Source organism: Nilaparvata lugens, chromosome 2, assembly GCF_014356525.2.
Source record: "Nilaparvata lugens isolate BPH chromosome 2, ASM1435652v1, whole genome shotgun sequence".
NCBI lineage: Eukaryota > Metazoa > Arthropoda > Insecta > Hemiptera > Delphacidae > Nilaparvata > Nilaparvata lugens.
Genome location: NC_052505.1, coordinates 13,180,897 through 13,461,278, shown reverse-complemented (window position 1 = coordinate 13,461,278; position 280,382 = coordinate 13,180,897). Strand labels below are relative to the sequence as shown.

At 34.5% G+C, this 280,382-nt stretch overlaps 2 protein-coding genes across 4 annotated transcripts in view; one reads left to right on the top strand and one right to left on the bottom strand.

The window, feature by feature from the left end:
- Nucleotides 1-50,097: 50,097 nt before the first annotated feature.
- LOC111054673 lies at nucleotides 50,098-240,875 on the bottom strand. Of its 3 annotated transcripts, none has more exons than XM_039420578.1 (17): nucleotides 240,458-240,875; nucleotides 193,014-193,400; nucleotides 157,458-157,619; nucleotides 143,448-143,631; nucleotides 98,759-98,902; nucleotides 79,050-79,162; nucleotides 76,244-76,418; nucleotides 72,013-72,144; nucleotides 70,633-70,766; nucleotides 68,710-68,899; nucleotides 65,492-65,608; nucleotides 63,636-63,766; nucleotides 62,357-62,538; nucleotides 59,830-59,997; nucleotides 57,351-57,510; nucleotides 52,331-52,459; nucleotides 50,098-50,288 (listed from the first exon to the last, which is right to left on the bottom strand). In XM_039420578.1, exons 2-17 carry the CDS (start codon nucleotides 193,201-193,203, stop codon nucleotides 50,140-50,142), a joined length of 2,460 nt encoding a protein of 819 aa, XP_039276512.1. In that variant the 5' UTR covers nucleotides 193,204-193,400; nucleotides 240,458-240,875; the 3' UTR covers nucleotides 50,098-50,139. The 3 variants fall into 3 exon arrangements, with proteins under 3 accessions (XP_039276512.1, XP_039276511.1, XP_039276510.1); XM_039420577.1 differs by having other exon boundaries at nucleotides 70,642-70,766; nucleotides 240,458-240,874; XM_039420576.1 differs by lacking the exon at nucleotides 240,458-240,875 and adding an exon at nucleotides 225,088-225,426.
- A 32,970-nt stretch (nucleotides 240,876-273,845) lies between these two features.
- The window catches only part of LOC120349589 (clumping factor A-like), a 20,821-nt gene continuing 14,284 nt past the window's right edge, over nucleotides 273,846-280,382 (top strand). Inside the window, exons 1-2 of the mRNA XM_039419991.1 lie at nucleotides 273,846-274,041; nucleotides 275,937-276,032. Coding sequence (XP_039275925.1) covers nucleotides 273,846-274,041; nucleotides 275,937-276,032 — 292 coding nt within the window. The remainder of the gene's footprint in view (nucleotides 274,042-275,936; nucleotides 276,033-280,382) is intronic.

Below are 280,382 nucleotides of genomic sequence, written 5' to 3'. Positions count from 1 at the left end.
CCTGATTTCAAACGAATCGATATTTATCGCTATAATATTGAATCTATAACTTTATCGACATATGATTTTCAGCAAGATATGATCAAAATTATAATATCATGAGAAAATCTAAAGCGTCTGATTCATATCCTTGAAACAAATAAATATTCATTGGTATAATATTCGAATTTTATTATTCTATTGATTGAATTATTTTCAGCAAGATATGAGCACAGAAGTTAAAGTACGACCTTCGATCCGCATAAAAGTTTTGTATAGTTCACGAAGAACTAGCATGCTTAGAAATTCCTCTGAGAGCCATACTTCTAATATGGCTCTTATACTTTACGGGTCAAAGTTAGAAATCGAACGAAACTGGATTTGGAGCCAATCATAGGCAAGCTGAATTTTGTTGTGCCACATTTCACAATCTTATTTCATCGAATAACTGAATTCACTTCACTTGATGTGTCTTCGTGCTTCATCGTAAGAAATAGAATAAAATGGATGATTTGGAAATTTGAAAATTTAAGAATGGAATGGAAATAGTTGAACATTCGACCCCAGATACTCAAATAATTACTATTTCTGAATACTCATATTGATCCTATACTATATTTTCATTTCAAATCCAAGTCCTAGGTGATGAGTTTGCTATTAATAAGGCCTGCTAACGCCAAACCGAATCTTTGATGTAGTCAATAGATTGATACAATTATCACATATACAACATGGTTGTCTGTGCTTGTATGTTTGGAGGAAGCATACCATACTGATTTCGATTCAAACATACTCAACAGTCGTTTTTTCACACTTTGTGCAAACGTTTGTGCAATCATTGTGGGGCGCCGAAGGTAGCTTCAAGCTTGCTAGTGTTAAATATAATAAAAGGCATGTTTCAATATAATATAATAAAAGACATGTTTCAAGATTTAATATAGTATATGAATGCAACTGCCGATTTAAGACTCAAAATAGTCAAAATTAACATTGGTGTCCTGACCTTTTCTTATAGACCTTGACATGCATCAACACTCTCTAGCTTGAAGCTACCTAGAACGCTGTTCCACTATATTCACACCCTGATGCACATGAAGGAGAATCAGTAATCGGATAGCTCTGATGATTTTGAACAGCGGAAAGTAGAATACTTATTCTGGAAAAGCAAACAAAATAATGAATCACAAATTTATTTCCTGAATTAACATCCATGGAGAAATGAAAATTCAGTTTGGCAGGAGAACAGTTCAGTAGGCTGCTCATTCTGAAGTCGAAAACACAAGAATAAATCAAACATTTTCTGAATTGAGTGGAAACATACACCCATGGAAAGATAAAAATTCTGTTTGGCAGTAGATGTTTGTGCTTCTTGGAGCGGAGACGGCTCAGAAATTAATCCTCAATTCTCGACATTTTAATACTGAAATTGGATGGTAATTGCGCAAAGTTCTCAAAGCGTTATGAAAGAGTTTCTTCCTCGCCCTTCATTGGCCTCTCTCTCTTTCTTTCCTCTCCCTTCATCGGCTCCTCTCTCTTCCTTTCCTCACCCTACATTGTCCTCTTTATAAGTACCTGCTGCCAACACAGATAGCTTTTATCTCCAGCTGATTAATCCGCTTGCAACTCTCATTATATCCGCAGGCCAAACAAGGAATGAACGCTATCCGCCTCTTTCTCCCTCGCTCTCTCTCTGTCTCACTAACAATCATCTTCCGTTTCATTCAGTATCATTATACAAATGACGATGTCAAGCTTCCAATCCATACAGTCTTCCATTCCACAAAAACTAATCTGATTGAGACGTACTACAAAGCTTACATCAGAACGCTAGCAGAGTTGATAGCTGATCACAAACCGACTCGAGCGAAGCTCCCAATTTGGAAGAATGAACGACAGCTTTCTATTCTTCTAGAGCAAGAGTTTTGAAAAATAAAAAAGATTTTTGGGTATTTTCCCTATGAGAACAGTGTAAGCCTGTTATAATTGGCAAATTACTTGGCTAATGAAGAATACATCTTCAATAGAATACTGTTCTCAAACTAATCCACTTGATGTTTGACGTTCGCTGATTAGTCTATGAAGTATATGACTGAATTACTCGTTGAATTTCAAATCAAATTGGACTTGGAAAGGAATTATATGCTTCAAGTTTAATCAACATCCACATACTCATTAGGCTGGTGTTGGATCAAACGAACGAATGCTTGTTCTGAACAAAGAGTAATGAAAATTTGAACAGAGCTATTTTAAAGTTCAATGGAAATAATTTATTATCTCTTATGTCGGGCTGTTTCTATGTGTTTTATGCTACAGAACTTGTTCTCCAACTCTATACTTGTTTGTTCCAACCCCAGCCTTTGAATCTAATCTATTCACTCCAAGATGATTACTATACTCCAAAAAAATCTTATTAAAAATCAGTTGAATAGAATAAGTCAACCTATTACAAGGAAGACAGAAACTAGCCAATATTGATAATAATACTGAGGGTGATGCCCACATGAGCTCTTAGGCTTGTGCGTGGGTAATGATGATGTGAGAGGGATGATGAGAGATGACGACTACTTTTTAGGTAGTCGGGATCGACGGCCTATCGTTTCCTCCGAAAGACGGGGGGGGCGTATCTATGTGATTGTGCTGTGGTCAAAAACTTTTGCCCGGTCGAGATTCGAACTCTGGTACTCCAAGGAGCCACCCAAGGCTATTCATACAGGGCAGTCAATTGATTGATACCATGTATTAAACTACTCAATAGAGATAGAATAATAAAAAATCGATGACAATTTTAGTCTCTATAAACTACCATAACTCTTGTAATTCAATAAATAATAAATATATATAAATATGATACTTATACTATAGTGTTGAGGAATAAAAAATAAATTGCACACCATGAACGTTCATACATATATTAAACAAATAATGCAAAAAATAGATCGAGGCAAAAAATATATAAAGAGCGATAAAAAAAAATATAATATAAAAATAGAACAATAATTGAAATCAGTAAAATATCACAGGCTAAATTTTATACTCTAGATTTATGGCACGAAGCATTACCATGTGCCTTTATCTTAAAATCATATGCATTCTTTTGCATGTAGTTGCGATATGCGCTTGCTAATACTTGTCGACTTAGACAGTTCAATTAAAAGTGTGTGCTTTAAGATCAGCTTGATAAATTAGCCACTAATAATCCAAATGTATATATATTAAAATCTCTAGTACTTAGTAGATTTCTTTGTATCGAATATATATTTTTATCTCAGGGTGCAAGATTCGGCACCTGACGGAATAAGTAGAGCCATTCATCTAGTGAATTAGAGCTATAATAAATTATCGCAAATTGTATTGCAAAAAAAATTAAATATCATATGCATATGTTTTAATAGCCTAGATTTTGTACTTCTTTGATTTAATAGAAATTTCTGAAATATTGATCTATATTTTTCTTTCAATGAAATACCTTTAATACTAATTTTACTTGCGCAAGTATTACTCTTATTAATTTCTCAATTTATAATAAAAACCCTTTCGGCGAGCTAGCTCTGATCATCAGATTAATTCGAAGCACTAGGGCGCCCATCACTAATTCAAATCTATCACTCACGTGTCGAAAATCTTCTCGTAAGCCGCCGATGTCGATCCAACTCCATGTGGTCCGGGAATATGGTAGCCGGAATCGTCTCCTCCAAGGGGTTATAAATTTAATTAAAAATGAAAATGACTTCTGCTTCACAATAGCATCACGAAGTCCTTTAAGAAATTCAATAATTTGATTTAACTTTAACTTTTACAAAATCATTAGTAAGGTACTACGCTCTAAAATATTTGGGGTCCTCTTATGGTGGCATTTGGCTGGCGAGTCTGGTTCTCCTTTCTCAAGTTTTACAGATCCTATTTCCGACTTTCAAATTAGCATAAAATTTAAATATCTTAGTCCTCCGCCATTTAGGTTCAAGTAGATCTTACAAAAAATGCCAAAATATTGCTTAGATTGTATGATTAATAATTTCTTTGCTTTCGAGCCATATCGATAACATAGACTATATAACAATTCAACATAGATTCCGAACATTTATAGAAATATATATAAATATTTTTGAATTGGCCTACAATTGCCGCCTATTAACTGCCGTTTTACTATTGGTGCATGCAAATTTTATTCGGTATTCATGCGCCTGGTACTCTTATTTCCTGAATACATTTAATTATTTTTATTTGGTTTTTTATTTATGCTCTTTACATGCTAGCTAATATTCTATACATTAATATTAATTCCATGCTACTTAATAATTAGCCACGTGATCAGGTGTTTTTTCACATTGCACACCATCTGATTGCAATAAAGCTCTGCCAAGGGGTTTTGGTCAGATTCTACGTTTCTCGGTTTGATCGATCTCTAGGTCACCGATCCGTGAATACATGTACATAACCTCAATCTTCAAATATTTTATATAATAATCTATTTATGAGCAATAAAATTCCTTCAAATCCCTTTTAGGTTTTTGTACCATTTAGCCAGAACAAGCTGATGCTATCTAATCTTAGTTATTATCTATTTGGCGATATTAGCCAGTTACTTTATTTTCAGACCTATTACTGTTTCTGTTAGGGCTTTTTATCTACCCAGATTTAATACTTTACAATATCCATGATTTCCATTTTGAAATGATAATTTCCTAATGCTGCTCCAATAAGCTACGTTACATTCTCATCATGTTTGTGTGTGTGGATTCTCAATTTTTTTATTGACTTCATTAATATTGACAAATTCAAGTCGTTTTCATCCTATGTCCATCAATTGACTGAGAAACTATCAATTCTCCAAACAACTTTAAAGACCGTGATTTCAATTGAGAAAAATGGCTTGAAATTGTCAAAATTAGAAATTTAATAAAACAAGTTGATATAGAAATTCGACTGAGTCACGAAAACAATGGTCCTGTACAAAATAAAACGGTAGAATTTGTCATATATGTGTGTTTTTCATTTTTAAGTTGATATACACTAGTCCCTGCACCACTATCAACCTCTAGTGATTTGAGAGCTCAACATTTAGCAGCAGACTATATATAGAGCGGGTGGAGCCCTGCGATTGGCCAATAGCTGTTGACCAGTGAAGGTTCAGCTAGACTAATATTGGCCGAGACTACTGTGCACGCTCACGTAGAGGGGGGGGGGTGGAAGAACTTATGCCATTAAGCCATTCGTTGAATAATAAATTATATTGATGTCGGTTGGAAGCCGGTTTCATTCGATATGGATTTATTCCTCTTTGTGCACGATTTCTATGAGTTGGGACAACATTAAATCTTTGAGAGGAGATAATTTGTCGAACTAAGATATAGTCACTCTTCAAAAAGATTACGATATGAATCACTATAATAAACTTGAGACATAATAGAAATGATGGTAAGTTCAGATCTCACGGATCTCCCAATTAGCTAACTGGACGAATATTGTTACTGGAGACTTTGTGTCAAAACAAGCTCTGTTCAAAATTCAGGATAATCATTCACAGGGTGAACTATTTTTTACAAACGTCTATAACTGCAGCACATCACAGAAGACATGATTGAGCATGTGCGGTGATGGATATAAACCCATTATTCTAATAAAGTATGGCAACAGGAGCTAACTTTTCTGAATCCCCAGGTTGTCCGTCTACCGGTTTTGAAAGTTCATTCATTGCGAAATTAACATGTTAATTGCGTATGAGATGGAAATATTTCAAAGTTTGATGAGATGATGAACGTTAAGGAAACAAAAAAGTTTCACCAATCCATCTCTGTTGTTTGACAAGTTCGAGGAATATTATTGGAGGCTCTATGAAGCGTTTCATGGAAATTCGGTACAGTTTAAAGTACGAGGCATATTAGCACGTTTTCAACTAATTACATTATCATATGCAATTAAATGTGATGACAGTGTCATAATTAATATGTTTTGTCTACCGTATGAGGCGTTTATACAGTTAATAATAATAATTCAAAATTCAAATTCATTTCCATTTTCACCAATATACATGAGAGATTGATTCTATTAATAGTTATAAATTTTACTCATGTTTGGTAGTAACGTTGAAAAAATAATATGAGTACTCCAAGATAGTAAGGCAGTTCGATGAGTTTGATTTTAGAATTTGCTCAGGCTCATGAGATTTCAACTCATCAAGTTGACTACGATTGATAGCAAGTCTTGATAAATTGATGAGTTTGTTAGCGTTAAACTTATTCCCATAGAGGAACAACTTTTTGAGGAGTTGTTCCTATATGCATCATCACGATTTTATATTATACTAGTAGACTTCAAGTCTCAAGAGCTTCAGATCATTAGTGTATTATGGAATAAATAGTATTTATTCTACTCATGTCACCTCAACACAGAATTACCAATAATGTTCATTTATTCATTCATAGACAATAGATACAATTCAGGTGAAAACAACAGGCATTCGCCCAAAACTGCTTTAAACCTCAATTTGGAATACACAGTCTAGAGGTTATGTAAATGAAAACTTAATTCACTCACTATTTTTGAGTCCAAAAAATGTATGTACTACAATAATTTTGAATATATCAGATTAATTAATTAATATCTTACCATTGAAACCATACTATACGTAATTGTGTATTGAGGTGGGTAAAATGACTTCAATGTTCCAATCATACATATTGAATTGAAGGCTATGGGAATCACAAGCCTGGATAATAAATAATTGTCATCATGAGAGATGAATGTTGAAGGCTTGCTCAGGGCATCGTTAACAATGTACATTGCGCCACCCTCTTTTACTCCATCCAACAATTGTTTGCCGATCATTGTTTATAACCCTCAAAGCAGCACTAAATTGCAATATGATGATCATTGTTACAGAGTTATTCAAATGAATTAATACCAATGCAAGCTGTTGAGCATGACGACTATTACATGTAGCGTTATTGATATGGCACATGTAATATGGAACAGGTCACTATCCTAGGGGAATGAATATGCAATAGAACTCATACTCACATCACTATCGCATGAAAGGTCCCTGCTGTGAACTGAGGGTAAGGGCGCGTTCTGGATTGGCTGGTGATTCACAGTAGGTTCCAGTTAACTCTTGTCAGCTTATTGCACGTGATTATTACACATACAATACTGTTAGTGGTGTAGACTCGCTAAATAATAATCCTAGGATTCATAACACTTGTCATCTATTACTAGTATTCCAATTACTATCAACTATGCAGCTTTCCTACAATTGAAGGTGGGAATAGCGTTTAAACTTCTTCTACTAGAGTTGAAGCTTTTGTGTTTCTATCTACGTTTCTTAGTACTATATTTTGATTTCGATCTGATTGACACATTTACTTCCTATGTTGATTGGAAACGACCACTTTTTACTTTCCTTGCCCTATTACCATAGGTAAGGAAAGTATTGCTTTCCAAAAAAAATTAAGGTACCCTAATTTCAAGTTTTCTATACGTTTCAAGGTCCCCTGAGTCCAAAAACATGATTTTTGGGTGTTGGTCTGTGTGTGTGTATGTGTGTGTGTGTGTGTATGTGTGTGTGTGTGTGTATGTGTGTATGTCTGTGAACACGATAACTCCATTCCTAATTAACCAATCGACTTGAAATTTCAAACTCAAGGTCCTTATACCATAAGGATCCGACAATAAGAAATTCAATAAAATTCAATTCAAGATGGCGGAAAAAATGGCGGATAATTACTAAAAAACCATGTTTTTCACGTTTTTCTCGAAAACGGCTCTAACGATTTTCTTCAAATTCATACCATGGATAGCTATTTATAAGCCCTATCAACTGACATGAGTCTCATTTCAGGGAAAATTCCAGGAGCTCCTCAATATTATTGAGAAAAATGGCGGATAGTGACTAAAAAACCATGTTTTTCACGGTTTCCTCGAAAACGGCTCTAACGATTTTCTTCAAATTTATACCATGGATAGCTATTTATAAGCCCTATCAACTGACATGAGTCTCATTTCAGGGAAAATTCCAGGAGCTCCTCAATATTATTGAGAAAAATGGCGGATAATGACTAAAAAACCATGTTTTTCACGATTTTCTCAAAAACTACTTGACCGATTTTTTTCAAATTCATACCCTGTATAGTAATTTATCAGCTCTATCAACTGGCATGAGTCTTTTTCCTGGGAAACTAATGGGGGGTCCACCCCATCCTTGAGAAATGGACTTTGTAACCTCCTTCTCGTGCATGAGATAGGTAGGTAGAGCAGTTTATTTAAAAGAAAACATGTCGATATTTTATTTGTAGAACATCTGTTTTGACAACTTTTAAAAAATCCTAAAATTTCATTTTTCAAACAAAAGAAAATGTACTCTGAAAACAATTATATATACACTTATAAAGTAGTCTGATCGTAGTTGCAAATATTTTGCCGCCAATCGTCATTATATTATCCCCCTAAATTATTCTCATCTAAGAATGAGGCTTACAGTTCAATGAGCAAGGAAAGTTGTGTGCGTGTACCACACCAGATTTTTCTTGTTGGAACAACTAGAACAAGTAGATTATTGAAACAATTTGAGATACTAGCTTTGGTTGCTTCACCATCATCAATCTCTTGTAAGCTGAAGTTTTAGCATTGAGCAGCTGCATAGTATAGGTGAGGCTCCACTATTGGCCAGTAGCTGTTGAGCAATGAACGTTGTGCTCTATTGTCATTGGCCGGAAAAAGACACTCCCATCCCAACCATCGAAGATAAGGTCTTGAGAACCGTAGAAAAACAACCAATGTAAAGAATCATAGTAACTAACAGAACCAAATGGATAATAATCATGGAAAGAGTGGAAGGAAATACAATTGGTTCGAAAATTATGAATCATTTGTTTTAAAATAGTATATTCTTCCAATCTTTCATATTATTCATTTAGATAGCATATTTTCCCAAACTTCATATTATTTATCATTTGAAGTAGTTTAATATTTTTATTATAAATATTTATTTATTTATAGTTTTTACAAAGGAGCACTGACCGGGAGAGAAAATCTAAGGATACTCCTTGTACTATTTTCCTCCCAAATTTAGATAACATTTTAAAAGTCCGAAATAGGGTTATGATTTCACATTTCTAAAATTTAGTTCATTTTCACTCAAAACCAATAAAAACTAAGAATTTCAAATTTTGACGGTTAAAAAACATAATAAAAAAGAAAGATATTAAACGCGAATTACCATTAACTGAAAAATTACTGCGTAATTTCACAAAATTTAGAGCCAGAAAAAACACAACTCACTATTCAGCACAGCTGACATTTATAAAAAAAAATAGTTACTAAGTTTCTCTTGATTGGTGTTTGTTTAACGGTTTTCATTACCATATTAAGAATATATGACGTGTATTGTCACGGCCAATGATGACAAAGGAGCTCAACCTTCATTGGTCAACAGCTATTGACCAATAGTAGGGCTTTGTTGAAGATTTTGAGAGCACTGTATCTCACTCATTCACTAATTTTATCAACCCTACTGTATTGATCTAGTGAAAGTTTGGATTGGCTCTTATTGGACTGATTTCGGGATAAGACATTGTTCAGTGAGTATGGCTAAAGATATTCAACAATGCTGTAATTTTCAATTTTAAGCCAGGCCTATCAACTAGGGATAAGATTGACGGCCTTTCCATCGAACAGCAGAGTTAAGGCTATTAAAACTGCTCTCAAAAATAATAATAAGACGGATTTATTTGCACCACACATGCGGAGTGAGTTGGATGAGGCAATCAGAGTCGAGTGCACCGAAACCATAGTTTGACATTATCAGGAGGGACGAGGAACTTTATGACCTTGTAACAATTCTAAGCTATCTACGTGATGAAGAGAGTGGAACACATACTGAATAGTAATTCCAGGCGGGATTCGAATGAGTGATTTCAACCGAATTCACTGACTTTTCCAACTCTATCTCCCAGTTTCGTAGTTATCATCCAATTCAAACCTCAAACCACTGAAAAATTTATGTTCGTTGCTGATACATTGAAGAGTGTGAGCAAAAAACTTAATTCTCTGTGTAGAAATGTATTCAGATATTGATATTATCGTAGATCAGGTAGAAGTATTGCGACAGATCCTCTCACAATTTCTAAGTTGATAATAGCATTCTAATGGATTTAACAGAATTAGAATTTAGTTTCATCATAAGAAAAATTATTCAATAAATGAGATACGAATTGAGAAGTTTGAGGGGTTGAAGCAAAATTGAGCTGAGAACAAAATCTGAGAAAAGCTATAGAAGAAAAGTAGGAGAAGCTACGAGAGAGAACTAAGGAAAAGTAAATTTTCCATAGAATAAAAAGTATTGTGAGAGAACAAGATAGAATACCACTAAGTCAAACAAACAATACCAAGTGAATCATTTCATCCCACGTCTTTCGAATACTCTATGGTCGATTGAAATAAGAAAGTGAAATAACAAACCTTTGATAGAAAGAAAGATGATTGAGGGATGAGAGTTGAGAAATCTATAAATAGAATTCTATAGTGCTTGAAATAAAAGACAGTTTTGCTAACGGATAATGATAATAATGAAAACACAACCAACATTTCAAAAACATTCTGTCATGTACAGTTGAAATTCGTCACTAACTGTAGGCCTACTTAACTTATCTAGATCGTAAAATTCAAATACACACAGTGAAAATACGTAAGTCATTTATCAGGACTTAGCTCCTCCACATCTGTACTATAGAAAATGCGACCCAGCACCTTCAACCTTAGAACGTTTTCACAATAATACTTATGTATAGGCTACCTTCCTTTCAGTCATGATTAAATACCCAAAAGTGCTGTAATATGAATAGCACCACGACTCAAAAGCTGCAGCTACAGAACGGATCTTTGAGGAATCATGAAGATCAGACTTTGTGAAGGCAACTGTCTGCAAAAAAAGGTGATACAGAACGTTCAAAGCCAAAATTATTTTTGACATCAAACGCTGTATTCAGGATATTACACTGAAGCGTTCTTTTATTCAGGGAATTTCTGATTCGTGAACAAGATTTGGTCGTTTGATATCGTCTGGAACGTTGTAAAGATAACTGAATTCGTTCACATACAACTGAGAACATTTTCATTTGTCAGCATTACTTCCATTAGGCCATCATAATTTCATAAAAACTGAAACAACAAAAAACAACTCATGATGCTCGTTCGCCGGAGAGCTTGATCTCGAAGATTCGTTAACAAACTTTCCGAGAATTATAACTTTGCTCCAGAGAAATATAACTCTGGTAAAGTACAAAAGCACGTTTCTGCTACATGTGCTACTGACAATCCTGTAATTACAGCTTGAAAAATCGGTCTCGACAGTTTGTTAGAAACTCTTGAGCTCTCTTCTAGAATGAAAAGTATTGTGAGTTTCAGGGTGGTAATATTTTTTCAGTGGAACGGTGATGAGCGAATTGCCCTGTCAATTTTCACTTTCAATGGTGGAGTTTTATTTTGGGAAATCAAGAGTTTCTAAATTGACGTTTCAGCAAGAGAGATTATTGAAGAAGAATAAAAATTCTCAAAAATTCCAAATTTTCTTAAATAACCAATTATTATTCGTTTCAAGTGGTAATTGAGTGAGATATTTCTAATAAATTTATTAATTTAAGCCATCTAAATTCAAAATCTATAGTTTTCATGTTTTTTTTGAAGTAAAATTTTATAAAAATTGCAAACGTGGAATTCTAACCTTATCTTGGACTCAGTCACCTATGAATTTGGAAGAAAAATAGCACAAGGACTATATTATCTTCCAATGTTATTACATTAGTGTCATTTGCATTGTAAATAAATGAGTAAAAAATGAATCAATAAAAGAGAAATTTAATATAAAAACCATCAATTTTCATATTATATATTGACAATCACTGATCATTTTTCGGTTGAGGACTATTCATGAGGCTCGTGATCGATGAGGCTCTTAATTAATGCTCCTAATGAATGCAATGAATTTTAAAATATTTCTGTAAATGAGTACGTAGAATCAAGTGGATAATGGAAAAAGGATGGTAGATACAGGACAGCAATCATTTCAAGTTCAATTTTCAAGCAGTTATCTCGTAAAAGCTGGAAGAATAGTCTGTTATTTCCACAAATATGATGGGAGTGAACATTTCTGAAGTGCAGTGTGAAAAGTATTCCCTCCAGCAGTGCTATCAAAAGTTGGACCAGAACATCAATATTTCATACTCTAGTTGATGTTGTGGGACGTGGAGGAACTTATGATGATGTATGGCACTCGGAAATAGCTGTTCATATCTCGATGGAGACAATCTTCAGTTGCCGAATCTTTTACTTGCAATACACGTCTGTATGTCAATGAGAAAAAGCAATCGCATAGGTTATGAGCAGCGACGAGAATAGCTCGACAGAGGGAAAGTAACAGAGAATGTTGTAATACTCCGTGCACTGTGTATGCATACAACATATGGCTGTGGGTAGGGTCGAGTATTCTGGTGAAAAGGTGGATGTGGCATAGAAGAAGAAAACAGTGCGAATGAAGAATTCGAAGAGAGAAGTTTAGAGAGTCAAAAGTAAGAAGGTGACACGAAGGCTTTGCTTGGGTGAATTTTTGTCTGAGTAGGTTGAGGGTGCGCCTAAAGAAGGACAAGAGAAAGAAAATACTCTGAAATTCTCCTCTCACGTGATCTCTCACATTTTGCCTCATAATCCGAAAAGGAGGCAGAAAATACTCCGGTAACCCCTCTCCTCCCAGACTTCTCTCTCTTTCTCTTATTATGAATACAAAATTTTGTTTGCTTCGCTTCCCTTCCGTTTTCGATGTTGACGTTATTTTCTTTTACATCTGCTCCCTGCATAAAATAGTTCGCGCAACCAGAAAAGTGACTTACCCACATGTTTCTCTGCTTTCTCTACACTCAAGGCGAAGGAACTAGGAGAATGCAAATTATCCTTCGATGGGGAATGCGAAGAGTTTCATTGGATCAGCGTCAATAATCTTCAAAACCAAAGTTGCTATTGCACTGGCAAATGGGTTTATCCTTCTTCACTCTTTTTAGAGTTGCAGAAAATAAGGCTGAATCGATAGTTGGAGGGAGTTTATTTGTGACTTTGAGAGACAAATTCATACAAATACTCAGCTTATTCTTTGAATACAATCCAGAGGCACTATAAACTTTCGACAGTAGCTCAGTGAAAAATAAAGAGCTTGGATGACTACAATGGTTACGATGACTATGATGACTACGATGATGGCTGATAATGACAATACCTGGGAAGTTTCTGAGGCTAAGATAATGGTAACTTCAAAAGTGTTGGTTTTCTTATAGCCTAATAGTTTTAAGTTCATTCGTTCAGTGTTATTAATCACATAGAAATATAGAAGTGTTATTTTTGCAGAAAATACTGATATCCGTAGGCTCTATTGTGTTAATATCTACCTTATATATTTATAAATAGGCTCTTTAGACTAAGCTCTGTCAGTAAACACTTCTCACAATTTAAATATTTGAAATAAATGTAATAGTTGAAGTCGTAAACGAATTAATAATTATAGGACCAATAGTTATCAGAAATGAACATCAGGGAATATACCATCAACAGAGAGTTGCCCATTTGATAAAATTCCTATCTTTGACACCTCTGTCTACAACTGTACATTTATTCAATCTGTGCATTTACTTCACTCACTCTGTTAAATCGGAGCGACAACTTTATTGACATTATTTTAGTGACGACAACCTTCATTGACTAAAATACTCATAAAAATCAGAATCTGTTGATTCTGACTGTATACACATTCAACATCAGATTTTTAAACCGTCCTAAATCTTAAAAAAATAGTACTCTCCAAAAGTTAATTCTATTGTTGATTTTCATCTCAACTTCTCAGTAAATTATAGCTTTCATTCGATGATATAGACTGATTTGGCTAAATTAATGGAAGGGATCTTGGTTCTATATTAATTTCTCATTACGCCATTCTATCGCGTTTCAATTCTCATTCATCTAAGTGTTAAACCAACGGTGGCCACAAACGACAGGATAACTGTATCGAGCATGTGTGAATGGACGTGTCTTCGGACGAAAAATACATTCATGCAAAAGGCTTAGAACGAAATATAGCTGTTTGATAGCACCTTCTAAAATAAATAATCAACCAATAACAGTTATAAAAAACTCAAAAATTAAAAACATAATGTAACTTTGAATAGAACACAGAAGAAAAAATAAATAATATCAAATTGAAGGTACAAAATTTTAACCTCAAAAATGTTGTTCAAATACTTCCGCTGATGACACAACATGTATAATTTATTATGACGAACACGTTTTGTATATTCTGTTCACATATATTCAACACACTTGTCCTGTAGTTAGTAGCCATTCAGAGAGTAAATAGTTTTGCTACTCTGGAAGTAAATAATTTTTGATTAATCCTGATCAATGCTTGAGAATTCACAGAGAGCGAAAGAGGGCGCTCTTTGGTTTATTCTAATCTTTATTCTGTGCCTAAGAAGATAATAGATAAGATAATTTTGAATAAAATTTAGAATTTAGAAATAGGCCGGCACATCTAGAAAATACCTGAGTCTATACCTAATTCATGCAGGTGAACGGGCTAGAGTCAAGAAAACTTCAATTAATCTTGCCATGCCTGATTTAATAGGTTTATACTATAGAATAACACTACAATTTGAAATAATAGAAAAATACAAACAGTTTCAATAAACATTGGCAGCTAAAATCGAACAACAGAAACAACAATATCATGTTAAATTTGTTGACATTCTTCATCTGATTCGGGGGCGCATTACTATCCCCGTTTAGATAGCAATACGTCACAAAACCAAACAAGATCAGTCACAAAATAACCAATTAATTTCAACATGAAATTACTCAAGAAAGAAAAGCCCGTTGAACCCAAGTTTCGTCGATAGTAACCCATATAACCCATTTCATAATAATTTTGAATCCCCACTTTTGATTGACATTCTCGAATGAACTTTGTTTCACTACACTGCACTTTCGTTGGTTTGTACGTTGCTTTATCGTCGGGGTTACAGTACCTTGTTTTTGGCGGTGAGCTTTTACCGGTTGAATTTGGCTTGACGGCGACGTCCTCTTACGTCCCTAGACCTGTCGTCTGAACGGGTGTCTTGAAGCGGTTTTACATAAAGTTGCGGAACCAAAGGGGTGGTAGTACAAGAAGTTGGTTTGGGGACACACATGAACCGCTGTAAATAAATGTATTACAGCATTAATTTCTAACTCTTCCTACAATTCATCAAAAGCTAAAACAGGAGTTATCTATTGATTACAATTAAATTCTTTCATTCTTTGAATCCTCATTTTATATAGATTTTTATCTTTAAACTACTGATTCTTTTTATCAGAATTAAAGGATCTTTCTTCACAAATAATTCAAATTGAAATGATGCTAACTTATATGATATTTTTCGTTTGGTTTGCGAAATCAAATATAATTTTTCATATAGTAGCTCGGCTAGTATTGTTGGAAACTTGTGCGCTAGCCAACATTTATTTTATTTATTATTTATGAACTATAGGACGCAATCCAAGTGTAAATAACGGGCATTCGCCCAAAACTGCTCAGAACCTTAATTAAAAATGAACATTCCAGAGTTTATGATTTGATTTACCTACAAATACAAGTCCAAAAACTAGTATCAACTGAAATTATGAATTTATCACCTAATAAAACAAGACACTTTATAACACAATAAAAGAAAAAAATATTGAAAATTTCACTTTAAGAAAAGATAATGTTTGCCTTATAAGATTCATCTTGTGGAATTTTTACCTTTAATTAAATAAAATTAGTAAACACATAGAAAATAATTTAAATTGTATTAAAATTTGAACATTCATTAATATTAATTTCCTGGAGAAGAAAAACTTTCTTCTTCATCTATTAAGATTTCTATCATAAAAAATTTACTAAATCATTCAAAAGCCTTAATGACATAAGAAAACAGAGTCTGAAAAATATAAATTAAAAAGTGTCATAAACTTAATATGAACAATTCTTAAAGGTTTCATTCCAATTTAAAGGCTATCTTCCTGACTTTTAGCAATACTCTACGATAATATATCTCCAGGAACAATAACTCAAATGTAACGTAACTGAAAACTTTCTATACTTCTGTAGAAAAAAATTATAAGTATCTTCCATCACTAATAAAATCAAAAGGATTATTCTCAATCAATATTATTAACTTGAAAAATAACAGGCTTTGTTGATAAAATCTTTTGATTGAAGTTTCACTTAATTAATTTCCCTAAATTATATTTTAACCTTAGTTTACGTACCTTAGCGGTTATTTGAAGAAACAATTATTCGTACATGATGAAGAAACACAATTAAACCTTTCAGGACATGGCACTACCAGAAAATTTAAACTTTAATAAAAATAAAACTAACTAATGATATAAACTTGTAAACTTGCCCAAAAAGGGCGAAACATAATGACTACATCTTTACTCTCGTAGTGCTCCTAGCAAAGTGTCCTCCGGAACGTAATCTGGTCTGTCGGCTGGGGAATCGCCCCACTACTGTATTTAGAAACAGGTCTCCTATTGGGCGAATGGAATCAATTTGACCAATCGTCGCGTGGCTTCTACAGCCTTTGGACCAAATAGTAACTGCAAAATCGGTAGTTTGTTATAATTTCAATGCTTGCTGTTTTCCAACTTATCGCATTTTATGTCGCGACAAGAAGGCTAAGTTTTAGAGATAATTCCATAATCTACATTCCTCGACGACTCGGAGCCACAATTTTTAAATATCTATCATGGGAAACTCGAAGTCATGGCCGTTCATAATAGAGAGAGAAAATAATTTATTTCGCTAACTCACTTACAATAATGGCTCTAGTCTATTGCGTATTAAATTTACTATTATAACTTGGGAAAAGGCCTGAATTAAAGAGAGTGCCCGGCACACTCCCCTTCCTTCCGGTGTGAAACACGCAAAAAGAAATCTAATCAGGATATGTTACCATAGAGGCATTCTGTATGATTTGGAGAGTCGAATTTCTGGATTGATAGTAGAATCCAATTTGAAGCGGGCCCTCTTCAAAAGAAATCTCTTTAATCATTCCGAAATTCAGCAAAATGTATAACTAATTGAGATTTGTGGCAAGAGTCTTTAAAACTGTGGCAAGAGTCAGGACAAAACAATATGGACGTGTCCACCTTTTAAGTAGGTACTAAAGACGGACCGAGTATAATAATCTTGAATACTTCAATCACTTTATTGAGTCCCTGGTTATTTTCTTGGCAAAATCTAACATGGGAAAACGTTTAAAAGACATCATAGTTTTAATTGGTTCTATGTTACTCTGCTGTTGTAAAATATGGAGTACGTTGATCATAATAGTAAAGGATGAAACTTTTTTACTCTGCAGAATGTATTGAAATCTAACTATCATTACTATAGAGTTGAGAGTGCAACATATTTTTAACAATATAAAGCAATTCAATAGGCAATACTATTCTACATCGACTACGATTCAAAGATAATAATGGTTGAAACTGCAACGCTAGCGAGTCATCGGAGAGCAATGACACACGCTTGATGTACATTCCGTAGCTATGAAAATTTCTATCCATTATTGTATTCCAGCAGGAAATCTCTATCACTGAATTGTATTAAAGTGAACTAAAACGGAATCAGTTGAACAGAATAAACCTATGATAAGATTATAATTATATTAATCACGGAAGGTAAACTAATAAAGAATAGGGATATCAACAAATAATATGAAATATAAAGCGAATAGAATATAAAATATGAGGCCTTAGACATTATTCTTATTATTTTATGAATGAGAATATATTCTATCTATATGTACTAACTCCTAACTATGTGAATGTATAATTCTTAACTATGAATGGATGAGTATTAAGCTATTGAAAATGGGTATAGTATAGAATATTATGATAAATCGTCTTATGCTAAATAACTTATGATTATTAGAGACATCACATACATACATTGCTACATAGGATATTATGACTGTTGATAACTTCAAAAATTGATCATCACCCGATTTGCCAAACAATCAATTATCTACTACCGTGGGAAAACTGTACAACCATTTCATTTACCGCGAGTATGCAGCCGTGCATGAAATAAAATTAAACCTAATTCACCTACCTAAATATATTTAATATTACGAAGTTAATAACATAATTTAATGACTAATCTAGTTGCGCAAGTTATTTACATTCCGGAATTTCTTCTATATACATTATATTGTCACGTAACAAAATCTTTGACTAATAAACCCTTCATGAACCCGTAATGAATCCTTCTAACAAATACGGTAAATATCTTTATCATAACTCTTTTTCTCTTTTCTCCTTCTCATTCATTAGGAATCATCTCGTTGAGTGTATAGAGACAAGGCTATAGAGTGGCGCCATACTCACAAAAACTTATCCAATTATAACTCACGACAAAAAATCTTGTCTTCAATAGACTGATCTGTTCCCTATTTATTTCTGATCTGTTTCGGATATTTTCCAACATGACTCAAGCGTGATTTTGCATTCTAATATTCCAGTAAGAAACCTCTACCACAGAACGCTAGTCAAAACAAAACAATGATCGAGTGCCAGGCTATTATTTATCGCAAACTCAAAGTACGTGACATTTTCTCTAAACAATGGAAGAATAATTCTCAAGGCATGATTCAATAATATGAGAATTCAACTGGAACAACTATCTTAGCATTGGACTGCTACTGCTTGACTTCTGATCATCAACATTATTGAATTTACCAACACATTAACACATTAATAGACTACTATTACACTATTACTGATTCCCAAGTTCACTGACATTTCTAACCTTACTGGAGCCTCACATAATTATTCCTCAACTGTAAACTTCATATTTAACTAGTTTCAATTACTCTACTAGATCTCAAAATATCCCAACTTAATAAGTTTATAATAATATTCACATGGAAAACTTGATTGCAATTTTACTATTCATCATTTTAAAAAATTTATCCTTTCATTAAAGATTTTCCTATTTTTTTTATTTATTAATTCTTTTTGACTACTTATCTCTAAAGGGTCCTACTACTGTTAATTACCTCAATTTAATTTTCCCAACAAAAATCCTATTTCCTTTTTGACACGAATTTTCCTACATATTTCTACTTTCATATCCCCAATTAACTTTTTAATCAACCTTTCAACTCTCAACTACAGAATAATTTAAACTCATGCTTAACTCAAGAGATTTTCCCTTTTCATTTCAAATTCAACTAGAAGAATTTCACTGTTAATTTTATTTTAATTTAACCCGTTCAGTAGTGTTCCAATATTTCTTTCTACTTTCACTGATAACCATTTTAACATTACCTAGGTACTCGAAAAAGTTTCTCTGTTATTTTATTTGTATACCTTAACTAATCACCTTAAATATTCGTTGTCTAAAACCTTCAATTTCCGTTACCATATACCAAATTACTAAGCAACTTTAAACTCAATAATACCCCTTTTTTTTTACTAATTATCACTTGTGTTTTTTGCGGCTGCCTTTCCTACCAAACATTAACGAACCTTTTGACTGGGCTTCCCTAAACTGCATTACGCTGATTGTTTTCCTTACAATCACTACGAATCACTACGAAGACTCACTAAATATTCTAGATTTCGGTTTACGTTATTCTACTGACGAGCCCCATAACTCTCGAATGAACCAGACCGTTTACTAGATACAAAAAAAATCTTAGCTCACACCATCTTCGGTGCCTTTCGCTAAAATTATACAATTCCACCGTACAAATTTGCAAGGTTAGTCACAGCTAGATTCCTTGATTTGTTACATGGACAACTTTCGGGCAGTGCTCCGTTCTCTCTGGACACGGACCTACACTCGCGCCGATTACCTAAATTCAACAACAACACACACAGGCAGGACATCCCCTTGTCCTCCTCTAAATCTTGAGTCTCAACTAAACAAACAAAAAAATTCCCCACAGCCTACAGGAAACGTCATCAACACAACGGATCTTTACCCTATCACTACGCATGCCTACCGCAAAAATCACACCAAAAAAAAATATCTCCAATAATAAAACTGATTCACCTTTTCGAGAATAAACATTACTGATAAAGGGACTTAACAACCTCATCTGAATCAACTTATTTTCATACAAATTCCCAAGGATTTGATTATCGTTTCAACTTTAATCTACAATACCCAATTATTTAGTTTAAACATCTCAAGGCCAAAACTACTCATCAACTTTTCAAAACTACATATCAACAATAACTAATAAAACAGTTCCTATTTATTCTCTGATTACCTTCGATCTACCTAAACTTATCAAAAAAAATTTCCTATTTTCCTCAAACATTCTCCCATAATAATTTCCGCATTTTCCTAATTTACTTGGGTTGACCTTTAAAATCTCAATATTCACATTCACTACTACTATAATGATATTCAACTACCAGACGTGAGACCAGAATACGTACGTTGACATTACAATAATTTCTATCACCATTCACGGAATTACAGAATGCAAAAAATTTATTCAGCTCTTAGAATCAGTTGTTTTTCACCTATGCTAGTTTCTTCTACTAATTTTTATTCTACCGTTAAACCTATTTGTCAATAATCAATTTCAATTTGAAGTTTCAGAATACTTTCAACTTAAGCATCAATGATACCTAACTTTATCTTTAAGCACTTCAAAAGATTCTCATTTTAATGGATTTAACATAACTGAATAACTTTCCTGTTTCATCTACAATTATTTAAACTTCAGAAAAATTGGAGTAGCAACTATAAATTATTCATTCAACTCCAAACCCAAAATATTGACAGTTAACACGTTCACAGAATGAATTATTAAGTATAGACTCAGAAAAATTGATCTAGTATTATTAGAGTAAGTTATGAAAAATTTAATTTTTTAGAAAATTTGAATTCCAGAGATTTAAATATCTCTAGACAGCAGAGTGGCGCAGTTGTGTGCCTAAGAAGATAATAGATAAGATAATTTTGAATAAAATTTAGAATTTAGAAATAGGCCGGCACATCTAGAAAATACCTGAGTCTATACCTAATTCATGCAGGTGAACGGGCTAGAGTCAAGAAAACTTCAATTAATCTTGCCATGCCTGATTTAATAGGTTTATACTATAGAATAACACTACAATTTGAAATAATAGAAAAATACAAACAGTTTCAATAAACATTGGCAGCTAAAATCGAACAACAGAAACAACAATATCATGTTACTTTGTTGACATTCTTCATCTGATTCGGGGGCGCATTACTATCCCCGTTTAGATAGCAATACGTCACAAAACCAAACAAGATCAGTCACAAAATAACCAATTAATTTCAACATGAAATTACTCAAGAAAGAAAAGCCCGTTGAACCCAAGTTTCGTCGATAGTAACCCATATAACCCATTTCATAATAATTTGAATCCCCACTTTTGATTGACATTCTCGAATGAACCTTTGTTTCACTACACTGCACTTTCGTTGGTTTGTACGTTGCTTTATCGTCGGGGTTACAGTACCTTGTTTTTGGCGGTGAGCTTTTACCGGTTGAATTTGGCTTGACGGCGACGTCCTCTTACGTCCCTAGACCTGTCGTCTGAACGGGTGTCTTGAAGCGGTTTTACATAAAGTTGCGGAACCAAAGGGGTGGTAGTACAAGAAGTTGGTTTGGGGACACACATGAACCGCTGTAAATAAATGTATTACAGCATTAATTTCTAACTCTTCCTACAATTCATCAAAAGCTAAAACAGGAGTTATCTATTGATTACAATTAAATTCTTTCATTCTTTGAATCCTCATTTTATATAGATTTTTATCTTTAAACTACTGATTCTTTTTATCAGAATTAAAGGATCTTTCTTCACAAATAATTCAAATTGAAATGATGCTAACTTATATGATATTTTTCGTTTGGTTTGCGAAATCAAATATAATTTTTCATATAGTAGCTCGGCTAGTATTGTTGGAAACTTGTGCGCTAGCCAACATTTATTTTATTTATTATTTATGAACTATAGGACGCAATCCAAGTGTAAATAACGGGCATTCGCCCAAAACTGCTCAGAACCTTAATTAAAAATGAACATTCCAGAGTTATGATTTGATTTACCTACAAATACAAGTCCAAAAACTAGTATCAACTGAAATTATGAATTTATCACCTAATAAAACAAGACACTTTATAACACAATAAAAGAAAAAAATATTGAAAATTTCACTTTAAGAAAAGATAATGTTTGCCTTATAAGATTCATCTTGTGGAATTTTTACCTTTAATTAAATAAAATTAGTAAACACATAGAAAATAATTTAAATTGTATTAAAATTTGAACATTCATTAATATTAATTTCCTGGAGAAGAAAAACTTTTTTCTTCATCTATTAAGATTTCTATCATAAAAAATTTACTAAATCATTCAAAAGCCTTAATGACATAAGAAAACAGAGTCTGAAAAATATAAATTAAAAATGTCATAAACTCAATATGAACAATTCTTAAAGGTTTCATTCAATTTAAAGGCTATCTTCCTGACTTTCAGCAATACTCTACGATAATATATCTCCAGGAACAATAACTCAAATGTAACGTAACTGAAAACTTTCTATACTTCTGTAGAAAAAAATTATAAGTATCTTCCATCACTAATAAAATCAAAAGGATTATTCTCAATCAATATTATTAACTTGAAAAATAACAGGCTTTGTTGATAAAATCTTTTGATTGAAGTTTCACTTAATTAATTTCCCTAAATTATATTTTAACCTTAGTTTACGTACCTTAGCGGTTATTTGAAGAAACAATTATTCGTACATGATGAAGAAACACAATTAAACCTTTCAGGACATGGCACTACCAGAAATTTAAACTTTAATAAAAATAAAACTAACTAATGATATAAACTTGTAAACTTGCCCAAAAAGGGCGAAACATAATGACTACATCTTTACTCTCGTAGTGCTCCTAGCAAAGTGTCCTCCGGAACGTAATCTGGTCTGTCGGCTGGGGAATCGCCCCACTACTGTATTTAGAAACAGGTCTCCTATTGGGCGAATGGAATCAATTTGACCAATCGTCGCGTGGCTTCTACAGCCTTTGGACCAAATAGTAACTGCAAAATCGGTAGTTTGTTATAATTTCAATGCTTGCTGTTTTCCAACTTATCGCATTTTATGTCGCGACAAGAAGGCTAAGTTTTAGAGATAATTCCATAATCTACATTCCTCGACGACTCGGAGCCACAATTTTTAAATATCTATCATGGGAAACTCGAAGTCATGGCCGTTCATAATAGAGAGAGAAAATAATTTATTTCGCTAACTCACTTACAATAATGGCTCTAGTCTATTGCGTATTAAATTTACTATTATAACTTGGGAAAAGGCCTGAATTAAAGAGAGTGCCCGGCACAATTCCTTAATCGTTCTTGCTTTCCCCCTTTTTCAGGCTCTGTTTATTATCAACTAGCTGGCCCGGCGAACTTCGTACCGCCAAATATGCATCTCATGACAAACTTTAGCTGGGTGCACACCTGAGGAGGCGCATCTATTTATTTGAATAGATAATTTTCCATTTGCAAAATAAATAATTTACTAAAAATCAGTTAATTCTAAACACCGAAGATATTTATTATTATTATTCAAAACAAAGCAATGTCTTCAACCTGAGGCCGCACTGCTGGATGGTTACACACAGAACAGTCATTTTGTTTTCAGTCGGGGCGTTGAGAATAAAACACATGGGTGGTTATGGAGCAGTACACACTCTTGTCTACTATGTACCAGCAGCTGTTGGATGATGTAATGATTATAACAGCTGATCTTTATTTCTGTGTGTGGCAAGCCAATACCTTCTATTACTTCTAGTAATAGTAGGTTTTGGGCCAGCTCACAAATCTTCTCCCATAAGGATTACATGTAAACTTTGAAAGACCGTAGGAAAGAGTCCTGAAGTCGGATTATAAATTCTATAGGCCATAAACCTGGTCCTGAACATAACGAACTCAACTAAAGAAAAATCATCGATGTACACATAAAAAATTTATTGAATGTCAAAATTTGAGGCTCGATTTTTATTTATATAGATTATGAATGGTTGATGGATTTTACTAGCAAATTCATTTCATCGATTCCCATTTGCTTTATAATTTATTCCTTCCATTCAAGGAATTCAGCACCGTATTTTCAACTCCATACTCCTCTAATGCTATCAAATCTATTCTGAGAACTTATTACTTTAAGAAGAAAATATTTTTCAAAGGATTTCGATGAAAATTTATGCTTCCAACTTATAAAGCATAGTCTTCAGAGTAATTGTGTGGAATTCAGCGATTCATACTGATGGCCAGAGGCAGTGTATAAGGATCTCATCCCCCAAGGAATATTCAGGTTTTTCTAACAAGCAAAGAGCTCCTGAATATTAATAAAATTCAAGACCGCCCTCTTCCCGGCCGGGTCATGGGTTGCTTGGTAGAAATGAGTCCAGATTTGCTTAGTGGCAACAGAGTGAGGGGAACGTGGTTCTGAATCTCATTTGGCTGGTTGGATCGTGTGAGAAAATTAGCTACAGAGCGAGTGCAGAGATTATTTTTGTCTAATTTTATTTTTTCTCTTGGAGCACTTTTTCAACTGAGGTCTTATCATGAATCGTTAAGCCTTCTCCCAAATGAGAGCTAAGCGACAAAAAAGTTGTACGTAGGATCCTACATCAGTTAACTCAGTGTTACAGATGACTAATTTGTTGCATTTTTTTATGAAATGAAACCTTCTCAGAAAGAATTTAATTGTGAATTAATGGAGAGTAAAAATGTTTTATATGAATAGAATGCTCCTACTGTATAGTGCAATATCTTATGATGGAAAGATTCATCAGTAGGAATTTAATTTCTCGAAAAGTATATAGTTCTCGGAGACTACCAACTCAGTGCGATAAATTGGTATAAATTTCTAAATCCATTAACAAAAATACATGGTGGCTCTGTTAATATTGAAAAATTCCGTTGAAAGTTTCATTTTCATAATATTTTAAACTGATTTATTTTTATATTCAATCATATTAATTAATAAGTATGATGTAATAAGTAAAGAGTAGCCAACATTGAGTATAATTCTTCTATTTTGAATGATACTCAAATGAGTATTTTGCTCATGAGTGTGAAAAGGAAAGTGCCTTGTTGAATAATTGATGGTATATAAATTATCTTACCGATATAGAATTTCTGTAAATAACAATTAGTAATGGTAAATTGATAATTCTACCCAATGTTATAACATTCATTCATGAAATAAATAAAATATTACGAATAAATCAGTCTCTATTCACACTAAACATTTCCGAGAATAGATAGATATGATTATGATGTATATGGATAGCAAACTGGAGTGATAGAAATAGGGATGCGACCTCTCTTCCATAACACTATCCAGATGATAGTATTCTTTCTCCTAATACCAGAATAAATGCCTATGAAACAATACTAGATTAGAGTTAGAAAAACAATAATATAATCATTCTGCGAGCTGTAAATGTAGTTCCTGCTGAAGAAACTAGTTTTATATTCCATGTTTCGTCCATTAACTTTGTCTGATTAAGTTTATTTCCCTAGGATGTTCAATGAATTATTCATTATCCAGCTTTACTCTCTAAATTCAGCCGATAATGAACGAGGATACTACATTTCAAAACAATAGTACCTTTAAGAAGAGAGAATATTTTAATAGCTATAAGTTTTAGAAGGAGTCTTTGGGGGAATCAATTTGAATTTCAAGTACCTGCACTTCCCTACAACGCTGTCGGGAAAAGTTTGAACTACTTTATCGAGCAAGATGCTGGTACCTTTATTATATAGCTCTATATAATATATGTGTACATTTTATAATATATAGTGAATCGGCTCCCGCTAGACCTTCTCAACTCAATGCCTCCCAGTTGTGTTGGAACATGATAACTTACTTCTTGGCTTTTTTAAACGTAGCTCAGCTGCAGACTAGGAGATATTGTCATGTAATACTTCCCAATGAATGAGCAATATATAGTCTCTCCAATGATACTGTCCCATAATTGAGACAGCAGTACTTTTTTAATATAATAATGGATTTCGGTAATAAAATGGTAAATAGTTGCAAGGAGGAGAGCTGGCATAAGCTCTTAAGCTAATTAAGAAGAATTACCTGCTTATAGGGTATTATATTATAGGGCGTTTGTCTTTTTTTCTTTAGGGCTACATTATATAGCCGGAACATGTCATGACTAAATAATTTCAAAAAGGGTACTCAGGTTTAAATTTTTATTCATATAGGAAGTTTGTATTTAAAATTTTACTGCTCATTCAAGAGTCGACTATTTCCGATAACGGCCGACTAGTGTCTATTTATTATTGATGTGATGGGCGGGTGAAAGTGTATGAACGGCACAGTTATGAGAACTCCAAGCATCACTTCAGGAAAAAGAACTTCTTGGACTATCAACTTGAACATACAGTGAAATTTCGAACATAAACGCCCTATATCATGGTATATCCTCTTATGCTATCCTTTCTTCATGATAGTAGCTTCTGTAATATACGAGTGAGTATAATAATGCTCCGTAGTTTTTCGTATATTGCTACTCTAGTAGCCTACATAGTTCTCCTACATCTTTCAGATATTACGGAAAAACAGTATGCTCATTGTGAAGCCGATAGACTTGCTAGAATGATTAGACATTCTGGGTATCATTTTCAAGTTTGTTCTTTTCTTTTCAATGACAAAACCATTACAATGTTGTTAAGAAGAGGAAAAAATGATGCTCACATACTCACTAGATATCACAGTATTAATAATCTTGAGTATAATGGATCTATTTTTACATTAAAAATATCTTTTCATTTCTTATAGACCCTGTAATAGGCCTATTTTTCATTTTCAATAATCTTTAATCAATCAGATAAGTTGTGAAATCTCACATAGGCTAAGAGAAAGCTGAGCGATCAATACTTTCTTCGGATGGGCCATCATTTCCAAACTCACTCACTACCGTAGTAGTACTCACTCACTCATTCTTCTACTGATAGTTCTGGAATCACCAATCACTTAAACTGTAGTTTCATTCATCTTTGATCATCATCCTTTCCATTACTCACAATTATCCTCAGACTCTTATTATGCTCTCCACATAGACTTCATATCGTGAGTTCGTGATCAAAATAATTCCTGAATCAGACTATTGATGATAATGATGAGAGGAAAAAGCAGAGCGATAATTTTGTGAATAATAAACTTAATTATAACAGTGATTTCAATCAACTTCCTCAAATGATGACTTGTGAACAGAAAAAATATTTCAAAAAAATTAATAATGATGCAACTAAATTAATAATAAATATAAAAAAAGTATAAAATATCAAATACTTGAACCAATATTTAATTAATAATATACTCAAATGGAAATAATATAGCTGAAGAAATAACATATTTGAAAATGAATTGACCTCTCAAAAATTCCAATCAAGAAAATTACTGATAACATATATTTTGCTTCCACTCTTTCAAGAATGAAAAATTCAAAAGACTTTTGTATCTCACATTTTTGAAGAATGATAATCTCCTATTCAAAAGAATTTCAATGAGAATAACACTGATGTGACCAAAAATGTAAAGAAGACTGTAATTTTTTGGATTATCATCCTTCTCTTCTGCATGTTTCTTAAATCGATCACCGCTCCCTACGAAACTTACCTATCATGATTGAAATGAGCCCATAATAAGATTTCAACTTATTTTTATTTTGTAGAGGTAACCAAGAAATAATTATTCCAACTAGAATAACATGTCCATCAAATGTAATTCCAACATCATTCCAACAAATCTAATCATTTCATCGATTACGGCTCCCTATGAATCTTTCCTATCAAGATAGAAATGAGTATTTATAAGGATTTTATCTGATTCTCATTCTGTGGAGGTAATCAATAAATTATTTTAACAAGAATAACATATCCATTACTAGCACATTCTAACAAATCTAATCATTTCGACAACTAATACTAAATTAAACTCTCCAGTGTCGACGTTCTGTTTTCACAGTCGTATCCGATCCTGAAAGCATACAATCAACAATTGAAGAGCTAGAAAATAGCAGTCACGGACAAGACGGATTCTGGCGTGAATGATGAAGGAAAGGATCAGGATCAGTGGTGTGAATGGTAGTTGGCGATAATAGCCGAGATAAACTGTGCCCAGAACAATTGAGACGCGAACAATGAGAGTCTTGGGAAGGTGTGACGAGTTCCTGCCTAACTCCCCCAACCCCACCCAACAATGCACCACTACCGTTCCATAAAACAAAAGCGCCAATTCGAGTTTGGAATTGAATCCGAGAGAAGCGATTGAATTCTCTCAATGGTCCATAGAGGAATTTCTGATTATTTATTGTCTGAAAATCTCCTAAGGAAACCCTTATTCGCGGTTGGAAGTGTGAGCGTGCTACTCCTCCTCACATGACACTCATCCACCCTACTTATAGAAGTCCGTTTCAGCAACCAACTTCTTCAGCCTCCATACTATGTAACAAATTTTTTTATTGAATTGAAGTGTTAGTTTTACGGAGTGAAATCAAAATAGATAGTTGGTCGTGGATGGATTTTATGTTGGTCGCGGTGTGACTCGGAAATCATTGAGCTGGAATTTACAGATCAATCTGTATCACTTTTGATTGTGGAGAAGTGATGTTCTTTAATCGGAGGGTGGAAGGTGGAAATTCTTATATTTTTTGGCGAAACAATAACCATATAACTTGGAAATAAAAATCCAAGACCTTTTTAAAATTGTTTACTCACAACATGTTTAGCCAATTTTAAAAATGGGTACTTGGATTGTTATTTTTATTTCTATTAAAGAGTAGCCCTAACGAAAAAAGACATCCATATAACTTACTATGTTCACTCTCCTTGCCCTAGCTACTATTAGTATGATTTATGAAACGTATTTGTACTGGACATCACCCTCATAACTACTCAGAAAGTGGAAGTATATGTAGTTATTACAATTATGATTAGTATTATCATTCTCCTTCATATAGTCTGACTACACTTTCTCAATGTAGGCTTTTCTCTCTCATTGCATTTCATTTTTCCTACATTTACCTTGAAAAGTGGCCTGGCCATTCCTGCACTGATTACAGAACGCAAAGAATCACTTTTCCGCTCTAGTGCGGAAAATTTTTTTTCTGCACTCCAGATTTGCAACATGGCAACGTAAAATAGTTAGTAAGTTATATGGAGGATTAGTGCAGGAAAATCAAAATTAAGTTGGTAACAGTGACTGTGGTATAGTGTTGTTATAATAATATTAAGGACAGCGACAGCCACCACGTGAGTGCCGCCTTCATTCATTTACTACTACATTATTCAATTTTATTCATTAATAATAAAATTACACACACAAAAATTTGATGCATTTCAGGGAATTTTACCCATAATTACCCACTTTTCATATTCAATGGTAACTGTAGGGAAAATTTAATGTGAATTACGTGCGCAAAGTTCCTCTGCTGCACTCAAGAAACCATACTGCCCTCGCCTACGGCTCGGGCGTAAACGTTTCTTTCGGTGCAGCAAACTGTCACTTTGCGCACTAGTTGCATAAATAACTATTGTAGTATCTTCAGACTTCCGGTGGAAGGGGTGTATGAATTTATAACTATTTCCATTATTAATTCTTTATGTTTTCAAGAAGCACATCATTTGAATGATCGGGAGAAAAGAAAAGATAATTTGAGACATTTATCTCCCAACTTTAGATAACCTACTAGACCTAGGGCCTACTAGGACCAAAAAAAGGTTATGTCTTTTACGTAATTTGGATATTCTAAATAATTTCATTCGGTAATTCTGATCTTCAAGGAGATCTTCAATTGTTACTCTGAATTTTTAATGTGCAATAAATTTGTCATTGGAATAATAAGCACACTTATTCAACTGTTTTTTTCTTAAACTGAACTTTGAACTCTTAACTAATCTAAACTCCCTAGAACATCTCTTCAAATGTATTCCAACACTCTTCAGTTATTCCTCTTACATTTAGCAATCAGATATGTGTCATCTTCCAAGTAATTCTGCCTGTATCATAGCATATTGGGAGTGGAACATCTCACATGTGCTGTGTTCATTATTTCTATTTCTATCGATTAAGCAGAGGAAATTCAAGATCTACGTTCACAGTGTTGCTACCTTGTTGAGATCTTGGAAATCACATTTATTGGAAATGACTGTGGTATAAATAACCCATTGAGATTTATTTATTTAGCGTATGGCAGCATATATACACAACACATTTATAATCACAAAATTTGCAAAAAAACAAATAGAAATCGAGATATAGACAATAATGTCCAATTGAGATATAGACAAAAGATAACAGTTGCTATGAAGAATAAAAATATTGAACCAGGTTATGCCCAATTTTGTGAATTTGGCAGTGAGTTGACGATATAATAATATTATGTATTAAGATTTTTCTGATGAGCATTGAATGGGACATTGCTGTCTCATAATAATTTATTTCTCCTATTAGTATGTTATATTTTCCTGTTGAAAGGTAGAATGATGTAGGTCAGTGATGTAGTCATCTGATTACTATCACAATCGCAGCACCAGAATGATTGGCATGACACGTTTCTCATCAAACAATCATTCAAGCATCATTCTTCAAAGAATAGCATATAATATTGCTGATAGTTGATTGATACATCAAATCGACATTCGGACGTGATTTTATTGCCAATAGATGATGAAGATCAAACATCCAGCAAGACCCAAACCCACAGACCAGGAGAATATTGCATGATAAAATACAAACCGATAATACTAGTAGTCAGCTGGTTTTTATAATGGGAAATAGTTATTTGCACGGTATATAGAAGAAGATGATTTTTCATCTAAATACCGTGGTTATTTGTATATCTAGAGTGAGAAGTACTATTTTTTCTCTCTGAGGGGAAAGTTTGAATCCCGAGGCAAAGCCGAGGGCAACATCTTTCCTGAGGGAGAAAAAACATTTTTCACTCGTGATGTACACAACATTTCTCCTGCACCTACATTTTTATAAAAACTGCAAATAAAATAATTTTTAAAAAATTGGACCTTCTAACCTATTTCAAATATAAGTTTTTAAAAAAGAGATTCTTCCCATGTTATTAAAATGGAGTTACTTTCACGCTCTAGGGAGTTTTTCTGTTTTTTCCTCCCGAGAGCAAAAAAGTGACACTTTAGTACAATTATGTTTCAGGGAATAAAGTAGGCTCTTTAGACAGTAGGAAAAAGTATTAATAGTCCAGTCAAATGGTCGTTTTTCAGGAAACAGCCCCGAATGAATTTTTCTCGATGGTTCTATATGTATTTTGGGGCGCTGAATTCGAATCTGAAATTTGCTTACACGCCAGAGGGCGGCTTCACCCCCAAAACCCCCTAAAATTTCGAACTTTTTTTGTATTTTTCCATTTCATCTCGAAAACTTTGAGTTTTTGGAAAAAATCATTCTCTCGAAAACTTTGAGTTTTTGGAAAAAATCATTCTCTACAAAATTAAAGACAATGAAATTTTCAATAAATTGAGTGGTAGCGCAGGATTCTACCATTTTTGGTTCCGGAGCTACGAATTTTCAAAATAGGGGTATTTTTTAAAGAGTTTTCAAAATTATGCAAACCTACCAGTTCTACCCTATACAACTTGGATATTTTTCTGGTATGGATAAAAAATCACACATAACGTGGAAGAACAATTAGAAAATCAATTCAAAATCATGTAACATAACTGAAATTTGATTGAAATGAAAAAAATTTCCTCCTTGAGTGTATTTTAGCCCATATTTAAATACACAAAAAATGGCCAATTTCTAATTAAAAACTGTGTATCTTGGTAACCCGAAATGATAAAAAATGATAATTGGTCTTGAATTGAAGAACAGAGTCTTCTCTTTTATGTGAGGTAAATGAATTTTGTAAAAATATAATCGTGAGGTGAAATAAGTTTTTTCAAAAAATCAAGAAATTTGCGATATATGTCATGCAAGAGGATTTAAGGCAACGTAGCCTATATAGCATGTAATTTTCTTTCATTTGAGACCAATTTCAAGTTTCTATCATGTATCTTACTCGTTTTAGAGACTCTTGAATAACAGTGAAATCGCAGAAAAAATGGAAAAATAAAAATGATCATTTTTCAATTGGCTGCAACTTTCGAACGGTAGCCTATTGAAATCAGAAAAACGATTTATGGGAGCGTAAAGAGGAGAAAATTCTCTATAACCTTGACTGCCTTTTAAATTTTCTATCTGAAGTGTTCTACAAGATACGCAACTTTGAATATATGCGAAAAATTTGTGATACATTAATCATTTTCACAGTCTCGTATATTCAAATGTGCGTATCTTGTGAAACACTTCAGATAAAAAATCCAAAAAGTAGTCAAGGTTGTGGAGAAATTTCTCCTCTTTCCCCTTCCATAAATCGTAATATCATATATTCCCATGAATTCTATTATCTTCAACTTTGTAGAGAGTGATTTTTTTCCAAAAACTCGAAGTTTTTGAGATTAAATGGAAAAATTTAAAAAAGTCCGAAATTTTAGGGTTTTTTGTAGGTTTGGGGGTGAAGCCGCCCTCTAGCGTTTCAGTAAATTTCAGATTCGAATTCAGCGCCCCAAAATACATAAAGAACCATCGATACAAATTCTTTCGGGGCTGTTTGTTGGCCATTCGACCATTTGACTGGACTATAAACTACTTTATGTATTTTATCATGCAACAGGGCCTAGCAGTGCTAGCAGACTGAAGGATGCAACGTCTCAGTGCACTCGACTGAACTGGCTAGCTTTAATTATTAAAATATTATCGTATCAATACAAGATCAAGGATCTTGGAGCAATGTTGTGAATACTGTTGCTACTCAGTTCACCTTTAAATAATGCTCCTTGCGCGAAGTTTGGGCGAAAACGTCGTTCGCGAAAATAATTCGTTGCAATCGAACAATTCGTAAACGTGTCCATTCTATGAGTCAGATCATTTTATTCGTCAGGAGAAACTAGGTATAGTATCTGTTAACTGTAATCTGTTATCTGTAAGATATAAGGTTCCATAAATACGCTAAGATTATACAAGCCGGTCTATACATGATACTGACGGACGGTTGAGCTCTGTTTCATTTCAAATGATATTGTTTTCATGACTGTATTTATTCAATTTGGAGGATAAGGAATTTCATTTTCGATTTAATTAACTTGCTGCCGCAGTAGAACAGTTTAGAGTAAATTAAATACCGTCGCTTTATATCAACTACTACTTGTTCATATGGAAGCCCCAATCTCAACTTCAGAGTGTAACTTCACTTTGCAAGAGAAGTGACACAACTTCGAAATAATCTCTTTTTTACAGGACAGCCAAGAACGTTTTTTGGGCCAAAATTACTAGAATGATTGAGTTTTCAGTATCATTTAACTATTCTACTAACCATAGAGACACAACTGATCATAATATAATGGGAGAAATTTAAAAAAATATTCATTGCACTTACCTCATTCACATTAGTTGTGACGTTTTTCTTGTTTGAAACTAAAACTTCTTCTCATCCAATCGAGGAGAATGGATTAGGGTGGGATTTTACGTTTACGGAAGAATGGCTTGATAGAAGTAAAGCTGAACAAGACACGCAATTTGATCAATTCATGAAAATTATAAATGATTTTTGATAGGAAAATCGTTCTCTCTGATAATCTAGTCTCAAGATAATCCATTCTTCTATAGTTTAGTGAGGTCCACGTTATAATGGCAGTATTTGTAGTCCAGTCAATATAGACATAAAAAGGGGGTGTGCTTGCAATTTATATTGTAGTTCTGATTTTTCAATATATTATTTGGGTACCTACAAAAGAGAAGTCCAGAACCAATTTCTTCATACAAAATTTCCTTGTGCTAGATACAGAGTGGCCCAAGAACCTTGTATTTTCGGCTCATTTTCCAGTTTTCAGCTATTTATGTCAGAAAAATTCGCTCCTGCCTTTTTTCAAATTATAAAATTCTGAATAAAATGAGATCATTGAGAACTCTCTATAATCTAATGAGTACCAAGTTATGATTTTTCAAAAATTAGTGAAATTTGAAGAATATCTTCCGATTGTTACCATTTAGATGTATAATTCAAAATTCCTCTGTGCGTTTTTTGTGCTCTACAATCTGAGATCAGGTATAGCGCTCTATCTCATATAGATTTCCAGGTACAACTGACAACAATGCTTCTTGTATTGTGAAAACCCCCTAATATTCAAAATATCATACACTTATAACTTTTGACACAATGCTCAGATTTCATCGTACTACACTTCATTCTTCTTGGCTTGTTAAGGCGGTCCAAAATCATGCATCATAAGTCAAATTCGTTCGCAAAATGGAAAATTTATTGTTGAGTGTACTTCAAATTCATTAAAAATTGCCTATTCCTATATTCAAAGCTGCATGTCTTGTGAAATACTTCTGATAAAATTTCTAAATCTAGTGAGGATGTGAAAATTGTCCCCCTCTACCCACTTCAATAAATGATACTTTCTATTCCAATACAATTCGAAAGTTACAGAAGATTTTTAAAAATACGACTTCAGTTTTTTCATTTTTTTGAGATTTTACTGATGATCAAGAGTTTTCAAAACGAGTCTAATACATCATAAAAACTCACGATTCATTCCAAATTGTGGATAAATAAATCCTCTACGATCTCAGTTGCCTAAAATCCATCTTGAATCACTTTTCTCTATCATAGAACTGCCAAAACCGTTAACATGAGAAAAATATCTACAATTTCTGGATTTATTCAACAATCAAATCTCACTTCACGAACATATTTTTTATGAATCGTTCTCAGCAGATGAAAGAGAAAATTCTATTGTACATTTCAAGATAAAGTAATGATCTTTATAATCGAGTTACATAGCTTTGAATATAGAGATTGGCCATTTTTTGTGTATTGGAATATGGGCGTACACTCAACAATGAATTTTCCATTTTGCGAACGAATTATGATGCGTGATTTTGGACCGCCTTGACGAGCCAAGAAGAATGAAGTGTAGTACGATGAAATCTGAGCATTGTGTCAAAAGTTATAAGTATTTGAAATTTTGATCCTTGTCCTCAAGCGCGCCTCTCCACTAGGAAATACTGAAATGAAGTGCATCTAACGGGTGATTCTCATAGAACATGAGAACATAATCTCATGAACTTATGTCATTGTGAGAAATATCAATGTGAGGACTATGTAGCTGGTTATGATAGTTAATACTGAAAATTAGGGGGTTTTCACAATACAAGGAGCATTGCTGTCAGATTCTCAGCAAAATCATATATTTTTGACGGTTGACTCCTATATTTTCTGTTGTTACCTTGGCTGCAGTAAACTTGTAGATCTGGGATTTTTGCTATTCTCTAACTAGTACATCTAATTCCTGCACACGTGATTTAGAAGCTATAAGTCAGTCAGAAGTTGGTGGAAAAAAATCCCTTGGGGTTACGCCTAACCCCTGTTATCTTAAGTAGTTGATTCATTTGAGCTTCACCCAGAAATTTTGCTCATTTTCGAATATTATTGCTGTAGAAGATTCAAATTATAAATTCATAGTTAGAAATATGGTCAAATTCGATGATAATATTAGTAAAGAGTGTTAAAAACTATCATAAAAGCGCATTATTCATCTATATTCACAATAAGATTCTTCAGCAAGCTCTACACGTTGTAAACCTGGGTTTAGAATATAGTTATCTAGAATCTAGAATCGAGTTCTACATAGTTTTGGAGATTCTCCATCATTTCACCCATTTCACTTTAGTTTCTGCATGTTTTCTAGCAATATTATTTATCAATGCATATAATCCGAAAGCACTTCTTTTTTATCTTAGTTGACCTCCTTTTTTTCAAATTGGGACCCTTCGAAATTGATAGTTATAGTTCATTAACACGTTACCAACATATTTTTTCACAGATTGGATACAAATCATCACAATCAAATAGAAGATTATAGGTATTTTGAGCTACTGCAAAAAGTATCAAATTTGGTGGCCCATTAGGTTATTTGATATTATTTATATTCATAACATTCATGAAATTTGAAAAGTCACTTGAGAGACATCAAAAGATGATTCTTGAGAGGTTGATCATGAAAAAAGTGTAAAAAATAGATCTAGATTTAATTTATAGATATTTTAAAGTTGGGGTTATGCGTAACCCCATGTTGTCTTTAAGCGTTGCTTGTTTTGTGTTGTCTTTCTGGGTCTAGCGGAGAAAGGTAGAATTAAGTCAAGAGATCGAAAAATCTAGAAGTCGATATACTAATGTAAGCCACGCAAAAAAATGAACGAGCAGTCTCATTGGCCAATGCCCCGCATGTAAAGTTGTCAAGCTGCTTCCTTCCTATTGGTGGTAAACTATGAAGGTAAAATGGCGACTATTCAACCTATTGCCCAATCAGACTGCTCATTGATTTTGGAGACGTGGACTACTGATGCAGTCACTCCTATATCGAATTCATGTTATTGTCCTTACAAGTGTATCCGAAGATAAGAATGGAATATTATGGTTATTTATTTATTACAAGAATAAACCAAACTAAAAACGTTTAAACTCGATTTACAGGTTCAGCTGGAAGGTGAGGCTGAAAGTTTAGATAGATTTTTATCATGAAACATCATAATATAAAAGCAAGCGATCATCCCTCGCCCCCGTAGGTTGGGGGAGCTTTAGGTCGAACATCGTACCTACTCAAGAATGTTTTGAAAACCATAATTCACCCACATTATCCCTGCTTGTCGTAGGAGGCGACTAGAAGGGACCCCAAGGCAACTCCAGAAGTTGCCTTGCCTTCAAACCCACGGGATCTGCTCCATCAGGGCAGTTTCGGAGGGGCAAAAAGAAAAACCCAAAAGACCAGAGATGGGTGAAACTCTAGGTACAAATGTGGGTCAAGAGGCTGAGCCGAAGGTGGCCGGGTGCCAGGCGCCCTAGAAGCAGTTTGGCGTCCCCTCTCTCAGCGGAAGGACCTACAAAAATACCAGAAGTGGAACTCACGTAGGTCACGAGTTCTGGGTGGAGACCAAACCTCACCGCTGCTCAAAGAAGGGCGGCCATTTGGGCAAAACTTCTTCGGAGATGTGAGGCTTTTGACCTCAGTTTTAGAGGGGGAAAATCCCAAGAGACCAGAGATGGGTGAAACTCCAGGCACAAATGTGGATCAAGAGGCTGATTCAAGGGTGGCCGGGCGCCCTAAAGGCAACTTGACCACCCCTTCCTCGGCGAAAGTACCTTCAAAGAAGGCCAGGAGTGAAACTCACATAGGTCACAAGGACTTATCAGTCTAAAGAGACTGCCATGCATATCACACTGGATTGCGACAAGCAATCAGGTGATGAATGGGATGTTAGTATAGGGAAAACTCCTGATTCTTGTAAAGGACACAGGTATTGGTTCGCCTAACTAACATACTACTTGGGAACACAATAAGCTTCGGTTGACGTGTGGGGTTCTTCGAAGCTTTGAACCTTTGGATCATCGAATCCGTCCCTTCAAAAACAATAAACAATAAACAATAAGCTACAACCCTGCTCTTGTATCCTCCTCCAAACAATAATACACTAGCTTCTTTGTCTAACTTAGCCTCGTTCAGAGTAATTCAGCTTTAGAATTCGTCAGAGACTTGGCCATGGATAACTTTGAATTATTCAATGATTCTCAAAAATAAATACGACACTTCTTCAAAAAAGTGCGCTTTCACAATCGCCTAACTAAATAACAAACATTTAACAGTTCAAATATTATCAAAGATTTTTCAGCACATATTGTTCGAAATGAATTTCGTAATGAGTTGCATGTGTTTAGATGGTTCAATGAGTCTCGGAGGTACAATTATTATCATCATCAACATGGGATTGACCCTTAACTTGGCAGTGTATCGTATGAGATACACTTTTATTAGCTGTTTTTAAATCTCCCTGATTATTTTGAGCTTTCATTTGTTTCCTACCTCAACTGTAGCATATATACAGCATCGCAATACATGGAAGTGGCTGCTCGGGTTAGAAACCATATCAATAGGAGACTTTTTGAATTAGGCTACGCTGACAACATCGATTAGGTATGGAAGAAGTTTTCCAGTGATCAATTAAAGGAAGAAGAATGTTTTTGATGGTTTTTTACCATTTGAATGAACATTATTTCTATGGAACGTTCTTATTAAATGTGTAATGCATCACATTATTTTAAAATAATAGGAATACAGTTGATTGAAATTTGTTGAGGCTTTTAAAACTTTGTATCCCCTAGTAGGATATACACTGCCCGGTTCAAAGCAAACTAAGTCACCAGTCCAGTGCCTTGACAACAATGATTACATTTCTTATATGAATATTGTTACTTCGAGTTGGCAATGTTTATTTGGACTGAATTATCCTCCAATGTTTTTTCTTACCACTGGAGAGTCTGGGGATGGAATACCCCAAGAATAAAAGGAGTCTGGGGGTTCTCATCCCGGAAAAAAATTGAATTTGGAGCCTAAGAACGTATTTGAGCTCTTAAATATGCTTCAGCTGAGATTATTTATGTTAGCTAATTTACTATCTTTTATTCATTTCTTTAGGGAGGGATCCGTTTCTGGAAGGGGGATATATTCTTCTCATCCTCCCCTTGAACCGTCATCATGGAAACTTACTGGGAAGTTACTAGGGATCCGATTCTCAAAAATAAATACGACACTTCTTCAAAAAAGTACGCTTCCAAAATCGCCTAACTAAAAAACAAACCTTTAACAGTTTAAATATTATCAAAGATTTCCATTGTTCCAAATAAATTTAGCAATAAGTTGCATGTGTTTACATGGTTCAATGAGTCTCGGAGGTACAATAATTATTATTATTGTAATATTACATTTTTCTTCTCACATTGGAATCGAATCTTCAATTCGAGATCTATGGAACTTTATAGTAAATGTCAGAGTTATCAATAGACGGATAAACTTTTTGATGGAGAATTTATTATCGTAAATGTTTGTTGCATTGTTCCATAATGTCACCGAGGCAGGGTTAACAAATTACTGGATAAACAGTTTATTTAAATAGAATATGTATAAAAAATTTAAAATAACATTTTCAAAATAAAGTTTTATTGAGAACAGATGTAGAATGTGAATTCTAAACTTGTAAGTTATAATTTTTTGATGACGTGTCTGTAATGTTGGAGGCGTTGTCTTTCGTGACTGGCAACTTGTGTCTTTTTCCTGTTCGACCTTCTTCTGAAAAATGGCTTGCTACAAGTACTGTTGTCGTAGAGTTTTGCTCTAAATCATTTTCGTTTATTAATGTTGTAGATTGAGTTTTATATAAAATTTTATGCTGTTTTGGTCAGATTTAGTTGTTAATGTAGTAAAGCCAATAGCCACTGTGTTTCAACTGTAAACTAGATAAGTATTTTTAGTTCGTAATAATTCTGAAATCATTAGGCTTGTAAGTTATTGTTCTTTGTATATTTCTGTGTTTTGCAAAAATTTTCATCTGAAGATTATAAGTTAATTTGCTCTGAAAACTGGATTTCTCATTCATAGGCAATAGATCCATTCACAGTTTATCAAGAATCTATTTTATTGGAGCCGACAACTTTCCTTAGGTGATAGGTGTTAAATGCTAATCCAACCGTTTAAGGAAAAATTGATACCACGGTAAATGTTACCCCTGTGGTGGGACAGAATTACAAAATAAATATGTCCCAAATGGTACACTATGAAATCCCTGGTTATAAAAATTATTAGTAGGATAGATATCTTGATAGGTTGTGAATGGTTTGTTGCTGAGTGGGAAATCGGTTCAAGAGAGATCAAGTCCTAATGAATATATTATCTGTGCAGACTAGCAAAATGGCATACAATATGAAAAATATTAAAATTGATGATGAGTTAATAGCTACCTTAACACAACTGTTTGATAATTTTAAACAAGAGCAAAATGCTAGGTTTGATGAGCAAAATGCTAAGTTTAATGCTAGGTTTGATGATATGAAGCAAGAATTTGCTGAAAAATTGAGTGATAATCATGAAAACGAAAACAAATTGAAGCAGGATGATAGTAGTGTTAAGTTACAAGATCAACTCATTCAAGTTTCTGAAAATGTAGGCCTAGTTACTGTTGTTGAAAAAGTCAACCCTAGTGAGATAGTAGAATTGAATAAAGAAGTAGGTAGGGAGTTATCTTCACTGAAAGTCAACTATCATGAAAGTAATATTGCTACATGGAAGGTTAGGAAAACTATGAACAAAGTGAATGATTACATGAGACAGGTTTCTGTGGAGGTTAGGAATAATGTCAACAAAATGAATGTTGCTTTGAGTCAAGTTGATGAGTTCAACTTTCAACTGAAAATTGAAAAGGTGTATGCAATGCATTCTCAAGTGAACATGACGAACTTTTGTAGGCAAAACTGCTTGGTTGAAACTAATGAACCCATGAATAAAATCATGCTCTTGAAGAAAACAAAACGCAAAGTCACTATTGATGTGTTAGTATTCAAAGGTTGTTTTAAGTTGCTTACTTACAAGATGATGACAATAAATCACATGATGAAAGGGTATTCCCCAACACACAATGATTAGGAATCCTGTGTTATGCCGGGATTCAGAATAGCATAATCGCTACACAGTGTATGGTAAGAGTCCATAATTGTGTCTTTTTTCTTTCCTGTAGCCTATTTTCTTGGCCCTTAATCTTTTCAATTTTCGATTCTTTCCTGTCTTTGTGTAATATTCAGTAAATTTCTTCTATAAAGCATATCTTAACCAATCTTGTCCATAGTCATTTAAATTTGTATTTTTTCTGAAATAATTTTAGAAGTTGAAATAGTAGCTTATTTTCCTAATCTTTAAATTGTTGATAAAACTTAACTTTTCCAAAATCTATCCTTTGTAGTGTAAATAATTGTGTGCTTGTGACATATTTTTTCATCATGTATCACTTATGTGAAGTGTATCAATTTTGTGTGTGTTGTTTTAGGGAATTTATTTACCCAGTTTTCTTTTTCTCTTGTTTGTATTTTTTAGGGAACTTATTTACCCAGTATTTCATCTTGATCATCTTTGTATCATAATCTTGAAATGTTTATACTTATTATACAGTCTTTAAATTTTAAATTATTTTAAAAAATAATTGGTTTAATTTAAAACGTTGTGTTATATATCAATTGAAATGAGTTAAAGGCTAAAATTTTTCTAAAGTGTTTTGTAATTGATATTTTTTTTTAAATTTTAAAACTGTTTGTTCTATAAATTTTGATATGATTGATTATCGTTTGAAATGGATGCTGGAGTGTATGTAGAATTTTTAGTGGGGTTTGTTGATTAGAATTTTGCTGGTATGTGATTGTTTTTTTGAGATGGAAACCCATTATTGCCTAAAGAAGGAATAACAGAGGTTATGACTTAGAGAGGCAGTAATGAGATAATATTTTGTGTTGATTATTTATGTTGATTGCCATAGATGCAAAATGATGATTACTTATGAATATTGTTTGCCTTTGAAGCAAAATATTATTGATGTTTTGAATGGTTTCTTGTTTAATGATTGATAGTAAAGTTTTGTCATGAAATGTAGTTTGTGTTTAGAACATTGAAGAGTCGAAATAAACTATAGTATCCAACAAACGATGATTAATAATATTAAATAATTTGCTTTTTATACAATTTTTGAACAAAATTAAAACTAAATAATTTTGAAACCCTGAATGATAAATCATAAATGTGAAATGAACATGCTATAAATGAAATGTTATATTAAATAATAATGAAATGCAAATATATTATGAAATGATTGAATAGAAGACCAAATGTCTGAAATTATTGAAATATGTATTGAAATTAAATTTTGTTGTGTTGTTATGATGTTTGTTTTTTACAATTTTGATAATGATACAGGGTGTTATGAAATTCTATTTCTATTTTGAAGAATGGATTAAAATGTTGATATTTGAACAGTGAATAAATGAATTTTTTTAATTTATCATTGATATGTCCATATTTCACAATTTATGTATTGCTGACTGTATAATAAGATGTTAACAAATTTCCATTTCATAGATACTTAAAATAATTTTATGTGTATTAGATTGTATTGATAGCCTAATCAAGTTTTTCTTCTTAGTTTATAAGCATTTTAAGATAACAGGTACAGCACAGACATTAACATTGAAATAGTTATCATGTGAATCTCGAAATCAGTAACAAGTGAACGCCATGAAGAGTGTTAAGAACATTTGGGTGATTTTCAAACTAGTGTGACATAACTACGCCAATATCTACGCCTAAATCTACGCTGCGGCCTACACCAATAACTACGCTAATGTCAACACCAATAACTACGCCAAAATCTACGCCGATGCCTGTGCTGATGTCAACGCCAATATCTACGCCGATGCCTGCGCCGAAGCCAATATCTGCGCCAATGCTGATGCCAAAATCTGCGCCAATGCTGATGCCAAAATCTGCGCAAATGCTGATGCCAACAACAAAAATCAATGCCGATGCCTGCGCAAATGCCAATAGCTACGCCAATGCCAAAAATCTGCGCCAATGCTGATGCCAACAACAAAAATCAATGCCAATGCCTGCGCCAATGCCAATAGCTACGCCAATGCCAAAATCTGCGCCAATGCCAACAACAAAAATCAATGCCAATAGCTACGCCAATGCCAAAATCTGCGCCAATGCCAACAACAAAAATCAATGCCAATAGCTACACCAATGCCTGCGCCAATGCTTATGCCAACACCAAAATCAACGCCGATGCCTGTGCTGATATCAATGCCTGCGCCAATGCCAATAGCTACGTCAATGCCTGCGCCAATGCCAATATCAACGCCGATGCCAAAGCCGACACCAAAGCATACGCAAATAGCAATGCCAATGCTTATTGCTGACTCTGTATCTCAAACTTCAACACTACTGCATTACCTGGAGGTAATTGCCATCCATGTTCACATTCACAACTTTGAATTCAGAAGAACAGTCACAGTATCATGAAAGAATTGATTCAAAAAATCCTCTCCTAAATTATTCCTGTATGCAGAACTCTAAACCTTGAAAGCTGAAAATATCAAAAAACCAAACCTTACCTAAATTAATCCTCACCTAAATTAATCCTGTATGCAGCGTCTATCTCTTTTCCAAAAAACGAATTACATTGTCATTTCAAGCCTGAAATGTACATTGTATAATTACAAATATGATACAAAATTTATGTGACTCTGTATTGAATTTGGAATGCAGCCGTCTACTACAAACATGAAGCAATGCTAACTGAGATGTCACCTGTATCGAGTTTGGTATGCAGCAGTCGACTACAAGTATCAGCCCAACACTACGTGCATCCAGATCAGCCCAACACTACGTGCATCCAGATCAGCCCAACACTTAACGTCATCACATTGGAGTCACACTTAACTGAAAATCATACTGAGTGCCTTAACGGACTGTTTTCCAAAATGTGCATCAATAAAATCAACCGCGGCAATAGTGAAAGAAATGAACATTTTTTGATTTATTGAAATTTTATGTGAAAATTAAATGTAACAATTCATCAATTCATTTAAAAAATAATAATAATAATAAATTTTCCATTCAACATAAATAATTTTTTTATGCAATAAAAATTAAATTTTTCTATCTATTAAATTTATGTGCAATTTCAAAAAAACTATTCTTTACATATTAAACTTTCTGTTGAGATATTTTTCTTTAAATTATAAAGCTAAATCAAAAGTAATATTGATATTCTATATTTTGAAATATTGTTTGGAAACATATAACAAATGCTATTGATGAATTTTTATAATAATTTTCAATTATAGGGTGACATGTATTGTTTTTCTAGAAAAAATTGTTACTGTTCTCAAATTAAATTTCAACAATTTTCATTAGGGTCAATGTAAATTTTTTCTTTGAATTTTCAAACAGTAAAATTTTTTTATGTCAAGAGGGGGGTATTTGTAATATTACATTTTTCTTCTCACATTGGAATCGAATCTTCAATTCGAGATCTATGGAACTTTATAGTAAATGTCAGAGTTATCAATAGACGGATAAACTTTTTGATGGAGAATTTATTATCGTAAATGTTTGTTGCATTGTTCCATAATGTCACCGAGGCAGGGTTAACAAATTACTGGATAAACAGTTTATTTAAATAGAATATGTATAAAAAATTTAAAATAACATTTTCAAAATAAAGTTTTATTGAGAACAGATGTAGAATGTGAATTCTAAACTTGTAAGTTATAATTTTTTGATGACGTGTCTGTAATGTTGGAGGCGTTGTCTTTCGTGACTGGCAACTTGTGTCTTTTTCCTGTTCGACCTTCTTCTGAAAAATGGCTTGCTACAAGTACTGTTGTCGTAGAGTTTTGCTCTAAATCATTTTCGTTTATTAATGTTGTAGATTGAGTTTTATATAAAATTTTATGCTGTTTGGTCAGATTTAGTTGTTAATGTAGTAAAGCCAATAGCCACTGTGTTTCAACTGTAAACTAGATAAGTATTTTTAGTTCGTAATAATTCTGAAATCATTAGGCTTGTAAGTTATTGTTCTTTGTATATTTCTGTGTTTTGCAAAAATTTTCATCTGAAGATTATAAGTTAATTTGCTCTGAAAACTGGATTTCTCATTCATAGGCAATAGATCCATTCACAGTTTATCAAGAATCTATTTTATTGGAGCCGACAACTTTCCTTAGGTGATAGGTGTTAAATGCTAATCCAACCGTTTAAGGAAAAATTGGTAGCACGGCATTATTAACATGGGATTGACCCTTAACTTGGCAGTGTATCGTATGAGATATACAACTTTTATTAGCTGTTTTTAAATCTCCCTGATTATTTAGAGCTTTCATTTGTTTCCTACCCCAACTGTAGCATAATATTATATATACAGCATCGCAATACATGGAAGTGGCTGCTCGGGTTAGAAACCGTATCAATAGGAGACTTTTTGAATGAGGCTACGCTGTCAACATGGATTGCGTATGGGAGAAATTTCCAGTGATCAAATAAAGGAAGAAAAATGTTTTTGATGCGTTTTTTACCGTTTGAATGAACATTATTTCTATGGAACGTTAGTAATAAATGTGTAATGCATCACATTATTTTAAAATAATAGTAATACAGTTGATTGAAATTTGTGAAGGCTTCTAAAACTTTGTATCCCCTAGTAGCATACACACTGCCCGGTTCACAGCAAACTAAGTCACCAGTCCAGTGCCTTGACAACAATGACTTTTTTTATATGAATTATTATTTCAAGTTGGTAATGTTAATTCAGACTAAATTATACTCCAATGTTTTTTTCATGACCACTTGAGTGTCTGGAGGTATGGAATAACCCAAGAATAAAGGGAGTCCGGGGATTTCCTTGGAAAAATTGGAATTTGAAGCCTAAAAACGTATTTCTATACGTATTTGAGCCCTTAATATGATTAAGCTAATATTATTTATGTTGGCTAATACAATAAATTTTCTATTTATTTTTTTAGTGATCCATCTTATTATTTCTGGAGGGGATTATATTCTGTTGTATACCCATACTTTTTCACTGTTGAAATTAAACTTGAATTTTAAAAAACACTTTTGAAGTGAAAATGCACTTACTTTTGTAGTGACGATCGTTTCGACCTGTTGTAGGACCAACAACAGGTCGAAACGATCGTCACTACAAAAGTAAGTGCATTTTCACTTCAAAAGTGTCTTTTAAAATTCAAGTGGGATTATATTCTTCTGATTCCCTCCCCCCTTAGACCTTCATCATGGGAAATTACAATGAAAACTTACTGAAAAAATGAATGGGAAGTTACCATGGACTGAAAAATCAATAAGGAATAATTGATTTTTCAATAATTTGAGCTTTTTGTTTCCTGGTACCCTGGCAGTGTATCCCACAAGATACAATAACTGAGCGATGCTGTTTCCCGGTAATCTGGCAGTGTATCCCACAATAAGATACATTATCTTGAAAATTTTTTGAACTCAATTTGGGTAGTTGAATTAATCTCATTCCTATATCCTATTCAAGCCTTATGAAGATGAAGAAGCAAGCTTGACAAACTGAAAACTTAATCTTCTAAAATCTTGAAGAATTTCAAATAGGTCTATAACCATTCTCGGTAAATTGATAATCTATGTACAAAATTTCAGGTCAGTAACTAGTTCAGAAGTGATGATGCGTCATTCGTGAATTTTCCGTGTATAAGACAATAATTATTCTTTCCTTTAGTATAGCCTTTCATAGATTATAATGAATTCCTTACGATTTCTATGGCTTCATTTATGAATTCTATGGCTTTTCACATAATGATTTCATGGTTTTTTCCGTGCTAGCAGTCTCTTTAGGAGACACCTGCTTAGCAACATTTTCCACAACAAAAAGTGCAATACTGTTATACACTCAACAAAAGAATAAAACAATATTAAGTTTCAAGAATAATAAAATCTTAAATAGAACAAACAAGTTTGAATTTTCTCTGACTCAACTATCGACTACCTGAAAACTTCAATCACTTCCACATGAAGAAAATTCAAGTTCCCGTATAATGTTGTGAATCAGCCTTAATATTTTATCTATCCCCTTGTAACCCACTATGGTTTTAGCTCTGTGAACTCTAAAATGTTTTGAACTGTTTGAAATGTAAATGAATTCTAAATTGTTTGTTTTATATTTTATTGAGGATTTTGTAAACTTTAACAGCATGTTCCAGGAATTATTGGAAAACATAATGCGTTTATATTAAATCCATAGCCTACTGTGTATACAAGAATATAGGATGTGGATAGATGAAAGAAAAATATTCAAGAAACTCATCTCTTCATCTTGAAACTCTTATATAGTGAATTCACATCTTCATAAAGTGACGTGCGGCATATTATTATTGCTCCTTCTATATAAAAACTTATAGTATTGATAAGAAGAATGTTAATTATTTCAAGCGGATAACTGCTTTGATGAAAGTTTGTTGGATCCAATAAGGATCTCCCGAAAAAATTGATCTTAGTACCTCCATCATATAACCTCGATTCACGAGATATAATGATATTTATTGAAAAATTCGTTATTGAGGACTGAAAGGAAACATGGAAAAGTAAAACAGATCTAATTTTTTTTCAGAGACAATTTTTGTCAGGATAACGGTATGTGGAGTTAGGATCCAAATCAGGCAGGAAACCTTGTTTGATTGAAGGCTATTATGAATTATTGAAAAAAGCAAAGAAGAGAAAAAAATAGTATCATATTGAATGTTGGAAGAAGGAAAGCGTTGACAAGAGGAATAAAAATTATAATCATGATTGTTTGATTTTCAAGGAATTTCATTTATTGCGAGGACGGATTAAAATTTGAATCAATCCAAGTTTCAGTTATTCCTGACAAATGTCGGGTGGAAATAGAAAAGATTGATGATTTTTCGTCGTACATTAAACCCCTTCTCGAAATATTTAGAGAAAGACTGAAACTTGAAACAGCTTTTTTGATAGAAAGTCTTAAAGCGGAATTTGTGGGCCAATAATTTGAAAAAATGAACAATTGAATGACTCGATGAGAGGTTGAAACCAACATTTTAGCTGTATTTACATGGATGACAACACTCAATCAAATTGGTGCTTCTCCTAATTTGATCAATACATTACACAATAAAAAATCTCACAAGGAAGTTCAGTACAGTATTCTATATTACAAGAGATGTCCTTGTAGACACATTGCTATTTTCAAGTTCGAATTGAGCACTATAGAAGGACGATTAGAGTTTTATTTTATTTACAAACGGCAGTCTAACGTTGGATCATATCTCTTTTTCACGAAAGTCTCTCAATAACATAAGACACAGCCTAGGAAATGGTTCATTCAAGTTTTTTAGACTCCCAAGCGAAGTGTGGACCGAGATTAGGTGGGTATACGCACTATCAACTACGGCGCACATTTCCGTGATTCACTTCCACTGATCATACAATTGTTTAATGATTGTCAATAAAATTATTTTCTTTGCAAAATTGTCACTTGTATCATTCAATAAGTCAGCACCATAGGATACAAAGTTTTGATTATTACTTGGTACATCTCCAACAGACACTGGGGTTTCGTTTACACTAATAATCGGACAGCTCTCTTATTCATTGAGCAGGATTCACCTGAAAGGGATATTCGATGATTTTAACAATAGCAACAACACAGAGAGAATGTGAACTATGTGATGAGTGCACATTTTCGTGGAGGCTATTCCAGACGCCCCCAGCTCAGGAGTTGGTCCAGCAATCCTTGTGTTGGCTCTAGCAATTAATATTATAGAACATATCGATAAGTTTGAAAAGATGAAGCACCAAATTAATCGAGATTCTAATTCTACTGTTACAGTGAAAGAACGTATATCAGCTTAAATTGCTCCAGGTAATTGAAGCAATGATCACTCATTATACTTATTTCTATAAATAAAAAATCTAAGTACTAGCTCTTTTTAAAAATTGTATAGCCCACTCACAACATGTTTCGGCAATGATGCTATCATCAAGTGATTGGAAAATACATTTCATTAGATTTTTATTTTTATTTATATTCAAGAGTACGGTAGCTCTAACGAAAAAAGACAATGATTATTTTTTATTGCTCCATACTTATAACATTATTGCTTGATGTCTATGGTTTGAAAAATGATTATTATAGTCCAATAATTATTGAAGAATTTCAATTTCATCAGTATAAAATAATAACTTTTTCAAACTATTTAATTTTCTGAGATTATAAAGCAGACTTTAGAGCAATTCAAGATAGGTTACTCTACTCTTTTATTCAAATTTTAGCTTATACTATGCTTAATAAAAAAAAAGTTCTTTGTTCAATTCTGTATAGTGACTCACTTGATAAGTATTCAATTTGCTGATGTGTACAAAATGATAAGATCATTTCATAGGTTTTTCCAGTAATTCATTCTGATTTTTGGTGAAATTATTTATATATATTGTAACAAATAATTGGGATGATGGGCGTTTGACGCCTTCACCATATGTAACAAATAAAAGAATAAAGAGAAATGACCAGTCTAACGAAAAGATTATAAGTGTTTTGTTATGTGTTATTTCATCATCTATTTATGTTCTTCACATTAATGTGATTTATTCAAATAATCAATTCGTTAGTAGGCCTACTGATCGATTGTATTCTTCTTAGTGGTTAGTGCCTCTACTCGATGTTTGGTAAAGCACACTACCAAAAATTATAGGATCTTTAAATTTGTGGATAATTGAATGAATTAATCCCCAGATTCCTCCAAATCGTATGGGTTTCGATCAATTACCTCACAGGAACAGGAACGCCTCCACCAGTGTCTTTTTTATATAAAGAAAAAAAACACAAAAACTTGGAAATTTTGATAATAAAAATTTTGACTCACACAAGGTGTTTGAATTTTTGAAATAGGATGAAAATAGAAGAAGTAAGAATTGGAAAAGTAATTTAGTTTTTATTGACACAAAGTTCTTATCAATTTTGAACAATATTTAAAAAGATACAAAAGGTTGAAAATCGGTAATACGGATGATTAAACAAAACAAATCTTATTTTAAACAATTACGCCCTTTCTTATGAAACCGTTGGCTTATATTTAATTATCTAAAATGAAATTGATTTTATTTAAGAATTTAAATTTATAAAAAAGAAATATGTTGAGGAAAACGTTCTATTATTGTTGTTATTATTATTATTATTATTTGAGATATTACTGTTTAAAAGGATGACAATGGATTTTGAAAGAAAATTAAAGAAAAGAAACTTACAGAAAATATGGAACTGACTCTCCTGGGTAAACCTGGACTCGTGGTCGATACCGCAGTTGAACGAGAAGCGAGTGGTCTTTTTTAGGAATGAAAATTTTGTCAGCGCAACTGCTGAGTTTGTATTAAGTTCTTAGCCAATGGCGTGGAAGCTTTGCTAAGACATTTTTATTGAATAGAACGTTTTCCTCTCTTGCTCATATATATATATATATATGGATAATACTGTACAATAAAAATAGAAGTTCCATTCACTATTAATTCAGGACTGACTCACTTGATAACGACTATATTTAGCTTCCAAGGCAATGAATAGTTTTTATGTTTCTCTCGAGAGCAAAATGTGTAGAGATGAGTTCCAGTTCGATCTTCATTTTGTTCAGAATATTCATGAATGCTCAAATTCCAAGCACTGCACTGTCCTGAATAAAGAGAATAGAGTCATTAGAGTGCACTTTATTAATAGGAATACCAGTAAAAATCAAAATTCTATTTTAAGAACAGATTCAAATAGAGAAAAGTATTCATAAATTATGTGCTGTTTGATAACTGGATAGGAATAATTTGATAATTTGATAATTTGAATAGGAATTTATTTTTCATTAGCATCATGTTACTCCTCAATACCTGAAGCATCCTCCAACTCATTAAAAAAATTGATTTTTCCTCCCAATTAGATAAAGAACAAGTTAATTGTAAAAAATATAATTGTTTCACAATTATTAATTGAATAAAACACATGTATCCTACAAATCATGGGTGAATCGTCCATGAGTGATTGATAAATGTAGATAGGAATCTGCTGTAAGAAATTGAAGAAAACTATTGAAACTTCACTAAAAGTGTTTTGAAGCTCTTCTAGCTTTGGATGAGATAGACAGACAAAAGTTTCTTCATTTCAAGAAAATCATTTAACAAGATAAAACATTGAATGAATGCTCATTCATTGTAATACAAAAAAAACTTGACCATTGTGTTACAACATCATTCTAGAACCTAAATTATCGTATAGACTATAAATAAAAATAACTTTAAAGTAAAGTGTCGAAAATGAAATGAAAGAGTCGATTTGAATTTCAAATTCAAGTATATAAATCTTAATGTGGCTTAGGTTTCAAAGAAAACGATGAGAAACATATAATTAAGGAAATGAGCACAATGAATAATATGGAAATGGTCTGCATGGGCTAGATGCCTGTGCGCAGACTAGAGTTTTTAAAACATGTTTTTATAGTGAGAGAAAATAGTATCAGAAAAGTTTAGAATCCATGGTTTTTTTTTATTTATAGTCTTTTCCTTTCTTTCATTACTTAATAAGCTAACTTCAATAAAAGAATGAAACCAACCAAAGTGAATGACCACTTTGGAGTGATCTATAATAGACTTTCAAACGTTTCCAGAAAATATTTGTCTCTTTAAACAATGTTCTATGAATGGAATATATTATTTCTTATTATATGCTCCCAATTCAAACTAGCCTCCGCTTTTCTCAATTTACAAGAATCATACTATATAGCCTACTCACACAATTCGTCTCATCAACTTCATGGAAATCAAACCATGAAATCACTTTTAGACAAAAACAATAACATTTATAAACCAAGTTATATTGTAGAATAATACAGAATGATATGAATCTCTCATTCATAATGTGAAAACAACTTCTTCTTTTGTTTTCATCCTACTTGAACTGTTGATAAGAATTATAATAAATTGTGTCATAATAATACACTTTGAAAACAACTCTCAATTAAGAAAATCTCAATCAATGAGTCTCTACAATTTGCATCTTGCAGGTTGTCGGAATTTCAAACAAAAGTTGGTTCCCAGAATTAATTTTCTCTCCCCTTGACAAATCAGTACAGGCTACTGAGAGCAGGTCCAATCGATACATTACTGATGTCTCCAATAGTTTGTAATGGCTGCACTAATTTCAATTGAAATTTGACAACCAACTTCAGCAATAGGCCTCTAAAGGACTCATTCACATTTTCAAGAAGTTCAATTGTGAGGTCCACGTTATAATGGCAGTATTTGATTCACTGATTTTAGCATTGCCTTTATCCTTGTCTATCACTCTACAAAGCAGATAGCGCAATCCTTTTCTAGCTCCGCATAGTTGCAAGATCGTTTTTTTAACAATGTGGAAATATAATTAATAAACAATATTATAATTCTCAATTATTAGAATTTATTTTTCAATCATTGAGAAATATTCTTCCTTGACGAATGAAATACGGTATAATTTGCTATTTTATTCAAGTCAATATTGCATCAGTACCGGTATCGGCTATATATCCTTTATGACAATGGCAAGGCAGAGAATCAGCAACGCCATTCCCCTATATCCTTTTCCACCGTTATTATTAAAGTAAACTTCACAAAAGCATATACTTTAAAACGAAATCACATGTAGAAGGAATAAGTTTACAATAGGTTATTATTTTATGAAAAAGTAACTTACGATTCTGATTGGATGATAGTTCAACAGTGAGTTGTCTTTCGACATTTGAGTCTAACAGCCAGGTACAGCTCTGATGATAGAAATAGTTCAGTTGACTGCTAATTTGTAGATCGGCTGAATCTATCACTCCTGTAGAATTTAAAAATAAAATCCTTAATAAATTCTTGAAACAAGAATACTGCAACCAGGACTTCCTTTATACTATATAGTATGTAATGCATGATGTCCTGCTGCGATCAACAACACACATTATTAAATAAGTAGGTATATTCTAGAACTTCAGTACCGGTAGGCTATATCATTTCAAAAATGAGTAATTCTCAAACTAAGGTTTTTAAAAAAAATTCAACAATATTGATATAGTCAGAAATTATTTTGGAGAGAGTTTCAGAATTGATTTGAACTCATATGTTGATTTGGATGGTTTATTAATTATTACGGTCCTCTACAAAGAGAGCTTTGCATGACATTTGTCCATCAATTTGAATCAGTTTGATACTGACCCACTGAAGCTGAAACAGATGAGAAACACATACTGCAGGTAATTTTCCGTGAAATATGATGATAAATCAATCTATATATATAAAATCGAAATGGCACTCACTCACTGACTGACTGACTCACTCACTCACTCACTCACTCACTCACTCGCATAACTAAAAATCTACTGGACCAAAAACGTTCAAATTTGGTAGGTATGTTCAGTTGGCCCTTTAGAGGCGCACTAAGAAATCTTTTGGCAATATTCCAACTCTAAGGGTTGTTTTTAAGGGTTTTAAGTTCGTCTTTTAGCATGTATATTCTTCTTCTCCCAATCTCTTAATTATAATTGAAATTTCCATATCATATGTTACTATAGAACTATAATCTAGATAGAGTACCTCTTTGAAACAGTTGTTAACTGGCAACTAAATTAATAATTTTGTCAGGTTGGTATTAAGTTGAGTTGAATTTGTTAGGTTGGCACCAAGTTGAAGATTTAAATGCATTTATCGCGGAAAAATAATTGATTGGGCACTGCTACTTCAATCCTGGGAATATTATATTACTAGCCGTCAGGCTCGCTTCACTCGCCATATTCGTTTAGCCAGACGTTTAGTCTGAACCCCCGACTGGATTGTCCTAACATATGATAAAAATGCTCAAATGAAAAATGCAGGCGAGCGAAGCGAGCCTGCTGATCTCATTCTTGGATGATCCAGTTGGGGTCCAGGGGGCGGAGCCCCCTGGCTAGACGTAAATGGCGAGCGAAGCGAGCCTGACGGCTAGTAATTTATAAATATGAATATAGATGTTGCTTCATATTTGTCAATCTTTTGGGAATGTTACCATAGGCAACAGCCTTGTGACAATTGAAGACATGAGTGGATGAAGGTGTTATGTTACAAATCATACTTTTTGAGAAAATCGAGTTCAAAGTTTTTTTATGGCTACTTTTTCATGGTTATTACAATACTCCTATAATTTTGATATTATGTTATCACTTACAAATAAATTTTTTTGACATGATTTTCCAATTTTTTTATCCATTGCATATATGTTTTTTTCATAAAAATGTGTACATAACACCTTCATTCATGAAAGGTTTGTAAAAAAACTGAACTATTTGAAAAGTGAAAAAGGTGTTTATTATGTCAAAAATTATATTCACACACTGTTATAATGAAATAAAATGTTTTTTGCCTTTCAATCCCAAAGTCTCTGTGTTCTAGGACTTGCTTCTGGGTAATTCCGCTCAAAATTTTAGAATTCGGTAATATTTTCAATGAAAAGTGAAAAAAAAAGATGAGAATAAAGTTAAGGATAAAATAAGTTGAAAACTTTATCTCAGACAGTGGTAATTACCATTTAAACATTTCTTTCATTATAAAGATCTCTACAAAGAGTCGTAATGATCAAGCAAGAGAGATCTTCATAATAAAAGAAAATGTTTGAATGGTGATCAACTACTGTCTCAGATAGAGTTTTTATTGAAAGTTTTCAATAATCTCCTCATAGAAGTACCGGTACTCAGGCCTCACAACTTAATCTGTTCTTGGAGATTTCTTCTTTTCTCTTCTGAAATTGTTCCATACTTCTCACGAATTCTCTGGATATGAATGTTTTCAGCAGCAGGTGGTACAGAGTTTTTCTTTTTAAGTAGATTGACTTCTATAAATGGTGTTGCTTCATCGTATGACTCTTTGTAGAGATAAGAACCGAATTTATTGACCCTTACCCATTTTATACCATCCCGGAATCTTATCTTTTTATCCAATGAGTCTTTCTTCCTGTTCAGTATATGAAGCTTTTCTGGCAGCTCCTCGAGTTTTTTGAAATGGTTTGTCATGTCAATTACCTGATTAATTTAAGATGCTGAAGAAATTATTTCTCTATATTTTTCTGGCACATAAATAACTTCATGTTTTCGCAATTTTTTTTCAATTCTTCCAAAGTCACGATCAGAATCAAGGTAACTATGACCAACTTCAGGAAATTTATGGTCTATGCAGTCAAAGTATCCTTTCAGCACAAGGTACTGATAGAGGCAAATCATAGTGAAATTCTTGTTTTGGCCAGCGCATGAATCTGACCAGATGATTAAATGCTTTTTGTCTGTTATACTCTCATCTACTTCAATATACCTCAAAAGGGAGCTGTAAATTTCTGAGCTTCCTCTGTTCGCGATATCTTCTGTCCAAGTACAGAAACATGCTCTTTCTGAGCTGTTATCAATGATGTGTTTATAATCTGTTTATATGTTCCACGATGTGCTGTTTGGTACAATCATCCATCCGGTGAGGTCTGTTCATATGCTTTCCTCTGCAATCAGGTGGAGGAGCTGATACACCACTCTGAACACGACTTTTCATTATATCAATTTTTTTCCGCCCTACTTGATACAATGAACATAGAGCTTCTTTGCATACTTGTTCTGCTTCACCCTGTTTGTTCACAGTATAAATAAAGGTTGCTGTTTTATGCTTCTTTGCATCCTTACGCTCTCGTGAGACAGCCTTTTTTGTTATACTTTTGAATAACAGTGCATTTTTGGCGTTCACATCAAGTTTATAGAACTCTTCAAGAAACTTAACTCTGTCTTGTAAATTGAAACGGGAACTACACTTGAGTCTACATTTTTCACGACACAGAACACCATCATTTGGTTTCTTTTCAGGAACTTTTATATTCTTGTAAGATACATATTCAGCACCTCTTTGTCTTACCAATGCTGGTACCTTCAGGTCGATAGTCCAGTAATTCATAATTTGGAGGTCTACCAGTGTTGATACCTTCTGGTGGATTGTCCAGTAATTGATAATTTGGAGGTCTACCAATGCTGATACATTCTAGTAGGTCATTCTTCAATTCTTCGCCTGAAACAAGGAACATACACAATAATATTATTTAGATTGAGCCTACAAATTATTACTTACTTCATGAATATCATGTTTGATCCAGTTGTGTAGCTGTAATCAATCTTCGTGAGTGTGAAAATATCAGTTTATTAGTTCAAGTACCGTAGTACATCATCATTACTGCAGCCTAGCTGGTAACATGTAGCAAATCGTATTAGACCTAGATCCACTTAATTGTTCTTCATAATATGTAATAATTTCATGGTGATTTGCATTCAGTTATGATGATAATATTATTACGACTGCTACTTTATCATAAGCATCAATTTAAGAACTTATTCACTGCAGCCTAGCTGGTAACATGTAGCAAATCATAGGCTATTAGGCCTAGATTCACATAACTCTATTGATTATTAGTATCAAAATCATCACTAATTTATGTCACTCTTCATCTTCTAGGTACAGTTATTTTGTAATATTCGATAACATTTTCACAAAATTCAACTAAAAACAGTAGAAAACTCATTGGACTTACCTGAATTCAGCATAACCTTGGATTTGAGGTTAGATTTCAGCTTGCTTTCTTCTTCATTTTTCTTTTTAGTAATGATTTCACTGTTGCAGTCAAGTTTATTAGCCAAATTTACAAGCTTTTGTCCCCTACTGATGAATGCTTTTCTCATTTTTCATAAAGAAAACAACTTAAACAACTTTTAAGAACTTGTTTCATAAAAAAACAGCAATAGATGAACAAGAAAACTGACATTCCATCAAGGCAAGGAACTCTAGACAAGACACGCACACACCAAGCTGTGTTGTGATTACCTACTACAGTATTGTCATGGAAGAAGGAGCTATGTTTGTTACATGACACCTTCATCCACTGCTGGAGTATTTTCAGTGATTTCTTAGATAAATGAATGAAAGTGTCAAGAGCCCATGACACCTTCATCCACTGCTAAAGTATTTTTAGTGAGTTTTTAGAAATGAATGAAAGTGTCAAGAGCCCATGACACCTTCTTTCATACAAAAACTGAACATTTTGGTGACATAACACCTTCTTCCATACATTATTTTGAAAACTACAAGAGATATTGAATTTTTGACAGTGCCATGACAAAATTGAGCTCATAACACCTTCTTCCATGCAAAATCTCAATTTTTTCAAAAATGTAACATAACACCTTCATCCACTCGTGTCTTCAATTGTCAATAAACATCTTATATTATCTTATATCTCTATATCTCTTCAGGAAGGACACTACAATCTTAGAGAAAAGAAACTATACTTCTTATTATTATTTCTGTCATCTCTGCTGCAATACAGTGTGGACATATTACTAGTATATTGACATTTGTGAATGCTCAAGGAATTTCTATTTAAATCCATGTTATTTCATTTTAGTCACTCTGATACACACGCATTCTTCGTGTACACATGCAACATGGTCTCTCGGGTCCCAGAACCTACTATAAGAGCCATAATCCATAATAGATGTTGCTATTATTGTTTGACTTTCACTTTTTCTTGTATATAATTATATATTTTATTAACTGTTCCAACGACATGGCCTGAAAATGAATAATCATAAAATATATAATCAATGTTCTGTTCACAGACAATAAGCTTGTCACTCCGCCAAATAATGATTTGTTTTCATGTCAAGGCTTCTCGTACAAACCTAGATGCTGAGTAAGCACTTGATGACCGCACATTGCATCGTTGGTGAATGAGTAGTCGGCTCTGAATTGAAATCCCTTTGATGTCCAGCTGTAGTGGGCGAGATGGTAGACCACTCTCACTGGGGACCACGAACGTACACCGACAGGCAACCAGTCCTCCTGCAATTTTATTAAAAATCTAATGAATTTTTGATACATTCATATTGAGAAGTGAGGCGAAATTTCTATTATCCAAAAAATCCTAATTATTCAAGATTAATGTGGGTTCAAGAAGCTAAATTATTCAGGATAGTCCTCCTGAAATTTTATTGAGAATCTAATGAATTTTTGATAAATTCATATTGAAAAGTGAGGCGAAATATCTATTATCCAAAAAAGCTGAATTGTTCAAGATTGATGTGGGTTCAAGAAGCTGAATTATTCATGATATAGTGTAACTTTAGAAAGCAGGGCTATTCAATTACATAATGGGACTACTAGAAGCAACCAGGGATTATTGATTAATTAATTGCCTTTATTAAGGGCGGAGTTAGGACTCTAGGTCCTCTCCGCCACACAGCCCTTTATATTTCATACAAATGAATACTATGATATCAAAATCAAGATTATAGTAAATTAGAAAACAGGGATGCAGGGAGGAATAAAAATGGACAGCAGTTTATTCAAACTTAAAATTTCTCGCTTTTCCACATTTTTACAATCGTTCTGCATTCACTGATAACACTATATTCAAGGTTATTGTTATATTTCTAAATTAATGTACAGCGGAATTTATTCTATGAGGCCTATATTATGAGCTGAATTATTCATTTAATGTGAGTTCAAGAAACAAGAGAGAGATGCAGGAAAAAATAAAAAATGTTCAAGAGTTTATCCAAACTTAACATTTCTCGTTTTCTCACATTTTCACAATCAATACGGTATTGTGCTAAATTTACTAATACCGTAACACTATATTATAGTATTATTATAATTACACTATATTATACTAATACCACTATAATATGGTGTTATTAGTGAATTCAGCACAATAACGTAATGATTTTGAAAATGCTGTAAGAATACCAACGAGAAATGTTAGGTTTGGATAAACTCTTGACCAAAGCTAATATAAAGCTACTATATTACTAGATCAGAGTGAGGCAGAATGTGATTGAGTTAAATTAAATTAATTCTATTAATAACGAATTAATAGTAATTAAATCTACTATTAGACCTAATCATAAGCTGAATTATTCAAATAATGTGAGTTCAAGAAAGAAGAAAGATAAAAGGGATGAATCAAGACCAAGAAAGAATAAAAATAAACAATAAGAGTCGTTGGTTCAAAATGTATTTTCTTTCACCCACATTTCCACAATTGATTTGCTGTAGCCTATTTACTAACACAGATTATTGAACGTTTGTTAGTTTGATTGATAAATTCATCAATATAGTGGCCAAAATTTGATTTTATAGATATTCGATACAATTATTCCTATAGCTTATAGTTCTATTGAGTGAGCCATATGGACTTCAAAATATGTTTGGACTTGAAAAAGCTACCTACAGGCACAAAGTGAAAGATATATTCAGCTCAAAGCTATATCAATTTCTCCACAGCACACAGTAACAAGCACACCCAGCACAAAGTGAGGAACATATTTCCTTTTTATATGCTCCTTCCATTGTGCTAGAAGCCTATCAAGAAAATTTCGTGAAATATATTGTTGATAGAATTAAATTTATTGTAAAATTCCTATATGGTGCATGACTTTTCTGACAATCTGTGGTGGGTATTATGGGGAAATAAAAAATAAAGCTTTGTTGCATCACTAAATCACAATTCGAATTCATGGTATTTTTTTATATAAAAAATAACGTTACATAATACATTCCTACTGAAAATGCCTCCGAATTCTAGAGAACCCAAGATAATTCATTGTAAAATATTGTAATAAGAATAGTATCAAAGAATAAGGTAGGCTAATATATCATTGTTCCTTGCACAATGCTCGTATGCACGTTGATTATCTTGTACTTTCCATATCTTATAGACTTCAGATCATTTCAGCAAGAAGCAAGAATGGATTAATTGAGTCAACAAACTTTTGACTACACAGTCACTTCAAAACTTTAACTCTCATAAAAAATTAGGTCTATGATGCGAGATACTGAATAAATATTGCATCTTGCAATATGAATAAGTTCAACAAACAACAATAAATATTTGAAATAATTCAAATGGAGAAATAAATAAATAATAATTATAGCCTAATACTAAATAATTATTGCATCTTGCAATATGAAGCTTCACAAACAACAATAAATATTTGAAATTGACCTAGATAAATAAATAATATCTGCAATACAACATGAACACTTTTTTTAATAAATAAAATGTTGATCTTCTTTTTTCTCATTCACAGTTGAAAGATATTGACGGCAAGTAAGATTCTTGAAAAATCATTCAAGATAAGCAATTATAACGTTACGTACCTCGAAATTTCCACAGATGCAAGACAATGTTAGCTGAGTGTCGGTCATGAACATGATATGATCAATTTGCGAGAGAGGCAACAGGTCGGTTTCACACTGGCAAGCCGAGTCACCACATCTCGTGTGGCATTGTCTCGGATCTGTCCTCAGTTTACCAAGAGAAACCAACTGGAACACACAACAAATCATTTTTCATACACGAAATAACCCACCTATGAGTAGTGGAGGCATGTAAAATTACTTATTCAATGTTCAATGATTAAGAGGTTTGGAAAAACAGGAGTTTGGCTATAATAGAGCTATTGAACAGATGAAGAAATTCACCAATACAAACAAACAGTTATAACAGGAGAGCCCTAAAATTTATTAACTTTCTCCATTATCACTGATTCATTGATAAGTAAAGTCCACATCAGAAGCTGATCTCTCATGGTTTTCGGATGGATTTTGTAATATTACATTTTTCTCGATTAAAATCGAATCTTCAATCCAAGATCTATAGAACTTGATAGTAAATATCAGAGTAATCGTATGCGGACAACTTTTTGACTGAGAATTTATCGTAAATAATTGTGTTGCATATTCCATGGTATCACCGAAGCTGAGTTGACAGAATTAACAGATAAATAGATTATTTAAATATAGATGATATATAAATTTAAAATAACAGTTTCGAAATAAAGTTTTATTGAGAACAAATATAAAATGTAAATTCTAAACTTGTAATTTATAATTTTTTGGTGACGTGTTCATGAAGTCATCACTGATTTTGAGGTGTGGTTCTTTGCTCTGTACTTTGTGCTTTTTCTTCTCTAAAAAATGGTGGCTGGCTATTGAAAAGTGTTTTGTGCTCTCTGAATATTTTTCTGTTTAATTGAAATTTTTAATGTTTTAATTTGAGTTTTGAACAGTTGTATGGTGTTCTAAGTTTGTGTATTTTGTTTTGTGTGTTTACAAGCCTATAGCCATTGTTTTCAACTATATAAACTGGATAAGTATTTTAGCTTTTAATGATGCTAGGATGTTTAAGTGTGTAAGGTATCATTTTTTTTAGATTTGTGTTGTATATTGCCAAAATTCTTCTGAAGATTATAAGTTGGTTTGCTCTGAAAATTGGATTTCTCATTCATAGGCGATAGATCCATTCATAGTTTATCAAGAATCTACCACTTTGTAGCCGATAACTTTCCTTAGGTTAATAGGTGAAAAATGCTATCCAACCTATTTAGGAGAAATTGGTAGCACGGCAATTTATAAAATAATTCCGAGTAAGACCATACTCCCCTAATTTCATCATCACCCCTGCTAGAATCATAGACCCAGAAGAAGGGGCATTAACGTGATCATCATAAATGAAAAAAATAAAGGTAGTTATATGTAGAAACCAGATCTTTAAAGAAATAATAGGAATCGGTGCACTTCACATTTATTATATGGAATTTATAATATTGAAACAGTTTTTAGCTGTGCCTGTTAGTCATCCCCTAATTATTTTGATAATTGCGTATCTCTGATTCAATAAATGAATAAATAAATTAATTGAATTATTCTACTGATGTTGAAATTTCACTATATGCATCATAAATCTATACAATTAGGCTTGTACCTTCACACAGATTTTCATTAACTATATTTTCTAATGCTATAATAATTTTCAAATTGAGTACCGTACTGATGTTGAAATTTCACTATATGCATCATATCATAACTCTATACAATTAGGCTTGTGTCTTCATACCTTAGATTTGCATTAACTATCTTTTATAATGTTATAATAATTTTCAAATTGAGTATTGGCGTAATCAGGAGTTTTTGATGTGAGAAAAATAATCGCTATTATTAATACGGTAGTAGTTATTAGTTCTAATGACAATTTCCAGTCCACAAAATGATTTTACTGATAATTTCTCACATATTACAGCCTACTATCTACATTAAAGGCTTTGAAAAGTTATATTTGCTATGATAAAATACCGTAGCTGATAGAAGTATAGGTAGAGCATATTTGGAAGAAGACGAATATTGAAAGATGCAATGGATCATTGTTTGAAATGAACAAGCGAACGAGAATGACAATTGAATTTATAATAATTGATTGACTAGCTGTTGATACAAGTTGTTATACCTCTATGAAGCGTTTATGATTAAATACCGCTAACGAAGAAATATGCTAGTTTACTGTCTTCAAAAACCATTCTCAAATCCTTTTACAAAATAATATTATAACATACTGCTAATTTGTGTATTCTTATATTTTTTCATATAATATTTTATTATTATTATTATCAAATCTTCAAAATAAACATATCATTGGAATAATTATTATATAGATCGAGATTTTGATAGAATATAATTCACATGAGATCATGTCAACAGTACAGAGGTATTATGTCTTACACAATGATGAATATGTTCTCATGTTTTACATGACCTGTGAATTGGAGACATATAAAATGTTGATGTGCTGGAAGAATTAAATCCACCAGACATGAGTAATATTTTAGTTACCGTATAATATATGAATCACCTGAACAGTGACACTCTGATTAGCAGCAGGAATGAATCTATGTGAACACTCGAGAGGGCCTTCTACATTCCAGAATACATGCTGATTTCCAGCATTGGTTACAGTTCCATACGTTGAGGCACTCATTCCAAAATAGTCTACGTTGCACAAAGCATCCGGCTGTAATGTTCCACCAATATGCTCTGAAAATGAAGAGAATGAATAATCAAAAACATTTTTAAATCCAAATTAAACAAAATCATTCATTTTTAAATAGTATTCTATTACTTTAAAACTGATACTCATTGAATAATAATATCTCTTATAGAGAGTTCCACACCAACCAGGATCAAAAATGAATTAGCTGGTATCCACCAGTTTCGATAGTTCAACAACTAAAATATTATATTATCTTCTTAGCATGATGTTATTCCAGGATGAAAATGTATTTTAGTTGGTACAGTAGGCTATACTTCATTGGAGTTGTGTCATTTATTCCATTTCTAGAATTAATAAAAAAATTTCCTTCACAAAAATATCAGAACAGATGGATGGAAAATGTCTGACATAATGTGCTATAATGATGGGAAAAATTTTTATGAGACATGAAGGAAATTTTTGCTCATCCCTTACCAAGGGAATAAGCTTAGAAACCTTTCTGTTATTATTAGTTAATTGAGTTCTGACTTTTGTTGGCCTACCGTATTAGGTTTTGATAATATTTCGGATTGAGAATTTTGATTAAAGTCATATCATTCAAGATACACAGAGTGTTATGAATAGTATAATTATTGTTTTTGTAAACTGCAGTCCACTTGAACAAGTTTTTCTTGGTTATTTACTCATAGGTATTTGAGAATATAATGAATGATTAGTAATTGTTGATTACTATTTCAGTAATTAAAATTGAATGGATTTGACCAAATATCGCACACAGTACGGTATTAACAAAATTTACCAGGCCAACAAGAGTCCGAATATACTTTTTTGAAGAAATTCTAATGAGCTACTACCACTAATATTATAGACTCAATTAGTCTTCAAAAATTTAAAATACTGTTCAAATACAATAAAATACAAATTAATAAAAATTCTGGAATGATACTTTCATTTTGTAGATTTATGCACCAACCATGAATTACAATTTAATTGTCTTTTTCTTCAATCAGGTACGGTAACCCTGAAATCAACAAACGTAGGAAGATACCTATTGTATCAGATTTTTCCTATCAGTTAGGATAACTGATACTTCACGTTACTTGAACATGGAATAATATACTAGAAAGCATACAATATCTACCATCGTGGAAGACATATGCTCCATCCAGGAACTCCTGTTCAGATTGAGATGAAGTTTGGTGAGTTGGCATTCGACGAAGTAGGATATTCAATACTGGACCAGAAGAAACAAACAACTGTTGCTCATGGAATCTGTAATGAAAATTATATCAGCACTACAATAATCAATTAGATTTATCATCACTAATAAAAAAGTATGCCTTCCACAGGATTATAAATAAGCTATTTGTAAAAATCTACTTCACAAGCAACTATTATTTTATTGCTGAAAACTGAAAATACAGGATTGGACAGAAGAGTACGGTATCGATAATTTTAAAACTGTTGCAGGCGTAATCATCAACCAAATTCTTATTTCATTTTGACAAGATGTAGCTTTTCATTTAAAATCAACAGAAAACATTTTGGAACAAACACATGTTACCGTACCGTAATATGAAAAAAAAAACGAATTGAGTTAGAGGCCCAAATGGTGGCCTATCACATTCATGCATTCCTATAAAGAGTTCAAGGAGTTTTCACCTAATGATTTTACAGGAAAATGCTAAATATTTCTTGTGGTATAGTTTCATATTACACTACATCTTTCAATTTTTAGGTAAAGTATAACATTTTTTATATTTAGATGGAATTATCCATCACTCATTCATCCTTATTTAAAGAGTTTGACAAATTTACGACAGAACTTGAGTTCATAATCAATGAAAATTTTTCAAGAAGTTTGCCCTTTTATCATACGTGTAATATGGCAACACTTAAAAGCTACCTACCATACACATTTTGAAGATAGAATTCGAGTTTGGTTGTAATGGTAACATATAAATATCAGCTACCTTCAAAAAATTATAAAATTTTCAATATATAATAATTCGAAATTAAAATTCGAGTTTAGTTGAGAAATAAGTCTATAACAATATTATATCAATCTTCCACTGCCAAAGTCTATAGGCCTATCACAAATAACATTGTTGATGTTTTACAAAAACATTAATTTTGTAGCCTTTGAACTTGCTGGTGAGGGTTACTTGCTTCATCCATTCTATTCATTTTCCTCATGTTGTGACTATCAGAATATAACTTGATAATTGATTGGGTATCAGCAGCGCTCATTCAGGGATTGCCTGATAGTGTAAATTGGCAACATGACTGACTGGCAATCATAGGCTTTGATGCTGTTGGAGCAAATAATTTTTGTACGGTAGCACTCACCGATTTTTCTACCCTCCATTCTCCTCGTTGACAATTTTAAAATTTGCTGTTGCAGGAGCACTCTTCAGAATAGTTGATAGAATACGGTAGGCTATTGAGATCGGATTCTATTTTGATTATCATGTACAGTAAATAATAGGTCGAATTATTAGCATGTGAATGATAATTGCAATTTCATTTTTATTTCCATATTGTTCCACTCATTAATAGAATTCATCGATTCATAAGAGATGTCCTAAAAAAACTTATATTATAAATAAATGTCAATTCATGAATAAAGATTTCGTACACGACCATGGTTTCGTGACCACACAGGTCACATTTTCAAGCTGACTAAAACTAAAATGGACATATTGGGCTTAATATGTCCAATATGCCCAATATGTCCATTTTAGTTTTAGTCAGCTTGAAAATGTGACCTGTGTGGTCACGAAACCATGGTCGTGTACCAAATTAAAGTGTAGAAAACTGACAACATCTATGTGTTTTTATTTCATCATGGAACGTTTCTACAACATCGACCACAACTCAGTTGAAGTAATAAAGATTTCCTCGATAGTAGTGGACACAAAGGCAAATTAAAAATATCATGGTCACAGTAGTTTACAATTATTTTGAAATTTAGACGACAAATATCAGTTTACTCACTTGCCACTCGGATCCTGAGCATGCTTAGTTGAAGGGCTACAAATCTTCTTGGTAGGTTTGCGACCTTCACTCTGTAAGCCATCATAGATTTCAATTGTGGATTGGCATGATGGTGACCTATGAAAAATTATCACATTATATTAATAAACTTATTCATGTACGGATTAATTATTTGAACAAATTGATTATAACCAAAGTATAAGATTATTTATGGCAGAATAGCGCACATTACCGTACATAACAATATTCATTATTAATAGGTACTCCAATAACTAGAAAGAAAAGAATTAAGAAGAAGAAAGAAGAATGTTCTTTATCCTTCTTAAAGAACAATGTGCATAAGGGAAGCGGCGTTTACACCATAGTTTTCAACAAAATTATATTGTGCAATAATTTTTAAAGAAAAAGTGGTCATGTATTTTTTTGTAGAGAATAAGTAGCTGTTCTCCTTGTAGAGCAACAAACGTAATTTTTCTGCCCTTAGAGCTTACTAGACTTGAAGGAAGGGAACATTTAGTTGGCATTTTACTTAGTGTTCCCCCCACACTGAGTGGAAAATTAAAAAAAAAAAAAATAGCTAACAAGGATTTCCACAAATTTCAATGATTTTTTGTTGCTTGTTGTTAATAAATTGACAACAAATTGCCGCAATTTGTTAAAAACTTTTGGTGTAAACGCGGCTTGAGATAACTACCGTTTTAGCTTTAGGAAGTAGGTAGCTATAGAAAAATCTATCCAACCATTTCCATGCTTGATATGAGCCTTGAAAGAATATAGAATATTATTGTACCGTACATTCATTGCTGACGAAATGTGATTTATAGTACCTCATAATCGTCCAAGCAATAATATAACAGAGCATTTCTAGAGAGTTATTGCAGATTATTGACGCACATTTATGATACAATATAGGCTACTTGATTATGTAAATCACATAAAATATTTAATTAGTCATGAAATGAAATGGAGACATTTCTATAATCATGAAGTGATATTGAATAAAGTTTTTAAAAGCAGATTGATTTATTTTTTTCTTGTTATTATTTATTTCTTTTCCATTCCTTTTCTTTTTCTTTTCGGACGAAGGCCCGACGCTCTGTCAGCTGTAATTGTGCGCTGTTCATCACAACGAGTTATCTGGAGAATAGAAAATTTGTTGTTAAAATTGGGAACTATTTAAGTCAAGAGAGGACTTCAAATGTGGGAGTTCCTCAAGGATCAGTCCTGAGACCTTTGCTGTATTTACTTTACACAAATGACTTACCTAGATACCGTATATTTGATTCACTGTAAGATTTTTATGTTTGCAAATGATATTTTGTTGATTTCCTCTCATAAATCGTTAGATGTGGCCGAAACCCGGTTACAACATGATACCAATACTCTAGCTAAATGGTCTCATAATAATTGTCTAAATATAAATGTTACCAAAACCAAGGTGCTACATATAACCTCATCCTATATGAAAAGAATTAGAGAACCCAAAATTAAGCACCATTGCTGTGAATGTTTCCAACTGCAGGAGCAAGATATTTTCATATGTACAAGAGATTGTCAGTTTATATCGAATTGTATAAATTGAGTATTTAGGAGTAACAGTTGACAGTCATTTTCGTTGGGATATCCATATAAAAAATGTTTGTAATAGACTCAAACAGGTATTGGCCAAAATGTATTATATTGAAGATTTAATACCTAATAAAGTGAAGAGGATGATGTATATAGCCTTGGGAGAGTCTCTAATGAGATATGGATTGCAAGGGTGGGGATTTGCTAGCAATGTTCATCTTAGGAAAATATCTTCGGTACAGAGGAAGATTTTACGTTTGGTCAGCAATTCTCAGGGAGATATTTCATATGAGAACCTTTTGAATAGATGCAAGGTTTTGAATATAAAAGGTATATTTCTGTTTACTTTGATTTTAGAAAATTACTTCTGCAAAAAATATTCAGTTATGAAAGTTAATCGATATGATTTAAGAAATGAGAGGTATGTTGTACCATTTACTTCGAATAATTTAGCCAGAAACACCTTAATCTATATTATACCAAGAACTTTCAATGATTTACCCGATAATTGTGCTGAGTTTGTTAATATGCGCCTGTTGAAAAGAAATTTAAAGATTTGGTTGAATAATTACACTTTAGATGTAACATAATGTAACTCATTATTAATGTATTGTATTGTTGTAATTCATTCTGTTCTATTTTTTGTATGTAAGTTCAGGTTGACTATATATTATAACACTCTAGATTTTTGAGAGCTGAGCCAACAATTAATTAATTAATATCATGATAATTTTAACTGTTAAGTAAATTCTGTAAGTAAATTAAATTAAATTAAATTCTGTAAGTAAGTTAAATTCACTTATCAGTTTATTACACTGTCAATTTACTTACAGAATTTACTTAACAGTTAAAATTATCATGATATTAATTAATTAATTGTTGGCTCAGCTCTCAAAAATCTAGAGTGTTATAATATATAGTCAATCTGAACTTACATAATTATAATTATATTTGAATTTACATGTTTTGTATAATAGTACCTTGTCAAGCAGCCTCTTTGAGGTTCGCTTAAGGTAGCTATTATTTATTCAATAAACGTTTTTTCTATTCTATTTTATTCCAATCTATAGTCTCAAATGAACCACAAAAGTCATGTTATATTGATACAGAAATAAAGTATTCACATGCTTAAACTATTTTTCAAAGGAGGAAATTTCTCAGGAAATTATGTTTAATTATGAAATGTTTTGATTCTGGTTATAGAAGTGTATTGAATTTATATGATTCATTATTTATGAATTATAATATTGTTTTTTAAGCTTTTATGAAAGTTTGAATTCTGCATTAAGATAATTTTATCTAGAAATAACATCAATAAAATGAATATTGGATAATAAACGGATCGATTATATGTGGGCTACATATAATTGAGTAAATATAATATTATTTTTCAATTTAAGTTATTCCGTGGAAAGTTATTTCTACAATACACGAATAGACTTGTAAATATTTAAATGGCAAATGAAGCTGGAATGCAGAACATTCTCCTATAATTCGCCAAATAATAATTGAGGAGGCTTAAATTTAGTAGCGGTATTAAAAACTGGAACTCTGTAGTTACAATAATTATACTGTGTAGCAACTACTGGAACATTTGGCTATTTGAGAATTGAAATTAAAAACCTCTACAGTAGTAGTTTTCCGCTTACTTCAGCTTGTAGTTGAAAAGAGAAACATGCACGACGTCGGATGGCTTTCCAATAAATACGAAGCTACAATTCTGATGCCAGGACTCTTTGCGACTATCGAAATGCCCAGATCTGCTCTCATTGCCATTGAACACCAGTTCACAAGCTGGCCGAGCCGTTGATTGCACCGCATTGTTTCCTTTTGCATCCACTGCGAAAAACAAACAATACAAATTTCACTACTAACCACAGTAAACAAGAAATGAGAAACGAGAAAATGTTGTGAAATGAGAAACAATTTATTAATGAGAAAACAAGTCATTTTAATATGTGAAAAAACTGTTGTAGGCTATATTGGCTATTTACACCACTGAATTGAAAGCTTATTATCAATATAGACATTGGATTTTTAACGCATTTCTTTTATTTAGTATTGATTTTTAGTAAAATTTAACCAAAATATATTGAGCAGCAAAGAAAGAGCAGCTAGGACTGCAATATTATATTGATAATGGTCACAAATGACAAAAACTAGTGTAATGTGCAACGTTTTATAGCTGTTATTCAGGATTTTGTTGTGCTGCTAAGCTTTCTCGAATTGACGGAAAAAAATTGAAAAGCAATAATTTTTTTAGTCACTTCATCTTATTTTTTTCTTATGTTTCAGGACTGTATTTTGGTGTTGGAACCAACTCATCTTCAGATGTATTAGTTTCAAAATGAAATTGCAGTTCTGTGAGCTAATAAAGTGGAATTGATAGTAAAAAATGTGTTTTTCAATTATTATGGAAGACTTTTATAAAATCAACAATATTTATTGAATAAATTGATTCTAGAATGGCCTCGTTACATGTGACAGTCTGGTTTCACACAATAAGTTTATCGCATCATCAACAGTGGTGTAGTTTTTTATATTTTTGATAAATAAAGTATTAACCTACTACCATTATAATAGTAGGCTATAATTGTTGAATATTATAACTTATATTATCAAACGTTTTCATTTTCAAAGTAAAGTTCAACTAGACATTTTATTTATTCAGAATAACCCATGAAATGAGCCAAATGAACATAAACACTAATGTATCAAATATTCACTTTATGAACAGATATGTTGTAAAGTTTATCCATATTAAGGTAAGATAAGCGATATTGCCAGTTCCACAAAATTGAAAATTCCACAAATAATGTGGAACTGACAATATCACTTCTATTGCCCTATTCACTTCTCCTTGCCCATTTATTTATTGTGAAGAATGAAATAAATAGATGGATTGAAGAAAATTAATGAGTGCTTTGATTAAATTATATATTTTACTATAGCAGACACACAATGTTCACTTTCTTATCTGAAATTACCCTTGTACATACTTGGAAATGACTTAAAAGTTTGGAAGATGTGTGAAAATAAGAGTAAATTATGGAAGGGTACTGTGATTTTCAATTAATATATTATTAAAATGAACACACAATATATGTACAGTACAATAGTGTCTATATCATGGATTTTATCACAATAAGACAACAATCTATTCGCATTATCACTACTTTTATTACAATCATCAGGTGAGACTACTCTATGTTCAATAATGAAGGTCTACTTAGAAGATGCGTGTGCCTACAATCATATCAGTTTTTACAGAGAAAAAGGTAGCCTACTATGTTTTTGATGGCACAATAGCAAGTTTATCAATTATTAGCAATGCATTGAGTAGTATATTTATAAAATATCACCAAATTAAATGCATAAGGTAACTTGAATTGTTAAATAAATCAAGTATATTTCAAATACTACCAATTCACATTGAGTAAAAGTATTAATAAAATATCAACTCACTGAATTGATTCCATGGGCTCACTTCAATTGTTGAATAAATCGACACTCTATGAAAAAACCCAATATTGTTAAAAGTATGAATTGTATAGAATGTATTTGCGGCTTACATGACTTACTCAGGACACTCTGCTCAGTCACCCTCTGAGTGGTGGTGGGGGCCTCTGTGCTGACTGGCTTGTGCCAGAATTCCAGGCTAGCCATAAACCCATTGTAGTCGAAAGGAGGCACTGCTGGGCCAGATCTGGATCACACACAATCATTACAAATCTAATTGATCAAGATACGAAATCAACAGTTAGGAAGTAGAATATGGCAAAGAACTATTCAAGAAAAAATTATCGCTCAGTTAATTTCAAAACGTCACTTATTGATTTAGTTTCACTAGAATTGAATGAATGAATGAATTTTATTTGCCAAAAACAAAATACAAAAAATAAATATAAGTATATGCTACTGCACTTAAACCAAGATACATACATTTATTTAATTATATATAATAACGAAATGATATCATTAATAAATGATATAAATAATAGTTATAAAATGAAGATTCAATTTATGTTCACATGCATAAGTACAGTAGGTGAGACAAAAACACCGGCAAAAGGAAGATTCCTTGTGCGCCAGTGTGAGTCGTGAATCAGGGATGTAATATATAAACTTGAATTACTTGATACGTGGATGCAATTCTGTTTTGTTTGAGTATATATCTGAATAGTTCATCAAAATGATTCATTCACAGCATTCAATTTTTGATTTTCGTTTAATGATTATTCAAAGAATATCCAACAATTAATGCTGTAAATCAATCAGTTAGATTAACAATTCAGATCTATACTCACATTAAACAGAATTGTATTGAATCAATTCCAGTGGGACTGAATTAATTGAATGAACATGATAGAACACTATGTCTCACATATATAGTTAAAATTGAAAATTATAAAAATAGAAAGAAAATAAAAATCTCAGTACCCTTTGAGATTTTTATTTTTTTCTATTTTTATTACAAGTTGCGCCTATACAGAAAAGAGTTTTAATATTTTTCTAGAGATTTCATAAATTTCTTCGTAGCTTATGCTATTAGTGAATTGATAAGCTTCCTGAGAAAACAAACTCCTTATACAATATATATAATTAACTTTTTTGAAAGGAATGGAATCACATCCAATATGACAAAACAGGGTTGAGATAGAAAAACGTTCACATTCAATGAATTTATAATTGAATTAATTATAACGATGAAAGTTTATTCATAACAATAGCACTCATAGCACTAGGATTGATTATTAGTAGTACAGATTGAACATGAATGATAATTCAAATTCACATATCAATCATTAACTGTATTGAAAGTAGAAATACACGTTTTTTAGTATTTCACAGATTTCGGAATCATATAATGAGGGATAATAATACAGTTGCAATATTTGAGAAATTTAATAGGTCTTGTGCGTTTGTTTAGAGGTGATGATCACGGTACTTACGAAAACTCAATTAGTAGATTTGGTCCAGGAAAATTCAATTCCTGCTTTTTTCTATTGCCACATAGTGTTGCCACAAGAGCACTTGAATTGGTTGCACCTTGGTAAATCTTCACATTGTCCTGGTTACAATGACTGCAACAGAAAGCAAATGGATAAAGAAATACAGATACAACTGTCACTTGTTACATTTGATTAATTATTGCTGAAAAATAAATAATTTTATCATATTAGATAATTATCTTATATTATGGAAAACCTTAAATACTCTAGTTTCTGTTTTCCTAGAGAATGTGCAACACCAGCACGAAACGCGTCGCCACACCAAAGAATGTGAGTGTTTTTTCGCTTTAAAGTTTTATAAGAATACACTAGTAATAATTCTAGTGAAAACAAGATGGATTACCAACAACGAAATATTTATCTATAGAATCAACATTAACATTTCAATTGATGCATCCAAGCATTGGAGACCTTTGGTCAATCAATTTTGATGTTTATTTCCTGCTTTAATATTTATCCAATTGTACACAATCCATTAAAATGATAGAAGGAGAGAATGAAAGAAACATCAAAATGTTCAAGTTTGTACCTACATCTATAGTAAAACTTGGAATTTTAGAAATACAAACTAACTCTATAATAGTCTTCCAAGAGACTCTCATTTTGTTTCAGTTGAAGTGATGAATAAGGATTCTTGATAATAGAAAGGAAAGCTATAAAGAGCAATTCAAGGAGATTTCTAAACGCGCACATAAGCAGAACACAACTGTGAACAGCAACACTCCATTCTCATCTCCATTCTCTGTGAATCAGGTCAATGCACATGAGGTTTTTTAAACAAATACTTTCAAGCCGTTAAGATAAGGCCTTGCAGAAACTTAGAAATAAATTTACAGGATCTGTTCCTAGTCATTAACTTCAAAATAGATTGCTATTCTGAGTTTGAATCTCATTCTACAAGTGCACTTAAAACATGATTTTACAAATCACGTGCTACAAGAAAATCAAGCTTTGAATAATTTACAGCAGTCATAAAAAAGATTTCATGTTCCATCATTATTTCCTCAGACAAATTATTGGAAACGACTACATTATTTCTTTGTAAAATATGAGAAAGACCTCAGTCCCTGTTATTTGAATTAGTACAATTAAACCTCGTTTATCCGTTTTTGGAAAGATATTTTGGATAATCGAGCTACCACGATAAACCGTTTTTACCGATTTTTGAGAGAAAGTCCTGAATAAAAATGCCTTCAGTTCCTTCAATAGCCTACTTTATGCTGTATCCGCAGTAAAAGAGCACATTGCAATTGTAATTAATTGATGAAGACGTTCGTATTCACCCTCCATTTGAAAATTGTTTTTGTTAACTCGTAATTAATAATTATTATAATATTCTCAGTATTTGAGGTACTCAAATACTTGGTGATTCACTCAAACTTGCGTGCTGTTCTGAATGTCTGAACCAACCATTTTCAACCTCCTATCTCTGTTCAACTAGGTCTTATTGACTTTATGTGATTTAGTTCTGTTCCTTATTCTCCCTCTCTACCTGATATTGACCAATTTCAATAATTTTGAAATTGCTTCTTGCCACGAACAAACAACAATATTCGAATGGAAATATTGAGAAAAAAAAAACATTCTATCAGCAGTAAATGCTAGAAAATTTCATTGAATGAAATACTTGCAATCAAATGAATTATCAGGTTATTCCCTAACAAGCACCAAACTAATCATGAAATTGTAGTGAATATTCAAAATTCGGAAATGAAATAATAAGAGCTTAGCCTGTCTTTTCATTCCCACTCATTTTATGATCATTCCATTTATGAATAAATTGATAATATCAGGGTTTTGGACTGCACCTGTTAGTCTTCCCCAATTATTTTGAAGAATTGTGTTCTGTTTATCAGTAAATAAGTAACGAGCGAAGCTCGGTGCCCCAATATCAACCATATAAATAACCAAATATATAAATAATTATACAGAAATTGCTCTATTAATATAATAGAATAAATGAAATATGAGCAACGATCCACCTGCATACAGGTAGATACAATTACAGACAGCAAAGATACAATTATAAAAACAGTGAACGCTAGAACAGTTTTGAAATCAGAATGAGCAAACTGATTCGAATGAATAGTAGTCTACTGTTAAAAAGCTGCGAGCTTAAAACGTGTAAGTCGGTGCGTTTGTTTGGAGAATGAGGCTGCTCCATTTTTCACGAGTCAATATAGAAAAGAGGGAAAACAGACAAAAAGACTGGAAAGGAAAGCGAGTGGTGGGGTGGACCACTGGGACTGCGAAAAACAAAACAGTGTCTGTGCCTTATTTACATAGCTGTGGGACCACTGCAGGAGCTGTCCTTTCCTCCTCAACTAATCCGTTGCCGAACTTGGCTGTAACGGAATTAGAGAGCTGCCGCCTTTGATAGGTTTCAAGCAGGCAGTCTTCCTTTACTCAACTCGACAGACAATTCTTGCTAGTGCGGTTGCGGTTGCCTCTCTTCTGAGAACGGCCGTTACTCTCCTTGGAGATGTACTCCGGGGACCCTGCAGCCAAACGAATGGCCAGGCAGTTACTACAACTCACACCCGCTCTATATCAGAATAGACCTCCTTCCACCACCACCCTACCTACAAGGTCGTTAATTCTAATTTATCGCGTGAACCCTTCTTCCTACCGCGTCGAATACCTCTGAACCCTCGCCTGTTTTATATGCTGACAGTCAGCTTTTCTACACAAAAATCTCGTGTTTTTATTTTTCACAGGGGTGAACTATAAAGGGTGAAAAGGTGAGCAAACCTTATGTTCATCGCCTGCTTTAGTTTGCCAGTCAGAATGAGAATATAGAACTGCAACTGCAATATTGTTCCTCATCCATGTATGGTTTCAAAAGATATCATGAAAAAATATCCTACTAATAAACTATATTATCGTGGAAAAACGTATCACCAAAATAAACATAACATATTATTGTTGTGACGCTTTAATGCTTCACCTAAAAGTTTTGGAGTTTTCTCAAATGAGAGATATATACTATACTGGACTGAACATTAAGCCCCACAATTGAAATGAACATAATAATAATAATATGATAATAGTGGAATTAGTGTGCTTATTCTATCTGTGGAGCCTGATGTAAGTATATACTAATTTGCACAAACTTTTTTGACTTTGGATGGGGGTCATAATTGAAATTGAGATTTTTTTATTTTTTAGTTTAGTCATAGTTTTGAAGTGGAGATTGGACTTTTTGAAGTGAAAAGTGAAATCTTAACCTTACTCTTTTTTGAAACTTTTATTTGTAAAAATTTGGGAGAAGACAGTTTTGGGCTATGCCTGCTGTCTTCTCCCAATCATATTATATATTATACTTATGATTTGTGATTTTGAATGGAAATTGGACTTTTTGAAGTGAAAAGTGAAATCTTAACCTTACTCTTTTTTGAAACTTTTATTTGTAAAAATTTGGGAGAAGACAGTTTTGGGCTATGCCTGTTGTCTTCTCCCAATCATATTATATATTATACTTATGATTTGTGATTTTGAATGGAAATTGGACTTTTTGAAGTGAAAAGTGAAATCTTAACCTTACTCTTTTTTGAAACTTTTATTTGTAAACATTTGGGAGAAGACAGTTTTGGGCTATGCCTGTTGTCATATCATATGCCCCAATCATATTATATATTACACTAATGATTTGTGATTTTGAATGAAATAAATGAATTAGAATGATATCAGGCATTGATAATAATCTTCTAATATATGTATTGTTATGAATATGATATCGAACTGATTTTTACAAGGTTTTGTAATATTTTTCATTCTCCAGTTAAGAGGAGTCAAGATTTGAGAGCTTTTTAGTTTCCTATACTTTACAGATTATCAATATTTGACATCATACCTATCAGTTCATTATTGAACTATATTGTATCGTGCTTTACAAGAATAGATTCACTCTAATTATAGTAAAACCTAAAAATTCAAATTTCACTCAACTTATTACGTTCAACAAGCTTAGTTTCCATCATTTCTGAGGAACTAATAGTAGAATCTCTAATTCAAGTCTGAATGAGGAGACTTTTCTAGTGACTTTCCAATCACATTCATAATGCGGATGGGATCTTACCCAAAAAATCGAATGTACATTCTATTCCAGATTCATCTCACCTGTGTAAGGTAGAGAGAAGGAGAGATAGAATGGGAAGGGATGTAGCATTACCTGTGTGGTAGATAGAGAGAGAGGAACTTGAGCCTGACCCAAGTGTGCATTGAGCTGATGGTGACGTGATAGCGGCATCTGCGTCTTGGAGCGTAGATACCGGGAAATCCGGGACTGGCAAGTTTGCAGGAGCCCGGCTCTCTGCACAGGAAATCCTGGTACAACCAGTCGCAATCTGCAATCACAAACAACAAAACTTACTTTCTTGAAAAACACAGAACTGGAAAAGCGAAACTCAACCACTCATGACATTGAAACTCAACCATTGTGCATTGATTTCTCCACAGAAGGGGTGTCCACAGAGTTGGGGGGTTGGATGCAGACTGACGAGATTTTTTGTATGGGGAGAGGAGCGAGTGTGGGCTGATTTTTCCAAATTTAAGGAGGGGTGCGTCCAAGGTCTTTCACCCCTGCTACACGGTTTGGAATACATTGACCTCTAAAGCTGTGTGTACCGCACGAACACACGCCGCTCACAATAATGCTAGTTACACACACACCGATTTTTGGACCTACGATTTCTCACCGACCTTATAAATTCTATTGGATTAAATAGATCAAGTCAAACAGATGATGTCCGAATGTCAAACAGATAATGTTTGTCAAGTTCCGTTCAATCTCACAGAATTCATAAGTACGTCCAAGAATCAATGTGTGTATAACTGCACAGCTGATCGTTAGGATTGTCGATTTCAACGATTCATAGGAATCCCAGCTGCTGAGTGTACAGATGACAATACTATTTCAATGCATATTGTTGCACTATTTCAATACTATAATGTGTCAAGCTCCCGTCCAATCTTGGCAAACGGAACGGATCACTATGCTTAGCAAGGAAGTTGCCATATTGGTTTGCTCTTTTAAAAAATACATACAATCTAGGTTGAAATATTATGTCAATCTAAGACGTATTTTGTGGATGGAGTAATAATTTTACAATAAATGAATAGAGTAAGAGAAATACAATCCTAGTTGTTTGACAATATAACAAATGATGCCTCTTACAATATTTCAGTCACTTTATTATTGTAGAGTGGGTGGAAACAAACATTGAAACAAAGATGCATTGGAATGAGTTTTTAAAAATGAATGAACAAAAAATATGTTATAATCTATCAAGATTAGCCTACTTTAAGATTTATTCTACAATAGAATGTACATTTCTAAGACTATTCATGGCTAGAGACTACTTCACCGTCAAATGAGTCTTAATAACTATTGGCCTACATGATTATTACTCTTCGATTCATTGTTCAGAAACATTTTTCTGGAACAGGTATACATTTGACTATGGTAAATTAGTTATGGAAAAGTAGAAGAAGTAGAAAAAGAATCAGAAGAAGTTGAAGAAATAGAAGTAGTAAAAAAAGTAAATTCGTATGGCTTTTGTTGGTGGGGACTCCCTTGCGGGAAGGTCCCACCGCCTGAATATATAATTTGAGCCGTCAATGGGCCTTACGACTGTCATACTTCAGCCGGGACCGACAGTTTAACGTGCCCATCCGATAACACGGGAGTGATCTGGTTGAAAAACTTTTAGAAGTAGTTATGAAGGAGGTAACATTCGATTTTCCATTGAAAATCGAAAACCCCATTTTCCTATTTTGGTAATTTCATGATCAATATTTTGGAATGAGTTTCAGGAATTGAAACAGTTCCACACATTATGGTTTGTGAAAAGTCAAGAAAATTCTCGTGCGACACCCTCTCCCAATCAGTCCGGGTTGAGAAAGTTCCTGACAATGGAACTGAAAAAGTGACAGACATATGAACGGGATGAAGCGCACACTTTTATTGCCTCGTGATAAATTGGATATAGACTAATTGAATACTTGTTATTGCTCAAAGCGTTTCGAGGACGTGAGAGGATAGTTTAAAAAACGTTCTCGGAGAAGAAAAGAGCATCATTAGCTGACAAAGCTGGCAACCGTACAATAGCCAGTAACTTAATGAAGAGCTCGACAAAGGCGCTCAAGTGCCTTTCAAGAGGCTTCAAGAAATCTCTGCAAATGAAAATGGAGAAAATATGATTTTCCACGCTCTTGAGAAATATAATATCCAGTTCAGCACAACAGACCCACGCACGTTAAGATCCTCACACGAGTTTGGTCTTTCTTTTTAGCGTAGGCAGAATTTACTAAGCTTGCTAATATTCTATGCATAAAACAATGTAGTTATGGAATATTTATGTCATACATGTTCATTAGAACTCATAGGTAAAGGGCATATTTAAAAACTTGACAAACTGAGAACTTGACGTGAAGAAATCTTGCAGAATTAAGAATAGGCCTATAAGCATCCTCGGTTAATTAAGAATCTTTATGCACAATTTCAAGTTAATCAGTCCAGTAGTTTAGACGTGATGCTACGTCTAACATAATTCTCCTATCCCGCACGTGTATGAGCCAGTTCTTTCCTTTATTATACTACAGATAACTACATACAAAAATTAACTCAATTCATTCATAGGAAGTTAAGGAGTGAAAAGAGTACGGTGATTCCGGGATGTCATTAATCGATTAGACTCGGGTAGCCAGAAATAAGACTATCCTGAGATAATGTTGAAAAATTATCAACTTCATTTGTGACAACGAAAAACTAGTCTTCTATGGCTTCGAAAGACTTTGAATGTCCACTTCAAGTAACTATAGTATGCTAGTCAAATTATGAATCACTTCAAGTAATTATAGTATACTAGTCAAATTATGAATCACTTCAAGTAATTCTAGTATGCTAGACAAATTATAAATAATGATCAAATCCATGAGAAATCTCATCTGTTTATAGAGATCCATTGAAGACTCACCAGTGTGTTCCAGTCTCCTGCCACCCATAGGCTGGAATCCAACTCCAGTGCTGTTGACAGAGGTGAAACTGAAATAGGCCAAGAACTGCGATCTCACGGTGTATTCTGTTATCCTGTGAAAAAATGGTTCAATTTATTATTCTGTAGAAAAGAAAGTTTTTCGAAATCATTAACAAACTCTATTCAAATTTCAAAATGACTGGACTTTTCTTTAAAATGATGATTCAACCAAAGACCTTAAAGATGCATAGACTCACATGCAACGCTAGTGTCGTACTTGAAATCGGTCATTGAGGGGGCAACCTATAAGATTATTACATACCAATGCCTTTGTAATCTATAATATTACAAATATATAGATATAATATCTCGTGCTAAAATACCCCAATGGCAGCCTTCAATTTCAAGTAAGAGCTATCATGGGAAGGCATAGGCATTGTGGGTCTATATCTCTTTTAAGGTATTTGGATTCAACAGGATGGATTTGAGGAAGAGGGGGAGTGGATGAGAGTGAGAGAGTGTGAGAGAAAGAGAGAGTACGAGAGTGACTGCTGCGCTTCAACTCCAAGCAGAGAAAACGTATACTTTGTATACTGTATGTATTTGTATACCCTGTCTACCTATAAAAGTATACTTTAAATTGTGCTATTCTATGTTCCAAGGTGAAAAATAAATGCTTTGATAGAGGTAAATCAATTCTTTGGAAGAGGGGTGAGAGACAGAGAAAGAGACGTGCAGCGTTTTAACTCCGAGGTAAAAAATGCTCCAAATGTTCCAAATTATTCATGAAAATCCTTACTTTCTTATTCTGCATGAATAAACATGCAATCAAATGTGTCTCAAGAGACAGGTCTAATTATTTTTTGGATATTTTATTGGTCTTAATGTACAAGACTTCTTACATGAGAGGAATAAAAGAAGAGCTGTAACTTTAGTCCTGTAGTAACATTGCCACTGCTCGAATTTTGTGTCTACGCAGCAAAACTTGATAGTATTATTATCTGGATCTGAAATGCAAGTCACAATGCCAGTTATCTCTGCTTGGATTCAATTGCTTACTTCCTTAATTTCCTGTTTTGAACTGGAAATGTTGTGGAAATCTAGAAGACCTAACCCCATTTCGGACTTTTAATGTTAGCCTACCTAAATTTGAGAGAGAAATAGTACAAGGTATTCTTAGTTTTTCTCTCCCGATCTATGCTTCATTGTAAAAAATAATAAATGAATAAATAAAGAGTTTATCGATGACAAAAAGTCAAATATGGAGAATAATGCTCTTATAGAGAATATTCGATTTAACGATGTTGAAATCTGAATGTGAAACATCCGTTTAATTACGGTGAATCAAATGTTTTTTGAATGTTAACCACATTTTCAATTTTCTGTTCAATTAAAAATGTTGTTGAGTACAATTGAAATAAATGCACAAAAATGATGTTGCCCTTCCAAATAAATAATGTCAAGGTAACCCGATATGGATGCACATCATTTCACATTTAAATCTGGTTATCAGGTTGGGCTGGGCGTTTGGGAGGGACTAGTAACAGAGCAGCCTCAAATAACATCGTTTCAGCTAAATTTGACCGGACCGCGACAATTGTCATTTTACTGCTATGATAGCTTCTGTGACAGATGCATGTTTATGAAATCGTTATTCTAATCATTGCCAAAATGACACTGGCAGAAACCATCTCTCACGCTACGGTACCGTTCAATTCTCGCGATCAATAATTATTTCTTCATCTAGAGAGATCATTGTGATACGCTTCTAGCGATCATTGCGCACTGACAAAACCCCATTTCCCAGTTTGCTCTCAAAATTATTTGAACAGGATGAGTTGCAGTCATTTGCATTCTCAAAATACATTTGGAGGAGAACAAATTGGGCTCAGATAACGACTGAATTATCCATGAGATAATTTTTCAATTCGAAAAAATTGTAGTTATTGTGATTCATGTTGACTACTGTTGTGAATGTGTACCAGCTTTAACACACTGGTGTCTTGCATCATGCTGTGATTCATGTGAGCCAGCTCACACATATGCAGTTATTAAAATAATTTCAATAATTGTAATAGTTATTACACTGTTGTCTTGCAACATGTTGTGATTCATGTCATCAAACTCAAATACTCAACACTAATGTGGTCAACGTGATGTGGCCAGTATCCACTTTGAAAATATTTAGATCCGTTGTAGTTATTAGATGTCATGCTATCTTTCTGCAGCTACTATAAAAAATCCCTAAAGACAACTCATTCACAAAAAGACATTTACATAAATATGCCTCACATTATCTTATAAGTCATATCATTCAAAAAACAATCGAGGACTCTGTTCATATATAACATTAACTGTATCAATATTATTATTATGAACATCCATTTCGTAGGTGGCTAATTACTTAATATTATATTATTTTGTTCTATTAGTCGAATCACAGAACCTTTCTTGGAGAATAGATTACTGATCTGTGAATTTAATTTCCCTACAGTTACCTTGAAAAGTGGCCATTCCTGCACTGATTACAGAACGCAAAGAATCACTTTTCCGCTCTAGTGCGGGAATAGTATATTTCGCACCTAGGGCCGAAAATGGGACTTTTCTGGCTCGAAATCGGTTTTCAGGTCCGAGGCCGTAGGCCGAGGACTAGAAAAGATTGAGAGCCGGAAAAACATTTTTGCCCATGGTGAAAACGTTATTTTTCGCCACACAGGAAAATAAACAATATATATATGAGAATAATTGTCTATTATAAGCAGTTCCGAAAGCAAAAGTGGAAGGTCATAGCTCTAGCAAATCTGAGGTAATCTGAATATCAAGAAATTGTCCAAGTATTTTTATTTTTTATTCTGATTTGTCTAAATAACCTAAAAGATTATGTTCAATTATGTAAGAGGTTGAGTTTATACTTTTTATTCTTCCAAATGACAATAAGATGATATTATTATAAATGTTTTGATTATTGAATGATAAACACAAAGAATGAAAAGTTTTTGATCAGCTGTTTTAGCACACTTGAAATTTGGCCAATCTGAATGTCAACGGAAGTTTAGGTTAGAAGTTCTATCCTACTCAGAAAATAGAATTATTTGAATAGTTTATAATATATATCTTATCTGTATTTTATTCATCCAAATAAAATGATAGTATATTATTACAGAATACTTTATTGAATTCTAAAAGCATAATATGATTCCGTTTATCCAACATGTTCCATGATAAACGCTGTACTAGGAGGTTTGAGGTTAGATTCTATTATACTCTGAAAATTGAATTTGAATAGTTTATAATATCTCATTATTTGTATTTCATTCATCCAAATAAAATGATAGTATCTTATTGCAAAAACTTTATTTAATTCTAGAAGCATAAACTGATTCCGTTTCATAAACTATTTTGTAAATACGTGCACAAAGTTCCTCTGCTGCACTCAAGAAGCCATTCTGCCCTCGCCTACGGCTCGGGCATAAATGTTTCTTTCGGTGCGCACTAGTTGCACAAATAACTATTACATTCGTATGCCCAAATTCACCATAACGAAAACTAGGTTTGAGTGGCAGTTGGTTCTAAGTCATATAATTTTGAATTGGTTTTGTAACATGATTTTTTATTCATTTAGAATTAACTGAAGCTCAAATCAAGGTACCTAGAATACATTCTAGTATAATACCTGGTATTCTAGGTACATTGGCTCAAACCAAGTTTTCGTTTTGGTGAATTTGGTCCTTGAACCTTATCAGTACAGTATTAATCTTTGTTTCATTCTAGAACTCATATTTTTATTCTTCAAACTCAATCCTACTATAACTTTTAATCTCCGCAACTGTTGGTTGAAACTTCCTAAATAAATAGGGAATATTTCTAATTTCATTTTACACACCTTGGAAGTTGAAACATAACAGTGGTGATCTTAGATATTACCAGGCTACACAATTCTCTTATTAAACTCACTAGTTATCCCACGATCTTACACGAGTGCAGAGAATTGACCCAAATTAGCAGTGAATTGACCCCTAAATTTTTTAGTTCTCTACTAAAAGTCTCACCCTGTTTTTGAGCTGTTAAATACGTGAAAATCTGTTAAAGCTACGTACTTGACATAAGTCTTTTTTGGGTGTAATATAAGCTACAGAAAATAAACACTGCCACCTCAAGTTTATTCCTTGATTTGGGATAATATATTCGTTCAAATCATGCATATTTGTATGAAACCGTAGTTAATTAATAATTCCTAAATCAATTTTCTTGAGTAGACCCTTGCAACGACTTGCCTATGGAATGTTACCATCTACGTCTGGATGCATCATCTAATTTCAACGCTGATAAAAATTCACATGAAGATACAGATATAGTCGCACTTATTTTATATTCAAGGCTTAATCCAGCAGCTAATCAACCTCCGTTTAATCTGGGATGGTGCATATGGACCACTGTTGAATTAATGTGAGGTGCATCCTATGTAACAGTTCCAATTATTAATTCTGATTGAGAATTGAATCTTATTTTCTCTTATATCTCAAATCAATAAACTTTGTATTCCTCAACATGCAAGCAGCTGATAGGAAATTTGATATTTGAAGCTCTACGCTTTTTGTAATAACATGATTGTTCTTAAAACCATTGAAACTAGGATAACCAAGTCCAGGATAACATGTTAGACCTTAATTAAGGCAAAGAGCACACCTGTTGATTCTCCTGCGCCTAATAACATGGTTCTGTTTTTGCTACCCGGACCTAATCCCTGTTCTACGCCGGGAGAGGAAATCGTAAACTTGAGCCTAGTGTGAGCTATGACGGGCAGGAGGTGTTGGAAATTTTTAAACTGGAGAGGGTTTGATAGAGGGAGAGGAAGGATTTGGAATGAGAGATTTCCTTGTGGGAATTTGGTCCGGGTAGCGCGCTAACATTGTAAGTTAGCAGCTGGGCCAGGGGAGTTATTTATGGATCAGATAGTGGCGGAGCGCCGCCGTTTCCGCCGCGGAGGCAACGACGAGTCTCCACTCTCACTCAATCGCTCACTCTCAACGGTCCCCAACTTTCCTTCCTCCATGCCCACTGTTATTTACTGCTAATATTCAACTTTGGCAACTATCCGCTGCAAAAGGCAAAGTATGCAAATATGGTTCGCAACGAGGATGTCTTAAGCCTTTTGCTCTCTTAGTTCAACACTTGGAGAGGATGTTTGTCGTTGCATCATCGCTGGCAAAGTTGAGTGATTATCATCCAACGCTCTAATTCAATTTTGAATATGATGCTGGTTATAGCTCATTTTGTCAAGAGATCGGTCCGCACGATAATGCAAAGAAGAGCAGCTTGATGCAAATTTCTAGCAATCTCCTTTCCTATCAATTTTGATATTTTCCTGCTTTAATTCTCCAAAGCTTGAGTTACCAAGTAGATGAAATCAATGATACTGGAAAACAGTCAATACTTAGATACATTTTTCACGTGACATTGTGATATTAAATATTATCATTGCTATCAGTAATAATTGATTCATACTTCACAAATCATCCTTTCCTTCAAGATTCGTTATCCTTAGTTCCTAGACAAACTGAATAACGATATTGTATATAATATACTCCATAGTCTGTGCAAACCTTAGTTTACAGCATTGCTCTCATGGAGTATAGTGCTGCTAGATTTTACAAAATACAAAAAGTCTGTGAGATAATTGTGTGAGAGAAAAAGCTAAAAACCATAAGCATTTTTATGGAAACAGTATAGAAACGGCAAAAGTGTGCTACTATATTGTTACATTAGCATTGGTCATAAAGCCCCATGCTGCAAACTAAGGTTTCCACGGACTATAGAACTATCAGGTTTTATTTACTGTTGAAATGTATTTAGGCCTACACAAGTATTTTGAAACATTCATTACTTCCACATCGGAGTACAATGCATCATAAGAGCATCTAGGTTTTATGACGAAACTATTGTTTTCATGTAATTCATGTTGATGAGAAGAAACAATATGAATGTTTAATTATTTTAGTTCATGTTCTATGACAAATCTAATGGTAATTTGATGAGTACATTAGTACATCATTGACTCAACATGACCTTTCCAAAACGTTGAAATATATGAGAATGCTCTATTTTTGCAACTTATCAACGTTGTACTGGATTCAAGAGTTAATAGATAACTGAATCTAAATTCGAGGCAGGGTCCATGAATGTGCGAAAATGAATAATGGTGATAGGCGGTCAGGTTTTACATGGAGGAAGCGACGATGAAAGTCCCTAAAAGACCTTATCTGTGCAATTCCTAGACGAGCTCGTTGCCTCTTTATAAGCAGTTTGCGCCGTTCATCCTTGCCTCGCTATATTCTATTTCGTATGAGGGTTTCCGGTGGAGCAAAGAGCGTCTGAGTTGGCGGAGACCCTTCCGAGCGCACATCCATTAATCAGAGCCAGATTAGGTTAGAAACAAAAAGTAAAGTGAGAAGTGATGTCAGGGTCATTAGTGAGCCAGCGATTGCACTTCTACAGTCGTTCAACACCTCTCACTGACACACCAACACACACAATCATACGTGGCGTAAGCTACGCAACCTACGCAGGGCAACATTCACTTTCTACGTCATCATGAACCAACTTGTGTGAACGGAAATCGCTGAGCTGGTAGTTAAATGTGTGCTCGCCTGGCTGCATGAGGCTAAACCCTGGATTTTGTTGTCTCCAAACTTCTCACTCAAGTCGATCCACTGAACCTTCAACGTAGCCTAATGTACAAGTAACAAGTAAATGCTACAATTTACTCCACCCCTCTCCACATAAGTTCAGTTACTGATGAAACTATACACATTAGTATAATCAGATAAACAATTATCATATATTGTTCCTCTTAATTGAATATTTGATAAAGTTTTAGTGAAACAAATGAGTGAGAATTATCTATAGTAATATTGGGTAGTAAAAGGATTTTAGTATTCACGTTTCACAGACAATCACCATCGGCTATACATACTTTAGTACTGGACTGTCTGATGGGGTCCAGTAAAAATACAAAGGAATATTGGAAAACCCAGAGAACCATTGCAATTGCATAACAAGTTGGCCAAACTTATCGGTTCATTGAAGCTCCGAAGTTGACAGTTCGATTGGTAGAAGGTTCTCTCAATATCAATGAAATAATGTGTTTATGTACTACAAACAGAAGATATTCATAGCAAGTTTTTCAATTCTTCACATTCAAATTGATTAGACTTTTTTGATGCAACAACAATTTTAAACATGTGAAAAACTCGTGGAATGGTTGATGGAATATGAAAGATTATGATGATGCAATGGAACGAAATCTCCTCACCAGGTGAAGAGCATTATCATTTCTCACAAATTAAATGATAATTGAAATTAGTTTTATTTACGTAGATGAAAGAAACGGAATTGTCTTTTCGTAAGATATTGATCAGCATTGTTGTAGAGTTAACCGTGCTGAGCCAAGAGATCTGAACAAACTATTTGGAGTTTCTCAGCCAAAGACCAATCATCAAGCACTTGCACAAGCATTACAACAAGTTAAGTATTTCCAGCCACTTTGACACACGACCTAGTTTAATGACAGATCTCGTTTGGCGTCTGTAGGCTGCGTCGTCAATCAAAGGGTTGAGTCAACAGATCAAACACCAACCGCCATCAAGAGTAATTCGATGATCGGCACCCGCCTTTGAGTTCAAATCGTCTGCTAACTTGGCTCACTTCAATCTTCAGGGAGAACACCCACTAATATGGTAAACTACAGAATTGAGGCTTCAAGATGATCTCGAAGTGAGTTTAGGAGGAATGCTGAAATTCGGAGAAATAATTCAACTTTCAGAAGGTGCAAGCAAAGAATACCATTATAAGAATGTTATAGATAACTATTATTCCAAAGATTGTTTTGTTTCATTCTATAGTGCTAGCTACACCGGATGAGTTCTCTCAGGAGATTCTATCATTTTTGATATTATTATTCAGAGAGTTGGACAAATTTAAACTATTTGTGTCCTCAACCTCATTTCTACAAATTTGTATCTTCACTTAACTGCATTAGTGAATATTCACGGTATCATTATTCCTTTTAAAGATGAATAACGAGTGACCTGGCTGTTTAATTGGATTTTTCAATTTATCGCATGATAGATTGACATAAGTTATCTTGTGAGACCGGACTCACCAAAGTGAGCTTGCTGACTAACTGAGAGTTATCAGGTTATCAGTTTGTTAATAATGGAAGGAACATGGATGAATAATTATAGAACTACAACCACTATAGCGAACTATAGAATAAAAGTACTTCATTGGTCCATACAACCAATTATCAACTACTGAAGTATTAATTTCTGATTTTAATCTTAACTACTTCCAAGCTGTTGGAACTCTTGAATGTTTGTATTTCAATCAACTATTTCATAGAACATCTGCAGAAGACTGCCTTGAAATTACTTGCATCTTAGAAACCTAGTAGACCTCTGAGATCAATATGATGAGTTAGCGGCTTGCTTTACTTGGAAGTTTCATACAACCAATTAGGCCTTCTATTAGAGTTAATTTGAATATCAGAGGAAACATCAATTGAATTGATCTAATACGAATTCCAAACATAGCGAGATACACCCGGAATAACAAACAAGAAACAAACACTGATTATTGAATCTTGCCAACTATATTTTCGTCGTAATTTGTCAGTTGTAAAACATTTATTGTTACTTGATATCAAAGGTTGGAGTTTAGGAAAATAATAGGACGAAAGGAATAGTCGACACGACGAGTTATGAAAGGATACGGAAGGGATAAGGAGAGCGGAGGAAGGGGAAAGTTCAGCGAAGGAGTTTCCAAGTTTAATTAGGTTGTACACATTTATGATGATGGGGAAGTTTGTGCCCCTATAGTCAGCTTGCTGCTTCCCAGTCTGCTGTGCTGTGTGTATTTAGCAGGAGACAGCAGCAACTGACACAGTGCCGTGAATGAGCCTAGAACAGTAGCAGCAGTAGCGGTAACAGTAGCGGCAGCAACAGTAGCAGCAGCAGTTGCTCGAGGGAACTTGGAACAATGACCCTCCTGCGTGTCGTCACTGTCTCATTGCTACCACTACCACTGTCACACCGACACAAACTTCACCTTGCAAATCTAAAATTGTGTTGAAATTTTCAAAATGTTCTCGGCTTTCACTCCTGATAACTTATGGGCCCAAACGCTCCTATCAACAGAATCGATTCTCCGTGAATCTTCTAATTGATTGAACAGCCATGGCAATACAAAGATGAGGAGGATCCAATTATTATTAGACTTGAAACAATTTTATGATTTTACTACGTTTTCAAAAATATTGATAGACTTTTCCATTAAGATTCAGGAATGAATATGAAATGGAGAAACTAATTTATTTTTCAGAAACACCATGGAGTATTATGGATCTATGGCTATCCATGGTGTAATGCTCTGGGAATTTCGCAAACCAATTGTATCACACCCCAACTACACAGTCCTAAACTAAACTTTCTCGACCATTTTCCTGTTATATTTTGGACAGAGAGCTACTGTAATTATGGATAACATCTAGAAAGCTAAGAACGGTTTTGGAGATAAAGGTTTTATATTGTGATTTGGGTGACATTCCAAAATACATTAAAATCACAACTCTCATGAAATTATCTTAACCTGTGGATCATAAATACTCTCAAAACATGGTTTATGAGGAAATTACAAAACTCTTCAATGATAAAAACTTGATAAATCGATTTCCACTTTGAAATCAATCCACCTAGGAAGTTTAAAAACGTGACATGAATATAGGATATGTTGTCAAGTTAATGACAACAATCTGATTTGAATAATAACATCGTACATGACATGTCCGGGCTCACCAGGCTGTATTAGGCTATGCAATTTTGCGAGGCACGTTGAAATATTTAGTGAGACCAAATTTGATTATGGAATTATTATTGATAACCTTCGTTGCTTCACCTGGTAGATATTATTCCCTGATAACATATATTGTGTAGAAATTTACAATCTAGATGTAAAGCGCTGGACATTACCGGTCGAGCTCATGATGAAAACTGGGATAGAAAAGTTGAACGCCAAACATGCAGCAGACATGAATTGTTTCCAGCAGCAGAAAAGTGACATCTCATCAACTGAAATAACAAATACTGTATGCAGAAATTTTCCAGTCATGTGGCGTTTCCAAATTAATTACATGATTCATGGGTACTGATGCACTGCACTACACATGTGCCCATGCTGTGAGTTGTGATGTGAGCAGACAGTATAGGATAGATACTCTCTGGATGTGAGTGAGGGATTGGTATGGGTTTGTGAGTTTATTTTTGGCCGCTCGAGTGCATTCTCGTATATATCGATCGGGCGCCAAAACGGACGCGTTGCAAGGGCCAAAGGTCCTCGTTTGATTTATTCCCGAATATTTTCTTGCCGTGATTTCATTAGTAATCGTGTCACTTGCTTCCCGGGAATTTATCACGGTGTTAGCGGAGGAAAGTTGGACAATGGCCGACTGCGAAAAGCAATAAAAATTCTATTCCCAGTCGGCAACGGAAAGGCATAAGCTGCAACCATGGAGGACAACATCCCCCTCTCAATCGAGCAACCCCCTTCCCTCACCAACACTCCCATTCCACCCCCCACGACGGTTACCTCATTTCTTTCAGTTATTTATTACATACGGATTGTGACTCTTTTGTTCCTACAGCGAGCGCAAAAGTAAATTTGAAACAATCTCATTTCCTAAAGTGTACACAAACACAGCCAAAAGATGTCTGGCTCTGGCGTATAATCTTTTCAAAGCTGGGCAGCATTGCATATTTTTTCCAGAATGAACGAAAATGGTGGACCTGACAGCTTCAGTGAAAACGATTTGAATAGAGTATGGGACATCATCAACCTGTTCTCCTGTGCTCTTTTGTCAAAAGTGAAAAGATTCATAAAAATCGTATTCACTTCTTTTGTTGAGTATGACGCCTACTTAATCTCTGGGATTTTGTGTCGATATAAATTTGTGCATATTTCTAATCGAAGCAGTGGGACTACAATCATTTTCTCTTTCTCATATGTGCTCTTTTTCTCTTTGTACGAGAAGAGCATGAATTTCTGTACGATGACCAAACCCTTATAATGAGGGTATTCTTACACCTAATTTTGATGAGAATTAGATACATTATACGTCGTTTTCAAGTTGTACAGTTCCAATGAATAGAAACTCAATTTGGTGTTTTTAGTGAAATTCGACATATTGACATTACCATCCACATTTCTAAATAATATTTATGTTGGAAACTCATCAATTTCCATCTGTAGAATCATTAGAGTGATTCCATTTATTATTAGGGTTGAGGTGAAATGAAATCATTGGTTTAAAGCAAGTCTTATTAATTTGAGAACGTGATATGGTTGAGGATTGATGATCCATCTTCACATAAAAGTTTTAAGATAGTTCTGAATTCTATTTTTTAATCCATCTAATAACAGATTTATAATTCTTTGGATAAAATACTATTCTATTATAAAAAGCCTGTATCGAACTGAGAGTTAATATTGTCAGCACTTTAAACCAAATCTATCGCACTTTCTTTCTTAAACTTTATTTAATCACGTTCTCTTATATTGTGGTATGTGGTATCTATATGGGATGAAAACGACTTGATATTTTCAAAAGTACTCACTTATTAAATCAATTTGAGTTTCTAGTTTCGGTTGTTATACCATTATCAATCTCTAGTAAACTGAAAGCTTATACATTGAGCAGCAGAATTTATTATATGGGTAAAGTTCAACGATTGGCCATTGGGCTCGTCTGTGATTGGCCTAGTCTAGAAACGCTCAAGTATTCCAATTTTTGGTCAAGATAACTATTGAAAACAACGAATGAAGAGTAACTTACAAATACGTTGAATTTTATCACATTATCCATTAGGTTTTGTTAGTTACCAAGTTTCTCTCCATCTGTTGTTGTTCTACGGTTCTCATGATCGTTTTTGGACTTGGGCGTGTCGGCCATTGACAGTCGAGATCAATTTTCATTACGGCAAGGAAAGTTGTGTGAGTGCGCCACACCAGATTTCTCAAGTTGAACAGTTCCAATTATTAGAAACTCAATTTGGTGTTTTTAGTGGAATGCGACATATTGACATTATCATCCACATTTCTAAATTATATTAATGTTGGAAACTCATCAATTTCCATCTGTAGGTTCATGTTAGAGTGATTCCATTTATTAGGAGGGTTAAGGTAAAATGAAATCATTGGTTTAAAGCAAGTCTTATTAATTTGAAGAACGTGATATGGTTGAGGATTGAGGATCCACCTTCACACAAAAGTTTTAAATTAGTTCTGAATTCTATTTTTAATCGATTCAATAACTGATTTATAATTATTTGGATAAAATACCACGCTACTATTAAAAGCCTATATCGAACTGAGAGTTTATATTGTCAGCACTTTTAACCAAATCTATCGCACTTTCTTTCTTAAACTTTATTCAATCACTTTCTCTTATGTTGTGGTATGTATCTATATGGGATGGAAACGACTTGATATTTTTAAAAGAACTCACTTATTAAATCAATTTGAGTTCCTAGTTTCGGTTGTTATACCATTATCAATCTCTAGTAAACTGAAAGCTTATACATTGAGTAGCAGCATATAATATGGGTAAAGCTCAACGATTGGCCATTGGGCTCGTCTGTAATTGGCCTAGTCTAGAAACTCTCAAGTATTCCAATTTTTGGTCATGATAACTATTGAACAACAACGAATGAAGAGTAACTTACAAATACGTTAAATTCAATCACATTATCCATTAGGTTTTGTTAGTTACCAAGTTTCTCTTCATTTGTTGTTGTTCTACGGTTCTCATGATCGTATTTGGACTTGGGCGTGTCGGCCATTGACAGTCGAGATCAACCTTCATTGGTCAAAAGCTAATGTCAAATATTAGGGTTTCTTCCATGCTTTCGGTTTACTGTTTACTAGAAATTGTTAAAGGTGTAAGCATACTGAAGTAAGCATCTGGAATACTAATCCAATAACTCAGTGATTTTGAAAATGTCACGACGTTTCCATTCAATTTCATTCATAAGGCCCACTTCATTTCAACACAAGTTAACAATGATAAAATTCCAAACAAGCCCCATATTAGTTCTCTTGAGTATGAGTTTTATAAGAATATTGGAATGATGTGAATTTTAGGATTGGAAGCATTTTTCATGAGAACAGAATACATTATCAACATTATATTGCTATATGATCTTTGAACATTCAAAATGAATAATGAAAATTCTTTCACGATTGTAACTGCATGATACGGTAGAAACCATCCAAATAAATGAAATGTATGTAACTTGGAAAAGTGAGCAGTATTTGAAGCATTGTGGGGAATTACTTCCACTCATCACTTGAGGATTGTTGACAGAGGAGCATTGTTCACGTTTTCGAGTATTCGAGCTTGGTTGGCTGCCAATGCCAAGATCATAACGTTGAAAACAAAAGACAGAGACTCTTGACTCTTCCTTTTCGTATTCAGAGCTCAGTAGGGAAACAATAAATATATTATGAAGAGAGCGAAAAATGGCTTATTCCGTCCTACACTATATTTCCCTGTTGTGTATGCGGTAGACTAAAGGGATGCTGACTGTGTCTACGTATGCACACTTTCCAACACACATTCACATACTCTCACCATCACAAAATGAGAAAAATATGATCGAGAGAAAGCAGAAAACTCCAAAGCTATGACGGTTTCATATTAAATATGTATTTCTCAATGAAAAAAGGACGCTCAATGGAACTCGGCTGGCTTTGTGAGATTCCATTTCCAGCTATGACATTGGAACATTTGTTAGGTTCGGCCATGGCTTTGACAAATATTAATTAATAAGGCTTTATGATTTTGATTTCAAATAGCTTGCATATGACATGACACACTGTGTCTTATCTGCAGAGAGTTACCAAATATTATTCGGAATCAAAACGACGTTCTACCAAATCACTGTATACTATGAGTGCTCTATCATAAATTATTATTATTGTACCTGATTAAAGAATAATAAAACTATTCTATTTTGTCTTGAATTGATACAAAATATTGGAGCTGATAAAGAATTTATGACAAGGTTTTTGTCGTGATTTCTTCTCACATTATTCAATGACTTACTGATCAAGCTGTGAAGGAATCGTATTTGCAACGAAGTATTGGAGAAATTTCGTTTTGTGAGGAGCATCTCTCAAGGACAACATCATCTCTTTAGTTGAGATCATTAACCGTTTGAGGAGCAGCTTCACTATTTTCGCTGCAAGCATAAAGAATTCTGGAATATTCAACGTTCTGACAATGATGAATTGCTATCTCACTTTCTTCTTTCCTCAATTTTAAGCTTCTGGGTCATGTTTTTCAACAAAAGGTTCCTTTAATAACCAAGAGACAAACGGTTATAGCTACTCAACAATGATTTTTCCCACGATAGGTTGAGTTATCGATTTCTTAAACGTAACGAAATAGGTATTTCGTGGTTCAGAGTCTTGAACTCTATCTTGCGAGTTAATAATCTTTGAATAGTTTCAAAGTTGAGCGAAATCTGACTATCGCTCATTTATCTCCTTCCGAGAGTGAGTATTTCTGGATTGAGTATCATTTTGAATTGTTGTTAGGCCTATAGGCCTAAACCTTCAATAGGTACACGGAGAGAAACAAGCAATGCTCTAGGTACTTCCTTAGGCTGGGCACACGCCGATTAGTCAAGACACGACAGTCACGTTTAGTCACAATACTTACTTCACATAGTTGCTTATGGAGTCATGCCTAATTGCAATGACTATTCAGTGTGAGTTTCTCCATAAGCAACAATGTGAAGTATTGTGACTAAACGTGACTAGTGTTGCCTTGACTAATCGGTGTGTGCCCAGCCTTAGTATTCTCTACAATTCTTTCTCAGATTGATACAAATTTCATCAGAAATATCACGAAGTCTGACAGATAGAACTTACAGAGGAAGAGCAATTTTTTCATAATACTTTGAAATTATTTACAATCTCAAATTATTGTTGAAAAATATATGCAACAATAAATGTTGTATTATACTTCTCCATCAAGATCTCTTCTTTTTTGAACAAAATTATATGAATCCAAATACTGTGCATCGAAGTTTTGAAAAGAATCGACCTATTTAGATATTGACAAGAATCAAAATATCACCATAAACTAAAATATCGATCGAAATAGATATCAACATGAATCAAAGTAACGCTAAAAACCAAAATATAACGCTAAACCAAATTACATATCAATGTTGAATCCAAATACTGTGCGTCGGTTGAACAAAAGCCGTATTTAAACCGTGATTAATCTCACGATTTCTGATTGGCTCTTGTGCAATTAATCACGGTTAAAATTTAACCGGCTTTTGTGCAACCGGGCCTGTGTGTCAAAGTTTTGTAGAGAACTATCCGAAATAGATATCGACATGAATCCAAGTACCAGAATAACACCAAAGACGAGAATAACGACCAAAATAGATATCGACGTGAATTCAAATACCAAAATAGAAATCCACACGGATCCAGAACTGTTTGTTGAAGTTTTGAAGATTGAACAAAAGAGTCGCTAGCAGTGTTGTTGCAGGAGCTCTTTAATACCGTCTGTATTGAGTAAGAAGTAAGATTTCCTTCTTCTTTCAATCTGATATATCAAGACGCGGGAACCGCAGAGGAAGTTGAGAGGGAATTCCGGTTCTGGGGTAGCTAATGGCATAGAAACTGTCCAGATAAAAGACATTTGTATTCAAAACTGAGAACTTATGGAGAGCACCTTGATTCTGGTTGGCTGTTCCAAGATCAACACATTTCGCGTCTACATCCTGCATCCTTATTCACCTGGCTGAACCCATACCCGAACCGCGAATTCGCACACATTATACTCTAGAGTAGAAACGAATTTGCTCACAGTCATAATAATTTGTATAATGGAAGGCTGAGAAGAGGACACAAGTTGTATTCCAAATATCCAGTATTTGAATGTACCATGATAAGAAATTTTTGTTTATAGTCTTGAATACGGCATTGAAAGGACGATTTGAATGAGAGTTTCGAATGAATATTGAAACTATGAGTAATGAGGATGGAATGATTCAAAATAATCATTGGTAGTATGATATAAACTCTCATCTATCCTCTCTGAAATATAATTAACATTATGATTTAGCATAGGCTTAGAAAAACTCTCATAATAACTGTAATAGAATTAGAGACCTTTCCAGAAATATGTAGGATTTAATCAGCTAGAACTGAAAATGAATAGTTGAAAAGGAGGAATCAACAAACTGAATAAATAACGACTGCTATGCATCACCACAATTACATGAGACTATGTTCAAGAAAATTGAATAAGAATTTAGTAATCGAAAATTGAATCAGAATTTGATACAGTATCATTATATCCATTTTATCAATATTTCTTAATATCCAATCGGAAACAATAAGAATATTGAAAGCACCGATATATCGCCAGAATAGCCTTTACTATAGTTGTTAAACAATCTATAGTATACTAACACGAAACCCAAAGTTGATCGTCAGAACTCAAAGTTGGATCTTAAATTAGATAACTCGAGAGCTTTAAGGGTCAAGAATCAATGGTTGACTCTTAAGGTGCGTACAGACTTTCGCTTTGCTCCGCAATCGAACGTCACTCGAGCAGATCGATTGATGATCGACCGAGGAGCAAGAGTGGAACACGAGAAGAGCTAACATCTCCCGTAACGTTCATGATCGCAGCGATTGCGGAGCGAGTGCGGATCGTGCGCGGGGGTGTTGGAGGTGCGTATATCTGTACGCACCTTTAAAGCTCAAGAGTTGACTCTTTAGGCCTAAAGCTGCTTACAGATATACGCGCCTCCAACCCGCTCCGCGCACGCTCCGCCCTCGTTCCGCCCTCGCTCCGCCATCGCTCCGCAATCGCTCCGCCCCGCTCTGCACTCGCACCGATCATGAACGTTATGGGAGATGTTAGCTCTTATCGCGTTCCACTCTTGCTCCTCGGTCGATCATCAATCGCTCTGCTTGAATGACGTTCGGTTGCGGAGCAGAGCGAAAGTCTGTACGCACCTTAAGAGTCAACCATTGATTCTTGACCCTTGAAGCTCTCGAGTTATCTAATTTAAGATTCAACTTTGAGTTCTGACGATCAACTTTGAGTTTCGTGTTAGTATACTATAGATTGTTCAACAACTATAGTAAAGGCTATTCTGGCGAGATATCGGTGCTTTCAATATTCTTATTGTTTCCGCACCTTAAGAGTTAGCCAATGCTTGACTCTCGACTCTAAAAACTTATTGGTCACACAGGTCTTAAGACATTATGCTTAGGTTCCTTCTAGTATGGTTTCCATATTTTAATTTTTCCAAATTCACCTCCCGAGAGACTCATACCTTCTATGCTTGTAACAGGCCTACAATTCAATCAAATATTGCGGTCGTCACTCTAGTTCGATTATTATAGTGAACACCTTGATTTATTGCGGTTTAGCAGCGTATTTTGCAGGTGTTAGTGGCTAGTGTACCGAACCGAGAGAGACGAAACGAACCGGACAAGGGAAGAGAAAGTGCAAGGGAACGAGTAGAGTGTTACCTCAATTATTCGGAGGGATGTTTCAGTCGGGTGGTGAGGGGGGTGGGGGAATTTGGAGTGGGGGTATGGGCACTAATACACCAATTACGAGATTGAATGCAGAGCTGGTTCTGGACTGCACTGAGCATGCATTATTGCGGCGAGTAGTGACGCAGGCCGCTGCACTACTGAACCAGGCTTGAGATGAGTTGCACGGTAATTAGCCGAGCACTGTTAACGTAATGATCCGAGAATCGCATCAGGCGATGATCTAAATGGGTCATTCGCCAACTGTAACTGTTTTAGCCTGCGATTGCAGCCATCGAGTGCATCAACTATAATCACAACAGGGGCTCACTCTGGGGGCTGCCGATGACTATGATGCTAGTTCCCATACAAGTTCTTCTCTACAATTGGATTAAGCATTGGCTTTGTGAATCTAGGAGATCTCATTCGTCTGGTGGTTTCATTTGGTTGGAGGATTCTACATGCGAGTTCAGCATTTATATTGCCAAGTCACTACAAAAGTTGCATTAGTTCGAGAGTAATGTTCCAAACTCTACCCGCTCTGTATAGAAATAACCCACATGTAGGTTTGCTCACATGAAGAGGGGGTTTAGACTCAGCTCTGGGGGGGGGTTGGATTTTGGGGGATTCCAAAAAAGTCAGCATTGTTCGAAAAGACAATTACTGATGACTGGTTATCGTGGGAGGGCGACGCTGAATTTTTCTGAATTTATAGTGGTGCATCATTGACGTTGGGAGATGGGCACTCCTGAAATAACTATGGCTGACTATACAGTTACTATACAGATTATACTCTATCACTGGTTTCATAATCTCTCATTATTGATCACTATGACAAGTAAAAACAAAATGACCTTTTTGGTATTATACAATCAGCAATCCTCTTCAATTGCGTTGTTAATATTTGCGTAGAATGTGTTTGATTTCAATAATGTGGACGTTCAGTACATGCAAGTAATAGAAGCGATTTTGTTTGTAATATTTTGAAAAATTCTGGTGGGTCTTATTCCGGACTCCTAACATCACTCTTGATAAAGAACCTCCAATCTTCACTTACTGGCCCTGCGAACTAGGCTCTGTTTTTTATTAAAAGAGAATGCTCATAGGAACACAATGTCAAAGTCTCTGAAATACTTTTCAGAGGATGGTGGATAAAGATACTGAAGAGGTTTAACCGAGCTGACTGAAGAGTAACAGCATTCTATCAAACAGTTCTCATAACACTTTTTTTTAGAAAAATACTTCAACTTGAAGATGCTTCTCAATTCGTTTTATCAGAAAAACATGCAGTCTTACAGTCAAAACAGTGCATTGTTACAGCATGTTCTCATACTTTCAAAATTTATAGTGTCACAGTCAATCAGTCTCCATCTCAGGTAAGCCAGGTAAAAACTCACAGATCCTCTTCCAGCAAAAGGATCAGTGTTCAGCGCAAACCACAAAGCGTGATTGATAACGTTTCTGTCAACTCAGAGAACAGGGAAATAGTAGATATGAACCTGACATCTCTTTGCATTCGAGTTGTAAAAGGTAGATTCATGTAGACATTATTTTCATAATTGCATGTAGTACTGTATCCCTTATTTTTATTTTTTTAGTAACTTGCTTAATACGATTGTAAATTATAGTAAAGACTGTTTTGGGCCTGTAGTCTTCTTTGTTCTGTAATGAATGAATAAATAAATAAATAATACCCTGATATTTGTTGTTCTAAGCAACATTGATATTATTGAATGAAAAAGACTAAGAAATTTATTGATACTTAGAAAGACCGTTTCGGTTATTACACCATTGTCAATCTCTGAGAAACTAGTAGATGTTTCTCAGAGATTGACAATGGTGTAATAACCGAAACCGGTCTTTCTAAGTATCAATAAATCTGTGGTTTTTTGACAACTTCTTAGTCTTTTTCATTCAATATGAATAATTACCACAATATCAACTTCTCAACTACACAAAAAAAACATTGATATTATTTTTGTGTATGGACATTTTCAGATCCATCATTAGAGGTTATTTTAAAGTGAGAGTTCAGAGTGAGTTTAGAGTTTGGTGCAGTTTGAGATGGTTGTGTTACTTACTGAAAAATGAGCGTTGCAGTCCCTTTGTCACCGAACAGAACGACAGGCGGTGAAAACCGCTCGTTTCCGCCACAAATCTGAGTTCCAGCTGGATCGACCACAGGATCTCCGCCTTCCACCAATTGAACGAATCCCGACTCACAACTGCAACACAACAGAATCCACCTACTTAAAAACTGAACAGAATTCAAATTGTGCACGGATACTAAAACAATTTTCATTAACTTTGCTCTTCAACGCTAGCACAGAATAAAATCAATGATTAGAAAAGAATCAACAGGATACATCCAAAGCTGCTTCTCTCTCCAATTTTGATAGTAAATGCAGTCCAAATGAGGTATGTTAACACTACTTAATATCTGGGCACCGAGCTTCGCTCGTTATTTTTATTTATTGATGAACAGAACACAATTATTCTCTAGAATGGTCGTGTTTATATTTCACAGCTGGCTATACGTCATTTTATGAATTTCTGGGATGCGATATTTTGAGTTTTCACATACTCACTCGCTCACTCACTTTTTTACTATCCACAGACGACGAAAGTCTCAGCTGTTCCAGCCAAGGATGAATTATCCTTTTAATGTCGTTTAGCGAGTTTTCCCAAGGATGAGACCTAGTGCAATCGAATTTTTATATCATAAACCTACTTTGTTCCAAATTTCGTGGAAATCTTTAGAGCCGTTTTCGAGATCCGTTGAACATGAATAACCAGATATAAATATAAATAACCAGATATAAAAATACAGAAATTGCTCGCTTAAGAGAAGTAATAGTAAAGCATAGAGAAACAATAGCGTAAGTAGATATCCCATGGTATAGGGCGTTTATGTCGCAACTTTTACTGTTATCCCAAGCCGATTACTGTCGATTATTGTCGATTTTTACTGTTTTGTTGGGGTGAGAGTGTATAAACGGCACAGTATGAGAGATTACGAGCGTCACACAGCTTCACGGGAAAGAACTACGTTAACTATCGGCTTGGGATAACAGCAAAAGTTGCGACATAAACGTCCTATACCATGGGATATCTACTTACGCTATTATCTCTCTATGATAATAGGATTATAATGTAGGGAACCCATCATTTCCAGTCTGTGTATCCGACAGTATTTGAATATGAAATGATGGTGTTTTGGAGTAATGAGGCTTGATGAAGCATTAAAGTTTGGGTTCATACAGATGGGCAAGCGGGCGATAGTAACGCAACTGGAACTATCACTTTTTCACAATATACAAGTTCAATAAGTTGTATATAAATAAGTGAATAATAGTACAGTATTAAAATAAATTGTTCTGAACTTTTCAAACTTCATATTTTGAAAAGCTACTGAATATTCAAGCTAGAGATTTGTTTGGACATTAAGTCAAGTTAGTGTTTTCATCCTAACAATGCACAAAATTGTTTACATTTTTGTGTGTAACTATATGGAATTTGTATTACTATTTCAATCTATTTATTCATTTATTTTCTTGTTGATTTTTTTGACTTTTGTAAAATTTACGTTAAAAATGTTCAATTTATGTAATTCGAGTGGTTTTGGACATTATTTGTAATATAATTATGATTCATTTTTGAAGTATTTAGCCAACCTTCAAAATTCAAAATTTTCAAATCATTATTCTTGGACCGAAAATCAAGTGACGAAGCAGTTTATGATTTCATAAAGTTTGCAAGTTTGTTTGTATTATCATGTTGTCTCAATCATTAAAGTGGATAAGACCACCTGTTGAGAAGTTGTCAATCAAGTAAGAGTTGACAAGAGTGTGAAAACGATCATAATCTTCAAGTAACAAAAATGTGAGAAAAATCTTGTTTTGAAATCGCTGAATGAGATAATGCTGGATTACTCCGTGATTGAGGCAGAGAGAATAGAAAACGCGATGGAATAAGTTATGAGAGGCTTACAGTGAGTGAAAGAGAGAGTATTAAGACACTCACCTTCGAGTTAAAAGACGTGAATTGCAAATGGAAGAAGATCCAAAAAGCGAACCAGCGTAGGAGGAGCAAAGAGAGGTTTGGACTATTGACAGATAAGACAGTCTGAGGATTATAGCATGAAGATTCATTATTCAAAATCAAATTGAAAATCGTGTATTGCGTCATCAGACATGAACAGTACAAGAACTGTTCCGTGTACCTACTGAATCTCATCATTCCTGATGACGCAATACATCGATTCGGAACTAGTAACACAGTTTTGGTGACTTAGACTTCTACTTAGAAGCTGTGTTCATTTTTTATTGAGGATGATGCCCACATGCTTTCTACTTGTGCGTGGGTAATGGGAAGTGCGAGGGTGATTTATGAGATGATCAAACGTAAATGCCTATTTTATGGGGTTCGGCGGGATTCGAACCCACGACCAGGTAGCACTAGCATACTGAAGGATACAACGCCTTAGTCGTCTCGCCTATCCTGACCGGCACATTTTCATTTTAATGTGGGCATTAAAGTTTGAAGTGAATCAAGATCAATAAATTTGGTACCGCACCAATATTAGTCGCGCACAATAATAGTCAAACGCACGAAAATAGTCCGATGAGATTACATGCAACCTTGCCAAGTAGGAGTTGTCCAAAGTTGATTATCTATGAATGAGAATGGTAATTAATTTTTTTATAATACAACTGATGAGTTGGCAACGTCTATAGGTGCAGAGAGGAAGAAAGGAGGGACTGATCTATATCAATCTCACTTAGACTGTTTTCGTTCGGTTCACTATACTCTAGAGAACAGGAAATAAAAAAATCTGGTTTTTAAAACTAAATTTGAATGATACTATCTAATACCGAACGATGAATTCTTTTGGGGATTTACCAAATCCCCTCCTCTTTGGATTTAAATCCAAATCCTCTTTGGATATACCAAAAAGTAAATTCAAAGAAAAAAAATGTTTTGATTTACATCTTACTAAAAATTTATACCTTTGAGCAGAGCTGATCAACATATTTATGTTTCCAATCGAAATATTTTTGCCTTCTAATTCCCTGTTTGAGCATATTTATTAATGTGAAATCATAATTTATTTTTGTAATAATTTTCTTTTTTACCATGGATATAGATTATTATGTAAAGTTCTATTACTGTACTTCAGTCACAAAAATCAATGAAAATGTAATATAGCTCCGCTTTACATCATTATAGACTTTACAGTCATCAAATCTAGTTTTGGTGATCATTTATGGAAATTTCTCCCTTTCACATTCATCTATTCCATACTAATTTTATCTGAGAAATATTATTTTCATCAACACTCAAGAAACTGGAAAAAATGACGCTCCACCAAAGAGAAGGTGGAGCTGTCAAGGACATAGACCTTTCAAAAATATTATAAGAGTTGAACTTTTTCTATGGAGCGCCAGGAAGACTTTTAGCAAAGGTTTTGCCATAATGTTAGTTGAAAGAGGAAAGAGAGCGAATACTGTGAGTAAGGGACGGTCGAGTCTCAACTGGCTCTTACTTTGGCATCTTTCATCATTGAAAAGAATCTAACTTTGAAAGATCAATGGCTCTGTCACTTTTTCAATAGATTTCATTGGTGCTGTTCAATTGAACATAGAAATTTGAAGGCAAAGTTTTGGAAAGAAATATGATAGCAGTACCGTACCACAAAAGTTGAAGAAGATTTATTTGATTACAGTTTCGAATTTTTAATATTATTGATCACATCAGAGACTACTCATTTTCTATCGATAAGTTTCCAATGAATTTTTCTGAATAAGAAATCCGATCAATTTTCAATCCTCAATTCGGCGGAAAAATTTTTAGAATAATTATGAAACTTTGATAAGCCTTCAATTTACTTCTTCTAAGTTTTCAATACTCAATAGAGAAGTTTGGAGTTCTTTTATTATAGAGGAGAAATCTTTTCTCTTCAATTTTCTTCGAGAATAAATTTAGATAAATAATGAAGTACACTGGTGAGCTAGCTGTCTCTTTCCGAGATAAATTTGCCGTTATAAATAAGACGTGTGATAAAAAAAATAGTAACGAGTTGTCAAGTACCAAGCTATCATACGTAATGAGCCCGAAGTTAAGTATAAAATATTTTCATAATGAAATATGATAATTTTATGGTGACCAAACTATCAAATCTCACAAGACATTCTGGACTCTATTTGCATTTGGACAAATTATTGCAAAATCAAGATTTTCAGAAATGAGTTGTTCACGCTTGTATATAGAATTGTTTTCAGGAATTTTGAAATTCAACAATACCATCAGTCAATAATACTAATGTTTGACACAAACCATCAGACACCAAATTACACGAGTATAACGTTCGTCATCTTCATTTTAAACGGAATCACTTTTCAACACTAAAATTTCATCAAAAACCATAGTTATTCCACGTCATCCACATTTATTAGACTTTTATACAGGACTGCAGTTTCGTGTTGACACCAACACATCTTCAGCTGTAATGCTTGTGGAAAAATTCCACAATATCAATTCTCCTTCAACAAATTCATACTAAAAATGCAATTCTACAATGTCATCATGTTTTTTTATTATTATAAAAATGATTAAGAGCCAACTCATCATTCTATACTTGGCTAATTGCGATGGGAGAACAAATTATTCAACGATTATATAGTGTTATAACTTGGATGTACAATGACGGTAGATTAAGTTTGTATGAAGTTTGCAAGTTTGTTTGTATTATCATGTTGTCTCAATCATTAAAGTGGATAAGACCACCTGTTGAGAAGTTGTCAATCAAGTAAGAGTTGACAAGAGTGTGAAAACGATCATAATCTTCAAGTAACAAAAATGTGAGAAAAATCTTTTTTTGAAATCGCTGAATGAGATAAGGCTGGATTACTCCTTGATTGAGGCAGAGAGAATAGAAAACGAGATGGAATAAGTTATGAGAGGCTTACAGTGAGTGAAAGAGAGAGTATTAAGACACTCACCTTCGAGTTAAAAGACGTGAATTGCAAATGGAAGAAGATCCAAAAAGCGAACCAGCGTAGGAGGAGCAAAGAGAGGTTTGGACTATTGACAGATAAGAAAGCCTGAGCAGTGGTTGTAAGAGAGAGGATTTCAGTGCAAAGACGTTGGAGGAAATAGCAAGAGAACAGACAGCATACAACGAGTGGCTTCGTTCTCACGGAAACACAATATTCGACGATGCTTAGAGAGAACTTGAACAAAACTTTATCGAGTTATTCCTTCTCCGATAGATCGTATGAAATGCTCAAATATGCTGGAGTGAATCAATCTCAACAATGTCAAACGATTCAAATTGCTGGAATTTGACCTGTCAACGAAAGATTCAGAGAATCTTGATTATGTTATTAGGCTGCGCTACTGGACGTGACCATTGAATGAAATTAGTTTCAAATTTCTCATCTTTCTTGTGCTTTCATAATATTTTTTGAATAAGTTGACGGAATTCGAGGATGATAAACGTCTTGGAGATAATATTCAAATGTCTATCAAAATGAAATTATATCTATTTATTTATTTTCTCACAATAAATCACAGATCGTGGAAGAAAAACTGAGGATACCTTGTACTATTTCTCTCCCGAATGTTTTAACATTGGAAAGTCCAAAATAGGGTCATGTCTTCTAGGTTTTCACTTTAACAAAATGTTATTACATGGACACAATTATCAATTACACCTTATTTTGAAAGCACAAGATTGTTTTTTCTTTATATTTAATCTAGTAACTTTCTTGTTATGTATCTGTATTTCAAAATAAGTTTTATACGTATTTTATCAAAGTATACGTATTTTAACAGTCAAAGAATTCTCACTCACATTATTTACTCATCTCTCATCTTCTCACTCACATTTGTTTATTACTTCACATTGGTGAAAATATTCAATTGATTTCATATTGAGATTCGATAACAGTTAAATTGATCTCATGTTGAAATTGAAGAACTGTGAAATTCTCAATCACTACACACTCTTATCATTACAGATTTCACAAGCATATTACTGTATAGTATGCATCAGAAAATTCCACACATCATCAGCCTCCATCCCATTCCTAATGAATTGCCAATCAACCCACAGCCGTCGCATGTCTGGTTGATCGCAGTTGATTGGCAGAATCTCTAATATTGCTTCCACGTGGCTCTCCAAAATTATTCCAGCACGGATTGCATTCTGAAATGTAATTGTCAGAGCCGGAGTGTGAAAACCACGTTCAAAACTTCCCAGTAATTTTCCCGCACGTAGTTGTTGTAGCTGTTTTGAATTTTCGTGTCTATCTATATTGAGTTATCAACAAGAAGTTTAGTCTAGGTTTGAAACGATGAGAAACAAATATAGCTGAGAATTTAGATTGATAAATAAGCAGGATTATGTGTAGAAGAATATAAAGAGATTGTATTAATTTGTCTAAAGAAACAGATTTGAGTAAAAACTTCGAACATCCTAAATCAAGCAAAATTGATATTGGAGTTGAAAATTTTCAAAGTAGGATGTCGTTTATGCTACAACGGGCGACGGCTGAGAAACAAAACAAGTTGCATAAAATTCAAAAGTATTCTTTATTAATTCATACAAAAAGTACATCATGAAAATTATAGGGAGAGAAAAAATAAGGTAACCTTGTGCTATTCCTCTCCCAAATTTATATAAGGTTCACAACCATAATTTTGGTCCGAAACTTTCATCTAACCTGGATGCATCTACTGCAAATTGCAGTTACTATCATTATACAACTGTACTGCAAATGACTTAAATATAACAAGGGTACTATCAATTTCTTATAATTGAACATTTAAGTAACCGTATAAAAATACTTCATTGAAGTTAGATATGGTAAATTGTCTAGAATTGTTGAAACGATCACATTTCATTGAATACCTCTTGGCCGATATTTTGCAATACAATTAATATTGATCTAAGTAGATAGGATCTAGATTGGTATAAACTCCATTTCATGAGTTTTTGAATTCAAAATATTCTTCCTCTTCTGTTCAGAGCTTATAATTAACATCACTGTTTAAGCTAGTCAAATAAACTGCAGTAGTTTCCAATGAAAACTTTTTACTGATTTTTCCAATTCAATCAGGGAAATGAAAGAGCTATCTATTCCTTTTTGGGTCTCTCCTTTTACTGACAAATTAATTGAGTTGAGACTTTTGATAAATTTCTTTAATTTATTCAGGAAGATTGAACTATCGATTATTTTTTCCATTGTGCCACCTTCGATCGGAACGTATATAATCATTCGAACATAGAGCCAATTACGATTGATGTGAACTCTATAGGCCAACTAGCTGACTGGCTATTCAAGGTGGAAAATAAGGCTTCTTTCGCATTGCAGTGACGTAGAAGATCATTTGGGAAGCAAAAAGTTGATGTTGCCTAGGGTAGGTGAATGCTTACGTGGAAAAGGCCGTTTTAAGCGCTCCGCATCAATCATCTTAGAAGCCTGAGTGTCCCTGAACGATGGAGGAAAGCTATAACTGAAGTATGAAAAATGTGAACTTGAGGTCGGCTGTGCCAAGAGTGGCGATTGGCGATGGTAGTTCAGTGCATTCCAGTTACTTAACCTGTCTCGTTCAAGTTTCATTTTTCATAGAATTTGAGTATTCGCTTCGGCTTGCCACTACCTGGAACCAGTATTTTCGTGAAAACCACACGTTTTTATCGTGTTCAATTTATGATGGTTGATTCATAGTTTTCTAAGATCCTTCTGTGTGATATACTTCTTTAACTCACATAGAAAAGAATATTCACTCCTCAAAATTACAAAATAGAAGTTTTGTTCAGTTTTGCCACTTATACTCTGTCCAAAGAACGATGAGCGCTGGACGATTAAGCCGAACCTCCTACAACTCACACACACACACAAGCGTAGTTTCTGTTTGTGTGTTTGAGAAAAGGGACGGTCTGCCCAAAAATAATATATAGGTATATACACTATCCTTGCGGTCTGCCTACCTGCCAGATAATGATTCTTCTATGAATCGCCTTGTGCTATTTTTCTGTTTTTTACTACCAAGAGCGGAAAAGTGACACTTTAGTATTATGTTTCAAGGAGTAAAGTAAGTACTTTAGACAGTAGGTGGAGGAAAAATACATTTTTCCAACTGTAAACTTTACTCAATTTGTACTCCAATTCCTGAACTGTGAATATTATTCCTTTCAAAAGTCCAAACACGATACACTTGTGATAACTTCAAGGCTGGTATTACACTATAATAGTTCTATGTCATAATATCAAATATCTGTAATGAAAAATATAACAGTGTAATGGACCAACTATTACAATAGGTTACAATATAACAAGTTATACTTTTTAAATCTGAGACTTCTTTATTTTAACAGAAGTAAAATAAAAACAATGAGAAATATATTTTTCAGTGTGACTGTTCAATGACTCGAAATAATAAAATAAAACAACTGGATAACTTAAAGTTTTGCATATAGATGCTTAATTTAACAAAGTTGGTTATAGGCCTATTTTGAATTCTTCAAGATCTCAGTAGGTCGAATTTGCAGTTTGTCAAGTTTTTAATTAGACCCTATGAGGAGCACGGGTTACCTGCTAGTATAAAATATAACATATATAAATATGAACATGTATGAAGGTCCCGTTTCATTATTTTGATATTCAAGACACTAAACCCGCTTACAGTTGTCACAAATGCACCATGTTTGGACTCATTTTGAAAGGAGTGATATGTAGATTTGAGTAATGAGAGTACAAATCATGGAAAAATTACAGTTAAAGAAGTATAATATCTTAGAATATTCACAGAATACCCATTAGCGCAATTACCCATTACACATTATCGATGTAACTATGTAGCATACATAGTACATGGATGACGCATATAATATATACAATATATTATATCGATGACACAGGTAGGCTGGGCATGTGTGCCTGCGCGTGCGGGAGCAAGGGTCGGCTATTAAGCCATCCAGCGCTCATCGTTCTTTGGACAGAGTAAAATGAGTTTCTCTTCATTGGTATTTTCGTGTTTTCTGGCTTTTGAGTGATTTAATCCTCAATTCTCCCTCATATTATCATATTAACTACAAAATATATTATCAGCATTGTTTTGCTAGTTACTAAGTTTCTCCACGTTGATTGTTGTCTAACGATTCTCATTACCGTATTTGGATTACTTGGACGTGTCTTTTCTCGGCCAATCAAAGTAGAGCTCAACCTTCATTGTTCAAAAGCTAGTGGCCAATCTTAGGTCCTAAGACATACTATAAATTCTGCTGCTCAGTGTTCAAGCTTTCGGTTTATTAGTAAAGATTGATAACAACTGAATCTAGTGAATTGTTTTCATAAATTAGCGGTTTCTACGATATCGAGTCGTTTCCATTCAATATATTTGATGGAACGTATTTATGCGGTTCAGGAAAAATATGAATTATAGTATCACTGCTGTACAATATTGTGTATATTATAGTATCACTGCTTGGTAAAATGATAGTAAATTAAGTGATACCACTCGCGTTGAGATTAGTGAAAGGTGAATTCATGAGTGAATCTAAATTAGGAACAACTTCATCAACGTTCTGGTTGATATCGATTAACACACGTGCCAAAAACATCTCAGACACGAAGGTTGAGTGTGATGATTCATCCATGACGTTTTTACCGCTGTAATTACCCTACTGGAGGCGGATTTCCCGCACTACAACAACCCAATTGCTTCGAAATGCTTGGCTTATCGTGAAGGCTCCTGTATCCAACCCTCCTTCTAAACACACTTTCCCCTTCTATTGTGCTTAGTAGTGAAGGTGTTTTCAAACGTAGCATGATCCTACAACCGGCGAAAAATATAATTCACCGACCTGTACTTTGAAGAGACTTGAAATGTTAAAAATTCCACTTTATAACTTTCCTTGCCCTATTACCATAGGTAAGGAAAGTATTGCTTTCCGAAAAAAATTAAGGTACCCCAATTTCTAAATTTCTATACGTTTCAAGGTCCCCTGAGTCCAAAAAACTGGTTTTTGGGTATTGGTCTGTATGTGTGTGTGTGTGTGTGTGTGTGTGTGTGTGTGTGTGTGTGTGTGTGTGTGTGTGTGTGTGTATGAGTGTATGTGCTTCTGTGTACACGATATCTCATCTCTCAATTAACGGAATGACTTGAAATTTGGAACTTAAGGTCCTTTCACTATAAGGATCCGACACGAACAATTTCGATCAAATGCAATTCAAGATGGCGGCTAAAATGGCGAAAATGTCAAAAACAGGGTTTTTCGTGATTTTCTCGGAAACGGCTCCAACGATTTTGATCAAATTCATACCTAAAATAGTTATCAATGAGCTCTATCAAATGCCACAAGTCCCATATCTGTAAAACTTTCAGGAGCTCCACCCCAGCAATGCAGATAAGTAGTATACTATTGCTGTTTGAACGCACCAATCACAGAGCAGTATTTTAATTAGGGGGCGGAGCCTAATCCCCCAGGGGGGCTCTAAACCCCGCTCCGCGCGGGGAAACTCCATTTTCTAACCCCTCGCCTGGACCAGTTCTCCCACCGATACTAAAACCGCCATTTTATTTCAAGTATTTATTTGAAAAAAACAAATTTATGGGCGTACCAATTGCAGAATCCCCCTCCAAGCAATCCCCCACACTTCGCAGACCCCCCCCCCCCAGCCAAATCTCCTCCTCCTACTGAAGACCACCATTTTTGTTCAAGTACTTATTTTAAAAAAATAAGTAGACACTTGCAAGATCCTCCTTCCAAACAAGTCCCCCCATCACCCCCTATGCCGCCGCCCGCCGCCGCCCGCCTTTAAGCTTAATGTTTTTACTTTTTCATACACTTACGCTCAGCTAGATCGAATAATGCTTCCCAGAGCTCATTAACATCAGTTATTGTCATAACTGGACATTCACAGCTACAGCCATAATGGAAATGACCATAACCATCAATCACAATATCTAGTAAATCATATATTTCGGATAATATAGAGAATCTTGAATTGTTTGTATTTACATTGTTTGAATTTTGATTGTTATGCTTAACCTCCTTACTGTCAGTGTCATTATCTAAACAGTACTTTGAATATCTTACACTATTTGCCAGTTCATTAAATTCATCAAATGTTATACCCATTAGAAGCCTTGATAGCTTTTTGAACTTTGAATAACTAAAGCATTGACTCATAATTTATAGGTTATGTATGCACTAACACCTTTTGTAGTTAACACTGGCTGAACTCAGCAAAGACTGAGTAAAATACAGCTTACTTTCTTTTATATATGCTTTTCTTTCCACCTGACTGTAGGATAAAAATGAATATGAATATAATTTGATAGTATATAATTAAATTCGAATATTCACTTTATCCATGCAGTAAAAAGCGCAGGCGTTGAAGTTTTAAAGTGCTTCATCTCCATCTCTAGCTAAATATTGATAGATTATCTATAGTAGACTAAATATTTACTAAATATCTAGACTAATATAGAAATATCAATTGTTAACATTTAACTATGAGACAGACCTACATCACTGAGTTAGATCAGAAATTAGAGAGCAGCAGCAGCAGCATTTAGCTCTACTTATTAAATCTTTGTTGCTTCTGTTACTACATACAATCGTTTTACTATCATTGATGTAGTTGTTAGATCGGTTATTTTTTTTTTGAGTAAAGACTGAGTAAAATACAGCTTACTTTCTTTTATATATGCTTTTCTTTCCACCTGACTGTAGGATAAAAATGAATATGAATATAATTTGATAGTATATAATTAAATTCGAATATTCACTTTATCCATGCAGTAAAAAGCGCAGGCGTTGAAGTTTTAAAGTGCTTCATCTCCATCTCTAGCTAAATATTGATAGATTATCTATAGTAGACTAAATATTTACTAAATATCTAGACTAATATAGAAATATCAATTGTTAACATTTAACTATGAGACAGACCTACATCACTGAGTTTGATCAATTCTAAGTAAAATAAATCAATCCAGTTTAAGTTAGTTTTGAGTTCTTACTATTGCATTTCCAAGTGAATTAAAGATGGTTTATCCTCTCTATGTTCACATTTCATTACATACTTTCTACTGTTAAAATCATCCAAAGTTGCTGCATTCAATGTTGATAAATACTTCTCAGGTAGATAAACATCATAAAACGAATACGCGCCGCTCTTCTTGTTAATTTCATATAGTCTCATTACAATTCTAACTCCACACTTTGTTCGTGCTAATCTCGCTTTTTGTATCGGATATTTGAAATCAGGTTTCAAATCATATATTTGAACAATTGGAATATCCTCGTATGATGTTTGGTTGAATTTTGTCAAATCAAAAGATAGATTGTCCTGCATGATTGAAAACACGTTCACACACGTACAATGTTGAATCTAGAATGAATAACAATTTCAAGTTACTGACTTCATTCCCTCAATACTCTTCCCCCACTACGTACACTACGAAGACCTGCACAAACATGTTCATGAACAGTCAATGAACTTCATCATTGTTTATAGATGACGTAATATTATTTAATACTGCATTTTCTAATTTTAATAGTTTATTCACATTTAATTTAAACGGTCTATAATAACATAAATACTCGTTAATGTCATTAATATTTACTGTTGATAAAAAAACTGATAGTAATTCCACTAATAACGTTGTATCTCGATTTTCTTTTTTAGCTTTACTGATTGAATTTTCACATACATCAAACCAATCTAAATGTTCGCGAAGTTTACTTTCTAAATTATCTTCAGCTGCTAACCAATTTGCCGGATTCATCCTGACCGATGTTCAATAGCACACTGAATCATCCTATCATTTTCAGCTCTATTTATACCAGCGGAACCAAGACTGAAAAATTTACTGAATTTATACCGCTATTAAGATTACATATTCTAGCTCTATGCATAAACAGTTCATATCCACAATAAACACAAATTACTTTACTACCATTGTAGAAAAAACCCTGTCTTGCATACTTTCTTTTTTTCTCACTATTATAAAAAGGACAACTTTTCATAGATCTCATCCTCTCGCTCTCACACATATAATCCACATGTTGTTTACACATTACTTCTGACTTTATTAGCAATTCTGAAAGATAATGATTAGCGCTGAAAAGCGCACAACGCCCATTACCAACCGATCTATGTATTTTACAAATCTCATTACACCAACTACTTTCAAATTTTTTATAATCCGGTCTTTCAAAATTATCTGGTATCATTTCAACATTAGCATGAAATTTCTTTAAAAATTCCATCTTCTCTCTACCCTTAGTATAAACTTTTTGATAGTTTTGTAGACAACTTTTGATAATATTATCTGAGTATTCAGTATCTCCCATCTCCCATTTTATCTTATGATGATAAAATTCCAGCCAAGATACATCACGATATGATTTCCATGGAAGTTCTGATTTAGGAAATGGTGGTTTGAAATGATATAAAACATATGTTTGACGTGTATCAATAAGCGCAAATTCTTTTAGAATAAATGAATTATCCGAATAATTTTTAAATCCATGAAATTCGACCACACAGAAAGTTGAAATATCTGACTCACCTGTTTCTTTCAATACTGCATTCTCCTTTTCAGCTTCATTATTAAGCACCTCATCTTCTTCAATCAATTCGCTTTCCGTCTCTGTTTGCGAAGTGTCTTCACTATCTAAATTACACTGAACAGCACGAGAATATGTTTGTCGTTCTTGTTTAGAAACTGGTTTAGAATGATGCATCTCATTAAATGAACTATTAGTACCGGTATAGTAAGCTGAAAGTCTATCATAAATATCACCCTCTTCTTCCTCCTTGATCTTAACTAGTTCTTCCATCTTCTGCAGTAGCCTCAAGAATAATGCTGTTGACGATGAATCAATGGTGTGTGTATCACCACGTCTCGCGAGCAACTACTTACTAACCTTCAAACTTAAACTTATTTACTGATTTACGCGCACTCTGTTGCGAAGTTGACAAACCTATACATACTATTAGAAACCTATTGCACTTCTCTTACAAGCGATGTTAGCGGTTTATATTCTATTAATGTATCACTTACAAGAATACAATATGCTGTTGTCAAATTTGGTACAGCCTTTTCAAATTCAATTTCTACTCTAACATCAGTCGATACCTTCAAGTGATCTGATTGATGTGAACAATCTATTACAAAAATTGGTGTTTCACTCTTAAACGTATTAAAATCAACTGCATTTCCATATTCAGCATTTACCGGTAAATTATAGTACGATACTGCAAAATCTAGAAATGTTTTATACATTAACTCTTTACTACCCAAAAAATGATCATAGGGATAATACTGAGAGTTCAAATAAAGTTTAACATTATGAAGATGACAAAAATCAAATTTCGCCATATTAGCTTTCATTATTAATTTCCTATTTGTTTGAAATGCTAAAATCACATATTTTGGAATGTCAGCTATAGAAGTGGTTCGTATCGTCCAGCTGTGTTCTTTTGATAATGGGAGAACTGGATATTCATGAATTTCCCATTTCCTGAAAGCTAATTTTAATGGTCTATCTGCATCAAGTATTTTCAAAAATTTTAGTCTTCTATGATTTTCTAGTTCAATATATGGCATCTTCCATACTAGCTTAGTCAAAGTTATTGAAACTTTCTTTCCATTTGCTGATTCAATACAATTTATATCTGATGATGATCTAAGTAGTACAAGTTCTTGTTTCAAATTCAATATTACATGTTTGAAATCTTCAAAAAATGGAAGAATTAGTTTTAGTGGTATACAAAAGCTGAATTTATTATCAGTTAATGTATACCCATCATGATCAAATCCTGCTAAATGGAAAATATTCTTATCAAATGAATTTTTCAACAATAATGCTTTTATTGTTGAAGTTATACCAACCAATCTTGATTTAGCTATAGATGTACCTGCAAGCTCATATCTGATTTCATCAAACAAATAACTCATTGCATTACTTATTAATTTATATGTTGCTGTCGTCTCAGTCACTACATCTGACTTATCATCTTTCACATCCCTTCTACAATCAACTTGACCTTCAATTAACAGAAACGAACGACATGGAAGACAGTAGTGATCCATAGAATTTATAGGAATTCTCACCTCATCTGAGCGTTCAAGTTTTTGATTTGCATACGGTCCATGTGTATGATACTCAAAATTTATAATATCATTATAGTAGTGTACATCACTTTCTACATCTAGTATCTCACTTATTGCTGCCATTGACAAAATTATAATTAACACGAAATCCTAATCTCTCTAAAATGCGTGCGTTTTTCGATGTTAACGGCACAGAGTATGAACTCTTACTAATCAAGTCTCCACCATTGTACCTATACATTAACTTTTTCCTCTTTTTAGGTACATTCCATTTAATCGGTTTCATATTTTGTCTTTTCAATCCAGTCTGATTTACAGGTCTATATTTAGAATATGCTTGCGAATTGTAAACAATAAAGCCCATGTTAATACTGTTTTTTACGTATATGTAATCTCACTGTTATTCTATCACCTCTAAAATCTAATAAACTACCGTTCTGGTCAGTGATCTTTACGCTAATGGTTTGAAATTTATGTGTACATAAGCTTACATAAATTATCGGATTCGGTGTTTCATTGATCAGATAACCTGGTGGCACCTTTGGTAGGAATTCATATAAACTATGTGTTTCTTTCCCGTTAGCATATGTACTACACACTAGATTACATGAAACTATAATTGAGGAAATATTTGATATTGATACTTGATTTTTCGAGTAATGCCAAACATTCGGCACTAAAATTTCTCTATCAAAACCTAATATCGGTGCAATAGAATCTTGCTGGCTTAAATCAATTGCTTTACTCGAATATATTTCTGTTTTTAATGTATTGTTATTACCTATAATTTTTAAATCATTAGATTCATCGCTTATGTTTAATTTTTCTTTTAATGCTTCTATAATCGTATCAATCTCATATGATCCTGTTTCCAGTTTCACTAGATTATCACCGAATTTGAAACTAGAATTCTTTCCTTTCTCTACATTAGGTATTGAGTTGAAAGTCCACAAATTTATTAAGCCTATCTCCCATTCAGTTTCGCTTGAAAGTTCTAGTACTTCTGGTAAAGTTTCATAAAGCTCACTCGTATCTGATGATAATGTTATAACAACCATTTTATAGATCCTTCTCTCAGCATTCAACACTTATAACTGATTACAAAGAAACAAGAGACATAGATGTCCGCATATATTCGAAGTATGTGATTGTACCTGATCGATATTATAATAGATATTAATATTCTTTTGTTTACACCAGTAATCTACTAACATTTTCGGAGGCTGTAAATTCCCTATAGGATCAAAATAGTAAACATTATCAGCTATTTTATGATAGGCTACCCAATGTGATCCAACTCCACTATCTCTATCCAAATTTACTATTATCATTTCATTAGTAAGTACTCTATCCGGTAGCTTGTTCAACATATAAACACCGCGTAATGGTATTTTTAATAGTTTAGCTAAAATTAGCAAATCAAAGTTTGATAATGCTTTATCTAACTTTAAATAATTCATTTTCGTGTTTTTCTAATACGTTTCCTTTTAACTTTTCTCCTTTTCTTTTTCTTTCCTACTAGTCCGATTGCACCGAATGGAATATGTGTTCTTGCTGTGTTCAATAACCTACCTCCTCCATAATACTGCGGATATGGCTTTAAATAATATCCTCTTCCTTTTACATGTGTTTTGAGTTGCTTAATAGTCTCTTTACGAATTAAATCACTTTTCATGGTGGATGGTTTTCTCACTGAATACCTTTCACTTTTTCTTTTTCTACCTCTCCTACCTATACGATGAATACCAGAACCAATAGCTTTCTTAGTCTTCATTGCAAGATTTACCAAATAACTCAATGCTTTCTCAGGAAGTGGTGTACTTGAATCTTTAAAAATTTCCCAAGCTTTATCAGCTAATATACCATCAGCTTTCGAACGTGTTTCGTTATCGCTGAACTGACTGTAGGCTATGTCATGTATCTTACACGCTCTGTCCAATGAATTTATTCCCGGGTCACCTCTTGCTAATCGCTTTTCCAACTTGGTGCCAGGGCCACAATACTGGTATGAAAATGGATGAATTTCAACTGGTAAAATATCGATCCCTTTATTAATTACGCTAGATGCAATACTACCGAGTTTAGATAATAATCCACTACCAATAATACCACTTTTTTTGAATTTTTTAGACTTGATATGACTATGCGAACTAACCTTTCCTTTACATCCAACTTTAACCATACTATCGCTTAGACAGTCACTGTTACACTAATCAAAACTAGAAACTTACATTCAACTACCTAACTTGAAAGAATGACATTCATAACATCTGCTAGTCATCTTTCAATCTGTAATACAAAACTGTTTCGTTTTGTTTAAAAGTAGATCAATATTAACATCAATAACATCAAATTGTGGGTTTACACAATTGTTGATTACATTATAATTATTATAAAAGTTACATATATTTCGATAGGGATCAATCAATGAAGAATACCAGTCATTAAGCTCATTTTCAAATGATTTAGATATTTTCTTGATACCTATCGCTGAAATAATACAAGATTTTAAATAAAATAAAGTACTAGTCTTTGTTTTTTCCATATCTAGCAAGTGTTTAGAAAATTCATCTGATTCAATATTGTCGCTATCTTGCATTCTATTGCTATTATTTGTTTGAAGCGATATATTGAACTGAAGTATATTTGTAAAATTTGATGAAGCCAAGTCACACCTACAGACTTTATTATAATTTGCATATAATAGAATAATTATTGCAAACCAATATAACATTACAGTGAAAATACAAATCATTTTTAATAAATTGATTGAATATGAAATTTTGGTTTTAGACATGCTATTATTTTCACACTCATCAGATTCATTTTGTAATAACATTTTGTGTCTGAACTACTCAAAGCTCTAACTAAGACTGGTAAATGTAAGTTTGTTAAATTTAAATATACAGTCTTTACTAAATAGCAGAGTAAGAACTAACTATTGATCTCACACACATGTTTGAACATGCAAGTGAAGTACTGATTCATTATTCAGTATACGCATTGTTGCTTAACCAGTCATCGTCTTCTTATACATGTTCAAACATGTATGTGAAACGTTGTTAGCAGACTTTTTGCTTTTACTGTTCAATACGAAAAAGTATAAATATAAGTTCAGATCAGGAAAATCTTCACTCCTTAGTGATTCTTCAAGAAGGAAGCAACTACTTTAAAGTGTTAACATCATCATCATCATCATCATCACTAGCAGGACTGTAGCAGTAATCAACTCTATCATTAATTGAAAGGTGAGTGAATAATCTACATATTAAATTTAAACTCGCTTTATTTCAAATTGAGAAATTTTTATACAAATATTGATTATATCTTATGTATGAAACAGATGTGACATATCAACACAGAGGTTAAGTTAAATCGAGAAATTTTGATATAATTGTTTATGTAGTTGTAACTATCTTTTTCTGTTAATAAATTCAACTGTACTCAAACTCTTCGGTGTAGCTGCTACACTCGAGTATGTTACCTGAAATTAATTAAAGATAATTTATAGTAGATCATGTACTAAATGATTGGTAACTAGCTTACCTGATGAACTTCATTCTGTTAAGAAGTTAATATATCTCATATCATATTTAACTTTATTTGATGAATCATGAAATTTATCAATCAATATTCCAATACAAACTTCCTTCATATTTTCAATTTCTAATTAGAACTTTAACACATTTAAATCTGAAACAAGTTTTTGTGTATATATTTGAAATATGAAATAAATTTTGTAATTGTTATAGCATTAGATATTTACTACTAATTTAAGTTGAGAAAGAGTTATATTATTAAGTTAGTTTATGTAAATAGTTTCAGTAGTTATTGATTAAACTTACCATTGGCTGATCCATAGCAACGTTCTTGGTCGAATCAGTAGTGCTAGTAGATGACATTTTCATCAGATGAATACTATGATTCAAATCAAAACTTTGGGTGCTTTTATACTAAAAATTTTCTCCTTCTACACTCTGAAATCTAATGGTGGGATATCGTCTTCCGTAATTCTGAATTGGAAGGGGTGTATTTCATTACCTTGATGAAAATAGCAAGGCTAACACATCCTTGTACTTAAATTAGAAGTTGTATATGTTAATGCTACTTGTAAGTACAGTTAAGCCTATGTACTGAATTTCCTGTCTTTATGATATACATGATTAGACTGCATTCAAGTACAGTGCATCTAACAAAGAAGTCGATATTGCTTGTCTCTTTTCAACGTGAAGTTGAAATCATTGACGCGAATGCGTTCACCTCGCTCTGCATCTAATACAAAGAAAAGGATAGAACTAGGAAGAACATTGTTCATCAGCTAACCAGAAATGTGGGAAAAGGGAAAAATTTATTCTCTTCCCATTTACAATAACATATAAATAGAATCAATCGTATGCAGCCCGATTTCTCATTTATTCATTAGACTTGATAGTATAACAACTGTTTAGAACATCATATAGCTTTGAATTCATTGACAAGTCTTACATCATACATTAATACTTACTCTATTTCTTATTCAACTATAGCTTCAGTAATTTCAACTATTTTCAAATTTATATTTACAGTAAGACATTGAGAAACAGTAACAATCATATCGTATACACGAACAAAACAGTCGCCTGATTCAGTAAGCCGATAACAAGACTTCCCCTCCCGTCTTCATCATTGCAGTTAGCGCGAGTCGGAGAGAATCGAAGAGAGTTTCGACTTAGCGAGAGAGAATCTACTCGACTCCAAGAGAGAAACTACTCGACTCCAAGAGAGAATCAACTCGGCTCCGAGAAACAGCAATTCAGTATCAGCAAACATCTAGCGCGCGCGTGTTATCACGTCTTCATTAACACAACAATCTCAAAGGGTGAGTGTTGAAATGATTGACTTTAAAGTTAAGCGGGTCACTGCTATCAATAGCAATATTATTAGATATAGAATAAGCTTTAGAAATAATGAAGTAGATGTAAGTCTAATTTTAAATCAATTAAAAGATAGAATTTTTAATATTTTACTCAATGAATCTGCAAGGTTTTTTGGGTGTATAAGATGGTATCTTGCTATTAAAGTCGATCTGATCAAACTTTTAACATTAAATGATGATGAAGAACATCAAGTAAAAGCTGGTGTTACTTTCCACAGTACATCACAAAATATTATTAATATTAACGAGAATATTGATGAGTTAGACGATCAATACATTTTTTGTTGTAATAAAATATATAACTCTTTAGATAAATATATTTCAGAAGGTTCTGGATGGTGTATTTCAAAAATAGAATATCTTGACATCAACTTTATGAGATATAATCTAATTTATGGCTCAAATTCGAGTTATATAAAAACACCAAAGGAGATTTTACAAAAAAGAGCTATCATTAATATTGAGAATTCAGATTATAAATGTTTTCTTTGGTGTATTTTAGCTTATTTACACTATGGTGAGTGTAGATTAACTGTTAATAACCTACAACAATTTGAGCATACTTTGAACATTAATGGTATAAAATTTCCTATCAATGTACATGGTATTAAAAAATTTGAAATGTTAAATAAAGATATATCGGTTAGCGTGATTGCTTATTGTATGACAACTAAAAAGTTTTATCCATATAGAATTTCGATATATAAGGAACGTAAACATAATATCTCATTACTTTTACTAATTAATAAAAGTGATGTGAAGAATTCGCATTTCACATTAATTAATACAACAAAGAATAAAAATGGGCTTTCTCGTCTATTATCCTCATTAAGTTCAAATCATAAATCTGTTCATGTATGTCAGTTTTGTTTTCATCGGTTTACAAGTGATAAGAATAAAAATGTAGATGGAAAAGCGAATCTAGCATCAATTGATACAAACTATGAAGTTAGGTTTAAACGAATGTGTACTATATTCAGCGAAAAAAATCAGCGGGAATGCTTTTTAAAAAAGGGGTGTTATCCTTATGAGTACATAGACTGTGTAGAAAAATTTGCAGAGACTTCACTCCCATCCAAAGATAAATTTTATAATAGTTTAACTGGGAAACATGTAGATGAAACAGATTATGAACATGCAAGTAGAGTATGGCAAATATTCTCTATGAAAAATCTAGGCGAGTTCCATGATACCTATTTGATAAGTGATGTCTTATTACTCTGCGATGTTTTTGAAAATGCAAGAGAGATTTTCTATAAACATTATGATCTCGATATTTGTCATTTTTTAAGTCTTGCACATTATTCATGGTTTGCAGCACAGAAAAAAACAAAAGTCGAATTAGAATTACTCACTGATATTGATCAGCATTTATTTTTTGAGGATAACATAAGAGGTGGGTTATCGCTTATTGTGAAAAGATACGCACTCGCTAATAACAAGTATATGTCACATCTTTATAATGATAAATTACCCTCTAATTACCTTCTATATATTGACGCGAATAACCTTTATGGCTGGGCAATGCGTCAGAATCTTCCTTTTAATGATTTTAATTTTTTAAGTGATGAGGAAATTGAAAATTTTGATGTTAGAACAATATCAGATGATTCAGAATATGGGTATGCTATACAGTGTGATTTATCATATCCAGAACATCTACACGATGTTCATGATTCTTATCCACTTGCACCAGTTAGAGATGAAGCTCCAATCGATTTATTTTCACGTTATCAGCAGAAAACAAAAGATTTTGAGATAAGCTACAAGCTTAGAGAAAATGTGGAACGCGCAGCTTTGTATCCAGTAGATACGATAGGAGCTTCCTCTCCAGTATGTAGCAGTGTTAATGCAGGAGCTTCCTTTCTAGCAGATAGTAACGAGACTACGTGTTATGCGAGAGAAAGAACAGACCAGTCGAGTAATGAAGTATTTAGACGTAAAAATTGTAAACTTTTAGCTCATTTTTATGATCGTAAAAACTATGTTTTACATTATCGTAATTTAAAATTATACTTAGAACTTGGTATGAAGCTAGAAAAAATACATAAAATCATAAAATTTAGACAGAGAGCATGGCTAAAAGATTATATTGACTTTAACACAAAACTAAGACAAGAATCAACAAATAGTTTTGACTCATCACTTTATAAGGCAATGAATAATCATCTCTTTGGAAAACTATTTCAAAATCAACGTAAACAGTTAGATATTCAATTAGTTACTGACGAAAAAAAATTGGAAAAACTTGCATGTAAACCATTTGTTAAGAGATGGATGATTTTTGATGAAAATGTAATTGCGATTGAATCTAGAAAAAAGAATATAGTACTTAATAAACCTATTTATGCTGGTTTCACTGTTTTAGAACTAAGTAAACTGAATATGTATGAGTTTCATTATAAATCAATGCTTAAAATGTATAATTATGATAAAATACGATTACTAATGTCGGATACTGACAGTTTCCTCTATCAAATTTTCACACCAGACATATATGCTGATATAAAGTTAAACTCATATTTATTCGATACTTCTGAATATCCTACTTCACATTTCTGTTATTCTACTCAAAATAAGAAGCAACCTGGTAAATTTAAGGATGAACTATCTTCTCGAATTTTAATATCTTTTGTTGGATTAAAATCTAAATTATACAGTTTTAAATATATAGATAGCATAGACAAAGATGGAGTATTAAGTATGAAACAGAAATGTTTGGCTAAGGGAGTCTCTCGAATAACCATAGCACAGAAATTGAATTTTGATATTTATAAGGATTGCTTGTTCAATAGAAAGATTCAATATGAAACTTCTAATAATATTAGATCATTTAAGCATGATATTTATCAAATAAAACAGTCAAAAATCAGTTTAAGTCCTTTCGATGATAAAAGATTTATTATATCTTCAAATTTTATTGAAAGTAAATCTTGGGGTCATAAAGATATCAAGAAATTGATGGATCAGTATGAATCAGATGGTTCAAGTATTGAGGTAGGTCCGGATACAGACAGTTAGGACTAGTCTACTTTCAAAACAAGGAAAACCAGTTAGTTACGTAACCTTGCTAGAAGGAAGTGCATGGTATCGAAGTGAGAGTAGTTCGTAAACATTAAAGCGAACCTGATTAGTGTAGACGACCTTAACTGAAATAAACTTATTCGTAACCTTGTTAAAAATAAAATCTAGTATACGGTATAAGCCAGTTTATATTCAGCTTTGTAATTAGATTGCAATGAGCTCACATATACGTAGTAAATTAGCAGATGAATTACACGGACTTGCACGTCAGAACTTTCAGAGAAGAAGTTATGAAATAAAGAGTATTAATGATCTTATTCAGGCAGATATTGTAGAAATGATTCCTTTACACAAATTTAATGATAATTATAAGTATTTTCTTTCTGCTGTGAATGCATTTACTAAATTTGCTTATGCAATAAAATTAAAAACGAAGAGTGCTGAAGAGGTTAGTAAAGCATTGGAATTAATTTTTAAAAATAATCCTAAATTAAAAAATTTTCAGACAGATATGGGGAAGGAGTTTTTTAATGCAAAGGTTTCTGAACTCACCAAAAAATATAAAATTAATCACTATCATGTTTATTCACATATAAAAGCTGCATTAGTAGAACGATTAAATAGAACTATTAAGTCTAAATTATATAAAAACTTTACTATAACTGGATCATTAAGATGGATTGACTCGTTAGATAAAATTGTTAAAGATTATAATAATACAGTACATTCCGTTATAAAGTTAAAGCCTTCTCAGGTAAGAAAGAAACATGAACGTCAAATTCTTAACGAGTTGAATAAACGTAAATTGAAAGCTTTAAAGGGTAAAAAGATAATCAAACCACGCTTCAAAATCAATGATATAGTGAGAATTAGTAAACAAAGAGCTATATTCGATAAATCTTATACAATTAATTGGAGTCCAGAGCTCTATAAAGTTATATCAGTTCATGCAAGCATTCCACCTACTTATGAATTGGAAGATTTAAATAATGAAAAAATCTTAGGTAAATTTTATGAACAAGAATTAAAGAAATCAGAGTTAACATTAGATGAAATGCAAGTTTATCTTGTAGAGAGAATATTAAAGAAAGTTGGAAAGCGTTATCTCGTAAAGTGGCTCGGTTTTAGTGAACCGTCTTGGATAGATAAGAGTCAATTACTAACTAAGTAAATATTTTACAATTGATTATATACGCTGATCATTCCAACTTATAGTTTAATATGTTTTCAGATATGACCTATCGAACGGAATCATTTGATGAATATATAAGCTCAGTATATATTATAAATAGACATTTTAATGAATTACGTAAATATGATTCTGTTTCTTTAGAAAAAATGCCGAGAATACAAAGTTATCGTTGTGAACTAAATGAACTATTGGAGACGCATTTGCAATTATTGAACCAGTTAGCAGAAAAAGGATGGACAAATATGGAATATCTAACATTTGTGAGAGACTATGAAAAATTAGGAGTTTGGCATAGTGATAACTATAATCATATTTCAGTTTGTGATTTAAATGGTACATCATATGATAAATTCTGGGGAAATGGTGATATCCCAGGCTCATGGAGGTGTGTGTGTGCACATGTTAAAGATTCTATCAATAAAATTAAAAAATGTATAACAGAAAAAAATAAACATTTAACAAAAGAACAATTGAATGAACATATCTGGAATTTTTTATCTAAATGTTCAGATGAGAGTGGGCTAGAACAAGATTGATAGCATATTATGTTTAATTTCAGATTGGAGATGGATTCAATTTCATTTGATAAGAACTATTTTTCGAATAAAATCGATAAAAAATATAGATGTTGTTATTTCGAACTTATTGACAAAATAATATTAGAATTGAATAATTTCGGAAAAGAAGGACTAACGTTTGAGGAATATTTAACATTTATAAAACCTGGTAAAAGTGAAGAACAGAAGTCAGAACATATAAGCGTATGTTATATTATAAATAAGAATATAGTTGATAGACATCAAAGATGTGAATTAAAGGAAATTCCTGAATTTTGCTATTGTAATTCATTAGGTTGGTTGAATATTCAAATGTATTATTTCATTGATGATAGGTTAACAGATAAAAACATTGATAGTGTAAGATTTACATTTGAAATTATGAAAATGTGTGGCGAATCAGCATTGTTGTACAAACTATAACTTTAACTTTTTTACAGAAATCATGATGAACTCGTTAATTGAGGAGAGAATAAAACTATTAAATACTAAAGCTTTGAATGTGAAAATCAATTGTAATAATAATAGTAATACTTGTAGTGGTTTAAGGAATAAATGTATTAGTTGTAAGTTACGAATAAATAAATGCAAAATTATTATAACTATTGACAAAAGTTTGAAAAATAAAGACGATATTGTAAAAATATTTGATTATCGCATACCATATTTAATGAATGTAAACTATATACTTGAATTATGTAAAGAATTATCAAAAATAAATGCTGTATAATGTTTCTCATTCTATGTTGATTTATTGAATTAAACCAAGCTACTCTAGTTGTAAAGGTATGTATAAGTTAGAATAATATATGAAGCCGGTTTAGTCTGACTAGGTATGTACACATATAATTGATTGAACAGTAGTAAGGAAGTCTTCATACTAACAACATAGAATATTATGGTAGAAGAGAAAGATATTTCAAAAAAAAATAAAAATGGATTAGCTATTGTCGACTTTGATGAATTGGTTATTAGTTCTTGTTCCACTGAACAGGAAAATAAAAATAAACATGGAAGTTTATTTCCTAGCAATGTTAGAGCATTAATTGTAGGCCCATCAGGATGTGGAAAATCGAATCTAGTATTGAATTTAATTTTTAATACTGATGGACTTAGTTTCAGTCATCTATATCTATTCAGTAAAAGTTTGAAACAGGATAAATACATATTTCTGGATAAAGTATTTTCTAAATTAAGTAGAGTTAAGTTTATTAAATCAAGTGATACGATTAATATTCCACATCCAACCAAAATAGTAAAAGATAGCTTAATTATATTTGATGATCTTCAAACAAGTAACCTACCAATAATAAAAAGCTATTTTTCAATGGGAAGACATAATGGAGTGAATACGCTTTATCTTATTCAAAGTTATGCTTGCATACCAAAGCATTTACTGAGAGATAATGCTAATATTCTGATGATTTTCAAAATGGATCCTTTAAATCTAAAACTAGTTTATCGTGATTTTGTTAATGCTGATATGGATTATAATAAATTTAAGAACATGTGTACAGAGGTATGGACTAAGGGAAGTCATTATTTTGTTTCTATATTTACAGACTGTAAGAAACATAATGGAAAATATAGAGAGAATTTAAATGTTTTTATAACAAATTTTTAACAAATATAAATTATTCTAATTAAGTTAACACTATCATTGATAGGCTTCAGTTAATAACAAACCTTCATAAGGTAATGTTTAAAATGGGTGATAGAAAACATATACATGTGAAACCAAATAGAAAAACTAAGAGTCAAGGAAGGAGAAATAGAGATAGGTTAAGTCAATTAGCTAATAATAATATAATCAGGAGTAATTTGAATGCTGATAATCGATTGGAAAATCAGTTACAAAGTTTGAGAAATTCAATAATCAAAAAATATAATAATCTGAAAGGATTACAATCAGAGACTGCAGTTAACTTGAAGAAAAAATATGAGCCAATAATATCACCGTTAGAACAGATTAAACAATCTAATTTGGAAATACAGAGACAATTTGAAGAGGATAAAAATCGAGAATATGGAATCAGCGATGATGAGAATGTATATGAAATCTCATCAGATGAGGGAGGAGAAGAGGAAGATGAAGAGGAAGATGAAGAAGAAGAAGGTGAGAGACATAGTTCATTTCGTATGAAACAAGAGAGGTTTGAGCAAGATGAGGGAGAGGAATCGAATAATGAGGCGGAAGATAGTAGAATAGTGTACGATGAGACTAGCTTTACTCATAAATTAACACCATTAAGCATCATGTTAGATAAGTATATTAGCGAGTTTCATAATTTGAAACGTAAATCAGTAATGTATGGAATACAATTTGATAAGTATACAAGTTCTTACTATATGGGTAGAAAGATACCATTAATATTCAATAATGATTATTTAGTTATTGGAGAATCAGTACAGCTTAAAATTAAATTGAGTCAAGGTTTGCTAGAATTACTATTTAAAAGTAAACCAGATATTAACCTTATTAAAACTAATGATTTCAAGAAATATAAAAGACTATTATTGTTTACAGACGCACATCTTACCTCTAGCGGGAATTTTAAACGTGTAAATGGTATGAAATCAAAATTAATTCAAAGACTACTGTTTCCTACACCGCAACGACAAAGTTCGCGATTAAAGAAAGGTGAAGGTTTAACTTTTATTAAGAACATGAATCCAAACCGTACTTATATTTATTGGGATGATGTAAATGAGCTTATTTCAAGGTTAGACTTGTTGATGAGATCGCAACAGACAGGTCATGATAGTCATCAAAACAACATTCCTCCAGAACAGGTTAGCGTAAACAGAGTTTCTTTCATTGTAAAAACAAAATTTAATACATGCTCCTTCTATAGATAAGAAGTAATACTACAAACTTTTTGTTATACACTCTTTCTGAAGCAAGGAACAAAACCAATAATCTACTTACATTACATAGTCGATATTCGAGCGGCGGGCGGCGGCGGGCGGCGGCGGGCGGCGGCGGGCGGCGGCGGGCGGCGGCGGGCGGCGGCGGGCGGCGGCATAGGGGGTGATGGGGGGACTTGTTTGGAAGGAGGATCTTGCAAGTGTCTACTTATTTTTTTAAAATAAGTACTTGAACAAAAATGGTGGTCTTCAGTAGGAGGAGGAGATTTGGCTGGGGGGGTCCGCGAAGTGTGGGGGATTGCTTGGAGGGGGATTCTGCAATTGGTACGCCCATAAATTTGTTTTTTTCAAATAAATACTTGAAATAAAATGGCGGTTTTAGTATCGGTGGGAGAACTGGTCCAGGCGAGGGGTTAGAAAATGGAGTTTCCCCGCGCGGAGCGCGGGGGGATTTGGGCGGGGTTTAGAGCCCCCCTGGGGGATTAGGCTCCGCCCCCTAATTAAAATACTGCTCTGTGATTGGTGCGTTCAAACAGTAGAAACAATCAAAAGTATTTTTCCAGAACTAGTATATGAAAACAGAGATTTTCAGGATAGATTGAATTCAGCATTTATCAGTAATAGTGAGAAATCGAATTTTATATCAAGGAAAGAGTTTAACATTGAAAAAGCAACATTGGTAAGCTTGGAAAATTTAAATACAACAGTAGAAACAATCAAAAGTATTTTTCCAGAACTAGTATATGAAAACAGAGATTTTCAGGATAGATTGAATTCAGCATTTATCAGTAATAGTGAGAAATCGAATTTTATATCAAGGAAAGAGTTTAACATTGAAAAAGCAACATTGGTAAGCTTGGAAAATTTAAATACAACAGTAGAAACAATCAAAAGTATTTTTCCAGAACTAGTATATGAAAACAGAGATTTTCAGGATAGATTGAATTCAGCATTTATCAGTAATAGTGAGAAATCGAATTTTATATCAAGGAAAGAGTTTAACATTGAAAAAGCAACATTGGTAAGCTTGGAAAATTTAAATACAACAGTAGAAACAATCAAAAGTATTTTTCCAGAACTAGTATATGAAAACAGAGATTTTCAGGATAGATTGAATTCAGCATTTATCAGTAATAGTGAGAAATCGAATTTTATATCAAGGAAAGAGTTTAACATTGAAAAAGCAACATTGGTAAGCTTGGAAAATTTAAATACAACAGTAGAAACAATCAAAAGTATTTTTCCAGAACTAGTATATGAAAACAGAGATTTTCAGGATAGATTGAATTCAGCATTTATCAGTAATAGTGAGAAATCGAATTTTATATCAAGGAAAGAGTTTAACATTGAAAAAGCAACATTGGTAAGCTTGGAAAATTTAAATACAACAGTAGAAACAATCAAAAGTATTTTTCCAGAACTAGTATATGAAAACAGAGATTTTCAGGATAGATTGAATTCAGCATTTATCAGTAATAGTGAGAAATCGAATTTTATATCTAGGAAAGAGTTTTATATTGAGAGAGCACAACTTGTTAGTATTGGAGATTTAAATACAATGCTACAAGTTGTGAAAGATAGCATGGGTGATATTATTTTTGATAACAATATTTTCATAGAAAAACTGAACACGGAAATAATTAAGTTCACTTATTATTTAATTAGTAAGTGTCTTACCGCATCAAAAACATTTGATTGGAAGAGTCTACAAGCAAAGGGGCTACCGGATTACCATATAATAAATGAGTTTTTTAAAATGATTAACATTTCAGAACCTGAGGTGAAATATGATGAAACACTTTTGAATAGACCGCTCCAAACTAGACTCTTGAAAAGATACGATGATTATAACAAGCAGTCAACTCTAAACAATAAAAAAGACTAGACCTTGATGCAAGCAAAAAACTGAGAACGTGTTTGACTTGACAGAGAAGAAGAAGAAGAGAGTAGGGTAGGTCAGTATTGATGTGAACAAACTTGCAGTCTGTCTCAGCATCAAAACAACATTCCTCCAGAACAGGTTAGCGTAAACAGAGTTTCTTTCATTGTAAAAACAAAATTTAATACATGCTCCTTCTATAGATAAGAAGTAATACTACAAACTTTTTGTTATACACTCTTTCTGAAGCAAGGAACAAAACCAATAATCTACTTACATTACATAGCCGATATTCGAGCGGCGGGCGGCGGCGGGCGGCGGGCGGCGGCATAGTGGGTGACGGGGGGACTTGTTTGGAAGGAGGATCTTGCAAGTGTCTACTTATTTTTTTAAAATAAGTACTTGAACAAAAATGGTGGTCTTCAGTAGGAGGAGGAGATTTGGCTGGGGGGGTCCGCGAAGTGTGGGGGATTGCTTGGAGGGGGATTCTGCAATTGGTACGCCCATAAATTTGTTTTTTTCAAATAAATACTTGAAATAAAATGGCGGTTTTAGTATCGGTGGGAGAACTGGTCCAGGCGAGGGGTTAGAAAATGGAGTTTCCCCGCGCAGAGCGCGGGGGGATTTGGGCGGGGTTTAGAGCCCCCCTGGGGGATTAGGCTCCGCCCCCTAATTAAAATACTGCTCTGTGATTGGTGCGTTCAAACAGCAATAGTATACTACTTGGGTATATTCCCCCTCACAGCTCTACTAAATTCAGAAATAGAAACCTCAGGAATTCTGTTCAGAATTAATATTGTTAATTCACGTGATGTGTGGCTTCTATCATTACTAGAAAAAATCCTAGTTGTATAGGGTAGAAGTGGTAGGTTTGCATAATTTTGAAAACTCCTTAAAAATACCCGTTTTTTGGAAAATTTTAGCTCCAGAATCAAAAATCGTAGAGTCCTGCATGACCTCTCAATTTATTGTTAATTTTATCATCTTTAATATTTTAGAGAATGCTTTTTTCAAAAAGTTCTCAAGATTAAATGGAAAACTTGAAAAAAGTCCGGAATTTTTGTTTTTTGGGAGTTTTGGGGGTCAAGCTGACCTCATATAGAATTGCCCCCATATAGAATTAAAGAATCTGTATAATATAAATAGGCAATTTAATCAATAAGCATAATGTATATGTCACATACTGCCATTACAACTTGTAGCTCATTATCATAAAGGGAGAGAATGCTAAGCAAAAGAGCAGTATCTGTCAGTTACTGCCCTCTTGCTTAGCACAAAGCTTTTTTAAAAGGCAGTATGTGCATTATTATGTGGAAAACATAAAAAAACATAGAAAAATATTGCATAAATCAATTCTAAGTGACAAAGAGTATATTAATCCACCAATAGTATGTTGAAAAAAGTTCAGGCCCGGTGACAGCCCTCAGTTTATTGTTGCCAAATTTCAAATCCAATTTACTCGAAACTGGTTTTGCAGATACTCGCGGCGGTAGCAAAGTTTTAAAAATCGCTAGCCATGTATTCAGGTTGATTGCGCCACACCGAGCTCGCTACCGCGGCGGTAGTACGGCGCACTACCACCTACGACCGCCTGCTAGGCGATTCAACAAAAGTTCGCTGAGAGGTAGTACGGCGGACAAAGCGAGCTCAGTGTGGCGCGCTCAACCTCAATACATGGCAGGCGATTCGAAGAGGTAGCGCATGCGCACCTCTCCTCCTTGCAACACAACGCAACTAGTACGTCTCACCCCCCACTACTAGACTCACTACTCGGAGACTACCGCTAGCGGACGTTTTTCGGTGTGGCGTGCTCAGCCGAGAAAACTACCACCAGCGGTACTACCTCGGCGGTATTGGCGAGCTTGGTGTGGCGAGTCCTTTACATACATACAAGGCGTTTATGTTTCTGAAACATTCTAGGAAGAATACTGTACAAACAACAAAGTTTTTGACAATTGAAAAACATTTTTATATTTTATATTTTTCTACATCCATGTCATTTCTGTTACAATCATGACAAACTTAAACTATATTAAACAATTGAACTGCGAGAACTACAAGCCATCGAATAGATAATACATAAATTCTATCTATCAGGTCGAGGTATTTCGATTGGAACCATTGAGTAGCAATCAATGCATAACGTTATTCCATAACAAACAGGCACGCCGGTAACCATAATGATGTAGCAACTTCTGTCTGCAATGCTATTGGTTGATGTGAGTTTGTCAGACTCCATTTTGTAGGCGGAGCAACATCGACCAATGGCAGTTCAGTTCTGCTGTTAGTGTATCAAACCGTTACAGTAAGAAGTAACACAGAGCTAACTAAGCTATATTATTACTTCAATGAGAGCTAGTGTAACTACAATAATATTATAACGATATCAAGCTAGTGTTCTAGATAACAAACAGCTCAACTTACAATAATTTCAATAAAGGCACTCAATCTTGAGTTGAATCTGAATGGTACATTTCAAATGAGACGATTTTATCAAAATAATATTATAATGTTATTATTTCTCAAGATTTCAACTGATTACTGGAGAGTATTATTCAAATAAATTTCTCATATTAACATTCTAAATTCAAAATTTCTTGACATTATTCTGAGATCGAAAACATCCTGTATTTGAGGTGCTGAAGATAAACTTTTTTCGACTAATTTTTAATCGGGATTCGTGAATGAAATAATGAGGGCTAAGCCTGTTCTATCATTTATTGTATGATTATGTGTGAATGTCAATGATGAATGAATAAATAAGTATGATAGTGATAGGAATAAGGTAATTGAATCAATATTGGATTCCTATGTGACACATATTATGATGGTATGACTTGACCCCTATGTCAAATGTCTGTCGAAGATATATCAGTGTTGACCTAGAGATGAATGTTTGATCAATACAATGCAGAGTATTGAAAAATAGTTTTTTTTTGTAATCGGGGAATGTACTTTTCGCCACACTGCACAGAAAGCAGCTGTTTTCCAGTCCCTACGTAGATCTGAAAGACCTTGTTTGCAGACGAGGTCAGAAAAGGGTTTCTTTTCCGGTCTAGGCCAGAAAGTTGTCTATTTCCAGCCGCTCATGGAAGTAGTTAATAAGTCATCCGCTAGATCGGGCGAGTGTCCACTTTCATCATCAGCTGAAGTCGCCATGATTTCAGTTCCAGTTTTGAATCAAACTAATTCGCTTCGCAACCAGTTTTACTCAATTATTTATTGTTGACTAGTGCATTCCGAATTTTTCAAAAATGCTTGAAGATGACTGTGGTATTCCAAGTTGAATTTTAAAAGAATCTGAAATCCTGACTGCAAATCGGCCTACTGCCTTGGACTTGAAAACTGATTTCAAGCTGGAAAAATCTCATTTTCTGCTCCAGGTGCGAAATATACTATTTCTCTCTATAGAAAATCAGAATTCAGAAGTCCTGTGACACAGAGCTTACCCATACCACACTGGAAAACTATCAGTTATTCCAATAACAACAAATTCTGAATGTCAGATTGAATAAAGAACTACTCAGCATTGGAATAAATAATTGACTTGTTTGTGGAAAAAGCAATAAAAAGAGTTGATTGAAACATCAATTTTGTTCAGAGTTGATAATACAAATTCGTTTTATAGTTTCACTGAAAAACAGTAGACAAAGTGTGTTTGAGGAGGAAAAGCCACTTTGCTGAAGGGTACCGATAATCATTGTTTCAGAATAGAACTTTGATTGTATCAATGATGAGAGTCCTTCAAACATGACTGATTCATCATGGATGGGGAAACGTTTGAAGTCAAATTCCTGCTCATCGATTGTACTGAAGTTTCAACAGGGCACTCAAAGTTAGACTTCATGGTATTCATACCGACAGCATATTGACAGCTACAATGATCAAGCTCCGACTTGTTTAAGTTATCTGTAATTTCAGCGTTGCGTCATTCCATTTAACTTATATTTCAGAGCTTTTGGAGTAGTTAACTGTGTAAATTACATCACCAATGAAGTTTGATTCATCTGATGGAATTGAGACTGATTAGTTATTGATGGACGATAACGCTGCCAAATAGAGGAAGCAATCAGTCCAGTACGGAGAAAACAGTATTACAGCATGCTTTCAAACATGATTCTGACATGATTATCTCGACGGATGAGATGTGAAATTTTGACGGTAGTAGGAATTGGACATGCATGGATGTGCTGAAATCAAACGAGAGAAATTGACACTTCATTCATTATACAATTCAGTTATATTAAAAACCGAAGCTTTGTTAAAGTAGAAGATTGGAGTGTGATTTGTGAGAAGTAGTTGTAGGCATACAGAGTTTCGGAGTATGGAGTATTCTACATGTACGTATGTCGACTGAAGTCTTGTCGTACATTGGGATGTAATAATTCTAAGCTGAGTATTTTCAACTTTTTTTAATTCAATCACGTCTTGGTTATGGACAACTTAGAGCATTTTTTTAATATTGTATTGCTAATGTTTCTCCTAATTCCATATTGACAAGGGTACTGTTTTATACCCAGAAAGAAATGATAATTATGATTCGTATCTAGAAAATTAATCAATATTGATCGGAGGAACTGACTGTAGTATTTTCTTAAAATTTATGAATTCAGGGCTACTCATTTTTATTCATAAAATAGAATTATAGACCCTTTTTCGAAATTGATGAAATAATAGTTTGAAAATACAAATTATAACAACTAGTTTCATTGATCCTCACCATCTTCAGGTTTAAAAAAATAAATTTTAAATAAATAAAACTATATTAGTAAAACGTTTATTAAAAATTCATCATGAGTATTACAGTAAGCTCATTGTTAGCTTATTTCTGTTCATTTTAATTCTTACAATTGAACAGTAGGTTATTGAGAAAAAATAACTATTATTATCAACGTTGAATGATCGGTGTGGCAGCAATGTTTGAAAAGTCAGCTGGGCAACGTGGAATTTTTTGTTTGTCTTGTCTTGTTGAACGATTAATACTCAATCAATAAAGATTAAATTCATACAAGTTTTCATATTCATTCATTTCATTTCCATGTAGGCTAAGCTATAACAAACTACTTTTTATAAGCTGAAGATGGTGTGGATCACTGGAAGTAGTTGTTTCAATTTGTATTTTTAATCTAAAGGGTACTATAACTCTATTTTATGGACTGTAGTATATCATTGAACAGCTCCCCAAGACTCTACATTTCAAAAATAGTAACTGATATTTCTGCAACATTCATACGCATTATAGATGATGACAAGGGATTGAAAATTGCAATGTGCTCTGATATAAAGCGCATCATTCGGAAAAGCTCCGATATTTTTGGTGAGCAATAACGATGTTTGTCAGTGATTTGATGAATAATGCTCGACAATGGATCAGCTGTTCGGAAGAGCTCTCATTCATTGTGGTTGCGGTTTGCTGAGTTTGGAGACACGAAAGGTTGAGACCGTAACGTAACCGAATGATATAATTCACTAGCCTATCGGAGCAGACCAACTGGACGGTGGAAAGTGCTGAGCCAGCGAATTTTCTATACACCACGCACAGCATTCAGTTGCTATCTCTTCTTAATCAATAGTCGTCTGCTATTGCCGCTTCACTTCACTCAAACAGATTGACTCATAACTCATCGTCTCTGTTATCAATGATAGCGTTCGCCATACATCAGTTGAGCGTCCATCGAATAATGTTGTGGAGACTGGTTTGGTCGTTCGCGATCGATAACATCCTGCCATTCTCATAGAGGAGCCTAGTTTACAAAAAACATATTGTAATCTGAACGGATAAAATTGGAAGCTCCTCTTTTAGAATCGAACCAAATTTCTATCCATGAAGTAATCCCTAACAGAAGGTTGATAGTTCAACATATAATTCTGTCCATATCTGTTAATTCCTCTTCGAAATTGATCAATGAAAATGGAGCAATTTCCTGCTGGACTAAGTATATTCCTCCAAATAACTGATTTCACTGCAAAGCGAAAATTTCTCAAGTTACAGAAAGTTGGAAAAATGGAAACTGTTATTATTAATGATGTTTTATTTTTTTCATTATAAACTAACTATATTATTATTATGTATACTACTATCTATTGTTGTTCATACTTTTTTCTTATAGAATAGACGTTTTTATTTCATGACTTGAAGTTTGATCAGTGAAGTCCACTCTACTGTTACTTAACCACGAATAAAGAAAATACATGAATGTTCAAATATTATCACCTATGTTGAAAATGATTTTCAGATAGAATACATTTTAAAGGCATCATTATTGAACATGTTTCGTGGTTTTCAGGGAGTAAGTGAAATCTGAAATATTATTTTCAATTATCATAGCGATAGGTGGTCAGATTTAAGTATTTCCACTGAATTTCATGTTCCAAATGAATTCCGGGGATAGCCTTCATATGGGAATTGTAGAGGTTTACGTGCGTTGACAAAACAGAAGAGGTATCAGCCATGATGGGTGCTTAGCATTCCAAATCAGTGTGCTTCCAGTCTGTGAGACTTGCAATGAATTATTTAGTCTGGCTAGTGGATATTTTAGATGGAGAATGTCGAGAATAGAGTAGAAAATGCCATGACTGCTGGCCAGAGCGCAAAAATTATCACTGCCACCAAACAACAGCAATATTTGAGATTCTCTCGTGAATATGTATGCTGTGCATCCGCTGAAAAATGGGAACGAGATACTGAGTCTGCGCAATTTGGAGGATGCAGCAAACCAAACTGAACAATTCATAACATCACGATACACCTTACTATGTTGTTGATATTCGCCATTCAGGTCCAGTATTACAAAGCTGAAATATTTGTTATTTCAAAAACTGCTGCATTGTTATTCTAGCTATCGATAACATTAGGTCGACGGAAAATTTTCTCCAATTGTATTGCTACAAATACGAATTTTCCATTGCTGAATAGAAAGAATAATATTTTCAAAATACCGAAACCACTTTAGCAACTGAGAATTCCTCTATGGCTCAGATAGATTTCATCAAACTATACTATGAATATCATTTTCTGTATAATTGATTCATCATAATTTATAATATCATGTATTAACATACATTAATTTCATCCTATACTTTTATGTATTTAAGCTACTTCCAAATCATATCTCAATAATTATAAGGTTCCAAAAATGTTTTATATATCAAACATCTTGCACAAATTGAGTCATTCCTTAAACATGATTTTGGATGTATAAATGGTGAAAAATACTTTTATATTATTTAGTATTTTTTAATAATAATTATTGTGTTGAACATTCATTGGAAGTAGCTTTAAAGTAGTAGAAAATACTAGTGACAATGAGTATGTAATTATGAAAATGTTGAGAGTGATTGAAACTTGAATCGTATAGAATATGGTACGCAAAAGCCTATTTAATATTCCTGTTTCTGAATTTCCGAATTCCATTTATTTTCAAAGCTTAATGACCTATAATTGGGCAGAACATTCAAGGAGTGGCCTTATCTTTGTTTTGTCATCCGGAGCACCTGAGGCGCAATTCTCCAGATTTTAGAAAGCTCCAGGTACAACACAAATAAGCAGAGGGTGCTAAGGATGTTTCCCGGAATAACACGGCTTTGAGAATGTATTGTGAAGGAGTGGGAGAGGGAACGCATTCATCTTCTATCTCGATTCGATCCGTTGAATAAACAGTGAAGGCCTATCTCACTTTGCACCGGGCTGAACAATGCAATCCAATGTTTGTGGCTGGGTACAATGTTTACACCGGATCATAAATGTTTCTGTTTGTGAAGCTCACATCCCTCCCAATAAAACAACATGCCTCCTTGCTGTGGCCTGCATCTTGTTTTGTTATGTAATTAACTCCATTAACTAGCACGCACAAAGGGGCACAACATTAATTTGTGGCCAGGTCCTCAGAGTCTATACTATACACAGTTCAAGTAATCTCTGATACCACCATGCTCTCTATTCTTAGAATATTGATGAAAACAGTTATGTAAGAACGTTTCCAGAAGAGTAAATGAATAATCTATAATATAATAAAGAGAAGAACCGGCTTATACACGTGGGGGATAGGAAATTCACGAATCTCGCATCATCACGTCTTACATGATTAACTTAAAATTTTGCATATCGATTATTAATTTACCGAGGATGGTTATAGGCCTATTTTGAATTACTCAAGATTTCATTATGTCAATTCTTCAGTTTGTCAAGTTTTTAATTAGACCCTTGCGGAGCACGAATTACCTTCTAGTATAATATAAAAGCTGTGATCTTGAGGGACTCCTTGGATTCTTGTGCTTTGCAAACTCTGAAGCTTCTCATATTCGGGAGATATTCTTCTAATAGACTATTAGAGGCTGTATTATTGTATTTTATTGAGTGATTACTAGTGACTCTATTCTATTTATACAGTCTACATAATAATTTGGAATGAAATCGACGCTGACTTAGAGCTTACAATTTTGTTTTCCTACAGTTACCTTGAAAAGTGACCATTCCTGCACTGTTTACAGAACGCAAAGAATCACTTTTCCGCTCTAGTGCGCAAAGTATTACTTTCAGTACTCTTAATACTTTGCGTATTATCTTGCAGCCATCCCAATCAGCTGTTGACATTGTTGCATGTATTTTGAATGCGAATTTGTTCTATATATATTTTTTCTGATTTTCAAATGAATAAAAATGAGAACTCATTAAATTATACATTTTGAATATTATTAATTTTCATTATTTCAAATAATATTTTTTCATTCATAAATTGATTGGTTGAAAAATTATTTAGAAATTAAGGTTCACTCGAAATTATTCAAATTATTGGATAAATTAAATTTTTAATTTGAAAAAATGATCGATTATTAACTTTCAATTGGATTATCAAGTTTGAATTAAAGTTGTTATTAATAACAATATTATACAGACAAACATTTGATGGATTTCAGCCATCATTTCACCCATAATCAACCACTTCTCATATTCAATGGTAACTGTAGGAAAAATTTTATATGAAATACGTGAGCAAAGTTCCTCTGCTGCACTCAAAAAACCATTCCGCCCTCGCCTACGGCTCGTGCGTAAACAAATCTATCGGTGCAGCAAACTGTCACTGTGCGCACTAGTTGCACAAATAACTATTTTATTATGAACCAAACTCTTAAGTGCACCATAACTGCATTCGTTGCCATAACTATTTTCATGTTATCTGAATTCTTATGCATGATGTACTCTTTCGTTTTCTATGGTATGATACCAGGCTTCATAAGAAAATCGGTTGATTATATATTCTCCATGAAGCACAATAGCATATTTGAATGCCTATGACTGATTTCGGGATGCAGTTAGCTTAATATTCTGAAGTTTTCTGAGACAATCAAACTGACTGGATCTGGTTCGCCATAGAAGTGCACCATTACGAGTGAGTACCGCATCACAGTAGTAGTTATCAATGGAGGAGACTCTACTTCCTTTCTCAGAATCGCCTAGAGGCGTACCTTATTCAATGCAATGGCCACTATTGCTGAAGAAAAGAGATAGAAGTTGTTATCAGCCATCTCAATGGGGATAGGAAGATCTGGCCACTGAACTACCAGGTAGGGTACTGGCCTACTTCGATTCAAATGTGACTTCTGGAAAGGAAATTGAGTTCTATAAGAGGATTTAGGAATCTTCATCCAACGGAAAGTGATAAGCAGAAATCTATAAATCGGAAAGTTTGATCATATCCTCAGTAGCCACAATAGATGCAGTACTTCACATAGGAAATAATATCATTAATATTTCTCTTAGAATCTTGAATAAAGAAACTGTATGGTAATGAATATTCGATTCAGGAATGACTTCAGTCCACCTACATTCCAGAAGCTCGAATCCTCATGCCTAATTCTTTAGAAAAGTTTTCATCGATATCTTTCACAATAGAAATGCTCGTTCCTGAAGGGAAAGCTTTTTATTTCTGCCCCAAAGTTCAAAATATTAGAATTCATCGGCCAATATATCTACCTCTTTTGAAAGTGATGACAGAGACACTTAGGGAGAATTTGAGATGAGGGGAGATGTGCGATACTTTGGTGCTTTTCAAGCTCTTTTTTTGATGCTCCTAATCAAACTTCATAGCTTTTGAAGTTAACTCACTTATTAGTTGTTGGAAATCATTACGAAATCACCCCTCTTTCATTTGTCATTAAGGCAAGGAGAATATCTAAATCATCTAAATCATAATAAGAAATCAATAGAAAATTATTTGTTTTTGATCTCACTGACAGTTCATGCAAACAAGTGAATGAAAATGCTGCTCGCTCCCTACAACAGTCTCATCACCAAAACCAAAATATGTAATTGAACAACATTATCAACTGAATGATAATTCCATCTCGGGTTCGTAAGCTTTAGGGTACGAATAAATTTAGAGTAGAGATTGAAAGGATCGATCAATTTATTCTTGGAGAACAAGGTCTTGAAAACCCCCATAAAGAATATGCTCCATGAGATTGGAATAATGAATCGTTCAAGTATTTTACGTCTAGTATGCGCAACTAGAAACTTGTAATTTATTCATCGTTGAGTTCACCATCAACTTCCTGGATGTGTCTTTTGCCTCCGAGGATCGCAGTTGAGAATACCTGCTAGCAACCGAGTGAATAATTCAATGCAGAAAAAAGAACTCACGTCCTACACAAATATTCGCGCCTCCCGGCCACTTGAGAGCTGTAAAAGGCGCTTTACTCTCGTAACTCCGGCAGCCCATCCTCTGTTCCACTCCATACAGCTGCTCGATACAGATGTGCTACCAAATTTATGCTTATAGCCAGAGTCAAGATCTCTCCATTCTGGATTCTACGATATTTTCGTTAAAAAACACAATGGATTCTTTGTGGAATGCAGCAGGCAACCAACTCAACCCTCTGCGGAAAAATGATTATGGTGTTCTCATTGTTCCAAAACGCCCCAATTTTCGACGGAATTTTCTTTCTTAATAGGAAAATATTCATTAAACCGAGTTCTTACTGAAGATTTCAAAATTTTATGCTCAAAGTAATTTTGAATCTCTCAAGAAACATTAATGTACCTAGAAATGGCGATATCTTTGTATTAAGCGATATAAGACCAGTATATAGTAGTCGTCGCCTACTTTCAAGGATAAAGTATGTTGCTGTTCCGTTAGTAAGTGAGTAAGTTACTTTAAAAGCCTCTCTGCAGTCATACTGTACGTGGTCTACATACACTTCTCTCTTCAACTGACAGATAATAAAAGCCACCTGTGTATATATGAAACGTGTATGAAACTTGTGCCGAGTCTGAAACTATTGGTAGTGAAGATCTGGCCACTGAACTACCAGGTAGGGTATTGGCCTACTTCAATTCAAATGTGACTTCTGGAAAGGAAATTGAGTTCTATAAGAGAATTTAGGAATCTTCATCCAACGGAAAGTGATAAGCAGAAATCTATAAATCGGAAAATTTGATCATATCCTCAGTAGCCACAATAGATGCAGTACTTCACATAGGAAATCTATTATTAATATTTCTCTTAGAATCTTGAATAAAGAAACTGTATGGTAATGAATATTCGATTCAGGAATGACTTCAGTCCACCTACATTGTAGAAGCTCGAAACCTCATGACTAATTTTTTAGAAAAGTTTTCCTCGATATCTTTCACAATAGAAATGCTCGTTCCTGAAGGGAAAGCTTTTTATTTCTGCCTCAAAGTTCAAAATATTAGAATTCATCGGTCAATATAATGACCTCTTTTGAAAGTGATGATTGATTGATTGATTGATTGAGTACTTTATTTATGTAGATTACAATATATACTGGCTTATACACTTATAAACAATAGCTTACAATACAGCAAAGTTATAGATGAATTTACATAATATAGACTAAGAAAATAACTATTGAACTGTATATGATATGAAAAAGCAATTTGTAATATAATAACTATAGATAATAATCATATTGTTATGCATCTTGTCACGTTATTCTTTATATTTAAATAACGATTAGCCTCCTGCTTGGCATCAGTCGGTAAAGCATGAGATATTTGATATAATCATATAATTAGGTCGTGGTTTTTAATAGGATTCAGTCTCATAAAAATCTTTCTAGGCCTAGGTATGGGCTTCTCCTATAACTCTTGTAATTCAATAAAAATAAATATATATAAATATGATACTTATACTATAGTGTTGAGGAATAAAAATAAATTGCACACCATAAACATATCATACATATATTAAACAAATAATGCAAAAAATAGATCGAGGCAAAAAATATATAAAGAGCGATAGAAAAATATAATATAAAAATAGAACAATAATTGAAATCAGTAAAATATCACAGGCTAAACTTTATATTCTAGATTTATGGCACGAATCATTACCATGTGCCTTTATCTTAAAATCATATGCATTCTTTTGCATGTAGCTGCGATATGCTCTTGTTAATACTTGTTGACTTGGACAATCCAATTAAAAAATAGGTTCTTTAAGATCAACTTGATAAATTAGCCATTAATAATCCAAATATATATATATATATATATATATATATATATATATATATATATATATATATATATTAAAATCTCTAGTACTTAGTAGATTTCTTTGTATTGAGAATATATTTTATCTCAGGGTGCAAGATTCGGCACCTGACGGAATAGATAGAGCCATTCATCTAGTGAATTAGAGCTATAACAAACTATCGCAAATTATATTGCAAAATTTAAATATCATATGCATATGTTTTAATAGCCTAGATTTTATACTTCTTTGATTCAATAGAAATTTCTGAAATGTATTGATCTATCTTTTTTCTTTTAATAAAATACCTTTAATACTAATTTTACTTGCGCAAGTATTACTCTTATTGATTTCTTAATTTATAATAAAAACCTTTCGACGAGCTAGCTTTGATTATTAGATTAATTCGAAGCACTAGGGCGCCCATCACTAATTCAATATTTATCACTCACGTGTCGAAAATCTTCTTGTAAGCCGCCGATGTCGATCCAACTCCATGTGTCCGGGAATATGGTAGCCGGAATCGTCTCTGCCAAGGGGTTTTGGTCAGATTCTACGTTGCTCGATTTGATCGATCTCTAGGTCACGATCCCTGAATACATATACCTAACCTCAATCTTCAAAATATTTTATATAATAATCTATTTATTAGCAACAAATTCCTTCAAATCCTTTTTAGGTTTTTGTACCGTTTAGCCAGAACAAGCTGATGCTATCTAATCTTAGTTATTATCTATTTGGCGATATTAGCCAGTCACTTTATTTTCAGACCTATTACTATTTCGGTTAGGGATTTTTATCTACCCAAATTCGATACTTTACAATCTACATAAATTGGCGGAGCTTTGGACATATCAATGTCCATTCTTTGGGAAGAATATTAAAAATATCCTCCCCACTAACTCTCTACCAAAACGTTAATTTCGTTATTTAAACTAAGGATTTATTTATTAATGGAAATATTGTAAAAGTTTTAATCAATATGAATATTGAAGAGAAAAAAACAAAAAATTGATAAAGTAAAATAATTATATAGGTAGATAAGATCAAATAAATGATTAATAAAATGAAGTAGGCTGAAAGTAGATCAGGGTTATCAAATTTCAGTAATATACAGCAGTATGCAGTGGATAATTGAAATAACGAAATTGAATAATTGAAATTGAATGAAGTGATGACAGAGACACTTAGGGAGAATTTGAGATGAGGGGAGATATGCAATACTTTGGTGCTTTTGAAGCTCTTTTTTATGCTCCTAATAAAACGTCTTAGCTTTTGAAGTTAACTCACTTATTAGTTGTTGGAAATCATTACGAAATCACCCCTCACTCATTACTCATTAAGGCAAGATCTTACTCAAAATAAGAAATCAATAGAAATCTATTTGTTTTAGATCCCACTGACAATTCATTCAAACAGGTGAATGAAAATGCTGCTCGCTCCCTACAACAGTCTCATCACCAAAACCAAAATATGTAATTGAACAACATTATCAACTGAATGATAATTCCATCTCGGGCTCGTAAGCTTTAGGGTACGAATAAATTTAGAGTGGAGATTGAAAGGATCGATCAATTTATTCTTGGAGAACAGGTCTTGAAACCCCCATAAAGAATATGCTCCATGAGATTGGAATAATGAATCGTTCAAGTTTTTTACGTCTAGTATGCGCAACTAGAAACTTGTAATTTATTCATCGTTGAGTTCACCATCAACTTCCTGGATGTGTCTTTTGCCTCCGAGGATCGCAGTTGTGAATACCTGCTAGCAACCGAGTGAATAATTCAATGCAGAAAAAAGAGCTCACGTCCTACACAAATATTCGCGCCTCCCGGCCACTTGAGAGCTGTAAAAGGCGCTTTACTCTCGTAACTCCGGCAGCCCATCCTCTGTTCCACTCCATACAGCTGCTCGATACAGATGTGCTACCAAATTTATGCTTATAGCCAGAGTCAAGATCTCTCCATTCTGGATTCTACGATATTTTCGTTAAAAAACCGAATGGATTCTTTGTGAAATGCAGCAGGCAACCAACTCAACCCTCTGCGGAAAAATGATTATGGTGCTCTTATTGTTCCAAAACGCCCCAATTTTCGACGGAATTTTCTTTCTTAATAGGAAAATATTCATTAAACCGAGTTCTTACTGGTAGATTTCAAAATTTTATGCTCAAAGTAATTTTGAATCTCTCAAGAAACATTAATGTACCTAGAAACTGCGATATCTTTGTATTAAGCGATATAAGACCAGTATATAAGTCGTTGTCTACTTTCAAGGATAAAGTATGTTGCTGTTCCTTTAGTAAGTGAGTAAGTTACTTTGAAAGCCTCTCTGCAGTCATACTGTACGTGGTCTACATACACCTCTCTCTTCAACTGACAGATAATAAAAGCCACCTGTGTATATATGAAACGTGTATGAAACTTGTGCCGAGTCTGAAACTATTGGTAGTGTATAGTAAACATAGATAGTGTATAATAAACTAGAGTTGTATTTTGTAAATGATCATTATATGGGAGAACTGAAATTATTTTTAAAAGTGGTGTTAGATTAATAATTTGTGATACAAATACAGAATATGGTAAACGTACTTTTGTAGTTTATTTGTATTCAGTTTGATCAAGAAGGAATTTTTTCACATACAAATCGATAATTGATTGGTAACTTCCAAGTGAAAATACTGTAATGCAGTTTCTACTCACTGTGTTCCATTGAATTTCCCGACGCTCACAAGACGATAAATTTGAATTTCAACTCGCTGTCCAGTGTCTGGCTGCAAGTTGTACCAGCAGAGGAAGGGGCCCTGATCGGCGGGCGACTTGATCTGCCCGAACGTCTTATTAGAAGAGCTCATCAATGCTCTCGAATCCAGCGTCATATTGCACACTGAAATACAAACAAACGAATAATTTTCACAGTCATAGAAAATATTCTAAATGCATTGAGTCATGGTGGACTTGATGGATAATGTTGATAGACATTCAAATAGATGAGTGGAGAATATGACATAATCCATAACAAATTGAAAAAGTATATCACCCGCTAGGATTTTCAAAAAAAGGTAGATAAATACTTATACTGTATACAGTCTACAGTGGAATTGCTGGACCATCTTCTCCAACGTTCATTTTGACCACGTTTATACAAATAGTTAAGTTTGATAGTTAATGTGATTACTATTATTGTTTATTATTAACACAACTATCGAGTACATCATCAAGGGGAATACCTAACACTGTCCGATTGTCTTTGTAATAGTATAGACCAGGGCTCTCCAACCTACGGCCCGCGGGCCATATCCGGCCCGCGGATGGATTTATTCCGGCCCACCGAGAGTTATTGCAACATATTTTTTTAAATATATTTTTGACAACAACTGTGAGTTCAGTACTCTTCTCTTACTAGCCCCATCCATTTCCTCATAAGTGTAAAATTAACTGTAAAGAAGCAGCGATCAACCATTGTGAGATATTAGCAAATGGTCTGCACGGACTGTACATGTCCCTGTTTGAACGCTACAAAGAAGGTAACCTACTTCCTTTTTAAAGTTCTCTCCCAGAAAAAGACTCAAAAAATATAAAAAACCATGCTCGAGCTATGTTTTCTCTTTTTGGATCTACCTATAAGTGTGAGCAGACATTTTCAAAGATGAAGTTTGTTGAATCCAAATACTTCCTTGTCAGATGAACATTTGAAATCAATTTTAATTATCGGAACCACAAAGTTTGATCCTAAATGGGCGGATAATTCAAGTGGAAAACAAATTCTCACTGAAAATGAGTATTCTCTTTTAGCATGGCAACTTTTTATAAATTCATGCATTGTCAAGTTTTCTTATGAGATTTTCACACTAAATAAATTGGACTTTGTATTAAAATGAAATTAATTGGTTTGTTTCTTCCTTCTCAAACATTACTTAAAACCTCTCATATTATTAATAATTGTACACCTCCCAAATCCCCCGTCGTGTGTGTCCCCACAAATCAAATTCCACGTACATCCTTGTTATTGGCCCTCTAAGCCTCCTAAAAATTAACAATGTGGCCCTTGGATAAAAAAGGTTGGAGACCCCTGGTATAGACGAATGTTGTTGGAAGTTTTACTTCCGTATCTTTTGTTTTACTTTTGTATCTTTCGTACTGTTAATACTGTATCTTCTCTGTATGCTGAAAGTGAATAGAATAGATAACTGTAGCAGAGAGAAGCGTTAATCGAATCGATTTTCTTTGATGAGGACATTGCATACAACGAAAAGATTAAGGAAAATAATTGTATAATGTTTCCATTTGATGAGAGCAACTATCCATAAATTATTTGCCAGCTCGAAATTTCCTAATTGCTTCTCAGGTATTCTCACCCTTACACCAAACTGACATATAGATATAGATATTACACCAAACTGAATAGATATATCAGCGCTCATTCTATACGAAGCCATAGCGGCCAGCCAGACTACAGATGGAAAGATAATGTTTAAATGATTTGCTCTAAGCTAAGTAGGAATATACATCTATTGAGGAGACTAAAATGTGAGTTGCCTGATAATTATGTTTAACAAGCTTATTATGCTTTTTTCCATTCAATCCTGTCTTATGGTATCAGGTTATGAGGCCATTCCTCAAGTGTAAAAAAATATTAGTTTTACAGAAGAAAGCAGTCGGAATAATAAGCAATGCAGATTACCTAGATCATTGTAAACCTCTATTCAAGGAAAATTCAATATTAACAGTCTTCAATGAATTTTTGTATCAGTGCTTGAAGGAGATAAAATTCAGGGAAAATGTATTGACGGTTGCCAGTGACATTCACAATTATCCGACTAGGGCCAGTGGAGATCTTCACGTACCTAGGTGCAGACTCAGCAAATCTCTTTCGAGTTTTCCAATAGTGGGGATAACATTTTTCAACCTTCTACCAACCTCCGTACCCTTCCCCTGCCTGTATTCCTCAGATATTTAAGAGAATGGCTCATTGAAAATCCATTCTACTCTTTAGAATAATTCAGGACAAGGGTAGGTAGAATATATTATTAATGTCAACTATTATATGAAATAGTTAATTATAACGTAGCCCTATTATGGGTGAACTATTGAATGTTATTGATTGATATTGTTGTCTTTATTCATTCTAAGGATTTGTTATTATTGATTTTATTATGTATTTTGACCTAATTATGATTTCATTATGTATTGTAATTTTATAAAATATTTTGTGACGTAGCCTTATGTACTACTGTATCGCCAGGCTAAATGAATTGACTGATTGATTGATTACAAGTGTTTCCATCTGTAGATTATCAATCTATTGAGTAATTTTTTCTTGCCTGAAACAGGAGAAAGCCTGAAGTGTCCTATCACTCACAATAAAAACAGGAGACTCACATCGAAGTATTCACATTAGTTTTGTCCTTGAGATAAATAAATCGAACAATATGTGTTATCTTTCAATAGATATTACCGTTGAAAGACTATGTGAGTATAAATATCAATTTCTTCAATTGTAGTACCTTCATAATCTGTATTCTGAAACCTTCATGAATTATGTTCCTTCTTGCTCTTAACTGTTTCCATTTATGTTCATAGTTTTCAGGGAATAAACATTCTCGTTTATTACTGGCCCATTGAAAAATTCATTATCTTATCATTTTTCCACGTTTCTCACCTTCAACAAGCTAATGTAAGGAACAACTTCATACAACATGATGTCTCCGATAAATGACTGTTGTCGGGAGAAAATATTTTCTGCGGAAAAAGAGACAAAGAAAAGGCACGTGCTCAAGTGATGAATCGCCTCAAGAGTTAATAAGAACAAATTGTTTAGCGGAAAACAGCCTTTTCTACTGAAAGCTGAAACGAGGATGCTTCACTGTTTCATCCGCTCTCTTTCAAGGTCCAACGCCTCTTTCTAGTCACTTTTATACTGGTGTGATAAAATTCCCCCAATTAAGGTTATAAAAGAGTTTCTCTGCCACTCTATGGGAAATTATAAAATATTTTTCTCAGATATAGAAAATTAACAATATCCACTTTATCTTTTTTTGAATCTCAAATGCAATCTCCATTTGATATACTGGTACGACTGAATTATCTGGGATGATTCTTGTAGTCCATCCACTCCTAAGAATACTCGGTTATCTTTCGCTGATCATCTGCTTTTCTATGAGATTCAGGGGCCACTGCACTTGTGTGGGTAGGCAGCCTCTCGAATTAGCATAGGTAGTCTTTGGAACGTGTCCCTTATGTGGTGAGGGATTTTATACAGGGTCTGCTGTATATCATTGCATCTATGGTGCTCTTCAAATTCAACGAATAAACCACGTTTGTCAAACACAGGAAATGAGGCTGGATCTAGGTAGACGTTACTTGCTTTGCATTTTCTGGGAACCAGACATTAGGAATTCAACCTCTTCTTTGCATCAAACATACTGGTCCTCGAACCATGAATTCTCGAAAAAGAATATTGGAAATTGATTCTCCAACAACACTGATTTCTGTTTGCATAAGTGGGTGAGGAAAAAATGTTTGCAATCAGCTCAATGTGCAAGCTGCAAGTAGCAGCTTGCTACTTTAGAATCATGCCATATTTTTCAAGTCTGCTGACATTTTAACTCAGAACAAGAAAGTAGCAAACATTTTGGATGTTCTGGGACAAGGTCAAAGGTCAAGGTCAAGGTCAGAGTTCAAGGTCAAGGTCAAAGTTCAAGGTATAAAATTAGAAATTAAAAAATTGACCTTGAACTTTGACCTTGTCTTAGAACATACAAAATATCAAGTCAAGAACATTACAATGGAATACTGAGGGTATATATGTTCAAAATTTGAAACTGATTGATCTAAGCGTTCGAAATTTTTCATAGAACATACAAACAAATGGAACAGACAGACTTTAGCCTTGAGTTGAATCAAAAGTAGGAGCTCTCTAACGCTCGTTCGAGTTTTCCATTTCTGTTCATCTTTATCACAACTAGATTCCTCCCATATTATTTTTTCTTTCTCACTACCGTTTTACTCCTACAACATGACCAGTACTGGCACAGTTGGGAGTGACCTAGAATAGTAAAATATGCGCAGAAAAACGATTTAGTTTTAAGGAACTGAACAACAACACATTTTTCAATCGTTCGTTCCAAGAATACAAATAACAAGAGTAGTAGGTTAGCTGGTGCACACGCGAGGAGATTTACTCAGTTTAATGTGTTTGCTCTGTTGGTCAGCCAGCCAGCGGGAGCTGGAGAGATCCCGGCAGCCAAGGCAGAGAGGACAGGACACTCATGTGGTGGAACCAACACACAGCCAAGTAGCCCTTTGCAGCCACCCAACACTCTCGAGCCCTTCTTGAGAAATAATGCCAGTCCAAGGAACCCAGCTCGCTGCCTCGCTTGCTCCATTTTCTTCTTTACAACCCTTTTAGGTAGCATTTCATCCCTTATCACTGACGTTGGCTGATCGCCAACAAAGGGACGGTCCCGGTCTGCTCGCCTTACATGGAAAGCATGTTATTGTATCGTTCTCCGGCGCCCTGGTCACCCCTTACCGCTCACAACACCCTCCCTCCCCCCGCAACTTCCAACCAACTATTGCCAGCTGCAAATCACTAAGTTCACCTCTTGCTACTTTTTTACTCACACTTGGATGTGTAGCCTAGACTTTTCAGCCTGTAATCTAGAGCTTATCTCTACTACAGACATGAGAAAGAATAACAATTTCTATCATTCCTGTAATTCAGCCTTTTAAATATTCTGCAGAGGAATTGATCTGTGGATTCCAACATTGAAAGCTAAGGGAAAAATTCCACTCTGAGTCGAATAATCTGGGTTTATTGTAGATGTAGATGCCTACATCTCTTCTCTACTGTAGAATCCATCCATTTCAGTCGTCAAGATTGTTAAAATCTTAAATGGCAGAATCTTGTAATCCGATCTTTGAGATTAGTCATTGAAGTCGAAGAAAACTCCTAATCTTCATATATTATGCCCAAAATGAATGTGACCAAAAAATTAAAAATTGGGGATGGAAGCCGGTTGTTCTTTTTTCCTCTCATGCTTTTGGCAAACGACGTAAGTTTCACCTAATTTCACGGAAAGTGTGATGAATAGAGAATTATTGCATTTCTTGGAATATTGGAAACGAATAATGATAGCAGAATTCTCCATTTGAATTCAGTCGATAAAACTCATGACACATAATAATAATAATAAATTCATTTATTCTTCCAATTTATACATTACACATAATCAGAAATTATGAATAGTACAGTAGATATATAACAACAACAATGTTGCAAATTATAAAAAATAAAGATAATATCCTTTCCTTCCTTCCTTTTCCTTTTTCCTTCGTCCTGGTACCCCCAGAAGAGGAGAGTTTATTATAGAAAATATAACAAACAAAGATAAGAAGATTCCCTTTCAATGGAAAATTTCAAATATTATAAACCAGACGAAATATAAATTCTCCAAAACCTTTTAAAGAAGGTTTGACTGGAGGAGTCAAGTTTTACATTATATTAAAAAAACCCATAGAAATAGAACATTGATATAATCAATCAGTGATCCCAAAATGAATAATTTTCATAAATAAAAATGAATATGAAGATAATAAAAATAATACAATTACACGTTGTACAAAGAAACCACAATTTCATTCACATCAAAAGAAGAATGAATAATTTCAAGTACCCCGAGGACTAAAAGTCCTGTTTGGGGCACCTTTATATTTTCAATTAAGGAAGAAAAAATGCAATGAATTATTTGAGTCGGAGCTTGCATAATATGACAGGGTGAGGAATTTTAGTTTAGAAAATACAATCATGTATATAAAATTTTTATCTACTTTCCCTTCATTTGAAAAGAATAACCAACAATCTATGCACATTCCAGGCAATTAGCAGACTAATAAATTTCATTTTATAAATTTCTGTCCATAATTATCAACATTTTAGGAAAATTACATGATAGCAGTTTTAGAACAATACAAAAGCCCATCAAATCACCCACTGTCTGGAAACGTGCTGTTGCATGCTTTGCGTTTGGTATTCAAAGCATGCTGATGAGATCGATTAGAAGTCAGAGATGCGGCAGAGTTTTCTGCTGAAAGTTTTGACAGTGCGTCAGCCTGATTTTGTAGTCTGGCCTGGCAGTTTAGTCAAGTTCCTATCAAAGCTGCTCATCTCATGGAATGCTGGACTCATACACTTCGCACACGAAACCCGAACTGTGAGAGAGGTCATGATGAGCTGAAACTTTCCAATCTGTAACAACTGTTATGTCCAGGAATCTCTCCGGACAGAAATTGAGGCACTATGTCAGAATGAGACTCATCATTTAGTTATAATTTTCAGATAAAAGTTTTCAATCCACCTATAGAGGGGTGAATCGCAATCATTCTACCTTTTTTCCAAGTTCGTGTTTTACATTTACAGTTCTGAAGTTCAACCCTTCATTTCGACTGAATTTTTCACAAAATCAAGATCATGAGAATCGTCTCACAAAAAAGTATTCCACCTCTAAAATTTCAACGTATATCCAAGACAACCAATCTTTCCCAATTGATTAATCCATATGAGTTCCATGTTCTCAGATCCTGCTTGAGAACTGCGACCGTTATAGCATGACAGTGAGACTCATTTTTGAAGTTTTCCTTGTCCTTTTCAACTGTAATCATTCAATTTTAAATTTGAAAGTTCAGTGTTTTTCTGATTAGGGTTTAGATTTTCAGCAACGGGTTCGTTCATAGTTGATAGAGTCCTCCATTCTCACTAGATTCTTTCTCCCATTATGGAACTCGTCTCAGAAAAAAATCAGTATTCCAAGTATCCCAATCTCTAATCTAGTTGGAGCTTAGTGGAAGAGCTTTTTTGGTTTAGAAGACAAGAGAAATTTTCCATTACGCTTTGTTCGTCATCTTGCAAACAATTATTCAAGGCTTTGCAGACGACGTCCTGTCAACTGCAAGTCCGGCTATACATTTTTTAAACTCAGGCTGGTTCGGATAACAAAGCATTCCTTCAAGACAAGTTCATATAATTAGCTTGAATAGATGTTCAGCGCTGGGGAACCTTTCCTGAGTCTGTAGCATCTTCAATCAGCTCCATAATAGTTTACCAAATTATATAAAATCTGAGTTAGTAATTAGTAAGTTGGGCGCTCATTAGCATTTTCCAATAGATTTATAACAATCGATGAGCTGAACAGAGCTTATTGGTGAGTGAAAATCATTTTCAATATTTTCCGCTCGGATGAGGCTCTCTAGCGTTCTAATATCTGAAGTCTAGCTGTTTATTTCTAGTGCAAGTGGATACTTGAACTTGAAAATACCCCTTGAATCCTAAATAATTCTCTATTCAATCGGGATTCTGAGTTTTTAAAATTTTGTGAGTCACAAGTCCATTAATTCAATGTGATCATTTATTCTCTTATCATCATTGTACGATCTTTATAGATGATTGGAAAATGCATTTCTGTAAATGAATGCTTCAAACTCCGTTTTTACTAACACTCAAAGCTTCACAAATATGTTGAAAAAGGTCAACATAATTTCTTCTGCATTAAAATGAATATTGAATATTAGTTTTAATTTGTCATTTTATATTGAAAACTTCTCAAAAAAGGCACTATGATGTTATTCTACAAAATTTGTAGAATTTTCTTATTTAATAAGAAATTAAGTACGGTAGAAAGAAAAATAAAAAATCTTAGTACCCTTTTTGAATTATTTAATCACAACATGTTTCGGACATTGATGCCATTTTTGACTTGAAAATGGCATCAATGTCCGAAACATGTTGTGATTAAATAATTCAAAGAGGGTACTGAGATTTTTTATTTTTCTTTCTATTTTTATTACAAGTAGCCCTATACAAAAAAAAGATAAATAAGTACGGAAGCCTTGAATATATACATTTTAAGATAATAAAGAAATATTGTTATTCTTATTATTTCACCTTGTTAACCCAGTACAGTCAGGGAGTATCTTGAATATCATCATTAGAGACAGAAATTATTTTTTTTTTAAAGATCCCTTTCAAAAAGGATGTTTGATTGCCTGTGTTATTGATAAAGTCCATTGTGGAAATGACAATATTTGCTCAACTCGAGAAAATCATATTGGAGCCCGCTCACCAAGCGCCTCATGAGGCATCAAATCATGCTTCGCATAACACTGGCACGAGATTCAGCTGCAAAATATAAATTGAATTTAATTGTTGAAGCCGGGTAGGATGGCATTTTCCGCGCCATAAAACATCGCCTCAACAATGGATATCCATCGGTCTCTGACACATACGAACGGAATCGGGAGAAAACAAAAACCAAGGACCGCCAGCTCCCTGCGATCAACAGAAACGAGAAACGAGAAAACTGTCAACTCACACTACTCTCTCCCAATCCCTCTCTCTTTCACAACCCTGTCCCGCTATTCACGTTGGAGCTCTGCAGTCAAAAACCAATTTCACTAGAGTAAAGAAATGACGCAAAACGCTGAGAATGTCATGCTTATCACTTTGTGGTCCCAATCATTGACAGGATGACGTTTGCATTGCTGTTTATGAGGAATGAAATGATCCCAGCCGGCCAATTCAGCCGAACCGATGCTGTGCGAAACTGAACCGCATACATTTGTATTTTTATCAAAAAGAGTTATTTATCCAATTGTACAGATAAGAATAGAATTGAAATTTTCTACTTTTCGGTTCTATTTCTGCAAATGAATCGATTTCATTATCAAGGTCTCTCCTTCAATATATTTATAAATTCGAAGCTATTATCACTGAATGATTTAATGCAACATTTATACACTATTTATACCATATACTCAATCATTGATAAATCATTGGCCAGATTCGCTCAATGTAATTATCTTTGGCAACCATTTCTCGGTGGTTCAGAACTCACCTAAGGGTTCAACCCTACCTTAGTACGTATTTTAGTATTACAACTAGTACAAAAATCGTTGAATGTACAAAAATCACCATCACCAATGCAAGCTATATTTTGCTCTCCTATAACATTGAATTTTGTAATCGCGTTTGACTTCTTTGTTGGTGAATATTCTTGAGATTCATAACAGTTCTCAAATTATTTCGTGTAATTCAGCCCTCATAACATGAAAATTTGACAGAATTTTTCCATAATAGTTTGGAACAGAATGTGAGATATGAAAATGTTCTCTACTGTAGGAATAAAATCAATAAATCTTGAGAACCCCATCTTTTTGGTTGATAATAAACATTGGATAATAAACCTTCTCCATTAAAGCATTCAAAGAGTGTCCAAATGTGGGTCACATTTTAAGTCTTCAATTTTAAAACACTTCATAATGTTCCTTCTATCACCAACTACTTTTCTTCTTCAGAATCAAAATTTAAAGCTTCCTCGAATTACTCTCTCAATAACTCCATAGAGTAACGGCTTAGATATTTGTTGTTTTCAGATACATTTACTGCATTTTATACCTTCACAAAAGCAATGGCCAGTTTTACAACTGAGCTGTCCTGGACAGCACTCTAGTCGTAAATTGTATCACATTGAGCTTCGGATCTCCTTCTCCATCTTTTGGGATCAAGCGTTATTCCATCTTGATGTACCATCTGTCTCTTTTCCCCGATCACACTATCAATTCTCAACTTGCTCCTTCGGGATTGAAAATGAATAGTGCATGGTCAAACTCGATTTTCTCATCAACTAAGATTTTTTAGCTGTCCACGTTTGGAGTTTCTCTTGTTAGAGAAGTTTTCTTTTCTTGGGACTTTTTAGAAGAATCATTATCGGAATATCTTTGAATTATTAAATCAAATCCATTTATTGCCAACGACAAGTGTAAAACAAGTTTGGGCCACGTCATGAAAATCACAATCATTGTCATACATTTACACAGGATCAAATATCATCACAATTTATAAATTCTTCATATAAGCTAAAATATTCACTCAGATTGTGAAAGCAGTTTCTCATTAGAAAATCTTTAATTCTGAGTTTAAAATCTCTCACAGACAAGTCTTCAATGTTCAATGGTAATTGGTTAAAAAATCTAACTAATTGCACTCGCCCTAAAACTCACATGACTGGATTTGCACCGAAATTATTAATTGCTCAGGTTCAATCTACTTCTGGTACTGTGGTATTGTGGGAATGAATATCAGAATGACTAGAAAAGGACATCACATTGGTTTTACATTGCTCAGGTTCAATCTACTTCTGGTATTGTGGTATTTTGGGAATGAATATCAGAATGACTAGAAAAGGACATCACATTCGTTTTACATTTGTTCTGAAGATAAAAAATTATGAAAACCTGAACGAACTAAGGATAGTTATTATAATTTATTTTACAGTGACATCATCACTGATATTCGTTGAAACGTTATTCTTGACAACAACAAATATGATAACAAAACAATTCTCACTTCCGAACAAATCATGAATTTACTGTTTTCTCTTGATGAGAATAGAGTATTACAAATGAGATTATCAAAACAATCATCAAGAATAATGATTTCAAACGGATCTAATGACTCTCTAGAATAATATAATTGACAATATCACCAACCAAGTCGTGAAATAAAGTTTATTCTCGCTGATAATATGGCTGTGTGGAATAATAGGATGATAATAGAGTGGGGTCCAGCAACAAAGACGCCCATTATCGTCGAATAAGCACTGACTGTTTGAATTGTCACATCAACAGTGACGCAATTGCAACTCCCTTGTTCAATTTGATCAATGACCAAAATGCTTGTGAACTGCAGCTTTGACGACCTCCTCATAGTTTCCTGATCAATTTGGTAGCACTCATGTGTCACACAATAGGCTAACCATCATTATTTCATTTCAAAACAAGAACCCTCTGATTACTGCAATTGCCTATTCGATCATGACATACGTCAGCATCCTAGATTACATAATGTTGTAGCCTACTTTACTCCACCCTACCCACATGTATATATGTATTCAATGCTCACCTACATTTCAGATGCTTCAATAACGCGAGAAATTCGAATCAGCACAAATTGTACAAAATTCAAATACTAAATCATTTAATCATTTATTCATAGATACAATCACAAATCATATAAATATGATTGGGAAGGAACAGCAGGTTTGTTCCATAAATTCCAATATTATCAGTCGTATATGACATTAACAACTGTTTGATGTTTGAAGAATCTAGTTTCCTGTGAATACGTTACTGTCGGATTGAAAATCCTCTCAATATTCCAATGAATGATACTCAATGAACAGTTCATTTTACAGGTTTGATCAGAGCTCCAAAAGTGATCAAATCAGTTACTAGTTCCATTTGAATAAGACAGGTTTATCTCATAATACGTCAAGTAACATTTTAGACGAATATGATTGTATTCGTTCATATTTTTACAAAAACAGCTGCAGTGCTGCATTCTTTGATAGATGAATTCTAAAATTGAACTACAGATACAGGTTTATTTATGTATGGAATACAATGACATTTATGTCTGTCATTCCTGCATCATGTATACTTCTGTATATTTTAGGTGCATTCATGTCACTAGTGTATCACTACATAATTGATGCGAACTGAGAGAATATTCGAATAATTTATCATTGTGAATTATTCAAAGACAATATGAAATTCAATATTGTAAGCAATATGGAGATTCTATCACTTGACTAAACCACTCACTCAAAACTCAAGGATCTCTGATGAAACGTGGAAGCTCCAAGAAAGCTTCAAGTCTTGTTCTTCCATCAGACAGTATTTTATTTTCCTATCTACCAAACAAATTTTCCTCTTTTTCCAGTACTTCAAAGTTACAGTACTAAGTAGAAACGATACTTAACATGATTTGAAACGTGGTCTGAGTTCAGAAGAATGAAACTGTAATGTACAAAATCAATCAACAGCACCAAAACGCAAAAAGTGAAACACTTTCTCAAGCTTACTCTTGAGTATACATTATGAATAATAAGCACTTAGATGATGTTGTGAAACGAGTGTGTAAGTCTTCTAGATACTGTTAGGGTATTGTTGTTGCAAATTCTGGTGGGTTGAAAATTAAAAGGTTGATTCAATGAAGACAGGCCGATGATATGTAGCTGGATAAAGCATGATAGATATCTACGGTTAGCTGTCTCGGTTAGACCCCAAACCCTCCTGCTCTCTCGATGAATTGCCAAACGTCTTCCGACGGATCCTCTAACACTAACACACTTCTCCAACATCAATGACGACGTTCTCTCTCACTCGCTCTGCTCGGAATCGGGGAGCCTCTCTTCGTCTGCGGAGAGGTTCGGCATCATACAACAGAGACTTTCAACTAACAACACATCAATCTTGCTCAGAGTGCTGGCGAAGAGGTTGAGATGATGCTGAGGAGGAGGTGGAGCAGGAGGAGGAGAAGAAGAAGGAGGAGAGAAGAACGAGGAGGAGGAGAAGGAGGAAGGGGAGGAGAAGGAAGAAGGATGAGAATGAATGTGAGCAGGAGGGGAAGAATGATAAGGAGGAAGTTGAGGAGGATGATTTTGTGGAGGAGGAGGTTTGCGTGTGCTTGTGAGTGTACATGCGTGAGGCTGCTTGCGATCTGGCACGAAAGGGCTTAACTCTTCTTGTCGCTATTTGAAGATAATACCTTGTTCGACTACATCTGCACCATTGTTGGATGAAGAACCTTGCGCCTACACACAATATTGATATAATCAACTGTTTATCCGTCTGATCCTGAGGCCACTTTTAGCCACTAAACCATCAATAATCCTGAATTTCCCCATTCAGAGACCAGTTCAAAACAAAGATTGAAGAGCTAAGACTTTTCTCCCTAAATCCACATGGAATTTAGCCTATACCTCAAATTTATGATGATGAATCTATTATAAACACTCTTTGCATTTGTGCATATTGATTAGAGAAATTTTATTGACAAGGGTACAAAATGGTTGTTCTCATTGTAGCATAAATATTCGGTATTTCATATTCGTATTCTCAAATCATGGAACAAGAAAAAATGTATCCCATCAAAATGCAGTAACACAGAGTACGTTTTGTCAACTTCTCAATTCACGTTTGTCAACTTTTCCATTCGGTATCGCAACTAGAACTCATGGAGAATTTCAATCCATTTTTCATTGTTCCGTTGTTACAGTTGATTTTGTTTAAACAGATCATAAGATATTTTCTAGTAACAATTGTCTCAGTAGCTTAGTCGGATCAGATAGTTATTCCATTTGTCATTCGCCCCAGTTATTTTTCCTCAACTTCAAATATTTTTACTATCTTTACAATATAGTTACAAAACCAATTTCCGTTTCTTTTCTCATTAGGAAACTCTTTATCCATGATACATTCTTGAGAATAGTTTTGAACCAATTCCTGTTTCTTTTCTTACTAGGGAACTCCTAATCCATGAAACATTTTTGAAAAATGTATCTTATGGATTTGAAATACTAACATGACGATTACTTGTAGTCATAAGTGTTTATAGGTTGGAGTCTAGATTCCATACAGTGAGAGATGGGAATATTCCAATGTTTATCATTCAATTCGAACAGTTAGGCACGATTTCCCCAAAAACAAAAACTAGGATTGCGCGGCAGTTGGGACGAGTCAGATAGATTTTAAATTGGTTCAGTATTATGTAGTATGATTTCTTTGTTGATTCAGATTCAGCTATCGCTCAAAGCTTTTTTTCCGATGGAATCGGGTCTAAATCTAGTTTTATGTAGTTGTGTTGATAATACTCACTGGATGTGCAATATTGGGTGAGGCCACACTGGGCGCAGCGGTGCGGAGAATCCTCCCCGCAGTGACAGCCGCCATCTTGGACACAACAGGCGCAGTCGTTCTTGTCGGGGGCGTATGAACATGGACACCCTGACGCTTTCTGTGTCCATAGATCGATTTGGCCTGCAAAAAACAGGATTCGATTGATAAATAGTCCAATTTGAAACATTCGATCGTATTCATTCAATTGATAGAAAATCTAATTTGAAACATTCTGTAAAATAAGAAACATCTATTGAACCACAATAACAATGATCAAGTACTCTCTCATTTTTTTACAACATAGCTAGTTTTTAAATATTCAAGAGCCATTTCAAAATTAAAATAGTATAAATAAACAACATAATTGTGTTGTGATAAAATAAAAGGGTACTTGATAACTTTCATCGTGTAGCAGTAATCTCAGTAGCCCTAAAAAGACGAGTGAATTGGAAAAATCTAACAAAATATAGAAATAGAATAAAATACTGATTTGAAGCAGGTTGATAACATTTCCTAAGTCCTATGAAAATATTCCTTCATAATAAGGAAAAAATAGAACAAAACACTGATTTGAAGCAGGTTGATAACATTCCCTAAGTCCTATGAAAATATTCCTTCATAATAAGGATCTCGAAGGATCTTACATAATGAGTCTTATTTGAAAAAGTTTTTTGTATTGTGAGTGAGTTAGCAAAACAAGAATTTCAACAATTTATTATTTGGGTACTGAATCAACAATCTACAAGGTTTGCTTTTGATAGAATAATAATAATGCATCATAGGTCAACAATGGAATAATGAGATTGAGGTGAACAGAAATTTTAATTTTGTTGTCTATCTACTCGAGACACTTGGTGATTTATTATCCTGTTTAACACAGGATGTGAGACATACTTTGATTACAACAAACATTCTTGATCAACGATGTTGAACCATATATCTAGATATCTTACTTTGCATTCTCATATAGTCCCTGAAAATATGATGCAATTCGTCTTATCATACTCTAGTATAAACTGGATAAAACTATGCTTGGAGCTGAGAAAAGTAGTTGGCAAGCTTTCCCACGGCGTTATTCTTATTATAGAGAGCATGGAAGACTCGCGTCCCATCAAATACAATGGCTACAAATGTGATCATCAACGGCTTCCGTTGTAGCTGATAGCATTGCAAGCATAACAGCAACCAGTTTCACGGTGTTGATATGCAAAACACAAATACATTATGGAAATGGTCCCCTTCTAGCTTTTATCTGCATCAAAGGGTTAACATTTTCGCAACTGCAAGGAGCTACTATCGTTAGCATTCATGTAACTTTTCCCATTTCGCTTCCGCCCTGTAGCCAAACAGAAGGTGTAATCCTTTCTGGCTGCGTTGCAGAACCCCAAAATGCAAACTCTCTTTCATGGGAATATTTTATATGCTTTTTACCACACGGTTTTGAAATCACGAAAGCTACCTTGGAAGGTATTTCTCTCTCTAGACCTCAGAATGTAATGAGAGAGGTGATTTATAGATTAGATATCTCAGCTCAGAATGCGAATGCTCTCTTGTAACGAGCCATAATACAGCCACATAATCCAATTACTTGGTTGGAAGTATTAAGCTAGTTAACAGAGAACTTAATTCTTCGAACTCCGATGAACACTAAATGTGAACTCCTTTGTGATTTTCCATTTTAAAAACCTATCGAATAGTTTCATTGTGAATGAATTCGGAATTTTTCAACTATTATGTTATTATTGATTCGTGCGATAACTCCACTGTTGATAACGATTCAATCTCTAAGGACTCTTAATTAAAATATCGCAATATCTTTTCCAATAAGATTCCAGAGTGTGCAGAAGCTTTTAGCAATATTGAAATTGATTTCTCATAAGATCAATGTGAAAAATCAAATCATGCACTTTTATCAACACATCACGTTATTTTAACAATTACTCATCAATAAGTAAAATTATCATTGATTAGATAAGATAAGATACATATAATACATACATATAAACGTTCGTTTCTGAAAAATCATTCCAATTCAGTGAGGGGATAAATCCTATGTAGCTATGTGAGAATTCTATCAAAGAGTAGCCTATCTATTTATCGCATGATCACTAATACTAATTCGTTCCCTGAGCTTGATTTTAATTGGCTATGCTCCATTGATCTTTTATGTGGACAATTACAAAGAATAATCCTCAGCTAGAGCACAACACCATCAGTAGAATTAGGCTTTGTTTCGTGTTGATTAGAACACCCCGTTCTTCTATCGGTTTGTTTGTTTGAGACGATTCGCGATCGGCTTCCAAGCCAAGCAATTAAACTCCATCCTGCATGTATGAAAATGACATCAGTGTTTGAAATGTTTCCGCCCGCCTGTTATTAACCTTTCCAATCAGGTTGCTGGCTCGATAATTGAGGACACATTAATGCCTGCACGCGTTTGTAGCAAGTGGATAAATTGAATTCAACTCTGAACAACTCGCTTCGATTGAATTGATTGAACAAACTTTCCATCTGGAAAATCGTTTAATCAGAGCTACATTTACAAATTATTCTGTCAAACATGTTCTAGGATCTCCGATCAAGAAAGAGTTTACTGCATCAGTGACAGTTTTGTATTTATTGTTTTTTCGACATTTCATAGAGCATTTATCGGTTTAATACATCATTGTTCAACCCAAAACAGTGATTTTGAAGATCATTGAGAGAGATTTCTCTACTGTTGATGAGTTGAGCAGGAATCATTGAGCCAACCGACCAGACTTCAATTTCCTCTATCGATTACAGGAGAGAAGAAATCTTTAGATGGCATATTGCCTTTTTATTCTCCTTCATCCGTATTTCTGTGACGTCATAACTGAGTCGTAAAGTAGAAGACGGTTTGCTTCAAAGCAGCCTGAGAGCTTCCGTTATCAAACTTTAATTTTTATATGTTTTTCTCTGCTGTCTGCAATATTTCAAGGAACGGAAGCAATTTCTTCCTTTCCATCTTAGCTCTTTTCAGTCGATGGAAGTTCATGGGGAATCATCAACAGCTATCGAAATCATTTCCTATCAGAGAGTGATGCAGCACGAAAACTTGTATCTCTCTTATGGAGCTACAGTATATTCAAGATTATTGAGCTATAATTTACGGAAGTTGAAGCATCTTGATCGATAACTCTTATATGAAATCAAGTCAAGGGAAAATCTGAGATTGAATTTTCCAAAACTAACAAGCACCTAGAAATGGATTCATAACATTCTATTCTCTGACCACAATGATAACCTCTAAAATTAGATGTCAAAAGAAATGTTGATTGTAGGAGTAGATGCTTCCAACACTGAATGAGCTTATCTGAATTGATCCCATCGAATCAAACTGTATTCTATTTCCACAACCTCCAATACATCACACTGTGAAATCGTTTTTATATATTTTTACGAAATAACTCAATATAACCAGTTAAATACTATCAAATTAAAAAAGATCTCTTGCTCAAAAGAATAACCTCTTTTTCATACTCTAATTGAAAGACTGACTCTGATTGACACTATAATCTAATCTGATCAAATTCGAAATTGATTTTCAGGCCTAAAAGATTAATAGGTTGTGAGCTTGGCAAGTTCTGTACTTTACTTTCGACTTTGTTTCATCAATCGCAGTGGAGAGTAAATGAGTGGATATATCTGTCTTCAGAATTTAGATATTCAATTCAAGGTAGGTGAACATTTGAAATTGGAATCTCCATATCATCCCTTTATCAGAGGATAACTGGGAAAATATTTTATAAATTTACATCCTGTGTGGAATATTAATTACTATATTAGTGAATGTATACATCGATATTATATTGATATATTGATTTACGGTGTCTACATCAGTAAACGAGTATTTTATACTTTACCAGTCGTGCCTCGAATGCTTGAATTAATAATAATACATTGATTGAAAACAAACCTTACCTCCAACTATCGGTTACACTGAGAACATAAACAGTAGGAAAGCTACTGGTGAATAACAGTGGAAATTTTTTTCAAGATTAAATTTTATTTCAGTTGAAAAATTATTATGGAACTGTTATGAACTTCTATTCTATCATCCGCAGGGAATGTTTTCTGAATACGAAAATAGTTGGTGGACTCAAAAAATATTCGGACCAGACGAAACACAGTTTACAAATTCCTGACACATCGGTGATTTTCTCGTGTTTATTTTTTCATAGTTATGGAGCATCTCAAAGCTCAGAGCACAAAATAAGGAAAAACCAACATTACGGTATATTAAGAACAATGAGTACAATATAAGGATATTGTCTCTCACTCCGTGCCCAAATTACGAAAAGTTGTACACCAAACATACTAAACAATATTCTTTGTCGGTTACTTTCTATTTTGTAATTTGTACAATCTCGTGCGCGTGCCTAACGACACGTGATCTCGTAACACGTGCGTAATATCAGTGCGAGCTGGTTCAATCTGTGTTGTGTGGTAGAAGGTGCACTTTGTCAGAAGTAAGCTCCTCTGCAGTATGCGGCATTTCTGTGTAATGTCATAACTCTCAGTTGCAACTGCAATGATGGTGGCGGGGGGGGGAGTGTTTTGTAACAACATTTCTGCTGCACTCATAACCTTCAGGCATTGCATCTAGCCACTCACAACTTGTCTCGCGTTTATTAGTAAACAAGGTCCTTTGTTAACGCTATACAGTATCCACAGTTTCAATACCTACTATTCATACGCATATTGCATGACATGATGTGATAGAGGGGAAAAGGGTAGAGAAACCGAAAAGCGTTAGTGTTGGGGGAGAATGTAAATTTTAATACGTGTTGCGTCGACCCTTCCTGGATATCTATTTCTGCAGTGCTATAAACTCTTATGGTTCTCCCTCAGAGCGATTCATTGTACGGCTATTTTTTCCTCAATTGATTAAATTTAATAGGAACAATTACGTGAAATCTGACCAATTCAGAGTATTAGCATTGGTCAATCCAATACCTATTCGTGTCAAATGAACATTTGAATGAATAAAGAATTTGATGAAATTATGTTATAAGATTTTGTCTCTGGTATGATTTTTGATAAATAATTTCATTCATTGGTTCTATTTCTTACTCGGCCTATATTTATGGTTCTAAGCACAATCCTTATTGATGCAAGATAAGAAATATAGTATTGACAGAGAATACAGTAAAAACAAGTAGAGCAATACACAGTATTGTACATTTTCTTTTGAAGTAGGCTAGGATTTTTACATTCCAACATACATCATTTGGGTGCAGATAGCTCTCTCATCCAATTTTTATCTGATTTCTTACCACAATCATACTACATTTTGAATTATTGAATCAAACTTTGTAAGAGAGCATGCTTGTGGTTAGAGTTAAGTACTAAATGAACGAATTGAACATCAAAGCCAATGTTATTTTCAACGAGAAGATTCAAATGAAACTGAACTGATACTCATGAATGAATCCAGTGAGAGATTCCTCAATCATAAGCCTTCAAACCCATTGATAAATGAAAATTAAGTCCCTTATTTTTCCCAAGCATAACGAGTGATTGAAATTTCCAAGAATTTCAATTTTCAAGAAAGGAAAATTTTAATTGGACCGTGTCAAGAGCAAAGCCGTAGATACTCCGGAAGCATCGGAAAAATAAGACCATTTCAAAAGCTGCAAAAGTGTATATCTGGAATGAAAATGTTCATCTTATGGATTCCATGGGAAGTGATTTTTAAGCTTCTTGGGATTTAAAGCACTTAATTTGTTGAAGAGGGAATCGTGAATGCCCCGGAGAACTAAAAATAGATTTGCACAGTTCCATTATTGTAATTCTATTTATGATGGAGCGATAGAGATAGTATATTGCCAAAAATTAGTGAGATGCATTTTTAGTATCGGCTTTTCCAAATCAGCTTTTCTCACTTCGGTACAATACTACATTACATGGAACATCTATCATTTGCAAATGTGACCTGGAGGTCAATCCATGGTCAAGGATTTCAAATAATTGACAAGTTTGGAATGCCTGTAAGTAACCAGTGATCATGATTCACGCTTCAAACTCATGTACTCTACATGAATTGCACAGTCAGGCTTACAAAAATGATAGGAAAATTCTCTTTCCCTTATTGAATTTGAAATTGTATCATAAACATTTTTTTTCGAATTGACTCTTAGTTTCTGTACTCTCGTGATCACGAAAATTATCAATTCCATGATAACAAATGAGAATTGCTCTCACTCCTATTTCTCTTGTTTCACACTCATAAGTTTCCTTTAATCTAATATGTGAGAATGCCATGGGAAGGGAAACGCTGTATAAAGCTGTTGAAAGGAGCTGGAAATAGAGAGGAAATGAATGTGTATCACATTTCGCCCTTATTGTTTCAATGATGATGTGATGACACCAATTCCGTGAATTGCAAGAAATTTGTCTGCAAGATGAATCACACGCTATGATATGAGAATGTGGGGAGCGAGTGTGCATATGAGGGAGAACGATAAAATTCATGAAATATGAGAATCGGCGAAGCGCAAAAGACAGACGAATCTGAAATAGCAGCGATGTCGGTCGGTAGTTGGTGCTGGGGCAGCCAGAAAACAATGGCAACTCTTCCTCAATATATTTTCCTTCTTGTTTTCTCAGAAGAATCGAAACGTTCCAGTGAAGAAAAACAATTTCCTTAGGAAACACATTTTCCCCTTGGTGGCATGCTCTTCATTCGTTGTGAGCTCTCGGTTGGAAAAGGTGGAGTCATTGTCGTGACCCGGAACATCTGTTGCTGAGCATCCATTTCTGCAGCCGACCCCGAAAATCAGTCTGTCAGCCCAACAGACAATCAGCCAATCGAAAACGCATCGACCGACTCAAATTTCAAACTTTGCAATCTATTTCTACAGACTCTATCTCACTTCGAAGTTTGGCTAATTTTCAGCGACCCGGTGCAGCTCCAAGAAGACCTGAGAGAAAGCAGTTGTTCGGTGAACGGGTTCGTGTACGGCTGCGTTCCGAGCGGCGCTCCTAATAGTGGTGTACTAGAGGGTTAATATTCTATTCTGTATTTTAGTGAATGGAATATTGTATGTCGAATTGCCGACTGTATTTGAAGATAGAACTTCCTGGGGGATTTTCTTTCTTGTTGGTTATTTTTCCTAAATTCGTATCACTGGGGGTGAACGAGTTATCCTTGGTTTTGAAACCTGTAAGGGATCTCAAGTTTGTGCTACAAATAGTTGAGTGGGGAAATTTAGCTAGGCTCTTATAGCGGATTATTTTTGAGTACTTAATTTATAAGTCTCGACTCTGTCGCTTCACGACGTTTTTAATTATAATACGGGAAGTGGGAATCGGTTCGCTATTCTCCGTATCAGTATCCACGTCATTTCAGGTAATTGTATGTCAGGACTGGTAGTCCGTATATTTTTCCTTCTCTGTAGTAAGGTGGCCTTTAGTTTAAAGAGTAATTTTTCTCCATTGAATTTTTATTCTTGTAGGGAAATCCCTGTCCTTTTTAAGAATAGTTTTTCTCAATTAATTTTTATTCTTGTGGGAAAATCCCTGTTCCTTTTGAGAAAAGTTTTCTCGATTAATTTTATCCTTGTAGAGAGATTATTATCATTTATGGTAAATTTTCCTTGCTTAGTTTTCATACTATAGAGTGGCCCTGTATTTTAAATTCGCTTAGCAGTTTCTGACTTGCTGTAATTCCAAGTAGGAAAAGTCCAATCCTTTTCCTAGAGAACTCAGGTGCAGCTTGAGTTCGTCCTTGTCGAAGTTTCTAGACTGCGACGTCCATTCTCTTTCTTTCTCTTCACTTTCCCTATTCTAAAATCCTTCTAGCTCTCAGGTACAGCTTGAGGACTTCCTCGCCGAAGTTTCTAGACTGCGGCATCCTTTCTCTTTCTTTCTCTTAATTCTTCCTGTGTTAAAATCCTTCCTGATCTCAGTTTCAGATTCGAGATCGTCCTAGTCGCGGGTTTTCAGACCCGCGAATCCTTTCTAAAATTCTTAGAAACCTGTCTTCTTTAATAGCAAATATTATTTGCTGGCTTTACCTGTGGAAAATTCACGAATTTTCCCGTGATCTCAGTTGCAAATTAGAGATCGATCTTGTGGTAGTCCTTAGACTGGCAATTACTTGGAAAAGTCTATTGAAATCTTTTCCTGAGTTAGGAGTCTCTGACTCGATATTTTCCTTGTGGAAAAACCTGGAAAAATCCTTTCCTACCCTGACAACGACAGACTGTTGTCTTCCCGATATTATTCTACAGACTGTGTCTGTGAAAAATCTTTTCTATCCTCTCATAATAGTCGACATACTGACTATTAATTTAAAAGCGTTTCGGACGATTGAGAGTGATTCCCATACCCTTAAGGGCAGTTACAGACTGGCCCTTAATAACCGGCGCGCAGTCATCAGACTAGTGCGGAAATCCTGTTTAGCAGTTCCAGAATTGCTGAAAATCCTTTCGCAGCTGCAGGCTCGCGATTCAGAAATCCTACACCTGAAACCTTATCCTCTAAATTTTAATTGCCACTTAATTGAAATTGATATACTGTATTTAGCTAGCAGGTCCAGCTTGCTGAGAGCTAGAGCGCAATTCTCAGATTGCGGATTATTGAGCAGACATTTATTTGCTGTAGAGAATAATAATCTTATTATTGATTCTCTGTTCCCTATACCTTATACCGTATACCTCATACCCTGCACCCTATTCTCTATAGCTCTCACCTTAAACCCCATTGAAAACCTACATCCCGGGCTTGCAGGTACAGCTTGCTCGCCGTCAATTCGCAGTTGGTTCAGATTGCGTACTACCTTTATAAATAGAATTATTGGTAGGGATCTGATAGTCAGATCCGTCTCCTTGTATAGGGTTATCTTAATCTCCCTTAAAACCCACCCTGTATTCCAAAGGCCGAGGGCCGAATCGGCCAGCAACGGCACGGGCAAACACTCTTCCCCTGAAAGTAAAAATCTCGCGAAAGAAGCAGAGGGTAAAGAATCAGGATAGAGGGAGAAGTGTAGGTCCGGTATCTCCACCAGTCAATACGGTCACCGACCCCGACCCATACCCGGCTGTAGCTAGTCCGCGTTGTAGCAATACTTCGCAATTATTAGTAAACCTAGAGGGTGGAATAGGTCATTCTAATAAAACTGACGTCTCCCATCGTGGGGCTAAGACGTCTGGCGCCCAAGAAAATCGCGAAGAGGGTTTAGGTGAATCCCAATCCGCGATGAGTGTACACGGAGAAGAGACTACTCATCAGGATGATGAAGTCGTACAGGCGGTCCGCCGGGAGGACCTCGCGGAACGCGAAGCCGACCCCAGAGTGTCGTGGGTGTATCGGCTGAATAAGGAGGAAGCGGTCGGCTACCTAGAGAGTCTCGGCCTGTCGGCAGCGGGGACTGTGAAGGAGCTGAGGAGGAGGATGGTCGAGCACCTTCGATCCCGGACCGATGCTGCCTCTCAACCAGGTACAGAGCCGGCACTATCCCGCTCTTCAGGCACGTATAGTCAGGGAGAAGTCTGCGACAAGGTAAGAAGTTGGAATTTACATTTTGATGGTGTATCGGATGCTCCCAGTTTCATCGAGAGGCTCGCGGAACTCCAGGGCGCATATGGGATCTCTGGGGAGCAATCTCTTATAGCCTTGCCGGAGCTGATGGAGGGAGGAGCCCTACTTTGGATGCGGAATCGTCGCTCCCAGTGGAGGACGTGGGCTGATTTTGTAGAGGCATTTAAACTCCGTTATTATCCTCATTCTTATAGTAACGACCTTGAGAGTCAGATCATTGCAAGGAAGCAGAGGGAGGGCGAACCGGCTGATGAGTATGCCGAAGCCTTGCTTACCTTAATGAGACGGTTAGGTAGTTATGAGGGGGATAGGATGCTTCAAAGATTGTATTTAAATTTATTACCGAGGTATAAATTATATGTTCGTAGTGTAGGGGTTAAAAATGTAGATGAGTTGTTAGATGTAACCAGAGAGTATGAGGCGATTCGTGCTGAAGAGAAAAACGGGAGGTTATCTCTGAAAAACACGAAAAATGATGGAGAAAAACGGAGTGATTTTCAACCTAAGGCTGCGTCGAAAACGCGAGAAAATAGGGTAGGAGAAATCCAAGAGCCTAAGTGTTGGAATTGTAATAAAGTAGGGCATTGGAAGTCGAATTGTCCCGAAATTTCTAGTTGTCAAAAGTGTAAAGAAATTTTTGATTATTGTAAATGTGTCTCACAAACCAATAAGATATCAGGAATCGCTGTAGTGAAGTCATCACGTGTTTTAAGTACGAGGTCAAAGTTGGGGGATGAGCGCATTTTTATTGATGTGGAAATTGCAGGGCAAAAATTTATTGCACTATTAGATATGGGAGTAGAGGTATCCTGTATTAGCGGAAAAGCTCTTAAAGTGTTAGAGCAAGTAGGGTGTGTTAGAAAAGAAAATTGTAGTCATCATGAAATATTAACTAATGGGAAGTATAATAATTTTTCCACAAAAATTATAACTAATTTAAAAGTAGAAAATATTTTAGTTTCATTTCAACCGGTAGTTGTAGAGGGGCTTTCCCACGATGTGTCATTGGGTATGTCATTTATGAAGCATCATAATATGAATATTCAAATGCGTGATAGAATTGTAGAGTGGGAACCTAGTATAGTAGATAATGGAGTAACAGGTAGCTTAAAGCGTGAAGGGATGTCTAAGTCTTGTATCTCGAAAGTTGCTACAGTAGCTAGCGAGAGACGGGAGAGTGAGAGTGATGGAGATGGGATTTATGTCCATGTGGGAGTAGGTGGAATGGATCTCAATGCTTCAATTGATACGACGACAGATAAAACATTTATCTCTTCTGAAGTAGCTAACCGTCTTGGAGTAGAGGGGGAGCCCATATTACCGGTTATCGTTTGTGGGAAAAATTATAATTGGAAGGTATCTATCACACCTAATATAAGTTCACGAATGGTTTTAGGGTTGAAAAATCTCCGTGATATGAGAGCTGTAATAGAGTTACAGCCTCATGGTATTCGCTTAAGGAGTAGGGATGATGAGGGAAAATTATCAGTTGTCTCCGGGATGGAGAAGGTAGAAAAACCCCCTGTAAGAAAACTTGAAAAGTTTTCACCTATCTCTGAACAAGCTCCTGTAAGCGGGAAAAAAGTAAAACTCCATCGAAGAGTTGAATCTATTGAACTTTATACTTGTCCTAGAAATATAGAGAAGCAGGGGAATGCTTTAAATATTGAGAATAGGCAGGGTAAGGTTGTGGTACGGGATGTACTGTCACGTTTTCCTCATAGAGAGGGGGGCGTGTTGAATAGAGCTGACTCACGTTGTAGTGTAACTCATTCATTTGAAAATCGCCGTAGCGGTAGCGAATTTAGTAGGAAAGAAGAGTTGAAAACCCGATCTGTGGTAAAGAGATCAGGGGTGAATGACTTTGATAATAATTTATCGTATTACAGTTTTCAACGGTATAGGGGCCGACGGAGAAGAGCGAAAGAGATAGGTAGTATTGCTGATGGGTTGCCGAATGGGCGTTTCAAGGCGCTCGAGTGTAGAAACAGTACTGTATTGATTAGGTAGATCTGTAATATGTTCCATATGAGGGGTGAATGGTTCTCTTTCATCTTTCATCTTTTTCTCCTTTTTCTTTTCATTCTTCACAGGTGCTGCACCGTTTTACTTTTCCTTTTCTTTCAGATTATTATACAGCTGCTTTCAGCCAGGGGCTGTCGTTATCGGGTTATCGGGAGATAACAAGCGATGAAGTCTATTGCTAATTGCTGTTATAGTTGGAGCAACAGGTTGTTTCTTTTTCAGCGTTAGGTCATGCTTATCTTGTGGCTTGGGAAGCCTGACCTACTGCACTAATTATTCTTCTTTTCAGCTTCGAGGAGTCAACCGGTACCTCGGATGCTGTATTTTCTTCTCATCGCCAACCCCCCCCCCTCCTTAGTAGGAGTGGGGTGTCACAAAGTGAATTTTTGTGACGGATAGAGAGCCGTCGTCCAGCGTAATTTAGCGAATTTATTTTATTTAGAATAGGAATAGGATCGACTGCCTGATATATTTTGTTAGATTCGTAGTAGTGTATGCATTATCACCATCGCCGTCAACCCTTTAAATCATCAGCAGCGGATTCATCTAACCAGATATTTCCAGATCTTGTTTACCACTCGGCTACCGAGTTGAGTCGGTATCGCTCTTCATGAAATTTCTGGAATAGAAATATTGTTACCGGCCTAATCTACTATATGAATCAGCAGTATTGTCATCATTTGCTGCACCCTTAGCATCAGGAGCAGCTGAGTCAAACCCCGTCACATGACCAGTGGCGTGATCGTCTTTTCAGACTCTCATTGGTCAGGAAGCTCTTTTCCCCCGCCTCCTAATTTTCAGCGACCCGGTGCAGCTCCAAGAAGACCTGAGAGAAGCAGTTGTTCGGTGAACGGGTTCGTGTACGGCTGCGTTCCGAGCGGCGCTCCTAATAGTGGTGTACTAGAGGGTTAATATTCTATTCTGTATTTTATTGAATGGAATATTGTATGTCGAATTGCCGACTGTATTTGAAGATAGAACTTCCTGGGGGATTTTCTTTCTTGTTGGTTATTTTTCCTAAATTCGTATCACTGGGGGTGAACGAGTTATCCTTGGTTTTGAAACCTGTAAGGGATCTCAAGTTTGTGCTACAAATAGTTGAGTGGGGAAATTTAGCTAGGCTCTTAAAGCGGATTATTTTTGAGTACTTAATTTATAAGTCTCGACTCTGTCGCTTCACGACGTTTTTAATTATAATACGGGAAGTGGGAATCGGTTCGCTATTCTCCGTATCAGTATCCACGTCATTTCAGGTAATTGTATGTCAGGACTGGTAGTCCGTATATTTTTCCTTCTCTGTAGTAAGGTGGCCTTTAGTTTAAAGAGTAATTTTTCTCCATTGAATTTTTATTCTTGTAGGGAAATCCCTGTCCTTTTTAAGAATAGTTTTTCTCAATTAATTTTTATTCTTGTGGGAAAATCCCTGTTCCTTTTGAGAAAAGTTTTCTCGATTAATTTTTATCCTTGTAGAGAGATTATTATCATTTATGGTAAATTTTCCTTGCTTAGTTTTCATACTATAGAGTGGCCCTGTATTTTAAATTCGCTTAGCAGTTTCTGACTTGCTGTAATTCCAAGTAGGAAAAGTCCAATCCTTTTCCTAGAGAACTCAGGTGCAGCTTGAGTTCGTCCTTGTCGAAGTTTCTAGACTGCGACGTCCATTCTCTTTCTTTCTCTTCACTTTCCCTATTCTAAAATCCTTCTAGCTCTCAGGTACAGCTTGAGGACTTCCTCGCCGAAGTTTCTAGACTGCGGCATCCTTTCTCTTCCTTCTCTTAATTCTTCCTGTGTTAAAATCCTTCCTGATCTCAGTTTCAGATTCGAGATCGTCCTAGTCGCGGGTTTTCAGACCCGCGAATCCTTTCTAAAATTCTTAGAAACCTGTCTTCTTTAATAGCAAATATTATTTGCTGGCTTTACCTGTGGAAAATTCACGAATTTTCCCGTGATCTCAGTTGCAAATAGAGATCGATCTTGTGGTAGTCCTTAGACTGGCAATTACTTGGAAAAGTATATTGAAATCTTTTCCTGAATTAGGAGTCTCTGACTCGATATTTTCCTTGTGGAAAAACCTGGAAAAATCCTTTCCTACCCTGACAACGACAGACTGTTGTCTTCCCGATATTATTCTACAGACTGTGTCTGTGAAAAATCTTTTCTATCCTCTCATAATAGTCGACATACTGACTATTAATTTAAAAGCGTTTCGGACGATTGAGAGTGATTCCCATACCCTTAAGGGCAGTTACAGACTGGCCCTTAATAACCGGCGCGCAGTCATCAGACTAGTGCGGAAATCCTGTTTAGCAGTTCCAGAATTGCTGAAAATCCTTTCGCAGCTGCAGGCTCGCGATTCAGAAATCCTACACCTGAAACCTTATCCTCTAAATTTTAATTGCCACTTAATTGAAATTGATATACTGTATTTAGCTAGCAGGTCCAGCTTGCTGAGAGCTAGAGCGCAATTCTCAGATTGCGGATTATTGAGCAGACATTTATTTGCTGTAGAGAATAATAATCTTATTATTGATTCTCTGTTCCCTATACCTTATACCGTATACCTCATACCCTGCACCCTATTCTCTATAGCTCTCACCTTAACCCCATTAAACCTACATCCCGGCTTGCAGGTACAGCTTGCTCGCCGTCAATTCGCAGTTGGTTCAGATTGCGTACTACCTTTATAAATAGAATTATTGGTAGGGATCTGATAGTCAGATCCGTCTCCTTGTATAGGGTTATCTTAATCTCCCTTAAAACCCACCCTGTATTCCAAAGGCCGAGGGCCGAATCGGCCAGTAACGCCACGGGTAAACACTCTTCCCCTGAAAGTAAAAATCTCGCGAAAGAAGCAGAGGGTAAAGAATCAGGATAGAGGGAGAAGTGTAGGTCCGGTATCTCCACCAGTCAATACGGTCACCGACCCCGACCCATACCCGGCTGTAGCTAGTCCGCGTTGTAGCAATACTTCGCAATTATTAGTAAACCTAGAGGGTGGAATAGGTCATTCTAATAGAGTTAAGTACTAAATGAACGAATTGAACATCAAATTGCACAGTTCCATTATTGTAATTCTATTTATGATGGAGCGATAGAGATAGTATATTGCCAAAAATTAGTGAGATGCATTTTTAGTATCGGCTTTTCCAAATCAGCTTTTCTCACTTCGGTACAATACTACATTACATGGAACATCTATCATTTGCAAATGTGACCTGGAGGTCAATCCATGGTCAAGGATTTCAAATAATTGACAAGTTTGGAATGCCTGTAAGTAACCAGTGATCATGATTCACGCTTCAAACTCATGTACTCTACATGAATTGCACAGTCAGGCTTACAAAAATGATGGGAAAATTCTCTTTCCCTTATTGAATTTGAAATTGTATCATAAACATTTTTTTTCGAATTGACTCTTAGTTTCTGTACTCTCGTGATCACGAAAATTATCAATTCCATGATAACAAATGAGAATTGCTCTCACTCCTATTTCTCTTGTTTCACACTCATAAGTTTCCTTTAACCTAATATGTGAGAATGCCATGGGAAGGGAAACGCTGTATAAAGCTGTTGAAAGGAGCTGGAAATAGAGAGGAAATGAATGTGTATCACATTTCGCCCTTATTGTTTCAATGATGATGTGATGACACCAATTCCGTGAATTGCAAGAAATTTGTCTGCAAGATGAATCACACGCTATGATATGAGAATGTGGGGAGCGAGTGTGCATATGAGGGAGAACGATAAAATTCATGAAATATGAGAATCGGCGAAGCGCAAAAGACAGACGAATCTGAAATAGCAGCGATGTCGGTCGGTAGTTGGTGCTGGGGCAGCCAGAAAACAATGGCAACTCTTCCTCAATATATTTTCCTTCTTGTTTTCTCAGAAGAATCGAAACGTTCCAGTGAAGAAAAACAATTTCCTTAGGAAACACATTTTCCCCTTGGTGGCATGCTCTTCATTCGTTGTGAGCTCTCGGTTGGAAAAGGTGGAGTCATTGTCGTGACCCGGAACATCTGTTGCTGAGCATCCATTTCTGCAGCCGACCCCGAAAATCAGTCTGTCAGCCCAACAGACAATCAGCCAATCGAAAACGCATCGACCGACTCAAATTTCAAACTTTGCAATCTATTTCTACAGACTCTATCTCACTTCGAAGTTTGGCTGATCTTCAATCGTACACTGTCACAAATTGATCCCAGTTTCTAGTATCTTACAAATTTCTGTATTTTTCCTACTTCATCATTGCAATTATTCATTTGTTCGATCATCTATGTCAGGAATAGCACTTTACAAATACCTGATTCTCCAGTCAAACCTAGATAGGTTTCATAAGTGCCTCTATTTATAAAAAAGCATTGAAGTACCCCTTTTTTGAAATTAATATAGAATAATAGATTGAAAACACAAATTTGAACTACTAGTTCCGATGTTCCACATCGGAAGGTTCTAAATCTAGTATTTTATATTAATTCCAAAAATTTATACTATAATGCTATTCCATAAATAAAAATAAAGTGGCCCTGAATCCATACATTTTAAGTACCTCTAATATAAATTCTTACAATGGATTGGATAATCAAATGGGATTAAGTAGGAATTTTATGTGTTTCAAATGAAGTACTTGAAAAGGAGTGGGAGAAGATGAGGATTGAAAGAGGTTAAGAGAGTTAACAAGGAAGATTAAGTTGAAGACAGAAAACTATATGAATAACATTTCTCTCAAGATTCTATTGCTGTATAGATACTTCTGCATTACATCATATAATTTCCTCATTCCTGAGGAAGACCTAATTCATCATTGATATTATATAAAAAAACAAGCTATTATACTGTAATAGCCGAACATTATATAGTATAACGGGATGAAAGGGGTTTGATTATGTTTTTAATGTTTAAACTGCTTTATCCATTGAATAATGGTGTTCTATAGTGAAATTCAAGTAATTGAGTCAAAATTTTATCAACATTGGTTGGCTATACTTTCCTGTCATTAGACAAAGCAGATCCTTTTTATCCTTTTCTTGCTTCGTACCATTGCCAAATCATCTGTTAGCTATGAAGGAATATAACGAACAGCCAAAATATTTTATCATACCTTATTGGAAGGGTAATTACAATGAAATCAGTACCTCAACTGAAGTAGTATTTTTCAACCGTATTTCAGTAGAGGAAACTCAATTCAGATTGAAATAGAATATCGAATTCTATGTGGGACATGAGAGACGCGTGTGATCAGTGAATTAGTGCACAGCAAATAAACCAACAAACAGCATGCGGACTGCATTGAGTTGATGCATGTGCATGTGTAGACGCATGCATGTGCGTGTGTGGACAGATGCATGTATCCGGTTGCGATTACGGCCAATGTTAGCACAGTGGTTGTGTGGTCTTGCTGCTACCAACTACCAATCATCCGTATGATGTGTTGTTACTCTACAGATTTGGCGCCAGTTCCAAAGCGTGGCAGTGTTGCAAGTTGCATTGTCTCCAGATCAAACAGCCCGATGACAATCTGTGATTGTTCCATCACAGCGCATTTCAAAGTGAATACATTCATTTCTGAATGAGTGTAATTTTGAATGAGATGAGAAGATATGTTATGATGGTGATGGAAAATTATGTTGAATTTATGAGAGATGTCATCATTATCATCATGAATGTATGGGGATTGCTTGGAAAATGATGTTGAATTCATAAGAATTGTTATCATTACCATTATTATCATGAATGTAGAAGTATTGTTTCGAGGGGTTTGAAATTATAAGACTGCTCCAACTCATCTCTTGATAACTCTTCCAATTTTCTTTGTTGAAGGTTTCGTAGAACATGAAGATATGATATAATTTAGACCCTCACTGTGCTCATTGGTTCAGAGCCGAAAGTTCACAGAACTACTATTCCACTATTCATCGAAACCTCCCACAAACAATCATAGATGCAGAAGAACTTGGTGCTGCCGCCTACAAAAAGAGAGTAGGTTTTTGGCTCCGCTCAATCGGACGGGCAGCCACCGCGGCGCTGCTGGAATCGCCATATAGGTGACACAAAGCAATTGGCACATATTCAACCACAAACCTCACTGGATTGTGATTTTGTGTTTCAAGCCCTCCATGCCTCATCTGAGTTTCTTTTATTTATTATAATAATTATTATTTATCTTTTGCTTTTAGATTCTACTTTCTATTTGATGTTGTAAATCGTTAGTTCAGATAGCTCACCAGAAGACGAAGTATTCTGAGTCGGGTACTTGTGCTGTGTAAATCGTCGTTGATACAGTCTGACTATTTAACATATTTTTTACAGACTGAACTTGATTTATTATGATATTTTATTTCTTATCCAAGCTTAAGTTATTGATTGTAGTTTTTACACTAATGTTACCTGTATAGATTAGGTACTCTTTCCCCGCGCACGGATCAGCAGTCCATGCGGGGAAATAATTATTCCATAATTATTCTATTTTATTTTATTTTGTACAGTGTTCTATATTGGAATAAAGAAATTGAATATTGAATTTTTATTTTATTTTGTACAGTGTTTTATATTGGAATAAAGAAATTGAATATTGAATAAAAAGACTATGATTATAATACTGTTCAACCACAGATTCATTGGAAAGTGAGATACCGGTTTCGGTTCTTGCACCATTATTTTCTCTGATAAACGAGAACTAAAGAAACGAGCAGCAGCAGTATTCATTTTTACGGCCGAGCACCGTCATTAGTGGATGCCCTAATCTATCAAGATCGAAGTCTGCCATTGGCCTAGACAAGCACCTTCCCAACTAGCAGTTCATACAAACATTTTAAGATGGCGGTTCAAACAGCCAAAACAGCAATAAGAGTTTATTAAATAGTTACATGTTACGAAATATATACGGAATAGATAGAAAAATGTTCTCAACATGGAAAAACAATGGGATAAGAAAATACTGTAACTAATGGCTAAAAAATCCATGATGACGGTAAATTGCTTATGTTGAAATGATTCTGATCGTTTAAACATGACTGTGTTCACTTTATCTCTGACGCTTACACCAATTTCACCATAAGTACTTACTCAGTTATACACCAGAACCATAATGATTGGTGTTGTAAGTCTCAGGGTATCATTTCGATTCGACCGTGCTTCTAGGTGATCAAGTTCTAGGCGGTGGGAAATTTGTAAGAAGTGATCGATACTTCAGTGAAGTAGTAAGTTTTAGATTTATAAGATCGCAATCGATCGTAAACTACTGAGAAATTCTGACCCTGTCCATTACTGTTCATTGTAGCCCACTCCATTCTTTTCCTCCAAGCTGAACTGAAGCCAAAACTAATGAAGACATATCACCGCCTCCACGCAGACTAGCAATTGCTCTGTTTTCCCCTTACAAGAGACAAATGATCACTTCTGCTCTAATCGCTCTGGTTAAGGTGAAAGCTTCTACGATCTTTTCGAAAACAATCATTCTATTGGTTCTTGATAGTTTATTCATGATATGCATCTCCATGTCCATAGATTGTTGAGGGTTTTAAATGAGAGTAACCTAATTATAGCTTGTCACGTTACTTTTTATAGTTAAATAACGATTAGCCTCCTGCTTGGCATCAATCGGTAGAGCATGAGAATCTATATATATAAAAATGTTATGTTGGTTTGTGTGTAATGCAAAAACTCCAAAAGTACTGGACCGATTGAGTTGAAATTTTAAAATGATATAAAATCCGCATCAAGGATGGTTTTTATCTACTTTTTACAATTTTCAGGGGCGCTACGCTCGCCCGAAAATTTTTAACTTTTTTGTTTATGGATTTTTCCGATTTTTGACTTCACATTCGGGGTCAGCTCGCGAAAATAAGTCGATTAAAAAAAAAAATTGACCGGGCTCGCAGGGTGGCCCGGGGGGAGGGGGTGAAACTTTGGCCATTTTTGGCCAGATTTGAGCTGAGCGCTGCTGCAATCAAAGTGCAAAATCTGACCGCTAGATAGCGCGCATGTTTCAAAACACAGCTTCAACAGGTTCGTGAGATATAGAGTACCGGTAAACTACACTCTTGATTACCGTATGTTTTCTGGTACAATTATTGGATTTCAATTACTTTCGCAATTCAGAACAAAGAAAGCATACCGATGCTTTTTTTCGATAATAAATTCGTGTTTCAGTGCAAATAATCGTGTTACTTGTGTTAATATTGTAGTAATTTCAATCAGTGAATGGATCGATACCGGTACCGTGCTACAATCAATTGGCGATTCAGTCGATAGTGTGAGTATAATCTTATCGATGTAAATCAATCTTGTAATGAATAATAATTATTGAGGCTTTTATTCTTGCATTTGTGTATTCATAATTTCTCAATTGTCAATGTTTCATAATCCTCCAAACCTTAGTTCATAAGCTGATCGGCTTATCTTATAGTTTCAATAGTCTATCTTATTTCTATTTCATATTCATGCTATGTTTCCTTCTATCATAAAACAACGAGAAATAAAAAAAAAATTCTTATCTCTTTTCTACTAACATACCGGCATTTGACAACGGTGTTGTTGATAATACGATCTGGGCTGTGTTGCATGCTAAAATACAAAGTAGGCTAATATTTTAGTAGTCAGCTGGTTATTTGATCATATAAACAAAATGAAGGGATAGATTATAATAATATATTAGTCTATTAAATAATTGATATAAGTTGATTGTTGGAAAGGATTTATGTACAGTAGTTTCAATACGCAATGCGAGATGATCACTCAACGTGACCAGCGTTTAATGCTCAGCCGGTCAGTTTCATTCCCGTTGCATCAGAGGCTCAGCATCAAAGATCCTCGCGTCGGTACCACTTGGAAAGTTACCGAGTGAGAGCGCTTATCAAAAACTGTTTTTGTCTTTAAAAAGCTCTATCTCCGGAACCACTGGTCGGAAAATTTTCGTTGACCACCCGTTTTGTAGGGAATTTAATTGTCTTTATTTCTGATATAGTGAGATTTTTCATTAAATTGAGTATAAATATATAAAATTTATTTTATTCGATAAAAATATAATATATTTTTTGGTGGTATTAATTTTTTGGTAGGCCTATAAATCTCAAAAAGGTTTCCCAACACATATTTTATATATAGTGGGGGCCACAGAAAAAAAAAATAAACATTCAATCACAATGTGCCACTGCGAAGCGTGGCAGGGTACAGCTAGTTATTTCAATAATTATAAAATCTGATAGTGGTTTTACTAGGATATAATCTTACTAAAAATCTTCATAGGCCCAGACATGAGCTTTCACAATAATACTGATAATTTATAAAATATATATATATATATATATATATATATAAAACTTATATCCTATAGTATTGAGGAATAGAATGAATCGTACACCATAAAAAATTTGATACATATATTAACAAATATCTCAAAAATAAGTCAAAACAAAAATATGTAGAGCGACAGAAATATATAATATAACAAGAAACGAAATCAATAAAATATCACAGGTTAATATTATTTTTTAAGTTCTATAGCACGAAACGCTACCATGTGCTTTCATTTCATGATCATATGCATTTATTTGCATGTAGCTTCGATATCAACTTGCTGATACTTGTCGACTTGGATGATTCTATTTCGAATATAAATTTCTTAAATCAGCATGATAAATTGACAAACTAATAATCCAAATATATTATATTAAATTCTATGGTTTCCAATGGATTTCTTTATAATAAATATTTTTTATCTCAGGATGCGAGATTCGGCACCTGACGGAATAGATAGATCAATTCATCTAGTGAATCAGAGCTACATTATATTATCGCAAATTATATTGTAGAAATTAATGATCATATAAATATTGTATTAACAGCCTAGAACTTAGTATTCTTTGATTGATGTATCCTTGGGCATATGAATTGACTCGTTACTATCTAATAAAATACCTTTTATACTATCTTTAAACTTGCGCAAGTATTTTTACCAAATTCTTAATTTATAAAACCCTTTCGACGAGCTAGCTTTGATTCTTATTTCATTTCGAAGCACTGAGGGCGCCCTATCACTATTTCAAGTATTATTCACTCACGTGCTGGAATTTTCGATGAGCTGCTGATGGTGATCCAAACTCCTGGTGGTCCTGGATTATTTGTAGCCGAAGTCGTCTCTTCCAAGGGGTTAAAAATTATTTAAAATGACTTTTGCTTTACATTAGCATCACAAAGTCTTATGAGAAAAATTTATAAATTCGATTTAACTTTAAGTTATTAAAGTTATAGTAAGATATTGCGCTCTATAATTTTTGGTGACATCTCATGGTGGTCGTTGGCAGGCAAGTGTCGAAGTTCTCTTTTCTAATTCACAATTTTCATTTCCGATTTCCAAATTTACATAAAATTTAAATAATCTGTTCCTCCGCCATTCATGGCTCAAATAGAACGTACCAAACTATTAAATTATTACTTATGTTACATCTTTAATAATTTATTTGCCTTCGGGCCGTATCCAGAACATAAACTGTACAACAATAACTCATAAATTCTTATCATTTGTAGAAATATATACAAATATATTTGAATCGGCTCATTATTGCCACCTATCAATCGCTACCATTTGATTGGTGCATGCAAATTATTATAGTATTCATGCGCCTAGGAACCTCCTACTTCCTTAATACATTTAATTATTTTTGTTTGGGTTTTTTAATATGTTTTTTACATGCAAAGTAATTTTTTACAGATTATAGGTTGTTTCTTATATTAAAATAATTAGCCACATGGAACGTTTAGTTCCTCAAGTTGTATACTGTTTTGTTACAATAAGTTTCTGCCAAGGTGTTTGGTCAGATTCTACGTTATGCGACTCGGTCGATCATTAGGTCGCCGATCAGTAGATGTTTTACGCCTAACCTCAAATTTTCAATATTCTATATAATATTATAAGGTAGCAAAAATTATTTTCATTTCTATTCGGCTGTTGTACAATTTAGCCATGATGCCTGATATTATCTAATCTTTAACATTATCATCTTTGGCGATATTAGCCTATTATTTCACTTAGACCTATAAATTTCTTCAAATAGGAATTTTTATTTATCCATTCGGATTTTGAACGTTACAAGCTTATTCTCAAGCTTATTGTGCAAGAAGATTATCCAAAGTTTCTTTACTTTGAGATTCTCTTCTAAAGTTATTCTCTGTTATTTTTCATGTATTTCCAATGTATCGGGTTACTATCATAAGTCTTTATCGAGACTCATGAATTTTCCTTTGCTGGAGCCCGGCTCAATATATCATGTATGAGAGTGAACTCTTGAAAACAACTCTTGAAATCTCTTGAATAACTCTATAAAATCTACTCTTTATTCTCTCTTTCTATCAATTTCGTTATCTTTTCCTGAGTAATAGTCTTATCAATTTCATTATCTCTTGTTGAAAAAAGTTTTTTCCTACAGTTACCTTGAAAAGTGACCATTCCTGCACTGATTACAGAACGCAAAGAATCACTTTTCTGCTCTAGTGCGCAAAGTATTACTTTGCGTACTCTTAATACTTTGCGTGTTTTCTTGCAGCCATCCCAATCAGCTGTTGACATTGTTGGCGTGTATTTTGAATGTGTGTTCTATCTATTTTTTCTGATTTTCAAATAAACAAAAATGAGCACTCATTAAATTATACATTTCAATATGATTAATTATTCATTATTTCTAAGAATATTTTTTTCATTCATAAATTGATTGGTTGAAAAATTATGTAGAAATTGAGATTTACTCAAAATTTTTAAAGTCGTCATTAATAACAAAATTATACAGACAAACATTCGATGGATTTCAGTCATCATTTTACCCATAATCAACCACTTCTCATATTCAATGGTAGCTGTAGGAAAATTTTAATGTGAAAAACGTGCGCAAAGTTCCTCTGCTGCACTCAAGAAACCATCCCGCCCTCGCCTAAACCTCGTACGTAAACGTTTCTTTCGGTGCAGCAAACTGTCACTTAGCGCACTAGTTGCACAAATAACTATTTCAGAAGATGATAGTTTAAAGTGTGCAACCTTTGCAATCTCATACAGCAACATGTGGCCCTCATCCTGTGATTACTTATATTTCCACTTTATAACAATGAGATTGGTTGATAAAAATCGGTTATAGCTTAGTCTTCGCAGCTGTATACTATCCAATGATCACTTGCAAAAAATGCAGTAGAATTATTTCCTATTTCAGCTACGTTAATCGTAGTTGTACTATTTCTTTCCGTATCCTTACTAACCTAAGCCCTCTTTTCAAAAAAGCCTTTTCTGATTGATTCTCGTGGTATTTGATAATTTTCCTAATTCAACATGCTCTTGTGCAACCGGGCCATAATGTTTCAGATAACATGTATATTTGATCTACTCCTTGTGAATCAACCTCAAGTCTTTCAAACTGATTGTTCAATCATAAATAAAAGAATACTTTTAGGATATTCGGATATGAAAGGAAATACGTTTGTCTCTGGTTCCACCTACTAGAAAAACATTTTTTGTTCATTTATTTTCATCGTTTCCCTGATCACACTGAAGAGTACTTATGTTCTCGTTATATTCAAATTCAAATTCTTTTGAAATGAGTACTGTTATATCAGTATAAACTGAAATAAAGATTTCCAATCCATATCAACTGGCTGGATCGCATGAATAGTAGGCAAGAAAGGAAGTAAGAATGAGTAAATGGAGAACACCTTGCTGCAAAATTCGTTGTTGACAAGGGAACAAAGAATCGAGCTCCAGCTCTACATATGGCAGAAAAGTAGTGCGATGATGGGTCCATTTGGAGCGAGGAGCCAAGGGGCGGCGGCCCAAGAGCAGAAAAGTCTCTGGACGAAAGGTGAAATTTATTGTAGGCAAAGAGCCAAAACTGTTTCCAGCGCTGCTATTCAGGGACGGGAGTTAGGCTGCAAAGTGGGACGACTATCACGTATCTGAGGCCACCTCGGCAATTCTCTAATATGTTCGGTCATAAAATAGTGCGGCTCGCAAAAATTGTGCTGTCACATAGCGCTGGTCTCTAGTGCAAGACCAGCTTCCAGTTCCTGCCTGAGGTTTGCATCGAGAGGATAAATAGAAGCATAGCTTCATATACTTAGCTGTAAGCGATCACACTATATTTATTAGAGAGCTGAAGCAAGTTTTGGCACCAAGCCTACTTTTCACACTTCAGTAACAAATTACATAAACCCGGCTCACGCCTATATCTTGTTGGCTTCTTTCATTACTCCCAAGGATGTAGCTGGTTCAATTTCCATACTCTCGATAGAATAAGACAGTATTGGCAATGTGTAAAAGTTAGGCTGCTAGGGATGCAACAATTTATCAATATTATTTCAAACTCATGAACAGAGTAAAATCGAATCGCAACTGCTATAACACTGTATCAGATCAAACTGTCAGAAAATTAATTTTAATTTTTTTTTGTCAAGTAAAATAATTCTTCAAAAACAAAGCTTTACATTCTCCGGAGTATCCATCATTCAATTTTGTATTTAAAACTTTTCAACGAATTGCGAATTTAACTAAGGAATTATAGTGGAATATCATTAGTGAGATGCACGTTATGAAGGCAGTATTTGATTATCATTGGTGTTGCTGTCCTTATTTATCATTCGACAAAGCAGATGGCGCTATCCTTTCCCAGCTCGGCAACTTTGCCAGAAATTTTTCAACAATGTATGAATATAATTTATTGATGAAGGAATATTCAATCTCAATTATGGTGAAAATCTATTTTCTGATCATTAAGAAATATCTTTTCCTGAGTAATAGTTTTTTCCTACAGTTACCTTGAAAAGTGACCATTCCTGCACTGATTACAGAACGCAAAGAATCACTTTTCTGCTCTAGTGCGCAAAGTATTACTTTGCGTACTCTTATTAATACTTTGCGTGTTTTCTTGCAGCCATCCCAATCAGCTGTTGACATTGTTGGCGTGTATTTTGAATGTGAATTTGTTCTATCTATTTTTTTCTGATTTTCAAATAAACAAAAATGAGCACTCATTAAATTATACATTTTAATATGATTAATTATTCATTATTTCTAAGAATATTTTTTTCATTCATAAATTGATTGGTTGAAAAATTATGTAGAAATTGAGATTTACTCAAAATTATTAAAGTCGTCATTAATAACAAAATTATACAGACAAACATTCGATGGATTTCAGTCATCATTTTACCCATAATCAACCACTTCTCATATTCAATGGTAGCTGTAGGAAAATTTTAATGTGAAAAACGTGCGCGAAGTTCCTCTGCTGCACTCAAGAAACCATCCCGCCCTCGCCTAAACCTCGTGCGTAAATGTTTCTTTCGGTGCAGCAAACTGTCACTTAGCGCACTAGTTGCACAAATAACTATTTCAGAAGATGATAGTTTAAAGTGTGCAACCTTTGCAATCTCATACAGCAACATGTGGCCCTCATCCTGTGATTACTTATATTTCCACTTTATAACAATGAGATTGGTTGATAAAAATCGGTTATAGCTTAGTCTTCGCAGCTGTATACTATCCAATGATCACTTGCAAAAAATGCAGTAGAATTATTTCCTATTTCAGCTACGTTAATCGTAGTTGTACTATTTCTTTCCGTATCCTTACTAACCTAAGCCCTCTTTTCAAAAAAGCCTTTTCTGATTGATTCTCGTGGTATTTGATAATTTTCCGAATTCAACATGCTCTTAATGTTTCAGATAACATGTATATTTGATCTACTCCTTGTGAATCAACCTCAAGTCTTTCAAACTGATTGTTCAACCATAAATAAAAGAATACTTTTAGGATATTCGGATATGAAAGGAAATACGTTTGTCTCTGGTTCCACCTACTAGAACCACATTTTTTGTTCATTTATTTTCATCGTTTCCCTGATCACACTGAAGAGTACTTATGTTCTCGTTATATTCAAATTCAAATTCTTTTGAAATGAGTACTGTTATATCAGTATAAACTGAAATAAAGATTTCCAATCCATATCAACTGGCTGGATCGCATGAATAGCAGGCAAGAAAGGAAGTAAGAATAAGTAAATGGAGAACACCTTGCTGCAGAATTCGTTGTTGACAAGGGAACAAAGAATCGAGCTCCAGCTCTACATATGGCAGAAAAGTAGTGCGATGATGGGTCCATTTGGAGCGAGGAGCCAAGGGGCGGCGGCCCAAGAGCAGAAAAGTCTCTGGACGAAAGGTGAAATTTATTGTAGGCAAAGAGCCAAAACTGTTTCCAGCGCTGCTATTCAGGGACGGGAGTTAGGCTGCAAAATGGGGGGACGACTATCACGTATCTGAGGCCACCTCGGCAATTCTCTAATATGTTCGGTCATAAAATAGTGCGGCTCGCAAAAATTGTGCTGTCACATAGCGCTGGTCTCTAGTGCAAGACCAGCTTCCAGTTCCTGCCTGAGGTTTGCATCGAGAGGATAAATAGAAGCATAGCTTCATATACTTAGCTGTAAGCGATCACACTATATTTATCAGAGAGCTGAAGCAAGTTTTGGCACCAAGCCTACTTTTCACACTTCAGTAACAAATTACATAAACCCGGCTCACGCCTATATCTTGTTGGCTTCTTTCATTACTCCCAAGGATGTAGCTAGTTCAATTTCCATACTCTCAATGGAATAAGACAGTATTGGTAAAATGTAAAAGTTAGGCTGCTAGGGATGCAACAATTTATCAATATTATTTCAAACTCATGAACAGAGTAAAATCGAATCGCAACTACTATAACTGTATCAGATCATACTGTCAGAAAATTAATTTTAATTTTTTTTGTCAAGTAAAATAATTCTTCAAAAACAAAGCTTTACATTCTCCGGAGTATCCATCATTCAATTTTGTATTTAAAACTTTTCAACGAATTGCGAATTTAACTAAGGAATTATAGTGGAATATCATTAGTGAGATGCACGTTATGAAGGCAGTATTTGATTATCATTGGTGTTGCTGTCCTTATTTATCATTCGACAAAGCAGATGGCGCTATCCTTTCCCAGCTCGGCAACTTTGCCAGAAATTTTTCAACAATGTATGAATATAATTGATGAAGGAATATTCAATCTCAATTATGGTGAAAATCTATTTTCTGATCATTAAGAAATATTTTTTAATGAATAAGATATAATTGATTATTTTAAACAAGAACCGTTATTATCACATCAGACCGGTATCAGCTATCCTCTATGGAAGGCTGTGACAAGGCAGAGAATCGGCAACGTTGTACTATCTTTCTTTACCATTATAACGTGGACATCACCATAGTGTTTACCAGGGATCAAATGCGGCAAATGTAACGCAGGTAGGCTCTATAGCTTCTGTATTCATGCGCTATTCATGCTGTATGCTAAATTGAACAAATGCTTTCGCAAGTGTCAGATATTCCTTTCTACCTTTTTCACATATGTAGTAGGTGAATATTCCTTCTTCCACTGTCAAGCTCTGTTTTTAGGTTAGTGAATATTTTTACCAACTAAAGGTCTTTGTCAACTTTGTACTTGTCAACTAGCTCTATGACTTTTAACCAGTGTAATCCATACATTTTTTAGAATCCCATTTCACTTTTGAATGAAATGATAACAATACACGTGGCATCATTCGACAAAGTACATCACTTGTAAAATGTACAGAGTTTTTAGAATTCTTTTTTACTTTTGAATGAAATTATAACAATACACGTGGCATCACTTGTGAAATGTACAAAGGATCCTATTTCGTTTGTCAAGAAAATTATCCGTCTACTACGAGTATTTCTCATCGTTACAATTTGTTATATTTCAGGGCTGCTGTCTACGTGATGATATTCCTTTTTCGTCTCTTCACAATACAAAAGGATCGGTTTTTTCAGGTTTTGTAAACCTCGCAGTCACGTAACCACTTTTGAAAACGTAACAAAGTGCAATGTCTGCCTAGCTCCATCCTTCATGCTCCTGAATCCTACCAATCACTCCTTCTCACCCTCACAATGCAACACCACCACCACGACGTCTTTCTCTTGCCTTCAACCTTTACATAGCATAAAACAGATTGCAAAAATCATTCATGACAGTCGACCTCTCTTTTTATTTCGCACCCAATCACTTTCTGTTATTCCTCTTTTTCTTCACCTCTTTATGATCACACTCTCGTATCTCTCGTTTTCTCTTGCTTCGTCATGCTTCAGCACGCTTGAACATCCACTTTCGAGAAAGAGCCTGTGGGCTGGAACAAGTTATGAATTACGCTACGTGGTTTCATTCCCTCGGGATAACTTGTGAGGCAGGTAAAGCAACTATTTCTCTTACAAAATTCTCCATGTTCTATCGAAAATTTATCATCCACTGCACATCGTGCTAATCAATGGCTTAGGACTGAATTTTGCTGTCTTTGCAGAAAAATTGAAGCTGTGAAATAGCTCTAGCCTCTACATTTATGATTCAAATCCTCAACCCATATGAGAGTTTCCATTTTACAAAAAAGATTTCCAGTCCAATTAACATTCTGTTTCGCCAAAACAAAAGGTTCACATTTTTTCTTTTCAAAGTATGTTAATTGGGTCGAAATGAAGAACGAACGAGACATCTGTCACTTTCTATCGCTTATTCATAGTGTTTCATTACTTTACTAGGTTTCCGCCTACAGTATATAGTTCTGTCTATAGAAATTCAGAGAAATCTCAGTCTCAAACAAATAATTTCAACAATTCCAAGTTCAAATTGGATAAATACTCCATCGTTAAAAGTGCAAAATAATTGAAAAATTCAATTATGATTTGGCAACAGTCACTTCTTTTGACGAATGATTTCCAAAGTCATAAATCTTCTGTTTTAGTTAGAAGCTAGTTGATTCAGATTATTTAGCAATATGAATTCATCTACTATTTTTTGCATTTTTAGACATCCAATAAGGTCATTCATTCACTTGACAATATACCCCAAATAGGTTCAACTGTAAGGATATCATCCTTAACAAAATATGTACAAGAAGAGCTCAATCACTTGAATACTGGATGATTGAGGGATTGGCAATGATTTTAAACCATTTCAAATTCTAAAAATTCTATTACTGTATTACTAATCATGTACTTTGAAATGCATAGTTGAGTTCATATTCAAGATTTGCCAGTCAAAGTTATGAGAAAGAGAGAGAGAGGGCTTCTTCTGCTCGATTTATATTCTTTTCAAGCCTCTAACCTTTTCACCTATAAGCTTCAACACACTATTCATAGTGCGATAAGCTAATCTCACTTGAATTAGTCAGAAATCCCCCACTGATAAAAGACAAGTTGAATCACAACTTTGATAGTGGTTGATAGTGTAGATACTACCAACTCGGCACAGAATTTCTTCCATCATTGGAATCAATTCTCCAATGGTTTGTAAAACCTCTTAAAAGAGGTAGCTTGATTCCTCTGTTTGGAATTTGTTGTCATGTTAATGATAGGAGTTTTGAGGGTCGTTGAATCTCCAATGATCCACACTTGCGAATCTTGTCAACCACCTAAAAACCACTAGTCTGCGGCAACTCCAGGAACTTCGAATCGAGCCATATGGTCAGTACTTTGCTAACCTATCGAGATGAGAGTTTTTCATCGACCAAGACAAGATACTCAAACATACGAACACAGTGCGCAAATACATACACATACACGCAAATACACGAACACGCACACAGTATGCGTTTCATTCAACCACAGTTGTCGGATAGCCATACTTTCCCAAACAAATTCCAGGACACTACAGAGTGGGACTGTTCTGGGGAAATCTGGACGAGCGGTCAACTTTCTGTGGAGAAGCTTCTCGGAATCTAAGCTTTTTGAACAATCCGCCTGAACCGAGAATACAGAAAACACAAGACCCTCCGCTATACTTTCTGTATGAGTGTAAATTATTCACAAATAAACTTCAGCATGCTGGAGTTGAGTAAACAAAAAAGGAGTATCATGATTTCTCTGTTCCATGATAATTTGCGACGTTGAATTTCCAAGGATTCACACTCTCTAGCGTGAATTGATAATACATGAAATTCAGCAAAATGAAACTTAGTTGGTCTCAAAGTTGTAGTCGTGAAGTATTTCCAGTGTGTTCTCGGAAAAAGGACATTTTCAAGGCGTGGGAAGGCAATATAATATTTGGAACGTTGGCACGAAAGAAAGTATTCTCTTTGATCATCAACTTGGAATGACGACAAGACTTTTTGATTTTTCTCTCTCAAAATCAGTTTCAGAACACTATGACTTTACGGCAAAAATCCATGCTTTCAAAATGTTCTTTCACGAACGATTAATGGGAACTGTTTTCTTTTTCTCATGCATGAAATGAATGGATTCAGCTGGTAAATTGGCCCAACAAAAATATAGCTAGAATCATCAACTCAGTATTTTTCTAATTAGATATTTAGCCTTCTAGTCGTGACCCTGGGTCCCAGGGACCCGGGCAATTTTTGTTTTAGTTATAATTTTGCTTCCGTTTGCTTTATTGTCTATCGTGACCTATTTTAATTCATGCCAGTAGACACTTAAACTCGATGTAGAGTGTTAGTGCTCTGTCACTTGTTCGTAAAATGACGTTTCTGGGTCCCAGGGACTCAAGGGTCACGACTAACGTAACTTTTTTTAAATGCACATTTTTATGCAATAGTGATTGGAACCAAGCAGTCAATATGTTTATTTTGAACAGAGATTCCGAAGAATGTACAAATTGACTTCTAGATCTCTATTTCAATGACATTAGTGATGCTAAATACAGATTCATAGTTCAAGATAAGAATACTGACCTTGAGTGGGATGATAGTGAAACCAATGAACTTCAGGTGATCCCAGGAATACTGAACCTCCCCTAAAATTGAACTTTATGAGACCTTATATATTTTTAATTCTTCTAGTAGTGTTTCATGTAGGTTTTAGGATTTTTAATAGTATTCATCACTATAATTTCATAAGTTTTGCAAAGATTGTGCAACATGGAATTGAGGGTAGGGTAAAAACTACCCTGAGAACTATGACCTTCCAATTTTTTCCCATCTTTCCAGTAGTGTTGCATGTCATCATAGTATTCATCACAATAATTTTTTGTTCACTTTATATAAAATAATAACCAAACGTTACTTTTCACTACCCTAAAAATTCAAGGTTTCACAAATTTATTTTTATAATTATAATTAAGATCGATTTCTGCTTCACATAAGTGCTCAATGCGTTCATCAATAACCCTTTGACATATAAGAATCATAGAATAACATTATATCTTAAAATATATTGAAATATTCAATATGAAAGGAGTGCGACCCTGGGACCCAGTGTCACGACTAACGTCAGAAAAAAATAGGGTCACGACTAGGAGGTTAGGCTACTCGAAATTTCCACCACATTGTTACTGTTTGAAATTCTGTGCATCAATCTTATACTGATCTTCTATTATTGAAGGTAAGCTCCACTCAAATACATATTAATGGATGTATAATGATGACATACGTTGCATAATTCCTAACAAAAACTCTAATAGTAACAAAATGGGGTTTCACAAAAAAATATATATCTTAAATACATGGAAACGTACTCAACGAGTTTCCTCAGTCATTATACTAGATACTTTTTCATATTTATGAGGAATTTATCTATTAATTTATTCAATGAAGATACACAAAACACAAATCATTAAAATGATTGGGGAAGAACCATCAGGCCAAGACTGTTCCTTCCCCGAATTTCGATCCATATGCCTAAAAGTCTAAAAAGTAAGTTATGTTTCATTCACTTAATATCATAGCAGAGTGGTTGTGAATAAAGCGTATTATTTGTCAGCAAAAAACTGGTTAATTTTATTGTAAGCTGATGGACACTTCAAATTGCATAGAGGAGCGTAAGCTAACTAGTAAATGCCCAAAAGCAGTATATGCCTGTAATATGGAAGTTAGGCCTTTGTTAGCAAGAACAGAGGCCAATTAGCATTCAGTAGGGTTTTCGGAGGGCTTAATAGAGGGACCATGTCAGTAGGTGGTTTTCGTGTAGAATATTTCACCGGCCTCTTTTCTGCTTGACACAGAAAATGGACATTATTCCTGTCATATGCAAATGTGAGCATCAAATCTTGTTATTCAATCATTGACCGTGCGAAGTGAGGTATAAGATTCAAGTCAACCGTTTGGAATTTCTCTTAATGTTTAAATGTTTGAATGTTCAAATGTTTGAATGTTCAAATGTTTGAATGTTCAAATGTTTGAATGTTCAAATGTTTGAATGTTTAAATGTTTATAAGTTGCGCATTTACGGCGAAACGCGGTAATAGATTTTCATGAAATTTGACAGGTATGTTCCTTTTTTAATTGCGCGTCGACGTATATACAAGGTTTTTTTTATAAATTTTGCATTCAAGGATAATATAAAAGGAAAAAGGAGCCTCCTTCATACGCCAATATTAGAGTAAAAATCAGACTATAGAATTATTCATCATAAATCAGCTGACAAGTGATTACACAGATGTGTGGAGAAGCCAGTCTATTGCTGAATTTCCATAAGGTCTATAGTTTCAATCAGGTACTTGTGGATGAGAATACTGCGTGAGGTCTACTATTCACAGAACTACTAGTAGTATATTGGGGATTAACGGTTTAATTCTGCAGGAATAGTAGAGAAAAATCCTCAGAAGACGAGTTACAACTTCCATCTTTGAAGACTTTCAATGTCAATCATAAATCTTATGTATAAGTTTAACATTTCTTGCCTTATCTCGTTGAATATTGCTCATTATATTATCTACAGAGATCTCATTACCGCACTTTATCCCATTCTATTAATTATTTCATACAGAAAGTATTTTATATCCTTAAGTCACAATTACTTATTCAAATTCTAAACTGATATTTCCAATGTAAAACATTTAAAAACTTTTTCGCCCCACTTGGATGTAATGAGCTGGTTTACGTGCGTCATATGGAGGCCGAAAGTGATTGTTTTCTGGCCAGGCCGGTAAAATTTTTACGGCCCTAGGGCTGTAAAATAACCTTGAAGTCAGCTGATTCTGATTTGATGTGAACGTGTTTACAAAATAGTTTATGAAACGGAATAAGTTATTGCTTCTAGAATTGAATAAAGTATTTTGCAATAAGATACTATCATTTTATTTGGATGAATGAAATACAAATGAGATATTATAAACTATTCAAATTCAATTTTCAGAGTATAATAGAATCTAACCTCAAACCTCCTAGTACTGTGTTTATCACGGAACATAGTGGATAAACGGAATCATTTTATGCTTCTAGAATTCAATAAAGTATTCTGCAATAATATACTATCATTCTATTTGGATGAATAAAATACAGATAAGATATATATTATTATAAACTATTAAAATAATTTGATTTTCAGAGTAGGATAGAACTTCTAACCTAAACTTCCATTGACATTCAGATTGGCCAAATTTCAAGTGCGCTAAAACAGCTGATCAAAAACTTTTCATTATTTGTGTTTATCATTCAATAATTGAAACATTTATAATAATATCATCTTATTGTCATTTGGAAGAATAAAAAGTTTAAACTCAACCTCTTACATAATTGAACATAATCTTTTAGGTTATTTAGACAAATCAGAATAAAAAATAAAAATACTTGGACAATTTCCTGATATTCAGATTACCTCAGATTTGCTAGAGCTATGACCTTCCACTTTTGCTTTCGGAAGTGCTTATAATAGACAATAAATTATTTTCATATATATATTGTTTATTTTTCTGTGTGGCGAAAAATAACGTTCTCACCATGGGCAAAAATGTTTTTCCGGCTCTCAATCTTTTCTAGTCCTCGGCCTACGGCCTCGGACTTGAAAACCGATTTCGAGCCAGAAAAGTCTCATTTTCGGCCCTAGGTGCGAAATATACTATTCCATATTCTTTACATAAGCTTATTGGATATCTGACGTCTTATTAAAGTTATCGAATTCTAGAAATCGTTCGTTCAATAGGATAATAGTGTTGAATGAAAAAAACTAAGAAATTGTCAAAAACCACAGATTTATTGATACTTAGAAAGACCGGTTTCGGTTATTACACCATTGTCAATCTCTGCTAAACTAAAACTAAATACAAGAGCAGCAGAATTTATACTAGTAGGCGAAGCCGCCATTTTGTCACACCATTGAGTGGGAGGAGACTGTCCAGCTGGGCCAATGGCAGGCGTTCATGCCCTTGACCAATAGCAGTACTCGCCTACTAGTATAAATTCTGCTGCTCTTGTATTCAGTTTTAGTTTAGCAGAAATTGACAATGGTGTAATAACCAAAACCGGTCTTTCTAAGTATCAATGAATCTGTGGTTTTTGACAATTTCTTAGTCTTTTTCATTCAATATGAATAACTACCACAATATCAACTTCTCAACTACACAAAAAAAATGATGATAGTACTACCTTATGTTGCACTAAGGGTAGTACTAACCCAGTGAGAAGTGTGGCATCAATCAACTCTCTCAACTTGTCTTATTCTAATCAACTTCACTCGTGTTTAATAGAATACTCAATTATTCCTTATACTGAAAGGTATACTTGTCTCAATATGAGAAATTGACTGCAAAGCTTCACAAGAGCAGAAATCCCTTTAAGAAGTACCTATCGCGAACTTTGAAGCAATAGTTTCCTTTTTGTCTGGCATTCCGCTATATAATCCAACCATCCAGGATGAGTTTGTTCACAAGTCATAACAATAGTAATAGTAGTTGATGATACTGTAATTATTATTGTAGAAAGTTCTTCTTGAATACTGTAGCTTCGTCTATCTTGGAAAAGGAATAATGGATTCTGAGGAGAGATTCTCTCTCCATCGTTATAATTTTCTGATTCAATTGATGGTGCTCCATATTCTGTTACATATTGATCAAATATTTGAGCATCATACGGCTGAGAAATGAAATGGAATATTCTAATAATTTATTTATTAAGCTAATATTTGTGAGATACAATGAAAACTACTTACTGCTACTGTCCAAGTGGATAGGCGTCCATGATACTTGTGCTGATGCTGCTACTGAATCGATGTTATCGGAATTGGCAATGAGGAATATAACTATTAATGGAAGCATACTTCCAAATAAAGTTGGCACAATGTTTGGATGAAAGTTACTAGGAAAGTGCCACCTCTGAGAGCATTTTAATCTCACTTCCATATTGAGATTTATGTAACCTATTTCTAGCTTGAAAGTCTTTATTATTACTGATGGAAATGGTTATGGTATTTAGTAATTAGAATAATCACAGAACTGTTCTTTCATATTACGAAGCAAAAGAAGTGAATTTTTTATTGGATATGATCCAGTCATCTTCTGATTGTCCATCTCCGGTCTCATCCTTTCAAGTTTCGCATCTGGAAAAAATAAATAATGTATTGTTAGAATTAATTTTTAAAATGTTAACGTAATACTGTATAGTGCAGTTCAAGTTAAATTGTAAAATTTCAGAGACTTGAGATATTGTCAAAAAATCACCATAATTTTAATTTGTAATTTGAGATATTGTTTGAATATTGTATAGTTGAGTTTATAGTTTTAGTACATAAACGAACCTTAAATGGGTCTTCAGTCCTATTAAGTGTCTTTTTAGCTTATTCTTCTAGAGAATGATTGTGAACATGATAGAAGAGGTTTGGGTGAATTTTTACAATAGAATGTTAAATGACTGAAGCAGTCCCATTTCATGAATTTCTTGTGGTTCACTACCTCCATTCATTGATTTTTAATGTATTCACATCATAGTAGTTTTTTGTGAGTAGGTTTTTGATTTTGTATTCAAATTTTTCAAATAAGTGCAATATTTATAACGTTTTTAATTTATTGTGATACATTTTGTGATTCATTTAGAGTATAACATCAACCTTCAAAATTTTCAAATAAATATTCCTGGACCGAAAATCAAGTGACGAAGCAGTGTTTGATTACAAATAACCTTAACTTTTGGACAACATTAACATTTTATCAAAATTTTTGGAGAGAAATAGTACAGGCTCAGCCTAGATTCTCCTCCAATGTCCTTATAGTATTATGATTATAGTGTTTTATACAATAAATGAATGAATGAATGAATGAATAGTACTATATAGTTGACAATACTATTATTGCCTGCAGGGACCATAGTGTTGCAGGGGGAAAAAGAGAATCGATAATCTAGTAAGATAGTAACTGATAACATAGCCTCATTTGAACTGTGGACTACCATCAGCATTTTTGAGAAAAGCAGTTTTAGATTTCGGCTATTGATTTTCTCCCAATCATTGATTCGATTATGTGCTTGATTGTATGATTGAATAAATGAAATAGCCATTTTCAGCATTATTTGTACATCTCTCCCAGATTTCAAAATCCATCCACATATTTTTTATCAAGTTGAATGGTATAAAATTGAAAATTAATCGTTGACAGGTTTTATTCAATGGTGGAGTTATGAATGTATGGATGTGGGGATGAATGTTCAAGTTGTTCCCACGACACTGCAACGTGGAAATATAATTTTGATTGGTGGTCCCAACCAATTTCGCAGGATTAGGCAGCGATTGAGAGGATTAATTATCAATTATAGGTTGATTAACATTATCATTGTTATGGTTCACGGGCTCTCACAACATACTCATAGCTAATCGAGAGATGAATAACATGATATTTTCGTCATCGCTGTTATTGCTGACCGCTTCTACTATGGACTGAGATCTCAAATTACGAGGTGAATTGTTGTTGATAAAACTCTGCTTTAACAACATTTCAAATTTGAAAATGTGAACTATGTGTAAAATTTAAAGCTAGTGAACAATGATTCATCTCTTAAATAGAAAATTAATAGAATTCAGAGATAGTTACTGAAATGGTACACTTATGAATACAAAGATCTATCAAATTATTATGCTTCAATCACAGTGACAAAGTTTATTGAACTACACATATTGAATCAATGAATAATTAACATCTGAAACACTAAGTCCAAGTTCCACAAGAGCCTATCGAATTTTACCTGTGATTAAATGCCATGAGAACCAATCGAAAAAGCCTTCTCTGATTGATTCTCGTGGCATTCCATCATGATTAAAATTCAACAAGCTTTTGCAACCAGGCCAAAAAAAATTCTTGATACAATTGTTGCACTGAATGAATTGACATCTATCATGACAATGGCTGACCTTACTAATGCATTCAGACTGATGGTTAAGGATTTGATTTTACAAAAAATAATATGGGAAGTTTTCAGAGAAGAAATTCTCTATTTCATTCTGAAATAAATTCATATCTTCCTTAAAGTATCACATCACAAAATAATGTTCTGAACAAACTTTGACTCTTGCGATGTGTGTTAATAGACTGAGAAGTCCCTCGATTCCTTGTTTGTAATTGAATGAGCTGAGATTGTGGGAGAATGAGACTGTCTTCATGAAAGTATTGTACGTTAAACAAGACTTTTTGCTCCATTCAACTGCTGCCTAAGAATATGAAGGAATTCAATAGAGCTAGTCAACAGAAAGATGAAGCCTGTTTTCAGCTGAATTGCTTTCTTTGGAAGAGCCAACTGACCAGAAAAAGGGTAAAACATGTATGAGCCAGACCAGCACACGTACGCGCATGTACGGAGACCTGGTCCTGGTTGACCCAGTGCTTGAAGTATCAGGGCTGTCCAACTGATTTATTCATCGGAGTAGAAGAGCCTGTTAACTCAATAACTCACTCAGCTCCGCCGGGTACGATTGGTGTTTCAGCGTAGGCTTATTCCTCCTGCCTGCCATTTCACCCACACTTACCTGGCTTCAGTCATACATCCATCTTAATTCAACGTGATTTCGCATCAATGAGAGGGGATTTACAATACCACATCACCATTATTATTGCATACTCACGTCTCGAATCGTCAAGTTTTCATTGACTGATCGTAGAACTTTATGATTGATTGTTGATATTTTGTATTCAGGCTCCAATCAGTATTTCAGCCGAGTTGAAATTTCAATCAGCAGGACGGAATTAATTATGAACAAACAGAAAAATGACATTTTTGAAATGTATAGTAAATAAGATTTGACTCGAGCTATCATCTTTGACTTGAAGTTATCTCTAGCCTCTGAATTTCTTCCACTGACTTTATTCGTATTACTGTGATTGGATTTTCTTTCAACATTACACATTTAACATTAGAATATTCCAATCTCTATTTGAATATCTGATTGGAAATCTTTAATTAGAGATAATTTTCTCAGCAATCAATTGGAATCATAATGGAACTATTAATTGTCTTATCATTGCTCTCATTGAATGAGAACAACATTCTAACATGGGTACAAGTTGTTCTATTCTCCCTTATTCTATAATTTTATGTCGAGGCTGCAAAAAAATAAAAGTCAATGTAAATCAATGTGAATGCTAAGAGTTTGAAGATTTTTTTTATATTGAGTTTCCTTATTCATGACAGCTCTTTCGAGAATATAAGCTGCAAGAAGAAAATGATTAAATAATTGGCCGTTGCCAGAGTGACAACCAGAGGAAGTTTGCATGTAGAAAAGGAAACTCCAACTGGTACTAGTGGGAAGCTTAGCAGTAATTTTCTATACACCTCCAATTTGAAGCCGACACATAGAATTTCAAGTGTGCTATATATACTAGTATGTTGTGGTATCATTCTATTGATGGTGCGAGAATATTACTGTGCACAATTTCGGCGGTTCAATTAGTGAGTCGGGTAGGAAAGCTGATTATTCATATTCAACGGTGCTTCGCCTCCATAAAGTATGAGGCAGAAATTAGTCGCGAAGCTCTCCACCGTATTAAACGGTAATGAGAGGCGCTAACCGTCGTTGGATGAGTGGGGCAGGGGTGGGAGTTATAATAGAGAGGGGGGAGACGAATCCTGACAGAGCAAGAAAAACTTGCAGCATGGTGGTCGGGCTTGTTTTGCGGGTTGCAGTTCAGCGGAAAGCAGGCGGTGTGAGCTATAGGGAGGGCGCGGAGTTAATAGCTAAGCGACGGAATGTGTATATTCAGGGAAAGAAGTTGGGAGCATTAGGACATTTCATGAACCATAAGAAGAACTATGACTCGACACGGAGGCAGATAGGCTGCTAATGGCAAAAGAACCGGGGCGTGGCGGATAAAGAACAAGAAGAAGAAGGAGAAAGGTGCGGTCCTTGGTTAACTCAATTACCCGGCGCCGAACGGACAGAGCAAGATAGAATAGAGTAACCACTTTCTCTGTCTCTCTCTCTCTCTCTTATTACCTTCCCCGCCATCAGACAACTTTCTCCCACTCTTAATAATCTGCTGGGAAACTTGTTAAAACTTGTTGAAATATTGCCTAGCAGACCAATGTTTTCCTCTTCTAAATTTCTGTGTCTTTAGAATATACTAAGAACTAAGAACCAGAATGAAACTTGGGCGAAAACTTCAAACAATAGCCGAGTGTATTTGGTTAAACTTCACAGACTGATTCTTTTCTCTGTCTCCATTTCTATTAAAAATCAACAAAATACCTGATTATCGTGTAATGAAGATCCAAGTTTAACTCTAAATTTATACATCTTTTATACTTTAAATCCTTAAAACTTCCAATCTTCTCCAATATTAATATCTGATACCCAATAATCTGATAGATGCAGGTACTGGAACAATCCAACGTTAGCCAATCATCGTCAAGATGATTGCTCATTAAAGGCTTTGCTTTGTGGAGAGTTTTCATGAAGTTTATGGGAAAATAATGTTGATGTATTTTCTGTAACTACGATATTTAACAGTTAGATCTAGTTATTATGATTAATTATCTAAGTTCAACTGTAAGTTTTATTAATGATTATTTGGTTGCAGAAGATGTAGCGTTGTTGTATGATTTGAATTTTTGTACCCTGTTATCATGGATAATAAAAACCAATTCGATTTGAATTTGATTAATTTTCCATGTGGACAGCTCAGTAAATTTGCATCTTCCATAAAAGCCTCAATCTGATTGGATTATTGTAACAATATCAATAAAAATGTGAGATGTCTCTATGACTGATCTTCTACCGAAATCAGAATTGTGTATTGTTCCAGTTTGTTGTCATAAATTATGTTTTTCTCTCAATGGTTTCAGAAAGAAAATAACCCTTAGAATATTATAAGTAATTCCAATTTGAAAAGAAATTAACTAGTTCAAGTTAACTGGTTCTATTTCCAGTCGCATCTTATTATGTAGCGTGTAGGTTTCCCTACATTCTGTGGTAACTCTCTTCACTCTTATAGAATGAGACAGTTGAGGAAGACAGTAAATTCTCATGGTAAACTCTATTATTTTGAAAGGAAGTCTGCATTATAAGACTTATTTGAGTAGAGTGACATGGTAGTCGAATCATAAAACAGGAAATAGTTTCCTTCATACAGACGAGATGTATTGGGAAAAGTGTCGAATGAAACAAGCAAAATCAAATATTACTCGCGTTCGAAGCTCTCAATAAAAATGTGTATGAGTTCGAAAACTGTACCTTACTTTAGAACTGTACTTACACACAGAAAACTGTACTTATACCTTCTACTTTCTTCTTTAGACTCCAATTCTCAACTTTATTCTGTCAGAGTTGAATACTCTGATCAAGCTCTACATGTGGGATCCTTTCCCGAACTGGAATATTTTCGCTGGAGATACCTATTTCTATGAAGGAAATTAATGAGTATGACGTCCACAATATAGTCTCTGAACGTTGATGAAAAAGATTATGTTGATTAGGAAGATGGTCTACATTTTCATGATACTAAATCGGCAGGAAGTGATTTTCAATCAGTTATTGATAGCGGTAACACTAAAACGATAGTCACTCATTTTGAATCTGAGCGATGGAATAGTTCACTTCATTCATTATAATATTATGAAACTTATCGAATCAAATCCCATTTACAACTACTGAGAGTAGATAATCTGATTCTTCTCAATAGATCTCAATAAATTTTTCAATGCTAAGCAGAACATAAGTCCGATTGGGGACATGGCTTAAAGATAATCAACGGTTGAAAGGGATAACAATGATTTTGTCACCTCTCAAAGACTCATTTTCGTTTGGTGTTGGAGTTCATATGAGCGCACCAATACTGCCACACAGTGTTACTGGCCTGTGATTTATACGTTTCCAATCTCTTCTAATATACCCAGGGGCGCACTGACCCTTTCACTGTTGGTGCGTTGCCTAATGGTCCCCTCTCACTCTCTCCCATTGACGAATTTTATTCCACACCCTATGCCACCAACACCTCGACTTCAGAACTAATGTCTGCCCAGTGAAACTGTTCCCTTTGCACAATTTCATGCTCGCACGAGGCCCGTTTTTGGCGTTAGATTAATACCTGCGCTTTATTACTCTTGCGAGCAATAAAATTATTTTTATGGACTTTCTGATAACAATTTCCGACCACCATCAACTGTGACTGTACTAGTTAGTGGTTTCTGGTTTTCAAGTTGAATGAATCTCAATATTTCTGGTCCACCATTCTTTTATTCAATTCACGCAATGTGATCATTTTTCCAGCTTTTCTGATAGAATAACAAGAAATTATAGTATGAGGTCCTTGCATGATATCGATCTATATATGAATGCTAAGATGAAATTGACTAAGGATGATAATCATTAGGAATAAAGAGCAAGGGAATAAAATAGTGAGGGCTGAGCCTTTTCCTTCATTTCATATCATTATTTTATAATTATGTGATCATATTATATGATGAATGGATAAATCAAATAATTGACTGAGAGAATAAACAAAAGATCAAAGGGTATTCACAAGTGACTTATTCAATTAGTTTTCGATATTAAATGAATAACTTAAATAATAATAATAATTGTGGTAATATAATATCTGAAAAAAATAGAACTTAGTGAAAATAATATCAAAGAAAAAAGTTTTTTTTTTAATAAAGTAGATTCTAACTGTACATGAGGTGAAAAACATTGTTACTTCTGATCCATCTCTCTATATTTTTAATGGCTGATTTATTAAATCTATCTGAGATTAATTGGTCTGGCAAAATATTCATCAATCTATTACTCATGTATATGAACTGCCTGCGGCATACTGTTAAATTTGTTCTAGGAATGCGGTAATGAGATAATGAACGGAAATTATACGACGGAATGTTAGTTTCAAAGAGATTTTTATACTTATGAACGGCTAGAATTAAGTTTTTCACGTAAAGTTGTCTCACTGTTAAAACTGGGAACTCTGCAAAAAGGCTATGGCTGGGATATCGTCTTGGTCTTCCAAGTGCAGCTTTCAAAATATATCTTTGAATTACGGAGATTTTATTAAAATGGATGTCCAATGCTCCACCCCATACCCTAATACCATATTGCAATATGGACTGGGCATATGCTGAATAAGCCATCTTTATTATAGTTGGGTCATTGAGCTCATTCAATCTATGGAATTTGTGAATTATGTGTTTCATTTTCTTACACATGTTATTTATATGTGCATTCCATTTAAGATGAGAGTCTACAAAGACTCCTAGATATTTAGTTCTTTCACGTTTTTTAATGAGTGACAATCACAATCTCCATCACCAGTCCGCAATCTTTCCCGTTCAAGACAGATTGAAGAGTGTATTCTGATACCAGTATTCAGAATATCTCTGGGGAGAGAGCTCACTGCTGGTGAGAATACCATATATACACTCTTATTGGCATTCAGTGTAAGAATGTGTTGGTCAAGCCATGATTTAACACGCGTGAGACCAGACTCTGCCAAGCGCTTAGCTTCATCCCAGCTTGAACCAGTAAAGACCAATGCCGTGTCATCAGCAAAAGAGATCGAATGACAACCAGCTATATCAAGTCTCAATAGGTCATTAATATAGAGGAGAAATAGAATTGGTGACAGAACCGTTCCCTGTGGAAGGCCGAACTCAGTTAAATTTAGTTTACTGGTTTTTCCATCTATAGTCAGAATTTGTGATCTGTCTTTCAAATAATTCTCAAAAAATTTCAAAACTGTGCCACGAAAACCTATACCCTCCAACTTTCTCAAGAGAAAGATGTGAGGAATAGTATCAAAGGCCTTGGCTAAGTCCAAATAGACAGCCAAGGTCCTTCTGTTCATCTGAAAATTATTTGTCACAATCCTCACCAGCTCTGATATTGCATCCTCAGTGCATTTTCCCTCTTGAAAACCAAATGATTTTCTGCTATTAAATTATGCCTTTGAAGATATTTCATCATACGTACCTTCATCAATTTTTCAAAAATCTTAGACAGGTTACTTATTAAACTAATAGGGCGATAATTTTCAGGAGCTTGTCTCTCACCTGATTTAAATAGTGGAATTATATTTGCAACCTTAAAGTGTGAAGGAAAATGACCTGTTTCGAAACATTTGTTAAACAAAATTGATAAAGGCTGAGATATGTATTCTGATATATTTTTCAAACAAACATTGCTTATATTATCAATACCAGGAGATGAATTAGTTTTTAATGTATTTATCATGGCAGCAACTTCATCGGAATTTGTAGGGAAAATGAAAAACGAATCTCGAAAATGTTGAGTATGTGGAACTAAAGTTGGTACTGGGTGACTTGAGTTCAAACTATTATTCAGATTTTCTGCATAACTTCTACCTACTTGCGAGAAATAATTATTTAATATTATAGGGTCGATGTCAGGAGCTTTTCTATTTCGTTTTATATCTAAAATTTCCTCTATACAGAGCCACGTCTTTTTGTTGTTCCCTTTACAAGTTGACATTTTAGTTTTAAAGTAGTCTAGTTTAGCTTTCTTAATTAATGTGTTAAGTAGATTTCTATAGTTTTGTATCTAGCTTTCAGTGTAGCATTAAATGGTTGGATTTTAGTTTTTATGTAGTTTGTCCCTCTCTCTTATGGATTTTATTAGCCCTGAAGTTATCCATTTTTTTAATGGTCTATTTTTATTTGTCATTTTAATTTGTTCGGTCGCAGAATCTATGTGGTCCATCAGTTTATTAAAGAAAGCATTTATTTTGTCATCCAAATCAAGATTAGCCTCATTAAAAGTAGTTTCATTCTTCCAACTTTCCTGTCTCAACTTGTCCGTAAGGTTCTTATAGTTTATCCGTTTAATAATATTCTCCTTTACATCAATATAGACTGGGTTTGAATTTCCTATGTGTAGTGTAGTACAGAAGTGGTCAGTAATACAGGTCCTTTGAACAGAGCTTATTATGTTTTCATATTTAAAATTAGCATTTTTGTAAAAAATGTGGTCTATGCATGTACCTGTATTGTGTGTTACTCTAGTAGGTATATTAATAAGAGATCTCAGGCCATACATTTGCATTAGACCGCTATATTCATTTGCCAAACTACTGTTACGTAAGATATCAATGTTTATATCTCCTATTAAAACCGCATTCTCATTCTTATCAATATTTCTCAGAATAATATCTAACTCGTTAAAGAAAACTTCAATATTAGCAGAGGGTGATCTGTACACGGCAATCAACGATAAGAAGCAGTCGAATGCTTGTAATCTAATCGAGACGATATCAGCCTCCGAGCTCTCACAATTGACACAGTCAAACTTTATGCCATCCCTCACAAACAAACACAGACCGTTACTTTTGTTCAGCTGGCCTGGCTTATCAATAACCGAGTAACCGTCTATTCCATAATCAAAAGATCTGTAATTATACCTTTATCAATCAAAGCATTTACATTTGCTTCAATCTAGAAAATTTTATGAAAACAGGAAATATTATTTCATGATAGAAAATGAATACAGTATACAAAAACAAATAGAGTTTTAGGGTTTCTGCAGATCACCATCAGAAATAAAAATAAAATAAATGAGGGAAAATAATAAAGGGAGAGTATATCCCTACATTTTTACAATAAATTCCCCCTACAAGGTCGATTATTGTTATGTAATGTCTACAGCTTCACTATTGTTATATATATATATGTTGTTTTTAATGTAGAAGTTATATCATTGTGACTCAGGTTTATGCTACAAGAGGATTATCATTGTGATATGCCATTGTTACTTCTGGTTCTGTTTTTATAATTAAAATACTCAAAAAATTTACGGTATTGTATTTTTCATCATTGTAAAAAATAAGCACAACTCGCACTCCGCGCTCAGATTTTTCTTTGCGGGTGCTATTTTCCGTAAATTATCAGTTAATTTTTGTTTGTAAAGTGTTTTTATGGAAATAAATTTTGATTTGATTTGATTTGATTTGATACTAAATCGCCAGGAAGTGATTTTCAATCTGTTATTGATAGCGGTAACACTAAAACGATAGTCACTCATTTTGAATCTGAGCGATGGAATAGTTCACTACTTCATTCATTATAATATTATGAAACTTATCGAATCAAATCCCATTTACAACTGAGAGTAGGTAATCTGATTCAACAAATTTGTCAATGCTAAGCAGAACATAAGTCCGATTGGGGACATGGCTTAAAGATAATCAACGGTTGAAAGGGATAACAATGATTTTGTCACCTCTCAAAGAACTCATTTTCGTTTAGTGTTGGAGTTCATATGAGTGCACCAATACTGGCACACAGTGTTACTGGCCTGTGATTTATACGTTTCCAATCTCTTCTAATATACCCAGGGGCGCACTGACCCTTTCACTGTTGGTGCGTTGCCTAATGGTCCCCTCTCACTCTCTCCCATTGACGAATTTTATTCCACACCCTATGCCACCAACACCTCGACTTCAGAACTAATGTCTGCCCAGTGAAACTGTTCCCTTTGCACAATTTCATGCTCGCACGAGGCCCGTTTTTGGCGTTAGATTAATACCTGCGCTTTATTACTCTTGCGAGCAATAAAATTATTTTTATGGACTTTCTGATAACAATTTCCGACCACCATCAACTGTGACTGTACTAGTTAGTGGTTTCTGGTTTTCAAGTTGAATGAATCTCAATATTTCTGGTCCACCATTCTTTTATTCAATTCACGCAATGTGATCATTTTTCCAGCTTTTCTGATAGAATAACAAGAAATTATAGTATGAGGTCCTTGCATGATATCGATCTATATATGAATGCTAAGATGAAATTGACTAAGGATGATAATCATTGGGAATAAAAAGCAAGGGAATAAAATAGTGAGGGCTGAGCCTTTTCTTTCATTCCGAATCATTTTATAATAATTATGTGATCATATTATATTATGATCACAAGTGACTTATTCAATGGATAAATCAAATAATTGACTGAGAGAATAAACAAAAGATCAAAGGGTATTCACAAGTGACTTATTCAATTAGTTTTCGATATTAAATGAATAACATAATTACTATTAATTTCACAATAACATTATAGTCGAGTGTAATTGAATAAAGTTTACAGAAAGCGAAAAATTCTATTTGTATAAGGCTTCACAAATAGGGACTGATTACTCCATCTCTATAATGCTGTCCCACGGTTCCGCTGTTTCAATACATGCTAAACAATTATAATCTAAATTTAGCCAATCTAACTTGCCATGAGCGGAATGCGATAATATGAGTAGAGGTGGAAGTTGGTGGATTGCCCATTGAATTTGTGATTGTGGAATCCCTTGATGACAGAGGATTGATATCCACTTTGCTTTGCTTTGCATAGGATTCTCAGGAGATTAGAGTCTGGTGACGGTCATTATTTGAACTCAGGCAATAACTGTGTGTTGACTCAGCGAGTCTCATCCATTCATTTCAGCCATCATCCCATCATGCGATCAGAAGCAATGATAATCAACTGCTGCGAAATAATAGTATCTTGATTAACGGAGCTAGTGAAACATGATGACGGATACCCTCGCAATGTGTGGTATTCTAAATTTCTGAATTAGTATGCATACAAACTACTGTTTGCTTTTTCTTTCACTCTACTGTTCTGCTTTCTCAAATCTTTGTAGCTAAATTAGTAGTTTTTTATGGAACATTTGGCAAAAGCGAATTAAGCAGAGTACGAATAATAGATTAATAGTAACCACAACAGAAAATGTATTACATGCAAAAAGTTCATTCAAATCAGGCTCATTCCATACTCTCTTATTCAAATCAATTGAAATTTTTCTACATGTTTGATCTATTGAAACGTTGTATCTTGAATGCAAACTCCATTGAAACTCCTGGAACTCAATTTTCACGCATTAGTTCAATATATGGTAGAACAGCACTGAAAATCAGTTGATTAGTACAATCATAATGAAGATATGTAGTGTCCTGAACCACTAACAAATGACCTTGGAAGAATTTTCAGTATATACTTCTCCATAGAGCTACTACAATAAATGAAATTAAATTTAAATCATCAAGTAGGTACTCTTGAAAATGGCTCTAATGAGTCGAAATATGTTGTGCATTTATGGAATATAAATGAGTACTTCATGAATTTGAATTCATTTCAAAAATTGAGAATCAGTTCAATCAATATGGAAATAATTACTTGGTGCTCTTTTTTTAACTTTTTCATATTAACACTTATATTATGAACATTACTAGTTTTAGTTTTAGCTTTGAAGCAATTCTCATGAGTCCTTTTTCTTAAAATGAATTTGAAAAAAAAAACTTACATGACTTGAAAATTGACTCACTTCTTCTTCCCTTTGATGATGTAACAAGATAAAATTGGAAGCACATAAGTAAAAATTGTTATGTGGTGCACAGGAACAAACCAGTAACTGGTGCCACCTACTTGCTGCCATTGGTCCGTTATTCTTACGCCTAGATTTTGACATTCTCTATCATTCACATACACTCTCTCTCTCCCTCCCTCACTTCAAGTAGAGTGTTGATGGTAAGGGTGTTCTTGAAAATCATTCCTCAAGAACTAACCCATCATTCATACAGAGTATGTGGTACATAAATTTCTATTGATTCACATAAACAAGTTGCAAATTTGAAAATTAGTACAATAAGCATGAGCGAGTTCTCTAGCCCGGAGGCTCACTGGTATCCATATTCTTAAATCTCTTTCTTCTCTGAAATGTTGCTTTTTTCCTGTCACCAGGAGATATTTTATCTTGTTTTTAAGGTTATGTGAGTTTTGGTGATTTGCGGTTCGATGCGTTGTGTTGTGCGTTTTAGCAATAATAAATACTGTAATATCAAGAGCATATTCGTTTTTAATATTCCTAAATCCTGAAAGTGTGTGATTTAATAAATTCATCAAATATATGAGTAAAATTATCATTAAAAAATTGAACTCTTGCGGTAAGATATTGGGTATTAAGGTGATAATGACAGCATTCAATATAAATATGAAACTGTCATCTGAACGTGATAGGTGATAATGGCGAAATAGATGGTCGGCCGAAAAACAATAAGAGAGGTTCGCCAGAAACAATAAGAGAGGTTCGCCAGAAATTCGTTGAGTGCGAATCATTTACAAACCGGAAAGAGACAGATCGCGGCACAAGAAGCGGTCACTGAAATTGGGCCGTCCGTTATTAATTGATTCCAAAGCTGGCTCATCCCTCATTGTCACAGTTGTCAGGTGATATGATTTATTTCTTCTTCGGAAAAATACCCAATATTCAGCCGTCGGCTCGACCAGGAGGATATTATTCAATGCTTTGGCTGGATGTGTGGTGTGGTTCTGTATCATGATCGAATATCATTCGATCGTCAGCTTTTGCTGAGAGTGATGCTCACGTGAGCACCTGGCTTGTGCGTGAGTAATGAGACGAAATGATGATGAGATATAATGGTTAACAGCTTAGTTTTATAATTTGATGGTTAATGTTTCCCATAACACCGGGAACTCATAAATGATATTCAGAGTAGCTGGTTCTCCAAGTAGTTACCCTTACAACTTGAGTAGCAGAACTATTTTAATAGTGAAGTCCCACCCAGGTTGAATATATAATTTAAGCCGTCAAATGCACCTCACGAATGTTATAATCCAGTCGTGTCGGGACTAACTATTCAATTTATTAATTATTATTCCTATTCAACAGAAACTCAAGACTATTGATAGTTTAACTGACAAATTACCTACTATATTAGATACTGAAGTTTTCAGTGTTGTTATTTATAATTGAAAGAACATTCTGTGAAATTCCATGAACTATGCTTTTTTAGATTTCTCAGGAATTCATTATTTCTTTATAACACGATTGCAGAACTGTTCTGGCAAAAACTGCTGAAAAGTGATCCATAATACTTGATGAAAAGAATATCACAATTCTTCTCATATTTTAATAATATTCTGGAACCAAGCAAAAATTAATGGTCACAATATTATCAAAATGTTCATCTGATAAATTTTGTGAAATAACACATAGATCTACTATAACATCAATAAATACCATATATAGGAGTGATTCTTACGAATAATTCAATAGTTATCGTGATTGATGGCATATTCAATATGAGAGCATGTTCCAAGTCTTTATAATATATCATTCAGCCAACTTCATAAATCGCACAGTTTGGAGAGCACGCCGATAAATTGTGCTCTGTTTCAGACAGACAGTCGGTGAATGATTGCAATCACAGTCAAAGTGACAGGCCAGCACGAATTAAGGCAACTGCGATCGTTAACTTCCATTGGACGCTATTGTAGTAGTGCATTAGTGGTGAGCTATATCAAATAACAGGGCTTCGTATGAGACACGGAGGAGTGACTGTTTTGCATACTAATACTGGCAAATTAGTAGTATAAATGGATTTCGCATATCGAACTGTGTAGGGGCGACTGTGGAGCTTGTAGGGATATTTATACTGCAGTTTGTTAGCAGGAGCGTGCTATGGTGTGTTGTACTGTTGGCTGGTGGCAAATCGTTTGTTGTTTTGAGCATGTATGCTTAGCTGGCAGTAAGTCTTTGTGACATGTTTCGTGTGTTTGCAACGTTTAACTAACCGAGTCGCTATCCCCTTTCCGGATTGTCGAGATTGCAATCAATGAGCTACTGTAGCTCCGGCTCAAACCCCCCAACAAACCCTTATCCAGGAGGCCGATTGTGGAAGAGACTCTCCGAGAAAGAGAGAGATCGTGTGAGGGAATGGAGTGGAGACATTCCGAGAAAGAGAGAGATCGTGTGAGGGAGAGGAGTAGTGACACTCCGAGAAAGACAGAGAGCGTTTGAGGGAGAGGAGTAGAGACACTCCGAGAAAGAGAGAGTGAGCGTTCGAGGGAGAGGAGTGGAAACATTCCGTTTCTCATCAGGGCTGAACGGCTGATTAATTCTTCCCAGAAACTTTTGCCAAGAACAATACAGTTCTCGATGAGGAAAGCTAAATACATCTTGAATTTTTACTCTTGTTCCATCAAGAGGAATCAAAGTACAAGGAAAAACTGTTCTAAATGGACTTCAAAGTATCAATATTGATTTATTTTGTTTTTCCGTTAAGAGAAGTTCTAATGATTTCGAAACTCGTTAATTCCAGCCTCAATTCTAATTTAAGTACTCTCATCACATTCAAAGATAATCGGATTGTAGGAATGAGAAGGATACGGCAACCATTCTCTTGCTGTGAAATCATAACAGTTAATAGAACAAAAATCTTAGATGATAATGCAATAATAGTTATTAGTGCAACTAGTGCGCAGAGTGACAGTTTGCTGCACCGAATGAAACGTTTACGCCCGAGCCGTAGGCGAGGCAGCAGAGGAACTTTGCTCACGTATTTCACATTAAACTTTTCCTACAGTTACCATTGAATATGAAAAGTGGGTAATTATGGGTACAATGATGGCTGAAATTCATCAAATGTTTGTGTGTGTGATGCTGTTATTAATAACAACCTTAATTCATTTAAAAATTAATAATCCAATTGAAGTTGAAAATTCTCAGCCAAAGTTCTCATTTTTATTCATTCAAGAATCAGAAAAAATACAGATAGAACAAAAAATTCACATTCAAAATACACGCCAACAGCTGATTGGGATAGCTGCAAGATGGCTGAACCGACAAGCGCGCGACCTAGCGGGGTACCTAAGTTTGTTTCATCCAGCTAAAAACTACAGAAACAGGATTCAGAAATTTAGACTTTTGCTCAAATTACCGAGAAAAATGCTCGAAGTAAACTGAAAGAAATTTATAAAAATAACATAGACAACAGAGAATATTTATTGCAGTATTCTTATGTTTTTTTATTTATATGGATATCGAACGGTAATCATTTAACCTCAAAATTCGAATTTTATAATGTATATTTGCTACTTTTCTCATTGCTTGCAGTTGAAATAATAATTATCAATAGAAAAGAACTATTATTTATTATTAAATGATGAGAATTCGTGAACGATGATTATTTAATTATGATTTAGATGAACATTATTCTTGTTTTGGATTTCTATATTGGGATTTTATCATAAATGTAGGGTAGCCATTGAAATGAATCTTATCCAAATCTAACCACAGTCATTGTTACCAACTTAATTTTTGTTTTCGTGCACTAATTCTCCATATAACCCACCAACTATTTTGTGTTGCCATGTTGCAAATCTGGAGTGCAGAAAAAAATTTTCCCGCACTAGAGCGGAAAAGTGATTCTTTGCGTTCTTTAATAAGTGCAGGAATGGCCACTTTTCAAGGTAACTCTAGGAAAAATATATATGAAGATATTTGCTCATGTGAATTATTCACAACAGCTGGAGCAAGAGTCTTCAGTGTCTTTTCTTGCATTATTATTTGATAGTTTCGTTCTATCAATTGATTAGGCTGTGTCTTGAACCATGAGTTGATTCATTTTCAATGCGTTGTCCTGTATGCGATAACTGAATCAGTTATAGATTTATAATACATCAATCATAGAAGTGAAGTATTGATATTCTACATCTACTCCACTTTTAATCACAAAACGTGGGCGAATGTAACTTGAGAGGTTCACGTTTCGATTCAATAATTACTCTCGAAACACAAAATAGTGACACGGTGACTGACCTTCAACCAAAAAGTGATTTTTGTGAACTCTTTTTGCCCATTTTTTTTCAAACAGTAATCTGTTGAGATAAAAATTGAAATTGATACTATTGTAGAAAGCAGACCATGGAATTTGATTTATATTATGTTAATTTTATATATCCAATCCACATCTTGCTGTCGTCGATTGTTTTCTCACACATTCTCATATATTCATACTTCTTAATTGGAATTGCCGAGTTCATGATCTTTGTTGATTCATGTCATGGAAGCCAATAATGGGAAGCAATAGGGAGCTGTTCTGTCGTGTGAAGATCTTTGATGAAAATAAGATATTGCGTGATATTGAGGAGCGGCCAAACATATAGCCGGAAGGAATAGAAGCAAGAGAATAGAAGGTGTCGGTTGGGTCTAACGAATGGGACGAAAATGACGGAGAAGATAAATACAAAAAACCTTATAAGAAGGATCTGCAGGAACAAAAAAGGCCGAGAATCGTATTGGAAGGGCAGTTTTATTAAATGCGTTCCCCGAGGGATATGCAATAAAGTAGTTTATGTGAGGAAGGGAGGATCATCGATGTCATAGCCAAGGCTTGCTATCGATACCAACTTTTCTGCCAGATCACATCTACAAATTGGCTCAGTTCAATGAACTGTTCATATTTCTCAATTGCGTATTTTTTGTTTCCTCCATCTTGATAAAAAAATAACTTCACCGATCGTATCGAGAAAACGTTGCAAGTAGGAGAGGAAATAAACCTGTAATTGGATTTCCCCGGCAGTTTCCTCCGATAGACTCTTTCATCATGGAGATCCCAAGACATTTCTTCCACCTGAGGTTCTCAATAAATCATATGACACTGAAACTTCTTACTGCTGTAATAAATTACAAGACGTAACATGTTCATCCCCATAGTCGTTTTTCTCGATTGAAAAACGCAGATATGTATTCTATATTACATGAATTCTAGAAGCAGGATCAGTTATCGAGAGTAGAAGTCCAAAACATCTTTCAAATTCTAAAAGTTTGTATTTTTAAATTCAATGAGGTTTGAAAAATGACACCAAATTGTAGTGTAATCTACTCTTTGAATGAATATATTCATTGATCCTGAAATTACGAACTACTTGGTCTTGTGTGCAACATTTCATATGGCATAGATAATCCAGTCACTATATACATTGGTGCTTGCGAAATGTTTTGAAGTTCTGATTTTTCAAATATGTTGTTTGGATACATATAAGACATTCAGCACCAATTTCTTAATGCGAAATTCCATTCATCTGAATCCAGTCTGAAGGCCTATTATTCCGGAAGAATAATTTAGGAGAGTGAAGATGTATAAAGTAAATCTGATAATTTTTTCTCACATTACATGGATGATAAATTTTACAAATTGAATTAATCATTATACATAATTTCATCATCTTATATCTATCATACATAATAATAATAGAAACAAAAATAATAGAAATAATTGATGATAGCCTATTGCAGAAACTACAGAGTATTGAAAAACTAATCAAACAGTCAATTGATATTTTTAGTTGAGTATATTTTGAGTGAAATCATGATTATATGCAGAAATCTTGATAAGAATATAATATTATAATTTGATAATTATAATATGATGAATATTGGATGATGTAAAGTTCAGTAAATAAAACATTTTTTATTTATAACTGATGCAATCTATTCTTTAGACTAATGAGCAAATTTTATCCAACCTAACTTACTAAATATATTAAATAATACGAGGAAGCTCTATGAAACTCGGTGATACTATGATAATTATTATTACTAATAATATGGTAAAGTTGATTAGAATAAAATGGAATCGTATGTGAGAAAGAGGAATATCTTATTGCTCTACTGAGCACATCCTCAGAATCTGAACAACTCCCCAAGAAGCAGTAATATACCTTATCAAAGCAAGTTATATCTTGTCATCACACCCTCTCAGAAGCTAATAATACAAGAAAGTAAGAAGAAGTACTATAGTTGTGTGTTACGTAGAGGTGTTGGTTGCAATGCGCCAAGCCTTGAGAGAGGATAAGGTAGGAGTGTACATGCTACTTGGTGGCTCGCTAACACAATTACGTTCACCTCGTCGCATCTCGTTGTTCAAAATTATTATTAAACTTCGGCTTTTGCAGGCTTCAAACCTTAACCCTACACCTTTCCGCCGTCTGCCGTCTCACCCTTACCCTTTCGTTATGCGGCTACTCGCTTCTTCCCTACGCGGAAGTGAAGCAATGTTTCCAGCCCGGCGTCGTCCTATGATAAATTCACATTAATCAGTCGTCTGCGGGGAAATAAGCTTCCTAAGATTTACAACACCCTCACGACGACGACGACGACCAAGGAATATGCCTTAATAGAAAATGAACGGTGGGAGGCAAGGCCACTGATAGTTTAATAACATTGCTTGTAAATAATTGCGGCACGAGATCTTGTCTTCATATCATCTTAGCTTGCCACCTATACCCGGTATGATGAACTCTCGAATCCCTCCACACCATGTATCCTTCATGACAGGTGTTATGACATTCCTCCAGAATAGGATATTGCCACTGGGTAATTAACTAGAGAATTCATCAATAATTGTTGAGTCTGTAGGCTCAAGTGAATGCCATACAAAGCTTTGACGGAACAAAGATTAAACAAAGACATAAATTCCATTACCCATGCAGAAGCTAACAGCTCATGTGGGCAACATAGAAAAAAGTCGACTCAATTGAATTTTATTTCCATAACCACGAAATGTGGCTTATCTTAAATCTCCTATCATCCAGGAACAATACCCTGAAATGTTCAACTCCACTTCTGAAACACTCTGTATAATACAATTAATAGAGGAAATATATATTTCTCTCATAGACTATTGAAAAATAAGTGATCCATCTTGAGAAGGTAGGACTTATAGGTACAGGTAGGTATGGAACAATAGGTAGAACATTTTTCATGGGCAGTACCTGGAGAATGGTGTAGATAAAACTGTGTAGTTTCTTGAGGATAGCTCATTTCTCCAAAGCATTCAATTTCTCGACAAAATTTGAATTTCCTTGTTGAGCATACAATAGTAAATATTTATTTGGTCAAGACTGAAGAGAGTGTAGAATTTCTGCGTGTCAATGCCAAAAGCAGATGGTTGACATTTTTCGAAGCAATGGAAACAATGGGATAATCAAAAACGATTTCATGTCCAGTCTTAATTTAAACTCATTCTTGGCAGTACAACATCACTAATTTAGTCTTATCTAAAAGAAGAAGTTCAGTTTCTGACTCCTTGTTATTTTGATTTCGATTGTGATCTTGAGCTACTTCCTTATATAAATGTTTCCACCTTCGTATTTAATGTAGTCTCTTCATTTTTGTGTTTTCTAATTTTCAAACAGTATAGTTTCCCATCCTTTCTAAAGCTATCCATTTGGTTTTGTTATTTACTTAGTTTCTATTCATTGGTTCATTATCAACCGGTTTTCAAGACCATATGTGGAAAACCTGGGCGGGCCTTGTCTCGGCCAGTCAGTAGAGCTCAGCCGCTACTGGTCGAAGGGTAATGGCCAATCGTAGGGCTTCAGCCACACTATAAACATATTCTGCATCTCAATGTTCGATTTCTTAGTTTAATAGAGATGTAAAATGGTGTAAAAACCGAAACTAGTATCTCAAATTGTTTTAATAAACCAGTGGTTTCCACAACATCAAGTCTTTTCCATTTGGTATAGCTATCTACCACAACGTTAGCTTTACAACAGCACATAAAGCCATTGATAATAATATTATTGAACTGTATGTAGGGATTATTTCATTTATTAAACTATTCAACTCCGAATTATTCGATTCAATATTGTAGCAGCCAACCAAACATAACCCTTTACGTTACTTCACATACTGTACTAATTTAGAAGTGAGAACATTGACCCATAGACAGTCTTTAATTTTTGATGATATGGGAACATATTTCGCTAATATAGAATACACTACACTCCTGGTCAATATAGAGATTTGTTGCAGTATATTCTAACTCATTCATTTGATTAACTAGAGCTTGGTTAATACAATGAACAATGATTACTTTTGTGTAGATGGCAAATACATTCATGTTTGTGAATAAATTGATTTAATATTAACTGTCGCTGATTGGATGAAACGTATTATTCGTCTGTACTGTTATTGACTCAAAACTCAACAAGCTCTAATCCATGGCGTATCAATCTGATGGGAGAACTGCTTCACGCAGCAATTTGTTGAATCTTGATAAACAATAAATTGAATAGAGGTTTCCAATCATTTTTGTATGCAAACAAATTCGCTTTTTATCTCTCCCACTCTAGCAATAATAATTATTGCTGGATTTCATATCAGAGACAAAAATACATGTTTGAGACGTGTTATTACACAATCGACAATTTATTATTGATATCACCGAATTAATCATCAAACTGGCATTGTTTCCAAAATATTTTTCACAAAGAAGTATTAACATGAACAAAACGTTAGAGATATATAACGAGAAGAGTATGGTCTACAGTATTTACTGTTTGAAAATGTAAAAGTCCCCAATTGGCAAAGAGGCTCTTTCGGGAACTCTGCCGTATAAATACATCACAATATAGCCAAACACTTGCCTGAGAATCCTCACTTGCGATATCAAGAAGATATATCAGGAAACAGTGACTTTAAGATGAATCATATGAATCAAAAATACAGAATAGTTAGAAATATTCTAGTTTTCTTTTTTTTCTATTAAAACTAGTCACTAGGACTAACCAATAATTTTGTTAGTTTTCAAATAAACGTAATAATATATCATATTGAACGCTGTTTAATTTATATTATATTGAACGCTGGAGAAGTGATCGAATTATTGAATCGAGTAATCGGGAACCATATAGACTCATAGTAACCAGATTGAGTGATAGTAGTTCAAAAGCTCCTTGATAGTACTTGATTAAGCTCCGAACACTTTAGTTTCACTTGATATTTCATATTTTAAGGAAGTTTCATTTAAATTCCACATGGTTATATTTTAAACCATAGCTTGGTTTCATATAATTTTACCGTAGGAAAAGACAAACAGAACCAACACCAAGGAAATCCCACCTTGTAAGTACAGGTACACCTTGATTTTCAATGGAGAAGAAACTTCAAAAGACTTTCAGGCCTCTTGGCTACTCTAGAGAAACTCCTCTTAGTTTGAGCAGCTTCCTCGACCACAGTTGTTTCGAACTGCCCAACTTCAACGGTCTGATTGAGGAAGGAATTGAACCTGACAAAAACGTAACTTTCCTAAATAAGCTTTTGTGCTCTTGAGCAAACGGTAAGGGATTCAAGTTTCAAACATCAATAATAATTATTCATACACAGGTCACATCCATTTTAAAAATGACCTAATACAGAAGAATATCAAATTTATTATTTTGCATTGTCAAGTGTACAGAGCATCAGGTATAGTATCAAATGATAATAATCCAATTTATTACTGTACAGATGTGACTCTGACTACGTCTAAGTGAAGAAATAAGATAATTAGAGCAGTCTGGACCTATGATTCGGAACTCATAAACTCATGAGTTGATTTTTGAACTTGATCAGATAATTATAGCAGTCTGGACCTATGATTGTTCGGAACTCATAAATTCATGAGTTGATTTTTGAACTCATCATATTTGACCGAGCGAAGTGAGGTCTAAGATTCGAGTCGACGGTTTGGCATTTCTCTTAATGTTTAAATGTTTGAATGTTTATATGTTTATATATTGCGCATTTACGGCGAAACACGGTGATAGATTTTCATGAAATTTGACAGGTATGTTCCTTTTTCAATTGCGCGTCGACGTATATACAAGGTTTTTTGGAAATTTTACATTTCAAGGATAAAAGGAAAAAGGAGCCTCCTTCATACGCCAATATAAGAGTAAAAATCAGACTATAGAATTATTCATCATAAATCAGCTGACAAGTGATTACACAGATGTGTGGAGAAGCCAGTCTATTGCTGTATTTTCATAAGGTCTATAGTTTCAATCAGGTACTTGTGGATGAGAATACTGCGTGAGGTCTACTGTTCACTGAACTACTAGTTATCATCGATATAGGATATTTTTTCAAAATGTTCAAGGCGTGTTCCAGTGGAATCTTCAATTGCGGTTCACAAGAAAGTATGAACTTTGCAAGTTCGTTTCAAATATGTTCAAAGTCTTTAAATTGATAGCAGTGATATTATTCAACTAGGCTACGGTATTAGAAGAGGCCAAAAAATATAAGAGGCAAAAAGGTTGAAATGTAAAGGTTGAGCATAGAAAATGGGAATGTGCAGTCTGGAAACAAAACATTGAAAACTTGAAGAAATCGATCCTTAGAGATGAATGAGTATTAAATTTACAAGAAAACGAAACATAATTCAAAATACTTGAAGTAGATACGAGGAAGGGGTTAGAGTTTGAGGGATGTGAGTGGATTCATCCATGTTTTTCTCATGAAGTTTGAAAAACACTACAAAATTCTCATGCGAAGTTTTCATGGGTCAGATAGGATGGAAATTATTCCAGGTAAGAGTTTCAGTTTGAATAATTTTCTTTGCTCAGACTACTACTAGGAACTGGGTGGAGGGGGTTAAGCTGTGGGGGGAAACTGTAATTTCTCCATCCTTTCTTGAGCGTGCGATCCTTACCGGAGGGGACCATGTTCCTTGCTAACCCCCCCCCCCCTACGCTTGCTCCTCGAGGCCAGAATAGGTTTGCGCCTATGCTAATTTTGCCACCATTACGGGGAACCCTTGCTCGCGCCTCCTTCGCTTGGCAAACGGAAGAGATCCTCAAGGGTAAACCCTTTTTAGCCTACAAAGCGAACATCTCGATTGCTTTTCTGGTTCACCGCTACTCAATTTTCTCAGCTCTCTCTCCTTTACTTCGTCTCACATTCTCTCACACATCCATATCTCTCTCGTCCATAACGGAAGCGACCACACACTCTGAGCAAACAAAAGATTCCATCATTTTCCATTCCACCCCTCCCCTCATCATTATTCCCATCATCATAATATGTTATATTATGATGGATCCTCGCTTCTTTTTTAACTCGACGGTATGCAAACAAATTACACTCGATAAACTGTTTGATGACTTGGTTGATGTGGAACGTACAGTTTCCCGTCATAATGGACAGAGTTGAAAAATGTTCTCGCATCGATCAGTCCATTACATTCCACATCCCCATTCTCCCAAGAATGCCTTGCTTATTTCAATATTCACAAAACAATTATAGAGATCTATTCTCATGACCCTGAGCTCGTTACCTTTTCGTGGAAAGGTCGAGGTATTTATTCCTATTGCTTTATAAATGGGAATCCTCGACGATGATGAGACTTTACTTGGTATTAAGGCTGCAACCTTCTGGTTTCTTTGAAAGCATTCTTCCTCGTTCAATAATCCTCTTCTATTTTCTACACTTCTCATTACATATTTACCAAGAAGTCATTATTTCAGATTGAATTTTCCTCGCTATTTTTCCATATATTTTCTGCAAGAATAATTACTAAGAAGAATAGATCTATTATGATTCCTTACCAAGGATGTGAATGAAACATAAAAGGCTTCAAATCAATTTTGAATACAAGTACTTGGATTAGTATATTTTTTAACATAAAAGGCTGTGTTTATGAACAGTACTAACAACCAAGTAAGTTCTACTTGCATCCAGCTTCTGTAATACTGGTCTGATTATTTATTGTCATTGGTTGTTGAACTACTAAAATGTGCCTGGCTAGTATATTTCTCGAAGCTCGTTCATACTACCTCACATCTTCCAGCGCTGGATAATTTACAAATAATAATGGATTATAGGGATGAATGAATATCATCGATGTAGACAGATTTTTATGTTTCTATTAACCTTCTTACATAATATTACTTTATTCTTCGCTATTAGAGTAATCAATTTTGTTGAACTGTAGATAACCATATCTACAATAACTTCCAAGTGGCCGTAAATTTTTACTGAAGGATACCTATATGCCGATTATGGTCACTTTTACCGACCAGGAGAGAAGAATCTCCAATAATGATATCGTATAAGAGGAGAGTCATAAACTTGTGTACGAACTACGTATTAAGCCATAATGAAAGCTGAAGGATGGAGTAGAGGTGCACTGCAGGACTGGATGTGCCATGAAGACGGAGGTTAAACTCAAGCGTAAATATTTAATAAAGGTTAGATACGGCTGGACCCGCTGACTTCTAATCACCCTATTAAGGTAGCTGCTACGGCCAGCTATATCCCACGAATATAAAACCGGATGCCCTCTCCCAGGCTTATGTAGACAGCTCTGCAGAAAGATTTCAACATTGAATTCTGAATGGCTTGAAATTGGTGGCCTGTGCAGAGTAATATCATGTGTTTGGAATGAATCGACTCTTGGGACTATCCAGGTCTACAGCTAGGTTAAATCCAGCAGCATTTAAAAGTATAGAACTTTGCCGGATCACAACAAATATTACAGTGTACTCCATAGATACAAAGAGATACCGTATTTGGCTAGAGTGTTACACCAGCTATTTCATTGGTCAGATTACCAAGTTGGACTGAATATAGCACAATGCTTCCCAGGACCTGCGAGTCTTGGACCTTACTGTTTGATAGATAATTGAAAATTTACAGTTTCAAAATATTTCTAAATCATTATTTTTCCAAACACCCTGATCATGTCTTTTTTCATAACAGTGTCGGGCCCATTCCCTGAATAAGATACATGTTTCCAAAGTCAGGGGGGCCGAGTCCTCTGGGAACCTCTTGCTCACGGCTCATTCTACCCATCTACGGTAAGGGAAGGAAGACACAATGATTCGACTACCTCACTCCAGTTGCCAGTGAATCTAAATTTATCTCTGATCCACCAATACTGAATAAAGCCAGCCAAGCACTGTAGCAAAGAGCATGCACTGTAAATTATGGATTTGCAGGATTATTTCGATGAGCTAGGCTGATAATGAGATTCAGCCTGCGCGATGCGTGAGAAGAAAGAGAGAGATGAATGAGTTTAGAGAGAGTGAGTGAGAGAGAAATAATAAGAGAGTGGGAAATGTGAGTTTGGAAGCTTTAGCATGCTCCTCGAACTGGTGGTTAACGTTGGAAACATTTTCACCCACATTCTGCCCAAATAGCTAACACATTTTGGAATCGATGGATGTTAATTGCTTTCAAATTATCCATCACAAGGTATATCCATCCTAAAAATCCATGAAAGTAGTCTATGCAACAGATGTATAATGAGAGTCTTTGAATATTATCTGATTTTAGTTCGTCAATTTCTCTTTACAATTTCAATCTACTCAATAAATGGATCCTGGATCCTGTTAGGTCCGACTGGTTGGATCAAATCGAATCAAGCTTATAATTTGATAATATTATGTTCGAAAATGCTAGGCTTTGTCAGGCTATGCGATCCAAATAGTTGAAGCGTAGCTTGCACTTCAGTTAGAGCTAATCGTATTTACGTAAATTCATGCACCGCACAAACCACTGAATGAATATGGGCCAATGAGAGATGCAAATTGAATGAGAATTTGCATGTGTCTAGTATGCACCTAGCTAAGGGGGAGATATGAATGTCGAATTCATAGGAAGTATGGGTGCTCAGGTTTCTCACTGGTTCAATATGTTGTCTGTTCGCTGTAGACACAATAAGCAGATTAGACATTAGCCTACTTATAGCTACAGCGTCTTCAAAACATACTACGATTTTTTCTACTCTCTCTATAAACTGGAATACAAAAATCGTCCCTATAAAGCATCTTTGTTTTCAATTATTGATATGGTATTTGATAATCATTGATCATGGTGAATTATCTAATCTTTGAACAACTGAAATTGATAGTATCAAAAAAATTTAGAGGTTAGAAATACAAACAATAATCAATAGAAATTTGATTCATTTTATGGTATTCTTTAAGTATACCATGCATTATATCTTTCCACGATTGAATTGAAATTGAGTTGAATAATCAACACATGGAAATAGTTGTTTGTAGCAAAGTCAATGTCCATAAAATTTCTTATTCTCTTAAGTAGTAGAGACTGGACAAAGAAGCATTAATTTTTACTCTTTTTTATTTCCCCAAATATTTTGATACCAATATTATATAGCTCGAAGGCTCCAAGCAACATGTATGTTATTCATGTTTGTAATTTGGAAGCAGAGCTAGTAGTTTTTCAATACCAACTAGACGAAGAAGCAAAAATTTGTACTATTTTCTCTTGTCCCCAAATATTTTGATACTAATATTATATAGTTCGAAGGTTCCAAGCAACAAGTATGTTATTCATGTTTGTAATTTGGAAGCAGAGCTAGTAGTTTTTCAATACCAACTCCTAATGGGTGAAGCATATGTATATCATCCTTATTTAAAGAACTTGGCAAATTTACGACAGAGCTTGAGTTTGTGGCCTAGGCTCGACTTAACATTAAACACTGGTGTGCCTTTTGAATGTTTGCTAACATCGGACTCTTTATTTTACTGTACTCTTTATTTCCTCCGAACATTCTGAAAATTCATAGATATAATCAAACGTTCCAAGCAACAAGGTTACATTTAAGGCATTGAATTTTGAGCGCCGTATAACCTTACTACTATTGAGAAAAAGCATTCAAGTATATTATCTAATAGCTCTAGTCATACTTCACTCAGTCTCTGGTATGACCATCCATTGACCATCACATCACTTATACTTTCTCCAGTGTCTTATTTATCAATAAAATCTATTGGGAAAAGTGTATTCATCCGAGACTACTCCAGGAGTAAGTGATTCATGCTGATCTAGAAACATTTCCATCGTCTCTAACATTCCATAAATCAAATGACATAATGCTGAATGTGTCGGTTTGCAGAGTTTATTTGGGTGGTTGCCAGGTTCTCATTCGTATAAGCTATCCATCATTTTGTTCAAATAGAGTACTTTCTCATATCCGTCATCCAATGATTCTCAAAAATAGGCTCTAGATATAGGAACTCTTCTATCAAACGAAATACCCCGAAATGTTTTTTGCAAGGGATGAAGCATGAAAATTCAATTGTACAATGTCCAATTGTCATTAATAATTATTATTATATACCTGAGAGTTATCAAATTATTATCATAAACTAGACTTTCATATCCAAATTATCTAAACTATTATTCGATTTCCATGATATTGTCTAGATATATTTTTTATCAACACTTCTCCAACATCTTTGAAATCTAGTTATGGTTCAATGGAATGCAAATTTATATACCTGACAGTTTTCCAATTTTCATAAAATAAACTTTCATATCCAATTATTTATTTACATTCATTTACATTAACCAATGCACAAATCAAATACACTTATCAAATACTAATAAAATTTCTAAACTATTTGGTTTTCATGATATTGTCTAGGTATATTTTTTATCATTACTTTCTCAACATCTTGAAAATGTCGTTATGTTTCAATGGAGTGCAAATCTCTGATAAATGAAATGGAATTTTATTCCAGTGGAAGTAGATAATATACCAGCTCCTAATGATAAATATATTTCTCTGTCCTCACTCATCGGAGAGCTGTTCTATAAGCAAGCCTGTTGGTCATCCATAAATAAAATTATTCTAATCAACAACTGTGTATCTCATATCAATAAATGAATAATGAATTATCATAAAAACTATGAAGGTTGTCTATTGATAATTTGAGCCTTCTAGTTTCAGAACTCAATTGTTATACCACAAACTTACACCTCGTTCAACCCAAAAACTTAGTCAATAATTTTGGGATAAAAATTCATGTGTTCAAATGTGCTGAAGAATCATTAACCTCTTCTGGACTAATTTGTTATCAAAATTCGGGAATGGAATAATAAAGGTTAAAAGACTGTTTTTCTACTTCCTATTATTTCATGATTATGTATTTCATCATTGTTGAATAATAGTACTTTACGTAACAAGTCCGGTAACGATAATTTACCGCATAGGTATGATTGTTTCTGCCCGAAACGTAGTTGAGGGCAGAATTATCATACGAATGCGGTAAATACGTTAACGTACAAGTTACGTACAATATTTTTTGTCATACTTATCTGAGAAAGGATAATATTTCTGAGAAACAGAAACCATTACCTGCTGCTGCTCGAGCTACTGCATTCTATAAACATGACCTAGCCCGTAGCGCCTAGTTCATAACAGACAGACCCTTTGAGCTCAAATAAAATATAAAGGCCTAAATTATAAGATTTCAGATAAGTTCTTATAACTTGAAACTCCTTAAATGAGTTCTTTAATTATTTGAGTTACCGTAGTAAATTAATTACTCAGATGTTATTAGTCCTAACATACTCGACTGTAAAGAGAACATAGGTCTAATTATGATCTCTTTACAGTATAGTATGCTGTAATGAAAATCACATATTTTATTTTTCTGAAAACAGCTGTTTACCGGCTTGATTTGATGCATGGAAAACAGCTGCAATTGAATTAGTATGACAAAAATAAATAAATAATTGCTTAACCAATCAATATGGCATTATGTAAAGTGATCTGCAGTGATCTATAAACCAAGCCATCCGATTTTCAACTACATCATTGTAGGCAGAAGCACGTGCGATGTCGGTATCTAATTCGAAGGCACCTGAAATACGTGATCTCCGCTTTACAGCACTCATCTAAGTTCTGTTCTTACGTGACAGTTTCTTGAGCTACGTGAGACGAAGATGTTTTCTCATTTGAACAACGAGATGTAATTGAACTGAACGTCTGTGACGCGAGCGGATGAGTTCATGTCAGGTGAACTACTCCAAGTCAGTTCACTATTTCGCTCAAGTTCATCATTAAATTGACACATACACTTAGACCCAGACACTTATTAAATCTATATTGAATCTATTATCCATAGATTCAATAAAATAAAGAGATGTTGCTTTCAATTAATTCAATTTTTTATGGTTTTTCGGAATAAAATATTTCAAATTAATATTTATTTTACAGTTTTATTGCTAAGTAGAAGGAATTTTGTTATCAATTCGGATCTTAATATTTCTAAATTCAAAATTAATTGTTCAAGTGTTTGATGAGAGAATTAGACAAAATTTTATAAAATGAAAAAACATTACATATTTTCTGGACTATTTTAATGAATCAAAATTCGGGGGAGGAACAGTTTTGGGCTGTGCCTGTTGATCCTCCCCAAATTATTTTACATAATTATTTTGTATCATTGAATCAATAAAATAATAATAATGATAATTCAATTGGTTTGTGTTAAAATTACGAAACTTGCAAGAAATCGCATAATTAAAAACAACTTGAATCGATATATTTTAATATGGTGCCTTAGATTCAAATTACATTTATATAATATTACTAAACAATCAACTATCATCAACCAGTCGCTTTATTAGGTGCAAGATATTGGAAATATCTACATCTGATCATACTTGATGCATTTTTTTTACAAAACGAATTCAATATATAATTTGAAATCGGAAGAAACGGAACCAACCAGAGACTCAAATCAAGTCCGGCTAAATCTACCCACCCATATTATTTTTTATTGAACATGTTTTTCCAGAATTGGAATCAGATGATTGCAATAATCACTTACTTGAATGGAATGATGTGATTTATTTCTAATATCTTGCACCTGATAAAACGACTGGTTGATGATAGTTGATTGTTTAGTAATTTTATATAAATGTAATTTGAATCTAAGGCACCATATGCCTATGGAAGCTCTTTCCTATCTGATCAAGAATTTTATGCTAGGATGAAATTGTGATAGCTCAAGAGTTTTATTGTTTAGTATAGTTCTGTATTTTGTTGTTTGATTATAGTAAGTATATTAAATCATGTCTTGAATTGTATAAACTTTATTGTTTAAGATTCTATGTAACTGCTTTGAATTGTATTCAGGAGGAAAAAATAAATTGAATTGGATTGAATTGAATTGAATTGAATATTATAGATCTTTAAAAGTTGATGGGTCAAGGAAAAATAGAATCTGGGTTACTACAAAAGTTAATTCATTTTTGAATTACTAGAATCTAGCAGTCTTGTAGGTTCAAGAGAGAAAAAAGAATTATTCCGAGTTAATAGCGAGTATATGAAACCTATAGAAACCTATAGTTTGGCACGATAGTGTTAAACATTTTAGTATGCTTTGTATTTGTTGTGCATGTTATAACGAACGGAGACTTAAAATTGTGCTTTGCAGTGATTGAATTTTTTTTTTGTCTGCCGAACTATGAGCAATATTGGGAAGTGTGAGACTTAATTTCATGTCTTTGAGGTTTGCTCTAATATTCCATTTTCATGTTTTCTGAAGCAATACAATTCATGATTCTCGTCAAGAGGAAGCCACATTAAGAACAACTCAGTGAAATTAAACGTTTCACAGCCAGTGAAGATTCATAGCTCTACTACCAGAACGCTTGCTTTTTTCAATTATCTCACCGTATGGTTCAGTAACTTCTTTTGAAACTACTAAGCATAGTTCTAATTGTTCCCATTTACAGAATTGTAGTGTTTGATGAGTTTCAGAATTAAGTTCAAGGTTGGAGCAATTAAGTGTTCTTAATAGAAGTTGATTCTTGAATCTCTATTCCACAGTGAATCTCTAGTTCATTTCTGATAGTGAATTTCTCATTAAAAATGGAAATACTATGTGGCGTACGGCGTAAATTATTATGCCTTGCAAAATAGGAATAAATCCCATAATGAGAAATAAATTCTCGATTCATTAAAGGCACGGTAACTTCCAATACAACATATTTGATAATGCAATCATTTGACCGGATTTGATAAGTTGGATAGATAGATATACAGATTTACACTCATTATATGCACAACTAATTATTTTTTTTCAAAGTTCGAAAACTTTCTTCTACATTTTGTTGCAGATTAAATGCCAATGACGAATTACAATTATAGTAACTCTTCACCATTGGTCTAAATTCAAATTGTATACTGTGAACGCAGCTAATTCAATCATCCTGATTCGACTTTTTAATGATCAAGGTACGTCCTATATACAAACAATAAGAATATCTCCATGCTCATCACCAGCTGATGAGACTATATCCAACCAAGACTTGAATTAGGCTCGAAAATGCTTGAATTAGGCTATATGACAATTATAGAAAGATCATAAAAACAGATATCAAAGTGAAATTGAGACAATAAATAGACTACTTTTAGAATTATTCTCACCTTCTACCACTGATGACGAATGATAAGTATTGAACCTCATTATTCGCTGACAATAACAACACACACAACAGTTCCATGAAACGGATTCCCATCACCACGAGAAAACGTCTCTATGTTCATTAAAGTTCGATCAATCAGAGACTCGGATCGCAATAAATCACCAATACAGTCCATAGAAAATACCGGCTCGGGTGAATCACCAAACACCAATAGTCTACACTCTACAGCCAATATCGAATCGTATCTGGAGCAAAGATATAGAGCAGATGATTTGGCGAGCAGGAGAGAATCGCACACTCGTAATATGAAGTCATTCACAAACAAAGGACTACTCCGTTCTCTTCCAGTTAGATTGGACTTCCTGCCGTTCAATTGTACTCGAGCGCAATTATAGTGAGGCTGCCCTGTCCCTGTCTCACGACCAATACAACTCAATTCATAAGGAATGCTCAGACGAATTTCAATGTCTCATTCTGTTGAGTCTGAGACAGCTAACAACCTTAATTGCTTTCCTGAAAGAATTTAATTGACATTTGACAATACCGAAATTCGTTCTATTCAAAGGCACTTATGAGAGAATTGTACATGTGAAGATTGAAAAACTGATAATTATGGTCTCCAGTTCAACGATAAATGAAGCTAGAATTTATTACAGTAAACCTTGATCCCGAATAAAATAAAACTTGAATGCCAGCTTCATAGAAAAATTGGTATCAGTTCCTATGATGATTGGGGGGAGGAGAGTTAAACTCACATACACCTCTTCGGTTTAAACCAATGTATCTAGAATACATTGGTTGATACGAAGATTTATCAGCTGTTTGTTTAAACACGGATTTAAACACATTTTGATAAACGCGAACATATATTATCTTCATATAATCCCGTTAAACGTGGGTGGTGCGAACAGAACGAATGAGTCGCAATGAAGATTCGTGTCACTAGAATTTTAGTTGAAGATCGAAAATTGTAGAATTGGCTTTATCTATCAAAACACCACTCATACATGAAAATCATTATATTACTCACGTATATCTTCCAAACACTCTCTTTCTCTCTCTAATCAATCTATATACATATATATATATATATATATATATATATATATATATATATATATATATATATATATATATATATATCCGCTGCAAATTCCCATAGATATCGGGGATTGTAGAGTTATATTCTAGAATGAACAACCGATATAAGGAGCTTTTCATACTGAAAAAAATGATTTCAGTTTATTATCTGATACCCCAGCAGAGTCTCATGTTCAATGAACAACTTATATCAAATTTTTCAATAAATTCATCATTTCTGTAAAAATGTAGGCAAGGGGAAAGCCTCTCACACTACCTCGGAATACAAACTTACCTCTTCTCATCCTTCACATTTCTATCAATATTTCACAAAACTTCACATTTTCATTCAGTTCAACTTGAGTTCACATTTTCACTCCATATTTCTAGGAGTTGAGTATATTGACTGAATAGCAGACATTTGTGGTTGGTCTTATTGGGGGAATATTGATTCTGTTCCCAAGAAATACCACTTAATATCAACGAGTACTCCAAATTTAGTAAACGCAGTTACTCATCAAAGTGGAGAGAAGTGGAGTTGATCAATACGATTTGGAATGGAGATGAAATTTCTGCACCAATATAGATGAATTTCAGGGAATTTGTTGCGTTATAACAGCACAGATCAACTGGAAATTTATAACAGCACTACATCGATCCAAATCTTGCTCAAATATTCTCGGCAAATATAATCAACTAATATACTCCATTCTCCCTGAGCGAACAGTTTATGGAGCTTGTTTACTTCCATAAAACTAAAACAATAAATAATAATTATATTCGGATCTGATATATGGAGCAGCCTAGCATCAAACTAATTATGTTTAACAACTGAATTTATATGGTACAATATTTGAACATTGTGCTATGCAGAAAAAATATAATATATTAACTTTGCAGGGATGAAGTTTGTAATCAGGTTGAACTGGAGATTTCAATGGGAATGGAAATCACATTCAGATTTCCATCAACCTCAAAAACTACTATAGATCATACTGTTGATCATATCGATACTGGCTATATTCTAATTTAATTTACGGAGAGAAATACTGGATGAGATTTGGAGAGGGAGAGATAAAAAGATTCACTTTATCCATTAAACCTTCTATGTTGAAAAAACATTGAATAGTATACTAATAGTTGATGTAGCTACATGATTTCCACGCGACTGAGCGATAATTACATTTAATAAATGATTATTTATTTATAATTAGAAAGAGGAAAATTAGTTTGTTCAGCATGGGTGCAATCATTTGACCGGTTTTGATAAGTTGGATAGATAGATAATTATACAGATTTACTCTCATTATATGCACAACTAATTATTTTTCAAAGTTCGAAAACTCTTTTCTACATTTTGTTGCAGATTTACACTCATTATATGCACAACTAATTATTTTTCAAAGTTCGAAAACTTTTTTCTACATTTTGTTGCAGCCAATGACGAATTACAATAGTAACTCTTCACCATTGGTCTGAATTCAATTTGATCTGAACAGAGAGAAACAACTCATTTCAAAGGCAAATTCAGCCTACTATTGATTTTGTAGACAGGAGCCGAGCGCGCAATATACTTTATAACAGCACGCTAATTTTCCTTGACTTGAATATTGAGCTTAATTAGATGTATGCTCGGAGGAGGACCTAGTTTCAAATCTTGTTCAACTTGTTCACTTTATCGCTGAGAAGCATTAATAACGCATTAATCTAAACTTTTCGCCCTCGAACTCGGAGTTTGCCGTTGTGCTCTGATAAATACATAATTTGTTACTTCTCTTGCACATCATAATTTCTTCATCTGGAAGTTGCAGCGCATCACAGTGCCTGGCACTCCTCACACTCTGCTAGGGATTAATCAGCCCAACTTGCTGCTGCTAACTCTTCAGCAGACTACAATTCAATCGGAAACTGTGACTACCACCACTCAAATGGAATGCCTTGATTCCCTGTAATAAATAGTGGCAATTAGAAGAACCTCTCTCTTTCTAGCTCTCTCTCTTCTTCCCCCTCTCTCTCACAAACACAAACACAAACACACACTTGATTCTATCTATCTCTTTATTTATCTCTCTTCCTCTCTCTTCCTCTCTCTTCCTCTCTCTTCCTCTCTCTTCCTCACTCTTCCTCTCTCTTCCTCTCTCTTCCTCTCTCTTTCTTTCTCTTCCTCTCTCTTTCCCTCTCTAAGCTAGAACGTAAGTCAAATTTTGTTTTTTTTGAACAAGTGAATAAAGGAATCTGAATCTCAATCTCAGATTAATTTGAACTTACTCTCTTTCTCTTTTTCTCTCTCCTCCTCTCTCTCTCTCTCTCTTCAATGTGGATGGTAACTTTCATAATGAAGACATTGGATGATAACTCTGCCCATAATGAAGACAATATCAATTCAAAATCTCTCTCTCTATTTCCATTCTCTCATACAATCTATTCCAATCTAAACTTTCTCCCTATGTATTATAATATTCAGCTTAATAAATACCATAATCTAAAAATGAATAAAGATATATCATATTCATTGTAATGTGAACCAATTATTGAACAACAGGATAAGGATCTCGGAAAGAGTATATTTACTCATACAAGAGAGTATATCAAGTTTTTGGCAAATAAACTACAGCAATATTACCTTCAATTCTGTTATCTCTAATGTATTTCTAGAGTTGGCCACAATTATGTGATACATAGCGGAAGAGATTGGATTAAGATAGATTGTGAGTGAGAGAGTTCAAACTTCACCGTTTCGAGTGAAAACACCTCAAATCTTACATATTCTATCACTTATCTTTGCTCCATATTATTAAAAATCTCTTCATTCTAAAGGTTAGTATGATTTATTATGTAACTTTACTCTCAAAGTCTCTTCACACCTAGCGTAGCACAGCCTGGAATACGTTTTCGGAAGACTTAGCCGTCCTATCTCTCAATATTAAATAAACGCTACGCTGATGTGAAATTGACAGATTGTTCATTCCTATTAACATTAGAAGATACGTGTGGAACATCTTCCGAAGACTTATTTCTAGCTGCGCTATGCTAGGTGTGAGGAGATTTTTACTTTCGATCATTTCAAATTGAGTTGAATTCTGACGCCGTAAGTTAAATTTTGTTTTGTTCCACACATAACATGATAAAGGAATCTGAATTCGATTCTGAATGTATCGTGTTTTCTATCTCATCCCGGGGATAAGTAATCCCTTTGACCAATGATTTCGCTCTACATCATAATTGAGATATATTGAAGACTGACTCTTGTGGCTGCATGATTGGTATAGACGAGGCCAGGAAGCAGTGAGTTTAAGGACTTTTATTGGTTGGGGAACGAAGTGAGAAGAGCTTGTTATGCACAGTTTGTCTGTATTGGATCGGGCGCCTCAATGGCAGGCTGATTTGGAAGGCAATGGAAAACTGCGATTGAAGCTGGGTGGCCGATTGATTGTGAGTGTACCATTGAAATTTATTCAGGCCTGTTGGAGGGTTATGCTGCGGTGAAGGCGGAGAGATTAACTTCTTGGACCGGGTCTTGGTTCGCTCAGGTCGCTTCCCCTATGCCATCTCCAACCAAGGTCGAGAAAGAACTTTTCAATTCGGATCCATCCCCAAAACTCAGTCAGATCTCCTTTTGATGGAGATTTCTCAATACGTCTCTCGATTGAAGTTTTGCTCAACTTAAATATTCAGATTTTTCTGTCCCTATACCAATCTTTTGTGCCATCCGAGTTCAAAACGGAATAGCTTTTCTTCTCAGAAAAGCTTTTTTCGGCTTTGAACTTTTCAAAAACATTATTATACACTGCTATAACTATTGAAATAATTCAATAAATTACAAGTTCAAAAGAAATGATGAGAACTATTTATGGTGGTATCGGGATTTATCAATGCTCACAGTAAGAAAAACTCAACACTCAGACCTTGGATGTTGAATTCTTGAATAGTCATGAACATTCTAGAATATCAGCTCGAAAGTTGGAAAAAACATATAAAATGTTTCCCAATAATGATGCAAGATCCAGATACAATGATTGCTTTTTCAAGGATGAATCTATCATCAAGTATCAATTCCTTCTTACTATCAATCACTATAATTATTCTCAAAGACAACGATCCTTTTATCTCATTCACTTGAAAGATCGTTTTAAAATACTTTACATGTTTTTTACCTATTTTCACTATTTTCTCACTCCGAATCCGAAACGAGTAATAATTTGTTGGTCTTCTACCGATTTGATTTCAAGGGGATTCCTATTTTATGTTTTCAAGGCAACGTTTCATTCAAGATATAAGTTCCTTCATTCCTTCTGTGAGTTCTGTGAGACTATGAGTCTTCCATAGTTACTTACATTATAGATGGTCATGCTTAGACCTACAGATAAGGCTGATCGCATAAGGCTGAGACGCGACACGACGTGACGTGAGTGTGCTAGCCGAGTTAATTGACCGAAGCGAAATGCACGATTTTCTCCATACTATGCTTTCCTATACTAGGTCTCCGCTCACAATCACTAGGGGAAATCTATTCACTGTACAACGATCACGCTTGAAACTTACTAATTTCATTTACAGGCTCATCTACGGATGATAGATATGTTTGAGAAATTCCAAAATCATGCATTTTATTGAGTTTCCAAATGCACTGAGTCAGCTTTTTTGTTTACGTTACGATCAAAACTGTTCAAATTTGTCAGGCAGGTTTAGCTGGGGGAGTGTGGGTTTGAAAAGTCCTAATCCTATTCAAAGGGAGTGCAGGCGATTGCTCCGTTCCATTCATCTATACTAATCTGTTGTACATCATCTATATCGATCTCGTAATTTTTTCCCTTACCCAGCTCTCTTATTCCACCTTTATCAACCAGTGTGTGTTATTGCCTGGATATGTGAATGAATGAATAACCTTTGTTCTCTTATCAAGGCATGAAAATAATATAAATCTTCTTCTACAGATCTTCCATCAGTGAACAATAATAATAATTGGTCTAGAAACAAGTCTAATGACATAAAAATTATTGGAATCCATACATCAATTCACTTGAACTTTTTGAACAACAAACACTACGCTGTGTGTGAGTAGAGTCATAGTATCGGGAATAATTCTATGAGAATACTACAGAACAGATACAAGTACAAGTAGTGTCAATTATCTTTCAATAGCTTCAGTCCATTTTCAGAATAACTTGGATGAGATCGAGTGAAGAGACTTCTCCTAATGTGTTCCCACTTTCATAATAATTTGTATCCCTGGCTAAAGCGGCTTTGCCTAGTGAGATTCATTGTAGAAAGTGAAAATTCCTCATTAAGAATTGGAGACATTTCCCATTCAACTCCTTCGGACAGTTTAAAATTAATCTCACTATAGCTACCTTAGCCTTGGAATATTCCTTTCTTTCATAACCTTCTTCGTTCTGTAGTTGTACTGGAAAGAAGATTTCTGAATTTTTTGTATAGTTGAGAAGTTGATATTGTGGTAATTATTCATATTGAATGGAAAGACTAAGAAATTGTCAAAAACCACAGATTTTATTGATAATTAGAAAGACCGGTTTCGGATTTCCAATCTCTGATAAACTCAGATATTGTGGAGGTTTATCAGAAATTGACAATGGTGTAATAACCGAAGCCGGTCTTTCTAACTATCAATAAAATCTGTCGTTTAGACAATTTCCTAGTCTTTTTATTTGAGATTTCTGAAGTTTCACCTAAAATACTATGAAAATATCCCACAATTCGACATATTCTCGAAAGATTAAATCACACATAAGTGATCAAGAGGTAGCTTTCACACTGATTCAAGAAGTACAATTGTTATTATTGTGAGTAAAAATTTAGTCTTCATTGAGCTCCTATAATAGGTTTCTTAGATAGTTCAGAAGTAAGATAGCAGTGGTGAAAGTTAACGTGGAGTTGCACATTCATTGAACTCCAATAATATCTTTTTTACAAATTCTAGGAGTAAGGTTGCAATAGTGTGAGTAAACTTGAAGCTACACCTTCATTGAACTCCAATATTATATATATTCTACAGATTCAAATCAAATCAAATGTTCCTTCAAGAGTGATTCTAGAAGTAGAGTTGCAATAGTGTGAGTAAACGTGGAGCTGCACCTTAATTAAACTCCAATGATATCTTTTTCAGATTCGAGAAGAGAAATTAGTGTGAGTAAATGTGGAGTAGCACCTTCACCGTACTTTCATAATGGAGCATCGTTAGTATCTTGAGGCCAAATTCTAATATGAGACATGGGAAGTAGCAATGCACTGTGCTCTCTTAGCATTGCTACCCCTTGCATGCGTGATCATTGCAAGTACGAGCAGCTTACCTGCGTTGGCGGAAAGCCCTGCATGCATGTCACTGGACATTATCCCTTCCGACCTATGCTGCTCCCATTATCTCCCAGTCACAACCAACATGCATGTCCCGCCATTAAAAAACTTAAAACCTCTCTTGCCAACCCTCCAAAAAGCAGATACGTCTCTTTGTTCTCTCTACATTATACAGCATGACGCTGAATAACCTATTTACCCGACAGCGTTGTACACTGCAACACTTTTATCCTGTTCTGTGTTCATTCCCAACTACACCTAATATTCTGACTTCTTTTTCATTATTTACTACGACATACGAGTAGTACACTCTATGAAATAGGACACTCGCCTTTGCGTTTGAATTATGGAATTGTTCCGAGATATTTCCAACTTCATTTTTCAAATGTCGTTGTGTTGCCGGAGTCACCATTCTGACTCAATATTTTTATTTCATTTCATTCAATTTATTCCATTGACTCAAGCACAAATCGTAACAATGATTGTGAAATACATTAAATTTGTAATTGAAGGTGGTTTCCAAGCTCCTATGGCTTTATTTATATGACTGTTATATTACTAGTAGTTCTGTGAAAAGTAGATCTCACGCAATATTCTCATCCACAAGTACCTGATTGAAACTATAGACCTTATGGAAATACAGCAATAGGCTGGCTTCTCCACACAACTGTGTAATCACTTGTCAGCTGATTTATGATGAATAATATTCTATAGTCTGATTTTCACTCTAATATTGGCGTATGAAGGAGGCTCCTTTTTCCTTTTATATTATCCTTGAAATGCAAAATTTCCAAAAACCTTTTATATACGTCGACGCGCAATCAAAAAAGGAACATACCTGTCAAATTTCATAAAAATCTATTACCGCGTTTCGCCGTAAATACGCAACATATAAAAACATATAAACATTTAAACATTAAGAGAAATGCCAAACCGTCGACTTGAATCTTAGACCTTACTTCGCTCGGTCAATTAAACTGTCTAATAGCTAGTTTATTGTATGATTGTAATTTTTTTGTGATATTTGCTCTCATATTAACTTGTCCATGTGTTTGTATAAATAAATGCTCACGACAATAAAGAATGAATTGAATTATTGAATTATGAACGGTATATAAATCAGGATGTATCCGGATTTATCTATATGACTGTAGCATTATGAACGTGGCAGGATACGCCGAAAAATATCACAGATTCTCTTCATGAGATGGGTTGACACAATCCTAGAGTCCAAAGGGACCTCGTTTCCGTTATTATTGGAACTTCAAAGAAGAATCTCTCTTCGAATATAAATCACGAGATACACAAGGATCAAAGTTGTAGGCTACTTCAATCTATGCATATTTGAGTTTTTCGAGAAGTTATGCCCGAAGTAGTAAGGGGAAAGTGTTTGATAGATTCATTTGAAACATTTATACATACACATTTATCGAAATCACCAGAATTCTTGAATCAAAGTTTAACTGCTATGAGTTTCTTGAGTAATGCTGAAAAGTTTTCAATGGATTCATACATTTATCAAATCATGAGTTTTGAGAAGCAAGTTATGTGTGAAATAGTAGGAGAGTGATGAATGGATTCATTCATTCATTCTTAATACTACATTGATCAAAGCCTGAGGCAATCAACAAGATTCACATTCTTTAAACTCTTGCAGGTCAGTGAGGTAATAAAAAACTTTCTCCACGGATAACTGCCCGACACTTCCTTTATCGATTTCGGCGAGCTCTAACATTCTTTTGATATTTAAAAAGCGATTAGTCCGCGCAAGGTTCTGGAAACAAAACTTGTAACAACTTTTTGATTGTGTGTGTTGATGCACTAGCGAACTGAAATATCGTTTTTCCTCAGAGCTGCTTTTGAAGTACAGTATTTCAGAAATCGTTTGAGAGAAATTCAACTTTTCGACATCAGTTCACAGCCCAAATTCCACTCAAATGGTACTAGATAACAGTGAGTTCGCTGTTTGGGCCCATGTCTAAATATTCAACCGATACAGTAGTTCCTCCAGTAAACTCGATTGTTTTAAACTATATCTTTTTTTCAGCTTAGCAGGGTTTACTGTCGACCAAGCTTCTAGCAGGTGTAATTGGCAATTTCAAGGGATTCTTCATACTGAACCATCTTACTATCTCGCTTTTTCTCACTCCTATAAAAAATAGACTATATTCTATGTCTTTTGCTGTGTGTGTTCGCAATAAATAGGATGGAAAATACTTCATTTATCTGTTTTAACTGAAATTTCCACAAATACACAACGTTTCGTTACGTATTTCAAACACCTAAATAATGTCTCTCACATGTTTGATTAATTGTTTCAACTTAACTTAAGATGAGATTAAATTTAGTTATGAAATTTCTGATTTGTGACGCTCTTGATCTTTTTACATGGAACAAGATGTCTCAGCCCTGTATATGCCTGTATTGCACCTGTGTGTACATCACCGTCTTATTAAAATAACTTCAGATGAGAATGTATGCTGGAAAATGAATCCTCTGTTCTTATACTACCTGAGAGGCAGCTCCAGGTAGTCGAGACCTTTTCCTAACACTTTCATGGAAGCACTGAACCATCTTACAATCTCGCTTTTTCTCACTCCTATAAAAAATAGACTTTATTCTATCATACCGTACCGCATACACAATATCAAGCCCTAGGCTATACAGTATATAGTTGTAGGAAATTGTGAACTAGGATTATATATGGATAATCTGGATTGCCACTAAGCACCATGGTGAGCCAGTCAGCACTCGCGTTTATTCGCTTGGAATTGCAACAATAGGCAATAATAATGTGAACCATCCATGGCATGGATTCCGCAATCGGAGGAATGTGAGGGTTGCAGTTCATGTGAATGGAGTCTGGAGAATCGTTAATCCTGGAAATATTCACGGTGAAGCGGAACCAGAATCGGGCCTACGATGCCAAATTTCCCAGTCAAGATTTACTAAGAACTATATCTGTCTGCAACCTCTACCATTCATCCGCTCTAATGGATCATTATTCTTATCCACTCCAGATTTGTACCGAAACGCTGGTGAAAGAGTTGAAATAACATCACATTGTTGGGCCAAATATCTCATAATGATGGCTTATGCTTGGTGATTAAAAAATAAATCCAAGCTAATGATAGTTCCAAGATAATTATCCACGAGAATTGATAATTCTCTGTGCGGTATAAAGCTCTCACAGTGAGTTATGAACGCGTATTTCCATTCTAGATTATGGAATCCTGAATAGTCATAGATTCTGTACTTTGTTTTAATTACTACTAAGGAGCACTCTATTGCATTAGGAACATTAATATCGTTCTCCTTCAATATTCATTTCTTCTAATTACCTCGGCAAATGATAATGTAATAAACAGATGATGGAAATCTAACAATAAAAATGCAAGTGGTAACTGCATTCAAACAGCCAAATTCTCTTAACACTATTACTAAACATACATAATATGTTATTATATTTTTTTGAGCATGTAATCAAAAAATCGATCGATAGTAATCTGTGAAATAATAAATGGTATTGAATAAAGTCAGAGAGAAAATCACGAAGAGGAAATCAGAATCGAATTTTCAAGAGGATCAGCTCGAACTCGATTTAGTTTCCCGTACAAGATTAAATCTTGCATTTGCAAAAACAATAAACTCAACGATTATTTCAAAAGTGATTTCAAAATTGACTACCGAGGAAGCTTTTCTTCGATATTTCACTGCATATCGAGAAATCTGTTGGATATTTCATCTGTTATAAAGAACGAATCATGCAAGTGCATGGAGAATTAAATAGTTGAATGATTAAAAAAAAATCCTCTTATCAATATTTCCCTGGTTTTCTATTCCCGAAAAAAGGAGTATTGCGATGTTCAAGTGGACTTCCATACAACTGGCTTTAATCGAAGATTATTGTGTTCAATCATATGTTGTGGGGAATTTTCAGCAGTGAGATATGGAGGATTGTATTTATTTATAAATCTATATTACAATTTGTTGAGGTTATTGTTATTTTTCGAATGAGTTGTAAACCTATGAGCAGAAGATCAGATTGCAAGAAAGGAATGTAAAAATCATGAGGGATCAATGTGAATCATAAATATTCTCTATTGTTTGCTGATGAACTGCCAATTATGGCTAGAGATGATCAGGAAAAATGCACCCCATCACCAAGACTCCTGATACTTTTCCGAAAATAACGATGAAAACCCCAATTCCTAGAAGACTTACAATATACCTAGTATCAGAAGATGCAGCAAGAGATCTACAAGTTGGAGGTTGAAAAGTGTTTAATAGAGAGTGGATTTATAAAGTATATTATGATGGTGGGAGCTCCCAACGAGAGAAACTGAATAACCAAATCATAAGGATGTAATAAATGACTCGCTTTTATTCAAGTGTGAATCACACAGACCAGTGCAGCGATAGATTTAAAAACTCTATTTCATTCATTATGATATTACTTATTAGCTACGTATATAAGTGCATCAGAATTACTACACTGGAAAAAATTATTGATGGTCCACAATCATTGCCATGCTGTGATGCTGGTAATATTTTGTCAACTTTAATCCCATAGACAGTGAAGTAAATTTTTCTCTTAATAATTCAGTGATACATCTCTCATTCCAGTCTACTACCAAATAAGTAGATTCTATCATGGATTTTCTCAATCTCTTTTACCGAATAGTTCGGTATTCTAATTTTCTTCAAGATTATTTCCAATTTCTTCCAAAAAATCTTGGCCAATTATTTGGAACGAGTAGTTGAGGACTTCAAAGCATTCAATAGAAAGGTCTTGAATTTTATTTGGAGTATCGCAGAACTTAGCTTAGAAAGGTTCTAAAGAACTGCTTGTTTGGAATAAGATTGTGCAGAGAACAGGATAACGGAAGTAGAAGGAGGGATTAACCTACATTTCTGGAAAGAGAGAGATATTTTGCGAAGTAAAGAGAAAAAATTTCCAGTGATAAGCGTAGTGGGAATTTGTACTGAGTAGTACAGCAACTGTTTTGAGCATTATTTGTTTTGGGGTGCAACCAAGCTCATTTTCTCCAGAATTACTTGACACCAATTTTCGTTCATATTCACCCAGCATATCTTAAACAAGTATTCCGAACTGAGCTTCGAGCTTCTCAAGTGGTAGCAACTGAGAAAATATCAGAGTGCTCTTCAAAAGATTATCACACCAGAAGCAAAACACATCCCTCCTTTGCGCTTCCCCCACGCTGTGTATGTCACACAACTTAAGCGCTTTCACACAACATGAGATAGCGAGGATTAGAGAAGGAGAGGAAGATGCAATCAATAGTCACGCCATCCGTGACCGAGGACCGAGCTTGTTCATCTTACGATATCCTTCTCAAGAAGTGTGATGCGATCACAGAAATTTGTTGGATCACAACAAACAGTCCACTGAAGATTTTATCTCTAACTCAAGTGAATCACCTCAATTTTTCTATTTTATTTCGCTTTTTTGAACGGTTATCATTGATTTTGCAATAGGTTTGTTTCAGATACATTGGATCCCCCAACAATTTTCCAAGGAAATATCACAAGCTTGATTTGTAGCACGGTTTCCAGGTCTCAATATAAGATGTCATTACACAAATTGATTGAGGAACTAACAAATAATATTCAAAAATATTTTGAACAGTCGGTGAAGAATCGGCCGATATCTCATCTGAAGCTGTAGGTACACTGCTACAGATTGCAAGAATTCCAGATTTTAACATGTCAAACATTTCAGAAACTCAAAGAGAAGATGAAAATAATCATCTTATTAATTTATTATTGAAAATTAGTAGTGACGAGATGATATTCATTTCAAATTATAAAGATTCCTTATGATATATAACTTCAACGTTTTCCATTCAAACAAGACTATTAGTATGTGAATCTTCCTGAATCATGAACTGCTGAACCTGCCACCTGCTCACCGGAAAAATACAGTACCCACTTTCTGATTGAAATCTGTTCCAAACCCAGTTCCATCCAGTGTTTCACTAAATCGAAATTTGAATTCCCAAAAAACTATCTTCCAAAATTGATTATCTAGCCTTCCTTTTCTAGCTTTTCTAGTTTACCTTTTTCTCTATTTCTCGCGGAAATGAATCGGTCAAAAGTCTCTGGCATATGTTAGCAAGAGCTAATTCAATTAACGATTGATGCTCTCATCCAGTATTATGGCTCAGATGATCGAAATGTTTGATTTGAGAATTTCGTTCGAATTTACAATTACTTTATGAATTTGAAAATTTTATTTGCGGTCTGCTTACTGTACTTCAAAAACTGATATTTTATCTTCCAGAGGTGAATTATTATTTATGATAATATATTCTCCAATCATTCAAGTATTGTATTATATATTGGTATTATCAAATAAAACTATTGCATACTTTAGATCTTCCAATGTTTATATTTAAAAAAAATGTTAATGTTGTCAATCATTCTTGTTACACACGCCATCTATCAGATTTTTGGAACGAGATTTCACATTTTAATTGGGAAAATCTTGTATAATATTGAGAGCCACATGTTAAATACACATAACATGACCCCGCAGAGCAACAGGAAATTTTATCATTCGGTGAGCATCTATAGAGAACAATTCCATCACTGGGAACGATCAGTTTAGTTAAGCAATGAAGTAAGCTCTGTCCGACAATTACTTGTATCACAATAATGAAATTTTATTCTTTTTATTGGAACTGATTGACGTCATCCATGGATGATAATGTGAGTTCAAATCCTTTTTTGAAATATACAGTTTCACGTAAGTTATACCTAATAATTTCTTAGTAGCTTTTTATAAAGTTGTTGAATAGTCATGATTATAGTATTAGATACATTAACTCTTTCGTACCCAAAATTTTGTCTCTTTTGAAACCATTCACTTCCTATCAATATAGAATGGTTCACCCTTAAAGAACACTTTTTAATCAATTTTGATCATAGCAGGCTCTTAGGCACCCTAAAAATCTATGTTCCTATTTGGGTCAGTAGGCTCTAATGGGTTGAATACTTCCTTTGATTGATCGATTGATTGAATGATTGAGTGCTTTATTCATGGATTACAATATATACTGGCTTTTACACTTATATACAATAGCTTACAATACAGCAAAATTATAGATGAATTATTTACATAATGTAGATTGAGAAAATGATTTTTGAATATGTTTTTGAGAGAGTGAAATGAATCATACGGTACTTCTACCCTTTGCAAATCATCTCTATATATTCAGTAACTCTAAAACGACTTTCAATGCAATTCTCATCGATCAATTTTTTCTCAATGTTGGTCCGAACGCAATTGCAGAAGGATACAAATCTTGAACCGAATTAAGCACAAGAAATTAAAGCCCACACCATCTTGCTCAGTACTGTACAAGAAAAAGCCAAAATTTCCAAGTTGTCAATCCATCCCTCCTTGATATTGATAACAGGTGGTACAGAATGGTGTAAGGAGTCTGGATTCAGTGACGAGGAATTGAATGACGGTTCTGGACTAAGAAGATACAGTACTTGAATTTCACTTGTTCTGTTGGTCAGTTGTTTTAGATATCTTATTCTAAGAAATACTATCGATTTCAATGACCAAAAATAGAAGATGAAATGCTGTGAAAGTGCAATAATAATATTGGATAGATTCCAAAGTTTTTAATTATACATTTTTTCTATAACAAATGATTTAATTTTAACTTTTCCTTCACAGAGCTACTACAATATTATTGAAATGGAATAAAAATCATCCATCACCCTTTTATAGACACCATTATTAAAAATAGATTTAAGAAAAGTACTATATGTTTTTATTCCATCTCATAAGAGTCAATTAGTTATTTAACATTCATCCATACGTCTTCCTTATAGGTTACTAGGTTTGGAATGTGTGAGAGAACTTGATAAAAACAATATGAATTATTTAAAACTATAAACATTGATTAATCGGGTGAATTTACATAAATAATTTCTCCACTTACCAAATCTTTATCACTGTCACAGTATGATATCAGTTCAAAACACTCAAAATAACCTGAATCTTAGCCACGATTTCGATGATTCAGCACGGCCGATTCGACTGGGAGATTACATAGTTGCAATGGTCTGATTTGCGGGCTCGTGGCGAGAGTACTTCAAGCGATGTGTCCGTTCAGAGATTTCAGTCACTCACCGCTATGGAAGGAAATAGGCCAAGCCAGCCGGCGTTAGGTGTCCGTCGGAAAAGCTACACTGGTACTAAGGGCGGGGGACTTTTCTGACGCCGAAGGGCTGTTGGAGGGTTGCAGGGCGCCTGTCCACCCCACACACACCCACACCAACACACACAATCGGCGCATGCGCACAACGGGTCAGGTGAGAGGGTGGCTTGAGTGAACGACACGGGACGAGTCATGTTTTGAATTTCGGGTTGAATCATGCTTTTCCATCACGTCAACCTTTACAACTCTACATGACACTAATCCAGAACAGTAGCACCATACCGGCACGACTGTCGAAAAATGTCCACCTAACCTCACTAGCTACAATAATGCCGGTCGTGCGTTTTTTCTGACTACAGAAAGAACGAGGAGGAAATACCCTCGTATCTCTTCCGAAACCACCCCTCCGAAACTATGCCACCCACGTTCTATGTTTCTCTTGCTCTAACTCTTCTACTCTCAACTCCTATCAACTTATCAACTCTCACTCATATACTATGCTAATTTTGGACATCTTCTTACAATATTATTTTCAAGTGACCAAGGGCCGTTTGCACAGCCAAAGCTTACTGAATTTAATCATTCAATCAAAGGCTCTGAAGCCTTTTCTCAAACCAAAGGGGTCAAACAGGGTTCCTGCCTCTCTCCAACCCTATTCAAAATTTATATGTGTACTGCTCTAAAGAAATGGACAAAAAAATGCAGCCCAATGGGAATTGAGCTGGAGGATTCCAAGGTACATACATTCCTCTTCGCGGATGATCAGGTAGTTTTAGCAGAAGATCATCAGGACATGACCTATATGATAATAAAATTGATAGAAGAATACAAAAAATGGGGCTTGGAGGTTAACACAGAAAAGACACAATATATGCAGTTCGGAGGCACAGGACAGGATATTGAAACTGAAAATGGATTGATTAGAAATGTTAAGGAGTACAAGTACCTCGGCGTTGTTATTAGTGATGATGGAAGGGATAGAGTAGATATCATGGGGAAGATAAGGAAGGGAAAAAATATGATAAGAGCACTACATCCAATCCTATGGAATAAAAACATAACCAAAAATACAAAAAATATATATACCAGGCAATGATTGAGCCAGTCATGACGTATGGGTCGGAAGTGTGGTGTGTGGACAAATTAACTTCTCAAAAACTTCTTTCAGCGGAAATGATGTACTGGAGGAGGAGTTTAGGATTGACGTTGCTGGATCGAACCAGGAATGATATAATAAGAGAGAGAATGAGCGCAAAAAACACGATAATGGATGTCATTGGAGAGAAACAATTGAAATGGTATAGACACCTGCGCAGAATGAATGAAGGAAGACTTCCTTTGCAAGTATGGAATTGGGTACCAGCGAACAGAAATAGGCGTGGAAGACCGCGAAAGAAGTGGGTATCCAATGTCCACATTCGAATGGAGAGTAGAGGTCTCTTTGAAGGAGACTGGATAAATAAGGAAAGATGGCGATTGGGGTGCGAGAAGCGACACAACTGAAGTTGCAAAAACTCGCTATATATATATATATATATATATATATATATATATATATATATATAATCAGCTGGTGACTTAAACTCAAAATGTAACACATCATAACAAACGTGACTTGATACGGATTTAATCCAGTTTAAAATGATATTTCGTTTAAACTGTCACTGTGCAAATGGCCCTAAGGATTTTGTTGATCTGGATCGTATACTTATCACTATAGTGATAATAATCATAAAATATACTATTGTTGATTACTCATATAATATCTTGAACATCTTCTGGCAATAATGTTTTTCGTTAATGAGGATACTGTTGATATGCATCATATTATACTTATAAATAATATGATTATATTCATATATTAATCTTATTATACGGATGTTGATCTTTTTCATATCTTCACAATTTTTTCCCCGTTACTATAGACTCCGTTGATCTACATCATAAGCCCTATACTAATCACAATAATAATAATCTTGTACTAATCACTTGTATACTAATCTTAAACATCTCACAATTATTTTTTCTGAACTGAGAATTTTTGATCTGCCTCACAGTAGAAATCAAGAAAGTGTTAGTCTCAGTTATTTCTAGGGTAGGGACTCCTTGATCCACTCCAGATAAAACGTTTCAACTTGCTGATCTTTTTCATATCTTCACAATTTTTCCCCGTTACTAAAGACTCCGTTGATCTACATCATAAGCCCTATACTAATCACAATAATAATAATCTTGTACTAATCACTTGTATACTAATCTTAAATATCTCACAATAATTTTTTCTGAACTGAGAATTTTTGATCTGCCTCACAGTAGAAATCGAGAAAGTGTTAGTCTCAGTTACTTCTAGGGTAGGGACTCCTTGATCCACTCCAGATAAAACGTTTCAACTTGCATCCTCTTGATACTTTAGCACTCTCAACTTCCTCTGTTGATCTGAAAATCTCGACAAATTAACTTGGATCTCAATGGAATCCCATGAGAATTTCCAACTGTATACTAACTATAATATGATTGCTGAAGACTCTATTCCAGATCTCAAAGAAATCCCATACGATAGCATTCATAAAATGAAGATTAGATCAATTTGATAGCATTCACAAATTTGATCAATTGCTCCAATTCCGTTTAAAGCTCACCAGGTCTCTCAAACTTCAAATCCTTCAAGGGGAAAACAAAGCAGCAATATTGGTTCTTTAAACTTGGATTATTCAAATTTTCTGAAATATTGAAAGTGAATTCTATACTAATTCAGTGAATGTGAAACATTTCTCCTTGCTTCATGGATTGGCGCTCTGAATATTTCACCTGCACACTGTAGTGTTTCTCTTAAGAACATTCCACTTACCTAGATAGGAACTATAGTGAAACATATTTCATTATTTCCAGGATTTCACATTTGGTCTTCATTGAGGATTGCAGAATTTCATGAAGCTCTTTGAACTGATATATATTTGGAACTTTTCATGAATCTCTTCAAACTAATATATATTTGGGACATTCTTGCAGACAGTGTTGTATCTTTGCTTTTTGAGAAGAACAAATGTGTTGAAATATGTAAATGAATTGAAGAATTATCGCCATTTAGCAACGAAATATTTTTCTTTGCTCAAGAGAGATAATAACCGAAGGGACTGTCAGGAAATTGTGTCCCGGTTTTCACTTGCAACGCTTTTTGCTGCCGGAAAGTAATTAAATTGAGATCAACGTGATAGAAACGGCTGTGATGCGGTGAATTATTCCAGGCGCGCCTTTTTCGAACAGGCCACACAGCATAGCCATTTCGAACAGCACCTAACAAAACAATGAGAAAGTTCATATCCGGTCATCACGTGACACTGTTCAATGCCTTAAGCACCCCCTCCCCTCTCAACACACCCCTCCAATCCTCATTGTATCTCCATTTGTCGGAACATGCTGAGAGGCAAAACAGCAAACAGACGATTCTGCAATGCGAAAATGGACATTATCGTTCCACTTCCACTGACGCAATTTATTGGAACGCGCTTCTGTAGAAATTCAACTGTTTTTAGATACGGTACAATTTTTTGTTTTGTTTGAGATCAAATTCATCAACATGTGCATAGCATTACATTTGTGCGCCCGTCCATGCGTGGGCTGAAATTTTAATAAATACCACTCTCTTTCTGTTGCCAGTAGATACCCTTTTTCTAATTTGTTTTGCTGAAAATGCGTGAATTTTATCTATTATGATGAAACTGAAAAGCTCAACAGAGTCCACATTTTTATTTACTCTCAAAGGCCATGTTCTCCCTGTACCAATATTTATTTAAATAAATAAATAATTAATCATTTTATTTGTTCATGGACCAGCCATACAAATACAGAAATACAGTTAAATAGAGATACATGCACAATTATTCTATAATTCCAACAATAACCTCCAATAGAAATGAATTCTAAAGTAAAGTGTCAGTTCGTGAGAGAGCAAGATTTCACTCTCTATGTCTGTTATAAATGTCTCCACTCCATGTGGATTATCAAACAATCAAGACTTATAGAATATTACTGCATAACTGAAAATTTATAACATGAAATATTGTATCAAGACATCAATGGAATAATTATAATTTAAATAAATACTTAAAGAACACAGCAATATCACAATTATAGATCAAACAATACTTCATAGCATATTACCAAAATTTACAGGAACATTAACATTACATTATAATACTACTTTGGATTGGAACAGGTACTTTAGGACATGTACACTACTTAATAATTTCAACTACAAGGTTTCAAGCTATTGAATAAACTTACAGGCATTCTAATGAGTATAATGATGGTAGTTAAGTCAGAACGATTGATTTACAATAAGACTACACTAAACTTGGGTGGAAATTCAATTTTTCAAGCCAAACAAAATGTGATTAATTTACTTGGGGCATGCAATAGCAATCATCACACATATTTTATATGAGTTACAGGAAATCCCACTTGTGAAATCACGTACTCAAGTATCAACACTACAAATCAAGAAGCGAATATCAATTGCTTTTACTACATAAAGGAATACTCTATTTATTTTCCTCTCACTCAAATTTGATAGAAGTACCATTACTTTGTCGGTATCTGACACAACATTTTGGATGAATTCGCCAAGAAAGTAGGAACGAATAGAGTTATACATTGGACAGCGTACTAAGAAATGTTCTATATCTTCTCTCTCACGAATATTACAAATAGGACAATTCGACATACAGTTCAATTTTGTACCTCTATTATTAACATACAAGTATATAGATACATTAGTGACCATTCGCAATTGAGTGATACAACGGACTTTGACAATGGGCATTTGGAATCCAAGCTGCTCACCCATCTTGAAATTGGGATTTAATTCTCTATAGTGAGGGCAATTCATAGAGCTGAGTGCTGCTCCTACATCTTCCGCATACAAACTATCTGCGTGATTTCTGAACAAGATTCCCTGTACAGCCTTCAACCTGTGAAAGAGGTCAGCTCTATCTCCCCATGCAATTACGATACCCTGATCACCGCACTTTTTCTGGAGATGAGACAACCATCCCGAGGCTCCATGTATATTGTTCTGCTCCAGTGCACAGTCCAACAACACCGAGAAACAGAGTTTAGGGTATCTACACTCAGACATCTGTAGGACCCTTGAAAGAAAACCAAAAGTTCTCTTCAATAGAATGTGACTGAGCCTCAATCTGCCCAATTCCAAACGTACCGCCCAACTCGGTGATGTGACATTCAACAGAAGAACACGTTTCAGAAAATACAACTGTGCTCTTTCCAAAACGTCAGCACAACCAAGACCCCAAACTTCAGAGCCATACAGAATCGAAGGCAGCACTACCGCATCGTAGAGTTTCATCTTAGCATCCCATGTGTCAGACTTGGCTCTTCGAAGAACATGGACGACTGACTCTCCAGTAATTCTCGCCTTCCTAATTAAGCCTTCACAGAATTTCCGGAAGCAACCCGACGCATGAAAGTTTACTCCAAGGTACCTTTATCTGCTGACTATCTCTACTTCCTCACCTCTATAGTGAAATGATAAAACTTTTTTGCGGCCCCTAGCATGGAAAGGTACAATTTTTGTTTTTTCAATATTGACAGTCAGCTTCAGGGATTCACAGTAGTCGGAAAGACAATTTAGCTTGTTACGCAGGTCCACCTCACTATCTGCAAAGATGACAATATCATCAGCAAACAGTAACATCAATATGTCAGTTTGGTTTTTCAATGGAATGCCATGGAAGCCTCTTCCCCTGAACAAGGACTCAATATTTCTCAAATAGCAGGAGAACAAAAATGGACTAAGTGAATCCCCCTGCAACACTCCTTTTGTAACTTCAATGGGGTCTGAAGTCCTATTCTCGCTTCTCACAACCAATGAAGCCCTGTCATAAAGTCCATTCAACAGCCTTATCATTTTACTGCTGACTCCACACAACCTAAGCTCGTCCCATAGAAGCCCATGAGGAGCCCATATTTATTTATATATCTGTTCATGTACAATTGTTACACTTACATGAGAAGGCACAACAGGCTTATGCCAAAAACTATCCCTTTTCAAATTTGTACTACAGTCCAAATCAAAATCTAGGTTGAGCTTATACCACTCATTTATATATCAATTTGAACTTCAAAAAACAAACAAATCCTCAATTGAAAATACACATCCTAAATAACTAGATTTCATAGAATTAAAAAAATATTCATTCATTTATCATACAAAATACCACAATCATAATATAATTATGACATTGAAGGAAGAACTAGGCTGAGCCTGTACTATTTCTCTCCAAAAGTAGTATATATTCAAAAAACCTGAATTTTGAATAAAACTGGAAAATTTTGAACCGATAACTTCATGCACTGTTGGTAAATCGTTACCAGTCAAGAGAAGTGACAAGAATAAGGGAGTTTTGCTTCAGTGCTCTCGATGTCAGACTGATTTCCATAGTAAGTGTTTAAATTTTGAAGACTCTGAAGTTGAAGTTTTGTTGTCGAAGTCATGGTCGTGTGATACGTGTATTGCTAATGTGAGACTACAACGTTCTAAATCGGACTCAACTCCAGTTAAACCGATTCATACAATGAACCCGACTTCGGAAGTGATCGACATGAGTAACTTTGTTTTGCTGTTTGAAAAGTTCAAGGAGGACATTTTAAATTCTCATAAAGAGTTGGAGAGGAAACTGGATGAAAATATCGCTAGCAACAATCTACTCCATGAGACAATTAAGCTGCAGCAGGAGTCCATTGATTCGTTGAAGAAGGAAAACGCGGAATTGAAAGCGGCTCACATCAAAATGTTGGCGTTGCTTGACGAACATGAACAGTACTCTCGTCGAAATACCGTTGAAATTCATGGTATTCCGGAAAGTGTCGATGAAGATGTCGTTCAAATTGCTACCTCGCTGGGTCGTGCATTGGACATTAATTTAAACAGTGAAGCAATTGACTGCGCTCATAGGCTGGGAAAACCGAGAGGCGACCGCCCCCCTGCAATACTTGTCAAATTCGTTCGTCGGATTGATGCGCATCTTCTTCTTGATAGAAATAAAAAGAAGAAGATTTCACCCAAGTCAATCAACCTGGACGGGGAGGGGCGAATCTTCATCAATCTATCGCTTACCAGGGGACAGAGAATGCTTTTCAATGCTGCGAGGGAGCTGAAAAAAGACGGATTGGTGCGGCATGTGTGGTGTGATCGAGCTGGTCGAGTAAAAGTGAGAAAGGTTGACCTCGGTAAAATTTTTATTATTAAATCAGAGGAAGATCTTTTGCAGTTCCGTGAGTAAATGATTTCTTTTTATCACGATTGATTTATTCAAAATCAGACTCAAATTAATTTGGTACGGTTTTCTTGGTTTCTAATAACATAAGTTACTTGTTATGTGCGTTACTCTTTTTTCTTATCATGTCTGCCTCCATTTTCACCCATATAGTATTCTGATAAGTTCACAAACTCAATGAATAATACCGGATTTATATTCTAACTTACATGCTAGTTTGTGCCCAATAAAGTTACTATATGGTAACAAATATGGTAATTAGCAAATTATTTAAAGCCTGGTAAATTGATTAATGATTTATTTGAGTTATTTGAGACCTTGTAAATTATTTGCCAGAAAATTAATAATTTATTTAAGTTGTTTTAAACCTGGTAAATTATTATAAACCTGGTAACAAGTATTTGAATAGCAACATAAATAATATATACATCTACATGGAATATATAAATAATCATATTGTATTAAAATAATAGCCAAACAATATTGATAATTGCGAAAGGTTTATAAATAATGTGTATCATTATACACGGGATAGTTTGTGTTCAATAAAGGTACGATACCTAGTAACAAAGGTTTAAATTGTAACATAAATAATATATACAGTACATCGACTCGGAATATATAAATAATTTTATTGCAATTTAAATAATAGTCAATTTAAAACATATTGATATTGCAAAATATTTATAAATATTATATTGATATGTACCATAATACGTAGGACAGATATGTCAGTTGAAACCATGGTTTTAATCTATTATTCAAGTTTTTGTTATCTTCTCATCGAAAACTTTGTACTGCGGTGTGTTTATGTGATTATAGTTATTTTGATGATCAATGATGAATTTCTGTTATATCTGAATAATTTGGATACTAAACCGGATTTTATCATATTGTCTGAAGCATGGATCCAACCAGATGTGAATATTAATTTATATAGTATTGAAGGCTACACTACTTTATTCTCATGTAATGATAACAGATGTGGTGGTGTTGTCCTTTATCACAAGGAGGAATTTTTATGCTGCACAGTGACTAGTGAAATTAATGGAGCCGATTCCATTGTCATTGATTGCGTGTGTGGTGGTTCTTGTTTCACATTGGTAGGGATATATAGGTGGCATGGAGTTCCTGTCGATTGTTTCCTTACTGATTTCTGTGGTTTGTTGGAGGGCTTGCAGAGCTCTATTGTAGTATGTTTAGGTGATTTCAATATTAATGTCAATAAATCTGATCGAATTAGTGACCAATACTTTGAGATAATAGCTTCATGTGGTTTTGAAAATGTAATTGATATTGACACACGTGTGACTGACACCACTTCAACATGTATTGATCACATACTGGTTAGAGGTCTAGCTCCATCTCTTGCACGCTCTGCTGTTGTCGAGGTCTCTATAACTGATCACAGAGCTGTATGTATATCTATGCATGCTGATAGGTCTCGATCTGAGGTGGTTTCACATGAATTTCAGGAAATTAATTATGAAGAACTTACTCGTTTACTCAGTGAAGAGGATTGGTCTACTGTGTACAGAGCTCGAAACGCTGATCAGGCTTACAATTGTTTTTGTAATATTTTGAATTTGTCCATTCAGTCATCTACATCCACTAAGCTTAGGCAAAATAACCATAGACAGAGATTGTTAAAACCTTGGATGAGCAGTGGACTTTGTGAAGCGATTGTATCAAGAGACAAGTTATACAAAAGATCTATGAATGAGCCTGACAATCGTAGGTTGAAGCTCGAATTTGTAACTTTGAGAAACAAAATAAAAAAGTGGATCAAGAAATCAAAAGAAAGATACTACTATGGTCGATTCCAGATGGTTAGAGGAAATTCCAAAAAACAGTGGAAATTGATTAATGAATTGATTGGAAGAGGTACAAAGAAAAGCAAATTCAATTTGATTACTGAAAATGGGATTGTTAGTGAGGATTCAAAAGTGGCTGATATGTTTAATGAATATTTTGTTTCCGCACCCAAGTCAGCTGTTCCTCCTCCTTTCCCTTCAATAGCTTTACATGACTATCACAATTCTTTCAGAGAGCCACGTTGTGAGAGATCCTTTTTCCTGCATCCAATTTCTCCTTTTGAGATAGAGAAAGTGATTTCATCCTTGAAAAAATCCAAGGCCCCAGGAATTGATGGATATTCCTCTGTCCTAGTTAAATGGATGAGCTCTTTCATTAGTCCAGTGTTAGCTTTTATTTTCAACTTGAGCATTTCTGAGGGCGCTTTTCCTAGCAAACTCAAAATTGCAAAAGTGATTCCAATTCCCAAAAAAGGTAACCGAAAATTGGTGGAGAACTATAGATCAATTTCACTTCTTTCTGTGTTTTCAATTATTTTTGAGAAGCTGATTAAAATTCGTCTATTGAACTTTCTAAATTCATCCAATTTTTTCTCTAGTAGTCAATATGGCTTTAGGGAGGGCTTGGGAACTGAGTTGGCTCTGAGGAAATTTGTCTCAGAAATATGTTCAAATATCAATAATAAAGAGATTAGAAGAGTATCAGGTTTGTTTCTGGACATTCGAAAAGCCTTTGATACTGTGGACCATTCTACACTTGTCAGAAAGTTGGAGGCATCTGGAGTTCGTGGTCTGCCACTTGCTTGGTTCCGTTCATATCTTACTGGGCGTTCCCAGGCTGTAAGCATTGGCTTGAGTTCCAGCCCGCTTCTGATGATCGACTGTGGAGTTCCACAAGGCTCTGTGTTGGGACCAATTTTATTCTTGGTTTACATCAACGACCTGTATCTGGGCCCCTTCAGAGGAAGTTTTACAGTGTTTGCTGATGACACGGCACTTTCTTATGGTGCATGTTCTGATGAGGATTTGTATGATCAGATGTCAAACGACCTGCACTTGATTTCCATGTGGTTCGGGTACAATAAATTAAGCCTGAATCTTGATAAAACCATTTATTTGAATTTTGGAATAGCCTCTTCTTTCTTGCTAACCCAACCTTTAAAGTTCCATCATGTGGGATGTACCAGTCGTGACTGTGACTGTGGTATCATCAATCAGTCAAAAAGTGTAAAGTATCTTGGCATTACTGTTGATGACAATTTGATGTGGAAAGGACAGATAGACGGCATGAAGAAGTACCTGCGTTGCTTACTGCATAGAATTTTCAGTTTGAAAAATATGTGTCCAACATTTGTTTTGAGAGATCTTTACTTTGCTCTTGCTCAATCTCGCCTTTCTTATGGGCTGGTCTGTTGGGGAAGTACTTATATAACTCACTTAAGGCCAGTAATGTCTCTGCAGAAGTCTCTAGTTAGAGCAATTGCTAATCAAGAGAATTTTGATTTTCTATCGTCATGCCAGGTTATGAAAATCATGCCTCTGAGGCACCTGTACGTCTTCAAGGTCCTGTCTGAATTCTATTGGTCTAGTGGAAATCAAGGGGCAACTTTGGGACATGAAACTGGAATAATGAGAACAAGGTTCACTGATAGGTTCCCAATCCCTAGACCCAATAGCACTTTCTTTCAAAAATCTTTTTGTTTTTTGCAAGGCAGGTTTTTCAATCATGTGCCACAGGATATAGTTTATGCTAATTATCCTCTTCCTGTTTTCAAGAGAAAAATAAAAAAGGTAATTTTTGCTCTCAATATCGATGTCATTGAAAGCTGGTATCATATTCAGAGATAAGATTATTCATTTATGTGAAAAACCCTTGATAAAATGTTTTAAAATTAGCATGTAAGTCATATTGAGTTATCATGCCTTTTAGTATGTATTCAGTGAGGTTCCCTGCTAATGTTCTACTGTTGTAGAAATTCAATAGGTCTAATCATTTTGAATATCCTCAAATTTTTCAATTTTAATTGTGTAGCTCCATCTCATTTTATACTTTTTTGTAGCCTATACAGTATATTTACAAAATGTTTCATCTTAGCCTAGTATAATTAGTTATGCTCTCGTTTCATATATTATTTGCTTCTTATATTCTTTTTATTTTTGTCAATATTCTAATATTCATTATATTGTTGTTGATATGATACTCCTGTGCGCGGACGGAAAATTTATTTTCTTTGCGCTCAGTAAATTTGCCATAATTATTATGATTTAGTTTTAAATTTTTATTGTATTATTGTTTTATTTACAATCAATATTGTGTTTCCAACAGTATGTCTGTATTTGTTTTTATGGCAAATAAAGTCTATTCTATTCTATTCTATTCTATTCTATTCTATTCTATTCTATTCTATTCCCTTGATTACATAATTCCTATCGGCCTCTGAAATAGAGATTTCAGCTCTCTTCTCAGTCTTGAAAGTCATCCATGGTAACCCAACTGAAGACCGTTTTTACGCGCACATTTGTTCTTCCTATTCACCATTTCAATGATTTGGCGAGGGAACCAAGGAGGGTACTTGGACGGTTGAGTTGTTGATCCAATGATAAGGAAAATTTGGACAGTAAACAGTGAGACTGGACACACTTGTGGGCTGTTATCGAGGTGGCGCTGTCTCTTAGCATTGCATTAGTCATCTATTGACAGGGCAGTGGATAACCGACATGCATCCGCTGTGTGGTGGCTGATCCCACACCAGAATGTGCGGCTAAGCTGTGTCCCACGCACATATATTGTTCCATTCATGTCATCATCTTCCAGCTATCAATCAACTATAGAACTTGTCTAGTAATCAATTTAGGCACTAGATTGATGACGTCCTATCACCCTTCCATTCTCGAACAATAGTGCAAACACCGCAGTTCGAATGTTATGCATGCACCGAGCGGGAGACTAGGGTCTGGAATATTTCAAAAATCCAAGATCTTCTAATCGCATAATACACAGAATAACACATTAACACAGAATAACGGGAACTTTTGAAAATGGAAATAAATTAGAAGTTGCATTTGTTCAAATGCTAATTAATGGATAATTATTATTAAACGAAATTCCAGTTAAATGCTGTGAATCACCCCGAAGAGACTTCTGTTACTGCAAATATTGACAACAGGGTAAACAGCTAGATGGAAATTCGATAAGCGCTACTGTACAAAAATTATTTGTCCTGACAGATAATTTTTGTATATTTGTTTACCCTGTTGTCAATATTTGCAGTGGCAGAAGTATTCAGGGTGATTCACAGCATTTAATTGGAATTTCGTTCAATAATAATTAACTTTTAAAAACGCCATAAAAAATTAGTGGGAAGAGCAAAAATGATTTTATTCAAACTAATGTAAAGTTCAAGACTTGCCATTTGAGAATTAATAATAACATCTATCACTTTTTGACAATTACTTCTTTAAGATGCCTTCCTTCTGAACTAATACTCTTTTGAAATCTGTGTTGACGATTCCTCTTAGTAACAGTGTAATCTCACGATTAGGTTGCGTTTCCTGGTACCATGATCTGTCCTCCTGCGATTCTCTGTTTGAGGAGCTATCTCAAATCAAACGTTTTCACAACTTGACCAATAACTGTGGTTGAAACATAACAGACAATTCAAAATGAAATTAACAATATCTCATCTGAAATGTTGCGGCAATCGTTCAGGAATCTCAACAAAGATTTCAAGAGTGTATTCGTGTAGGAGGAAGACATCTTGAAGAAGTAATTGTCAAAAAGTGATAGATGTTATTAATAATTCTCAAATGGCAAGTGAACTTTACATTAGTTTGAATAAAATAATTTTTGCCCTTCCACTAATGTCTTATTGCGTTTTTAAAAGTTCCCGTTATTTTGGGTCACTCTGTTTAAGCTTGAATTCATAGGGCCATGTGCTCTATCAACTTTAAAATCAAATCTACGATTGAATTAAGAAACGATCTAAAACAATCGTCTATAAATGTAGAAAGTTTATGAGGTCTATAAGAAAGCCACTCCCGTGTTTCGGATGGACACGTGGGGCACGTCGGTACCGGCTGCCTAAGAAGCAGTCGTTAGGTCGTGTCAGAGGTCCTGAAATTGATCAGTTGCGACCTGAAAACTCTGACACCCGACCTGAGCCAGCCAGGTCACTCGATAGTATTATCATTATTTCTATAGGAAGTACTGCATCGGTTGATAGCTTAAGGTCATATGCACCATTTATGTTCAACGCTAAACCACGTTTACTTGTGGATATGGTCACATTTACTGTGATTTGTTTCATTCCGAGTTTAAACCAGCAGTTTATTATCTCCGTTTAAACCGAGATGGTGCTTACAGGCCTGAGTAAAATGATGAAACATTAATACAGCCGTAGAATATCGAATAACTTGTTCTTACTCTCACATTGGAGACGTCGATTTTTTGCAGAAAATACAAATATTTTTTTCTACAACGAAAGAAAGAATTTACACACTCAATTCTCCTCGTAAAACAGCTTATTTCTGAGGAGAATCTACTTTTTCGCTCGCTAACCATCCGCGCATGCGCAGTAGATTTACGCTCCCAAATCATTCGCGCATGCGCAGAAGAGTTTCTTTACGCTCCCTAATCAGCTGATTGTAAGCAGCTCGCCAAAAAGTCAGATCTTAACCTAAAAAGTCGCTAATTGTAACTCCGCCGATATAAGTAATTTAACAGGTTTGGGCAGTTGTAGAAAAAATTTTGTATTTTTCCGCTTTGCGTCACGTGATAACTGTTTTGCGCGAGCGATAAAGTCGCGCATTACGCTCTTAATACACAAATAGCTATTCTATGAAATATTTTAACACCCTTTTTGTTTCTTTAATTGTTCAATACCACTCAGTTTTGAAGACGAATATTGGTGAGACAATAGAAACTGGGAATAGGAAATTTGAAACTAGGAAATTTGAAACTAGGATAGCCTCAGCAATTTTAGACATACAGGAAGGAAACGCTGACTCTTAAAGGACTCGAACGATCTAATTAACCATGTTGATGTGCCAATTTGTAATCTGTCCGCTCTGGGCCACAATGGTTGGCTGTGTGGCCTAACAATCTGCTCTAACTGGACAGCATGATCTTACAATGTGGTAGGCCTAGAGAACACTTCTTACCGGCAGATACAAATGAGCTACCAAAGAAGCATTCGTTTTTCAATAGTTACAAGCTCTATTAAATATTTTATTAAAGTTCTTAAAAATTACCTCGGCAACTGAATGGATGGATAAGATATTTACTTGATAATCACAGGTGAACGCTACTGTTATCAATAATAATGTCAGTAATCAGATTGTTGGTTGTTATAATTATATTCACAAAACATAACATAAATACTTCATCTATACATCTTTGAAAGTACATAATCGATTTAGGTCTGACAAATATCTTGGATCAGCTTATTCAAAGGCATCAGAGAATAGGGGTCATCACATACTTCCATTATTGAATATGATAATCAAGATTCAAATCAACTTGTTAACGATTGTGGTAGGACTATTATAATTGTATTAGTTTTTGTGGTATCACCTTACCAAATTCAATTGGTGAGACTATCAAAGTTCCCTTATTACGAAGAGATTCTCATATTTTCATTGCTATTTCTCAAAAAATGAATAAATTTCGTACTATGAAAAATGATTGAATGTTGAAGATAACGAATATCTGAGTTTATAATGATAGTTCCAGCAGGGTACAGTACATAACTGATTACTCTCCATATCGTATGTGAGAACTCCACTTTTCAGAAGTTTCCAATATTTTTTTATCTACTTCCATTGAGAATCGATTGAAATGAGATTCAGGGACATTTTTCTGCATCAAATCGGATCTATTTCGAAGTATTCAGAGGACTCATTAAAGGAGTTGCCTTAAAACAGCGGAATTCAGAGATATAAGGTCGGATTGTTGAATGGAGATATATTATATGATATAACGCAGTAAGGTCATAATGCTATGAGGAGAATATCACCTTTATCCTATAGTGGGCTTAAATAGACCTACTATACTATTCAGTTGGATCATAGTTGAAGAATTTTAAGATATATGTTCAATTCTGATTTTCAAGACCAATATGGAAATAAGAGTGGTTTCCAGAGTATGAGAACAAAAGAGCCGAAAACGTTTTCAATGTAATTCCTATTAATATTTTATACTTCTCCATCAATTAAACTTTCATCTTAGCTAAGATATGTGTTGTGATTGTTATTATAGTGTCACGAAACTGTCACTTCAATTGTTTAGGTAACAACTTGCTCTAATTCCACCTCATAGTTTGTAGCACCAATTGCACAAAAAGATGGACAGATTTCAACCGAAAATAACAAATGTACATGTACTCGGGAGTTTCATATCAACTGAATTTGGAATAATTCAAAACGTTAGAATGGAATGTAATGGCTAGACCTGGACAGCTCGTTGCATAGTTCCACTCGCTTCAAAATTCGAGTGACTAACACTGAACTATTTTCTTGCTGGTGAATTTCTAATTCAAAACTCATGACAAGCGAAACTTTGTTCTGTCTAATAGCATGAGTTTAGTTTCTGTTAAGGCTACTAATAAATGAGCAACTCTCTGGATTGTAAAAAATTCACTTCTCACGTCCATCAATGTCAAGTCTAGGCAAATATTCAGTCATTTGATAACTGACTTCTCCCATGTATTCAAGTTCTCTTCTCGATGAACTTTATGCTCGATGAGCACGAGTTACAAGTGTTACCAAGCACGAGTGACCTACTTGTAAGTTCAGGAAGCTACAGCGAAATCTATTAGCTGTCGTTAGTCATCAGCCGTGAACTTATTTACCACTTCAATACGTTTCAAGAAAGACCATCAATCTAATGCAGTTGCGCATTCAATAACCAAGTATGCGTTATCATGCTCAGAGCAATATGATATTAAATTGGATATCATAACCTGTTGTCTTGTCAGGTAGTTGAAAATCATATTTCCAGGATGAACAGACAATACAAAGCTATCTTGAGTTACATTGAAGGGATAGACGTTCCATTGAAGTTTGAATGCGAGCTTGCAATGTAGTTTCCATCATTGTACTCTCCGTCTCTGCTTACTTGGTGGTTGGTTTAGACTTTCCCAAGTTTGGTGATGCAGTCATCTTCACTTGCCACTTCTATGCATTCAACAACAAGCTGTCAATTTCTAATTAAGATTGACTGCATTGTAATTTAGATTGATTGCAATCTCCCATCCATCAAATATTTGAATCCATCTGAAACTTGAAAAGGAATAATGGATTCATGGCATTGTTGTCTAGACTTGAGAATTGGCAATCATTATCAAGCACAGAACAAAGTTATCATGACAGGAGTGAAATAAATCACTATTCGAGAAACAGTCTCTATAATATTGCTTCCTGGAAGCTTTCAAACAATGTTGTTTCCTCATGACCTGATCTGCTGAATTTCCTGGAAGATTCCCTTCCTAGAAATGTGAGGCTTTCCCTCAGTGGATTTACTGAGTTTTCTTTGGATGTGAGGCACTTTTTTTAATGACTACTATTCAGAAGCTTCCAGTTCTAGGCTCAACTCAAAAACCTTTCCATACTATATTAACACCAACATTTTATGATCAGGATTTAAAGAGGTACAGTTTTGGCTTGGCTTGGTTTTCAGTTGTCCTCTCCCAATCATTGTTTATGGTTTATGTTTGTGAGTTTATTGTTAGTGTTTGTGTTTAGAGTGTAATGAGATAAAAGACACATTCACATCTGTTCACACGTGAAATCACTCTGTGCCTTCTTCAATGGGATCAAGATTACTTTTTGAATTTGGAAGTAGATTATTATTATTATAAATAATCCACATAAATCGTAAAGACTTCAAGAAACTGCTGTAGTATGTGCTCAAGCTTAGGAAACTTAGGATATTGTGTCAAGGAATTCTATGGAATTGAAGTGAAGATAAAATGAAATGAAAAGAAAAAGATTTTATTCGTCCAAAAACTATTACAATAACAGGAAAATCTGTTTCTTATCATAGTAACATAGAAATGTACAGTAATAATGATGTAACAAAATGATAAGTTTCTTTTATGAGAATGAATAAAACAAAAACCACCCCGAGGCCTAGCCTGTGTGAAGTGTTTTTTTATTTAGATTATTATGAAGTAATTGAAAGGCCTTTATCTTGAAAAATTTTCATCCTACAATCATTGATCCCGTAGATATATGTAGATTGAATTCCAAATGCGTCTCATAGCATTAACATGAGCTCGCCAGTTGCTATAATCGAATTAGTAGCTGGCTTCACCTACTGAAATCATAAACATGCAATCATGTAACCAGACATTAATGTAAGATTCGCAACATTACTATCACCGATTTGGCCAAAAAGCTAGCTTTGTCATGTCGTATTTACGATGATTTATAGATCATTTACACATTTTATGTCACAGTTAGCAATAATTTAAATTGCTTTATTGAGCTTACACGGAAGCCTGGACAGCTGCCAACTGAGACTGACCTGGAACACAGACAAAAGCGCATCCCCATTGTCATCCAACCGGAAACCAGCCTATGTCGAATCATGCCTCCTGCTTTCAGTTGCGGCCTGCAATATTCCATCCCTTTCCCGCGGTTTCATTGTAATACAGCATAGATGCACCTACTTTCTCTTCCTGCCAACCAAGTAGGCCTAGCGGCAAGCCTACTGATACCCAATACTGTCAGGATAGTATTAGACACACACACTCATAATTATAGTAATCATGTTGAGTAAAGATTTTCATAAAACATGATGAAAAAGTAACGTCACGTCGTAGAGAAATTTTTGTCGCATATAAAAAAATAATGATTCATTCATTTGGTTTCACTTTGATGCTTAACTTGACCTAGTTGTTTAGAATCAGGTCTCCGACCCTTGTTTATAAAACATAGAGAATTGAGTATGGACATCAAATGACACATAAAATAGGTGATATTGTTAGAAGCATAGAAAATTAGTCAGCTTAGTAAACGAGTAGGTAGTGGATTTTCAAGCTTAAACACCTCAGCAGTAAGAACTGCAAACTTCTTCAATATGAAATTATGATTTTTTTAATGTATGAATTCAGGGCTTCTTTTCTTGTATTTATAAAATAGAATTATAGTGCCCTTTCGGTGTGATCACCGAGACTAGTAGTTGCATTACAATTTGTATTCTTGTTTTTTAATATTTTATTAATCTTTTAAGGGTACTATAATTCTATTTTATAAATAGAAATTATAATTATTATTCTCTATTGCAAAATTTTTTGTATGAATGAATTTTTTTCATTTCTTGGAGTGGTTTACAAGAATTCTTGTAAATTTAAAGCATGTGACTTTGCCTCCCTTGTAATAGAAACAATAGTTTTTTTCAGTGATTTTTATGGATCTATTTCATCACTGGATCACAAGCACCGAAAAATATCTGAACAGTTGCAAATTGTTGATAAGAATTAATAGTTGGCAAGAAAACAATTGAAATAGGAGGTAGAGGAGGAGGAGGAGGAGGAGGAGGAGGGGCATAGATTTGGGTTGTTTCGTGTAAGTAGCCCAAAATAAGTCCACTCTCCACGCGGCAGGACATTCTTATTCAAGGACTGGTTATGATGAAGTTTCCATCTTCAAATGAAATAAGATAATAACCAGCAAATTATTCCATTATTCAGCTTCGAGATGTTTTTGGAAAAGAATTACTCCGAATTCTATAGAACCAGGGGTCTATCATCTCTCTATCCTGGCACATGTTTAGTATGCCATAAACCTATTCCAGAAACTGGTTTATTTCTGAGCATTATTGAGTTTTCTGTGAGGCCGAATGTTCCGAAACAGAATGTTCAATTTCTGCCAATAGACAAGAGAGAAGGAGTCATTTTCCGAGCTCAGTCGATTTAATCGAGCCTGAATAAACGGACATGGCCGGAATGAAAAATGAAGGAATATTTTGTAGACAAAAGAAAAGGGTCGTCACAGCAGACTTTTTATCTGTGCGGCGGTCGATCGAGAAAGCTTGTTTTTCTCGATTTTGGCGGAGAATAGGTGTATGAGGGGTGGGGGGAAGAAGGGAGAGAGAGGGTTGATTAGACGTCTGGTTGCCGACGTTGGGTTGACAGCAACATCTTCCAACGGACCGTGCAAGGTGGGAGGGGTGGGGGAAATGATGGGGTTGAAGGGTAGTTCGAGGTTAGATCTCTGTTCCCTTTTTTCAACTGCAGGCCAGCGAGCGCTCAAGTAGAGCAGGCTCAATCAGAAAAGAAGCAGTCTAACGAGCCACTGAACTGCAGAATTCACGCGTCAGCAACTGAAAGCACCCTGATCTGATGTCTGATGTCTGATGCCAACAGCCGACGCTCTCTCTTCTCGACTACTGTAAATAGAGGCGACGCAGCGAGAGAAGAAGCTTTGCTTGATTTGCATCAGTTGCCAGGTAACAAGCGTGCCAATAGAGCGTGAGTTTCATGTTCCATTTGACACATAATTACGTTGTAGGCTTCGAGTTCCCTGGAGTTTATGTTGAATCTCAGTTTTTCCTTGTTCTCTTCTGATGTTGTACAGCGTTCCACCCCTTTTGTCAACTAGTGGAACTAGCATGAAGTAATGATATGGATACAAACTCCCTCAAAAAATGAAAACTCAAACATAGAAAGAGTGATGAGAAGTTAAGAAATATCTGAAAACTCAAACATTGAGAGAGTATCATTCCGTTGAAAAATGAAAAATTGAGAATGGAGAATGATGGTTAAATATTCGCAAATGTAATTCAAGCATTGCAGAAAAATTAAGTTGACCCAGTAACATATCTGGAAATTGAAGGAGACCATAACATAATTGTATTTATAGTATTATAATAGATTGGGTTGAAAGTTTGATTGATACCGTTCTTTCTCCTTCTATGAACTTGACAAAAATGTCAGATACCTTTTTTCAAAAATAGTTATCAAAAATTATTATTTCTGTTACCCTAGCTGTGGAAAATGCTTAGTACTGGTTTCTCATTTCAAATTTGATTCTCGTTATGATATGAGTATTACATTATCGTGCAATACGCATTTACATTTCCGCTGTATATGATGCTTGCATAATACTTGAAAGAAGATTGTGGAATACTACTTGAAATACTTGAATGAATCAGTGGGAATAATTTGGCCTCAACAGTGCTGCTATCTATCGGGCTGTGAACATAACTGTTGCGTTAAAAACATGAATATTATTTTGGACGTATGGCAATAATCAATCTACATATTTCCTCAATGGTAAAATGCTTGAGAATATGAATGGTAATGGTAAGCAGGAATGAAAACTACTGGGATGCATTGGATTACAAGGTAATTATTATATTTATATAACTATAGTATGATATCATCTGGGAAAATTGGAAAATCAACGTAGCCTACTTTTAAAACTTTATCTTATCACTCACAACATCTTCCGACATATTAATTTCATTTTCAAGTGAGTGAATCTCTTAATTTCATTTTATCTCCAGATAAATACGAGTAGCCCTCACCAAAAAAGTTAGTATAATATTATAATATTGTATTATATTATGTATATTTGATTAAAGAATGAATAAGATGTCATTGTTAAGATATTGTGTGAGTTGAGAGTTCACAGAGAGTGTGAATACATGCCACATGCACAGCAAGCTCAAATTCTAACATTTGTGGGAGGCGCTCTACACTGGTGTGAAACTGTCATCCTTGTCTTTGTAGTGCAATAAACGACATAAAACGTATTCCTCGTGGATTGTGAAGGTAGAAATGTAATACTGTCAAAGCGTATGCTATGGACGCTATCGGTTGAGGAAATCGCATATTAAATTCCATATTCTGGAGGAAAACACTGAGTCAGGATTGGACGAGGACGTTTTCACCTTTTGTTCGGTGAACATGAAAGGACAAGTGTGTCGTTCGGGTCGGGCGCAAATCCCACATGCACTCCCTCACCAAATCCAACTTCTCACCCCACCTGCGAGTGTCCGACTGAATACTAACAAATACCATGCTCTTCTTTCTTCAACATTTTTCATGTTTTTCAGCAAGCGAGAGGCTCACATATTATTTTGGAACGTCTCTGTCTGTATTCACAATAAAAAACGTATTTATATAATAAGTCACACAATATAATGTTATTAAGGTATACTCACGATTTATTTTAGAGTAAAACCTATATTTGAAAGTGGAAAATTCATATTTCTAAATGTATGGAAATATATTTGAGTGAAAAGTCCTCATTAATTTCTATACGATAATGGGATAGAAATAATAGAATTATCAACATTACTGATGGTAAAGATTGTCTGAGAGGAGTACTTACACCTTGAATCCTATAGACTATAACGTATTCAAATTTTTGAAAGTGAAGAATAGTTTCTACTCATTTATTCAGAATGCCATTCAATAGGCTCCCAATATTAGCATGGGAGTACAAACCCGAAGGAAAGCGAGGCATAGGAAGTCCAAGAAAGAAACGGATGCCATAATAGAAGACATAATACTGTCAAAGCGTATGCTATGGACGCTGATGATGAGAATAATTTCTCATTAATTTTTATACATTAATTCCTGAATTGTGATAAAAATCGTTGAATTATCAACATCACTGATTGGGAAGATTATCTGAGAGAGGGCAATTTCAAATGCAATCTATATAAATAAAAGCGAAATGGCACTGACTGACTGACTCACTCACTCACTCACTCGCAGAACTAAAAATCTACCGGACCAAAAACGTTCAAATTTGGTAGGTATGTTCAGTTGGCTCTTTAGAGGCGCCCTATGAAATCTTTTGGCAATATTTTAACTCTAAGGGTGGTTTTTAAGGGTTTAAAGTTCGTCTTTTAGCATGTATATTCTTCTTATTCTCTTAATTATAATTGAAAAATGTCCATACCATTATATGTTAATACAGAACTATAATCTAGAGAGAGTACTTATTCGAAACAGTATGTTGTTAACTGGTAACTAAATTAATAATTTTGTCAGGTTGGCATTAAGTTGAGTTGACTTTGTTAGGTTGGCACCAAGTTGAAGATTGAAATGCATTTATCGCGGAAGAATTGATTGGGCACTGCTACTTCAATCAGAGCTATTCCAGGGAATACCCGTCAGGCTAGCTTCGCTCGCCATATCCGTTTAGCTAGACGTTTAGTCTGGACCCCCGACTCGTCCTAACATATGATAAAAATGCTGAAATGAAAAATGCAGGCGAGCGAAGCGAGCCTGCGGATCTCATTCTTGGACGATCTAGTCGGGGGTCCAGGGGGCGGAGCCCCCTGGCTAGACGGATATGGCGAGCGAAGCGAGCCTGACGGCTAATTACATATAAATATAATATTATATATATTTGACTATAATTAGTCTATATTTGAAATTGGCGGAAAAGTTCTAATTAATTCCAATACTATATATTATTCCTTGAATTAGGATAAAAATTGAAGATTGAAGTCGAAGAGGATAGCTGAACCTTAAATGATAAAGACTATATTATTAGACTATGGAATTGACCTATATTAGAAAGTGGTGAGAAAGCCCTTAATGATTTGAATAGAATATTTCTATAGAAATCATGAAAATATTTTTCCCTCTTTCTGAGTAGCTGTGAAGATAATAAATATGGTAGCTACCCATACTGAATAAAAAGCATAGATATTGTCAAACCACAGAATTATTGGAAATCGAGATACCGGTTTCGGTTGTTACACGATTATCAATTTCTGGTAAATTAAAACTACTGGAGTGCAGCAGTTTATACTAACGGCCGAGCATCGTTATTGGTGTGACCTATGAAAGTTAACGCCGACCTAGACAAGTCACTCCCCATTAGAGGTTCAAACGTTGCAAAAGCAAAATGGTGATTCAAACAGCAAACAAAGCAATGGGAAATTATGAAATAGGTAGATGTCACGGGATGTTTACACGAAAACAATAGAAAAATGTCATAAAAGTATGTTGCGCCGCATTTGGCTGGAAATACGTGGCATACATACACATATACAAATATACATACGAATAAAAGCAAATCCCGTCGAGTTAAAACATAGACCTCACTACGCTCGGTCAATTATAACTAGGCCTATGGCTTTATAGAATATTCATATCTTGTAACTTATATCATGGCAGAACTATTCAATAATATGATATTCACCGTCTAGATCTAATATTAACTACAAATGTGTTTCTTTATGCTTGTATCATCCACTTATCAATTTCGATCTTCAAAAGGCTGCGATCAGAAGCAGCAATTTTTTGGATGCACATATTATTGGATGGATGGCTGGATATTTTCGAACAAACTAACTCAAATGGCTTCTGTTGGTAACAGATGAAATATAAATAATAATATTGTTCAACGCTCTTTCCATTCAGAAGGCAGCAAATAATTGCACAGCTCTCAAACCTGTGAAGCGATTCCGCTCATTTGTGCAAGCTTTAAATATAAATTCTGTTTTTTGTGTATGTAGCAGTTTAATGGTAAACAGTTTGCGTTCATATGGTATTCAAATTAGAAGCCACCGGGACCGTTTTCCAGTAGTGTGCATTGTTAAAAGGTCACATTCACAGCTTGGGTACTGGAGCCGTTACTCTCTGGAAATTTTGGCTCTCGCCGAAAGTGTCACTGTATTTTATTATAAGCCATAAATCATAATAAAGAAATATACTCTCGTATTTTATTCGACATCCATATTGTTTTTCTTGAAACGCCAGCAAACCATTCACATTTCTTGCTTTAGCTGTGGGAAGAAGTGGTGAAAATGAAAGAAAAATGTCTATGAGCTGTAGAATAGATTTATGTTGGGAAACAATTTATTTCGTTTTTCTGTGCAGAGCGAGAGGAGTACGACTGCCAAAATCTTACAGCTGATTATATTTCTCCGGCACCAAAGAACTTCTTCGTAAGAGGCTTTTGAAGAAGGCTTCGGCTGAATAAATTTGTTCAGTGAATTGTCATTTCAAAGAAATTGATTTTCCAGAAAACATGCTCGAATTAATTTATGAATTAGTTACCAGACTTGTTCTAAAGAATATTATCAGTTCATACTCCGTATTCTAGACAATGAAAACGTACTAGCAGGATACTAGTCAGTTCTTATTGATGAGAATTCCCTACACATCGAAATTTCCAAATAATATCATAACTTGACTTAGCTTGACTGGAATTCTAGATAGCTATGGAAACCACGAAACTGGAAATTCATGGAACTCCAGAGCCAACAAATAATTATTATCTTCCAACGTTTATTACAAAATCATATAAACTTTTCGAACTAGCAGCAAATGAGGCAAGAGTTTAATATAGTTGAAAACAATTCCCGATACAGATTCCTAGCTCACTGCATACTCAACAATTCAAAAACTAATCAAATTCTCAGATCGATCAATGTTCACGAAAAAGATATCTTTGTATATATAATTTTGTATTTATCTATTCAACAACCATAATACTATTATAATTCTCATTATATCTGTACTTGATTATCAGACTGTCGTAAACTGTAAGAATATTCAAAAAAGAACATTATGTTCACGGTTGCACGTACGTCTATTAAATTGAAGCGTAATTGGGTGATGTCATCTAAGAAAACCAATGCCACAAGAATCAATGATCGAAGCTGACGACGACAATGTTATTATGTGATTGATCAGCGTTTAATCTCCGTTAAACTTCAAATATAAAATACGTGTAAACAGATCATGATGTTTATAATTAACAAATTATTGACTATTCTCAACTATATTGGTTATTGACTGTTATTCAAGTTAAGAATAAATAAACAAAATTTCAAGTGACGAAGCAGTGTGTGATTACATAACCTTCACTTTTGACAACATTAACATTCCATCAAAATTTTTGGAGAGAAATAGTACAGGCTCAGCCTAGTTTTTCCTCCAATTTCATAATAAACTATATATTTCAATTATATATTTTGATTATAGTGCTTTAAAGAATAAATAAATTATACGATAACTAAAAAAAAATATCGGCTCAACAGTGACCAGGGGGGTTGCGACATACGCACCCTTCACTACTCATGAAGTAAAAGTAGCATGAAAGTGGTCAGAATAAATCAATTCAACATTTTTTTCCTAGGTCAACCTTGATGCATCACTTCACTTTACATTGATTTAACAATTAGATTTTTATTAATCTATATCAAACTCATTCATTGAGCTAACAGTATATTCAGATCGGTACTTCGCTACATTATTTTTGTGGGTTTAAAAAGTGGTAGAAGAAGGAAAAGCATTCCAGCCACAAATATTTTCAACTTTCAGCTTCTGAATTTTCGTGTCTAATGCCTCACTAACAGGATTCAGAGCAGATTAGACGGAAATTCATTTCCCTCAGCTTAGCCAGCGAGTCCTCTGTCAAATTTAATTAAAAACTTCAGTGGACGAATTACCACAGACGACAGACGGCCGGCTGCAAACGGATTGGCCAAAGTGAAACATTGTCTCTTGGAAATCTCCTTTTCCATCATTCGTTTATCTGCCATCTCTGTTATCCTGCAACTAATGTCCCGTGATATAACGCAACACACGCTCTGCTTGACCTCTTCCTCTACACAGGCCTACCATACTCAATGCATTTCAAAAGCACATTCAATCAAGTTTAGTTACACACATGAACACTTCTCAGATTTATGGATATTATGAAATAGCTCACAGCCTATTAACAATATATCAAATTGTGTCATTTTACAGTCCTAGCACTTCTCAGATCTATGAATATTATAAAATAGCTCACAATCTGTTGGCAATTTATCTAATTGTGTCATCTTCAAATCTTCATAGCACTTCTCAGATGTATGGATATTATAAATTACCTTACAGTCTATCAACAATAGATATAAAATTGTGACATCTTAAAATCTTCATAGCACTTCTCAGATGTATGAATATTATAAATTAGCTTACTGTCTATCAACAATATATAGAATTGTGTCATCTTCAAATCTCCATTTTGAATGAAAAAATACTATCTGAACTAGAGATAATGCATTGTCAATTTAAATAAATCTTCTGATGAACTTTCGAGATAAACTTTCAGGCTCGAAAATAATTGTACTGATGTGGACCTAACATAAATATTACTATTTAAATGACATCAATATTGGAAATATAACTTGAATAATAATTCCCTATTGACGAAAAAAATGCACATTAAAAGATATCGTTATGAAAATCTGATCCCAGAAAATGTTCTATAAGCAAAAGAAAATTCATAGATTGTTATTGTAAAGTCTTTTGTTTCCCATTCATTGACTCCAAAATTTCCTACTAGTCAGTGTTATATTCGCGAAGTATGCTATTTTGCTGAATTCAATAACTGGATCGTATTTCTGAATGCCAAGTATTCACACCCTTTTCCGTGTAGAATATTTTAAACATAATATCAAATCTATTTGAAATCCTAAAATAATATTCAAGGAGAGGCTACATTCAAGAAGAAAGATAGGAAGGCCAAGAATAAGATGGGAAGATGAAGTGAGAGACGATCTCCAAAAAATGGGATATAGAGGATGGAGACAATTAACAGAAGACCGAGAAGCGTGGAGAGCTGTAGTGGAGGCGGCCAAAGCTCATATTGGGCTGTAGTGCTGAAAAAATAATAAATATATAAAATCTATTTTATATTTGACTTTTTTATGTGTTGATATAATGTTAATGTTATTGTTATTGTTTTGTTGTATATTGCTTTTTCTCATTGTATTTTGTGTGTCTCAAATAAATTGAGATGAAAATTTTAGAGTTAAGCTTTTTTTATTGCTACATTTTATATGACAGGTTTCAGTTGATTCAGATTGAATGCACAGGAAAAATGATGTTGAACTAGTCTGGTGACCTTATCAGATGAGACGGTGAGTCTGTGCACGTGTTCGACCCCGAATAATTGATGGTAATTCCCTTAACATAAGTTCAGCTTGTCGTAACTACTGGACAATTCACTGCTGGAAAGCTGGAGAGCAAGGATGAGATTTGTAATTGTAGGTCAAATGATCATGGAGCCTGCTCGTGGCACTCCAGCGTGGACACTACATAATTCAAAATTCACTGAAATTTGAAACTGAGGATGAATCGATTTTCTAAATATTTCCAACAGCTCTAAGCTCTCTTTTCCCTACCCTTTTTTACAGAGGGGAGTGCTTGTCCTACAAAATGCTTTCCACAAGCACAAGTGCCTTACTTTGTCTCTAAAGCGAGACTCTAGAGTTCTCAACAAGGCAAAGCTGAAAAACTCCATTGTAGCGTGCCACTTGATACCGCCAAATAACCCGTCAATGCATTTTATCGAACCGGGCTTTTCTATCCTGTTTCCAACTGATGGAAGTCTAGGGGACATCTAGCTAGATTCTTCAAAGTGTTTTACAGATTGCAATGGTATTGAGCTTCAGCAATATTCATGGAAAAAGATTTTTATTTCCTTCAAGAACACCTAATTTCAAGAACAAACAATACACATTTTTATGCTCAGCTCTTCGGAAGTAAACAATATACAATAATATTGAACAATTTATGAGAAAATATTCCCCAAATCTATTAATATTCAATTTTCTCAACCAATTTATGGAAAATTATCACAAGTATAAACAGCTACTACATTAATTATTAGACTACATAGCTTCAATAATTTAAAAAATATGGTTATCTATTACATTATTTATGAGCATGGAAGATTCAGGAAATTCTCTCTATCTCCCAGGCTACTTTAGTTATTAGCTATTTAGTGATACTTTAGTTATTACAAATTAGATGAGTGGACATAGGTTAGTTTCATGAGGACACAGATAAAAGTCATCTATACATTAGACTCACGAGGGATTGGTGAATAAGTAGTTTTTTTATATTATTACGTCTGAATTCTTATAAAACCGAGTTTTACTGAATATGAAAAATTCAATCCACCGTAGAGCCCAAATCATACAGTTGGAATTGTCATGTATTAATCCATTGTAAGATATTATATATTTGAGAATAATAGTTCAGAAACTAGAGTCCTAGAGGCACAGAAAACTTCTCCCGTATGAAGGAACAGTGTGTGGCACATATGTTCGAAATTCATCTCCGTTGTAGCTCGCTTCTAAGAAATAGAACTGGACTTTTTTCTTTCTTCCCTACAGAATTCTGCTCTACCGTTGGATGAATTTTCAGGCTGGATTTCAGAGAGGTTCACTTTTCAAGCTTCTAATGGATATCTTCTCAATTGCTCTGTCAAAAAAACAATAGCTCCGTTTTTGGATCAATGCTGATATGACTTTTTCTTCGAGTAGGTAGTGAGTATTTCATCGGCTTACACAAGAAAAGCCTGAAAAGGCAAAAGAAAACCCTGATCCTATTTAGCGTCAGCCGGGTAGAATGTCGTGTCGCATGTCGCAAGTGACAGTAGATTTATTGAAAGACATTGGCCCTAGAACATTCACAAAATAATAAATATTGATAACGCCATGGAAATTTCCAGGCATGCAAGCAGTAGAATTCCTTCACATGACAAATTGACAAAATAGTGTGAAGCATTTTGGTATTTTTTTTTTTATTTATTCTAAAATATTTATTCAAACTAAATTGGTGAATCAATTTCATCTTACCAGCTTAGTTACTTTAGTTTATTTGATTTGTATGATTTATTATATAGATTACCTAACTTAACAGATAATATTAAAACTAGGAATGTTTATTCTTCCTCATTCGAGTCGAACGACATCAATCAAAGTCAGAAAATTTGCCTTTATTAGAGAAAACGTATGAGATGCAACTTAATACTAATGAAAATGACTGAAAATTGTCAAAACAACTAGCTTGGCGAAAATAAATTAAGGCCAACTTATTAAAACAATTTCAGATCATAGTTTTTGTTGTTACATTGTTATCTAACAACTAATGATTGATCAATCATTATCACTAATTATCATTCTCCAGTAAACTGACAGCTTGAACATTGAGAAGAAGAAAATATCATATGAGTGGGCGTAGAGCACTACGATTGGCCGTTAGCTGCTGTCCAATCAAGGTTAAGCTCTCATTGGTCGATAGCTATTGGTTAATCGAGGAGCTTCAATGATACTATTAAATATTCTGCTGGTCAATGTTTAAGCTTTCAGTTTACTAGAGATTGATGATGGTGAATCAACAGAAACTAGTATCTCAGATTATTCTAATAAATTGGTGGTTATATCAAGTTAAAACAGGACTGGATTTTATCCAATATGAAACAATACAGAAACAATACTTCTTAAATTGTACACGTGAAATTCTAACCTTATCTTGGACTTTGTCATTTTTAAATTTGGAAGAAAAATAGCACAAGGACTACCTTATTATTTCATCTTTCAATGTTATTACATTAGTGTCATTTGCATTGTAAATAAAAAAAATAACAATACAGAAAGTTATAGAATTAATGTATATTCATTTATTACATCGGACTTGTTCATAGATTACTAGTGGAATTGTAATTCTACACAAATCAGTTTACTAAAACAAACACTTTCTTTCAAATCTTTGAACAAACACTCATTTTTGTAGATTCGACTTACCCTCAAGATTAATGGATTAGAAAAGATTAATCAATAAAAGCCGTGCTCATAATTTTCCTTGTTTTTTCACTCTCTTTCGTTCACTCTAATTTTTTGTTTCCGTATCAAACATGATATTATTGGAAATAAATAATATCACAATCGTATTCAGAGGAAAGAGTAGATTGCGTGTATCTGAACAATATTTCCGCTTACAAGAAGATAAAATAGAAGAGTCAATGATGCAAGATTACAAGAACAGTCCAAATTATCAATTTAACGCGTCTCATGAACTTTCCATATGCCTTGAGTTAGGAAATGAGAGGGCTGGCTCTATTGTGTTGCCAGGAAGCAATTCTTATACGGCAGCGACTATTTGAAAGGCTGAAGTCAAGGCTGTTACAATGAAGAATGGTTGAATAAATGGCCTTTTCCAACTCCGAACTTTTTATAATGTAACATAATCGTTGTAGAAAAAGTTTGTAGGCTGAGAGGTGGAGGGTAAACGATCAGGAAAGTTTGAAAGTTGAGTTTTTCTAGTCGAGCCAGGTTTGAGGGCGCCGCATTACAAACGTTAAGAGTTGTGGCAACCACTATCACCATCCATCCATTCTTCCACATTACCCATCCCATGCCCATGCTTTGTTCCATTCATGACAACAAACTCAATATTCCCAACTATTGATCCACTAAAGCTGATGTAGACATTTTTGTTTCATGTTAACTGAGTTATTCAGCAGGGCTTTGCATGTGACCTCCCTCAGCCATTCATATTTACAGCATCATAATGTAATCGCATATCTAATAATAATGTAAGCTGTTTCTATATTCAGCCATAGAAAGAAAGAGTGTCTCTAGAGTTACTACCAACATTACTTCTTGATAGATGTGTTTCTGTATGATTTCATGTTTCAATAATAATTGGTATGAGATTAAACATTTTAGAATTTAAAGATCCAGCTCCTTCAAGTGTGTTGTATTTAAATACTTTCTCGATCCGGTTGGGTCCCTTGCCAACTAATCAATTTCAATGAATAATCAATAATTTACTATAAATCAATAATCTATAATCTAATTTATTATTTATTATAATCAATAATATATTATAATCAATTAATTTGAACCAGAGGATTTCAAATCTCGTTTGTCATTCATTTCAACAAAACAAACATCACAATTAAATGATTTACTACTTTTGAAAGTAGGGGGATGATCATTCTTCACTATAGTCATGTGAAAGTACTTATTATGACTATATTCCCGTTCACATACATCATTTTGTTTAATAAATTGTTATCACTTCTGTCAAAAAATGAGAATTTCCTGAATTAGAAATACAGAAATATATATCAAAGCTGAAAATTTTTGAACTTTTGTGAAGTTGTGCTCCTGGGGGGGTTATCTCTTATGATAGAGTCCCACGTTATGAAGCTATTGTGAGAAGTTGTGGATTGTAATTCCTTCACAGATAATACGATGTTTTCTTATCGTTGTTGATAATGCTATTACTCCTAATCGCTAATAATACTCGATTTGAGTTGTTTTATCCTTTGACTAGGTCTAACCTTCTTTCCAATTTTATAGTTCTATTACATTTCATTGGCTCATTTAAAAATATTTGGTGGTTTTAAATTACCACGTGACACAAAACGCCCTCTGATTTCTGATTTAAAACGACAATTCGAGAATATAATATAAATTTTATGATCCAGTTGGTTTTGGATCAGAAATCATACATGTTACAAAGTCTGCTAATAACTCTACTGAGAATCCTACCTCCTAACAATTCAACAACATATACAACAATAAATAAATTCAATTCAAATACATACGCCTTACATCGGCCAATCTCCTTCTACACACAATACACAATATAAACTATCTCCTCCTCCATACATAATATAAATCTTTTTTCTAATCCACGCTCCGCCCTCAGGCCAGAAGCACATTTGAACGTTGGTGCAAAATCATTGCCAACCTAACAAACTGGTAATTCTCCGACTTGCAGAGTATAACATATTTTCTCCCTCAACATAGAACAGTGACTTGTACATTTTCATTTCATTCTCTTGCAGAAATTGGGCTTTGTTTTCATATAATGGATATTTTTAAGGATAATCTTTGGTAGGTTTTATCAACAAGAACTTCTTATTCCTCTAATACATTGAGACTTGGGATTAATGCTTTTGGTGGTAACTATGCGGTTTGATCATTTGGCGGATAATTTTAGTGATTTTCTTAATAGTTTATACATAAATAATAATAATATAATATTTTTATAATATCTCTACATGCAATTCACATTTATATGACACTTGATCTTCTTATTCGGGGTATCAACTTTGATGATTTAATAGGCATTGACTACTCTGGTTTTCGTAGTGGACAGCTGGTTTACGTTGGCTTCGGTTTGTCACTTGTCGCCATCTTGATGTCTCTTCCTGTTACATGAAGGTAAGTGGCTTTTAACATTAGAAGTTATTTATTCTCTTGTTTCATTAATAAGAAAGGTGTTAAAAATGGTTTCTAATTTTTTATTTCTTTATTTTCAGGTGATGTTATTCGAAGTGGATACTCGTCTGCTAATTAAGTTTATTGTTGGCGTTCGTCTGGTATGTATATCTTGTCAGGTAGGCCAATGACGTTTAACCAAATATTATTGTTTATATCCTTATCGCTTATTGTCCCGATAATACGGCTTGAGATTAGAAATATTTTGTTTTGATTCTGTGAATTGTTTGGCGGCTCTGACGACCGATTCTCCATCAGCTCTCTTATCTTGGATAATTTAGAATATTTGCTTTGTCTATCCTCAACTTTCTGGTTTCAAATTGGTTTTGAAAATTTTTGAATTGATTCTCTTAGCATATATCACGCCCTCATTCATCAGTACTTTAATAATATTTTCTTTAATTGCTATCACAGCCATAATAATATAATAATATTCACGAAATAAATCAATGTATTTATTGTATTTCTTCCAACATACCTTTCCATAAACAACAATTGTATAATTCCATTTTCGATAAACAATGTACTATTCCTTTCGATTTTAGTTCACACGTTTTACCCTCCATTATTATATTTGCAACATAATTTTTACCTGACATCATAGTCGTACTAATAGTCATAACAAAATGAATCAGCATAATTGTTAAGCTTGTAACATAACCTCTTGGTGAACAATACACAGATGTTCTTTCCTTCAATGAACAACTCATTCCTTCTTTAAATCTTAATGCACATATTCCATCTTCCAATAGCTTCCTATAATAATTTCTTCCTTTATCATTTTCTAAACCCGTATCTGTTATTACTTTTTCCTTGTTTTTGAGCATGTTCCTTTTCTTTATTCCGTAATTGCAATCACGACGGTAAGCTGCTTGCTTGAACTGCGTGTGCTTTGGGTGCATGTTGGTATCGTTATCCACTTCATTTTGGTGTCGGTATTCCTCCCTGCATGTTGCCTTCTTTTCCTGGTCGCTTGGTTCCTGTGCCTCTTTTTTGTGGTGTTTGAATTTGGCATGCGGACGGTAACCTCTCTTCCGGGGCCTTCTTTGTTGTTTTCTCCGGTGGGCCTTCCGGTGTTGGACTCTAGGGTTCGCTCCGACGTCGTCCTGCCGGTCACACTTTCGGCTTGCTTTGGTAGCGGTTTGCCCCTTGAACCTAGTGTGCCGCGGGTGAATCCAACGATGCTTGGGTGGTGGCTGCTCAAACCGGGTATGTTGTGGGGTTATTACATGCTTGCATACAGGTTCGGTGCATGTAGGCGGTATTTCATTTTCAGATTTTACTACCTGTGATTCCTTAATTATTTCTGTGTTGATGCTGTAGATTATTTTCGGTGGTGGGCTGGTTACTGGTGGTAGATCCTCGGAGGGGAATAACAGACTTAGTATAGGTTGCTTTTTGCAGATTGAGTTTGATGCATGTTTGGCTTCTTTATTTGGTGGCGGGCTGGTGCGGTGGTGGATTTGTTCTGGTGGTTGATTTACTGTAGGTTGTTGTTGGTCTGTTTTTATTGTGCATGCCACTGTATATGATGTATTTGCTCTGTTATTATTTTGATTATTTTCGTCCTGATTCGTGAAATTTACGTCCTGTTTATTATTTCCATTCCAATGATGTCTGTTATCATAATATGTTCCTTTGTGATACCGTTTACTGTTTCGGTATTGAAATCTGTTTCTGTAATTATTTTCAGTGTACTTTGCACTTTGCGCATTTGCTCTAGCATTTGCTATATGATTTTCATTATTACTGTTTTGTTTGAAATTACTATTCTGCTGATTAAAATTTCTTGCTTGTTTATTTATATGATTTGGTTCAGAAGTAGCTGATTGGATAGAATGTAAATGTTCTATCAGTTCTTCACAACTGGAAATCGAAGATACTGCCAGTGTCATACGAACATTGAAAGGAAGCTTTTTTGATAATATGTGGACCAGTGATGAATCAGCTAGATATTCGTCTAACTGATAGTTTCTATTCATCAAATCTGTTATAAAATCAGTGTAGGATTGTCCATTTCTGCTATCATAAGTGCATAAAATAATTTCTGATAATGCGTCCATCTGTTTACATTTGCTCCAATACTGTTGCAGGAACTGGGAGATGAAGTCCTCCAGGCTGTTGATATCTCGCATCCGGCTCTGGAAAAACATCAGCGGCTCGCCGAGTAGTAGACTGGATAATTGGAAACGCCACATTAACCAAGAGGTGGGTGTCAGTTCTTGAACGGCTCTTATTTGGTCCACAAATGATTTGGGTTGCATGTGACGGTAGGAATTATCAAATTTTCCAAGATTTTGGAAAGGTTGAGTGCTATTTACTGGTTCAATTGGTATATAATGTATTCTGCTGGCTGGAATATTTTCCATGGATGTCGCTAGTCTGGCGACTCTTTCTTCACTTGCGGTCCATTTATCATCTATAGTTTTTATGTTCTCATTCACTTCGTCATATAATTTGGTTATCTTCAACTGCTGTCCGCCTATAGCATTCTCCAACATGCCGTATCTCTCACTTGATTTTGCCCCCTCCTCCGCTAAATTTGCCATACATGTCTGCACGTTACTTTGTTCCTTGACTATCTCTATTATTTTCTTATTATTCTCCTCCACTTTCGACTCCATCTCGCCCTTATTTTCTAACACCTTTCCCATGACAGTTCCCATGATAGCGGTGCCCAGCTCCTTACCCAATACGTCCACCTGTTTTTCAACTTCCTTTGGTACGTCATCCAACCGTTCATTTATTTGACAGGTGACGTCATCTATACGAGTTTCTAATTTTTTGATGACTGCAGATTGCGTATCTATTTTGGTATCTATTATATTTCTCACTTCCTCCCTGAAGCTAGAAAATTTTTCATCCATAGCTTTGACATCCTGTCTGACTGTTTTGATCTCTTCTTGTAGGACTTTGGCATTTTCTTCCAATTTGTCCTGGATTATTTTGATAGTTTTGCTGTTTTCCCGGGCTGTTTCCGCTCCTTTAGCTTGTCCTGCTAAGAGTTGACTGAACATGAGTTGTATTTCGTTTGTAGACTCATTTGCCATAAGATTGGTAACATAACCGACTGAAGAGTCTAATGTTGTATTGCGTTTTTCCAGGTTGGTGGCGCTGGTGGTTGACTGGTCACGTCGGATGGCGACTGGGTGGCGGCACTCTCCGTTCCCTCGGCGATGCTTGGAGCGATCTGCGAAGACGCCGGTACCGGGTTGGACGCCCTCACTCCCTCATCTCCCTCAGCCGGACTCTCATCGGAATTAATCGCATCGACGACGTTATCAATCTTCGTAGAAGACAATTGGGCTAAGTTTTGCGGGTCGAAACTGATGGAGCATATGCTGCCTCCCTCTCTCTCTCGTGGGGTCTCCGCGACGTTGTCCTGTGGTTGTTGATTGGCCGGTGTCGTAGCTACATAGTTTTGGGGGTGGTCGCTGAAGTAGGAGATTTGCGAGTTAGCTGGTGACTGGTTCATGGTGACGTTATTATGGAATACTTCGAGTAAATAGCCAAGTGTGTTGCCAAGTCTCAGGAATATTAAAATGGATTCAGTGATAGTGCCTATTCTGGATAAAATTGTGTTGTGTTAAAGTTTCAAGTGTCATGTACATATATTACAAAAAGACCTTCGAGTGCTACAGGTACGCTTATCAACATAGACAGATATGGCTTACAAATTACACTAATATAGTTCTTAAAATTCTAATTAGGGTCTTATCCTCCTGAATAACGATAGTATTATAATGCCTCAAATAACCTATACCCTGGTCAGCATACAATGTCTAGATTCAAAGATCAAAATCAAAATTTTACTATAGACTTTTATGGAAATTTCCATCCAATTTTCTCTATTATGAGAATTATGTTATCAAACTCGTGTGATACAGTTTGTCTGTATTTATGCAGCTTGAAAAAATTTTAATTTGAAGAGCAACTCAATTATTTTAGCCAGAACTTACAATAGATTATCAGATATATCTTGTCGAAACAACTTCAGATTATTTTTCTTGCAGCTTTCAGTTTTATCAATAATTTCATTAATCATTGATAGTAAGATTGAGTAGGTAAGCTTTTCATCACGCTCCACTGGTTGGGTGCCATTGTGTGAAGTTGTGCTCCTGGGGGGGGGTTATCTCTTATGATAGAGTCCCACGTTATGAAGCTATTGTGAGAAGTTGTGGATTGTAATTCCTTCACAGATAATACGATGTTTTCTTATCGTTGTTGATAATGCTATTACTCCTAATCGCTAATAATACTCGATTTGAGTTGTTTTATCCTTTGACTAGGTCTAACCTTCTTTCCAATTTTATAGTTCTATTACATTTCATTGGCTCATTTAAAAATATTTGGTGGTTTTAAATTACCACGTGACACTTTACAATAGATTTTTTTTAAATTCTATCAAATGTTTAGGTGGAAATAAGCTGCTATCCCAGTCAACGGATTCATGCAAGTTAAATTTCCAGTTCAAATAATTCTATCATTCCTTCTTAAGCTCTCATTTTATTTACTGGTTACTGATTTAAATCATACTCCTGCCAACAAAAAACCACAAATATCAAATCAGATGAATGTTCTTATTGGAACAGAAATACATTCGCCAGTTATTATCACTTGAATAAAAGTTTTGACATTTCTGAGTAATCTCTACCTCTAAATTAGTATAAACTGAAGGAGCATCGAAAAATTAATATGAATCAAAACAGAAATACAGTACTTTCCAATATTGAATGCGATTTGGCTCAATTGATAGATGAGTGGGAAGATATTATGATCATGAATGATCGTAATTCAATCTGAACAAGCTCAAAACCGCTTCAACAATACATGAATAAAATGGGTTATCGTTATTCACTCTGAACAAGCTGAAAACCTCTTCAACAATACAGGAATGAAATGGGAGTACGATAATAATGCAGGTTTAAGGTATGAACGTCAGAATTTGAATAGATCTTCAATCTTGCAATGGCTTAGTTTCTATTACCGCAAAGGTAAATGTGTATTCTTAATGGAATTTCAACGCAAACCGATGAAGAGATGCTCGAATCCTAGAAACCGAATGGCGAAGTATTCCTGCCTCGACTGCTATGTGAAATGTGGAGCTTCAATCTCAATTCCCCTTTAGAATGCTCCTTATATATTACGTTCTGAATTACGGTATACTACTCAATAGCTAATCTTGCACAAATATCGTTTCTCCCCAATGGTATTTGCCTTCAAGGTACTGGGTTCTTGATTCTGAACTTTTCAGCATCGTTCTATTTTTCTGAAATGCTGAAAAAAGGAATCCAAGTTGGGAAAAAACATAGCCTACCAACAAAGCTGTTGCGAATGTGAAACATTGATAAGCATAAATAAATACACATTGTTGGAAATCAAGGAGCAAATAGATTGATGACTTTAAAAATAGCTTCAGAACTCGTTTTGTCAATTCAATTAGGGATTCGAATTTGTTTGTTTCAATTTTTTCATCGTATGAGAACACTAGACTTGATTGCTTATTTTCTCAGATACCATATCCATCGTTTAACAATAAGGCTAGTCACATATTGAGATGCAACGCGACGTTTCCCGAGTTTGCTAGATGAGTTAATATCATATATGATCATATTATAATGTTCACACAGGTTAGCTTCGTCTTAATGTGAACTTTATAATATGATCATATGGTATTGAATCATTTAACAGACTCGGGTCATGTCGGGTCACATCTCAATATGCGACTAGCCTAAGAGAAAGTAGAGAGTAGAGGATAGAGGGTAGGTTTCCCGCTGGAATTATTCTTCTCTGAAATTCTCGGAGTGAACAAACCAGTATATTATTCTCTAGAAGAATTGCAAAGATTATAAAGTTGAATGTTGATAAGGTGAAATAATTAACATAATAGGCCTGATATCGTTGTTCAATACATGATTTCATGAGATTAACTCTATCTGGAGCTTATTTGGGAATCACTCACAGCAAATAGAATATAATATTCATATTCATCTCCTTATTCTACTGATGTAGTTTCTAATAGCTATTCTAGCAATATTGTAGACTGTTTCATGTTAAGCTTGATGAATAACATTATTTTCATTTATGTTTAATGGGAATGTGATATGTTTCCATTATCCCCAACTCCAGCCAATCCATACGCAATCTATGTCACTGGAGTTCATCGAACAATTTCAGTGGATAAAAATGACCGAAAACAGAATAGAACGAGCTTTTCTGGAAGCTAATTGCACATTTTTCACAATCTCGATTCTGCGAAAAGTGACTAGTACAGGCGACCATTTTGCAGCCAGCAAATGACTTTTCTCGCTTTGTGAGATTGCACGCTGAATAAATGAATAATGACTTTCATTGCCACTCCACTGCTGGACGTTTTCCTGTTGTAAAACAACAAAATTACGGCACAATCGGCCATTGTTGTTTAGTGCAGTGCGCCATGAACCTGGCTAAATCACTCTTGTCACTCCTTCATTGTATTATTCAGTCGGCCGTCGAGGTAGAAAAACTTGTACAGCCTACATGAACAGTGGCAGCAGCTATGGTGACATTTCGGCTTTGACTAATTTATATGGGGCCGCTTCGTATTTTCGGTGGTGCAAGTCTTGCTTTCAGCCGTGACAAAACGACACCAATACATGACGTCTGCTACGTTATTCGCTCAGCGCCAAATAGCAATTACTGACCAATCAACTTTCATACGGCCAATTTCAATCAAAACGCTCATTCTTCAACCATCGATACTGTAATTGATCAATTTATTGGTTGATGAGATTATAAATTTGGGATAACTGAGCTCTTTGTTCAAAATTGAGACAGAGGATGTGCATGGAGGATATTATTGCCAGTAAGGTTTACTGATAAAAACATTGTAGGCCATTTTGTTTTAAAAGGCTGTTCCTACAGGATAAATTGGTGGCAATATAGATTGTTCAGCTTCTCAATGGAATCAGTGTCACTTCAGAAAATAATCTCCTTCTCTAAAGCTATCAGAAAAAATACATATGTATTCAAGATATTATAATGTTGTAGACAATGATACACAAGTATCAAGAAAGATGCTATCAGAAAAAATGCTTAGTCTATGTATTCAAGATAGTATAATGTTGCAGGCAATGATATACAGGCTGGGTTTATCATGAGTAGAATCATCAAAATATTTCTCATCAAAATACTTCTAAATTAAATATCAACCTTTAAAATGTCAAATTTAGTCGAAAGTTTTGGAGTGGAAATTGGACTCGAAAGTGAAAAGTGAAAACATAACCTCATTCTTTTCTCTAAACAATTATTCATAAAAATTTGGGAGAAAGACAGGTTTGGGCTAAGCCTGTTGTCTTCTTCCAATCATATTATTGTACAATGTAATAATTTGAGATTTCCAAAAAAATAATGGAATGGTAGGTGTGTGTGGATGTGAGCCTGTAGGATAAAGTATGAAGCTCAGTGTAGTACTATGTATGTAGTGATATGTATAACAGCGGATAAGTTGAAAACATGCACTCTTATTTTTGTTACGAAGTCAAACAACTCTCAGATTCTCACTGCCCAAC

What these genes read in the sequence shown, in the direction of transcription:
- LOC111054673 (XM_039420578.1), bottom strand. Translation starts at nt 193,203, where the DNA reads ATGGAAGTGAGATTAAAATGCTCTCAGAGGTGGCACTTTCCTAGTAAC. An exon ending in AATCTACTAATTGAGTTTTC is followed by an intron (nt 70,767 to 72,012) that starts GTAAGTACCGTG and finishes TGTGTGATCCAG; the next exon opens with ATCTGGCCCAGCAGTGCCTC. An exon ending in ACTATCATCCAATCAGAATC is followed by an intron (nt 50,289 to 52,330) that starts GTAAGTTACTTT and finishes CTCTTTATTCAG; the next exon opens with GACAGTGCAGTGCTTGGAAT.